The sequence below is a fragment of the Sander vitreus genome, chromosome 6, assembly GCF_031162955.1.
Source record: "Sander vitreus isolate 19-12246 chromosome 6, sanVit1, whole genome shotgun sequence".
In the NCBI taxonomy this organism is placed as follows: domain Eukaryota; kingdom Metazoa; phylum Chordata; class Actinopteri; order Perciformes; family Percidae; genus Sander; species Sander vitreus.
In genome coordinates, this window is record NC_135860.1 from 12,343,514 (window position 1) to 12,609,659 (window position 266,146).

A 266,146-nucleotide genomic window follows, 5' to 3' on the forward strand; every position below is an offset into this window, starting at 1 on the left:
GCAAAAGCTATAAACTTGGGATGTTGCTCTGGCTCACACAAGAAACACACAGTCAGTCCACTTCCCTCCTCAGGGTGACATTAGACAGGACGTCCCCCCGCTGCCCTCTCTATTTGCTGTCATTATGAAGCCATTAGTTATATTCAGGGGTGAAACTGAGATTCGTAATGCGGGGAGCTGTGATTCACAGAGTGCGTATGTACATATGCAGCAGCAGCGGTAGAGTTCAATTTTTTGTATTATGAATAGTAGATACAGTATTAAAGTTTAAGTTAAATACAGAGTTCATTGTGGTTCAATGAGCCAATACAGAAACTTTTTCAGTTCATACATTCTTTTTTCATGTGTCAGCCAGCTTGATAAAAAAATAATAATGCTTGAAATGCTGATGACTGTGCTAAGTGGCCAGCGCCTACACTTCATTCATGTCTCACAATGTTGTAGAACATCTTGTTGAACTGGATTATTATTTTAGGGTACACTCACTCATTGGAGAGAGATTTTTCTGAGAGCTCTCATGTACATCCATGCACTCTGTGCAGTAAACCGCTTACTACAAGTGTGCAGAGTAGCCAATTAAAATGATGACACAATATCTCTTTGAAATTGAAACTCTGGATTAAAATAACGATGAATTATGTGCTGCAGGGCGCTGCTCCAAAAAATTAAGTGTTGCTCCAAACACAGATTTCACCCCTGGTAAATGGAGAAGTTATAGGACAACACTTACAGGTGTGTCCAGATAACCTTATTGTTTCATTTCACAACCCAGTCTGCATCTTCTCTGCTGTTTGGTTCACTGGTTCAGAAAATTCCAGAGATGTAAGAAAGAGCAATGTGCTTCCCATTAACTCTGTGGCCTAAAGGGTTCCCTCACTCTTTGCTCTCTTTAAATAGGTACCAAACGTTTTAGGTATCGGAGGGAAAAAAACATTTTATTTTATTATTATATATATATTTTTTTAACCTTTATTTATTCAGGGAAGGTTCAGTGAGAGGAAGCCTCTCTGTTTGCAGGAACACCCTGAGCACATTCACACAGTTACACATTCATACCTGGAAGCTGCCCAGTACAACCACAGTCTGATCTGCTGGCCACTAAGCAGCTCCACTGGAGCAATCGGGGTTAAGGGCCTTGCTCAAGGGCACCTCAGTCGTGGTAATGAGGGAGGGACAAGTGCTGCTCTTTCACTTTCCCCACCCAGATTTTATCCTGTCGGTCTGGGGATTGAACCGACGACCTCCCGGTCAAAGCTTGCTTCTCTAACCTTTAGGTCACCACTGCACCTATTTGCTGAAAACATCCTACCATCATTTGAAAAAAAAATGGCTTGAATTAGTGGTTTACTTTGTTTACTTTTTGACAGGTCTCATTTGATTATCATTATTCCATCACCCGTCATGACTGTGTGAATAATTAAAACATCCCGTGGTTTTGTCACCTCAGAGTTTAATGCAACACTAATTTCAAATCTTGACCTTGTGATAGTTTGAATCCTCTAACTACTACTGTGCACTTGGAAATGAATGTAATCTTTTTTTATTTGGACCCATTGTAAATAGATATATCAGCATCAAAAGCCTTCTTTAAATGTGTTGCTGTCATCCTCAGCTCAAATCCAGCAGCAAGCCATGCAATCAAAGTATGCGTTCAATTTCATAAATATTTCATGTCCGAGATTTCATCCATTCTTTTTCTAATTATGGAAGATGTTGTAGTACAACAACACTACATACACCCATCCATTTCTACACCTTTTATGTATTCAATGTCATGGAGGGCTGGAGCCTCAGTCTCCCAGCATGTGGGCAGATAATAGAAATATGAAGTTAAAAAGGACAAAAAGTATTATGTTGGAAAGACTAGCCTAGCCGAAAACTTGCAAGGAAAAAAAAATAGGGCAAATTAATTACAAGTGGGATCTTCCTCACAGGATAGATAAGTATGACACTGACACCGTGACTACCTTTGCAACTGTCATTACCTCCTTTTGTCAAACATCTGTTTTGTGTAGGTAAATATGTAGCCAGGATCCTCATACACCTATTGTTTTCAAGCCGGTTCCTCGACCCAAAGGTCCACCGGTTTCCGTTTTGTTAATCAAATCATGGACTGTTTTAAATGTGGGATTCCAGATAATAATAATGTCATTGGCGTTGTCAGTAAAAAGCTCTCAATTTTCAGACCTAACTGGACCAGTTTTGATCTTGTAGCTGGTTGCTGAGATGGTGAGAATGCAGCGAGCTCCACCTCCCTGGTGTGTGGTGGAAGGAGGCAGAGAGTTCTGGCTACCCGCATGATCCTGTGGGATCATCTTCTTTAGGCTAGAGTGGAGTGAGCAACAGGTCAGAAGAGATTTATTGCACGGGTGAGAGGAGGTGAAAAAGGCAACAGACTGTTCTCTGCTTTTAACTTTGCAGGTTGTCTGTTGGTGAGATGTTGCTCAAGCAGATGTTTCATTGACCAAAGTGAGTATCCCTCAATGGCATGGGAAAACGTTCTGCATCTAATTGAACGAGACAAACAGAGGAGCTCCAATAAAAAGTAAAATTACAACAGCAAAATTGGAGATGACAGTCTGAAGTCCTGACAGGAGTGTTGTGGGGAAAAAAAATAACCACAAGTGAAGCAGAGTATAAGCCACAGTCAGCACTGAGGCAGTGGACAGGCGCAATAAAGAGTTAGTTGTGGTCATTAGATGACCTTTATGGGAGTATGACAGCTCCAGCAGGAGGAGAAAGATGGTCTTGGAGCAAATACGATAGCTAGAAGACGCGGAAAAGTGTCCCCTCTCAGGCAAAACAGAGCTTGAATGAAAAGTGAAAGTACAGAAAGGAATATATTTTTGCTGGAGGGAGCTGTGGGACAGGGCCTAAAACAAAATAATCCCTGTTTGTGGAAAGTACACTGTGCAAGCATCAAATCCAAACATTGGATCTATGACAGCGTAGCTTGACGCAGTCTGTGATAACATTTGGAAATTGGTGTCAAATGTTTTGAACTTTTTGCCTAAGTGTCTGTATGAATGCTTTCTTTGGATACTGGCACAGGGGAGAGTGAGATCCCATCGTATGTAGAACCAGCTTGTTTTGTATTTATGCATCTTCCAACAGTGTGCTACAAATGTGAGGCTGTGTGGGTTTTGTTCTTATTTTTATTTCACTCACACACATTGATTTGGAACAACTTGTTTATTTGAATGTTCAAGCAAAGGAGTATATATTATTTGAGGAACATTTTAGAATATATGAGGCTTGCATGACTTTGGCAATCGTTAAGCAATTGAAACACTGTATTACAAAAGAAGGGTGTTGTTCTGTGGCCTTGATTGTTTAATCCACACCCATATTGGTATGTAGAATCAAAAGTGCTGGCGAATCATTTGTAGTTTTTGCAGTCCTATTGCTATCAGATTGGCGTCTGTCATCAGTGACACTACAATTAATTACAGATAATTTCATAAACCACAGGGATGCACTCAGAAGTCCTGTTATTTAAAATTGACCTGCCATTGTGCGTTATCCTGATGCACTAAACTATTCATATGTGGTACTAAAAGTAGGCCAATATAAAAGAATAAGAATTATTTGAAAATCTTTGTCCTAGATTTGCAAACAAGAGCTGCTAATAATTTTTTTTTTTACATCCAATCCATAATACTAGGCCTATATGAAATTCAGTGTTCAAACGTCTTTTATCTTTTTCATCCATCCTGAGAGAGGACTGATGAAGTGCTAAGAATATCCCCCAGATGTGATGTCACCAGAGGGGAAAATCTGATTTGTCCTGCTAGAGGATACTTTACATTATGTTGACACACTTATTCAAGGTGACTTTTAATGACACACAACCTACATACCAACTCACAAGCATGCCCTGTACAATACATACATATATATATATATATATATATATATATATATAAGGCTATCAATCAATGTCACATCATTAGGAGGAGCTTTTATTGCATAAATAAAGGGATGCAGACTTTAGGCATGTGGAGAACCATGTAAGACTATTTAAATGGACAGAGTGCATCATGATGACAAAAAATGAATATTGTGAAGTTTGTTTAGCCAGATCTACATGTCCCACGAAACTGCGAGCCAGCAGTGACTCTGTCTTGCAACATGAAGGCCGTATTCAGTGATCCGTTTCGGTTTGAAGGAGATTCCTCCAGCCGGACACGGTGAGAACACACACAGCCCAGAGCCTTCAGCACTAAATCACACTCTCACAGCTCCTCCTTTTCATTTCTCTCTTTATATATTTTTTTCCTTTCCTTTTCATTTTTACTGTGCAGTAAGGAATGCTCGCTCTACAGGGTGGCTGGTGTTCACTGGAGCGCCTCAACTCCCATGTCTCACACTCATCCCATGTGTCTCCTATTAGCTACACTCAACCAAGAGAGGGAGGGACAGAGAGAAAGAGGGGGGAGTCAGAAAGAGAGAGAGAGAGAGGGGGGAGGGGGAGGAGAGTGAGGAATTTGATATGCTTTGTGCATGAGTGACTTGTATAAAACAAAGACGGGGCAAATAGTCTGAATGTATGTGAGAGTGGAGGAAATAGTGCACGCATGAATACGCCAGAGACTAGCAAAAAAAGATTATAATTTATTTCCAGATTTTTTGCCTTCATTTGCATCTTGTTTCACAAGGTAAATTGAAAATAAAAAATAAAAACCGACTGCCATACCATGAAAATGTAAAAAAATAATACAAATAATATGTACTGTATATATAATTATATCATTATCAACAAACAGACAACATTAATCATAATAACAATACTATTGATCATAAACATAACATAACACTAAATTGCTGGTCTCATGCATATAGAACGCCCCTCAGATACAAAAGAGGGGGTAATTACTAAAAATAGAACCAAAAGTTTCACCAGTTCAGAATAAGCGCCTAGCTACATGCAATGACATAAAAGAGACTCATGTACACATTCCTTCTGGCATCAAGTATTTTACACATACTGTACTTCACTATTGCTGCCCCCATCTAATATACTGTACAGAGCACGATACAAAACAGGACTTTGAGTTTGAGAACATTATGCAGGGAAGTGCTGGAGTCTGGATCTTCAACATGGTGCAGTTAACAGGGACTGTGTGCAACATTTTCACACCCTCCTCCCTCTTTTGTAAATCCTTGAAAATCTGCTTGTTTTCTTCAGTGGATCCCCTGTCCATTAGTCCAGCTTTTATTCAGAGTCTTTGTTCCTTCATAGTTTTTAGTGCTTTTCTTTTGCACACATTCTCCCTCGTTTTTCTCCATGCTGCTCTTTGTCGTGCCCCTCCCTCACAGGGTCTTGTCACTTTCTTTCTTCAGGTGACTAAAAGGTCAAAGGAGAAACCATGTTAGAGTGCAATTTGAAGTTAAAGGTCACAGCAAAGATTGGGGTTCAATTTCCTCTCAGATAATTGCAGCTTTTACTCCCAAAATGTGGGATGCATAAAAGCTTTAATTTTTTTGTGTGTAAATTAGTGTTAATGTGTTCATTTTTCACACTCATGAGCAGAGAAAACACCCTCTGTGCCACACAGCTGACTTTACAGCTGAGATGCTTTACAATTTTGCCAGCTTTCCAACTACCTTTTCTTTGGTGGGCTGGCCAATTGTAACAAACTAATCAACAAGCCCAAGGCTGCCAAATGCCAGTATCACTAACCCTGGGCTTTCATCTAAAAAAACAAAACAACAACAGTAGGAATGATTATTCATTTGTGTTGTTTTTAGACTCAGCCCCTGAATAAGGCTTGTTAAAAATCTGATCAAAATGTAATAACCAGACATAATCACAGTATTGGGTCGTCAGGCTATTTTGTTGTTTGTCAGATCAGGTTTGGATTCTTTTTAAATGTAATTTTAAGAAATGTCTCTCCCATCCGTGGAAGTCATTTGTTGCAAGTAGATTCACAGTGACCAATGAGAGAAAGAGTGTAGCCAATGAAATGCATTAACCTGGTGAGGTAACGGTAAATAAAAGATAAAATATTGATATGTAGAAAATCTGGCTTTGCGTCTCGAGTCAGGTTTGGGTGGGTGGGTTCAGCTGGGTTAGGCCTGACAAACACTGGGTCTCATTTTAAGGACAGTGCAAAACTCTAGGCACATGTATGCCAATAGCATATACAGTATAGTGTCTGCAACATTAGAGCTGAAACTATTAATACATTAATTCATTAGTCAAAGGAAATTAATCTGCAACTATTGTGATATTTGATTAATTGTAAAATTAAAAAGTATTTTTTTTAGCAAAAATGCCAAACTCAAATGTGAAGATTTTCTGCTCTTCTTTGTTTTGTATCATAGTTCATGTACGTATATCTTTAGGCTTTGGACTGTTGGTTGAACAGGAAAAAAGCAATTGGAAGACAACACAGTGGGCCTTGGGAAGCTGTGATTTTATAGACAGGGATTAGCAATTAATAGAAAAAATTATCAAAAAATTAATTACTAACAGTGGCAGTTACATTGGACACACAGACAGCCTCTGTACCTGTAATACTCGTCCTGGGTGAGGGAGTGGTGGTGATGGTGATGGATCCACTGTTGTTCCAGGGCCAGTCTCTGGATCTGCAGCTCTGCGCTCTGGGCCTGCTGCATGGCCTGGAGCTGATGGGCTGCCGACATGGGACCAGTGAGGGAGGACGGCTGGGGCAGGTCACGGAAAGGAGCACCTGTATAAAAAAAATTAAATAAAAAAGAAAGAGGAAAGAGGAAGAGCAGGTGGGATACAAAAAGGAAAACGGAGAAATAAAGGAGGTGAAAGGGCACCAAGGTCAATCATCATCATCATATTCAAAAAGTCTCTTTAGAAACTTTCATCACTGTGAAGTTTTTAGAGAGAAAAACTGAACAAGTACATGGACGAGGAGCCTTCTCCTCACCGAACAGCTGTTGGCGGAGCACCTCGCTGTCAGTGAGGGGGTGAGCCAGGATGGGGGTGCCTAGTGTGGCTCCTGGGTAAGGGAGGCGTGTCAAAGGAGACCCCGACGCCAACGGGTCCATCAGGGGGTGTACCCCGCCCGTCGCTGGATGCCAGTGATGTAATAGGAAATACAGGAGATATTTAATAAGAGTCAAATTATGAATTCAAAACAAAGATAATGCACACAGCATGGAAACATGTAAGAAATGTGTGATTCTTGGTGACACGTGAGCAGCTGAGAAAGTTAAAATCTGAGAAATCTGGATTCTGAATGCAACACTAAGTCAGTGACCATAATGGCAGTGTAAGTGTAAATGTGAAATGCAATTATTAATATCCATCCATCCATTATCTGTAACCGCTTATCCTTTACGGGGTGGGGCTAGAGCCGATCACAGCTGACATTGGGCAAGAGGCGGGGTACACCCTGGACAGGTCGCCAGGCAATCACAGGGCTGACACATAGAGACAGACAACCATTCACGCTCACATTCACACCTACAGGCAATTTAGAGTCACCAATTAATCTAAATAAACCTAACCTGCATGTCATTGGACTGTGGGAGAAAGCCGGAAGACCCGGAGAAAACCCATGCTAATACGGGGAGAACATTCAAACTCCACACAGAACACCGGGTGGATTGGAACCCAGAACCCTCTTGCTGTGAGAAACCATGCTAACCACTGCACCACCCAAAATATTAATATGCACATTTTAAACAAAACACGACAGAGAGAAAAAAGACTTCTCTTGCTTGTGATGGTTGACTGGTGTTACCACATCACTGAACTGTCTGTGGAAAACAACCGCAAGCCTATTTGTTACTCCTGAAGATGTAAATCTTCAAAAATGGGTCACAAATATATAGATTAAAAAAAGGCTCAGCAATCTCAGCTCCACAGCTTGGCATTGCAGTTTTTAGCAAATGTTACTCAAACAGGAGTAAATAGTGCATTTGTTTGGGACTATTGTCAACCCATGGATTATGACACATTTGGTGTGTAAATCCAACATACACTGCTGCACGGTGAATGTGGGATTGACTCAAAATTAACCACAGTGCCTATCATAAAGAAGGAACATGTCATCCAGTGCAATGGTGTGGCTCTTAGACTTGTTATTTATAGTTTTGGGGCAATAATGGAGGTCTATGGTGACAGAATATCGCTCACCTTATCCTTTACCTTTATAGTATGCAAATCTTGTACGAGTCAACCCTCATAAATTCATTTTAGACTACAAAATGTTTTCGTAGTAACACATCTGTGCAATCTCAAGGCAGTTGATACTGATTATAACAACATTTGTAGTAGAAGTGGTTAGTACCTGTGTCTTGCTGGTGCAGGTGAAGATGTGAGTGGATGTGTGAATGCTGGTGATGGTGAGGTGTCACATTCAACATCTGCAGACGCCCCAGATTCTCTCCTCCGTTTCCACCTGTTCCTCCTCCACTTCCCCCTCCTCCTCCAGTTCCGTTTCCACCACTTTCTCCCCTTTCTCTCTCCCTTTCTCTTTCTCGCTCTCTGTCCCCAAAGGCCGGCAAAGCTGCTCTGTCTCTCTCCCTCTCCCGCTCTCTTTCCCCACTCCTGTCTCGCTCATAAGAGGCAGGAGAGCGAGTGGGAGTGGGGTAGTTCTCAGAGGCAGCGGCTGGAGCAGTGGCTGGTGGCAAATGAGAGGACAGGGAGCTGGGAAAAGAAGAATGGGGGACTGGGTGAAGAAGTGAGGAGGCGTTGGAGGTCGGCGGAGCAGGTGGAGGAGGAGCTGGTGGAGGAGCAGCAGGGCCTGCTGGGGCTTGGGGGGCAGCCGGCGGTGCCGATGAAGGGTGAGAGGGAAGAGAGGGTGTTAGGAGAGATGAAGGGGGTGGATTGGACAGGGACTGAGGGGCAGGAGGGTTGGGAGGTCGAGTAACCTGGGCCAGGGTTGGGTTCTGGAGGTGCGGTGGGGCAGGGGGAGCTGGGGAGGAGTACCATAGAGTGACACCTCATTAGCTCCCGCTGCACCTCCTCCAAGTAGCAGGGAGTGTGCATGTGCATGTGCATGTGCATGGGCATGGGCATTGGCATGGGCATGGGCATGGGCATGGGCATGAGCATGGGCATGTGCATGGGCATGGGCATGAGAATGAGAGTGAGCAAGGGCAAGAGCTGCATGATCCGGTATAGCCCCTGGTGGGTAAACCCGCTCATCACTCTTAAATTCAAATCCTTGCTTTATTCGCTCTCGATGTGCAGCCACTGCATGAGGAAAGCCAACTCCTCCTAACCCTGCACCCCCAATCCCTCCAGGTATTGGGCCTCCTGCCATCCCAGCATGGCCTCCAACACCTGGACCCCCTTCAAGGCTGCCACCATACAAAAAGCCCAAGATGGCTGCAGCTGTAGCTGCATCAGGAGGCAGATGATGCGGGTGGCCTAATCCATGATTCTGGAACTGAGGAAGGAAGAATGAGGGGTGGACGTGGGGATGGCCATGGTGAACTTGTGCATGGTGTGCCTGGGCGCGACTTGCTGCCCCGAGTGGAGACATAGCATGAGGGCGAGCATACTCGCTGAGGGTTCTCAGCGCTGGGGTATCAGGGCCCAGATATGGACCTCCTAAACCTATTCCCAGGGCACCCTGAGGGCCAACCACTGTTGATTGACCCATAGATGGCAGGAGGAGGGAGTGGGGGATAGAGTGAGCGAGGGTGGGGTGGAGATGGTGTGCTGGAGCAAGGTGAGCATGCGGGTGTGAGGGATGATGCTGGGGGTGAGGGTGGGAGGCAGAGTTGCCCGAGGATGAGGAGGAAGAAGATGAAGGGTCGAGGATGATAGAAGATGAGGAGGGGAAGAAGAGAGAGGAGCCCTGGCGACCCCCTCCAGCGGCGTTCACGTCCTTCTGCTGCTGTAGAGAAAACAGTAAAAGACAGTCAATCACATCTGTCTTGATCTGCTTTACTCCCCTCCCGTAAAAATGACCAATTTAATCTACATCAAATCCATTAAATCTGACATGCTGCATAATTATCACACTCAAATGTGCACACCTGTAGATGCCGATCCAGTTCCCTCTCACGCTCCCTCTCTCGTTCCCTCTCTTTTTCTCTGAGGTCTCTGGCCCGCTGCTCGACCTCCCTGCGAGCCCTTTCGATCACCTCATTCCTCTTCTTCCACAGTTTGGAGCCATCCAACGGGACAAAGAGGACATCACTGCGGGCGCAGGAATTCCCACTGCCTCGATCAAGGACCTTGTGAAACCTGGACACAAGTGACACAGCAGAGTAATACATCATTACTACAACCACCAGGAGTCATAATCATGTTACTGTTAATTACATCTGATCAAATGAAGAGGGACTGAACAGAGTGACAGTCTCAAATAGGATGGTGATGTAATTCTGACTTTACCGTGCTGATTGGCTGGCGTGGATGGGAATGTCTACAGGTTTGGGTTCAGGAGAGGGGCTTCTCAACACCGGTGGAGGGCTTTCAATCTCTTCCCTTTCTTCTATTGGTTCCTCTTTGATAACAGGTGTGGGAGGTGGACCCGAATCCGAATGTCCGTCTCCACCAGGGAGTAAAGAACTAGAGGCAGGGGTCGAAATGCTGTTGTTGTTGGCTGAGTTACTAAGAGGTGGAGGTCCTTTTGAAACATTTTGAGGCGAGAGTGATTGCGAGTTGGTATTGCTGCTATTGGGTGCGCTACTGTTGCTATTGCTGTTGGCCATGTTACTGCCACTGTTCCCATTGGAATGGTACGTTCCACTGAAGGGAGGGTGGCTGTTCAAAGTGCCATGGAAGGGGGAGGGGCGACATCCAGGTGAACAGCTGGATGACACACCTGGCCCAGGAAGTGGCATGTTGGGTCCAGATGAGGAGCCAGGGGGAAAAGGTGAGAAGCCTCCCATCTGATTTGTGGATGGGCTGGGTAATGGAGAGAGGGGTGTTGGAGGAGTCTGGGTGGAGGACTGGTAGTGTGGGGGACGTACATTGGGTGCCATACCTGATGGGGATGGCTGGGTGTGGGAGGTTTGGGGTGTTGGTAGAGGAGGCGGTGGAGGGGGATAAGGAGCATTTGGAGGGTGTCCGTGATGGCTGGAAGAGGAGGAAGGAGAGAGCGCAGGAGGCTGATTTGGGCCTCCACGATTTTGGTACAGAGCAGACTCTCGCAGGCTTGAGTCTCTTTCTCTGTCTCTGGGCCCGGACTGGTAGTGGGGGTGAGGTGGGTGGGGGTGATGGGTTCCTCCAGGCCCTGAATACTCTCGTCCCAGGTTTGGAGTCACCCCAGGGGGGCTGAGGTACTCTCGATTTGTGCCAGTGGAAGGAGGCGCCCCAGCAGAAAAGTCTTTTCCAGTGGGAGGATACTCTCTGTGAAAGTGATCTGCTCCAGAGGAAGGGGGTTGTGCCTGGTCCATAGGAGGAGGAAAGTCTCGGCTAGTTGAGTTTGGGGGATGTGGGTGGGGGTGTGGGGGAAGGGAGGAGTGGGAAGGGTGACTTGGGTTGTTTTGGGGTGATGCAGGTGGGTCTCGGTTCAGCATTGGGGTGGCAGGTAACCCGCTGGTTGAACTTTGGGGGTTTCCCTGGGGGAGGGAGTTGTTGTTTGGGTTACTGTTGCCTACAACCTCTCTTGTCTGGCCCCCAAACTCACCCCATCTGCCTCCATCTTTGTCTCTGGGATGCCCACCTCCAGTTCCATTGGGGCCAAAGTCTCTACTCTGGTTTTGGTTTGGCAATGGAAACTCCCTCCCTGCATCCCGTTCCCTTTCTCGCTCTCTGTCTCTGAAAGCTGGACCAAAGTCTCTTCTTTCAGAACCCAAGTTAGGGCCATCTCTCCCAGAACCTTGGAACTCCCGGTTCTGACCCACTGGCAAACCCCCAAACTCCCTGCCTTGGATGCTGTTAGACCCACTCATCCCACCACAAGCACTATTACTATTACCCCCACTACTATTGTTGCTGCTGTTGCCAATGGGAGCAGAGAACTCTCTGTTGATCTCCCTCCCCCCACACTCCCCCCTCACTCCCCTCTCCCTCTCTCCTGCAGCCCCCCTCTCTCTGTCCCCTCCCCCTCCAGCGTACCTGGGAAGGTACTCCCTGTGGGGGTGGGGGTGAGGATGGGGGAGGTAAGAGGGGTGGGAGGAGGAGTGGCGAGAGGATGGAGGGTTGTAAACAGAGGGAAGTTGCTGCTGCTGCACTGGGGGCTGGTGCTGTGGTTGGTGTGGGTGGTGGTTGCCAGGGTAACGGGTGTATCCCCAGCTCCCTTGGCAACCAGTTGCTGTGCCACCCTGCCAGCTGGTGGAGCTGTAGTGGTGAGGGTGGGTAGAGGGTTGGGTCTGAGGCTGGGACTGTGGCTGGGGGCCGGTCTGTGGCAACAGAGAAGGAGGAGTGGACTGAGCCTTGTCCAGGAGTTTGTCTGCCTTTTCAATTTTGTCTCTTTCTATCTTAACCTCAGCAGGCAGGTTTTGTCCCCCAAGCTCCAGGGGCTTCAGGGCAGGTGGAGGAGGAAGAGGAGGGGGTAAAGAGTGAGGAATGTTGGGGCTGTTATGGGAAAAATCTCCTCCCGAAACAGTTGTCTTTGTCACACACTGCGTGCTGGCTTTGGAATTCATTCTGCTGCCACTAAGTGCTCCGTCAATGCTCGTGGGTCCACCATACTCAACTTTACACATCAATTTGGAGTCCATGGAAAAATAGGACTTTCTCCCACTATTGCTGTCGTTTGATGAATCCCCTGCTCCGCGGAGTGAGGGAGTCAGACCAGAGGAAGAGCATGGAGTGGAGGGGGGCTTAAGAGATGGACAGTCTTCAATTCGTGCATCCATCTCCCTCTTTTCTCCATCTCCACAGGACTCCTCCCCTCTCCCCTCTCGTAGCGCTCTCCTATCGTCTCCCACCCCTTTCCCCACTCCTCCCTCCTTGCCTTTCTCCCGTTCCCTCTCTCCTTGCTTTGGTGAGTCGGGCCCATCGGAATCAGAGTCCAGGCTACCCAAAGGGGAAGCTGAGAGACTTGGGGACGAGGAACGATTGTCCTGGTCTATATCCCGCCCACTGCTCAAACTACTGCTGCTATTGGCCAGGCTCCCTACAACTGAACTCCTACTGCCCTGGGATTGGCCATCTTCGTTGTCACTCTCACGGGATTGGCTGGCAACTGAGGTTTGAGGTGGGACAGTGGAAGGAGCCGAGCTGTCAGTCGAGTGTGTTGATGTCGGAGGGTTTGGGGTAGTGGCCGAATCCTGACAAGAAGAGATTTGTGGATGAGGTAAAAATGTAAATTTTGTGAACGTGGCAATATTGTAAAAGCAAAGAATATAACTCTTACTACTTAGACAGTGCCTTTTGGATGATTTAGCCGAATCAAAGCTTTATAATTTGTCTTTATATAACAGGTTAATGAAATGTAACACAAACCTGAACTTTCTGCCTCTTTGGAGGAGAAACAAGTTCCTCCCCCTCACTCTCTGATGAATCATGCCCTTGTGATCGGCGACTGAAGCGATTTCCAGCCAATTCCTCACCAGCACCTCTTTGCTAAAACAACACAAGACTTTTAATTCTGTAGTGATGCTTTTGAATCACTAATAGGCCCATAACTGTTTTTAGAACAAAGCCACACTTGCATGCACACACACACACACAAAACATCAATGTCAAACACGAAACATCAAAGATTTCAAAGAACTACGTTGTAAAACACACTATCAAACAATACTGACACTGCAAGGGTTATGTCTGTGGCAATCAGACTGATGACTCATGCACTGAAAGCGTGCACACACACACACACACACACACACACACACACACACACACACACAAAACGTAATACACAGGACAGTTATTTATTGCTCATAATGACTGTTACAGTACTTGCATGCTCACACATAAACGTATGGCCAAAGCAATGACAAGAGAGATAAAGATATAAAAGAGGTGTGCTCTAACCATCTGTCTATCATTGCGTTCAGGGCGAGTGGGGCTGGGATGCGGGCGTCTGCCCCTTCTCTCCTCACTCGCCCCCCGCCGTCGCCCACTGCGCATGGGCATCTGCAAAACCCAAAGTCCAGCAAAGGGAGAAGATATGGATGGGAATGGTAAGCATTACATATTAAAACAATGTAGAGTTAAAGGAATAAGGAGATATACAGAGAGAAATACGTGTTGATTATAATGAAAATAGAAGCCAAAAGAAAGTCAAGTTAATTCAATTTAAGGTGGAATGTAGAAAGGACAACAAGTGGAGAATAAAAATGGGAGGGAGGTGAAAAGAAAAACAGTCCATAATAGAGAGAAGGCCACAGAGAGGAGGGATAAACTGTAAGCAAAGGAAAGAATCAAATATAAACGTGGAATCTCACAAACAAATAAATGATTTACATCTTAGACATCCTGGTTGTTTTGAAATACTATCACATACTGAACTAATTATGATCATACCGATTCTTTGTGTGTCCGTGTTTTCATTATTTCTTCTTTAAAACGCTCATTTTAAAACACAAGCCATTGCAGGGACTGAACTGTTTCCTGTTGCTTACTGACTGGGCTGTGTGTTACACCATGAGAGCAACCAAAACCTGTAAAGAAGCATAAACAAAGAAAGCATTATTCAGTTTTTATCGGCATGGAAATCCTACAAAGAATTCAATGATTTGCTAAAGAACATTTAGTAAGGATACAGTGATACGCAATATCGTTTGCCTATCTGCACCTAGTGTGGAGCTCAAGAATCTTTCACATTATGAAAACATCTGAGTTTAAAACTGCAAAAGCACTGTTGCAACATTCAAATTCCCAGCATGCTTCACACTGTTTTGGCACAACTGCTTTTCGCTGCGCTCCAAACAGTTTCCTCTCAGCCTTCAGTCTTCACCACAGCAGCATAAAATCCACAGGCACAATTGGTTAACCCACTCACACTAACAGAATGCACTTGTCTGGGTATTGTATAATTGGCTGCTTTAACATTAAAACAACAGAAAATAAGACCGGAGCAGAAAAGGTGCTGATTGGTAGACTGCATTTTGGAAGGCAGCCTGCAGAAGACTCGATATTTTAAGCATATGAGTCCCCCCCTCCTTCCACCTTCACCACAACAGCCAAAACCCACAGCCACTTGTGGTTAACTTGACCTGGTTATGGCCGGCAAAATCACATTCTTATTTATTTATCCAGCCAGCCATTAGGGAAATGCACAATGTCAAGATTCTTTATCCATTTGGCTGTGCCTGACAACATAGGTGGACTACTTTGCAAGGGTTCGCCTAATCCATTCATTCATGTACCACTATGATGAAAAAATGGCTCATGTATTTTCAATGAGGATATAAATAGTCCACACCAGTGGATGTAAAAAGATATATTTGGCTGAACAGTTAGCAGAGCCATTGTACACACTTCTATGCAGCCTGTGCATGTGTGTGTGTGTGTGTGTGTGTGTTTGATTCCTATAAATCCTGTACCAGCTACACTACACATGGCTATGCATTTATTATTAGTGCATGCTGCAGTGACTGATCCAATCAGAGTAGAATCTTAACCCTTACAATCACTGTTCACACTTCATATGCAGAATAGAGAAAAAAAACATGCCACATGTATGTATAAGCATGCAGTGTATGTATAGTCAGCCTAATTAACATGACTTATCACACAGGAAACATTCAGTAACCTAGTGGGTTACTGTACATAATGCATCTCAGTTACAGGTGGCAGCTACTGGCCTGTTTGTGGTCCAATGGCAGGTCCATGGCCATGGTCAGTAAACAACTAGGACTCAAACACACATCACTAACATACACCAGCATTAACATCACTTGTCCCCTTGCACGCTCACGCTTGAGCACACAGCAAACAGCACATGCATTATCAACAAATTGACCACTGCATGTGATGCAAAGCAGCAGCATGCAGTTGCTCTGCTTACATCACCAGCGGGCGAGCACTGCAACGACTCTTTCTTCTTTCTCCCTGCGAATGTTATTGATACACATGCAGAGGCCGGCCAAAGCTGCTCTACCGCCTGCCTCTCATACTACCACGGCGGAACACAGTCCACCTACGACGGGGAGAGTCGCGTTCAGCAGCACATACATGTTCACAATCAGAATGGATGCCTGTGCAGTGCTGTTTCTAGACGCTGCACATCCTAAAAGAAAGAGGATATGGAATGGCGAATCATGGCATTTCGCACCGGCTCTCCCTTCCCCTTTCCTCGCTGGAATGTGGGTGCGCGTCGTGCACTCTATTAACATTAATTCACCGGGACATAATTTAGCCATAACGCAGGAGCATGATGGTAATTAAAGCACAAAGGAAAAAAATGGGAGGGAGAGGACAAACGTGGCCAGCAGGAATAGCTCCAAATACACAGTATACGCATCCATTTTTTCCTTTTACTTACCTATAATATCCAGCGATGCGTGCTCTCACTCTCCCTTTCTCTCTCTGTTTTGTCGTTTTATGTTGCACGCTGACACACACACCTCAGAGCCCAGGCGTCTGTCAACAGAGGCTTGTGCTGGCTCATATTGCAACGGGCTCCGATAATAATAATGCAGAAGAAATCTATTTCTATTCGTTGCAGGAAAAAAAAACAGGGGTGCCAACTGAAGACTACAAATTGATGCGTACCCTTGCCTCTTCCCCACCCCCTTTTTCTTTTTTTTGCCCCCCCCTCTCCCACCCTACCTACTCCCCCCTTCCTCTAAGGAAGACGACTTGCACTTTTTTTATATCCCCTCTCCGGTCTTACAGTCACAAATTTTTAGCGGAGGGGTGAGCCAGAGAGAGGGATGCACGTCGGGTGAGAGAAAGGGAGAGGAGAGGGCGTGATTTGCATGAGGAGAGAGGGGGAGGATAAAGGAGGAGGAGGAGGAGGAGGGAGTAGTGAGGCAGGGAGAAGGAGGAATAGAGGCGCAGAGAGAGGGCCAAAACTCTGAAGAGGGAGGGGATCAAGAGGGAGGGTCTCTCTCTGTCTCTGTTGCCTAGTCCCTCCAGAGTCACCTTTACTATATGGAGAAGCTCTGCTTCAGACCGAACAACTAGCTGTTCGGCTTTATCTCGTGAAGAAATGTCAAATAGGTCTTTGTTCTTACAGGCCTCACTTATTTTAACGCCAAACAAGCTGAAAGGTGGACTAAAGAGAAAATAGGCTACACATCTAATTGTGTGAGCATTTTAATGACAATTTCAGCGACTTAACAAAGAAAGCTCCAACTCGTTTTAAATAATTAAACAATTAAGAAATGAACAAACTAAATCGTGCCCTCTTGTGTGTTAGCCTATGTGTCTGTCCAGCAGCTCCCTGTCTGTCTGTCTGGGGGAAGCTTGCAGCGGTGTGTCCAGTCAAGCGGCTCTGCAGACCTCCTCCTCCCCTCTCCTCCCCTCCGCTCCGCTGCTGTCGTTCTCTCCCTCTCTCCCCTTCACGCAGCCCCCTGTCCCGTCTCCTATTGTGTGGTCACCATGGAAACCGGGCCGGAGACTGTACCCGTTGCGCATGCGCGGCTCCAGCCTTCCTTCATCATCATCACCAGCAGCCCGGCACGACAGGAACCGAAGCCTCGTCGCGCTCGCGCTCCCTCTGCTGCTCGGTTCAGCGTGAGCACCTGATAATTAATCTGCAGCCGTGCGCCGTTACAATGTAGCGACAGCTGATGTGTTGTTATCATGGGCAGGTGTGAGCTTTTTTTTTAATGTTTATTTGTATAGGGACAAGTATGTAGCATAGACCTATGCCACACACCACAGCATTTATAGCCGAAGCTAATTTGCAATGCACGTCCCTAGATGGACCCTTTTTTTAAATACAATAACACAACACTTACATAAAAGACAGTAGAGAACACAAACTCATCAATAGATACATACATTTAAATGCAAAAACTCACAAGGAAATACAGACAAAACAATACAAAACACAGACTAATGCAATAAATCACACATCAGGCTATGATTATTAAGTCACAACATTTTTAAATATATTACAATTTAATGTAACCGATTAATATACAACGGCATCGGATATATTAGATTAGAATGTAGGCCCTTTTTAAAATGTGTATTTATGGGCCTATACTATTAGTAAAATCATATTTGATGATACATATCCCATTGTTGCACTTGTCATCCTGCAGATGCAGAAGTATAGGTGGCCATTAATTATTGCTTTCAGTTCCTTCAGTTGGCATCATGCAGGAAAAAAAATCCTTCTACTGTAAATTTCCTACAGAAAATTCAGAAGATTCCCCTTGAGTTCCTGCAAGGTTTATGCTGAATTCCTGTTTGGTTCCTTCAAAATTCCTAAATGATTCCTTCATATCGTATCAGCAGGAATGACCTTTACTTTTTTGCAGCATTCCTGTACGTCTTTTTTGTAAGCAGTGTTCATCACCTGCTGTGACGTCAATATTTAATGTGGCCGGAAGTGGAACATGCTTGTATGTTTCTTCTTACCAGAGAACAGTACAGAGATGGTTTATAGCCATATTTGATTCAGTGATTATTTACCTTTTAAGCAATAGAAACGAAGAAGAGCCTTCCCTTTAAACAAATAGACAGAGATCTTTGGTTCGAGTTAATATGTATCCATTTCTTTATTAAGGATAACCTAATAGACAACGTGACAGATACAATTTTGTAGCAAGCTGCTGAGAGTTCACATCAGAAACGACATGAGGAACAGGAGGGAGAGGAAACTGCAGGACACAAAAGATCAAACCCATTCTGCAGTGAGTCAAAAGGAGACAGTCAAAGGGTTCAGGAAAGAATGAGAAACTAACTAAATAAGTGCATCAGGCGAAGTGCTCGTCTGCTGTGGGGTGAAACACTGATCTTTTCCTCCAGGCTTTGTTCAGGATTTTGCTGCAACCGGCTGTAGTCAATTAAGTCAATCACTGAAGAGCCTGGTCAATATACTGTAGCTACAGTTCATTATCTGTGCATTATTATTTGAAAACTAATTAGGCTTAATGCGTTTAAGTTAGTGTGGTTAGAGCTTTGCTGAAACAGGTGTCATGATGTCAGTACTATGTGCCCGTCAGAGAAATATAACATGATTTATATGTTTGCGTGCTTGTGTGCCACTGCTTATGGCACTGGCACTCAAAGGGCACTGGGGTTGCGAAAGTTGTGCCCAGCAAAGCGAGCCTGGTCACCCAACTCTTCCTCAATCCTGAGAGGAGGAAGAGGAGGTGAGGAAGAAAATAGAGAGAAATGTAGAGCAGGCAGATGAATGGGAAAGAGGACAACAGCAGATGAAACAAAGGGACAGAAGAAGAGAAATATAAAAGTGGCATTTTTATACATATACATACATATTGTATACATACATACATACATACATACATCTGTACATACATATACAAATCAAGCTATGGATACCCACCTCATGAGCTGATTGTATTTGGCCAGACGTTCTGATCGACAGGGAGCTCCAGTCTTGATCTTGAAGTAGACACAAATACCAAGTGTCACAGAGAGTTAAAGGTGCAGCTACATTATTACTAACCCTTGAAATTTGGTTAACAAGCAACACTTATTTTCACGATCAAAGTGATCTTTCGATTGCTTTTTTTGTGATAAATCACATCTGTAAAATGTCAAAAATAATGGCAACTACTCCAAAAGTATTCACAATTAATAGAGAAACAGGCTGTTTTGTGTTCTGTGAACTGACTTATTAACTTATTATTCCACAACTTCAATCATTTCAATTATTATTATTATTATTATTATTATTAAATAGTCATTATTTTGTAATATAGCTTATATATTTGTATTGTCTCATTAACTGTGACGAAAGGGACAACTATTGTAATGCAATGACACAAATGTAGAATTCTATTAGTAACTTAATTGGGAAAGGAAGAACGGACAGCACTTCCCATTGTTTGTGTGTGTGTGTGTGTGTGTGTGTGTGTGTGTGTGTGTGTGTGTGTGTGTGTGTGTGTGTGTGTCTGTGTGTCTGTGTGTCTAACCTGTCCAGTACAGAGACCAACCACCAGGTCAGCTATAAAAGTGTCCTCTGTTTCTCCTGAGCGGTGGCTCACCATCACACCCCAGCCGTTCTCCTGGGCCAGCTTACACCTGAGAGGCAGGGGCAGTATAAATAAATATATAAATATGATGCATGCATGTGTGCCTATGTCAATGCATCAAATACACACAAACTCACGCCTTGATGGCCTCTGTAACAGAGCCAATCTGGTTGACTTTAAGCAGCAGGCAGTTGCAGGCCTTGTCCTCCACAGCTCGTTGTATCCTGCGTGGGTTAGTGACTGTCAGATCGTCTCCGACCACCTGCACAAATTATGCAACTAAGTTACAGACAGATTAAGGTGAACTTTGTTACTCACAGTAGAAGTATCAGGTCTACTCAGCCCAGGATGTTTGTTGTCAACCTATGTAGGCTACTTAGACTTACATTCTATTCCACTGACATCACCAATAATATTAAATAGGAACTTCACTGATTTTACAAAGAAAGATCAGCCGGCATTATAAACGCGGGGCAAGGAGATTCAATAAAATATGCTATTAAGTTTCATTATGGACATGGTCGAATGCAGCATTTTGCATCTATACTTGCAATACAAAATCTGCAGCATCAATTTTGATAATTGTCATGGTTGGAAGTGCTTTACTCAACTGCTGGAGTACCCCTTAAAGGACCTGACTAATTCACTTCCAGATAACATAAGGAAAAAGTGTACCTGGATGCCCACTGAGGCTGTGAACTGGGACCAAGCCGGCCAGTCATCCTGGTCAAAAGGATCTTCAATAGACACCACTAAAAAAAAAGAGAGATCATTTTTCTGCATAAGTCTAGTCTCGCTTTGTCAGTCGCTGCGGAGGAGAGTCTGGCTAGTCCACACAGCATTCCAGGATGGGAGAAAAACGTGCTCTGGTTTACTGGTATTTCTTTAAACCAATCACAATCGCCTCGGGTGGTGCTAAGCACCGGGAAAAGCCGTGTTGCTGCAGTAAATTAGCCTCAGGAAGGAACTTGTTTTGGTGGAATGTAAATGTTTCAAAGTTGTTTTAGTCGTGCAACAGAAAATTTCAGATTGGACAGATAGCTGGCTGTCTCAATTTACCCTGCAGAGATCTGAAAAAAGGTTAACCATAGTCCTCATAAATCGACCAGAGTTTAAAATGCCAACACAAAGGAAGCCCAAGGCAACGGATATCTGGCCTAAATGAGTGAAATTCGTCAACAGAGCAATCCCGGAAGTGGAACATCAAGGATATAGACTAGCATAAGTCTAATATTACAAACTTTGAGAACAACTCATTTCACAAGTCAATAGGACTGGGGCACCAGTGGCATAGACAATACATGTTCTAATGGGACAAATGCTGCACTCACATTACACACTGATGCCCACACAAGCAGGAAGCACACCATTGACAGGGTAAAGAGCCACATCAGTCCCTGCTTGCCAAATGTGCACTGTAGCGCATAATTAAAACCCCTTTAACAGGCCCGAGTGTTCGGGAGGAGAGACCGGGCTGAGGAGACATCCAGCTCTCTTGTTCTCTTAGCTTCTCTTTCTAAAAAGGTGACGAAAGAAATATGGCAGTTGTAGATATAATATAATATAAAAAAAATAGCCTGGTGTATCCATTAAATGCCTTGGTTCAATCGGTTAAAACTGATGCTAAGACGTGCCTGCAGGCTCAGTGACCTGTGGAAGTACATTTCCCTTATTTTAAAGTTCCATGATAAGTTGTCCACATCATGTTGTCTATGCAACTATAACAGTTGTAAGAGAAGAATTACTCAGGACTGAAATCTTACACACTCACACATATCAGAATACACACCTGGGTAGTTGTTAATGAAGCCCTGGTAGATATTCGCCAGCTCCTCACCACTGATGTTGCGGGCAGCATTGGGTGGAGACTTAAAGTCCAGGTCGTACTTGCCCTCGATGAAAAACTCTGAAGCAGCAACATCCATCCCTATCACCACTTTGTCTGTGAAGCCCGCTTTCTCTATGGCAGTCTTAATCAGCTCCAGGGCTGACAGAGAGAAACAAAAAGATGAAACATCACAAGAAATTAAGGGAAGAAAAAGGGAATGTTTTACATGTGGTTATATGTTGAATATGTGGTTGTGCTTACCTTCACTGTTCTCTTGTATATTTGGGGCAAACCCTCCCTCATCGCCCACATTTGTAGCATCCTGACCATACTTCTCCTTGATGACACCTCTCAGTGTCTGGTAGAGCTCCGCCCCCACACGCAGAGCATCACGGAAAGACTCCGCCCCTACAGGAAGTACCATGAATTCTTGCATAGCCAGTCTGTTACCAGCATGGGAGCCCCCATTGATCACATTAAAAGCCTGAGTGACAGACAGATAAGGGAGATGAGACTGTATTTTGTGTTTGGAAGAATTACATTTTTGCACAATAATACAGGACTCACAGGAACTGGGAGGACCAACTCTCCGTTTCCTGCCAGATCAGCAATGTGGCGGTACAAGGGAACACCTTTCTCTGCTGCGCCAGCTTTGCATATGGCCAGTGATATTCCAAGAATAGCATTGGCCCCAAACTTAGCTGGGAGAAACACAGAAGCAGTCACACAACACACAGATGCTGTCAGTGACCACTGGTGCGAAAACATGTAATTACACACATATGCCATCAGCGCACATGAGATGTGAACGAGCCTTACATTTGTTCTCAGTGCCATCCATTTCAATCATCGTGTTGTCCAGTTTCTCCTGCTCCAACACATTGATTCCCTGAAAGAAAAACCAAATGTCAGAGATCTTCATTCATCACTGAATCATCCAGCCATTTTACACTTTAAATTGATCAGATTCTGCACTGATGCTCACAGACTGGATGAGGGCAGGTCCAAGAGTGTCATTGATGTGACTAACAGCTTTGGTTACACCTTAGACAGCAGAACAGGAGGAGATCTGTATTTCACATTTATTTAACAAAACCACAAAATAAAATGCTCAAAGCAAAAGCAGAGACACTGGCAAAGACAGAAGCACAGAGGATTCATCTCATTACAAGTGTTCACCTTTGCCCTTGTAGCGAGTCTTGTCTCCATCTCGGAGCTCCAGAGCCTCGTAGATGCCGGTGGATGCACCACTGGGCACAGCAGCCCTAAACACACCTGGAATGGAGAAAATATGGTTGGTGGGTGGAGAGAAAGGTGCATGTATGGGAGTGGAAGGTTGAGGAGGGGTGAGAAAAGGTCAAATGAAGCTTGTGCGAACCAAACGTGATGATTTTTCAAGATTTAGATTAGACAAGGTACACCGTCAAGCCCATTATCAGACAAAAACACAACTGACGGTACAAAAACAGAATATAAGTAATTCTTTGAAGGAATGAATTTATTGTTTAACCTTTGCTAGTGTACAGATCTACTTCCACAGTTGGGTTTCCCCTGGAGTCCAGGATCTCCCTGGCAACAATATTCACAATAGACATCCTGCAAAAAGAAAGAAAGAAATGCTTTATTTAACAATTTGTACATTACATCTCTCATACATGCTCTCATACATGCTTTAAAAAACAAAAGGATGAGCGAGGGAATCAATGTACTGAGACAGATGCCTATGAAAATAGGAAATAGCAAACAAAAACACTTTCATTACAGCTAACGGCCTCAATTTTACATTAGTCACAATGACTTTACACTCTTTTCCTCTTCCTCACAAGCACATATACATTGTGATGATAGTGACGCAGCCTTAGGGATGGAAAGCTGTGGAAAAGATGCTCCCTAGGAAGATGCTGGCACACACACATACACAGAGAAGGAAACATAAATCAAAAGCTCAAAATGCATACCTATTTATGAATCTACTGTCAACCTGTTCCGGACCACAAGCCTGTTCAATTTCTGCACTGTTTCAGTCAGTGACTGAGAATATGGACCAATGGAGAGATGAGACGGTGAGAAAACACAGAACAGGAGGAGATGGGGTGGAGGAAGAGGAGGTGGAGGTTTAGAGGGATGGAGGGAATTAAGAAATAGATCAATCTTTTAAGCATTACCTGCAAAGTGTTTGAAGCCTGCTGGAGAAAGTGAGCGGATGTGGGCGAATGAGAGGGAGAGACAGAGGGAAGGGGAGGTGGGAGGAGAAGGGGTGAAAATGTATGACACACAGGGGGGGGAGGGGAGCATGTGAGTCATTGGTAGATGCAGAGGGGAGAGCAGCAAATGAAACTGGGAGAGAAGAAAAAGAGTGGAAAGAGGGACCAAGTAGAATAGCAGGGTTACATGCATTTCCTTTGTTTTAGTGAAGCTTCAGGGAAATAGAATGAGGAAAATGTGCTGATTTGTGTTGGAACCTTTCTAATTGGACTCTACATTGTCTTACTGACCTCCTAAAAGTCCTGTCATTTGATTGGCACTGTTTGCCGAGTTTACCTATGCTCATCAGCTAACAAACTGCAGTAGCACATGTGGAAATATTGTACCAGCAGACTGCTAACATGAACATTTAATTTGTGGTTTCTGTTATCCTGCAAAGAAATGTCATAACTTGCTGAAAAGAAACGGTTTCCTGGAAAAGTGATAACAAACATCTGTATACTTCAGATGTGGATGACAGGTAGAAAACATCAGAACAAAGAAACAACGAGGAGGATACATCTAAGCAAAGGCGGATGCACAAAACGAGCTGCCATGTCGGAGAACTTTAGAGATCTAATGATAGGGATAAAAGGAGACAGGAAGAAAGGTAGACAGGTGACGAGAACATCGCATGCTGGATGGAGGACATGCATGTAAAAATAGTCGTGGATGTAATTAAAGATACAGCGAGCACAGAAGGAGGCAGGCAGGGTGCCTACTATGGGAGAGATTTATCAAAACAGAAGGTTTTTATTGGCTGCTCCAGTTTGTGTGCTCCATCTGGATGTCACATGAGCTGCAGACACAGTGGCACAGGGAAGAGGGAGCACACAGATACATGCACATGGAGTAGGGAAAGCAACACACAGCTGAACTACAGCAGCAGAATTACAGATTTTTAGACTCTATAGCTGCCGAGAACCTGAATACAATTTCAGATGAGCAAAAAAAGAACCCTGGATTGAAAGATTTAGTTGCATATATACATTGCTTTGAAGCTGTACGACAAGTTGAACGATTCAGTTTTTAAAAAAAAAACAGTCCATAATTTATTATTTAAGACATGCAAACACAACAACAGAGACACATTTTGTAATTATCTAACAATGTTTAATGAACTTTTATTTAGTTAGATTAATTAGTTAACAGTATACAATTCAATTCACTGACACACTAGTGTCTTCACAAACATAAAATGGACTGTACAGCAGATGTACTGTATACTGTTGCACTTAAGTGCAGTGGGCAAAAACACAAGTCAAGTTGTCAAGTTTTGAGAATGAGTATATATAAAGTGGGTGTAGTTATACCCATGTTTGCACAAGGGTGCGTGATGTGTATGCGTGTGTGTTGAGTGTAACGGTGGAAAAGGAGAACTGTTAATGTAACTATCAAGCGTGTGTGGTTTTGTTGTGTGTGTGTGTGTATGTTGTTCATGGATAGACAGTCCAGTCATATCAAACATTTACGACGGGCAGTTGTGAAGATCATCAACTTCCGTCTTCAGCGTGGTTCACAGCATCGGGGAAATCTTCCCTCAACTCCTTTTGTCTGGTCGTCCAAGTGTGACACCTGCAGGGACAGTCAAACCAAGGCCGCAGTGTTTATTATGACAAATTATAGACAGAAAAGGCAGATGGAATCAACAGAGCTTTCATTTATCAATTGAGGATTTTAACACAACATGATGCCATGGTCGTCAATCCAAAATAATGATCCTCGATCGCGCTGAGAGACACGTCTAACAACAGCCAATTTAGCAGTTTGGTAATTGAGGTGAGCTTGTTTAAAAATTCTGACATTATTAAAAATGTAGGAACAAATTCTTCACAGTTCAAATTCAGAGTGGGACTGCTGTTAGGAAACATTTCTCCTCTTATTTACATCGTAGCACTAGGGCTGGGCGATATATGGATATTTTACCTTATATGGATAGATTTTCAAATGAGATTTTAGATTAGACAAAGTTTATATCGACATGGGTCAGTGTAATGCTTATCAATTCAATTTTCTAAGCACAAACGGACATTTGGAAAAACCAATTTTCCAATCCAATTTTTCATTTTTTTCCTCCTTGACAAATTAAAAAATTGGATCTTTGGATGGTTTTTCCAATTTTCTGTTTTTTATTCAGAGGATCAGAAATTGAGAAAATTACAAAATTGCGTCTGAGCTCCAATTATTCAATACTGCAATGGTATTCTCTTCCTCTGCGGAATATGTAGGTCATGAACTGCATATGGACCCAAAAAAAAAAAACTTTGGGGTCAGAGGTGCTTGCAACTGATGGTTTTGAGTGTGTTTGTGGGGAGGGAGGGGGGGGGGGGCGCGTAGCTAGGCGGCACTGATAAACCTGAGAATTGTACTGTAGCAATCGGCTTCATGATCAAAGAAAGTTTTTGTGCCATACGCTTCAGCCATCGCACTCCCCTTCTCTCGTTTTTTTTTTTTTGGGGCCATTTTCGGCCATTATTTTGATAGGACATGCATCAAAGGGCCGCAGGTCAGAGTCGAACCCGGGCCCGCTGCGTCGAGGAGTCCGCGCTCTACCAACTGAGCTATCCAGGCGCCCTCTCTCTTTTAATCGGTCTGTTGTTGTGAAGTGAAGTGAAGGAGCTTTCTCAGAGATTTTTAAATATAGCCTAGGCTATTTATTTCAGATAATTTTCATTTACACGTGTTGCAGCTGTATATTTTCAAACTGGGAAGGAAACCCTGTCTTTGCACTTTATTTTGATCACAATCTGTTTTAATAAAAGTGCTTGTGAAAAGTGGCTTTGACTTAAAACTGAACATTTAGGGGCCCCTGCTTAGCTCACCTGGTAGAGCAGGCGCCCATATGTAGAGATTTAGTCCTTGATGCAGCGGCCACAGGCTTGACTCCGACCTGCGGCCTTTTGCTGCAGGTCATTCTCCTTCTCTCTCCCCTTTCAAGTCTAAGCTGTCCTATCCAAATAAAGGCCTAAAAATGCCCAAAAATATAATCTTTAAAAAGAAAAAAAAAAACTGAACATTTAGCCCACTTTGTAAAAAATACAGAGATATATATCGTGTATCGCCATTCAGCTGAAAAATACAGAGATATGATTTTTAGTCCATATCGCCCAGCCCTACTTAGCGCTACTCTTAAACAGACATCACAGTCTGACAGTCTCAAAATTGATATTTCTCAGTGCGATACAGTTCATTAGACCCATCTCACAGTGTAACATGCAATGAACTGTTATTGTACAGTGTATAGGAGCTTCAAACTGCAAATGTGTACTATAGCGTACCAGAATAACATCATTTTAAAAGTGTTGGCTGCCCTGTCTGGTCTCTGGTCCTATCTGTTTGGCGACACCTGGTAGCTGCTTGACGTCCTCCTGGATCATATTCGTCATGTTTACAATCTATATAATTTTTTCATCCTGATTGTCCATACTGTAATTTTACATCGGTCTATTCTGTACATGCAACATCTAGGGCCCTATTTTAACGATCTAAGCGCCTGTGAAGCGCCTGGTGCCGGTTGGTGTAGGGCATGTACGAATCCACTTTTGCTAGTTTGACAGCAGAAAAAAGGGTCTGTGCGCTGGGCGCATGGTTCAAAAGGGTTGTACTTAGTGTCTTCATTAATTCATAGGTGTGTTTTGGGCGTAACATGCAATAAACCAATCAGTGTGTCATCTCCCATTCCCTTTAAAAGCCAGGCACGTTTTACATTACATTACATGTCATTTAGCGGACGCTTTTTTATCCAAAGCGACTTACAATTGCTATATACACACACACATATATATATATATATATATATATATATATATATATATATACATATATATATATATATATATATATATATATATATATATATATATATATATATATATATATATATGTCTGAGTCCCTGTGTGTGTAACAAGTGTGTGCACGCTGTGCATAAGCCTATGTACATTTATACAAATAACAATGAAATGCTGCGCTATTGACTTTAGACGAGGTTTTTGTTGGTCAATGGCGCAATCCCTTTCCGCTGCTTCAAGATAGCAATACGCCAAGAATTCACTTGAACACACCTCCCTGTAAGACCAGCACGCCCATGGGCTCACATTTGCTATTTAAAAGACGTGGGCGCTGGACAGGAAATTGACAACTCCGGTGGTCTAAAACTATCTATCCATCCATCCATCCATCCATCCATCCATCCATCCATCCATCTTCGTCCGCTTATCTGGTATCGTGTCGCGGGGGTAGCAGCTCCAGCAGGGGACCCCAAACTTCCCTTTCCCGAGCCACATTAACCAGCTCCGACTGGGGGATCCCGAGGCGTTCCCAGGCCAGGTTGGAGATATAATCCCTCCACCTAGTCCTGGGTCTTCCCCGAGGCCTCCTCCCAGCTGGACGTGCCTGGAACACCTCCCTAGGGAGGCGCCCAGGGGCCATCCTCACCAGATGCCCGAACCACCTCAACTGGCTCTTTTCGACGCAAAGGAGCAGCGGCTCTACTCCGAGCTCCTCACAGATGACTGTGCTTATCACCCTATCTCTAAGGGAGACGCCAGCCACCCTCCTGAGGAAACCCATTTCGGCCACTTGTACCCTGGATCTTGTTCTTTCGGTCATGACCCAGCCTTCTTTAGTCTTAAACTAGCAAAACTAAAAACTCTTAAACTAGCAAAGACACTTGCGTCGGGCTTTGTGCTGCGCTGCTCCGGGTGCTAGATAGGGCCCCTACTATTGCACGTCTGTCCGTCCTGGAAGAGGGATCGCTCCTTTGTTGCTCTTCCTGAGATTTCTTCCATTTTCCCCCGTTTAAGTTTTTTCTTATTGGAATCAAGGGTCCAAGGACAGAAGACTCCTTGAGGGAAACTTGTGATTTGTGATATTGGGCTGTATAAATCGAACCGACTTGATTCGTTTGACTTTTATTGCATAGTATCTGGACAAAGTGTTGTCTGCTTCCATTGACTCTGCAGCTTTTTGTTCTCGTGATGAACTGTGTTGAGGGTGTTTTTCCTAACTAAAAACAAAACAAAAACATAAAAAAAAAACATAATACGTTCGCCAGAATATATATTTTCAATCATAAACATAAATATTTTTGCATAGAATCCCTTAAATTAGCTTATTAAGGAATTGTGACCAAGATATGTATTGAGCAGGACATTTTACAGTAAAGTGCTCAAAATGTAATGTTAATATTTAAAAAAATATTCATTTCTTTACAGCAATTTCTTGTTGTTTTTCAGCAGGCATATAAGCCAAAACAAATATACATGTTATTAGCCAAAGCTGGCAGACAATAGCCAAGCAAATGTATTGGTATTTTCATCGACTTCAGCAAAATTAGAGCCATATTCCTCACCAAACCCATCAGGTCGGGCTGGACTTGACTGATCCAGGCCTGAGAATCAAGGCTGTAAATGCTCACTCTTACCTCTCACCAGTCGTAACGTGGACGGGTGTGGGGTTGACGGTGTCTGGGGGACTCGTGCCGATGGCCTGGGGGGCTTGTCGAGCTGGGAGGGGCAGTGAGGGCCAGCTGCTGGCCGCCTCCCCGTCGATCTCGGCCGTAGTCCAACGCCCGGGCAGTCGGGGGAACGTATCTTCCTGCCTCCCTCCTCCACTCCTCATCAAACGCTGCAGCATCAGCTAGTGGGAACGGAGGGCAGGTTTTTAGGCGACACGTATAACATTTCTCATGTCACTGCAGCATGATCAGCGTCACAGGTAATCACACAATATTACTTTTGTTTCTTGTTAAGCCAGACATTTCAATATATTCAAAGTGATATTCAAAGTTTACCAGAGAATAGTGGATCCCTCATCATAAACAGTCATTATCTTTCTGGCCCAATGACTCACTCTCATCAAGGTTGATGAAGTCTTGTCGTTCCTCGCGGTCTCCAGTGCGGCGATTTCGTGAACGCTCCATTACGTGTCCACGTTCCCCGATGTGGTGGCCGATGGCAAGACGCTCAAGGCCGCTCTCGCTGTCCCTCATTGACTGTCGCGTCTCACGGATCTGAGGTGAAAAGAGACAACTCGGTTTACCAAAACAACCAGGATGCTCTGCCCTCTGAATGAACTCAAGACTGAAATGTTCGTATGACAACTATGTTGTTTACACTGTACACAAGATTAGTGTCACTACAATTACTGGTGATTTCATTTGCTAATGAGGCTACAAGGCCGCGGTCATGCCTGGACTAACAAAGCATGAAGGCCACATGTCCAGTCAGGCTTAGGGCTCAGTAATCAGGTCTTATTTGGCACTAATCGACACTCCTTACGTGTAGTGTAAGCATTTCAACAACTGTTAACAAGTTATTCTAACCCCTCCAGGGCCTGTTCTCGTTGCACTGGTCTGCTGATAAACTTCAGGAGGCCCCGAGTCTGAAGAGGAGTAGGAGATCACTGTTGATGAGGAAAACGTCTGACAGTTCGGTGAACCGGACATTCTTTCCTACAAGAAGAAATTAATAAAATGTAAATACAAGGTGAGATGGAGTGCTGTTCAGACACAGGTTTCATTCATTACAGTAGTTACTTCATGTTCATTTGAAATTGGTTGACAGAACTACTCACCACGTTTCCCATCATTTCTCCCATCATGCCAAACATATCCATGAACCCTCCACCCTGCAAAAATAAATAACAGGAGATATTTTAAATTCTCATTTGATGAAACATCAAGTATAAACAGAGTGGTACGCCTCTGAAACAACAGCATTCATTGTCTGTTCAGTGCAACTAGGGTCATCCTTTGAGCCCCACAACCTTATTTTCAGAGTAAGATGCATGAAAAGCTGTTTTGCGGCAAAGAAACACTTCCTTCTTTTGTCCAATGATCACTGGTAATTCTGTTAATGAGCTGAAAAAAAGATTAGCACAGATTCGAGTACATATTGCATAAAGGGGTGACACTGAATAGTTGACTATTCCATCTTAAAGGCCTGGACACACAAAGCCGATAATCGGCAGTTGGACAGTCTGGCGAGGTCAGTGACTCGAGTCTGTTCGGTGTGTTCCGTGCCGTCGTCCGTCCGAGGGGCCGTCGTCCTTCATTTTGGCAGATTTGACATGTATAATCGGCGGGGCGGGCACTGCCGGCAGTCGGACTCAAATGACCCATCTGATTGGTAGAGTGCTAACCCGGAAACGGGGAGCGGAATGAGCGTGACTAGAGTCACTCAAAATCTGACGAAAATCTCTCTCTCTCTCTCTCTCTCTCTCTCTCTCTCTCTCTCTCTCTCTCTCTCGGCAAAAATGGAAGCCAATGTTGCAAGTGAAAATATGGATCAATGAGAAAAAAAAAAAAAATGGTTTGACAATCAGTCAACGATAGGCAAGACTTGACCAATCAGATGTAAATTCATTGTCCATATACTTTTGGCCATACAGTGCATCTATGTAAGATCTGGTAAACCCAACCTAATTTAAAAACCTAATCTAGACCATACCGGAACCTATTTCTAATCCTTACCCTGGTTCATGTAATCATAAATCAGAATACCTGGAGACCACTTTTCACACAATGCTGTGCTTTCCCATCTGAAGCTCAGGTAACTTTTGAGCACACTGTCAAGTCACTTGATAGTACCTGTCTAATCTTAAACATTACATTAAACGGGCACCCAGATAGCTCAGTTGGTAGAGCAGGCGCGCATATATAGAGGTTTACTCTATAAACATTACATTAAACATTTAAGTTGTATTCTTGAAGGAGGTTTCGGAGCAGCTACTCACCATTCCCATCATGCCAAAGGGGGTCAGTGCACCAGTCTGGAAGAAAATGTACACGTTAAAATAAAAAACTTCACAAATACAACAGATAAACTAAAGAGGATGTCAAACACATGAAACACAAAACACATGAATACAGTCCACCAATATGTCGGACAGTTACCTGTCTGCGTGGTGCACGGGATGGTTGTATCTGGGGGGTGAGTGCAAAGGGATCCATGCCAAATGGTCCAAACATAAGCCTCATCTGCTGCCTGTGAGCAGCAAATGGATCCCTAGAAGAAATCACAGATTACACTGAAACTTTTTGACTTCTCATTCATGGCCAAAACTTCAGATTTGTATCAGCCCCAGTATTGAATTTTTTTCAAACAATACTTAAGCCTACATATCACTTGTAACAGTTTGGTGTGAACCTCCTCTTGCTAAGAACCCAGTTTGAGTTCCCCAAGATTTTATGAGCCTAGCAATTAATTAATCCATTAATAATAGTCTATAAAAGATGCCCAGAAAAAAAGTTCTAAACAGATAAAAAAACAGCAAATCGTCACATTTAAGAGGAACCAGTGAATGTCTTACATGATTAATAGATTGTCAACATTGTTGCAGATTAATTTTCTGTCAGTTAACTCATCAATTAAGGTTAAACTCAAATCAAGTTGTCATAAATGTGTGTATGCGTTTCTATTTTTGTTTTATTTTCAAGAGCATGGAAGGAGCTCAAAAAAGAGCTGCAACAATTAGTCGATTGACAGAAAATGAACGGACAGATAACTACGTTGATAATTGAATAATTGTTTTTTAAAGCAAAAATGCCAAATATTGGCCGTTCCCACCTTCTCATATGTAAGGATTTGATGCTTTTCTTTGTCACAGAAGATAGTAGACTTAATATTTTGGGGTTTTGGACGTTGGTAGGACAAGTAAAGACATTTGAAGCATGGGCAGTAAAAAATTATTTTTAACTATTTTCTGACATTTTATAGATACATGGATTAATTGAGAAAATAATAGAAAGATTAGTCAGTAATGAAAATAATCGTTAGTTGCAGCCCTATAATAATGGCAATATGTTTCAACCCTGACTGGCTGTTTGTATTGTTTTGACATTGTAAACAGTGCTGTTGCTAATGGTGTGACAGGTGGTGACTATGCCCACAGGGCCACAAAAGAGGGCCACCAAAGTTTCAGTAGGATTGCATTATTTAAAACTAGTAATAACGCTTGTGTGTGTTGGTGCAGCAAATCTATAAAGAGATCCATAGATCCAGATTTACACAACCACTTCAAATCTACTTTTTGTGTATGCCAATGAATGTATTCAATTTATTTAGCAAAGAGAATGAAGGTCAGCACTTCTCAGTTTCATGCATTTGTCAAATGTAGGGGAAAGTCTTCAGGTAAGGTTATGTAAAAGATGTCACGGTACCTAACGTTAGACCATTAAATCAACTGCCACCTTCCATCAATTAGCTACATCTCAATTTCAAAGTTAATTGGGGAAAGTTATAGGAGTAGTGATAATTGGCCATTTTAGCTACTGATTGGTTAACCAAGTGCTTTTGAGCTCTGACAGCTTTTTTTGTTATTGTCTATCCAATATGGTGGACCACTGTAGGCCCCCACAGCTGGCTGGACGTTAGGTACCTGCTTAAGGCACAGTGGAAAATATAATTTACCGTGCCAATATGTACATTTTCCACCTCATGCAAAGCACACACTGACTAACAGTGTCTAAACAAAATACAATAAATGTCAATACTTACATCATGTAGGGGTCGTCATCAACGTCATTCAAGAACCGAAACATGCTAGGTGATTTAACTCAGCTGGCTGATGCTAGCCAGCTAGCTAGGTAAACAGTCGTGTTTTTCAAGGGTGGAATAAAATGACGGACCCAAACTCTAAACAGGCTGAAATGGAGGACCTTTTATTAGCTCCGTCTTGAAAACACTAAATCACAACAGATGTTTATCAAAGCGAGAGATGGCTCAGTCTCACTAGATAGTAAATTCCAGAAACCTGGACCAAACATGAAAACGGAAGTCAGACCTCTGACAAAGAGAAGCAACACTAAGATGAAGATAGCATCAGAGCTAACAACCGCGACTTCCGGCCTTTTTATTTTTCAAAATAAAGTATTTCCCCAGGGGCTTTCATAGCAATCTTTCAACATAATGTCATGATTTAGAATGTGACATGTTGTAAACCAAAATATAACAAAGACAATTAAAATGAAAAAGCACACCAATATAAACTTATATTGAGAGTTTCTTTTAAATGTATTTACAGAAATTGAGTTGAATACAAGATAAGATATTATAAGATAAAATAGAACTGTAATCCAGAAGGAAATTCAACATACATATTGAATATACATACACAAACTATAGAGTTATAAATGTAATGTGTATCATGAGTAATGTTAACACCATTGCCTAACAGAATAGCTAAAACAAGAAAAATAATGGGTCCATTTAATGTCTGCAATACAAACATTTGGGTTTTTGAAGAAACATTATTAGTCCAGTCATTTTATGAAAAAAGGTAGGAGAAATTGCAACAGAAGCAAACTCAACTGATTTTGTATCCTCAATATGTCCTGAGTAAGGGAAAAAAAGCCTAGAAGAATCCCATTAGGGGAAAGTTTCAAAAAGACCCAAATATAGCCTATTCATACGCCTATTCAATATTTTTCTCACGTGAATAGGGTAACATTTTTAGCCTTTAGATATCACCATGAAAATTACTGAGTTGATTACTTACATCAAGACAAACAACAAATGTATTACAAGTTTTTTGAAATTGTTTGTTAACATGGCCAAATGGTGCATAATCTAATTATGTATGTGCTAATTTGCATAAATACCACAACAGATCTAAACATTGGGTATAGCCTCTATGCCAGGTACATAGAGGCAGGAAGAAGTACTTTAAACCAGCCTTTAAGACAGTCTTTGGGACTGTTTCTGGGGGATAAGTCTGAGAAAAAACAGGAGACAAGGGTAAGGAGAATGCAGAAGACAAAAGGTAGGTCCTGTTCTTCCCTCAGACTCATCCCCCAGAAACAGTCTCAAGGACCCAGCCCCAAAACCCATTTCTGCAATAATAATTAATAAAGGCTGGTTTAAAGTACTTCTTCCTGCCTCTATGTATTAATGCTCATGGGTAGCCTAACTGGGTTCCATTCAGACCTTAGCATTAAGTATTTTCCTTTATATGTCAACAAGATTCAACAAGACATTTTCACCTGGCTATACCCAATGTTTAGATCTGTTGTGGTATTTATGCAAATTAGCACATACCTAATTAGATTATGCACCGTTTGCCCATTAACAAGCAATTTCAAAAAACTTGTAATACATTTTTTTTGTCTTGATGTAAGTAATCAACTCAGTAATTGTCATGGTGATATCTAAAGGTTAAAATGTTTACCCTATTCACGTGAGAAAAAGACTGAATATGCATATGAATAGGTTATATTTGGGTCTTTTTCAAAACTTTCACCTAATGGGATTCTTTGGGGCTTTTTTTCCTTACTCAGGACATATTGAGGATACAAAATCAGTTGAGTTTGCTTCTGTTGCAATTTTTCCTAGGTTGATCCCCATTTTGGCTTAAAATGACTGGACTATATCTGAGACACATATGGGAGGCAAAGGTCAGCTAATTATAAGGAACAGACAAGCTGCTCTTTCTCTGTGGAATGTCAGACTGTACGTCAGAAAAGGAGAAAACCATACAGTATCTTTAACTTTCAAACATACTCTGTGCTCAACAACTGTTCGCTGATAATGTATGATATGAGAAACTACCCAACCACAAATAAAGTAGTTAATATCAGAGCAACCATCAGTAACTATGATACAATGATATATAATAACTCTACTACGGCCCTGTTTTTCTGCACGAGTACTTTTAATACTAATAGTACATTTTATGATAATAGAATACAATAAAATAGATCTTTATTGTCATTGTGTTTAGAACAACGGAATTCAGCTATTCAACAGTGTGCAACATAAAAGTAAATCAGTGAAGTAAATAAGTAAGTAAATAGTTTAAAAAAAGTTCAAGTAAATAGGCTAAATAATAGGGAATACAAGCAAATAAAAATGAAAGCAAAATATATAATATACCCTATTTAATGACAAGCTAAAAATTAAGTAGTAGGCTAGCATTTATGGTGGTATGTGCAATACTGCAATATGGGCAATATGATAGTAATTAACGTGTGTGTGTGTGTGTGTGTGTGTGTGTGTGTGTGTGTGTGTGTGTGTGTGTGTGTGTGTGTGTGTGTGTGTGTGTGTGTGTGTGTGTGTGTGTGTTTCTGTCCACCGGGCGGCGGTGTTTCTTTTCCACAGCCGTGAATGTGGTTCGTCTGGTCTGCGGCTGCGCTGAGAGTAATTCGACCCTCAAACCCGGATGTAACCAACGCCTAACCTGTCCAAAGAAAAACGGTGAGTAGAGTTAGAAAAACAGCCTGAAAAAACTATTTATGGCTAATTATATTGTTGGACAATTGAGGAATAGTCCTCCTAACAACACGAAGCTCTACCGAGAGGAAACGCTCGTTAATTGGTTTACTAATTCGCGTAACGTTAGTGTTCAAGTTTTAGAGCCATCAAGCTTAATTTAGTGTTGGCTAACCTCAATCTGGTTAAAAAGTTGTTGTCAGTTATCACCGCCGGTTGTGCGATTATTTTCTTGTGTTTGTCTTTATAGACTAAACTGTTGGTAACGTTAACTTTAGTTTAGTAAGTAAGCTAACTGAGGCAACTATTTAACAGTTGACAAACACTTCTCACTTTATCAATCTGAGCTTATACAATTACTTAATGGATACAATCAGGCTCAGCTTTAACTGCTCGTTTTTATATGTTGCTTATAGCTTATAAAGTTCCAAGTGTTTGCTTAAAGTTGTAACCGTCTTCAGCCCTCAGTTTATTCGATGAGCTGCTTATTTAGCGGAAGTGTTGGGCAGTATTCCGCTTCTAAATTACATTGTGCTAACAGGCCGTCGTTTTTTTTCCTCAACATCTTTGGTATGTACCCTATGCGGAAGTGATTCACGGTCATCAATAAGATTTTACGGGCACATGAAGTAACAAGTATCGACTAGAGATTTTTTGTATTTCTTCCACCGGTATTCGTTCTCTCTAAATCCCACAGAATGGGAATACTAAGATCCAGCAAGATTACCTCAAAACTGTACAAATGTGCTCGGATAATTGATAAACTGTACTTGTACACTGTATATTTTTCTTTTATGAAAATGGTCTAGAACATTATCAATCAAATTACACGCCTGTAGCAGATAAACTATTGTTTTACAATTGACACTAGCTCTGTCTGTGTGTTTTTAATATGGCATAATTGTTTGGTCTTGTCAGCACACCTGCATGTGATAAAGCAGTAATTAAGAGTCATTAAAATCTAAGAGTAGGCTAAATAACAGGAACACTTCTCTGTATAAAGCAATACAGTTCAACAGCACCACAAATTACATCCTCCAGAATGACCATAAAGCTGAATTAGCACCTCTCTGCAGTTGCAACAAAAACTAAACATTATAACCATTTATGGTAGGACTGTTGCAGACTCAGATTGCAATAGTTTTAGCTAGGCGTACCTAATAAACTGGCAACTGAGTTTAAGCTCACCTTTTAATGTAAAATCTTACACTGAAAAATATTTAGGAACTTTAGCTGTCAAATAAACTCAGTGGTTTAAGAAGTATACAATATTCAACAAGTAAGAAGTCATTTAATGTAGCTGGTCTAGGTTGAGCTAACTACTTTAAATATTGTGTGGGGGAAGTTTAATGTAGTAATTCTACTAATGCATTGTACATACAAGTTTTTATATGTTTTGTATGTAAAATCTCAATCAGCTATAGCTTCCAGATCATTTTAGTGGAGTAAAAGTAGGCTACTCATTATGTAGCAGCACAGCCCCTCTGAGTGGTATATTATATTATTGGGTTATTATTACTGATGCATCACTGTGTAAGCACATTTTTAATGTTGTAGCTGGTTAAGTTGGAGCTAATTTAACTAGTAACCAACTAGTAATTATATCTGGAGTAAAATTAAGTAAATAACAAAAAATCAATACTCATGGACGTCAAAATTGTATTTAAGTAAATGTACTTAATTTCCACTACTGCCAGATACAAAATGGTTACAAATAGTTATATTTATAGTAGCACTATGCCACTCGTAACATTGCCTGGCCTGTTGATGTAAATGTGTGGTTACTTCCTCCCTCAGTGTCTAGCTGTATTCTGTCTCGAACTGTCTGATGTACTGCACTCTATTTGCTGACACTCTTGTGGTGTTTTTTATTTTCTCTTTATCTCTGTAGATGCAAACTATAAAATGTGTTGTGGTAGGGGACGGTGCAGTAGGAAAGACCTGCTTACTGATCTCCTACACAACCAACAAGTTCCCCTCAGAATATGTGCCCACGGTAAGAAGATTTAAAAAAAGGCTGAGTCATGTTGAAAAGTACTGCATGTGATTAACACATCTACTGAGAGCTCTTTCCTTTTAATTTTTCTTTATGGTGGAAATACAAAGCAATCAAACATGCAGCATTTTTATTTTTTGCAAGTTATTATGTTTTGTCTTTTTGTGTGTGTGTGCACAAAGGTTTTTGACAATTATGCAGTGACAGTGATGATTGGGGGAGAGCCCTATACACTCGGCCTATTTGACACAGCAGGTAACATGATTTTTGAAAATCTCTTTTTTTTTTCCCCCTTGTTATTTCTTTCACTTTAAAACAAGTATAAAAGCATCCCTGTTTCTCTTGTGATTGTCGCTCACAGGTCAGGAGGATTATGACAGGCTGCGTCCTCTCAGCTATCCACAGACGGATGTGTTCCTTGTATGTTTCTCTGTCGTCTCCCCCTCATCATTTGAAAATGTCAAAGAGAAGGTCAGTTTTTTTTAACCTTTTTTTCCCCCCCCCACTGATTACGTAAAACATGACCTTGATGTCATGTATCTCAAGTGCTGGAATTAGTTTGACAGACATGTAGGGTTTGGGTTTTTTTCATCATCAATTAATCGGCAGATTATTTTCTCATAAGATAAACCTTTATTGATCCCTAGAGTATCTCTAGAAGTACACAGTACGTCACTATGCTATACAGTGGAGTTGCATATTAAGTGCTTTGGGGGTACTTCTGTGTCATTTTTCATTGGGGTACAATGGTTCTGGAGAAAGCTACAAGCAGCAATACCACAGGCCAAGCAATCGGCCCATTCCAAACAGGCACATTTTGAACGGGCACTGTGCTAGTTTAACAAACAAGCCAAAGTTCTCAAATATAAAATGTTGTCTGAACACAAACAACTGTAAAAGAACATTCTTTCCATAAATGATATTGGCAAAATGTTGCTTTAAATTAGAAAATCGGATCAAAGAATTGGGTGCCTGGGTAGCTCACCTGGTGGAGCGCGCGCCCACATATAGAGGTTTACTCCTCGATGCAGCTGCCGCGGGTTCGACTCCGACATGCGGCCCTTTGCTGCATGTCAGTCCCCCTCTCTCTCCCCTTTCATGTCTTCAGCTGTCCTATTTATAAAAAAAAAAATTCTCCTCCATTCATACTTGTGCAGCAGTCCTAAATACGGAAGTAGGCTACTCTAGTATGGATTTTTGACCATTTTGGGACGAGGGGAGAACATTTATCTTTGTTTGATAACATTAAAAGCTTTGCTGTTCCTAATTCATTTAAAAAGAAAGGGGGAGAGAGAGTGTGCAAGCCAGCGGCCACACTAAACTGGCAGCTGCAGTCTCGGGCGAGCGAGAGAGGGACTTAAAAGAACCCAGAACCTTGGGTTTAGAAGCAGCTTAAGTAGCCTGAATCTGACCAGACATTCAGTGCCAGCTCTCAGTACCTGACAGTTTTTAATACTCACACACATTTGTTTTCGAGGTTAGTTCTAGATGTGGCCAGGAAGGAAGAAAATGTGAATTTAATCTTTATATCTGTATGTTTCCCCCCCCCCAGTGGGTTCCTGAGATTTCTCACCACTGCCCACGCACACCCTTTCTGTTAGTGGGCACACAGGTGGATCTGCGGGAAGACAGCAACACGATCGAGAAGCTGGCGAAAAACAAACAGCGCCCCCTATATCCTGAGAGCGGAGAGAAGCTGGCTCGTGAGCTCAAGGCTGTCAAATACGTGGAGTGCTCTGCTCTGACACAGGTATGGGGCTTTGTTACAGTTTCATCACATTGTTAAACTGAAAGCAACATATTTGTTAAATCTGGCAATAATTACAGACAATATTCTAATTTTTGCTCTCTGTCTTGTTTTCTGTTCTTTCCAACCAGCGAGGGCTTAAGAATGTGTTTGACGAGGCCATCCTGGCAGCCCTGGAGCCCCCAGAGACCAAAACCAAGAGAAAATGCGTCCTGCTATAGATGAACAACGACAGCGAGAGACCTAACAGTGTAAAAAAAAAAATAGATGGGGTCAATGGCCATTTTGAAAAAAAAGGACAAAACAAAAGGGGAAGGGAGGTACAATGCCATTGAGACTTATTTCAAAAACAAGTGTACACTGATTGTGCCTTCAAAATAAACTTTGAAAGAGGCTGAGGGAGCAAAACTTCAGCATGCAGTAAGTGTCACCTATCTCCTTTTCTGAAAGCTTTTAGAAATTGCAGTGTTCTCTCTACAAATATTAAGGTGGGGCGGGCCCCCCTGCCTGTCACTGTTGCTCCTTTTTTTTTTAAAAGAAGATTCTTTTATATAGTTGCCTTTGACTTTCTCTGTGTTTTTCTTATTGTGGCCTATTCAGGCTTTTAAACCCAGTGTAGGGAATGGGGAAACACTTTTAACATTAAGTTTTTTCAGTGGACTTTGGGTAATACAATAAAAGGGGCAACTTAATGTTAAGTGGTACTCTTTTCTTTTCTGACCCTTTTGAATTTAATAATGAAAGCACAAGAGATTTATTGTCACTCCAAACAAGATAGATGTCTGTAAAGGTTACTCTCTTCTGGGGAGGCCAAGTTCATTTTCACCAATTTCCCTTCTTCAGTTCAATTATGAATTTCTATTTTATTCTTCTTTTATGTATATTGTATTAATTCTGTGACTGTTTTGGAAAAAATTTAGCGGTTATTCATTTTGAAACTTGACTTTTTATGTTATCAAGATTTATTTTTTTTAATGCTAGACTACCAACTTTGAGCAATTGATAATATGACAAATTAAGTTCTAATATTTTGAATAGATCTTAATCTTGATAAAGATTGAGATGATAACCTTTTGCTAGTAAATTTCTGGGTGTTTGTAATCACAGGATATTTTTAATAAAATGGTTTAATGACAATGAAAGTAGCCATTGTTTTGTATGTTTGAGGGTGAATGGGGCATGCACAACAAATCATAAGAGAGATAACTAGTTAACCACAGTAGAGGTGTTTTATATTATATTTTTATATTCAGTGTTTCTCACTTCAACACATTGTCGGTATCCTTGAATTCTAACAAATTTGTTAAATGCATTTCCGTTTTATTAAAGCAAGGCCTATCTTTGTTTACATTAGCTAGCGGCCCTCTTCTTCACTGCCTTCTGGTGGCGCATTGCTATGTTTTTGGCATGTCACTGCACCGACAGTCTGTGTTTTTATGCTTACATGCACTACACACTTGCTTTACCGCCCTCTGCAGTCGGCAGGAGTGTGTATCATGTCAGCCGCGTTAGATGTGCATCCTTGTTTGTGTGCTATCACAGCATTAAGTACAAATAGGCTGGAAGGCTGGAATTATGGCTCCCCAGACACAAAGACGTTAAGAAGGGTGTTATGGGTGACCATAGGTTGTAGGGGCACACCTTTCAAATCTCAATGTGCTGTGCAGACCTGTGCGTCAGGCATGTTGACTGATTAACTCTTATCGTCAGGAGTGTTCGAAACAGAAAAGAAGGAACACATAAAAAAAAAACCTGTACAAATATAAAAGAAACAGCACATGAATGTCTCTGAACTACTACCCTGCATGTTCGCTCACGTGCAGCCAGGAAAAGCATGTTCCAGCCTTAAAACAGGGACCGCTCATTAAACCATTGCGCCATAGTGCCTCTAGTGGTAAAAAAAAATCTCCACAGGGTACCTTTAACTTCGCAGCTAACGTGTGTGATAAGACACGTCTGGTCAATAAGTAACTCAGGAAACACATATTTTGGATAAAACTACTGTATTTATTAGATGTCTTGAACAGACCTAAAAGCACTGCTTGTGCAGGAACATACAGAAGAGTTTCACGTGAAGGTGAGGTGCAAAACACAAGACAGACACTGATGTAAGTAGAAGTTATTTAAGATATTGCTGAAGTGAAGCAAAGACTCAGATATAAAAATAAATAAACCAGAATAGAGACGAAGACATAAATACAGTAAAGTTCAAAGACCTGCTAGTCTATGACACAGCGCAAAACGTTTGCATAAAATAAGAATAGTGCTGCAATGTTTCCCTGTTAGTTGTGGTTAGGTTCCGCTTTAAAAGCTTTGTCAGTTCAGTGTGAGATTAACTGTTGAGTGTGTGCGTTCGTGTGTATTTCTGTGCATGCATGTCGGCCAACCTGTCCGTCTCTGAGGGTGATTTTCTTTTGTACCTTAGTGTTGATGTAATTGTTCTTTGCTTTGCTTTTTACACATGCTCTAACTTTGTCAGCTTTTACAACAGAATCCTCAAACTTAACTCTGGTTGCACTGCTTCACTCGAAAATGAATTAAATTAAGACCACAATTTAAGATAATTTGGCGCTAAAGACGTAAATTAGAAACGGTTATTGCCTATGTTGTCCTCATCCCGTCTTATGTCGGTCGGTTTGGTCGTGTTTGGGGCCCTCTTAGACTCTACAGGTGTGAATGGTGACTGTGTTCTTGCACTGCTCGCAGCGGACTGAGCAGCACCAGGAGAACTTGCAGGAGCAGCGCTGCACCACCTCAGCCCGGCCCGCTCTGTACCCTGGCCCGCAGCACACCAGCTCGCAGCCGTCTGGTGCCAGCCGAGAGGTTCCTGGGTTTTAGAAGAGTGCAGCATCATTTTTCTGTAATTGTTTTGATTGATACATTGGATTATCTGGATTGTTTCCCTGTGAGATGATCTTACCGTTGCATCTCCTACCAGCAGTTCCAGGGATACCGTTGTCAGGGTCGAGATGGCAGAAATCTGGGGAGGGTGCAAGGTACACAAGGTCTCTGGCAGCAGGGGGTTTGACTTGGGGGTCACGGGGAAGCAGAGCTGTCCTGGATCCTATACGAGTCAGGCGAACCTAAGAGGAAGGGGAAGTTGAGAGTGCTATATAGACTGGGAACTTTCAAGGTTTCTGATAAAGTATCTGTTTCAATTCATGTGACTGCTTCATATGTTCACCAACTGAGCTGAAAGAAGCACAAGGTGTATTCTGATACCTCTGTGGCTCCATCAAAGCGTTCCTTGAGCACAACGCCGACGCGTCTGAATGGAGGCATAACCTTCCAGCAGGTCCTCAACTCACAGGAGCCAGAGACGCCATGACATTTGCACTCCAGCTGCATGTTGTGAAGGATGGCCTGAGGATGAGAGAATGTTGAATATAAGCAGAGCAGATTGTATCTCACAGATGACAAAGTTTGAAATCAACTGGGATATCGTCAAAGATTTGTGAGCACCAACCTTTCGGCCAGCCTCGTTGTTATGGAGGTTCATGAGTGGTCGCCCCGCTGACAGCCCCTTGGCTCGTTCTGGTTCATCCACAAATGTTTGGGAGAAAGCCACACCATAGGACAGGTTGTCACTGCACCCTGACCACTGGAAGCCTGTGGTTGGACAGAAAGACAGTATTGTGGATTATTGCTGCTTTGAAACAACTACACATTTTAATTTAAAGCTGAAAATGGCTGCTACAGTAAATGATGAATCCACACTGGATGACAGAGAAGCAATACGTGTTGCACTTATGGTCACACAATCTAATCATTAATCACACAGCACTGTGACAGCTGATGGGAAAATACCTCCTGTCACTGCCTGGGATGCAGACATTTAGTGTCCATACTTGGACGTTTTAACCCACAGAAAACAGCGTTTTTTGATGTGTGTGTGACTCAGTGCGGATTTTCGCATTACATTTTCATGCAAAGGAATCCAAGCTCACCCTCAGGGCTGACCCCCCTGACCTTCCTGTCACAGCCACACCTCTCCAGCTCCCCACGGGTGCAGGCTCGGGTCACAGCCACTGCCACGGCTGCTGAGGACAAAGCATGCACAAAGGCCGCCTCACGAGTCCCTGAAACCAGAATAGAGCATATGATGCAAAAACGTCTTCATGTGAGAGTTGTCCTTTATATGGATTTATCAGCAGGCACATTTTCAGTATGAGGATACCTTGGTTCATGACTCTGCCAAATACATTGATCCCACGTGTGGTGGTAGAACAGTTCCAGCGGCGGTTCCTGAACTGGTGCTGGCACTGAGTTAAAACAGTGACATACATAGCAGTGAGATAGGGGGCTCTGATGATTGCATTTTGACATTGGTGTGGGTGTTTTGAGGCAAATAGTGATGATGCCTGCAGGTCAGACTTCATGGCCTCTGACCATACCTCTTCTATGACCATCTCGGCTGCCTTGCGTACGGACTCCATGACCTCCCCTCGCGCCCTGCACACCCCCACCTGCCCTGGGGTCAGCCCCCTCAGCCGCGCACATGGGGCAGCACCGGACACGGGCCTGGAGCGAGGCAACCTCGCCAGGGAGCTGGGACACAAAAGTGGGGAGTGGTGAAGTGACTCAGAGCAGGTATGGATAAGGGAAATAATTGGGCAAGGGGGCAAAAAGAGAGGATTCATAGTGAAGAAAATAGGAGGGAGTGAATGAGGAAGAGCACATGAAGAAGAGAAAAGAGGGTACAAAAAGGATGAAGAGGTAACGACCAGGCAGACTTTTAGAGAGGATGGAAACAAGTGGAAGACAAGGCAAAGAAGACGGAGAAGACACAGTGAAGGCAAAGAGAAAGAAAAGAGAAAAGGTCACCAGGAGTGAGACAAAGAAAGAGAGCGGAGCGACTGAAAGAGATTTAGAGACATGTCACCATCTTTTAAAAGTTATAGCATGACAAACAAACTCCTTCTTTCTCTTCCTCATTCGCACGCTAGACTTACAGCCAGTTGGTTGCCATGGTGGGTTGGGTTGCCCATAGCAACAGGAGGAGGAGTGGTGCCGTGAGATTGACAGTGGAGACAGTTGGCATCAGACTGTCTGTCTGTCTGTCCGTCTCCGTGCGTCAGGCTGGGTCTTTGGACAGCACGCTGCCCGTCTCCACAGTCAAAGTGATGTGTCTGTTTGTTTGTTGTGGTGTTGGTTTATGTTTCTCGTCCAGAGTCTGGGGATGATCCCCACATATCTGTTCAAATGACAAGTTATCAGGTCAGAGAAAATATAGAATAATTGATCATGCTTCTTTTTTTGTTTTTGTTTTTGTTGTTTTACAGAGAACCTTCGAATAAACAATCATTTCATAACTAATATGTAAGTGTTAACCTTTTTGTGATCATGCCACTGCAGCTCTACGCCTCTACACAAATTTTTCAAAAGTAACTGATTCTTACCAGTTCATAGTCCTGTGGTATCCAGGTATTCTTCTTTTTGATATTGAGTTGATCAAATTGAAATTGAATCCCAATTTTAATCAATAAAGTTGTTCATCAGTTTCTTCACTTGTGCTGTCAGTGACAGCAAATGCATGCTCATCCTTTAGACACAAAATAAGTCCACATCCAATTTAATTGAACACATCAGTAGAATCGATTCACCCCCCCAAAAAAACAAAACAAAACCCCAAATCCAGACGTGCTAGTAAAATAAAAATTTTACAGAAACATTGTGTCAGCAAGTACTCAGTTTTGTCCCGAGAAAACAAATGTGTCCATTCCTGGTTGAAACGGCCAGAATGAGTGAGAGCAGTGAGATGGGAGTGATGGGTTATAAAGGAGGTAGAGAATGAGGGTGGGAGAGAGAGGACAGGCGTGATCCACGGTGTGGAGTGATGCTGAGGGAGGGGAGGAGGAGGCTTTGGGAAGGATAATAGTTGTACTGCGTAAGTATTAAGAGTGTAAGTATGCTATCTATTGTGATTGTTTGGCATGAGACCTAAAATCTAAGGCCTGCACTGGAGATAATGCCCTTTGAATGATTATCACCAATGGATGTGTGTATTGTTTCTTTGGTTTTCATCCATGCGTGTTAATGTGTGCTGCAATACGTTTGCTGCTGAGAAACATTTTATGAGAAGACAAACTGAAGCCCTTTGTTTCCTCTATAGAAATACTTTCCTCTATAGAATATTGATCCATGCAAGAAATCCTTACAACAGAAACTATGACACAGCATTTTTCCACATATGTGTATATGCATGTGAAAAAGTGTCTTACCTAATGTTTAATTTTCCCAAACTTTGTTGGTCATTTTACGAGTCCCCCCACCTCCCCTTTCTCCATCTCCCCCGCATTTGCCCTCTCGTTCTCCCTCTCTCCCACTCCCTGTATTGTCTTAGAAGAAGGGGTGACATTTAGACAAGGGGAAGAAAACACACTGCCGACAAATATTGGAACTGAGGCAAATAAATCACTAGATAGGAGGGAAAGGAGGGCATAAGGAGAGAGCGGATGGGTGTTACACTGGGGCTAGGAAAAAGTCGTAAAGAATAACAAAGCAGGTTTGTGACACGTAATTAAAGTAAAAAAAAATGACATTATGTGTGTGGATTTATGTTATAGTTGAGAAGGGAACCTGAAATAGCCTATGAACAATGTTTTATTAATTTATTCAATGAGGAACAGACAGCATAACATACCATATAGAGTCTGACTGTATTGCATGATTAATCATCATTTACTGCAAAACATTTGCAAGTAATTATTCAACTTAAGTGCACTTCTTTCTTTTTTTTTTTCTTCTTTTTTTTTACAGTTTAGTTGGCAGTTCCCCCTCCTTTTGTCTCTTTCTGTTTAGCCAGTGATATAACATTACAGAGAATCTCTCACATTTCTAAGAATAGTATATAACTGGAAGGACAATGCTGGAACTTCAGAATACATTATTTCAATTATATATATATATATATATATCATTTGTAAATACAAGAAGTGTTGCAGCTCTGTAGTGTTTCTTTTAGCTGTAGGAGTTGTAAAATAGTATTATTTCTCTTTTATTCCATGACACAACCGGATATTAATGATGAGAACGTAAACTCTAATTTTATTCAAACTTGAATCTTAATTTTCATGCTGTTGTTTGAATGTTTGTTTTTATTTATTGTGGAATATATTACCTTTGAGTTTTACTTAGTCAAACTGTGTAACATACCTTAATTTTATGCCTTTTAAGGCTGATTATCCCAGCCTTCCCCCCCAAAAAGATAAAAGAAAATCCTTCCATGAGACCTAAGACACTAAAAACACAGTAGACTTTCTACAAACTTTTTCTGGTGTCACTTTTTTCCCTGCTATATGATTATATTTAGCTACTGCCTTGTTTATGGGGTATAACAAACTCAGTTACTAAGATGTTGGAGCATCAAAATAATTTTTCAATAACATGAGACAGGTAGAAAAAAGTGGGAAATTAGTTTCAACTCCAGGGCAAGCTATAGCTATGGCTATCTTACCAGAAAGTTTTAGTTTGCCAGAAGGAAATCACTGCAGTTGCATGTCTTTCCAAAAAAATACACATTTTTATCGCATATCCTCATATCGTCCTCACTCAATTTTAACCAAATTGTAGTTACTCCGTTTCAGCTTTGTTCATTTTACGTTATAGCTTGTTTTATTTAATGGGTATTCATTCAGTATCTTCTGTAATCAGTGTTGGCTGATTAGGATGGTAGCGCTGTGATTTCTTTAATTTTGTGGATGAATAAATGTAACCTTTTTAATCCCAGAGGCTAATAAAGTAATACAAGATTGGGCTACAGCCTTGTCAAACCTGATGAAACTTATTTACTGCTCTTAAGGGTTGAATCAGAGCTGAGGTCAGAGAGGCACTGAAACCAAACATTTGCAGACTCTTTTGCGTCCTGCCCAGGATTTGGTGGCCCATTTACCTGAACCCTCTGACACCCAGTTTCTGAGTAAATGGTCACCCCATCCACACTCTCTCTCCCAAGCGCACACACACACACACACACACACACACACACACACACACACACACACACACACACACACACACACACACACACACACACACACTTTCCTCTGTCTATATCGGCAAAGACAGGTTTCTTGTAGGCCCCCTTCCCTCCTTTTTGTCCTCATGTCGTATTCCTCCTTTGTGTCCCCTGTTTCTCCAAGTGACGTCTTCCGCTGTCTCCCACAGCAACGCCATGGTGATGAGCTGGCCACTGTCATGTCCGGCGCCTCTGTTATGCTCATCCCTTCACCCCTCTCTCGTAAATAACTTGTCCTCTTTTTTATCTTTATCTTTCCCCCATTTTGTGGACATTTTATCATGCTGAAATGGTCCAGTACTGATTGACTGTAGCCAGGTTGCAGAACCTGAAGAGATGCTTGTTAAAGCTTCAGCATGACATATCCATAGAGATGACTCTTTTCCCCTCTGTTACAGAGGGAGGCAGCAGCAGACTTTGAGAGACTCTGTTGTGAGGTGGGGCAACTCTAAACTGACCTCACTGATGCTGACCATGGAATAGATGATGGGCGTCATTCAGAGATGATGCCTCAGGGTGACTCTGGACTTCATGAACATTTGTTTTCGCCCAAGGTCATTATGAGATAGTAATGTGACCCGCCACATTTCACTCTCTCCTTCATTTGCTTTGTTTCTTCTCTGCACTTGAGGGCAACCTGCCTCAGCACGCTCACATTGCTCAGCATCTCTGTGAACAAAGAGCAGAACGCACGGCTGTGTATGAATGTGTGTGGAGCGTGTGCATGAATATTATGGGATGGCGAGCGATGGTGTTGTCAGGCAGGAAAGTGGGGGTGGCAGAATGGGCGGTGAGCTGTGTGCACATGGGGGAGGGGTCAGAGGGAATAGACGACCCATGAATATTATGGGATGATGGTGGTGTTTTTTCTTTTTTGGGGGGTGGGGGGGGGGAATAGATAGGATATCTACATATGGGATAGAGGGAGTAGGAGGAGGTGTTGGTGACAGCGTTGCACGTGAGTGCATGTGCACGCGCATACATGCGTATGTAAGGGGCATTCAAGCGAACAGACAACGGCCAGACATAGGCCTTCGTTGCTAAGCGATCTGCATGTACCGTACAGTGGGGAATATTGCAGTGGCCATAACAGTAGAGGAAGCATTGGAAGGCCTCTGGCCTCACATTTTGACTGTTCCTGCCCCCTTCTCTTACCATATCTACGGAACCCAACGTGCAGAAAATACCATCTCTGATACAACAATAATCTTTGCTACCATGAACCAGAATAGACCAAAATGATGTAGCTTATGTATGAAATATTGTTTTCAGTTTCCACAGTCCATGAATTAATTTCTGGCCTTTAGGGAGAAAAGCACAGACCTACAAACCAAACGGTATTAGCTAATCCCTGTTTAACGGTGAATAAATGAATAATATTGTTGTTACTGTAAACTATAATATTATCTTAAATGAAAGCTCATATGCATCTTTAAAAACTAAGATACTCATTCAAAATATAGAAAACCTAGTGCAATGTGTAATTACAGTATAATTATCCATGGCTGACCGTCTCAATGGTTTCTACTGTAACTTTTTGGAGGATTTTTTCTGATAACAGCCAAAGGAACATGGTGCTCATGCTGTTATTGTACATGCCCAAATCAGATTCAGAGTGATTAAGAAGTGCAATTCAGAGAGATTTAAATGACTGAATGCCTCTCACAGTGTATCAGTAAATCTGTATGCCGCATGATTAGACTCTCATGTGGCCTTCAAATGCTCCTTCTAAGCTCTTATTTGAGTCCAAATATTTCAAATAGGACTTGTTAAACATTCAAGTGCTTTCACTTTAAAATACCAACAAAGCAAACGCTGCGAAGCCTAAAGCATCGTTTGGCATTTTTATTTATTTATATTTTAGAAATCAAGCAGCACAGAGCCACAATGTGCTGCAGCACCAGAACAAAATGGAGAAATGTGCAGCTGCAGCCGCGATGTTGTAGTGAATGTATTCGACTTTGTTTTCGACATGTTATTTTTGCCATCTGTAGTTGATATGGGGCCAATGTGCTCAGAACCTTGACATGAACTTTTTACAGTCAAATGTATTGCTTGGCTGGGTCTGAGATGTGCAACAGCTCCGGTTGTATTTACTATATTCCAACCAGAACCTATTGATTAATTTTAGGACTTTAGACAAACTCGCTTTTTAACTGCAACACATACTGTAACCTCAGACCAAGAAACGTGTATGATGTACACCTGCCATGACTCTTGTGCTCTTGCACACTTGTTGGCCTGTATTGCTCTTGAAGGACTTGACCATGGGCAGTCAGATCATAATCTTGTTGATGAGGCTGATGTAATGCAGTCTAGCTGTAATAACAACACATGATAAAGAAGTACAATTCAGAGGGGGAAATGAGTTCACCTCTCTCACAGTGTATCAATAAGTCTGTATTCAGAATGATTAAACTCACATGTGGACTTCAAATGCTCCCTATGCACTCTTATTTGGACTTGTTGCACATTCAAGTGCTTTTACTTTAAAATAGTCATATGAACAACATGGACCCTCAAAGATTTTACAAAGTAAGCAGCATAAAGATACAATGTGCTGCAGCACCATAACTAAGCTGAGAAATGTGCAGCTGTAGCAGGCCTGTAATGGACGTTTTAGTTAATTTATTTGACACTTCTTTTGTACAGTATAATTGCCATCTGTAGTTTATGTAGTGTGTCAAATCTTGGCAATAGTACTAGCCATTAAAAAAAACTGTTATTGTTTTGATGTGTGTCTGATGTGCAGCAACTCAAATCTTATTTACTGCATTACAAACTGAACTTAAGGGGAACGTTTTGTGTGTTTACTGACTCAATTTTCTCACCTTTGACCTGCATCCCACCACAGCAGATCAAGATACTGGTATGAATGATGTACACCTGCCATTACTCTTGTGGATGTGCACACCTGTTGGCCTTTGTTGCACTTGAAGGACTAGATCATACATAGACAGCCAGATCACAGTCTTCTGGGTCAGTGAGACAGATGTGGTGCAGTCTAGCTGTAATATGAACACTGTGATAGGAGGCCTCAGCCTGCATCAGGGAAGCTGAGGAGCATTGTAGGCATCATCAAAATATTTGACACACACACACACACACACACACACACACACACACACACACACACACACACACACACACACACACACACACACACACACACACTGTTCTGTTACACTACCAAACTCAGGCCTGTTTGACCAGAGCACAGCACTGTAGGCATGCAGTCCACCTATGTTTGGGATCACAACAAAAGTGAAAGCTCTTTGACCTCTTGGCATAGTCATGCTCAATCCCAGGTGGATGTTTAGTGAGTATTATGGTCTGTCACCAGTGGACTTGAGCTCCCCTGGAGACCATGTGACTTTTTTTTTTCTTTCTTGTCTTTTTAGGAGTTTTATATTATGGGATGTATCCTGCTACTGCTGGAGTATTATGGTATGTCGAGGAGCGCAGGGAAGGGGGTGTCACCATGACAACGGGGTTGCTAAGGGGGCTGGGACTACTAGTGGAAAGGGGAAGGAGTGTGCATGCAATGAGCCTGGTGCATGCATGCCTAGTAGTGGTAGTGTACGTGCGTACGTGCGTGCGTGCGCGCGCGTGGTGGAGGGGGGTGGGGGCAGGCAGAGTATTATGGTCTGTCCGTTGCGAGGTAACTATGCAGAGTCCTGTGTGAGTGTGGGAGGGGGGGGGGATTATTATGGGATGTCTGCCGCCTTTGTGTGTTTGTGAGGATGTTAGCTAAGCTCTGCCTGTAAGGTTGGGGAGAGAGAAGAGGGGGACGGAGCAACGTGTTCTGGGTCATTGACGGCTCTTTTTTTTTTTATTTCGCTGATCATTGGTTCAGCCGGTTAATGAATGAGCACTAAATGACAACAACTGCCGCACAAACAGCCTGACTTGTATTCATTCTTGCACCGAGAGAGCGCACACCTCGACCCGGGACTACACACACTAGTAAGTTTCTAATGTGTGATGGTTTCAATGCTTAAACTTTTCTTTAATGTATTGTTTTAACTCGACGGGGCGAATTTGCATCATACTTGAAATAATGAAAAATGCCACACTTAACTTCATTCACTCCTGTGTAGAAAAATACCTGCAAATCAACAACAGATACTGCCCTAAGCATACATTATCTAGTTATCCAACTTGTTTGAGTACGAAGGTGGTCAAAGTCAAGTAGATGCTTTGTAAATAATAAGACATGGGGAAGGGTTATCTACCAACCAATGCCAGTTATTTATTTATTTTCAGCACCCACCGCCCCCTCCCTTCCTGGACACCCCCGGTCAATTCTCCAACAGTCCCACGTCATTTTACCCTCCTCCCTCGCCGACCTAGAAGCAAGGTTTAGGAAGGATTAATTCGACCAGCAAGACATACAATTAAAACGCTGCGAAAATGTCGGGCAGCGAGGATGAGAGGGAAGACTTCGGAGCCGCGGACGAGCACTCACTTCTTCACGGTAAGCTCGTTTTTTATTCCTCTGAAGAAGGTCCATCTCTCTCTGTGACTTGAGCTCGCCGAAGCTAACGTTAGCTTAAGCTAGCCAGTCCGTCACTCGCCATTGTAGACTAGTTAGCTAGCTAACTTGTCAAGCAAGTGTTTATAGTTTTAACTTTTATTTATTAACCCCTTTTATTCCGAAAACATCCTATGCGTCTTCTTGAGTGTGGGCGTGAACTGTCAAAGTTTCAGAGCCAGTGAACAGACAAGTTTCAACCTGTTCTGTTGTGGCAGTGTGTGTGTGTGTGTGTGTGTGTGTGTGTGTGTGTGTGTGTGTGTGTGCGTGCGTGCGCGCGCGCATGCGTGCACGAACATTAAGTAGTGCCAGTGCGCGAGTCTGCTCTCCTCTCCCTCTAGCCTGCAGCAGTGCTCCTGTCCGCTTGTCTTCTCTCACTAATGACAGCATGTCACCCGCAGGGGAGGACGAGCCGGAGGATGCTCTGTCTGAAGTAGAGGAGGTACCCAAGTCGAAGAAGAAAAAGAAAGCCAAGAAGAGCAATCGAGAGAGCAGGAGCAGCAAGAGACAGAGACCCTTCAGAGAGGTTAGTTTGCCAAACTTTTCATGTTTGTTAATGCTGTGACTCAGGGAACCCTATGTTATTACATTTTTGTCCGATTTGAACTGGTAAACAATTTTGTCAACCCACCACTTGGGGTACCATCTCGGGGTGCACTCTAAAACAATCACAAGGGGGCTCTGTGAGTCATTGGGCTGCAGCTTAAAACCCACAGATCTCCCTGGATGTGCACAAAACATCGCAAAGTGATGGATTGTTTTGCAGCTAAATAGTGAGCTAATAGACTAGTTCTTTTATGTGCTTCTGAGTTTTATTCACAATGGACAGTGAAGCAAAACAGCTGTAAAAAAGATGCATGAATCATAATTTCTGTGGATATATGATGTAATTAATATATAGAGTTGGGATTTAAATAACAGAGATAAGCACATTTCCTGTAATTAGGGCTGCAACTAACCATTAGCTTCTGAATTAATCAATTAATGCTTTTGATTATAAAATACCTGTAACTAGTGAATAATGCCAAGTATAATATAGCAGGGCCCAAGATGACACATTCAAACAGCTAGTTTTGTCTGACAGTCCAACAGTTCAAAACCGGGTTACAGTTTCAGTTTACAATGATGATATGATGATCTAGAGCTGTAACAATTAGTCAATAAATCGATCAACAGAAAAGTTTTTTAATAATCAATTCATCGTTATGAGACATTTTCAAAGGAAAAATGCCAAACTTCTCTTGTTCCAGCTTCTCAAATGTGAATCCTTCTGATTTACTTAGTTTCTATGGCAGTAAAAGGTTTGACATTGTTGCTTTAATGTTTTTATTTTTTTGTCAACAAATTTTCTGATAATCGACTAATATATTTAGTGACTGATCGCTACAACTATACCTTAAATTAGTGTTAACCCTGTACTGACCAATGTAGCTCCATGGATGATGGCAGAGCTGTGGGACTTTCCATACAAACTTCCACATCCCAATAGATGGATAATTATTTATATATATATATATATAATATAAATATTAATAGAAAGTGATGACACTTTAATTTCTATATATAATACATAAAATGTATACAAGCACCAGTTGTCTTAGTGTAATTTGTAAAGTGACTCTACATTTTTTCAGGAGTTGCCAGTCAGCTCCCCAGAGCACCTGATTGGAGTAGAGGCAGCAGAGAGAGATGCAGAAGAGGGAGCTGTGCGGTCAGAGAGTGAAGGAAGTGATTATGCCCCCGGGAAGAAAAAGAAGAAACGCTCCAGCTCTGCCAAAGAGAAGAAGAAAGGAGGTGCGGGTGCGGCAGCAGAGAAAGGAGGCTCATCCAGCTCAAAGAGCAAACGTAAAGATCCAGAACCAGAAGAGGATGAGGATGATGACGATGATTGCCAGGTAAAGATTTATTCAGACCCAGCTTCTGAGTAGATAGATCATTCCTTCAGGCATTCCAACATGACAAACTAACCTCCCCTTGCTGTTCTTTTTAACCCGTCTCAGCCTAAAAGCTCCACCCAGCTGCTAGAGGCCTGGGGCATGAAAGACATTGATCATGTCTTTACTCAGGAAGACTACAGCTCCCTCACCAACTACAAGGCCTTCAGCCAGTTTGTTAGGTGAGGAGACCCCTTTTATATTAACAGTAGATATAATTGTTTGCCTCTACCTCATTATTTAATGAAGCTGTGTATGTATGATAATATAAATAATCACTTTATTTCTTGTACATTTGATGTCCTTAGGCCTTTAATTGCAGCTAAGAACCCCAAAATTGCAGTATCCAAGATGATGACTTTGATGATGGCTAAGTGGAGAGAATTCAGCACCAACAACCCTCTTAAGGTATTGCAATCCTGAACAAGGTTGCACGTCTGATTTGTAATGAATCATATGTTGCTGTCCTTTTGTGTGTTTGACAGTAGAGAGCAGAGTTTTCTTACTCTGCAATGTGTCCCCCTGTAGGGTTGCGCCACTGCCAATGCAGCCCTTGCAGCTGCCAATGTGGCTGCAGCTGTGGAGAACATGGTGGCAGGGACAGACGGAGGGGCAGAGACCAGTGCTGCTGCTTCACCCGCACCGGCTCCTGCGCCTGCCCCCGCTCCGACACCTGCTGCCCCCCCAGCAGCCCCGGCAGCTCCACTCCGCAAGGCCAAGACCAAAGAGGGCAAAGGTGAAGTAGGATACATATGGAACATGATTTTTAGGCTTAACATGATTAATTAAACATGAAGATAAAGGTGCTTTGTTATTAATGAACTCTGTAAAAAAAAATATAACTACTTCCTGATTAAACTTAATTTTTCTGTGTCTTCTCAGGTCCCAACGCTCGCAGGAAGTCGAAGCCCACGCCGAAGCCTCTGCCGAAGCCCAAACCTAAAAAGGTGGCTCCGCTCAAGATCAAACTAGGGGGCCTCAACAGCAAGAGGAAGCGCTCCTCTGTAAGATACTTTTTGTGCCACCCTATTTCTCTGTTTACAGTACAGTCTTAAAGTTTGAGAATTAGCGGGATCATTAAATCAGAATATTAATAATGTACTATAATGTAACCAGTTATTCCTCTCATTCCCAATGTCATCTTACTGTTTCTCTGTTAGAGTGATGAAGATGAACCCGATGTTGACAGTGACTTTGACGATGGGACTTTCTCTGTGTCAGATGGCTCTAACCGTAGCAGCCGTCCTAAGAAGAAACCCAAGAGTGCGAAGAAAAAGAAGAAAGGTTGGCATGGAAATATTACTGAAATAAAAAGTCAGTTCTGTTATCTGTGCATCAATTCCAGACAAAGATTTAAGAACAGACAGCAGCCTTATGAAGGACGTGTTGCTTTGGTGAATAAGAACAGAGTCAAGGCCAAAATAAAGGCCTTTACTTCTTATATGTCCAGGTCTATGTACCTAATTTTTTTTCTGCTAATTTTCTGTGGATGTCCTCTCTCAGTGGAGACAGAGGATGGCGATGGCTACGAGACAGACCACCAGGACTACTGTGAGGTGTGCCAGCAGGGAGGAGAGATAATTTTGTGTGACACCTGTCCCAGAGCTTATCACATGGTCTGTCTGGACCCTGATATGGAGAAGGCCCCTGAGGGCAAGTGGAGCTGCCCACACTGCGTAAGTACCTCTCAGTGCTGTGCAGATAAGACCATTAGATCCTATGTTAGAAGAGATTTGGCCTGATTCCTGGAGTATAAAACACCAGAGCAAAAATTGACACCTGCCTGTAAAGTATTGTTGTGTCGAAGTGTATTACTGGAAAGTTGCACTGACGGAGGGTTGGTTGTTGGGAAATGGACTTTGTTAATGGTGATTTATAAAATGTTTTTGTGTTCTCCATTTCTCTTTGTTCTCTGCTGGCCCCCCCCCCAACCCTTTTGCTCATGTTCCCATCTATCCTTTTCTATTCCCCACCACACATCTCACCGACCCCTCCGTCCCCCATTTCCTCTTCTTGTCCCTCCCTCCCTCGCTCTCTCCCTCCCTCCACTTTGGCTCCACACGCAAACATGCACGCAATGCACACACACTCCACCCCCGGCACTCTTGAAAATCACCCCTCCCTTTTTTTCTTTTACTCCGTTCCACATACCTTCCCTGCCTGTCTGCCTCCCCTCACACTCACACCACCTCCCTCTGTCTGTAATTCTGCCACTAGGAGAAGGAGGGGATCCAGTGGGAGGCCAGGGAGGAGCTCTCTGAGGCCGAAGTGGAGGATGAAGAAGACAGAAGGGATGAAGGGGTGGAGGAAGAAGACGACCACCACATTGAGTTCTGTCGGGTGTGTAAGGATGGAGGGGAGCTGCTTTGCTGTGACACCTGCCCCTCCTCCTACCACATCCACTGCCTCAACCCTCCTCTCCCTGAAATCCCCAATGGAGAATGGATCTGCCCCCGCTGCAAGGTGAGCGCTGTGCACGCTGCGCGTGCTTGTGCTCACGGGGGCGTGCATGCAGATGCAGATCCCGTCTTGTGGACGCCTACAGTATTTTAGATAAGCCATGGCAGCTTTTATTTTGCTGATTTCTCATGTCTTAAAAATTCATTCCTATTGTTTTTTTTAAACAGAGTTTCTTATCAAATTCCTTCTGTTCATTGACAAGCAGCAGATCCTAAATTATTTCCTCCCCTTTCCTACTTCCTAATAGTGTCCTCGGATGAAGGGCAAAGTCCAGAAGGTTTTAACATGGCGATGGGGGGAGCCGCCCGCCCCCACGCCTGTCCCTCGGCCTGCTGACCTCCCTGCTGATGCTCATGATCCCCCGCCGCTGGTGGGCCGCAGGGAGAGGGAGTTCTTTGTCAAATGGTGCAACATGTCCTACTGGCACTGCTCCTGGGTGCTGGAGCTACAGGTAGCACACTCTGAAACTATATCCACCTGTAGTTGACAATGTGGATTATTCTGATCACTTACTTCACAAACACACACACAAGACACACACAAACCCAATGGTCCAGCATATTCAGACCGCCCTCTGTCTATCTCCCTGTCGCTCGTCCCCAGTTGGAGCTGAACTGCCAGGTAATGTTCCGTAATTACCAGAGGAAGACTGACATGGACGAACCGCCCCCTGTAGACTTTGGAGGTGAGGGTGATGAAAACAAAAGCACCAAGAGGAAGAACAAGGATCCTCTCTTTGTCCACATGGAGGAGGAGTTTTACCGCTATGGAGTCAAGATGGAATGGCTGATGATCCACCGCATCCTCAACCACAGGTAGTCACATATAATCTCATATGAAGCACACAGTTCACCTATAAAAAGGAGCATACAGTACATTTAGTTTGCTCTGAAGGTGTGGAATCATCAGACTGAATTAATATTATAGTTGTTAATAATTGCTGTTTTAACAGTCCATCTTTATTTTGTTTTTGTTTTTTATGTTAGTGTTGATAAAAAGAACAATGTACATTACTTGATCAAATGGAGAGATCTGCCTTATGACCAGTCAACCTGGGAGAACGAAGACATGGACATCCCGGAGTTTGACACCTACAAACAAACATACTGGAATCACAGGTACGCAGAGACTTGCAAAATCTCGGATGGGGCGACCTCTAGCTCCCCTGGGATTCAGCGGGTTGGATTTGAACCTGGGCCCTTTGCTGCCTGTATACAAAATTGCAATTAAAAATGTGTTTTTTTATCTCACAAACTTTCGTTTATCTTTAAGAGAGTTGATGATGGGTGATGAGGGCAAACCTGTTAAGAAGCTGAAGAAGACAGTCAAAGTCAAGAAGGCAGAGCGTCCACCTGCTAATCCAGTTGTAGATGTAAGTATTATAAACTTTGAAGCAAAGAAAACAAACTTCCAAACATTTCCAAACACAGCCTTGGTTATTGGGAAACCTATCCTGCCATATATAGTGTTTTCAATAGACTAATTAATTATTAATTATAAAAGGAAGCATTGCTGTCTAGTGTATTCCCTTGGCAGAATAAAAGTAGCTTGAATCAGGACAGATGTGGAATTGATATTCTTGGTTTCTTCCTTCTAGCCCACAATCAAGTTTGATCGGCAGCCTGACTACCTGGACAGCACAGGAGGCACTCTGCATCCCTACCAGCTGGAGGGGTTGAACTGGCTGAGGTTTTCCTGGGCTCAGGCCACAGACACAATCCTGGCTGATGAGATGGGTTTAGGAAAGACTGTACAGACTGCTGTCTTCCTCTACTCATTGTACAAGGAGGTAAGAACAGTATAAATGATTGTGCGAGTGTATGTAAATGGGTGAGTGAGAAGCAAATTGTAAAGCGCTTTGGATAAAACCACTACATGGATGCAGCAATTTAAATATAAATCTATAACATCTTTACATGTTAATGTTGACTTTGTCTTCCTGGTAAAGGGTCACTCCAAAGGTCCCTTCCTGGTGAGTGCTCCCCTGTCCACCATCATTAACTGGGAGAGAGAGTTTGAGATGTGGGCCCCTGACATGTACGTGGTGACCTACGTAGGTGATAAAGACAGCAGGGCTGTCACCAGAGAGAACGAGTTCTCCTTTGAGGGAAATGCCATCCGAGGCGGGAAAAAAGCATCCAAAATGAAGGTAAGGAAAGTAGAAAAGAAAAAAAAAAAGTGATGAAACCAAATTGGATTGGAAACAGATTGGAAATATTGATGGAGTGTAGTCAGTTTGAATTGGTGCCCTGCACACTAGCACTTGCTGTCCTGTGTAGAATCAATAGTTACACTGATCTGAATTTACATTACAAAAATGTTAATGCTGCCAAATTATACAAAAGTTCAACCGCTGGTTTTAGTTTGTGGCGCTATATTACCAATGTAAACAATCACTTGCAGCCCTAGTAATTGTGTTTGTACATATTTTCCTGTTTGGCAGCTTAACTAACGTCCTCTCTTTGTGCTTTACAGAAAGATTCAACAGTCAAGTTCCATGTCCTGCTGACATCGTATGAGTTGATTACCATTGACCAGGCTGTGCTAGGCTCCATTGAATGGGCCTGTCTGGTTGTGGATGAGGCTCACAGGCTCAAAAACAACCAGTCCAAGGTAATAACAGAGAGCACTTTGTAGAACCGTTTGTTTATCCTGTCTTTCAAATGTCATAAAAAAATATTTTGTTCAATGCCTAATAATAATTTTTTTTTTGTCTCCCTGCCTGTTGTTAGTTCTTCCGAGTGTTGAACAACTATCCGCTGCAACACAAGCTGCTGCTAACTGGGACTCCCCTTCAGAACAACCTGGAGGAGCTCTTCCACTTGCTGAACTTCCTGACCCCAGAGAGATTCAAGTCAGTAGCCCCACATGTGGCCACAGTGTATCTGCCGTATTGCAAGTACAATGACTACACCCACCCCCACCCTATATTAATGTATTTTTTTTCTCTCCAGCAACCTGGAAGGGTTCCTGGAGGAGTTTGCAGACATTGCCAAAGAGGACCAGATCAAGAAGCTTCATGACATGTTGGGACCACACATGCTCCGGAGACTGAAGGCTGATGTTTTCAAACACATGCCCTCAAAGACTGAGCTCATTGTTAGAGTGGAGCTGAGCCCCATGCAGAAGTACGTAGAGAGAAGATGTGTAGCAAAACACTTTAACAGTTAAAGTATACACCCATGAAAATGAAACCGGTCCACATATTGAAGACTATGGATGGGACTTTTTCTTTAATTATTCATTCCTGGGTAGTGCAGGGTATAAAGTCTGAATTTTGAAAATACTTGTATATCATATTTTCCTTTGTCTGATCTGTGACATCTCTTTTCTCATTCATTTATTTCATGTTGTAACCCAGGAAATACTACAAGTTCATCCTAACACGTAACTTTGAGGCCTTGAACACTCGTGGAGGAGGAAACCAAGTCTCTCTGCTCAATGTGGTGATGGACTTAAAAAAGTGCTGCAATCACCCCTACCTCTTTCCTGCAGCGGCTATGGTACGATCCAAGTCTTTTCACACAATTATATGGGAACAAACTGTTTCTTCTCGGGGTCCATGTGAACTATGCCATGTATTCAGATTTCTTACTCTGATTGTAGGAAGCACCAAAACTTCCAAATGGCATGTATGAGGGCAATGCTCTGACCAAGTCTTCAGGAAAACTGACGCTGCTTCAGAAGATGATGACGAAGCTAAAGGAGGGAGGCCACAGGGTTCTGGTCTTCTCTCAGATGACCAAAATGCTGGACCTGCTGGAGGACTTCCTGGAGAACGAGGGATACAAATATGAGAGAATTGATGGAGGAGTCACCGGCAACATGAGACAGGAGGCCATCGACCGCTTTAACGGTGAGCCGTATGCAAACAATGTTTGCATTGCCTAAAAACAGCTGCTCTGGTATGCTATCAGTGGTCTAATTTTCTTTCCCTCTGTTTGTTTTTCTGTTGTTCATCCCAACAGCTCCCGGTGCTCCCCAGTTTGCGTTCCTCCTCTCTACCAGAGCTGGTGGTTTGGGCATTAATCTCGCCTCCGCTGACACTGTCATCATCTACGACTCTGACTGGAACCCCCACAATGACATCCAGGTATGCAAACCCCCAGGCGTTAACACCAGGCGTTAATCCATGTCAGCATGTTTGTTTGTTTGGATGATGGGTGATTATGCTGTTTGTTTCATATGTGTGCTTCGTAGGCGTTCAGCAGAGCTCACCGTATTGGGCAGAACAGGAAAGTGATGATTTATCGCTTTGTCACCAAAGCCTCTGTGGAGGAGAGGATCACGCAGGTCTGTGACAAGGAACAAGAAATGACACATACCTCTTAAAATTGTATCAACAATGTCAGGACTGTGTGATCACCTGCTCACCGCTTGTTTGTCCTCCATCTACCTCCCTCTACCAGGTGGCAAAGAAGAAGATGATGCTCACTCATCTGGTGGTGCGACCAGGTCTCGGCTCCAAGACAGGCTCCATGTCCAAGCAGGAGCTCGATGACATCCTCAAGTTTGGAACTGAAGAGTTGTTTAAGGATGAAATCGGAGAGGGTGAGTCGACTTTAACCCACTGACAGATATAAGATCCAGCAGAGTTCTGTCAACCATTTGCTTTTATATTTCTCCTTGTTTTACTATTTACAATAAACATGGCAATTAAAAGATTTCATCATTGGACAACTTAAAATTTGCAATGTTGAATTGAGTCAACATTTCTCAAAGCATTAAAAGGGTAGCTAGATCATTTCAGATTGTTGTGAAAACAAGAGGTGCTACAACTTGTTTGTCATAAGAACATCAAATGTTGCTAAATGTAGCTATATTAAGCTAAATCAAATGTTGAGCCTTTGCTTATTTAACACAATTCTGATCCACCTACACCTGCTGTCATATCACCCGTATATTATAATTTGTGAAAGTAATTCATATTTTTTATTGTGTGTGTGTTTTTGTTAAAAAAGATCTGTAATACACACTGTTTTGCCAATGAATGGCTATTTCAGCATTTAACTTACATTAAATAGGTTTAACTAACTTTAATGTACTTCACTGCACATTGTTATGCTTGTGTTAGGTGAGATAATCAGGATACTAACACTGGTTTAGAGAAGGAGTTGGGGTTAGAATCTGAAAATGGGGGGAGACTCTGCATGCCTCTGGCTGAAGTGAGCACTCCTCCACCGGGATGCTCGTCCGATCTTTCAAGTGTTACAGGGAGGAAATGTAGTTTCTGCTGCCTTCCTTTTTATTTGACTCATCCTGCTTTCAGGGGACAACAAGGAGGATGACAGCAGTGTGATCCACTACGATGACCACGCCATTGACCGTTTGCTAGACAGGAACCAGGATGCCACGGATGACACTGAGCTCCAGAGCATGAACGAATACCTCAGCTCCTTTAAAGTGGCCCAGTATGTGGTCAAAGATGAAGACGATGAGGTAGGAGTGCGTCTTCAAAATGTATGTCTACGGGGGGATGTTCTTTAGTTAAAAGTGTCTAAAAAATTTCCTAAAACTATAGGTCTTAACAACAGAAAAAATAGCATTTTAGTCTTTGGTGCAGCTTCAAACATAGACCAAGCTTTGACCTAGATTAACCATTATTTTTTATTTTATTATGAATAGCATATGCTTTATTCCTAATATATATTAGGGCTGTACCGAATGTAATTTTATTTATTTTTACATTTGAAGCTTCACCAGAGGTTTTTGAAGGAAGCTTTGATTGTCTGTTATCATATTTTATGACGTCGACGCCCAAAAAATCCTCAGATGGAGCACCACACGATACATAATAGGCTGTGATAAAAAAAATTTGTAACAAATAAAATAATTTACTATAGTCCTACTAGTGTTAGAGCCAAAATATGTCTTTTGTTATTGTTATATAAATGTTGTTTATGGTGCTGTTAAATTGCTACTAGACCGCCCCATTAATAGCCTACAGGTGCGTGCCTTCTTTTGTGTGCAGCAAGCGGGAGAGCAAACTGTTTTTTGAACGCAGTTAAAATGTTGTTTTTGAAACTCTCACATAAATCATACATTGAAACGTGCGATGATTTTAGCATAATGAAAAGGCGCTGCCTTCAGTCCTCTGTGTGCTGAAGGGCGTACTTTTCTCTGCCCAACAGCACTGTGTGTGTAATATGTTACATGGTACATTTTGTTAACCTAAAAATATAAGGTTAATGTCTACCTGCGGGCCTTCCCCCGGGACTTCTGTGCTGTGGACACCCCCGCCGTTGCCTCAGAGAAACAAAAACACGAGACATCACCGGCAGTATGATAATAATATCCACAACACAAGATTCACTCTGAGTGGTTTCTGTGACATGAGAAATATTGGGGCGACCTCCAGCTCACCTGGTAGAGCATGCGCCCCATGTAGCTGCCCGGGTTCGAGTCCTTTCCTGGCATTCTCCAGCTGCTCTATAAGAATGGCAGTAAAAATGCCCTAAAAATAAATTACTATTTACTAAGTACTAATGTTTAAATATAAAAAAGGCCATAATACACAGAGCTACCTATAAGTCTATAGCCTCACCTAGTGGAAAACTCACACCACCATTGTCTGGGTCACATAAGTCTACAAATAGTATAATACTAATAACATTAGTCTAGCCCAATCTTTATCTGCAACTGTGCAGAAATACCATATTTAAACAGAATGAATAGATATGCAAAAAAATGAAAGGTGCGCAGCATTCGAATGTTGATTAAGAACTCGAATGTCAACATTATGAATAAAACGTCAAAGCTTCGAAGTATCCCGGACAGCCCTAATATATATTTCATATTAACCACTCTTTGTTTTCTGTGAGGAGGAGGAGGTGGAAAGAGAGGTGATCAAGCAGGAGGAAAGTGTTGATCCTGACTACTGGGAGAAGCTGCTTCGTCACCACTATGAGCAGCAGCAGGAAGATCTCGCCCGAAATTTGGGCAAAGGCAAAAGAACTCGAAAGCCAGTCAACTACAATGACGGCTCCCAGGAGGACCGAGGTATAAGACAGGGTACAGAACAATATATAATGCAACCTCTTCTTGTGTGTGTGTGTACTGTTCAGTGTGGTTGGTGGTGTTTGCGTGGTGTTGGTGTAACATGGTAGGAGATCCAGTGTTTTATGTTATTAATATAATTAGATTGGGTATATGTAGAAACTTGTTAGTTGTGTGTTATTTAGAAATTGATAGTTGCTTTCTTCTCAACCCAAGCATGTTTAAAAAATGTATTTGAATGCAGGGGGCGGTCTCATAATACATTACAAAGTTCTCCTCAAATCTGAAACATAGAGTGATGTATATAGAGCAGTTTGGACTTCTCCTCAGTGCAGTTATCCAGCTACCTTTGTAATCCTGCAGTATCTCCCCTCCTCTGTTTGAAACAGACTTATTTAAGCAAAGTGAATACAGGATTACAAGTACAATAGCAGCAGACTTATGAAGACTTTGGCAAACTACTACATACAACAAACCCATGACAAGATATTAGAGAAACTGAAAAGTAGTCCCCCCCCTCCTGGCTAAAGCCTGGTTGACAGTAACTAAATGGGGCTGCACGAAGAGTTTGGATGTACTTTATCTCGACTGTCGATAAGATTCTGTCCAGGCAGTGAAGAGTTTTTTATTTTCTCCCTCTTCAACATTTATGTCTGTGCTTCCTCTAGACTGGCAGGAGGATCAGTCTGATAACCAGTCTGATTACTCGGTGGCCTCGGAGGAAGGCGACGAGGACTTTGATGAACGGACTGAAGGTAAGGCTCACTGTTTTGATCACTGCTGAAGAAAAAAGGTATGTTTGTGTGCTTCAGAGCAGGTGAGCGGAGTGGAGCAGTGAGAATTTCTGCTTGTCGCTCACAGAGCTGTTCATTCCCTCCGCTCAAAGCAGCTCCACTCTTAACTCAGATTTCAACCCGCTCCAATCATATCACTCACTCAAAAAGGGGAAAAAAGCTGTGTTGAATTTATCAGATGAACGACACCCGTCCTTCCTCCATGCCGCCAGTGCCCGGAGCTCCGCCAGATGACGGGCACTGGCGGGAGGGCGGGTACCGTTAATCTGCATGTACTGATCAAGCTGCAGTAACACAGAGAAGGGCTCAGGCAAGCTTCAAACTCATGATGTGAGCGGTATCGGAGCGGAATTGCAGCGGGATGGAGCGGGGGATAAGGCGCTCCATTTAAAATCTTCGCGCTCCGCTCACATGCTTTGGTGTACTTTGATGGCCAGTTCTTTCACCCACTAACGTCCTTCAATCCACCTCTACAGATGTTTATTCAGATTCAGACGACAGCTATGATATCCTCATTGACAACCTCTACAACAGGAACTCAGGAAATGCAACTTGCCGCTGCATCATCTGCATTGAGTGTAGTGAGGCAAGAGAAGACAGAAAGGAAAAAGGACAAAAAGAGAAGGAAAAAAGCAAAGAAACAGCCAGAAAATTATAATCAATAGTTTCTCAGCCAGCTGAATCACTACTTGCACTTTAAAGAGATTGTTGGTGTTCATATTAGCTGTTAAGTTGTTATGAAATGGACTTAACAGGGTTTGTTTAAAAAAGCACTTTGTGTTGTTTCTGATCAATTAGTTCCCTTATATTTATACAATTTCTAAAAGCTGATACAAGTGTTATATATTTGCCAATTTATTTACAAGTGCTAAAAGATGTACATGTTTTGAATTGATTGTATTTTTGTTTTATTTAATTATGGCTCTGTTACTTCAATTGCATTAAATGAAGTACACTACAACACTGCTTTCAGTTGTAAATGAAAATTATGCTTTAAGAAGAAGCATTTAATGTAAAAGTGCCGAGAGATTGTGAGAAGGGACAGCTTCAGCAGGATGAGAGTGTTCCGTGATGAGCTGTAAGTGGAACATCTTCACAGAGCAACTTTAGGATGTTAAGAACACACACAATCATTCATCAATATTCAGTTTGAGTTTTGACTTTTCATTTTCATGGCCTCAGTGATACGACTGATTGACTGTAATATGCATTGAATCTCAGATAAACTAACAATGTTTATTTCTGTTGTAGCTAATGCCCGCAGACCAAGCCGCAAAGGGCTGAGGAACGATCGGGACAAACCTCTGCCTCCGCTGTTGGCCAGAGTGGGCGGAAACATCGAGGTGAGTTCCTTTTTAGATGAAAAAATCAGCACAAACAGAGAAACAATGATAAATGCCTTACTAGAATTTGCAAACATCTTGACATCTTTATTACCTGTCAGGTTTTGGGCTTCAATGCAAGGCAGAGGAAGGCTTTCCTGAATGCAGTGATGCGTTATGGGATGCCTCCCCAGGATGCTTTTACCAACCAGTGGCTAGTCAGGGACCTCCGAGGGAAGTCTGAGAAAGAATTCAAGTGAGTCTCAATAAAGGTTGCACTGAATATCAATACTTTTTTGGTATTGACCAAAATGTGTCTGTACCAAAAACTGTCAAGTGCTGAAAGTAAGCATCAAACGCCAGGTCAGGTTCGTAATCTTGTCGACTGAGTATAAAAGAGTTCCTGACTAGAATCAAAATTTAGATTTTTTTTTTTGGGGGCTTTTAAGTTCCTTTATATATGCCCTATCTCGCTATAACTGAAAAATAATTTGTTTATACGCCCTGTGATTTGGAGCTTGTTCAAAATGTAATGGGCTCTTCCTTGGCACATGCTTCTTTGTGCATTTATGTAAAATGTTCCCAACTCACAGAAATGTTGACATTTTCCAAATGTATTTACGGTGACATCCCTTCCCCTTCTTCTTCACACATGTTCTCAGGGCCTACGTGTCTCTGTTCATGCGTCACCTTTGTGAGCCGGGGGCTGATGGAGCTGAGACCTTTGCAGACGGTGTCCCACGTGAAGGTCTGTCCAGGCAACACGTGCTCACCCGTATTGGTGTGATGTCACTTATAAGGAAAAAGGTATGGTTTACCAGTTAGAAAAGAAACACTACAAATTATGTTTAGATAATTCAAGTATTTAATCACTGTTTGAGTGATGGGCTGACTGATTCACGTGTTGATTGACAGGTGCAGGAGTTTGAGCATGTGAACGGTCAGTGGTCGATGCCCTGGATGGCAGAGCTGGAGGAGAACAAAAGGGCTGCAGCTTTGGCTGCAGGTGAAGACCCAAAGACTCCTTCTACTGGGACCCCTGCAGACACACAGCCCAACACTCCAGGTACACACACACACACACACACACACACACACACACACACACACACACACACACACACACACACACACACACACACACTTTACTCTTAGTACTGGATTATTGAAACAAAATCCATAATCCACAAGTCCATATGATTTTTTACAATGCAGAAATGATCAGTGCAGTCAGGTCATTTCATTTCAGCTTCATAATGCATATACTGTTGTTAGACTTCTTTTGCAATGAGAACCATCACAGACACTTATACTGTAAGTTATAACACTTTCTTATGGGGATCCTAACAAATGACATGCATTTCCATTTCCTCTTAGCCCTAACCGCACCACATGCTTTACCTCAACTTTTACTTAATAAATATGAATTCTAACTTTACGTTTAAATCCAAGTCATAACCCAGGACGTTGTGAGAATATTTTTGTTTCTCTGTGTTGCACTGAAAGATATTCTGTAATCATTTAGACTGTGTTCAGCCTCAAATATAAGTATCTCTTGACTATCAGTTTATTCCCTGACACCCCCTTGTGGATACAACCAAATACAACATACAACAACAAAAGTAACAACTGGCCACAAGACAAATGTATTTAGTTTTTATTGACAGCTATAACAGAGACAAGATATAAATACACTCTTTGCATACCTGTCGTTCACCTGTGTTCTGTTTCCTGTCAGAAGATTTGTCAAAATCAGAGGACAAGGAAGACATGAAGATCCTTCTTGAGGATGGCAAAGGAGCCAAAAAGGCAGATGATCCAGAGGTAAATTCTGATTTTATAATCACATCATCCATTTTTGTTTTCAGTACAGTCTAATAAGTTTTCAGTGGCAAATATACAGTTTTTTTTCTCATTTAAAACTGGCTATGTCTCCCCTAGATTATTGAAATCCCAGATGAGTCTGAAAAATCCCCCATCCTCGAAAAGAAAGAAGAGGAAGTAGACTCCGCTGCAGAGAAGGAGGAGAAGGAGATGGGAAATGGAAATGAAGGAAAGGAGAAGGAGGCGGATGACACAAGCAAGGAGAAAGAAGAGAAGAATGAGACTTCGGAGACGGAGAGGGACACTCCTGCTGAGGTCAAGGGTGAAGGAAAGGAGGGCAAGACTGATTCAGGGGAGGAAAAGTCTAAAGGTGAGGCGGGTGTTTAAACTGTTTTCTATTTTGTCTTGTTTCCTTATTTCCCTTTTCAGTCATTCTAACACTGCTTCTCTTGTATCAGCTGAGGAGGAAAAAGATGAGAAGATGGACACAAGTTCGCCAAAAGAGGAGAAGAAAGGTGCATGTCAACAAACGCACATACACACACTTTGCAATGAAAGTAAATTTCACTGCACACTTTTTAAAATGTCTGTAAACGTTTGCCTCCGATGGAGACGTGCTAAATAAATGTCTAAGGTAAAGCTGTCTAAATGTCAATATACTTAACACAATTAAACAATGTCCTTGGTATCTTAGTAGTTGATTTTCACCCGTATAAGCTTTGTTGCTGACATGTTTCTGATGTTTTCTCGCAGATCAAAAAGAGAAGGACGCTGTGAAAACAGACGAGTCTGGCAAACTGCAGAACGGAGAGAACACCAAAGAAGGAGTAACAGCTGCGTCAGTGGTTAACGTCAGTGAAGAGAAAAAAAAAGCCACCAAGCAGAGGTTCATGTTCAACATTGCTGATGGAGGATTCACAGGTGGACACACACACACACACACACACACACACACACACACACACACACACACACACACACACACACACACACACACACACAATGTTCTCTTTTTTCTCTTTAGTTTCTGTCTTTTGACCTTTCTGCCCTCCTTTCCAGAGCTTCACTCTCTGTGGCAGAATGAAGAGAGGGCAGCCACCGTCACCAAGAAGACCTTTGAGATTTGGCACCGTCGCCATGACTACTGGCTGCTGGCTGGAATCATACAGTATCCTTTCAGTGGGCCATTTCTTCTGTAATTCCCATGTGTGATTGCTGTCTTCTAGTTATTTAGAGCTGAAATGATATGTTGACTAATGTTATTATTCGGCAACTGTTTCAAATATAAATTTATATTATATTTCTAATATTTTTTTACTATAACAGAAAGCTGCATTCTCAGCCCTTTGTTTCTTCTTTTGGGGGTTTCTGTTATAAGAGTGAGGTGTTTGTGTGGATTAATAATTATGTTGGGTTCTATTGATCCATTCAAAGGATATCATACCAACTATTCAAGCCAGGTTGCACAGTGAGGGACCTTTTCAACAGCTTTACTTGACCAATTCCCAAACTTTAAATCTATCCATGCACGATAATCAGCATCCATTGTCCATAAAATGTGCTTGAGAAAAAAATTGGCGTATGATAATATAACCCTTTACAAGCCAATAATGTTGTTACACTTGACCTCGGCATCTCTCAGACATGGCTACGCTCGGTGGCAGGATGTGCAGAACGATGTGAGGTTTGCTATCCTCAATGAGCCCTTCAAAGGGGAAATGAGCAGAGGAAACTTCCTGGAGATCAAGAATAAGTTTCTGGCCCGGAGGTTCAAGGTGAACTAAACAGGCTCACTAGTATCACGTTTCCTCTGTGTGTATGTGAGTATGTGTGTGTTTGTTTCTGTCTGTGTTTCTTTCATATCTCACTGGGCATGTTGTCTTTCTGTGTTTCCTGTATAGTTATTGGAGCAGGCATTGGTGATCGAGGAGCAGTTGCGCAGGGCAGCTTACCTGAACATGACAGAGGACCCGGCCCACCCCTCCATGGCCCTCAACACTCGCTTCAGTGAGGTGGAGTGTCTCGCCGAGTCTCACCAGCACCTCAGCAAGGAGTCAATGTCTGGAAACAAGCCTGCCAATGCAGTTCTGCATAAAGGTAAAACATATGTAAGAGCTAGAGAGATAGGTATAGTAAGGGTTTTCATGCACCTGCAAAATATTTGTAGGATTGTGGATTTTAGTAAAATTGAAAATGAATCTCTGAAAATGAAGTACAAGGCTTTGAAAACACCTGTGTAATATCAGGATATTCTCTGTAGACTTGACAGTCTCATGACTACAAGAAAGGGACAATATGGGGGCAAGTGGACTGCTCAGGCTTTTTCTCTTGCCTGGGGTCTGCAAAGTCAGGTGCTGTCTGTCACTTTGGTATTAACCGAATAACTTTACATGTAGCTTATTATTTCATCTAACTTGAAAGGGAAGCGACTGACCAAACATTTCAGTTGGGACACTCATAATCCTCTTGACTTTTTAATGAGAAGGAACTGAGCAACAACTGCCTTGCAACTCACCAACAAACATAAAGTCTACAAGAAGGAGCTGTAGATAATTAGCTAGGACATTGCTTTAAAAAAAACAAAAAAAAAAGCAGCACATTTGCTTTTACTTATATACTAAAGGTCATCCTATGTTGATCTTGGCAGGAGAATTGTTTTAAACTGTGCTTTTATCTCACAATAATATTCCTTTAGTTTGAATAAGGAAACATTTTTCATTCCCCTGAGAAGCTTCTGAAAAGGAGAAACTTGTGTTTGTGTGCGAGAGAGAACAAAGTGTTTGTCGTCATTGTGATAGTATCAGGTGTAGGGAAAAGGGAGCTATTATGTAAACACAAATATGTATATATCTAATCGTAGCTGCTAACGTGACCAGCAACAAATGTCAGGTGCAACACTGCGAGCAGCTTCCATGTTTAAACAAGGACAGCTTTCAGGAAATAAGCACTACAACTACCCAGTAGTCCAACTTTGAGGTTGCGTCCTTTGAAAACACCTGACGGTAGATTAACCTTTCACAGCGCTGTGCTGGCTCCAAAAACCGAAGAAACAACAACAATCCCAAAGCAAAAGCTCACGTCTCCTCTGTGACTCACACATTCCTACACCGTGTGTGCTCTGCAGGTGTACCCAGTTAAAAGATACATTCTCCGCGAACGATCTGCGTATGTTACGCGTGCAGTGTAGCCAAAGCAAAAGGTGATGTCTTCAAATGTTGTTTTTTGCCTGAGCAACAAAACAGAGAAAAGCAGCAAATCCTCACTTTTTGGAAGTTGGAGCCACCAAATGTTTGGCATTTTTGCTTTAAAAATTACTTAAAATAACACAAGCAGTAGAGAAGGAGAGATGCTGTTTTGACGTATTGAGTGTAAGAAGAACAATGACAGAGCCCAACGACACTTGTTGATAGTTGTATAATTTACAATTTTGTGGTGTGCTGTTGTTAGCCTGCTAGCTAGCCACGTAAGCTGCCGCAGTTCATGTTTACAGCCCTACCTACGTAATTTCCCATCAACCACTGCTGCTCCGTTTTGTAAATTTTGCCAGACAAAATCTGCTCTGACTGCAGCTTAAAGGACAATTCCGGTGCAAAATGAACCTAGGGGTTAATAACATATGTGTACCGAGTCGAACGTTCTCTGGGACATGTTTTCATGCTAATTGAATGTGTCTCTAGCTTTAAACAAGCTACCGCAAACAGGTGGTTAGCTGCTAACGTACCTTTCGGGGCAGATGGTAAATCACTATTTTATACCACTAACAAGGCTCAAAATAGCACCACGCTTCCACGGTAGCATAATGAGGGTCCCTACATGTAAACCGAAGCATTGAGAACTTTGTAAGTGTACAGACAGTTTATTAAAAAGATAGATTATAAAGACAGTAGCGTTCATGTTTACATGCAGGCGCCATCTTGGAAAACAGACATGAGCAGTCGAGTCACGAATGCTGTGTTTGAACTATGTTACTGGTTACTGGTTGCACGGCGTTCGTTGTTCGACTGCTCATGACTGTTTTCCAAGATGGCGCCCGCATGTAAACGTGAACGCTACTGTCTTTATAATCTATCTTTTTATCTATCGGAATTGTCCTTTTAACGCTAAAATATGATCATATTGAATGATCATATTCATTCAATATGCACCAGGCACAAAAGTGACTAAAAAACTACAGTCCTTAATTTAGATTATCACGGTGGCGCTCATAGCTCATTTACGTGTTGTATTTCCAGTTCTCAAACAGCTCGAGGAACTGCTCAGCGATATGAAGGCTGACGTCACGCGTCTCCCGGCAACCATCGCCAGGATACCCCCAGTCGCTGTGCGGCTACAAATGTCCGAGAGGAACATCCTCAGCCGATTGGCCAGCCGAGGCCCCGAGGTCACCGCTCAAAACCAGTCACAGACCTCACAGCAGATGCAGGTGCCGCGCTGAACCAATCACCTCGTACATTTCACTCTCTCTGACCGAGGCTAGTCGCCCTCACCTCACCGCCATGTAGCAGACGTCCTCCCCCTTAACCACCATGTACAGCACAGTCAGGTTAGTCCTACTCCTTCTGCACCCAAAACCCATCTCCTGACTCGGAAGAGCATCAGCTATGCTGCTGGACTTTGTTTTAAGAAGACTAGAACTGCAGATGTAGGATGGGAGCGAATGGAAACAAGTCTTTCTCCTCCACTGGGATTCAGATTTAACTCTTATAACCTGATCACTGTCGTAACTGAACTGCGGGTAGCTCCACTGACCTGTCCTGTTGTGTCTTACAGCAGGGTCAAACATGTGTATGTAACTATATGTAACATGAAGATGAAGACTGGAGAAAAAGCAGCATGCTTAGAGTATACTGGTGCTTTGTAGTCATTTTTGGAGGGATTTTATTGTGCTCATTTTCTCCTTTAGAAAAGTGTAAAACCTTTTTTTTTTTTTAAAGTCGTTCAACTCTTGTGTCCTCACCTGTTTGTGCGTGTGTATGTGGAGAGAGAGAGAGTGTGTGTGTGTGTGTGTGTGTGTGTGTGTGCGCGTGTGTGTGCGCGTGTGCGTGCGTGCGCCCGCGCATGCATATTTCTTGTTTGTTTATATGTGTAAAACAGGGCATATTAATGTGCACCTCTACTGCAGAATGTCCCCAACGCTGAGAGACTGTTACTGTCACTTTTCTATCAGTCAGTCAGATCTGTTACCTGCTTCCTTACTCGCCATCCCCAACCTCCACCCCTCTCGTCAGGTGACCAGATCCAGGATCAGCTCTCCGTGCTCACGTCCCAGCCAGCACCTCGACATTCCTAACTGCACCACAGATTTGCCCCCTGGAAACTGTCCCGTGTTTTTCCGAAATATGGACATGCAATAGCTCCACATCATTTAGGTACATGGGATGGTTTTGAGAACGATGGCAATTTTAAATTAATTTAATTTCTTACTGTGTATTGTTATGTTGTTGTACATTATTGAATATTATTATTATGGTTACCACCTTGTTTTTATCATTGTTGTTTGTTTTTATGAATTACAATAAAAAGTCAACGGTTATTCAAGGTTTTTGTCAATTTATAAGGAATTCTGAATGTTTTCCTTAGCCACACTAGCAGCATTGCTCTGGGGATCGGTCCACCACTTTGGTCCAGATTGAAATATCTCGACAACAATCTGGTGCAGACTCCCACTGACTTTGATAATCCTCTATAATGACTTTTCCTCTTGCGTCATTGTGACATTTGTCACAAATATCTTGACAACTACTGGATGGATTGCCATGAAATGTTGTGGTCACTTAACCTTTCATCTAATGCCATCATTTGGTGAAAATCTCAATTTGTCCAACACTTCAATTTATGACTAAATAACTTTCATATTAACTACAATCTAATCAACCATTAGCTACCAGAACAGCTTTAACACTCCTCGTTATAAATTCTTCAAGGATCTTGATCTCTATTGGGGGAATGACCCTTCTGCCAAAAGATATTCCCTCATTGATGTTTTAATGATGGTCGTGGAGAGCACTGTCTAAGACATTAGTCCTAATCTCTCCTATTGGTGTTCAATTTAAGTGAGATCTGTTGGCTGTGAGGGCCATACCACATACTTTTTATATTCATCAAACCATTCTGTGACCCCTGTAGTAGTAGTATTTATTTTGCACAATAGCATCAAGGCAACAGGAAAAAAGAGATTGAGAAAACCCCTTGGGGCTTATAGAAGGAATCTAACCTAAAGAAAAGAAAAATGTGTTTATATTTCCACTCAGGTTTTTTGTTTAGTTTGTCACCCTTGCTCTTGTAAGAGCTAATTCTGTGGATGCTGATTCCAGTTTATAACAGTGTAACTGTTCAAACAAAACAAATGACGAGCAAAGAGCATGTTGTAGTTTGCATGCAAACCTGGAAAGACGAGGTGGAATTTACATGGAGGCAAATGTTGATTTGCAGGAGAGATAGAATAGCAGGAGAGCCTTTGCACATTGGGGGGGGGAAAGAAGGGGACAGGAACAGGCCTATTTTCTCCTGTAGATAGTAGATATCCATGTCACTTCCAGGGCTCTGCAGATAAGTAAGAACATGAGAGTAAATTATAGGGCGTGGGGATTGGCTGGGCTGGTAATAGATGTCTTATCGTGAGAGAGAGTTGGAGGCTAAACACGAGCGAGGCTGGGTACAAGTGAACAAAAAAAGTAAGCACAGGGGAAGCTAACCTGTACTGTAACTATAACCTCTCTCTCTCTGAGGTTTACTGTGTTTTAAAGGACAGACAGACTGAACATCAGCAGATAGGCAATGACACAGAGGAGAGACTGGATTTAACCCATCACTTCCTTGTGCAGAAGATCCCAGACTGCCAGTGAGTCCGTACTGCAAGAGTCCCTACAATGTCTTGTAGGTGAGTGTCTTGTATTTTTTAGTTGATTTGCTAATGAAAAATCTTCCTGTGACCTGTAGTTCAAATTGTTCTACTCTTGTCTCCAGTCTTTGTTTTGTTATGCTTATGTGTCCTATAATTGTCTTTCAACATGTCCGCTTTGATGCACCTCCAGATGCAGGTTTAATAATTCTTTTTTTTTTTTTTTCTTCAAAGATTATTTTTTGGGGCATTTTTTCCCTTTATTAGATAGTGACAGTGGATAGACAGGGAAGGTGGGAGAGAGATGGGGGATGACAAACCGCAAAGGACCGCAGGTCGGACTCAAACCCTGGCCGCTGCAAAGGACTCAGCCTACATGGGGCGAACGCTCTTACTGGGTGAACTAGAGGTTGCCCCAAGGTTTAATATTTCTAAACATTTTCTATCATATTGCAAGATTGCTATATATCATTATGTACTAAATCTAGGAAAACAAATCCCAAAACAAATGGAAATATTAGTTTTTGTCTTATCCAGTGAATTAGATACCTGAAAAAAAACTTCACTGCACTAATGGCAATATAATACTAAATCCTATAATGCCATAAAATAGTTATCTGCTTTGGTTGCCCACAATTGCTTAATACACCCAGAAATATTAAAGGAATAGCGAACAGGGTGAAAAGATTTCTGACAGTAGACAAATTCAAATTGTCTAACAGTCATATGAATGACCCTTAAACCAGATGAAAGTTCACAATTTCCAGGAGTCCAAATGACATCCTCAAATTTCTGATATTCAATTTACAAAGATTTAAAAACGCAGAGAAGAAAATCCTCACATTCAAGACAGCACTGAACATGAGGATAAATTATTTCAACAGTGTTGAAATTACGTATTATATTTTCCCAGTTTAGACAGAGGGCGGCAGGAACAGAACGACATGTACAGTCATTTTTTTTTCTGAGCGGACACAATTTGATGCATTGCAACAGTCCGATGCGTTGCGACACTCAAAAGAATGGTCAAATCTAAGAAACATCTTTGTTGTCACTCTGAGGCTGTGAGAAGTATCTGTGTGTGTCGTTTGCCACATTGCTGCTGCGTTATCCTGCAGCCTGAGAAGTGATGCTCCGCAAACTGCTGTAGCTTGTGTTAACCACGACGAACGACACCTGCAGTGCTGTGTGTGTGTGTGTGTGTGTGTGTGTGTGTGTGTGTGTGTGTGTGTGTGTGTGTTTTGGGCTCCAATGTATAAATTGTAAGTTCTTCCACTTATTCTTAGCTTTTTGCTCAAACACAGTGTTATCAGTTTTACATGTTTTTCTTCTATTCTTCATGCATACTTGGACCAACACTATAAATAACTCTAAGTCTCTAACTCTAAGTCTAATTTAAAATGTACAGTCTAATGAGGAAAGTCTGTTTGACTGGGAAAAGAATTGACATTCTGTAGTTTCCACAAATTCTCCCTTTCAAACCTCTTGTATTTCAATATGATTTGCAAGTTAAATGTTGATCGTCCCTGTTGGTTGTAAAATGTAAACTGTGCAATGTGAACAAGCCTTCCTTAGTGGATTTGTTTTTTCATTATGGGGAAACTAGTGTCTCTCAGGGGAAACAAATGCCACTCAGTTGTAGTTTTAGAGTTAATGCAGTAACAGTCTGATATTGAAACAAGTTCACAGTTGCAAATGGTTTAGCAGCTGAAAAGCTGAAAAGCTAAAATCAGTTCACGCACACATACACACACCTATATATATATATATATATATATATATATATATATATATATATATATATATATAGAGGGAAGGTTGAACTGCAAATAAGGAAGTGTTTTGTGACTCTGACCTTTATGTCTCTCTCACACACACACACACACACACACACACACACACACACACACACACACACACACACACACACACACACACACACACACAAATACACACACTCATACACACCTGGAAGTAAAGAACAAACAGGCAACAGTGGTAGCAGACAGGTGGGCAGGCAGAGGGAAAAAGCTTTGCAAATGTCTGACTGAGAGACAAAGTGCGGGCTTGAGGGCACAAAAAGCTCAAACTTTATATTTCATGGATTTTTTTAAATTCCTGTTCAAAAGTGGAATTACTGGACAGGCACTCTCGCTCATGATTCACCGATGAATGGAACAGTTTGAACCATCCTTTCTGCTTTCTTTGTCGAGATCTGCACAGAAAACTAAGTGATGGAGCATCAGAGAGCAAGTTTCCAGAGTTTAAATCTACTTTGCTCTTAAATGAGTTTTTGTTTTGATCGACTATAAAAAAAAACCGTCTCTATCTGTTGGAGGAATTACAGCCTGTCAGCTATTTTGGTTCCTGTCTTGCTTTCACTATTTTGTGAAAGGAGATGTAAAAAGGAAGGAAGGGGAGAGCGAGAGAGAGAACGACATAGAGAGGAGGGGAAAGAGACTTATATAGTCTGAGCGTCTCTGCAAGTGTCAGTTGTTTTCAGAGGAAGCTGAGAAGAGTAAGTGTTTACCTGCTTTCTTATTGGGACGGAGAGGGGTTGGATAGGCAGAGGATTGGGTGGAGGGAAGCGTAGAAGGAGAGGAGGAGAGTGCAGGTAGTTTGAGGGTTGTTTTGTGATACAGAGAGATAGAGTTAGTAGTTTTGATACTAGATATAGGTGTCAAAGAGTTTTGAGTAAGTGTGAAAGAGCAAAAGCATGAGAATGAAAGTGAGTTATGTTCTGTTTAGTGTACTGCTGTAACGTGAGGAAGTATTTACGAACTGGGTGTTTCTTTATAAAAAAAAATAAATAAAAAAAAAGACTGTGCTTATGCTTGTGAGTCTGCACATGTGCAGGTACAAGTGACTCCCACCAATGACTCTTCTTCTCTTTGGTCGCAGAAGAAGTGAAGAGACAACATGGTTCGGTGAGTCAAGGCCCCCCGCTGGACAATATAATGCTCTGTTTGTCGACTCAGATTGTGTTTGTGCAAGGCGCGATGACTTCTCTGTTTCCATTCCTGCTCTTTCTTTCCCCAGCTGTCGACTCGTCCTGCTCTGTTCCTCTATCATGTGATTTGTGATGCGTTGTTCAGTGTCTGTTTGCGTAAAGAAAATGTGTCATAAAGGATGTTTTAGCTCAGTTGTTGAGTAAGAGACCCTTTTTTTCTATCCTTAACATTCAAGCTCTGTAAAGGTTCTTTACAATGTTCCCTTTACCTTGAGTTTCCTTCTATGACTGTGCTGTTCAAATCTTCTTTCTTAACCCATTGTCTGTATGAAAGCTCTCTTTTGGGAATCCAAAGCTGAAGTGAAAACACATATTCAAGTGCAAACACAATGTAATTGTGCATACACAGGGTTCCTCACATTTAAAAGTTGTATTCAGCAACACTTCAAGCTTTAGTTTGTACATTTTAACCCTGAAATTGTGATGAAAAAAATAAAATGATTTAACAACTCAATTTGAAAGCACCAGTCTAGGTTTCAAGAAAGCTATTGTAAAGGGAAATAGCCTACAGTTAATGAACATTTGGATACTTTTTGTATTGGTGGCTGTTTCGAATGGCGGTCCAGACTTTAAAAACAGGCCTTTAGGTTTTTTTTCTGTTAACTAAGAGGCTGTGAGCCGAGCTTGACCAAAACAGATTTTTCCACCCTCAGAGGGCTCCAGGAAATGAAAAATAGTAGATATTTGGTCTGAACTGATGTAACTATATTACATTGAGTAACTGAAGACCACGGTGTTGCTGAAAGGGCTTTCAAGCCGGAGCTTTTCTGGATTTCTTGGGTTATAGTAGTGTAGATGTACAATATATTACTGTGGTATTCTATTCTCAAAAGCGGCCCATAATTGGGCCAGTGGTAAAGGTGTTGACTAAGGTGTAAATATATTGGTTTTATACAGTTCTTTGTAATTGGAAGTGAATTAAATAAAGTTTCATTCGGTCTATAGTTGGAGTTTGCTACAGAATGAGAAAGAAAGAATACAGTTTTTATAGTTTAATAAAGACTGTAAACACTTTACTGGGAATTAAACAATCTTTTTCAATATCAGTTGTTATCGATTAATTCATTGTTTCAGCTAAAAAATGTCAAAATAAACGAAATGACAAATGCTCTAGACAATACAGCGATCTGTTCAAATTGATGTTCATAGGTTTTCAGTGAAAAATGGAAAAGGGAAAGTATTAGTATAGTACAGTATAGTAAAGTAAGGCAAATAATTTAAAAGATTAAGATTATAAGAAAAAAGTAAATAAGTAAATTCCCTGTCAATTGACTAGAACCATAATGAGAATAATGACAATGATGAGAGTATAAATAAGAATAATCATTTCAGAACTAGACAAGACTGGGCTGAGACCTGCCTCTCCTGCAGTGGCGATGTATTAATAAATAAACTACGGTTAGATTTCTATAAAAAAAGACTGAATATGTTTGTACATTTATTTTATATTTTTGTCTATAAAATAACTGTAACTGATCGTGTACTCTGCCTAATGTATGGAAATAAGACTGGGTGTGTACATACGTGTTTATATTTATCAGATGCAAGTCTTATCTTTATGCGTACTAGTTTGAGTTATATTCATACTGAGTATATGTTTACTGTGTATACATGTGTTGTTGATGTAGGTGGTTCCACAGAGACATCACAGGCCTGCAGGCCGAGGAAATGCTGAAGACTCGAGGCAGTCATGGCAGCTTTTTGGCTCGACCCAGCAAGAAAAACGTAGGAGATTTCTCCCTGTCTGTCAGGTAATGATGTCTTAACAAACCTTTAAAGCACATAAACAACAAGAAATTGTGTTTAAAAAAAAATCACACCTTGCATTTATAAATGTGATAACAGATACATGTTGATGCGTTTTTATTTATCTAGCTCAAAAATGTAGTTGATTTGATTAATATTCACAAGGACACAAAGTCTCAAGTGAAATCAAAATGCAAATTAATAAAATCATTTGTGCCAATCTAATGGGCGTTACTTAAAAATGCTAAAAGTAGAGTTCTAACCGAATGAAGATAAGGTTCATTACTAAAAATAACCACATCCTATCAATTGAATGAGATACAGTGAAATGTGATAAATGAAATGACGTGTGGTGCACAGTGAGTAGCTCTGCATAAACGTCCTGAGACCTCGTTTGACTTGACTGATAACATGTTTTCATGTTTGTTCATGAGGTTTAACTGATGTAAAGATGTTTAATGTCAGGTTCAATACTGATCACAGTCTGTAGTTCAAATAGGTAAAAGTTTAGATTTGTAAATGCACTGCATTTGTACTGATGCAGTAATGTAAACCGAGTAACTCTTTTGAGCCAATGCTTCGCAGAGATATCTGGGTTATATTTATGTAGATGTATAGTATATTGTGAGAATTGCTGTTCCTATGTTAATATTTCTGTTCAGACCTTTTAGGCAGGCAGCAGCATAGATGTTGACTTGGTAACTTTGAATGATGGAATGAATGACATCAGTTAGTTATTGATTACAGTATTGTAAGTTGAAGTAAAAGTGTCTGTGAAATAGCAGCATTTAATGCTCGCCTTACCCTCCCACCATTTCTGCAATATAAAAAAAAAAATACTTTCGAGCTTTTCTCTTTTTGAGAAGTTTTTACATGTTCACAGGAGGTCCTTTGTTTCTAAAGCTTGGCAAAAAAAGACTAGAAGGTTTATTTGTTTAGGGCACGTGGTTACTTTGGCATCTGGTCCTTTGTCCTAGGTAATGGTGTCTTGTAAAGCCCGTGTGGGCTGGGCATATTGTATGCATGACACAATAATAAAAAAAAAAAAATTCATTCATTCATTCTAACGTCCCGAAGACAAACACAATAGATGCATTTAACTGCAAGAATGCGGTGTGTATGTCATGTTGACATTGGCTCTTAAACACCCTAAACCTAAAAAATTAAGAATTCAATCCAGGATTGCAGATATTTTACTTTAATCTTAGTGTTATTACTTTACGTTGGATTATCTAACTGTTTTTCTCCAAATCAAACTTTTCCCAAAAACCTCGTACAATAAAACTTTGATTCCTGGTCCTAACTAATTAGAGTAAACTCCAAATTATTATTATTAGGCAGCCAGAGAACAACTGTACTAACTGCTGTCTTTGCGTGACAGAGAAGACAGAGTGCAGATACAGAAAGCTTAAATATATGTCATACACAAACATAGCTTCTATACAGTATACAGAAATACTGCATATGGTAAATATAGAGTAACACAATTTGTACAACAAACAATTTGTAAACAAAATTAAATAAAGCTCAGTGAGGATTAGCGGCCAAACACTGAAACATTTCTTGTCATTTCGGCTTTTGAAACAAATAATAGTTGAAGAAATATTATTGGGCAGTTTAAACCTTTGTGCCTAAAACTGCTGAGATAGAGATGTTCTCTTTACTGTCAGGACGTTTTTTTGTCAAGGAAAAACGTTGACGGTCGGTGTGATCTGACTGTTTTATCTCCTCAGGGTGGGCGAGCTGGTGACCCACATCCGGATCCAAAACACAGGCGACTTCTACGACCTGTATGGCGGGGAGAAGTTTGCCACCCTGTCAGAGCTGGTGGAGTACTACACGGCTGAGAACGGCATCCTGCAGGACAAGGACGGCACCATCATCGAGCTTAAATACCCCCTCAACTGCTCCGACCCCACCACTGAGAGGTCTGTGTACTCTTACTTGTCACTGTTGAACCCCCTGTAGGTTAATGTGACCCACACCCGCTGGCTGCTTTGAGCTGTTTAGTGTAATAGTGTGTGGTCAGTGGTTATGTCAACTATTATCAACTATGACGAACATTATTTTTCTTGTTTATTTACTGGGGATAATAATTGTCATTTGTAGGTTTGATGGGGTTTAAATATTTTCCTCTGGGGAAAAGGTGTTTTATCTGAAGCCTCTGATGCTTTGGAATAATACATTTAGGTGTAATAGCATCTTTGTCAAAATGTGAGTCAGTGAAAATAACACCCACACTCCAGACAAAAAGAGCCTGCAGCTGTCGAGACTTTATTCCTACATCTGCATCGCTGCTGCAGCTAATGGATTATATGTGATCAGGGTCGACATTTTCAGAGGTGAGAAGAAGCAAAGACAAAAAACTACTACTACTTTACTTAAGTACATTTCTTGAATATTCCATTGTGAGACTATATACTTTTACTCTGCTGCATCTAAGATGGAAGTATTTTTTAAATTTAAGATCCCCTCTAGACATGTTTAAAGTGCTCATATTATGCTCATTTTCAGGTTCATAATTGTATTTTGAGATTGTATCAGAATAGGTTTACATGGTTTAATTTTCAAAAAACATATATTATATGTATTTGTTGTATTTTGTATATTTGTTGTACTGCACATTGCTGCAGCTCCTCTTTTCACCCTGTGTGTTGAGCTCTCTGTTTTAGCTACAGAGTGAGACATCACACTTATAGCTTTGTTGGAAGTCGCACATGCGCAGTGGCTAGGTACTGCGCAGTAGCTAGGTGCTGGGCTACTAGCTAGAAGCTAACGCTGCTAGCAGTTAGCCACCTCGTTCTCAATGGCAAAACACTGCTACAACACACACAAGTTCACCCTAATCTACAAAAGAAATTGTATAGAACTACTTACATGTCCCTCGTCTGCAGGTATTCAACGCAAAGTTGGAAGTGTGCCCTTGTTTAGAAGAAGTCTTCCGGCTAATCCTGCCTTGTACTGACCGTTGGAGAAACAGCTAGCTGATGTGGTATTAGCTAAAGTGGTTAGCACACACCAAATGTTTCGGCTGATGACGTAGATAGCCCTGCCGATTTTGACCAGCTCACCCGGAGACTGAAGGCAGGATACATTCAGAAACCCGTATCTCACTCAAAACAGCATGGATGCTTTTTTTCCAAGTTTGTATGGGTGTGGAAGCAGCAGAGACACAAAATAACACCCCAAATCCCAGAAAAAGTGTTTTTTTTTCCATAATATGGGCACTTTAAAGACTGTCTGATTCGTTTGAATTACATCTTCTCCTTCTCCCTCATTGAAAAATCACGAAAGCTATGAATATGCTAATATTGTTCATTTCAAGGTCAAACATCCAGTGAAGTAACTATAAGCAAAATGCTTGTTTGGGTGCAGGGGGGCTTTAACTTTCAAAATCATTAAAGAACAGATAACAGGAAAAACTTTTACAAATTAAACTAGCGAATTCTGATAACGTTAGATCGAAAAAATGAAAAATTAGACCAAACTTCACTTAAATTCCCTTAATAATTATTGGTCCTTACGATCAGTGATTCAAAGGCTTTGTCTGACTCCTCTCATAGTGGAGAACAATCCATGAAGTGACAACAAACTTGCCGTGTCCAAATTCATGTTTGGTCATAACCGGTGATCAGAGAGACCTGTTGCCTAATAAACACAGATGCAGAGATTCTGGAAATGGTTTCTCACAGTGAATCATGCTTTTTACTTTAATGCATTCACTGTATCTGACAGCTGTAGTTAGTGGTTGCTTTACAGATTACGGTTTTATGTTCAACCTTAGATAAACTAATGAAAAATATCATTTTGTTGACTTGTATCTCTATTATGTTGTCAACTTTACAGGAACAACCTTGCTGTTTGGAAGCATTACAACTCCCATAACTAAATATACATGGCTTTTTTTCTTTTTTTTTTTTTTTTTACTGACAGTAGCTGTCAGTAATTTCCAAGCATCTCTGCTAAATGTAGCAGATCGATATAGATATACATATTTTCGAACGTATGTTTGCATGCAGAGCCGAGCACATCAAAGACTCCTTCAAGCTGCTGGTGATAAAAAATCTCAATATGTTTGTCAAATGCAGTTAAAAACAGACTTAATATTTGTTTGTGTTCTAATTTGCTCATATTGGTAATTTGACTTCCATGACGTTGCTGCTGGAAGTGGTGTTTGATTATTGAGTTTTTCTCCCAGCTGGAAACATTGTGCAACGGTTGGCTGCTTAAAGTAGGTTAATGTCCAAGTAGTAGTGATCAACTCATACAGTTGCAATCCCTATATGAGTCAAGGAGGACACTACTTTCTATCGCGTGTGTGTGTGTGTGTGTGTGTGTGTGTGTGTGTGTGTTTGTGTTTGTGTGTGTGTGACTGTGTACTTCAACCTAGCTGGAAGCTCTACCCTCTGCCCGCCCCCCCCCTCGTCCTTCTCTCTCTGTCAGTTGTCTAACTTCCCTTTTGTTGCTGCGGTTGGAAACTTTACGTTTTGACACTTTTGAAAGCAATGGCCAGACCCTACATGTCTTCCTCTATTGCACACTCCATCATGTTCTTGCTCACTTGCTGTCTTCCTCATCTCACACATTCTCTATCTCATCTCGAAGCAGGATTACCCACACCTCAGCAGGTCACCTTGTATGTTTAATCTCATGTATCTGGCGCCTTATCCCTTATCAGAAAAGAGGATAAGTAAGGTCAGGCCATTAACTCGTTGCCATTAGTCGCAGGTGGAACAAACCTGGCTGTCTGTCCTTCATCATTTATTCCCTTGCACAGGCTCTTTTTTTAGCTTCTGCAGAACTGCACGGAGACCACTTTTTGTTGTTGCTGCAGCCGCTTCATGCAACCTGCTGTAATTAAAAACCATCGGTGGAGTCTAATTTCAGTGTCTGTAAAAGCATACACTGTGATTTGACAAGTAAGTAAATCAAAGAACTGAATTATTAAAAGCATGTGTAAAAAAAAACATAAAGAGAGCATTCACAGTGTGTGTGTGTGTGTGTGTGTGTGTGTGTTGGGGGGGGGGGGGGATCTGTGGTTGTTACATATCGAGAGGGGGAGGGGCAGGCTATAAATACTTTGTCCTCTTCAGCCACGAAATCTGTCATCAGAAATTTTCCGACCACAAAGCAGGAAGTTTAGAAGAAGAAATCGAGAACAGTGCCTTCAATTAACACACAACCCAACATGAGCCTTCACTAATTCACACAAGCTCCATAAATGCACACACAATGGTACTGTGGTGGACAGAAATATGACCTGCCTGTAACAACAACATCTGTACATCTGTACAACATCTGTTTTTAACTATACACCCAATGCACCTGATTCTGCTGCGGTTTTCTACTCACTGTGTAGTGAGCACAACAGTCTAGTGTACCACATCAGTGAGTGTCTGACAACCGCTTAGCCTTGAATAGACTTATATATGTAATTCACAGTCAGCTCTAACCGTGCTCTGCTCACATACAGTAAGTAGGAAAAAAAAATGTCTTTTTGCAGGTCACAGCACTGAACCATTACCACAAAGAAACCTGAATGTACCCATGAATATCTTTAGAAATGTGTAAACAAATTTGAACCATCAGTGCCTTTCTGTCGCAGGTGGTACCATGGTCACCTGTCTGGGCCCAATGCAGAGAAGCTGCTCGGTGCACGAGATGAGTCGGGGACCTTCCTGGTCAGAGAGTCGCTGTCCAAACCAGGAGACTTTGTCCTGTCGGTTCTGACGGACGAGATGACCAAAACTGGAAAAAAGAGGGTCTCCCACATCAAGATAATGTGTCAGGTGGGCATTTGTCCTTGTGTGTGTGTGTTTCAGGGTGTGACCTTGTGTGTATGGCATGCAAGATAATTGATGCATGAAACTAGGGGTTGTATTTTGGTCAGTCTTGTGCTTTGAATATACACAGTCCCTGAAACAGATTCACATTATGTAAAAATGACTGAGGGGTATTCCCACAGTTGTGTAATGCACTTTGAAATAGATATAAAGTATAATTTTCCCTGGCTTACACAATAAAAGACTGTTGCTCATATTTCAACTATGCAATTGTTCATAAATGTCAGGCACAGTTTTACTTTAGATGTTCACCAACAGCAAAAAAAAAAAAAAACCTGAAACCATAAACTGTATCCTGGTATTGATACACTCACGGTGAATGGCTGCTAGTGATATACAGCGTACAGCAACAGGTCACACCGGCATCCTCTCAACCTCATTTTCATAGATTGTGTTTTTCCGTCATCATCAGGGCTTTTGCATTTTATTTTAGGCCGTGGTTCACCTCATAGAAAACACAGTTCAGGCCACATTTAAATGGAAGCCATTGTTTTTTGTGCACTGCTGGGGTGCAGAAGATTAATGTGAGATTAGTGGAAGGGTCACAAAGGCCTTTACATAAGCACTTGGCAAAGATTTACGGTTTGGTTTCCCAAACCGTACTCGGCTCTAAAGAGTCTGTTAACTGCTGTTGGTACGATATGAATACATCAGTATACATTTATGTGTTTCACTCAAAGGAAATACATGTTATGGCCAGTAAAATTGTGTCACTTATTTAAATTAAAGTGTTGGACAGCAGTCAACCACAAAAAGCCCGTATTATACTTTGAGTATTGGCTGAAACAAGTCACAAGAACACTACTCTTTGGGAGCTATTGTAATCTTTTCTATAATTATTGTATTTATTTCCATTTCAATTAAAGGACATGTACAAATGATTGTGCTAATACAAATACTTGTTTATTCTCTTTTATTAAAGCACCCTTCTTTTCATTTTGAGCATGATTGCTTCTCTTTTGAAACTATATTTTTTACACCAGACAGTTCAGCACAACCTCTCTGTATGTGTGTTTATCCAGACTGATATGTTGTGTTTTTCGTGTGTGTTCAGAATGACAGGTATACAGTGGGAGGTTCAGAGATGTTTGACACGCTGACAGACCTGGTGGACTTCTACAAACGCAAAGGCATCGAGGAGATCTCTGGGAACTGGGTGTATCTCAAACAGGTGAACTGATCTTTTTCACATCCAAAGGATGTAGATAAAACATGTCAGAATTAGTTTTCTACCACAAATTCAACAAACCAATTTGCATATCGTGCAGAGAGAGGGGTTGAAGATGCACTCCTGACCCTGACAAACAACATATATGAGCACCTTGAACAGGCAAAGAGTCTTGTCAAGACGGTTTTCATAGACTTCAGCAGTGCCTTCAACACAATCCAACCCCACCTGATGGTAAAAAAAATTGGTACACCCAAGATTAGTTTTGTGGATTTTTGATGAACCGTAGTCAACAAGTCAAATTCAACTCATGTGTCTCATCGTTAAAAGCCATAAACACAGGGGCACCACGAGGGTGCATCCTGTCCCCTATTCTATACACCTTATACACCAATAACTGCAAAACAACCTCCTCAGACCACACTTATTTTAAATACGCTGATGATACAGCATTAGTGGGTTTTGTAAAGTATAATACTGCATCCCTAGAGGGTTTTGAGAGGGAGGTGCAGGGTTTTATTTAATGGTGTATCGATAATTTCCTTGTGGTTAATGCGACGAAAACAAAGCAGATGACGATAGATTTTAATAAAAAGGGAATTATAGTTCCACCCTCAAAAATAAATGGTGTAGTGATGGAGCGGGTCTCAACATACACATATTTGGGTGTTGAAATGGACAGTAAACTGACATTTAATGAAATGTGCACAAAATAAGTCCAAAAAGTTGCAGAAGAGGATGTTTTTTCTAAGGAAACTCAATCATTTTAGAATAGACAGCTGTATTCTTCAGATGTTTTACAAAGCTCTCTTGCAGAGTGTCTTATCATTTGGCCTTATTTGTGCCTTTGGTAACATGTATATTGAGGACCAGAAGAAACTGCAATGAATAGTCAAAACAGCCAGTAAGATCATTGGAGTTGATCAGGTATCTGTAGCTCAATTGTACAATAACCTTAGTTTAAAAAAGACAGAACAAATTCAAAATGATTCAACCCACCCTCTTCATCCGAATTTGTTCGGATGAAGAGGGTGGACCGAACAGTTGAAGTGGCAGACTCCTGCAAAGGAAAATTAGGACTACAAGGTACAGCAAGTCTGTTGTTCCTACAGCAATTAGACTGCACAACAATAGACTTAAACACTTTAAACTATGAGCATACTGTATATATCAGCACTCTATTTTATTTATTCATACATGCTTGTCATGTTTCTTCAATGATTTTACTGCCTTGTCTGTCTTGTCCTTGTTTTTCTTTCTTGACATGAATGTCAGTGAGCTGTGAAAAATAGAAATAGGTCTTTGTGATTTATTTTAAAAGACGAGCAGCACAGCCCACAGATAGGAAATATTACTCACAGCGTTGTCTCATTGTGGCCTTACTGATGATGATTATAATGTTGTGGATTGCGTTCATTGGCTCGTCTTTTTCTTTCATCTCTATTATAAGATTGTTCCTCTCTCTGTCCTCTGCAGCCGTACTACTCCACCAGAGTGAATGCAGCAGATATCGACAGCAGAGTGCAGCTGCTGGATCAGACCACACAGCAGCAGCAGGACGGCGAGGGAGAGAAGAGCAAGGCCGGCTTCTGGGAAGAGTTTGACGTGAGATTTGACCCAGCTTCGGTTATCTTTACCATGATGCTTTTAACTGTGGTGTAAGAACCACAGGGTTGTCCTTAAGTTGGAAAAAGGAAATTATACATTAGACATCATATTACAGATTGACTGTCCATACGCCTTTAAACATTTCATTTCACTTACTTCCTGACTGTGGGCAGAAGTACAGGTATTAAACTACCATCTTGCGGTAGTGGAACACACTATGTCCCAATGCCATATTACATATAACTCACAGCAGGCATTAAGTGCACTGGAGGAGTGACTAAATAAATTTAACTTAAAACACTCACAAACACTAAAAAACACACTTGATTTTTGAGTGAAAGGAAATGTAATAGATGCTAATTTAGAGGACCACTGTGAAGGATATACTGGCATCTAGCGGTGAGGTTGTAGATTGCAACCAACTGAATACCCCTCTCCTCACCCCTTTCCTTTCCAAGCGTGTACAGAATAAGAGTAGAACCTACGGTGGTCTTCACTTCAACATAGAAACGCGAAAGGCCCTCTAGTGTTTGGTTTGTCTATTCCATGGGCTACTGTAGAAACATGGCGGGCTCCGTGGAAGAGGATCCACTCTCTATGTAGATATAGAGAAGGGCTCATTCTAAGCTAACGGAAACACAACTATTTTTATTTTTAGGTGACTAAAACATAAATTAATATAAATAAATTATATATTCCATTTCTGCCCATAGACTCCTTAATTCTTACACACTGCTACTTTAACTCAAATACATTGCAGGTGGCGGTGACTAGGGCTGCAAATGATGATTATTTCCATTAAAGATTTATCTGACGAATATAAATTCTTAATCTTAATCGTGTATAAAATGTCAGAAAATTGTGAACAATGTCACAGAGTCCAAGGTGACATTTTTAAATTGCTCAATTTGTCCTACCATTGTCCAAAACCCAAAGATATTCTGTTAATGATATAAAACATTTAAGAGAAAAACAACAAACCCTCACGACCAGGAAGCTGGAAGTGGGGAAAGTTTGGCATTTTTGCTTAAAAAAAAGACTTAAAGCTACATTGTGTAAGAATTTCTCCCATCTAGCGGTGAAATTGTATATGACAACCAACTGAATATTACTTTCTAAGAGAAGCAACAGAGGTTTGTGTGTTTAATATATTTCTACACAAATAGGCTGAATTACCTTTCGAGAAGAAAGCAGGCAACTTCGGTGTCCCTTTTAAAATCCTTGCTCCTTATGAGCTTTTTCCATCTTGGAAAAGCCACTCCAATATTAACTTTGGTCTTGTTGCTTTGCCTGTCGCGTTGTCATTTTAATTCTCTTTTTAACTTCCTTGGCACCTCCGTTACTCGTCCTAGATAGGCGCTCCATCTTCAACCGGCTTTCATATATGCCAGCAGTCGCTGAGTAATCTTCTCCCCCTCCCTGGCATTTGTCACGGTGCCAGTGAGTGTAAAAGTGCGAAACGCAAAGGTATGTCCCTCTTCGGGTAACGTATTTTAAAGATGGAGGCGCAACATGGTAGAATACATTGGAGCGAGTCGCTCCAATGTATTCTGAATGATTGTGAATGGCAGATTCTACGCGTACGAGAATACTTTGATTAGTTGGTGTAAGTAATTACACATGAAGGAGCACATATTTGTGAAAGAACAAAGGTTTTTTTGCTAAGAATCAACTAAAAAAATTACACAATGGAGCTTTAAACGATTATTGAAATAGTTGCTGTTTAATTTTCAGCTAATCGATCAATTGACCAATCGTCTCACCTCTAGTGGGGAAACAGCTCCAGTTTCTCTTTGGGAAGTATTATTTGTAGTCACACTATAAAGTCGCAGTTTGATTGACTGACTGTAAAATATGTTAAATACTTGTATACGAATAGCAAAAGCAGTACACTGTCAGAATTAGTATATAACTGTTTAATAACAGTATGTAGTCTCAGACAGTCGTCTCTCTCTCCCGCCAGGCTCTTCAAAAGTTTGAGGCAAAGATGAAAAAGAGCAGAGAGGAGGGCCAGAGGCCTGAAAATAAGAGCAAAAACAGATACAAGAATATTCTTCCTTGTGAGTTTTTGATCTTCTTAGTATCATTATTCTCTAAATTAACCAAATCTTATGACACATTTGATAGTACTGACACTAACCAAATGTTCATGTTCTCCCTCTGTTTCTTCACTCCGTCCGCTTCTTCTCACAAGTCAATGACACCAGGGTCATCCTGCAGGACAGTGATCCTGACACTGTGGGTTCAGATTACATCAACGCCAACTACGTGAGAGTAAGTCTCCAACGTTTCTGGCCTCATAGTAACACAAAATGAGAAAAAACACAACGTTTGTTTGTTTATTTAGCAGCGTTCATTAGTTCACTGTGTGTTTGTAGAACACCCTGCGGGAGTCTGAAGATCAGAAAGTTTACATCGCAACCCAAGGGTGCCTAGCAACAACTGTCAACGATTTCTGGCAGATGGTATGGCAGGAGAACACGAGGGTGATCGTCATGACAACACGAGAGGTCGAGAAAGGGCGGGTCAGTATCAAAACAGCAATCATGAAAGCAGAATTGATCTTTAAGTGTTCTTTTTTGAAAACACTGAAAGTATGATACTCTCAAAATGCCAAAGGAAAGGGCAAAATATCTGATTATTATTATGCATTTGCTAATGCCATTTAATGGCATTTCCACCGGAGAGGGCTCTCTGTTGTTTCTCATTACAGTTTTCATATTGCTGTTGTTGAAATGTTAAGCCCTTTGAGAATGAAACTGTAACTAATAATCATACAAATAAATCAAAATTGACCTGACTTGAATTCACACAGCTTTTGACTTTTGCTAAGTTTAGTTTAGTTAACTTATTGCCACCACAATGAACAGTGTAAGGATTTGGCCTGGGTGAGCTTGGTAAACATGATAAAATACACAAAGTACCATAAATATGAAAGACATGCTAAAGTATACTTTAAAGTGCAATAGTTTGCAATTTAGTGGTCAAGCCAACATTAAAAATATGCAAAATACTATTTATGTCTGTGCAGAATAAATGTGTGCCATACTGGCCCGACCTTCAGAGCTCCAAGGAGATGGGTCCGTACGTGGTGACATTTAATTCAGAGAGGGAAGCTGCTGATTACAAAATCAGAGTTTTGGAGATCGCTCCTGTGGACAAGGTAAACTCCAAACACCAAACTGTGACCTCACTGCACTCACTCGCCTCTGTGTATGTGCTTTGCTGACGGAAGGCTTTCACCATAATCTTATTATTCTAATCCTACAATTATTTTCTTTTTCCCAGCCAAAACTATCTCGAACCATCTGGCACTACCAGTACTTGAGCTGGCCTGACCACGGCGTCCCTCAGGAGCCAGGTGCTGTCCTCAGCTTCCTCAATCAAGTGAACAATAAACAGGCTGAGTGTCCTGACGCTGGACCCATGATCATCCACTGCAGGTACAAAGGCAGCTGTAGAGCCAAATGCCTCATGGGGGGTGGAGGAGGAAGAGACCACATGTAATGATTGTGGAGCCCCCAGAGCTGAACGTGCAAACATTAAATTATTTATTGTTGTTGAGATGTGGTTACATGTCCCCAAATTAGTAGCGACACCTCTGCATGAAACCTGCATCAACGCTAAAAGCAGACTTAAATGTGCTTCATTAGAGAATGTCATGAAAAACTTCACAGCACTAAGTTTACCAAGATGAGGTTTCATCATCATAAATTAGGTGATAACACTTAAGAGTTTTAAGATTAACATATATTTTACAGGATTAGATTAGTAGTGGCCGAACAATAAAGGTTTTGAGTCAACTGACAGATGATCCTTTTGGAATTTTCCCCGTGTCGTGACGAATACTGAGGCCTCTTGCGCTGTTTTAAAACTTGTTTAAATGATTATCTGACCCTTGTGTAAGTATTTTGGTATGTAAGCATGTTGACAAAGTTGCACAGCAGAAATAAGCATGTTAGCACGGTCATGTTTGTGTTAAGATTTAGCATGTAGTACAGCCTCACCGAGTGCCTAGCATGGCTGCAGACTTTTAGTTTTATTAGGAGAGTTAATGAGGTTCTGTTTTTGTTTTTTTTGATGGAAATATATTTTAACTTGGTTTCTTCTGTGAATTTGTGCAGTGCTGGAATTGGTCGAACAGGCACGATTGTGGTGATCGACATGATCATCGAGACCATTGACACTTTAGGTAAAAAAAATCTTTTTAAAGAAATCTGTTATTGAGATATGTTTGGAGTAAAAACAAAACCATTCAAAATACATGGTTTGTTTTACTTTTTTTTTTTTTATACCACTTCCATCCAATTCTTTCATATCTCACTCTGTAGGTCTGGACTGTGATCTTGACATCCCGAAATACATCCAGATGGTGCGTGAGCAGCGCTCTGGCATGGTGCAGACAGAGGCCCAGTACAAGTTCATCTACTTGTCTGTGTCTGAGTACATACAGACCACCAAGGCCAAAGACAGTGCCTCCATGGTGAGCAACAGGGGCAGGAAATCCAGAGAGAAGACAAAGCAATTAGTCTTTTCTTATGGCTGAAATATAGATTAATACAGGAAAAACCGGAAGATGTTTCAAGAAAAGAAAACAGAGATATCTATGTTAATAGGCCTTTGCACACCACACCACAGCCGGCTTGTTCAATGCCAACAGAATGATATGTTATCAGAGAATGGCTTGTGAAAGATGAACGTTGACCCAGAGACAGAAAACAATAAAGTACATAGACTAAACCAGTCGCATGACCTCTCTCTGTGGTTGAGTAATCATCAAGTCATGTCTGAAATGTCTCTGTTCTCTTTTCCCCAGGAAACCGAGACAGAGTATGGAAATCTAAAACTTAAACACCAACCAGCGAGCAGGAAGGCCTCAAAGTGAGTGAGCGTGTGTGTGTGTGTGTGTGTGTGTGTGTGTGTGTGTGTGTGTGTGTGTGTGTGTGTGTGTGTGAATTGGATGTCCCTAATACATTCACATTGGTCCTCTAAATCTCACACTGCTGCCCTACTTTCTTTAAAACAGCACTGTCTTCAGCCCAGGGAGGATGCATTGTAGTTGCAGCTGAACTCCACCTCAATTTCATTTAGTTTTTATTCTGGGGAAATAAAAAAACTATTCATTTGGGTCTTTTTTCATTTAAAAAAGCACTGTTTGAAATCTAGTTTAACTACTCTAGTTTTACAGACTAGCGGCTCCAGTAGGAGCTATAGAGACACCGCTGGCATAGAGGAGAAAATGAATACTTTCTATGTTTACATTAAAGCAGGTCACCAGTGAATACGTGTTGCACTTCTATAAAGATGCATGACTCACAAGAGACAGATTTACAAAAGAACGATCAAAATCACAGATTGAGATCCGCTGACTTTTAGTCTCTAGTATGGCCTCAAATTCCAAAAAAATGCTGGGTCCTACAATTCCCATAATGCAACTCTTTCCTTGGACCCCTTGATGATATCATCAGGGTTAATCTTTCAGACTTAAGAACATAATGTTTATTTAATATAGTACCTTTTACAGAGCAAAGTCACAAAGTGCTTCAAAAGAGTCAAATTAAAATAAAACTTAAAAGCAAACAAAATTCAAACATAAGACAAAGGCCAGTTTAAACAGATGAGCTGCTTTTTAAAAGAGTCAACAGAGAGCACAGAACATATGACAAAAGGATTGCAGTAGTCTAGCCGAGTTGATGTAAAAGCGTGAATGATCTCCAGCTCGGATTGTGATATAACAGACCTAAGTTTGGCAAGGTTCCTTAATTGGAAGAAACATGTACAGGTCAATGATTTAAAATGTTATGTTGATCAAAATACATAGCATGATCAAATGAAACACCTAGATTTCTGAGATTAGACTGTACAGCTGAAGAAAGGGACTCCAAACACTGGGCAACATTGGAAGCTGTGTTATCTGAAGCAACAATAAGGACCTCAGTCTTATCTACATTGAGCTGTAAAAAGTTGTAAATATTTCTCCCAGAGCAACTCTTTTCAATCCTCTAAAGACGAGTAAACTGAACTTCATGTGTTTAATCGGTGTAGTGCCCTTTTAATGGACGACAGAGGTAAACAAGATGATAGAATTATTGTGAAGTGTCTCTCTGAGCCAGGACGCCACTCATGTATGAATTAAGTAATGTTCTAATTAGCCAATTAGGAAATAAATTAAACAGCACACAACACTGAACAATTCAGTCTATACACTGTACACTTTGGCCCACTTAGAGCTCCGAACAGTTGGCAGCTTTGAGTGACTTGAGTGACTGATTCATGGTTGGTTGGTCTGTTTAAATCGTTCTCATGCAGCAGCCCTGTTCATTAACCTCTCCTTAAGCGTCTATGATTCACTTCTAACAAAGCTGTGTCTAATCAATGTTGGCTGGTATATAAAAATATACAGGATTGAATCTGAAGAAATCCCTGATCAGCATTTTCTTTGTCTGTTTCCAGAAACAAGGAAGACGTTTACGAGAATCTGTCAAAAGGAAAGAAAGATGTGAAGAAGCCAAACTCAGACAAGAAAAGCGGCTCTGTGAGGAAAAGATAGAAGAAAGTTTTATCAAAGTATGTCATGTTGTTATATTTATGCAGGCAGTCTTTTCTTAAAGAATTTGTAATTTAGTGGAGACAAAATAAAATTAATGTTTGAATTTAGAGACAAGATAACCGGTTGACATCTGATGTGGCACATGAATCACATGAATTCTTGGTCGAAGCGTTTGTTAAGAATAAAGTCAGAACATGTGTGAACTCTTTGTTGTGTAATTATCTCTTTTTCAGTTATTTGAACAGACACCATAATGATTTTGGGATGCTTTGATATTTTGCGGTTTTAGCAGCAGATGTAAAGCTGTAAAGTTGATACAATAATGTTTGCTTAAATTTTGTGCTCTAGATAATATATTTTATATCTAGATGCAAAATAATCCACATGAGTGCATCAGGACCAGGAGATGAACACATAATTTAGTGTTTAGAAAAGCAAAATGTCAGCTCAACTGTAGCCTACTTCGGCAATTTGATACAGACAGACAGATGTTAAATTGTATTCACTTTTATGTTCATCTTTTGTTTTTTATGCACTTCTGTTTATGTAGGCCTATGTGCTAAACCTCCAACAAAAGAAATAGCTTCCATTTATTTTTTCACGTTTACATCCAGATTTTTACTAATTTCTTTTTCCTTTCAGACCAGGAATTCACCAATCCTTCTCCTCTCTCATACCTGAAATATACGATTACTTTTAATATGGAGATTTGCACCTTTCTCAAATGTCAACACCTTCCAAAGAACACAGATAAGGCTGTTCCAAAATTGATTGACTTGACAAGTCTTTTGAACACTCACACCAGACAGTCTGGTGTTATTGAAGGTTTGATTACATTAGCATATTTCAGACAGTGATTTAGTCCTCAGTGTCAACTGCTGTTTCCAAGATCAAGAATTAACTTTGAACCTCAGCTTTTAAGTCCTTACAGTGCACAACACAAAATGGATTTTTAGACATCCACAAACTCGATGTGCGGCTGAACCTTGTGGTAACGATTCTACTACATCAGTAATGTCCATGGCAATATGTTAAATATGTTTTGTCAATCACAAAAATGCTCACCTAATCAAACTCATCCATTCAATTTTTAAATAAAACTTTACCTCCTGCCTTGAGATAACCCAGTGGTGGGAATTAACTAAGAACATTTTACTCAAGTACTGTACTTAAGTACAGTTTTGAGGTACTTGTACTTTACTTGATACATATACATCGACTCCAAAACAGTTCAGTTATTTGATAACTATAGTTACTTAGCAGATTCTGATTAGTAATATAAAATATAATCAGAAAATAAAGTATGATGTATTATTATAGGTTTATTGATCACTTGATGATTTAACAAGTTACATAGCATAAGCATAATAAGCCCCAATGTTACCAGCGGCATCATGAATGTAGGGCAGGCCTACATATTATTGCATCAATAATCATAATCCCATAGCCTAATATAATCATTCTGAAATGGTCCATTCTGCATTATGAGTAGCCTACTTTTACCTTTGGTACTTTAAATAGGCTATATTTTGATGCTAATACTTTTGTACTTTTACTTAAGTTTGATTGTACGATTTTTACTTGTAGCCTAATTCGTATTTCAGGTCACACACAGAGTACTTCTTCCACCAGTGAAGATGACTCCAATGGAACCGTAAATTAACTAACTAATTAACAAACAAAGGAACAAACACAATTCTGTAAAATGTGTCTGCTCAGTAGGCTACATCTTCACCCCACCCACCACATGTTCAGGGATCCGAAGCACCGCCTCTGGTTAAACTGATCCCTCTGAGTAAAAGCATTGCTTAATGTGGTTCCTCTGCAAAACTCTCAGCCTCAGAGAGTCGCAGCTAACTGGAAACGATTCCATAAATCCAGTGCGAGTCTCCACCCGAGAGGACTTCCATTGAAGAGCAGCCTGCAGCAAAGAAACACCGTGCAACAGTCTCATTTTACTTGTCCAAAAAAACGCTGCGTAAGTAAAACTGAAATCAAACACGGCGGCAGCAAACATTCTTTGGGATCCAGACTCGAGTCGAGGAAATAAAGCATAAGGAGAAGTAGAGATTTCAGCTCGTCTGGAGTTTTGGAAGGAACAAAATGTCTAAACCTAATTACTCCGGCACGTTTCATATGGTGGATCAGGTTAATATGGACGCCTATCTCGCAGCTTTAGGTAAGACTCTTTCAGTGGCATTATTGTAGCTTACAAAGCTGTTACCCTTAAAACAATTCATTTTCTTTAATAATCCCCTCGATCTACATTCAGACTTGTTATGCCCTTTTATGTGTACACTTGTGTATTTTCGTTGCTTTGAGGCATTTTTTTAAATATTCAATCATTGCTTTCATAATGTGGATCATCTTCATTTCCAGCTGCACACTAGTGAAATGAAATCACCACTATGTCCTTTCTATGACCCCACACACACACACACACACACACACACACACACACACACACACACACGTATAGCTCATGTTATATTTAATTGTATTATTAATTATCTTCTTTCTTAGATATTAATTTTGCCCTGAGGAAGATTGTGTGTCTGTTGAAGCCCTCGAAAGAGATCAGCCATGAAGTGGCGACAGGGGCCATGAAGATCCGCACTCTCACTACCTTCAAGAACTTTAACATGGATTTCACTATCGGAGAAGAATTCACTGAAGACCTGAGACCAGTGGACGGTCGTACCTGTCAGGTGTGTGGTGGGGATGTTGTTGTTGTTCTGAATATTCACATTGACTTGTTTGGAGATGCGTACAGGCTTGCTGATACTGTGAGTATACAGTATCATAACTTGTTATACGAGTTGTCTGTGTGTGTTTTTAATTAGGAATGTCTGTGCAACGTCATCCAACCTACTGCTCTGTTTTTGTGCTGTAACCACCATTCAGGAAACCAGTGCATGAATCCGAATGAGCACCATTATCTTACATTGACCAAAACAAGACAAATGAGCAAACGGAAGCAAAAGAAAAGAGAGGTTTTGAACTTATTGACGCCCTTTTGCAATGCACAAAGACTCATGTGAGCTACTTTATATACTAACTGCACAACATCTCTGTGCTCATGCAGACTACAGTGAGCTGGGAAGGAGATAACCTGGTTTGTGTACAGCGAGGCGAGAAAGATGGACGAGGCTGGACACACTGGCTGGAGGGTGACAAGCTGCATTTGGTAAGGATGTATGGATGGAGTGAAAGGCAGAGGGAGAGAGTGATACGGAACAAGGAAAAAAAAATATTTAAAACATAAAAGGAAACAAATGCTAAAATTGAAATGCTAAATGAGAGGAGGACATGCAAATAAGACAGGGTTTGGAAGTTGCTATTGCCTTATTATGTTGCACTACACTGTCTTTGTGGGAAGAAGTTCTTTGTTAAAGGGTTTGTGGAGCTTTGTGCATGCTTGAGGGGGAATAGTAGGACCCTGCAAAGGAAGGCAAACACAAAAGAGGAAGAAGACTGTTGAATGCACAGCTTGATAAAGTGTAACAATTACCACAGGACCAAGGTAGAAGAATGGTTCTTAAACATTTTGGTTGTAAAGGAGTTTAAGATTATAGATAATCTGTCAGCGCTGATTAAGACTTCAAACAATCAGCATTGTTCAGCTAAATAACTCGCTGGATTTCTAATGCCTCTGTTGCAGTTAGGACAAAGCAATGTGTTGTTGAAGTCCAAACTCAGGGGAGAATTGCAAAAGAAATGCCAGCGGGGATCAGGTTCTAAAATGGTGGATTTTAAAGGTTACACAAAGCAAGAGAAGGGAGCAGCAAGACAATAATAAAGAGTTAATGAGTAAGTGGGAAGTTGGAGGAGGAAAGGGGGGAGTGGGTTCAATGGAGGAAATAAGTAGATGTAGAAAGAGTGGAAGATTAATTACGAGGTCAAAGGATGGGGGGGGGGGGGATGAGGATGGGATACAATACCAGGTTTGTGTATTACTCATTAATCTCTCCTTTGATGTGCCAAACTGTTTTACTAATTCTTACTATTCATTTACCCCCCATTCTCTTTCCTCCCCTTGATGTTTCTTTCCTCTCTGCAGGAGATGAGAGTTCAGGGCATCGTTGCCAAGCAAGTCTTCAAGAAGGCTAATTGAAGTAACTGAAAATATGTTTTAGTGAAATTACTTAACAGAATACAGTTAAAGGGATACTTTGCCTATTTTAACCAGCTTTGCATCATAACAATGTGGGTACTATGTAAATGAAGTGTTATTATGGAACCCACGCAACTTCTGGGAAAGACCCGCCCTTCAATAGCATTCACACGCTACTATTGGCCAGGCGTCCATGCTTACGCAAGGTAACGGAACCCAATTTCTTAAGGTCCTAACTCCTGACCAGTCGGCTATCCTAACCTAAACTACTAGAGGTCAATGCCTAACCCCAACCAATCGGGCTGCATCGTAGGGTGGGACTTGCCTAGAAGTTGCATGGGATCCATAATAACTCATGACAACAATGCAACGCAACAATGAACTATGGTAAACTTCCCCTCCATCTTGCAAGATCACCGTGCTCATCTCCCAGTGAAACGCCAGCGAATGATATCTATCTATCTCTCTCTCTCTCTCTCTCTCTCTCTCTCTCTCTCTCTCCCTCAAATTTAGACCGAATTAAGATTAAACTGTAAAACTAGACAGTGCTGATCAAATATAAACAAAGTCATCCAACCAACTCACCTAGATGTTTTTCAGAAGCATCTTTTAGCTTACCGTTTAGCTGTAATATGAGATTGTTTTCTACCAGCCGGTCGCCATATTATATCTGTGAGGTGCTCGCATTAGGTTCGTTCGAGATGAGCCAGGCCTGCGCAGAATCGATCATCCCCAGCATTCCCAATGCATGCTGGTTAGATTTGTGTCCGACTTGATCCCGACTGAAGTTGCTCTTCACCGACAGCAAGACCCAGGCGGACCCAGGGCATGCTGGGAAACACCTGCCTCTCAGCTGATCTAACAGCTGATTGGTTCAGAATCAACTCAACATTTTTTTAAAACACGTTTTATATAAACTTTTAGTTTTTGAATTGGAGGGAGTTGAATTGCTATTTGTCTGATTTAAAGACTTATTCTGTACAGAACGCATGTAGTGTGGCTGATAGTGACATTTAGAAATCAGAGAGACTAAACCCGTTCAGATTACGGATCATCTACAGTCTGTTGTTTATTGACAGCAACAGATCGCATGTAGAGAATTTTGACAGCTACTGTTTTAATAAAAACAACTGTAGACTTTGTACAAGCTGATATATGGGTCTGATAACATTTTATTACATTGGAATCAGACCTAACAGGATGTGAGTTTTTCTGTCACTTCCTGTTCAGCCTAAAAGCTGCTGAAAGCGGCTGGAAACCGTCCGACTTGACCGCGGCTTTTTGTCATCGCCCCCTGCTGCTGCCGCCTGCTCTCGTCTACTTTACAGGCGAGGCGCAGTTCATCTTGAACGAGCCTACTATGTCACCCACCAGCAGGAGTCATTATTGTTTTGGTGAGGCGCAGTGCATTTTGGTAGTTGTTTTTGTTTTTTTAGAACGTTTTGAGCAAATGGAATACCACAGCCCCTTTTCTTAGTTTTCTCTGGCCTTGTAGCACCAATTTAAAAACAGCCAAGTTTTATGAAAAGACCCTTTTTCCATTGGCAAAAATACTTCTTTACTCGGTACATTTGAATCATTTTTATAGTTTTTAAAAAAATTTATAATCAACATTATTTTGAAATATCACAATAAGACCGAATATCTGTGAAAATACATGGTAATTGCCTCTGTTCTGATGGTACTAATACTACTAACTGAGAATGACTTGTGTAAACATTCCCTACACACTTCCTCATATTGCACTATCGATCTTTACAATGTTATAAACAAATTTGTCAGACGTCACTGCTGCCTCTTTAATTCATCACATCATTCTCCAAGTTTTGTGCGTGTTGCATATCTTAAGGTTGGTGGTTAAAATGTTTTATTACGATGTACTTTAAAAAAAAGAGATATTTTTAAATTATAATTACAAAATACATGATTTACTATAAAGGTTAAGCCCCAGAATTCTTTTTTAGCAATAGTTACTCAAACAGGAGTAAATACAGCATTTGTTGGGGGCTTTTTTCTGCTGTGGATTAATATGCGTTAACTGTACATATTTACAGCAGCATAATAAAATACAGTGCCCACATTCATGCTAATGAAGTAACAGGTTACACAGTGCACAAGTGTCACTCACTGAGTGTGTTTGGATGACACTGGAGCTCCATAAAGAATAATAAGCTGCTTTGACTACACATACATACTTGTTGGAAGGATATATTCATTGTTGGTTTGGCCTTTTCATAGGATTTGTCAGAAAAAGAAAAGTATTATAAAAATAGACTAATAGACAACACTGAGCTGTAGCTAAAAAAAACAGACAGCAGTGCATTTACTTGTGAAGCTCCTATCTAAAACTCATTCACATTAAAAGGACTGACGTACAAACCTCCATCAGTGTTTTGGAAAAATACCTTTTAGCTGTTTGCTTTATTGTAAATGCAATACAGAAATATCACATCACTTGAGGTGAACTTCTCGTTAATGTCCTGCAGGGGGCAGCAAACCATCAGCCACCTTCAACTCTTCTGGAAAAGTGAAACCTTACTCTTTAGTTTCTTTGGTATAAATAGGTTCAGTTTGAGGTTTGAAAACTAGTTGCAGCATCCCCAAATTGGACGGGGACTCCATCAGTATACTGTTACACCAACATCTATTTGATTATGTCCCACACCACTCGTCCTCCTGTGGCTCTGAGTAGCTCCTGAGGAAGTTGCCGGTGCAGTATCCGGCACTTCCATTCGTGTGGCTGGATTCAGCGAATGAAACCGAAGGCTTCAGTGGAGTTATAGGAAGGATGATGTCCACGCTGTCTTGTGTGATGCAACTGACCGCATTATCATCTGAGGAGGATAATAAAATCAATGTTTAGTGTGACCATTCTTCAAAGTAATGTTACATCAAACATGCTTTGCACTTTATGTAATTTATGGCCATCTTAATGGGGCTGAAAGCATTTATGAGCATTGGAAATGAATATAGACAATTAAGAGTTGGAAAAGGGAATACATTTTTCACTCTAATATACGATGCTTGAAAGTTTAAAGGAAAACACCAACATAAAGTGTCTTTGACACTACTGGTGGGATGAACACCAGTCTACCAAAAGATACAGTCAGGTCCATAAATATTGGGACATCGACACAATTCTAATCTTTTTGGCTCTATACACCACCACAATGGAGTTGAAATGAAACGAACAAGATGTGCTTTAACTGCAGACTTTCAGCTTTAATTTGAGGGTATTTACATCCAAATCAGGTGAACGGTGTAGGAATTACAACAGTTTGTATATGTGCCTCCCACTTTTTAAGGGACCAAAAGTAATGGGACAGATTAACAATCATAAATCAAACTTTCACTTTTTAATACTTCTATTAGTATATTTTATACTTCTAATCCTTTGCATTCAATTCCAGCCTGAAGTCTGGAACGCATAGACATCACCAGACGCTGGGTTTCATCCCTGGTGATGCTCTGCCAGGCCTCTACTGCAACTGTCTTCAGTTCCTGCTTGTTCTTGGGGCATTTTCCCTTCAGTTTTGTCTTCAGCAAGTGAAATGCATGCTCAATCGGATTCAGGTCAGGTGATTGACTTGGCCATTGCATAACATTCCACTTCTTTCCCTTAAAAAACTCTTTGGTTGCTTTCACAGTATGCTTCGGGTCATTGTCCATCTGCACTGTGAAGCGCCGTCCAATGAGTTCTGAAGCATTTGGCTGAATATGAGCAGATAATATTGCCCGAAACACTTCAGAATTCATCCTGCTGCTTTTGTCAGCAGTCACATCATCAATAAATACAAGAGAACCAGTTCCATTGGCAGCCATACATGCCCACGCGCATGACACTACCACCACCATACTTCACTGATGAGGTGGTATGCTTTGGATCATGAGCAGTTCCTTTCCTTCTCCATACTCTTCTCTTCCCATCACTCTGGTACAAGTTGATCTTTGTCTCATCAGTCCATAGGATGTTGTTCCAGAAATGTGAAGGCTTTTTTTAGATGTTGTTTGGCAAACTCTAATCTGGCCTTCCTGTTTTTGAGGCTCACCAATGGTTTACATCTTGTAGTGAACCCTCTGTATTCACTCTGGTGAAGTCTTCTCTTGATTGTTGACTTTGACACACATACACCTACCTCCTGGAGAGTGTTCTTGATCTGGCCAACTGTTGTGAAGGGTGTTTTTCTTCACCAGGAAAGTATTCTTCGGTCATCCACCACAGTTGTTTTCCGTGGTCTTCCGGGTCTTTTGGTGTTGCTGAGCTCACCGGTGCGTTCTTTCTTTTTAAGAATGTTCCAAACAGTTGATTTGGCCACACCTAATGTTTTTTGCTATCTCTCTGATGGGTTTGTTTAGATTTTTCAGCCTAATGATGGCTTGCTTCACTGATAGTGACAGCTCTTTGGATCTCATATTGAGAATTGACAGCAACAGATTCCAAATGCAAATAGCACACTTGAAATGAACTCTGGACCTTTTATCTGCTCCTTGTAAATGGGATAATGACGGAATAACACACACCTGGCCATGGAACAGCTGAGCAGCCAATTGTCCCATTACTTTTGGTCCCTTAGAAAGTGGGAGGCACATATACAAACTGTTGTAATTCCTACACCGTTCACCTGATTTGGATGTAAATACCCTCAAATTAAAGCTGAAAGTCTGCAGTTAAAGCACATCTTGTTCGTTTCATTTCAACTCCATTGTGGTGGTGTATAGAGCCAAAAAGATTAGAATTGTGTCGATGTCCCAATATTTATGGACCTGACTGTATTCCCCCATTTGACAATTCGGTGATGGCTTAGAGGTGTTGAGATCTGGTGACTGTGAGGGCCACGGTGTATTTTCATACATATAGCCCACATTCGTAATCTTTTTCCATTCTTCTATTCAGGGTTTCTAAGTGGTACTTAGTTGTTTAGAAATTAATTTAATTGTGGATTAATGCACAACATAAAATCTTATATTTTTTGTTGTTATCATTATTCTGGGCTGCACGCCCACAATGTCGCGTCCTGTGCCCGAAGTGTGGGAAAACAACAATGCGCATGCCCAAAGCTGATTGCCTGTTCTGTTGTCATTTGCAGGTAGCTAGTTGTCAGCCATTAGTATTTCTTTTTTGTTAATTAACTGCGTTTAATTCCAGACCACACTTCTAATTAATATAATATATATTTATAATTAATTTACCCATTTTTATGTAAATTTCATTTGACCTTATTTGATTTTTTTTAAATAAATGGTCTGTAAAGGAAACCGTGGGATGGTATGTGTGAAAGAGATTAGCAGTGACCTTAAACTGTACACTTCAAAGCAAATTGTATCTCTGTTGTGGCTAACAACATGCGTAGTTACTGCCAGTGGGGTAGTTAGTATTTCTTTTTTGTTAATTAACTGCGTTTAACATGAACAATGTGGATTATCTACTACAGCCACATTAAAGGTCTGCCTATTGCAGACAAACTTGAGATTCACACCTCGTACCCACCAGCCGCGGGATATTATTATGAACCAAACCGCTGGTAAAAAATAAGAACGCTAATCCGGTGTGCCAGTTTAGCTGGTGATCATGTTAACTGGTGATATTTGCATAAAATCTGTGAATATTCAACAAGGCCCTGCCTACTTTTTAAGAGCGTTCTGCTCTGCCTCCACCCCTCGAGTGCCAGAGGTTCACATTTTCACGAAGTGTTTGCAAGTGAGACAAAATAATGGATATCGCTGAAAACATCACCAGTTTATGTGTAATACATGTCCACATGTTTAAGCATTATCCACACAAATACGACACATAGGCTACTGTATGAACGGAAAAAACTAAAACGAAACAATGCACTAGAGATCTAGCTGGGATTCGAACCTTGGATGTCATGGACAAAAAGGTTAACATACTAGCTTATAGTTGTGTTTTTTTCATATTAGAAATCTGAAACAGCAACAACTGAATGTTATCAAACTCTCTCAGTACATCAACATTTTGTAATCATATACCATAATGAGATAGGCCTACACATTCTTCGTATGAGATGGCCCACAATAACAATGATAAATGATCACGTTTGTGCATGACTGACGTGTTTCATTTTTACCCCCAAAACGGAATAAAGTGTTAAGTGGGGTCATGCCAGTTTGTTGTACATCAGTTAGGTTTTGATATGTGAGGCAAAGATGAACCTACTTTACTGTTTCACCAGTTAACATGATCACCAGCTAAACTGGCACACCGTAAACTAACGTTAACGGCTAACGCTAGCTTGACAGAGAAGTTGTTTTTTTGGCTTCCTGCCTTCCAGGGTGTTTTATTCAGTGTTTTATTCAGAATGTGATCTCAAGCATCTTTCTGGGAGGATTACCAAATAGTAAAATTGGGCAAACATAGCTAGCTAGCCAAACTGGCAGCTGGGGATTGAACAGTAACGTTAATGTCAACATTAACAGCAAATTGAGAACAGGTATGTGCTCAGTTGGATTCAGTGGACCAGTGTTAAACTGTGTGGGAAATGTGAAATTGTGCGTTATGTCAATGGTATTTTCTGGTTTTGCATCTGTCCAAAGTATTTGTTGCCCATTTTGGGGTTTACCCGTGGCATCGACCACAATGAACCACGTTGTCCCTGGTTTGAGTCTGGCTGAGAAACGTTGTTGCATGTCATCTCTCTTATTTGCTGCCATCTCTCTACTGTCAAAATATCTTATGAAGAAATGACAAATGCCAACACAAAATCATTTTTATTGAATAGCGTAATATAAAACTGGTGTGTCTGCATATAGCAGTGCTTAGGGATTTCTCACCTGGGTTAAAAAGCGGCAACTTGCAGCACTCAACGGTGCAGCTCTCTTGGCAGTGACCGTTCAGCTCTGTGAACGGTAAAGGCAGCTCCAGCGAAGTGATCGGTGTTCCTGGAACCATTTCAACCAGAGTAACAGGAACATTGGAGCCTGCTGTCAAACACAGAAGATGTCACAAATAGGGTCAAAATACGATTATTCAGTATCATGCTCACAAGGAATATCTTTGGCCATAGTACTGGTAACTTATATTCAATATAAAAATATACTGATTGGTCCTTAGGGGGCACTATAATCAAACTCTGCTCTAGCACCAAAAGTGAGAGGTGAGGTAAGGTGAAGTTTGATCCTGATAAGTATCTGAACAACTTTGTCTCTCGGAAAAGTTCTTCATACCTTTGTACCTTCAAAGAAAATGTGTTTTATTTTAACAGTTCAACTACTGGCCCATGATTTCTCCTAATCCCACTGAAAAGTCCATTCTCAGTATATGTGAAGGAGGTTTCAAGTTTTCACATCCCATTTTGTAAGTGTAATACTGGACTTCCGAACTAGTTGTCAGGCCCTACCTTCTCTCGATTAATTGTATTGTCTGTAAATTCCAGTATTTGCACCTTGCTTCACTGGAAATACAGTAAATATCAATGAAATACAACATACCATCAGCCAAAACAATTATCTATGAGATTGTGCCCCATGCGTAGGACCTATTTCTCAGTATGAGTTGCCTGTGAATGTGCGTCACATTATACCAAATAACTGTGTCAGGCTGAATATGTACAGGATGTGGTTTCCCCATTCAGTTTGTCATGCTCGCCGCCAAGCTTGTTTAGCATCATGTAACAAGCTTCCTATTTAACCTTCCTGGGTTACTAGTAACTCAAATAAATTCTGCTTTTGTTACATTTCTTTTCACATAAATGAATTCCAGACCACACTTCTAATTAATATAATATATATTTATAATTAATTTACCCATTTTTATGTAAATTTCATTTGACCTTATTTGATTTTTTTTTAAATAAATGGTCTGTAAAGGAAACCGTGGGATGGTATGTGTGAAAGAGATTAGCAGTGATCTTAAACTGTACACTTCAAAGCAAATTGTATCTCTGTTGTGGCTAACAACATGCGTAGTTACTGCCAGTGGGGGCATGCCTGCACACCGCTTCGTCACCTCTTTGGGAAGACTTTTTTTCTTTTAATAATGAGGACAAAAGTGTGTGAAAATCAATGATGAAACACACCTACACATGTGACGCATTGTACACACCTGCTTTGTATGACTTGCGTTTTGCCCTCCAGCAGACGAGACCAAAAAGGAAGAGTGCAGTCAACACCAGTCCTGACCACAGGCCTGCGGGTAATATCCAGGGACAATCTACTAAAGCAAAGAGAGGGGATGTTAGAGGGACCTAAATACATTTGTAAGGTTTCCTCCTAAATGCACAAGTAACACCTGGGAACTTAAGTGGGAGTGAGTAATTACTGAATACTCTTGATTCCTCATTAATAATATTGTGAGGTAATGAATAAAATTACTGAGACTATCAAAATGGACTAAAACGGCTTTCTGAAATCTCAACAAAAACTATGAAAACTATTATGAAGGAATATTTATTACATTTCTATTTCATTTCAGTATTTTGTAAATTATGGTCAAACAAGATTGATGCCAAGGCATACCATTATTACTAACACTTTATTTAACATTTCTTAGCAGTATGTAAACTCTTAAGTGGTTTATAATATACTATAATGTATTTGTAAGGTGAGATTATTTTGTTACATAGCGTTTATTCATGTATGTTTCAGCATTTATAAAAAAAAAAAAAAGAGTAAAAAGTCTGATTCCAGCTTCTTTAAATGCTAATATTTTCTAGTTCCTTGACTCCTCTGTGACAGTAAACTGAATATCTTTAAGTTGTGAACAAAACAAGACAGTTGAGGATGTCATCTTGGGCTTTGGAAACACTGATCAACATTTTCACCATTTTCTGGCATTTTATGGATACTAAATAGGTGGGACTAAAATGAAATGTTAGTCGTCTCCTCAGCACCTGTGTTTGAAACAGATATTTCCCTTTTGTATGATGAAAACGTTTTGTTTCCAGGGAAAACAAAGTGTCACAGGTACATTTTCCACCTAATCTGTACAGTAGTAGCAGAAGTAAGATCTGTACAATATACTTATTTGACTGGATTGAACTGAGTAACCTGTTTCAGTCACTGATCTCACAAAAAAATTAAAACTCTGATAATTTCAGCATAGAGTTAAAAAAACACACAAGTAGGGAAGAAGTTGCAATGTAGAATGTTTTTCTAAATGTCCATCTCTGTTCATTCCTCAGTGGACTCAAACAAAACTCTGTCACCTGATTGGGTACTTTGACCTTTGTGACTTGCACTGGCCAGATTTATTTATTTATTTATTTATTTATTTATATTTGCTTAGACAAATGGTGCTTGTGTGCAAATCATGAATGTATTTTATAGATACATAATAATTCTCACAGCACACGTGTTCTATCTGTAAAGTCCATTGAAGAAAGCCTAGCAGGGCCACAACATCCGTTCATTTTAGCCAAGCTAGTGACAACACAACATCTTGAAACAGTCCCCTTAACTTGTCCTGTTCTTCAGAGCACTGCATTCTCTCTTGGCTTTAACCTCCACACATGTTCTCACATCCCTCCACTCCTACATTACATCTTCTGAATACCTGCCTGCTGCTTGAGTAAATTTAAAACCCTAGTGTACCAAAAGAACACTCCCACACACTTATCAATATTTAATGTTTTGTCACTCACAGCCTTCACTCTGACCTGACTCTTTTCCTTAAACCTACAATAACAGATTATTTTGCCCACTTGGGGGGAGCAGAAAGAGTTGATATAGCGAACTTTTTAGCAAACAGGTGCTTATTACATTCAGCAGTTATGGAGCAACATTATCATTCATTAGCTGCTGTGTTTCTGGACACCTGATGGATTTAGGTCCAATATTCACTGTCTTTTAGCTCTGTTTTTGATAGTTTTTTCTCTCTCTCTGTTTTACTAACTCCTGTGGGAAATATCTTGCTACCAAATGCTCCACTAAGTCTGCTAGCTAGCTGCTAGCTGTTGGTTGGTTGGTTTTTAGAGCTTTTTCGTTGAAAAAAAAGCTGCCTGTTGTGGCCAGAAACGCCACCATTAAGGCAGTTGAGAATGAACTAATACAGTAAAATTGCGGCCGGGAACAAAGAGCTGACACTATAAAGCTCAGTTGACCCCTTTCACATGGTCACTTATTGTTTTCACATTGTTATATGATAAATTTTTGTTAAAAAAGATTGAATATTGAATATTAAATGTGTATTCTCTAAAGGGGGAATTACCCTTTTATAGCCAGTCACAATGACAGAATCGCTCCCATCTCCTGTTAGAGACATACTAACTGCAACAAGTGCATTACGTCACTCTCTTCCTTTGAAATGATTTTGCCGTCTGTACTACTTCTACTTCCTCTCTGAATGACTTGGTCATATGACACATAGGAACTAAAGTGCAACAGTAACTCACTGAGTCAGGCAGAATAAGATAATCTGCTACATTTCACAAGTTAATTTAAACTAAGAGATGTTAAGATCTAAAGAGTGATACACATTTGTCACAACAGCCTAAAGATAAAAATGAGGACCTACGAGATTTAAAGTCGCCACAGATGGCATCAGTTGTTCGGGTTCCTGGAGTTTTCAACAGTCTTCCAAAGTCCTCACATCTGAAAACAACATACAAAGAAATGTATATCAACATACTGTATAGTGTATTTACAGCTAAATGAAAATGGGAAAATATTGGAATATGTTGTTTTTTTTGTCCCAGTAGAACCTGAAAGTTTCAGACAAGCGCCAAAAACAGTTTCTACAGTGTGAATAAAATATAGTCACAGAAGATGGGATCATGTAAATGCTTTGGGTTTGGAGACGGATGCTGTCAACTGATACTACACAGTAATTTCTGCTGTGTCTCTGAGGATGAATAATAAATGATGCACGTCACATTCTATCAAATTACATACATTGACATCCTCCTTCGGCTTTACATGTAATAATAACAGTAATAGTGGAGACGCAGTCTGACCTGGTGTGTGTTTGACAGGGCGAGAGGAAATCTGTAACGTTGCTGTAGGTCTCGCCTTCACACGGAACACAGATTGTATCATTCGTGCGAGTGGCTGCAAGAAAGAATTAGATGTCTTTTCAGTTGCCAGTTTGTACTGTATTTTGGTAAGATGCTTATTGTAGGACATAATGATTTATTTATCATTTTACAATGGAAGCCTACCTTGAACCTTGACCCCTTCACCCAGAGAGCAGTGTTTCACTGGCTTGCAGTGGTCACATAGATCATTGCTACAGTAGAAACCAGCCACACACTCACACACTGTGTTCTCCTGAGCTGTACAGTCCTTTACTTTCCTCTGCTTGTTTACTGAAAAAGAGTTAAAAGAGAGATATAGTGGAAGAGTGAGGTCTCTTCCATGTTAAGGGAAGAGCAGTGATGAACAAAGTACTTAGATCTTTTACTTAAGTAAAGGTAGCAATACCACAGTGTAAACATACTCTTTTACAAGTCCTGCATTCAAAATTACATCTCCTTTTCATAATAATGTATATTGCTAGATTATAATTAATAATAATAGTAATAACTTTTACTTATATAGCGCTTTCAAAATACTCCAAGACACTTTACAGTAAAACCATGGTAAGTACAATAAAAGCAGGTGAAGCAATAAAACAACGCAACACAAAAACAAGCATATTAAACAAGTATAAACAATAAAGCCAGCAGCTAACAGTAGATGAAAAGTGTGTGGTTATTATAGGGTGAAGGCTATTCTAAAGAGATGGGTTTTGAGAAGTGATTTGAAAGTGTTCAGGTCAGTACAGTCACGGATGTGTATGGGAAGAGAGTTCCAGAGGGAGGGGGCTACGATGGTGAAAGCTCTGTCACCCCAGGTACGGTGCTTGGTCCTGAGTGGGTGGGAGAGGAGGTTGGCGTCAGAGGAGCGGAGGTTACGAGGGGGATTGTGGCGGTGGAGGAGGTCTGTGAGGTAGGAAAGAGCCTGGTTATGGAGGGCTTTGTGTGTAATGAGGAGGATTTTAAATTGGATGCGTTGGGGAACAGGGAGCCAGTGGAGACTCTGGAGGACGGTGGTGATGTGGTCACGGGAGCAGGTGTGGGTGAGGAGACGGGCAGCAGAGTTCTGGATGTACTGAAGTCTATTTAAGGCTTTGGCAGATGAACCAGTTTTGTCTAAGTTAATAATGTATTGTCTAAGTTAGTGATGCATTAATGTGCAAGCATCCCTAATGTTGCAGATGGTAAAGCTGGGGCTAATTTCAGCTAATTTATATACTGCTGGGTATCTTAATCCACAATAATATATACTGATGCATTAGTTGATTTGTATTTTGTATTAATAATCTGAATCTGCAAAGTAACTCATGTTGTCAAATCAATGTAGTAGAGTAAAAAATACAATATTGGCTTCCAAATTGTAGTGGAGTAGAAGTATAAAGTAGCATTAAATGGAAATGCTCAAGTAAAGTACAAGTACCTAAAATTGTAATTAAGTACAGTACTTGAGTATTTATTTACTTTCCACCACTGGAAAATAGCACGGGCAGATTATGAGACAACAGCCCCTTTGGCCATAGACTGTAAAAAGCACAGACGTGTAAAATGCTTCCCACCCCTCCTATATAGAAGCAAGACATCCAGGCTGACAGAGACATGCCACCTTGTTGATGTTTCTCTGTAGTTGTTTGCTGTCTTCTGTAGCTGTTTTGTCTCTTTAGTCATTTGTGTCGCAGTAGTAATTTTATGTCTCTTTGTAGTCGTTTGATTGACTCTCCAACAAAAAACATTGTCAACAGTTGCTTTAAACAGAAGCTTTGGTCCAGCTTTTTGGTTCAGTAAGCCATCTATGGGAAAGATTGTCCTCTGATACAGACTTGTAATGTTGGCTACATAAATACAATTGACTGGACCTGACTTGAGAGTGACAAAGTTGACCTTTTAACAAACTGTTTTCCCCTTTTATTTCCACACTGTAAAACATTTTAAGCTGGTTCAACTGGAAAAGTTCCCCCGCTGTCTTAGACATATAAGTTAACAGAACTAAACTTGAATAATTTGTTTAAATTCTTCCCATTAGCTGTCAAAATTATACAAAACTAACAGTTAGGTTCACTGAACCTGAGTACAAATTCAATAGGCTTAAGATTTCACTACATTCTAGTTTAAAAAGTCAGTTTTTTCATTTGACAGGTTTTTACAGCTGCTGCTGTTTTGCACCAGAGTTAGTGCAAAGACAATACACAAGGCTGCAACCAGTAACTTTGTTAAATTAGAAGTGTATTATTGTCAAGGTTGTTAAAATCATCTTACTCAGCATTGACACTATCATATTTTCATGTGTAGACTTGTTCCATCTCTTTATTGCAACTATGTGATGTTAACACAAGTGAAATATTTAAATCAAAGACTCTTTTTTTTCAGCCTGACAAACTTGATATCTTTCAAAACTATGGGTTCTCCACCCAAAAGTTAAAATAATCTTGTTAAGAGTGAAAGAGACACAGCGTGAGTTATGTAAAGAAAAATTGAAAAGAGGAAGATGTAAAAGAAGCGGATTTCTGATGCTGTTCACATGAAGAGACAATTGCAAAATGAATATCTATACTCAGCAGGGGTGAGAAAAAGGAAGGAACTACTGTATGTTTGTGTTTGCACTACAGAAAAAATATGTGTGTGCGTGCATACAGTACTATGTGCATGTGTGTGTGTGACTTACTAGAACTGCACTCCTTGCAGACTTGACATTTAGGCAAGTTATTTTTTGTGGCTGTGTAGAACCCACAATCACATTTGGCACACTCGGTCGTCTTTGTGCTGTCACACTCAGTTTTCATGTACTCTCCTGATAAAAGTTGGGAAAACAGAGATATACAGAAGATTTGGATGTTAGGCTGTAATGCAAATACAGTATGTGAAGAATGCTGAAAAGCTGAATATTTACACAGAACATGCAGTAAACACTGTGTCGTGGTTTGCATAAATAAGTGTGTCATCCAAAGAGAAAAGAAATGTGACTGACCTGCAGCACAGCGATCACAGCATGTCCCATCTTTACTACTCTTTGTGCAGTTCATATTAGCCATTTGTTGCCCATTCGATTACAGTCCTCCACCGGTGTGTATAGGATCTAAGCTTAAGACTGCAACGACTGTCTTCCTGTATACACTTCCTCTAAACCTGCTCCTAACCATTGAAATGACAGTAATTTAATTAATATCAGCTCAAAGAGCGTCACTTAGGTGCAATCTCTTTTCCCTTTCTCCTTTTCTGACTATCTCCACTCTCTTTCTGCTGTCTGAACTGTCTGTGCCTACAGATGTGTTTCCCCTCCTCACTCTTACCTACTTCTCATGTTTTTTTCTGATCCTACACAATGGAAAACCCCAGTGACCCTAATCTGCTGTTTTCCCCTCTGTCTCTCTGTCTCTCAGTCTCTCAGTCTCTCGGTTTCTCAGTCACTCGGTCTCTTTTTCTCTATGTCTGTCTCTCCTCATTTCCTTCCTGCCCTAACCCTCTCACTGCGAAGTAAGCTGTGTGTGTTTCTGTATAGCTACAGGACTAAAGGCTGATTTTGGCACATAGCAAAGCAGCACAATGAGACATTTCCTCTCTCAACTACACCCTTTTCCTTTCAGTCCATCTCCATTGTTTCCACAGAACCTTTGTCCCAGTGGCACAGGGATGTTGTTGAGCTGAAACTGCAAAGAGATTTTGTAGTAGCAGTCGATCAGATCAGATCAGATTTTTGGATCAGTCTGTCCTCCTGTGATCCCACTTACCCACAGTCACTCCCTCGTTACCGCAAACACAAAAAACAATCTACAAATAGATTTATAAAATGCCTGCGTATGCAAAATATGAGTGAGGGAGAAAGGGGGGCAGAAGGAAAGAGCGAGAGATGGAAAGTAAATTATAAAGAAAAGGGGAAGGAGAGATGTTGAGCTAGTTTATTTGTGTGGAGATTTGATCGGATCATGATGTTAGGATTAAGGTGGGTTTGAATTTTTGCATTTTAGCACAATAGAACGGATTATTACATTACCACAATGTAATGGTTTGCAGGTAGAGGGCTTGTAAGATGGAGGGTTTTGGTTATAGCAATGTGATTTATTATTTTTGTGATTTATGCATCATCTCTGGCTCTTTGTTTCTGTAAGTGGACTTTCTCACATTAAGTAATAAATTTTTCCTTCTTAACTTTGTGGTCCTTGCTTTTTCTTCCATGCTTTTCTTCAGTTTCCTGCTTCTCCTGCTCTCCCGCTCAGCCTACTCGATGCTGCTGGGATGGGTGGAGTCTCCAGGGTATCCCACTGGATACTTGCCCCATGCCAGTCTAAACTGGAGCAGGTGTGCCCCCAAAGGTCACACACTCTCCATCAAGCTCATCCACCTGGACCTGGAGGACAGCCAAGACTGTGAAAACGATGCAGTGAAGGTCAGGGGTCCAGATAAACTTCAAATAGTTGTGCTTTACGTAGTCAATGTTTTTATGCTGATGTCAGTACTGTTATTGTACCCTCTACTACAACATATTTCCCCCCAGGTTTTTTCAAATGAAAACCTCATCTCAGTTCTGTGTGGCAAAAAGGAATTTGAGGAGCTTCAGTCCACTGTAAATCCCTCGCTCCTCTCTTCCCCGGGTGGCTGCCTCTCTCTTACGTTCCACTCCGACTACTCAAACACCAAGAGGCACACTGGCTTCAGAGGCTTTTATACCGATCAAGGTGAAATGTAGAGGAGAAAAACAAGTGAATTACTGAGTTGTAAGAGTCGCACCAAAGTCCATTGTGTTTGTGCCCATTTTGTTTTGTCCACATTCCCGCCAGACGCGCATGTATTTTACTATTGTGAATACTTTTGTAAGCATACTGTTAGGAGGGCGATATTTTTAGACAACAATTCACAATGGTTGCAGTTTATAGCTGTTAAAGCTGACTTGGAAACAGTAACATTTTTAGATATTTTTCACGTCATAAATAAAAGAAAAATCAGTGTCCAGGATTAATTTGTCTATGGTTTTCAGTTTGAAAATAAGTAGGTAAATAAATGCATGACATAATTAAAAAAAATAGGCCAAATAAATAACTAAGGCACATGCTTCTAAAGAGTCTTTAATATTAAGATGTTCAGTTTAGTTCAAAGGTGCTGACAGTGACTGTTAAATCCTGTCAAACAGCTCAGTCTTTATGCTAAGCTAAGTTAACTGGCTGCTGGCTCAGGCTATGTTTTTACCGTAAAGACATGAGAGTAGTGTAAATCAGACTTCTCATCTCTCTGCAAGAAATCAAAAAAGCATAATTCGTATGTGTTCGTATTCGTATTCATATTCATATTCATAATTTGACATTGACATTTGATATCAAACTATTGCTTTAAGAGATGTGTTTTATGCCAAATGTCTCGGGTTTAGTATGTTGCTACATGTGCATGTCTAGTGGTTAAAGGGAAAGCAACTTTAAATAAGTGAATCAGCACCAACAAAACAACAGATGATGGCAAGAAATGTATCAAGACAATACATAAAAAAACTAAAAACTTAACTTAAAGACCCAAGAGTGACACAAAATAAGTTTTTCTGGGCTCAGTTTCACATTTCTTCTCATACTAACCTATCCCATGACCTGGTAGAAGAAAAGACTGCTGAGAACCCACCAATAGTTCTCAAATGTCCAATAATTCCTTTAAACTGTCTTGTGTGCTATGCTTTTCTACATCTGACCTTTTTGCTCTCTTAGACTTTGACGAATGTGAGAACGACCCTGAAAACGGATGCACCCAGTTCTGTCACAACTACATCGGAGGGTACCACTGCTCCTGTCGACATGGTTACCACCTGGACGTAGACAAACACACTTGTACAGGTACGCATAATCTCATGATTTGGATCAGTAAGCGATTTACCGAATGAGGAATTCAAATTAGTCAGAGGAAGACAAATCAAGGAAGGCAAAACCAAACTTAAACACGAAGTGAAAATGGGGAAATAGAGGAAGCAGAAGCAGGCAAAATTGGGGAGGGAGACGGGTGGGGGGTGGGGGATTTTGGGGGGGATGGGCTAAGAGGAGAATTCCATGAGAAGGAGGCTGATTGTGAACCAATGATTATGTTGAAATGATGAAAGTGATGACAGTGAACTCTTATCTTTAACACAGTGAGTTGTGCTAAGGATCTGTCAGGGCTGAGCGAAGGTGACATATCCAGCCCCTCCTGGCCTGCTTCATATGCAGAGAATGCCAACTGTCAGTACACCCTGTCTGTGGAGGCCACCATGCAGCTAGAGCTGCACTTCTCCGAAGATTTCGATGTGGAGCAAAGCCCTGATGGCCAATGCATAGACGCCCTAAGGGTAGGTGTTGAGTTGAAATATGTAAATGCAACATTTATCTAAAACTTCTAACTTTACAGAGCAGGAAATAAAGAGGAAGTTCAAACAAAAGTGTTGTAACTGTGGATTTGACAAATTTTTTGTCATTTTGCAACTTGTGACTTACAGTGCTCATATGATGCTTTTTGGCTTTTTCTCTTTCCTTTATTGTGTTATATATCTTTTTTGTTATAGGTTTACAAAGTGAAAAAGCTCAAAGTCCACCCCAAAGGGACTTACCATCTCCAACAGTAAACACTGTTCACAAACCACTCCAAACAGCTCTATTGTAGTCCAGCCGTTCGTCACTTTGTAACACACGTTATAATGCTCGCCTAGCTGCTAGCATGGCACACCCTCATACTCTGCTTCTGACTGGGTAGTAGTCCTTACCTAGCTACTGCGCATGTACGACTCCCAACAAAGATGGAATAGAAGTGAGATGTCTCACTCTGTAGCTAAAACAGAGAGCTCAACACACAGGGTGAAAAGAGGAGCAGTACAATAAAAATATAGTGTTTTTTGAAAATTAAACCATGTAAACCTATTCTGATATAACCTCTAAATACAATTATGAACCTGAAAGTGAGCATAATATGAGCACTTTAAAACAATATTCCCCCTCAAAAAGTTTTATTGTCCTACAAAATTTAATCAGAATATATTGAATGTGCTGCAGAAAAGGATTATTTAATATTAAAAGTGAGAGTGCATAAGTATTCTCCCCGTCTCACTGGAAAACAGAGAAGCATCCCAACAGCAGGATGCTATGTTTATGGCGATATGCAGTGTAACATGGTGTTTAGTCTGATGACCAGAAAGCTCATCCAACAAGCTTTCGTTCCGTTTTTTATAATAGTTGCTTTTTCTTTGTGGTGAATAACCATGCAAACATGTATTTCATATGTTATATTTGGGGTGAAAAATTATTTAAGCACTGGACTGCTGGACATAGGCACATGGATGTTTCAGCAGAGGGAACAGAGCAGAGAGGAAGTCGGGACACATACATTGTGAGATGTTACCTATGTTGTTTCGTTTGCAGTTTGAGACTCCCACTGGGACTCTGGGGCCATTCTGTGGCCACACGCCTCCCCCCTCTCCCTTTCTCACTCACTCGCATCATGTCCAAATCCGCTTCACCTCTGATGGCTACGGCACTAACAAAGGCTTCACTCTCCACTTCAGGACCAGAGGTACTGCAGCCTCCTCACTTGTGACACATTGGGAAAATATTTACATTAAGTTAATTGGAAACTAATCACAAATTATCATAATTTGTCTTTTCACATGTTAATTACAGACAAGGTCTGTCCAGCAGTGGTGACCTCACACTCCACTGTGACTCCTCAGCAACCAGAATATCGTCGGGGTGAAACAGTGACCGTAACTTGTGATCTTGGATATGTTGCTGATACTGTGAGTGTACAGAGAACCAGAACCTTTTCAATCGATTTACATTTAATGTATTTAAGCCATTATTAAACTAATAAGTTCTCCTTTTGCAAAGTAGCAAGGCACCCAGATGCTGTCATCACAGTATGTGACGATATGCCAGAATACAGGCGTATGGACTCCCAATTACATCTGTAAACGTGAGTCTGACTGTAACCCAGTTTTCTGATTTTTTTTTTAATTTCTTGTTTTTTTTTTTACACCATCTTTCACAAAGTTTCTTTTTTTTCATGTGTAGCTGTGGATTGCGGTTTTCCTGCTATCCCAGAAGATGGAATCCTTCAGCTGGTGGGCTCAGATAACCAACACACTCAGTATGAAGACCAGATCCAGTTTAACTGCAGCTCAAAGTACTACACACTAGAGGGAGATGGTGATTATAAGAAGCTTTAGTTGTGCACATCCCTTTTTTGATTCCTTTCCTTAACTAACATTTAAGAATGTAGTTTTCTGGATTTTATTGAACTATTATTTTCACCAATATGCTTTCTTCAATCTTTCAGACGTGTACACTTGCGGTGCCAGTGGTGAATGGGTATCAGCGGGCGGCAAGACAGAGATGCCGAAATGCACTGAAGGTAGGACTATAAATTTATATCTTTTTTTTATTTATATTTTCTCATATTTGCTACTTTGGAATCATAGGAATCTATTCATGACCTTTCGTGTATTTCAGTGTGTGGGAAACCTGAAAAACACCCTGCAAGTGCAGCCAGAATTTTGGGAGGTGCGAATGCAAACATCGGAGAGATACCATGGATTCTTTTGATTACAGCACCGAAAAGAGGAGGAGCATCACTTATCAATGACCGATGGGCTGTCACAGCAGCTCATGTGGTGGAAGATGTAGCGGCAAGCTCTTTGTCCCTGTATGGTGGCCTGGTAAATGAAATAACGATAGCAAATACATTGTCTGATGTTGTTGTCATGAACAGTGAGAGGATCATAATTCATCCCGGCTACATTAAAGAACACAACAATTTTGACAATGATATTGCTCTTATCAGATTAGCTTCCAGAGTGACTTTAGGCCCAGACATTCTTCCAATTTGTCTGCCAGAGGTAAACAGGGGCTTGGTTGAAAATGAACAAGGCACCGTGTCAGGCTGGGGGATAACAGAAACGAACAAGAGTACGTTAGGCACGTCAGACTTGTTAAAATACGCTCATATTGGGGTCTATTCCCTTACAGTGTGTAAGAATACACCGTACACCACAAAAAACAAACCCATAACTTTCACTAATAACATGTTCTGTGCTGGAGCACCGGGAAAGGACAGCTGCCCCCAAGACAGCGGAGGTCCATTAGTTTTTCCTACGTTGGCTCAACGCACAGAGCCTTATTATCTGGCCGGCATTGTGTCCTGGGGACCCGCCTGTCGAAAGAGGCAGTACAAGGGTTATTATACCAAGGTGGAGAATTACGTAGACTGGATTAAGGAAACAATAGATACAATAGAAAAGTCTTAGACAGAGGAAAGATGAGGGAGAAAATACTTTTCTACTAACCATAATAATGTAATCCATTTCAGGACTGATTCAGATCTCTTAAATAAAAATGTTTATGAAAATAAAGACTATAATCTTGTAATCAAATGTATCAACATTAATAACATTAAGTTGTGATCACATTATGACTTCATACTTTTGTATTAAAGGAATTTGCAAATCAACTGCAGAGAATGTGTGTTTTAACCAACTTAATAATATACTTTATTTTTGTCTTTTAATCATCAGATACACACACACACACACACACACACACACACACACACACACACACACACACACACACACACACACACACACACACACACACACACGTTTTCTGTCAACACTGCAATACTTAATTATTTTGATAATTTACACATTTGCCTTTCACTTTTTAGTGCTGTGTTTCACTGAAAAAGCATTTCATCAGACAAGTGTTATCCCATGTCAAACAATATTGTTCTAAAAACATATAGCCATGTTTACACCAACAGCCTGGAAGAGCTGTGCATGAGAAATGTTCATTGACAACCACAAACCAAATTACACATTAACAGAGCAATATTAACAATAACAGAATATGCAAGGGATGCCAAAAGCTTAAAAGACTTATCAAGGCTCTTCCCAAGTTTTGCTGAAAAACTAATAAATAAAAAACTAAAAACCTATACAGTACATTTCAAAACATAATCAAACAACAATGTAATTTTCTCTGTGCTTAAATATGTGACAAGCAACAATCAGCTGCATCAATAAGCTGCTTCACCCAATGTTTTGATACCCAAATGTTTCACCAACACATCTGTTTCTGTGTTTGAGGATGCTGAAAAAAGTCTAATAGCCCCCTCCAGTGATAGAATGAGGTTTATGGGTGAAGGAGCCAGATTTGGAAATATATGGGACCTAAGAGTTAAAAACATCAGTTTTTATGTTCTAAGTTATTCTCAATATATAATTTTAAAAAAGTTTGCAAGATCTTCCTAATTCTCCATTTTAGAGAGAATATTTCCAGCATCGATCCTGTTTTTTCTTTCACAAGTCAAGCGCTCATTTGATTTTGCCAAGACAAACAAGGCATATTCCTGGCATTCACGCAGTGAGTTGCTAAACACTTGAAACAACAGACTTTGTAACAAATGTTTCACTTGAATGTGAGACATTTGCTCCTGCAACAGTGGATCAGTTCTCTCACGGATATAGCATTTAATCCAGAGATGGGGTGGACTTCCTGTATCATTTTGTAAGTTTGAATGGGACTTTTAACCCACTTGTATGATTAAGTAGTTTTTGTCATGAATTTCTAGCTTGATTACAAAATATGTAATGCGTATACTTGCTATAATTGTGGAGATGCCTCTTATATCATTGTGTGTTATCTTCTGTACAACCAATATTACAGATGAGCAGTGTTTTATAGGTTGAGTGATCCGTCTCTCCATATGCCATATATAAAGCCTCTACAATATTATATGGTTGTAACAGTTGTGTTGATTGTGTCACCGCGTGTTTGTTCTTTTTCTGTTTGCATCAACTTTGGACTAGCAACTCAGATGACCACAAACTGATAAACAGATCGAACTCTCTGTGTCCCTTCACCTTTCCAGGTTTCTGTATGTGTCGGTGTGTGAGTCCTGGCCGCTGCCTGACACAGAGCCTCTAATGCATGGGGTGGTCCAGTCCCCCCAGTATCCTCAGCCTTACCTTCCCAACCTGCAGGAGCAGTGGGACCTCAGTGTGCCGGAGGGCTACCAGATCCGACTCACCTTCACACACTTGGACATTGAAGCTTCTGCTGGCTGCTATTACGACGCCCTCACAGTCAGAACCATATTTTAACACACATGAAATCATAAACAAAAGACCAGTGTTGTTGTGTTTGAGTTCTGCACAAGTGTGACTTGAGTGCCAGTTTTGACATCCTGACTCAGACTTGAATTTTGACGACTTTACCTGGAATACTTTACCAACTACGTACATATATCTCCATGTTTTGCCATTATTGCCAAAATGTGCTTTGGTGTATCTCAGTATAATTAGCTGCATGATGGGTATTACAAAAGACTTCTGTTTTTCTCCTTGCAGTGGTCTCCCCTTGATAGTAATCTCACAATCTCGCATTATTTTCCCAAAACAGATGAGTCCGATTTTTATGATTTATTTAGAAATGTATATTTTCTTTTTGTGGAAATATACTAGAACAGTTTACCACATCAGTTAAACTCAAATGCCACTGCGCAACTAGCCATAGTCCGACTCATCAGATGTACACTGTGGGTATAAACCTGCCATTGGTCAGCTATTTAGGCTGACATTCTCCTCCCCTTCCGCTATCTACATGTATTTTGCCAGGGCACAAAAAATTAGCTGAAAGATGCTAAAAACCTCCATGGAGCTGAGGGGAAATGCAGAGTCAGGGGATACTTTTCTGTAAGATTGTCAATACGAGCAATAATTTCATATTATTCATTGCAATTTCATCGCTTGTTAATATGAACATATTGATTATAGCAGCCTTAAGTAATGAGTAGGACTCAAATTCAAAAATAGAAGACCTGAGATGTAGCAATGGCTCAAGGTTTAGTGACTCAACTGCAACAATGCAATAGATTCTGCATGGTGTAATACAGCACATCATTTTAACAGCACATTGTCCTCATCATGATTCATATTTTATCCCTTTTATAATCCTACAGGTTCTCTATGATACAAAGATCCTGGGGAAGTTTTGTGGTCATGAGAACTTGGCTGATGGGCATCACCCAGGCAACCAGCCCATCTTGTCTCCAGGCAACAGACTCACCCTCATGTTCCAGTCAGACGACAACAACCCGGAGCGCCATCAGAATGTGGGCTTTTCTGCTCAGTACCAGGCAATAGGTAGCACTTCTCCATCATCTTTCACTTCACTTCACTTCACTCACGACTGAACCACCTCTCACTAACTTATCGTGTCTGTCTCTCATTATCAGACATGGATGAGTGCTCTGCGCCAGAACCTGAAGATGGCTCAGGTCCACTGTGCTCTCAGATCTGCCTCAACACCCTTGGCTCATACCTCTGCTCCTGTCACCACGGCTACGAGCTTCGCCCAGACCAGCGCAGCTGTGTGTGTGAGTATTGTACAGATGCACACTTGTCATTAATGAACGTATTACGGATGTGAAGCAGGGGGAGAACAATGCTCAGTTAAACTGTTGTCACTCAATTTTTAACTACTTTGACTAAACCCAACCTCTTTTTCAGTCAGGGATACTTTTGTTGAGGAACGGACAATTTATGACAAATGGTTATACAATTAGATTAAGCAGAAAAGGCTTTGCTCTTTGGGGATGCTCTCATAGAATCTGAGCAGCAACAAAATCCGTTGGAACCAATCCATGCTTAACAAACACATTCATGAGCATTATATCGTGTACACCTATATGTATATGATTGGATGTTTGCTGGTAGCTAAGCAGCTGATGAATCAGCCACTGATGAAGCATGAATGAGGCACCTGATTGAATTTAAGAATGTTCCTTTTCTGTTTTCCTAGTATCCTGTGGCGGAGGTATATTTGATGAGACAGAGGGACATCTGTTCAGTCCAGGATACCCTAACCCCCCACATCATGCTGTGTCATGTCAGTACATTATTTCTGTAGAATCTGGCTTCACTGTCGCTCTTAACTTCACTGACAACTTCCACATCGAGAGCATGGACACTGAGCAAGGTCCAAACTGTCTCCATCACTGGTTGCAGGTAATAACAAGCAGCTATATTTTCATAACTGGAAATTAAACGGAACACTAAACAGATCTGACATACAATAAATGAGCTGTGCACTACTCTTCTCTCGAAAGGTGACCACGTCAGACAGAGAGCCCATGAAGCTGTGTGGTGGAAAGAGTCCAGGTCTGATAGTCACAAACTCCAACACTGTCAGACTGGACTACCACACTGATAATGAAGGCCTGAGCAAAGGCTGGAGCCTGGACTACAGCACATACAGTGAGGGAGAGAGGAATGAGAGTGGAAATAAGCCGATGAGCAATTAAACTGCAATTGATTGTCAAAATATGTCTGATTGCAAGGTAACTATATATATGCAGTTGATGTTACATGTCGGCTTGTCTGTGGTGTTTCCAGGAGTGAAGTGTCCATTGCCCGGTAATGTGGCTAAAGGCAGGGTCACTCCTATCTTGACTGAATATTTCTACAGAGACTACATCTATGTGCGCTGTGACCAAGGATACAAGCTGATGATGGTTAGATAAAACTTCAAATTTTTAACTGTAATAGAGGGAACTTTATTTGTCATTGTGTGCGATATAAAAAAACAAATATTGGCTGATGTTTTATCAATTCCACTCTTTTCTCTGTCAGGATGGTCAGGAAGTCGAGGGTTTCTCTACCATGTGCCAAAGCAGTGGACAGTGGCATCTCCCTCTACCAGAATGCCACAGTATGTTAGCTTTAAACTTAGACAAAACATCCATTTGAAAATTAATGGAAACTATATTGTGATTCAACCACACATTACGTATTCGTATCATTTCCTGTTTCATTTGCCAATAATGAATATGTCCCTGTTTTTGTTCTTCTGCAGTAATTGATTGTGGAGAACCTGAACCTTTGCTGAATGGAGGGTTGACCTTCCTGTCTGGCTTTCAGAATCAGTACCGTTCTGTTGTTCAGTATCACTGTAATGAACCATTTTACTCTCTCCTTGGGGGCATTACTGGTGAGATATTAACATATAGTATTCTATGATGTATAGTTTTTAGATTTTTTCAGAATTCCCACCAGCCATTGGTTTCTATAAGCAGACTCTTAAAGTGCTCATATTATGCTCATTTTCAGGTTCATAGTTGTATTTAGAGGTTATATCAGAATAGGTTTACACGGTTTAATTTTCAAAAAACACCATATTTTTGTTGTACTGCATATTGCTGCAGCTCCTATTTTTACCCTGTGTGTTGAGCTCTCTGTTTTAGCTACAGAATGAGGCATCTCACTTCTATTCCATCTTTGTTGGGAGTCGCACATGCACAGTACCTAGGGCTTGATGGTGTTTTAAGCCCCCAACGTTTCCTTCCAGGCAGCGCTGTGACCGTTGACTTCAAGGCACCTAACCCTAACCTTAACGATAACCCTTACAATAACCATTGCCTAATCCTAGTAGAGACGTTAGGGGCTTAAAATACAGATCAACGTACCTAGATAAGCACTGCTAGCTAGTCAGAAGCAGAGTATGATGACGTGCCACACTAGCAGCTAGGCGAGCATTATAACGTGTGTTACAAAGTGACGAGCGTTCGTCACGGAAGTAAAGGCTGGACTACAATAGAGCTGTTTGGAGCAGTTTGTAAACAGTGTTTTCTGTTGGAGATGGTAAGTCCCTTTGGGGTGGACTTTGGGCTTTTTCATTTTTAAACCTATAACATGCACAAAAAAAGATATGTAACACAATAAAGGAAAGGGAAAAAGCAAAAAAGCATAATATGAGCACTTTAAAACTTACATGAAAAAGCACAGTATTAGCAAAATGGTTAGCTGTGATGTAATGTATGATATGTAGGAAATGGACTCAAACATGCGAAGCTACAGGTCCCTCAGTAAACAGTAACTTTTTTTTTCGAAGTACCTCAACAGTAACTTAAAGCTATAGTGTGTAGTTTCTGTCGCCCCCATGAGGAATTCTAAGTAATGACAACCACACTGTCGGCGCGTCCACATGATAGAGCCTTCCGTGATCACGCACGCGCCCCCACTCCTCCACGCAGTTGCTTGTATGCAAAGAAGGACACGGAGGATTAAAAAAACATGATGGACTCTTCAGAAGAGGTAATTATCTTCACTCAAGCTTCTGCGCGGCAAAGTCGCCGGACGCCACAATCTTCTGAACATAGTCATACTGAGAAATACAGAGAGAGTTGTGTGGGGCTGATAGTCTTATTAGCTTTGTAGCAACTCATTTGGCAATGGCTTGAATGTAACGGACGTTCAATAATATCAAAAAGTTACGCACTAAGCTTTAACACCAAGCTGAAAAATGTTTCACTGCCCTCCAAGCATCACTAATGGGTGTGTACAGTACAAAGGTGTAGCCTACTCTGTTACAACTGTAACAACACGTAACATGTCACGGTGTAGTGACACACCCTGGACTGCACTTCTACATCGCTGACTGATTTTTCTTCTCTCTGCTCTACAGTTGTCTTCACCTGTGAAGCGGACAGAAAGTGGAGGTCCAACAGTGATATTGTTGTCAGTCCAACATGCATACCAGGTATTGCTTTTCATTTTTACAATAAAACCCTGGAAAACCTTATCTAGATCTAAATCTAGAATGTTTTCTTTAATTGGAAGTATGTAGCCTACTTGTGTGAAAATTTGAAATACATATACGTTTGTATCCCATCAAGTCTGTGGCAAGCCAACAAAACTCATCTCTGCCTATCAGAGGATCATTGGAGGCAGTGACGCTCCAGACGATACCATCCCCTGGCAAGTGCTACTGACTATAAATGGAGGAAGAGGAGGAGGCATGGTGATTGGAGACCGCTGGATTATGACTGCAGCTCATAACGTAATGAATAAAGGAAGTCAAGTATCAGAAGAGACTGTGCGGGTAAGTGTTTTATTATATGTGTTATCTGCGTGTCCATTGCCTCCATATTTTTGAATTCCATTGCAAAATGCTGTAAACCACAGCCTTTGTGACCTTAATGGTCCATTAGAGCAGGAGACATTTTGCCTAAAACTGCTGCCACCAACTCTGTTATATTTTAAGCTTGGTCAAATTGATTTACCTTCTTGTTGCATGTTTTAGTGGATTTTTCTGTTTCATGAATTTCTACCTTGAAAATAAATTGCAGTATATATACATTCTTGTGTGGAACTACACTCTAACACTGTCTATGAACCATATTCTAAGGTTTACTATAGGTGATACATTTCTCAAAGTACCATATAGAATAGAACATATTTATTGTCATCGTATTAAGTACGAGATTGCAACCTCCGTATCAATGCTGTAAAAATAAATGCGGTATAAATAGGGTAATAGTAGCCTACAAATAGGTAAAAATAGCAATAAAGTGGCAGTAAGTAATAACTTTATAGAAAGGAATCAGTTAACCCCCATTAGAGAAAGGGTTTACTGATTCCTTTCTATAAACATTTATCAGCAGTATTGAACTAGTGAAAATAGGTATAGAAAAAAGCAAAAGTTAAAAAGTCATATCTGCGTGCCCATTGCCTCAATTTTTTGAATCGATATTTATTTCCTCCTATGCTGTTGTTTTGCAGATTTTTATGGGACTTACTGATGTTAAAACCCAGATGGACTCTCCTGTGCATGCTGCCTCAGTCCACATTCATCCTGAATACAACAACCCCAATAATGTAGACTACAACCATGACATTGCCTTGATCAAACTGCAAGACCCGATCACATTCAACTCATCCATCATGCCAATATGTTTGCCAGCAGAGGGTGCCACATACGTCACTGGCGTGATGGGGTAAAGAAACAACTTTCATTTCATGATGCTATATAATCTGTTGTATATGATATTATTTATTTTCTTTGTTTTTAGTTTTGCAAAGTAATTTTACCTTGCATTTATATCTTCTTTTTCCCTTGCTGTGCTAACATGTGAAAGTTGACCCGCTTCTATACAGTGCACCATAAAGGTCTCTTTTCCATTTTTTTTCAGACTGGTGTCAGGCTTTGGCATTACAGAAATTGACGGCCGACAGATTTTAACAAATAGGCTGAATTATGTGCAAGTACCTGTGGTGGCGCAGGAGACATGCAGTAAATCAATCACTTCGTTGAAGAAGACAAGGGACAATGTTCCAAGTCTGTCAAATAACATGTTCTGTGCTGGAGTCCCTGAAGGTGGGCAAGACTCCTGCCAGGGTGACAGTGGAGGCCCCTACGCCCTAAGAGACGACGGAAGGTTCTGGGCTGCTGGGATTGTCAGCTGGGGGGTTGACTGTGGAAAGCAGGGAACATATGGAGTCTATACCAGGGTCACCAACTACATGGACTGGATCAACAAGACTATGCAGGAGAACTGAAATTTACAGTAAAAACATTTATAATAACATAAAAAGAGAAGTAATTTTGGTCTAATTAGTCTTTTTTGCAATGTTAATGCAAATGTTGGCACAAAAAGTGCTCTACATTAAAATAATGTTCCAGAGTACTGTACAATGATGAAGTGCACCGTGATTAGAACCATTTTTAAAAACGTACAAAATGACTGAATGAATGTCGTATTGATTGTAAAGTCATTGCATTGCATTTAAAACTCTCAAAGCATTATTTTAATAAAGTAACATAATACAGACTTAAATGTGCCTTGTTATGCATGTATCTCATATTAGTCACATATCTTCTCTCTGGTAAAGATTATAAACAGATTAGTGTCCAGTCTAACGCCATTTTACCAACTTAGTACTTTACACTATAGCATATGCCGCTATTGTTGTTAATTGCTATATGTGTTTACTATACACTAAGTTCTAGTTACTTCCTCTCTCTTTATGAACAGTAGGCTCTACTTCCATTGCCTAGTTTGGGTCTTTACTGTACTATGCACTGTGCTAATACTCTGGAACGTTTGACTGTACACAAACTCAATTTTACTCGTCATTCTTCTAGTTCGGTAAGTCAGAGTCTTCGAGCCATTATCTGACCTGTATCTGACTTTTTTCACAAACTACAAATCATGACAGTACAATTCCTATTGTGTATCATTCTGGTCATCCTATATTACATACAAAAAACCTGCGTGCAGACATAGCTGTAGACTATAAAACTTTTTTAGTTGTTAAAGATTATGCAAAATAGTGCTAGGTGTGCAGATGTGTATGTAATTTGAAACACAAATGACTGAAATAAGCAACTTAAGCAGATTCAGATGAGTGTCTTAAGACATACAGCCACAAATCCGATGGTAGGACCACAAAGTCTATCACCAATCTTTACGATGAGTTGTTCAGGTATCAAGTACACTTATGAATCACCCTATGCTCGAATATGGTGTTCGTTATGGCCAATTCAGTCTTAGGCGGTATCCTTTCTAGGACCCCGCTCAGAGTCTCCAAGATGGTCAGGTACTCTAAACAGCCTTCTTCTTAGGAATATGTAGCAACATAGAGATGACCCTCACATTCTTCAGGGACACTCCAAAACAGCAGCACTCAGACAGAGCTTCTTAGTATCCCCACACCCACCTGACGCCTCTCTGTGGGCAGTGACTCCATATCATTCTTTCAGGCTGTGTCCCACTGAGCCCCATGAGTCAAGGCCTGACCACTAGATGCTCGCTGGCGAGCTCCCCTTCTTGGTACACCAAGAATAGCTCCACTATGGGGGACAATAGTTTAACCTTCAGTGTTATTGTGTGTTATTGTAGCCACAGTGGCTACTGTTCAGGCAAAGTTACATAGTCTCACTTAAACCGACTTTAAACAGAACTGTTTTTGTCGAGAGGGCTATATGCACTGTTCTCATACTCTGGAATGTTTGACTGAACACAAACTGTTTAAGTCTTCTTTTTTCTTTTGGTTAATTAGAGTTCTTGAGTAATTATTGGCCCTGTTATTCTACATTCATGCATTTTTTGCCAAGACAGATCCTGGAGGTTAAATTCCATTGCAAAGTACTACTAACCACAGCTGGTGTGACATTAACAGTCCATTAGAGCAGAAGGCATTTCTTTTAAAACTGCAGTCACACAGAGATAAACATATTGCAGACATGGGATGGACCTACTGTTTTTTATGGTAAGCTTGGTCAAATTGTTTTACCTTCATGTTGCATGTTTGAGTGTATTTTAGTTTCATGAATTTCTGACTTGAAAAAAAATTGAACTATACACATGTGAAACTACACTACAGCACTGTCTTTGAGCAGTATGTTTGATTATGTGATACATTTCCTAAAAGTACCAAATAGAAAACTAAATAATATTATATGGTTGCAAAAGTAAAAAAAATGTTTGTGTCACTGTGTTTGCTCATTTTCTGTTAGCATCAACTTTGAACTTGCACCTTAGTGCCAAGTTTTGCACAATTCCAGGTTTCTGTGTTTGTCAGCGAGTTTTTGCTGGCAGCTGCCCAACTCTGGGTCTGCAATACATGGAGAGGTCCAGTCCCCTCAGTATCCCCGGCCTTACCTTCCCAACCTGCTGAGGCAATGGGACGTCTGGGTTCCTGAGGGCTATCTGATCCAGCTGTCTCTAACACACCTGGATATTAAAGCTTCCTCAGGCTGCCATCAAGACTCTCTGACGGTCAGAGTCATATTTAAAACCTAATATTATACAATATCCCAAACAATATAATATTGCTTTCACACTCAAATGCAGAATCCAAATTGTAGTCTAATATTTATTACTTCACTTTGACAAGTTATTGATGACCTGCACAAATTGAGTTCTTGAATTGGATCCAGGGACTCCATCAGTTTTTTTTCATCAGCTACAAATCATTGCAGTGTAATTCTTATTGTGTATCAGTCTGTCATCCTAATTGATTTACAGTAACCTGAGAGAATGGCAATTATTTGAACTCAAAGTGGCTGTTTGGACTTGTTGAGGACTTCCGCCGCTTATATCTGCAATCTCCCCAAACCTAGGTGTTTGCTTTGGTGATAACTGTGGCCAACCAAGCCCCAAAGGCCTCCTAAATCAGCTAGAATGCTTTCTTCACAGGCTGGTATGCACCAGTGGGTACTAAGGTTGCTGCCACAACAGGCACCAACGACCTTCTGACCACAATTCAGCAGCCACCTTTACAATAGAAGTTTTGAACAGGGCCCACTAGGATTCCATGTACGAAATTCGTCTGGAGGTGGAAGTTAAGACTTTGTGTCAGGGGTCTCAGTTAGATGCTCCCAATTACCCTCACTACATGTTTGGGTTTCCCTAGTCTATCTGACAGCCTCTCCTACCATTGTCTGGTATCACCAGTGCCTTGGTGGCTAATGTGAACCAACTTTAGGTATATTTTGCAGTACAAGGCACATTACCGAGTTACTTTGCTGACTGACTCTTATCCGTGTGTGATACTGTAACATTAGTTAAGCATTTAAACTGAAGGCCAAGCCTGACTGTTTGTCAAGAAGTGCCTTGTCATAATCTGTGGCCTCTTTTTACTTTTTACAATGTTCAGGTTCTTTATGATCAAAATGTCTTGGGGAAGTTTTGTGGCCAGGAAAATTCAACTGATCACCCAGGCAAAGAGCCGATCCTTTCTCAAGGCAACACACTGACTCTCATATTCCAAACAAGTGACTTCAATACAAAACTCCAACAGCACATTGGCTTCTCTGCTACCTACAAGGCAATAGGTACAGCTTTTCTGGTCACTCCATCTTCTCTACAGTGTGTTATGTCCTCCAACCTTCAAGAGAAAATTCATCTTAAAATATAAGTAACAGGGTGCTTTTGGTCGGTACAAACCTATGTATTTCTTTAAGTTCGAAATAAGAGCATCATAACATTCAAGAATCAATCAGTGAATTCACCATGACTGCTGTTATTGTGTCCTAGGAATTTGTTCATTCATTAAGCAGCCCCAAGATTTGTCTCTAATATGATGTTATAACAATCTTGATCTTGATCAGCTTAAGATGAGACTGAGAGATGAGCCAAACAACAATATAATTTTTACATAAATAACTTCAGTATTTAATCTTTAGTTTAAGTTCTCCCTTTACTGACCTTCTCATTATCAGACATGGATGAGTGTTCCCAACCAGACCCTGGAGATGGCTCAGGTCCACTCTGCTCTCAGATCTGTGTCAACACCCCTGGTTCTTACCGCTGCTCCTGTCACCATGGTTACAAACTTCATTTAGACCAGCACACATGTTTGAGTGAGTATCGTATAGTCAGTGAATTCACGCGTCTTTGTATGGAACATTTATGTGTGTCATCCTGTGAAGCTCAGTAGCTACATTATGGCATTAATACTGCTGAGTCAGTATAAAAAACAAATCTTCATTTTGAGATGAACTCCTCAATCTCTTCTTCTTGCAACAATAATACTTGCCTTTGCCCCATGTTTAGTGTCCTGTGGTGGTTGTATATTTGACAAGAATAAGGGACATCTGGCCAGTCCAAGATACCCTCACCCCTCACCACCTTTGCTGTCCTGCTTATACATCATCACCATGGCGCCCAGCTTAACTGTGACTCTCAACTTCACTGACAACTTCCACATAGATAGCATAGACACTGAACAAGGTCCTAGCTGTGTACGTCACTGGCTGCAGGTATTGGCAACAGGCTTCCTTGCAACAAATGACAATAAAAAGAGGGCTATTCTGATATACCTCCATTTATGTAAATACACTTAGTACAACTCCTCCCCTCGTAGGTGACCATACCAGACAGAGAGCCCTTGAAGCTGTGTGGTGGAAAGAGTCCAGGCCTGATAGCTACAAACTCCAACACTGTCAGACTGGACTACCACACTGATAATGAAGGCCTGAGTCACGGCTGGAGCCTGGACTACAGTACATACGGTGAGGGACAAATGGAGAGAAAACTTTTTTTTTTGTTTGGTAACAGTAACAATCGGTAACAATCAAACGCAATCACATATCTGATTAATGTTTGGTTATCATGTCCTTTCCAGAAATCAAATGTCCAGTTCAGGGGCATGTGTCCAAACGCTGTTTCCTGTCTAAACTGAATATTTCTACAGAGTTTACATCTATGTAACCTGTGACCAAGGATACACGATGACGATGGTTTGATGTTTTTTCTTTAACTGGTAAAATATGAATATGTCCTTGTTTTGTTCTTCTGCAGTAATTGATTGTGGAGAACCTGAACCTTTGCTCAATGGAGGGGTGATCTTCCTGTCTGGCTTTCAGAATCAGTTACGGTCTGTTATTCAGTATTACTGTAATGAACCATTTTACACTCTCCCTGGTGGCGTTAATGGTGAGATATTTATATATTTTTACAAAAATGTAATTATTAAAAAAATTACATTTTTGATTTAGCTTAACTAAAAATATATTGTCTTATGTTGTTCCCTCTGGTCTTCAGTTACTTTCACCTGTGAAGCAGACAGAAAGTGGAGATCCAACCACAACAATGTCACTCCAACATGTATACCTGGTATTATAACCCTGTGATATCTAATTCAGGATGCTTGAACTTAAACATTAAGTCTGTGTCTGTGTGAATCTAATTTATGTCTGTCTCATCCAGTCTGTGGCAAGCCAACAAAACTCATCTCTTCCTATCAGAGGATCATTGGAGGCAGTGACGCTCCAGACTATACCATCCCCTGGCAAGTGCTACTGAATATAGATGGACGAAGAGGAGGAGGCATGGTGATTGGAGACCGCTGGATTATGACTGCAGCTCATAACGTAATGAATAAAGGAAATCAAGTATCAGAAGAGACTGTGCGGGTAAGTGTTTTACTACAGGTGTTATCTGTGTGTTTTTTTAAAACTATTTGATTTGTATTTCCTCCTATGCTGTTGATTTGCAGATGTATATGGGATTTACTAATGTTAAGTCCCTGATGGACTCTCCTGTGCATGCTGCCTCAGTCCACATTCATCCTGAATACAACAACCCCAATAATGTAGACTACAACCATGACATTGCCTTGATCAAACTGCAAGACCCGATCACATTCAACTCATCCATCATGCCAATATGTTTGCCAGCAGAGGGTGCCACATACGTCACTGGCGTGATGGGGTAAAGAAACAACTTTCATTTCATGATGCTATATAATCTGTTGTATATGATATTATTTATTTTCTTTGTTTTTAGTTTTGCAAAGTCATTTTACCTTGCATTTATATCTTCTTTTTCCCTTGCTGTGCTAACATGTGAAAGTTGACCTGCTTCTATACAGTGCACCATAAAGGTCTCTTTTCCATTTTTTTTCAGACTGGTGTCAGGCTTTGGCGTTACAGAAATTCACGGCCGACAGATTTTAACAAATAGGCTGAATTATGTGCAAGTACCTGTGGTGGCGCAGGAGACATGCAGTAAATCAATCACTTCGTTGAAGAAGACAAGGGACAATGTTCCAAGTCTGTCAAATAACATGTTCTGTGCTGGAGTCCCTGAAGGTGGGCAAGACTCCTGCCAGGGTGATAATGGAGGCCCCTACGCCCTGAGGGACGACGGAAGGTTCTGGGCTGCTGGGATTGTCAGCTGGGGGGTTGACTGTGGAAAGAAGGGAATATATGGAGTCTACACCAGGGTCACCAACTACATGGACTGGATCAACAAGACTATGCAGGAGAACTGAAATTTACAGTAAAAACATTTATAATAACATAAAAAGAGAACAGATTTAGTTTTAAATAGGGTCTTTCCGCAATATTAATGTATATGTTGTCACAAAAAAGCTATAAAGCTCTAAATAAAGATCATTTTCTAGTGCAAGGTACAATGATGAAGTGCAATCATGATTAGAGCCATTTCTAAACTTCCTAAAATTACTGAATGAATATCATACTAATTGTAAAGTCAGCATTGCATTTAAAACTCTCAACGCAATTTTTAATAAAGTGACAATACAGACTTAAATGTGCCTTATGTATCTCAGATTAGTCACAGATCTTCTCTCTGGCAAAGATGATAGTATCCACCTTGCACTCAATGCAACTGTTGTATATTACTGTTAATTGCTGAATTTTTTACTGTACACAAACTCTGTTTACTCGTCATTCTTTTAGTTAAGTTAGTCAGAGTTATTGAGCCATTATAGGACCTGTTCTACAATTACAATACCTGCATTTATTTTTGCCAAGACAAACAAATCATGAAGGTTAAATTCCATTGCAAAATACTACAAACCACAGCCGGTCCATTAGAGCATGAGACACTTTGTACAAAGTTTCAGCCACACAGAGAAAAACGTATTGCAGACATGGGATGGACCAACTCTGTCATATGGTAAGCTTGGTCAAATTTTTTTACCTTCATGTTGCATGTTTTAGTGCATTTTTACTTTTCATTAATTTTCTACCTTGAAAATAAATTGCAGTCACATACTACAAGTGTGGAACTAAACAGCACTGTCTATGAGCAGTTTTCTAAGGTTGATTATTTAAGTGATACATTTCTCAAAGTACCATATATAATAGAATATCTTTATTGTCATTGCATTAGTATGAGATTACAACCTCTGTATCAATACTGTAAAAATAAATAAGGTAAAAATAGGGTAAAAGTAGCCTACAAACAGTTACAAATAGCAATAAAGGGACAGTAAAGTTATAACATAAACAGTAACGGTATCCGGCAGTATTAAATAGTGCAAATAGTAATAAAGTCAGCAATAAAGTGGCAGTAAAGTTACAGTATAACATTAATCAGCAGTATTGAAATTGCTATAGAAAACTAAAGCAACAGTATGCGGTTGCAAAAGTTAAAAATGTTTGTGTCACTATGTTTGCTTGTTTTCTGTTAGCATCAACTTTGGACTAGCACCATAGTGCCAACTCTCTCTGTTTTGCACAATTCCAGGTTTGTGTGTTTGTCAGTGAGTGAGTGCTTGCAGCTGCTGGACTCTAAATCTGTTATACATGGAGAGGTCCAGTCCCCTCAGTATCCCCGTCCTTACCTTCCCAACCTGCTGAGGAAATGGGACGTCTGGGTTCCAGAGGGCTACCTGATCCAGCTGTCCCTAAAACACCTGGATATTAAAGCTTCCTCAGGTTGCCATGAAGACTCTCTGACGGTCAGAGTCATATTGAAACCTTCTTGAAACCCACTTAACTTTGAATGAAATATTGATGACCTGCACAAATTGAGATCTTGAATTGTAACCAGGTACTCTGTCATTTGTTTTTATAAACTACAACTCATTACAGAGCAATTCTTATTGTATCTGTCTGGTCATCCAGTTTGATATACAGTAACCTGATGGTAGAACATGGCAATTATTTGAACTCAAAGTGAATGTTTGGAGTTGTGGAGTTATGGAGGACTTGGGTCTCACGTCAGACTCAACTCCTTTTTATGCAGAAAGGACTTGACTCAGGCTTGATGCTTGATGCCCTTGATGCGCTGTTCAAGTGTATTACATCCTGTCCTCAAGCACAAATGTTATTTTGCAATTCAGTGTTCAGTAATACCAACTTTTGAAAGAAGAAATAACTGATTCTTCCTTTTACAAATGAAAATTTTAAATCTTAAGCAATGAACCACACCTTTACTCAATTTACAGTTTTTCTTGATTGCTTCGACACAGCAGTCAACTCAAACTCCACATTTTTCAAAACAGTTAACACACAGACCGAAACAGTGGCACTCATGGTCAAAATGACACATTTTGTTTGCAAAAGGCTCTCACTGTGCCAAAACATGTAAAATATGCAACAAAAGCAAAATTTTGCCTTCAAACGACACAACTTGCAAACAAGTGTATGAGCTCTTCCAATCAACCATTACACAGTGGACAACAAAATACAAAATACAGCACTCAGTGTGAATCAGTGCACCATTGCTTGTCATTGTAGCCTATTACTGTACGTAGCTTTCATGCCAGTGACATTTGTTGACAAATTTGCCTTCTTGCAAAGAATTGGATCCAGAATCAGAAATGCTTTGATGCACATTTTATTGATTCCATTGATTCTTATTTTCAAACTGTGGCTGAAAACTGAAATACTGTAAATATTATACATAATACATGTAAACCAAAATAAAATATTAGAGTATAAGAAATTAAGAAAATAAAAATAAAATCTCTTACAGTAAAGTATAAACATCTATTACTGTAGAGTATAATAAATAGCCACTATTGATACTCTGTCTTGATGATGGGGCCACATGGCCATGATTGATAACGTGATCAATAACAGTTGCCCGAATTTCATCAGAAACCTGAGCCCTTCCAACTATACCTCCACCTCGCACTTGGACTCCTCTACCTCTTCCTCTCACACTCATCTACCTTTGACCTCTTCCATCCATGTTGGCAAAGAACAACACAGACTCTGCACCTTTAAGGCCTGCAGACTGATTGCTAATTGAAGATTTGTGTGAAGGAGTGTCAAACAGGTGCTTCAGTGATTTCATACTGATGTAGGTAGTTTCTAATAGTTAGGAACAGATGGTTTCTGTTTGGTTACCATAGCTAAAACAATGGAGTTTGGACTGCTTGAATGACATCCATGTTAACTGTTCTGCAAAAGGGTAGGGGAAAATGTGTCAATCCAATGAGAAAGGGTTAACACATTTGCAAGAGGTGTCTTCTGCTCTGCTGAGACAGTGATGATGAAAACTGAGTGGATCCCAGTTTCTTTAAGCAGGTCAAAGCAATAAAGAAAAACTATAATACACTCCGCAGTTCTGGTGCTATAGCCTTACTTGATTTGGGATGACCGATAGCTTATGGTGGCTAATGATAGCTAATGTTAGCAAACTTTAGGTAAATATTGTTGTATAAGACACATTACTAAGTAACTTTGCTGACTTTATGACTTTTCTTCATTTGTGCTACTGTCATATTACATATTTTAGCTAAATGCCAAACAATAGTTTAGCATTCAGTGTTATTGTCACTTGTAGCCCCAGTTCAGCAAAAGTTAAATAGACTCACTTGAACTGACCTTTGATGGAATTGCATTGAATTTGTAAGGAAGTGCTTCACCGTGATTGATAGTGTTACAATGTCCTTTCCACTCTTTTCCTTTTTTCAGGTTCTCTATGATCAAAATGTCTTGGGGAAGTTTTGTGGCCAGGAAAATTCAACTGATCACCCAGGCAAAGAGCCGATCCTTTCTCAAGGCAACACACTGACTCTCATATTCCAAACAAGTGACTTCAATCCAGAACTCCAACAGCACATTGGCTTCTCTGCTACCGCCAAGGCAATAGGTACAGCTTTTCTGGTCACTCCATCTTCTCTCCAGTGTGTTATGTCCCCAAACCTTTAAGATAAATTCTGCCTTAAAACATAAATAACATGCCATTTTGGTCAGTATGATTAATATCAATAAACATCTAACAACAGTATCTCTTTAAACTGGAAATAAGAACATCAAAACTTTCAGTGAATTCGCCATGACTGCTGTTATTGTGTCCTAGGATTTGTTCATTCATTAAGCAGCTTCAAGATTTGTCTCTAATATGATGTTATAACAATATTGATCTTGTGTTGATCAGCTTAAGATGAGACTACTTTGAATGTGTACATTAAAAATAAGCTAAACAACAATATAAATATACATAAATAACTTTAGTATTTAATCTTTAGTTTAGGTTCTCCCTTTACTGACCTTCTCATTATCAGACATGGATGAGTGTTCCCAACCAGACCCTGGAGATGGCTCAGGTCCACTCTGCTCTCAGATCTGTGTCAACACCCCTGGTTCTTACCGCTGCTCCTGTCACCATGGTTACAAACTTCATTTAGACCAGCGCACATGTTTGAGTGAGTAACATATAGTGAATTCACGAATTCTTTGTTTGTAACTTTATGTGTGTCAGCCTGTGAAGCTCAGTAGTTACATCCATCTATCAATTTTCTGCCACTTGTCCGGGGCCGGGTCACAGCTGCAGCAGGCTAGACAAGGCAGTTCAGTCCCTCTCCCTAGCAACGTTTTCCAGCTCCTCCTGGGGAGGCGTTTCCAAGCCAGATCTGATAGATAATCTCTCCAGCATGTTCTGGGTAGACCCCAAGATACTTGAACTCCTTCACTTGGGGCAGTAACTCACTCCCAATGTGAAGGAAGCAATCCATGTTTTTTTTTGGCAGAGAACCATGGCCTTAGACATGCCAACTCTCATCTCGACTGCGTCACATTCTACTAAAAACAGTGTGCTCAGTGCTTGCTGAAGGTCACGGTCTTTTGAAGCCAACAGAGCCTCATCTACAAAGAGCAGAGATACATTTCTGAGGTCTCCAAACCGGATACTCTCCTCCCCTCGGCTGCACATTGAGATCCTGTTCATGAAAGTCACAAAGAGAATCAGCGATGAGCCCAACACCAACTGAAAACGTGTTTAACCTCCTGCCGAGAATACACACCGCTCTCACTCAGGTTATATAAGGACAGGATCGTTTATGGTCATTTCAGGACTGAGATAGCAGTAGTCCATGGTAGTAAGCTATCTCTATGTCCACAAAACAACATGTAAAACAACCTTCTGGCACCCTTGAATACACTTTCTGAGGGAGACCGAACAGTGTGATACCCTGGTAATAGGAGCAAACATACCCTCCGGGTTTTTTTCCAACTTTTTATTTATTTAATTTTTAACAATAACTGACGTACAACATAGGTCAATGTGAACAAAGCATAGTTTAAACAGTATGTCACTTCCCCTCAAGTCCCCTACCCACGCGCAAACCAACCCAGTTCAGGTCTAAAACAGACGGGGACAAACAATACAGACCCATGCACACTGACAAACATACAACAGTAAGGACACACAACATCCAAAAGATAAAAGTAAAAAGGGTAGACAAATTAAAAGATATAGAGGAGAGAAAACTAAAAAAAGTTCTCCAAGTCAGGAGATAAGATGAGGGAAAGAAGGAGCCTTTCAAAGAAGATCTAAGCTTCTTAAGCTTCAAATTGATCATTCCGGTCCCCGTTTTATAAAAAATGGGAACCACAACAACTGTTTGCCATTCTGTAGGCACTGTCCCTGATCTCCACACACGGAAGAGACGTGATAGCCAAGACAGTCCAACATTGTCCAGAGCCTTCAGTGTCTCAGGGCGAATCTCATTCACAGTCAGTAGTTACAGCATGGCATTTATGCTGAATGTAAAAATAATCATTTTGAAATGAGCTTCTCAATCTCTTCTTCTTTCTACAATAATACTTGCCTTTGCTCCTTTTCCAGTATCCTGTGGTGGTCATATATTTGACAATAATGAGGGACATTTGGTCAGTCCGAGATACCCTCACCCCTCACCACCTTTGCTGTCCTGCTTATACATCATCACCGTGGAGCCCAGCTTAACTGTGACTCTCAACTTCACTGACAACTTCCACATAGATAGCATAGACACTGAACAAGGTCCTAGCTGTGTACGTCACTGGCTGCAGGTATTGGCAACAGGCTTCCTTGCAACAAATGACAATAAAAAGAGGGCTATTCTGATATACCTCCGTTTATGTAAATACACTTAGTACAACTCCTCCCCTCGTAGGTGACCATACCAGACAGAGAGCCCATGAAGCTGTGTGGTGGAAAGAGTCCAGGCCTGATAGCTACAAACTCCAACACTGTCAGACTGGACTACCACACTGATGTTGAAGGCCTGAGTCACGGCTGGAGCCTGGACTACAGTACATACAGTGAGGGACAAATGGAGTGAGAGATGTTTTTTTGTTTGGTTGACAGTAACAATCGATAACTGTAGAGATCTACAACGATAGATGTGTGATTAAATTAAATATGATTAAATGTCCATTTCCGGGGAACATGGCCAAACACAGAGTGTTTCCTATCTTAACTAAATAATTCTTAAGAGATTAAATCTATGTAACTTGTGACAGAGGAAACAAGCTGATGATGGTTTGATGTTTTTTTCTTTCACTGGAAAAATATGAATATGTCCTTGTTTTGTTCTTCTGCCAGTAATTGATTGTGGAGAACCTGAACCTTTGCTCAATGGAGGGGTGATCTTCCTGTCTGGCTTTCAGAATCAGTTACGGTCTGTTATTCAGTATCACTGTAATGAACCATTTTACACTCTCCCTGGTGGCGTTAATGGTGAGATATTTATATATTAAAATATATATTATTCATGAAAATATAATCTCTGATATCTAAACTAAAAATAAATGCCATTATCTTGTTCCCTCTGGTCTTCAGTTACTTTCATCTGTGGAGCAGACAGAAAGTGGAGATCCAACCAAAATGTCACTCCAACATGTATACCTGGTATTATGACCCTGTGATATCTAATTCAGGATGCTTGAACTTAAACATTAAGTATGAGTCTGTGTGAACCTGAAACTAATATGTCTGTCTCATCCAGTCTGTGGCAAGCCTACAAAACTCATCTCTGCCTATCAGAGGATCATTGGAGGCAGTGACGCTCCAGACGATACCATCCCCTGGCAAGTGCTACTGAATATAGATGGAGGAAGAGGAGGAGGCATGGTGATAGGAGACCGCTGGATTATGACTGCAGCTACTGACCTAACACATGATGGAAAACCAGTATCAAATGAGACTGTACAGGTGAGTGTTCTACTACAGGTATTATCTGTGTTTTTGAACACTGTGCGTCTTTGACATTTATTTCCTCCTATGCTGTTGATTTGCAGATTTACATGGGACCTACTGATGTTAAAACCCTGATGGGTTCTCCAGTGTATGCTGCATCAATCCACATTCACCCTGAATTCAACAACACCAACGGTTTAGACTTTAACCATAACATTGCCTTGATCAAACTGCAAGACCCGATCACATTCAACTCATCCATCATGCCAATATGTTTGCCAGCAGAGGGTGCCACATACGTCACTGGCGAGATGGGGTAAAGAAACAACTGAGAGTTTTCATTTCATAATGCTATATGATCCATTCCAAAGGATATTTTTTTCTAAATATTTTTTTAATAATCTTTTTTATCAATCATCTCATCTTGCCTTTTACTCTTATTCATACCTGTTTTATCTTGTTGTGCCAACATGTGAATCTTGTTCTGCGTGTAGACAGGAGACTCTGATTTGCTGAGTTCACCATTACTGCCACTTGTACTTTTTTTTTTTTTTTAGACTGGTGTCAGGCTTTGGCATTATGAAAATTTACCCCCCACGATTAACAAATAAGCTGAAGTACATGCACCTCCCTGTGGTGGACGAAGAGACATGCAGTAATTCAGTCAATAAACTGAAGAAGACAAGGGACAATGTACCAAGACTGACAAACAACATGTTCTGTGCTGGAGTCCCTGAAGGTGGGCAGGACTCCTGCCTAGGTGACAGTGGAGGCCCCTACGCCCTGAGGGACGACGGAAGGTTCTGGGCTGCTGGGATTGTCAGCTGGGGGGTTGACTGTGGAAAGCAGGGAACATATGGAGTCTATACCAGGGTCACCAACTACATGCACTGGATCAACAAGACTATGCAGGAGAACTGAAATGTACAATAAAAAAAACATTTACAATAACATAAAAAGTCAAAGATTTCATTTCCTGCATTCTGATACACTTTTATGCACCAATTTACAGTGGAAATACCTTTATTTAGCCTATGCGAAGACAAAAAACACATTTGACAGTTCAAAATATACCAAAATTATAATGAAAACTGTGTTGTTACATGCCATTGTGCATTTTTAAGTGGGTATATGGAAATCCTGGAGCTTTCTTAGTGGGTATACTGCGTTTTCTACAATTCATACCTTGATTTATTTTTGCCATGACAAACAAATCATGGAGGTTAAATACCATTGCAAAACACTACAAACCACAGCCGGTCCATTAGAGCAGGAGATATTTTGCCTAAAACTGTAGCTACGCAGAGAAACACTTATTGCAGACATGGGATGGTCCTACTGTGTTATATGGTAAGCTTGGTCAATTTATTTAACCTTCATGTTGCATGTTTGCGTAGATTTTAATTTTTCACGAACTTCTATTTGAAAAATAAATATAAATTTCAGTATATATACATACTATAAGTGTGGAACTACACAACAGCACTATGAGGTACTATAAGGTTGATTATAAGGGTACCATATAGAAAAAACTAGAGCAATTCTGTGTTCTCTTTTTCTGTTTGCTGTTTTGCAAACTACAAATCCTCACAGTGCAATTCCTATTGTGTATCATTCTGGTCATCCTATATTACATACAACAAACCTGCATGCAGACATAGCTGTAGACTATGAAAATGTATTTTAGTTCTAAAGATTATGCAAAATTTGTGTATGTAATTTGAAACACAAATGACTGAAATAAGCAGATTCAGATGAGTGTCTAAGACATACAGCCACAGATCCGATGGTAGGACCACAAAGTCTATCACCAATCTTTACCATGAGTTGTTCAGGTACCAAGTACACTTATGAATCACCCTATGCTCGAACATGGTGTTTGTTATGGCCAATTCAGTCCTGGTCTCATAAAAGTCTCCTCTATAACATAACAAGTCCTAAGAAATCCAAGTGGTGGAAAGTATTGAAAAATACTGAAATCAGTAATGCCAGTTTCCCATTGCAGCCTATGTTAAAGAGACACTACAGGTGAATAGGGAAACTTTTTTAACTAACAGATATCTCCATTAAACTTCCACAGACAATAATCTCTTGTATTACAAGTATTCTGAACGTATGTTTGATTATACAAATGACTGAGGCATTGTCTAATTAAATATGTGCTAATTTGCATAAATAATGGTGTTTCAGTATTTTTCAACTTGGACTTGAACTTATATGTTATAGAAGAGACTTAAATGAGTAAAAAACATTTGTCAGATTTTCTGTTGCAATTTGTGGGAGATTCACTGCCTGTTTCTCACAAAATGCTTGTACTATCCCCCCTGGGTCTAATATTAGCTGCTGCAGTTTTCTTCAAGTAGCAGCTAGCCATCAGCCCGTTGTGACCCGGGTCCCCGGTGTTGACTGATTCTGGTCCATGTGTGAAGCTAGTGTGACCCGCACTAACTAACATTAGCTGGGTATCAGACGAATCTGCCGAGCTCGTGTTTTATTCATGGGTGTGTTAAGGTTTTATTTCCTTTGGCAGATAGTGATATGGTTTGATGCACTATGCCAGGGAGGCTAGCTAGTTGCTTTAAGTCTGAGTCTGTAAGGTAACCAAACTTTATTTAAATATAACGTGCAAATAGGGAAGTAAATGTTAACGTTACATATAAAATAAAGTCCCCTGAAAGTCCCCCTGAATAATAAATAAAAGTAAAACATATGTATTTAGGCTATTGAACTATATTGACTAATGTATCTTTATATGTATTGCCTCATTTATTCATTTCAAGATGTATTTCATAGCCATATTTATGTATATTTATGTAAAGATGTGCAAAAAAACGGAGGATCAGTCGCTCAGGAAGTTGGGATACAAGTTTCCCTCAACTTCAGAATCAGACGCTGCGAAGCGGAAGCTAACTTCAGCGTGGTATCAGATGAGTCCACAGTCTATGGTCAGATCATGTTTGAGCCATTTTCAGCGCAAGATCTCCTCACATTTCTTGCAGAAAATCCTCTTGCACCCCCACTTCCCTGTGATATGCGCACATTGATTTCTCCACATGACAGGCCTTTTTTTTCGCCATGTCTAAAATCACATCAGAGTAGGAATCCAAAGTCATTTTAGCCTGTGCTGAAAGCAACACTGCTACCCTGGCGTTGTTGCCTTGGAAATGACAACATCCGGTTTCAGAATATAAAACCCCCCCGAAAAAACAGGCCTTTTTTCATTTCTATTTTCTAGTGATTATATTTTTTGTTATATGAAATAGAAAATGAAAATCAAAGCATATTTTAAATTTCTCTCATCCCCTTTTGACCATGAAAAGGAAAAAACGCCTTGTATTTCAATATTCAAATTATGTATTTTAAAACGAAAATCAAACAACCATTCGTTTTTTGTTTTTTAATACCTGTATGAAAGGAAAATTGAAATGACCAAAAGATACACTGACCGACCACAAATGTCATCCTCCTTTTTGTAATTTAGGCCAAAATAAAAAAACGATCTTACCGAGGGATGGGGATTTCGGTGAATCACGGACGTTGGTGCTTGTGTTTCCATAGTGACCCGCTCCCTGCTACTCTCTCATTGGACGATCCTGTCTGCTCTCTTTCACTTTCTCTTTTCCACTGCTGCATTCCGCGCATGCTCCCGACGGCGAAAAAGGGGTCTCAGCTCCTGTACTACGTCAAGATTTTACTATTAGAGTAGGCTATATACTATTTATTGATGTACAGCTATTGTAGGATGGGATGAAGAAAATGCTGTAAAATACTGTAGCGATGCAATGAGCTGTTGATCGTTGAAATCAAAAGTGAAAGTGCGGTGGTGCTTTTGTGTTCGCAGCAGTTTTCCACTTTGTCCTGCTGAGACTAACGTTAAACTTTACCTATAACACTCGGAATTGAAAGAAACACGGAAACTGGACTTTGTAATGATGATAGTAATTTTGTTTGGATACTTCCTGACGGGCGTTTGTGGTAAGGGCCACAATGTTGGGCTATTGTTGCAGCACTGAATGATGGACATAAATAATAAGTAAATAAGGCTAATACAGTTGATTGTCACGCTCAGTTATAAACTTTTTCATTTCACATTGTCTGATAGAGTTTAGGCTTAATTAATTGCCACTAAATATAGGTAATATACAGTGGTCATTTTGCACACACTCAAATTAACTGCTGAATAGTTGAACCTAGAATGTTTTAGGCAGTGCATGGGAGGTCAGCTGAACATGCAAAAATATGAAATAGGTCTAAAGGCAAGTTTACAGTTCAACATATATGAACAAAAGTTTTTAATAATGAACGATGAATGAATGTTTACTTGGGTTTAAAAAAGTTTGTTAAAGTAAATTCCACTGGAAATCCACAATTGCTTTTAAATTAAACCCAAACAAACAAACTAAAATAAGTCTCAGAACATTGTCTTTAATTTTTTACCAAAGTTAAAGACAATGTCACTCTTCATTCCAGATGAAAAATTAAGACTTTTGATTTTTTGTTGTTTCTTAGGTGATGGGGTTGCAGATGTGGTACTTTCCTGCACCCTGGTGGAGGAGGGAGTGGGACTGGGTGGAATGGGAGGTGGCACAGTCTTCACACATACTCCAGCTACTCTTGTCTTAAGAGATGTCGCTGTGGCTCCTGACGAATCCCTCGAAACCCTCACTCCGTTTGTCCCGCCTTCAATCCCTGACCCAGATGCCATCCTGTTAGAAGCCAAAGGTTTTCACTGCCTTTTCTACAGAAAAAGTTTGGTGTAATATAAGCCCAACCTGTGTTAAACGTCTTACTCTCATCCCTCTGGCAGTGTCATCACCTGAGATCCCCAATGCTCATGTGTTGCTCCATGCCGACTGCAATGAACAGGAGGTGATGTGCGAAATAAGCCGTTACTCTCTTCGTGGATCCCAGGAAAGTTCAGAACCAGCTTATTTCATGGTTTCTCTTAATGTGGAGGAAGTTGAGTTCAGCACTTCGTTGATTCTGCAGACTTTGACGGTAAACAAGGACCAGTCAACCCTCATACAGAAAAAACTGGGTCTGCCTCTTAGCCAGTCGGGAACCCTTATGACTGAGGGTGAGAGCCAGGGTTTAATATCACATTTCATCTTTTCATTGAATCGTTTCCATTGATCACATCATTCTCACTGCTTTTTCCTGCTGTCTTTGCTTTCTGTTCCTCAGTGATTTTTCTGGTGTTTTCCCACATAAAGTCTGTAACTGCACCTCTGAGAGGTGACGTTCTCCTAAACTGTGGCTTCAAGCAGCAGGAGATACCTTTAGCGCAGGACGTGGGCGTTGCATGGCGACTGCAGCACAGGGGAAAAGGATGGAAAGTGCTTGAAATGAAGACGAGGCTGGATGATGTAGAAGGGAACACAGTGGGTAAGTGCTGTGTGAACAGGTGTGCCCAGTCTCTACTGGTTTATCCAGGGTCCTTAGGAGGATTTTAACTCTGAGGACTGGACTCTGTTGATGTTTTGATATAAAAAAAAAAACTTTAACTCTACACATTTGGGGTATACAGACTTGAAACCTTTGGTCTAACACAAAGTTAATGCATCAAAATAAGTCAAAACATTTAAAATTGTATGGTTTCAAAATACCTAATAAATGTATGAGGTAACTGAGACAAACAAACATTTAATTGTGAAAGTTACACACGTATAACATGAATACAATTTATTTGATTTTATGATGTTGGTAATTATAATTTATTATATTTATTTAATAGTCTCATCAGTTTGTGCGTTCAATTACTTTTGAACAAATTCCTCTTAATCACACAATGAATGGGTTGTCCAAATGCAATAAATGATGGATTTATGATGGTTCTGTTAGACCATGAGCTCTGAGGCTGTCGACTACTTCTAAGAGCCACGGCTAAATGTAAGAAAACTGCACAAAACATACAGATGAGAGAGGACAAGAGTAGCACAGTATTCAGTTAAGTATATTAAACAAAATGCTGTCTTAGTATGGTGAAAAGCTCCAGAACAAGCGAGAAAGTGGACCTTGAGTTAAGATTGTTTTGTCAATTCCTGTTTTTATTTTCTGTCTTCAGTGCATGCAGAAAGGAGGGGCTCAAGCGTGGATGCCGCCCAGGTTGTAGGTGAGGGTAACGCCTCTGTGACTCTGACCAAGCTGAAGGTTGTGGATGAGGGGACCTACATCTGTACTGTCAGTGTTGACCTTTTCCATGCCCAGCAGGTCATTCATCTCAACGTTATTCGTAAGTTTCACCCTAATCTCTCAATTTAGAAAAATCCACAGAATGTCTTTCATTTCTTCCTGTGTTTCTCTTTGTTTCAGAACCACCTCATGTTTCACTCTCAGAGGAGAGGTTGATTTTGAAGAGTGAGTCACCTCAGACGCTGAGCTGCCACTGCACTAAATACTATCCACTGGATGCTCAGGTCTGTAACTAGTGTGTTCTTAGAAGGGCTACTCTAAGTAACTAAGTAAACTAAACAAATAAAGGCAAAATAAATGACTAGATTAATCTAAGTCTAAGTCTAAATGAAGCAAATATATATAGCAATCAAACACTCAACAACAACTAATAATTATTAGTAAAAGAACAAGCAAGCTTATAAATAGCCCATTACAGATTTCATTGTGTGTTTATTTGTTTGGATTTAGCAAAATTCGAATATGCATTTACATTTGTTACATTGAGGTAAATCTCAAAGTAACTGTGCTGCTGGCTTGCTAATCAAGTGCAACCATTTCTCTCTCTGAGCGACAGAGGGACTTCTGCATGCTTTTATATCCAGCAGACCAGACAATAGCAATGTGCTCCGATCTGGTATACTCCAAACAAAAGTCATAAATCAGTTATTATTGATTCAGAACTGTGCTGCCCCCCGGGGACAATAAAGTGTATCGTATCGTACTAACCAGGACCAGAAGGAGAGAACACATTACATTATGCCATTATTGAATATATTATATCATTTATTTGATTGTATTCATGTTTTAAAATATTTTACTCCCCCTTATCTGTTTTTGTTGTTATTGTCTCGTATCTATTTTATTGGTTTTATATTATATTTTTTATCAGTTTTATTTCTTGTTTGTACTGGTCTTAAACGGCTTTACTGTGTACATTTGGGCTGTCTTAAAATCAGCGTGTCATTCAATTCCTAGCACATTGACTTGCATTGCTCTGTGTGAAAGGTGCTATACAAATTGAACCACAGATTGATTGATTGATTCACATAATTCTCTGGCTTTCAGATGGAGTGGTTATCCCTCTCTCCTACAGACACAGAGCCAACAGTGCTTCCAGATCAGGGCTCTCTGTCCAGCCATCGGCAGCATGGTGATGGGACTTATTCCCTGTCATCTCACCTCACTGTGCATTCCAGTGTCTCCCCTGGAACTAAAATCACTTGCAGGGTGTCCCATCCGGCCCTGGACGCTCCTCTCTCAGTCAGTCTGGTGGTAGAAAGTCCAGAACCAGGTATTAATGTCACTGTTGTTTGTTGTTTAACTCTGGATTTTTAAAGGAGTAGTTTGACATTTTGGGAAACATGCTTTGCTTCTGAGAGAAACAGAACAATAAAAGAAATCATGTTTATTTTGCACATTGAAACTTTTTATGTCTTGAGATTGTCGGTTTGCATTAATAATTAATGTCAACCCTGCATACAAACCCTTAACTGTTCTCTGTCTCTTTCACTCTGCAGGTTCCTATTGGTGGGTTCTGGGTTTCCTGATCATCACTGGGCTTTTCTTCTACCAGGTCATGAGATAAGTTAGTATAGGTAGAGGTAGTAGATACTCCTGACTTGAATCTGAGCCCAGAGAGACTTCCTTTGTGTCATTTGTGAGTCTGTAAATTATTACTGATTTCATTGGAAGCTATCACTGGTTCTTTTAACTTTCCTAGGCTTCTACTGAACCAATTTTAAGATGTTATACTTTTGGAAAGGCTTTCTCTGTTGCGCTGTTTTCATTTTGTTTAAAGTGCTCATATTGTGCTTTTTGGCTTTTCCCCTTTCCTTTATGTTATATATATTTTTGTGCACATTATACACTCATCTAAAGGATTATTAGGAACACCTGTTAAATTTCACGTTAATTATCTAATCAACCAATCACATGGCAGCTGCTTCAATGCATTTAGGGGTGTGGTCCTGGTCAAGACAATCTCTTGAACTCCAAACTGAATGTTAGAATGGGAAAGAAAGGTGATCTAAGCAACTTTGAGCATGGCATGGTTGTTGGTGCCAGACGGGCTGGTCTGAGTATTTCACAATCTGCTCAGTTACTGGGATTTTCATGCACAACCATTTCTAGGGTTTACAAAGAATGGTCTGAAAAAGGAAAAACATCCAGTATGCGGATGTCCTCTAGGCGAAAATGCCTTGTTGATGCTAGAGGTCAGAGGAGAATGAGCCGACTGATTCAAGCTGATAGAAGATCAACTTTGACTCAAATAACCACTCGTTACAACCGAGGTATGCAGCAAAGCATGTGTGAAGCCACGACACGCACAACCTTGAGGCGGATGGGCTACACCAGCAGAACTAACTAAAAATAGGAAAATGAGGCTACAATTTGCACGAGCACACCAAAATTGGACAGTTGAAGACTGTCTCGATTTCTGTTGAGACATTCAGATGGTAGAGTCAGAATTTGGCGTAAACAGAATGAGAACATGGATCCGTCATGCCTTGTTAGCACTGGGCAGGCTGGTGGTGGTGGTGGTGGTGTATTGGTGTGGTGTGTCTTAATTCTTTGTGTCATTGATTCAACAAGGGGCTGGAAGTATTCTTTAGAAATGTTGGCCCATATTGATAGGATAGGGTCAAACACGGTATTAGTATGGTGTTCCTAATAATCCTTTAGGTGAGTGTAGGTTTACAAAGTGAAAAAGCCCAAAGTCCACCCTAAAGGGACTTACCATCTTCCAGAGAAAACATTGTTCACAAACTGCTCCAAACAGCTCTATTGTAGTCCAGCCTTTACTTCCGTGACAAACGTGCGTAACACACGTTATAATGCTCGCCTAACTGCTAGCATGGCACTCCCTCATGCTCTGCAACTGACAAGCTAGCAGTACTTACTGCGCATGTGCGACTCCCAACAAAGTTGGTACAGAAGTGTGATGCCTCACTCTGTAGCTAAAACAGAGAGCTCAACACACAGCGTGAAAAGAGGAGCTGCCAATGTGCAGTACAACAAAAAATATGGTGTTTTTTGAAAATTAAACCACATAAACCTGTTCTGGTACAACCTCTAAATACAATTATGAACCTGAAAATGAGCATAATATGAGCACTTTAATTGTAGCCTATGTTTTTGTTGCTTGTTTTTGTGTGTGATGTCCATATTATTACTCTTTTTGCAATTTACTTTTCACAGTGAATGATTTTGTGACTCAGCAACATTGTTTAAGGTATTTGACTTTATCTGTATATCTGTAGATTTCTTTTACTTCTGGAAACTGATTAAAGCTCTCGTTAATAAATCAAGAATCTGTATATAGTAAAAAGAAAGCTACCGTTACTTGAAGTGTAGCAGATTGCAGAAAAACATTTTCTAACAAGGTCTAATGTGGCTCAATGTGTCGAGAATATAACAAAGGTCAGCACTCAGTTCTTTTGATGATTTCTTTATTGGCATCAGCAAAAGTGGTAAGCATGCATTTGTTTTCGCAAATCCATTTGCATTATCTTACTGCATTTCCATTTCAAGTTGTAAATCACAAAACACGTTCTCATATCTTATATAGTGATAATTACCTAATAATATTGCTGCACAATAGCATCAGATAATTATAACTAACTGCTACATGTATGCATCTCAATTTTATCAACCCTCAAAATCAGTCAAGAGAGGAAAATAACCCCCCGAAAAAAAACCTGAAAGAATTTGTAAACACATTTTCAGGATCATAATCTGACCTATGTGTACTATTGTTATATCCACTACATGTTTTTAACACTTCATTATAGTAGCAGTTGTTTGCCATCTCTGAATGTTTTTATCTCAAAAGCAACTGAAATTAACACCATTTGGCAAACTCTTGAGCATCATTGCATTGCATAAGCAGTAATTATCAGAACAGAAAGTCTCACAAGTATACACAAGTCGTTTAAACCACTAACCAAATAAAATGTACAATCGGCAGTTAGATTCAGAAATGGCAGATACACAGATCACACAAATAGGCAAAACTATGGACACGGTTTGCCATGCAAGTTAGAAACAAACACCTCATTTTGGCCATTACCATACTGTAGGTGACAGGGGAGTCTGTTTTAATGTTACTGAAGGGGATGGGAATGGGAGGGCCAGTTGGCTCTGGGTTTCTAAATCATGTCCTTTCTCCCATTTTCCTGCTTTTTGAAGATCAGGCCAACTTAAACAACAATCAAACAAACACTTTGTGTGCACAACTTCCAAAACAAATTTTATTTTACAATAAATGTGATGTTCCACATTCATCTGTCTATGGCTGTGACTCTGTCCAAGTCAGAGTTAAGAGACCTTCCTCTGGGTCAGTTCACGTGTAGATTGTCTGTTAGTGGCTGTTTGCTTGGCTGTGCATATCCCTATGCCACTAAGCATAACACTACTATTTTGCCCCCACCTGTGGTACAAAAGCCAAGGTAAAATGAAGCATAGTTATACAACTTTATCAATAATTTCTTATCAGTCCAAAATTAGCATTTAGGAAGTTTGTCTTATTAATACCAGGAAAGAATGCTTACTACTTTTCCATGACTCACTTCTTCCTTTCCTTATACTCACACACAGTCTCTTTCCCTTTTTTCTCACATTGTCATTACTGAACGTTGCAGAAAGTTAGGCAGGAAAGGAAACAAAAAAGTTATTATTAATAAAAGCCTATCAGCTAAACTCGGAAAAAGCTACTGGCTACAATGCTTTGGATCACCAATACACACACACACACGCACATACAACAAAAATGCTCCTAATTTTAATCTAACATGACCTTGTATTAGTAAGTAGCAATGATGGTAGCAGTTGTGAGAGAAGGATTGTGTTAGTTAGGCATGTCAGTATCAATTACAAATGTAGGATTCTCAAAAAAGGTAAAATCAACAAGCTTTGGCGTATATCTGTGGTAGAAAGGACTGCAAACTCTTGATCAATCTCCCTGCACACATTCTGTACATTGTACATCTCCCCCCATGGCATCGTTCAGAGGGCTTAGCCCCGTGTGTTTCCGTGTCACAAGAATTTTCTCTCTCCCTCCTTCCCTTCCTTTCTTCCTCTTTCACTCCGCCTGCTGCATCCTTCAATAATACATGAGGTGCAGACAGGAGAGAGTGAGTGAGACTTAAAACAGTGGAAGAAAGCAACAAGAAGGGAGGGAGAGGGGGACAAAGAGAGCAGACACACCTATAAACACTACTGTCATGTTTAAGTGCAAGATGGTTTGATGGAAGACTGTGTGTAGAGAGGAAGGAGAGGATGGATAAAAGGGGAGGAGTGGCGCTTGGGTATCTTTTTTTTCTCTTCCCTTTCATATCATTCTCAAGTCCATATCCATCTGTATTGATGGGCTGAGCTCAGTAGAAGAAGTACACTGCGAATGACGAGAGATCGAGAGAGAGAGAGAGAGAGAGAGAGAGAGGAAGTCATTAGTCTAATGGATCTGGCAATACATCACTTAAAACAAAACAAGGAGAGGACAGTCAGCTGAGTCAGCTCTCCTTATATATTGTATTTACATGTTTGTTTTTAATATTGGTAAAACTAGTATCATAAACATTTACTTCAATTAGAAGTCATGAATATTTCACAATCAGAGCAGAAGTAAGCAGGCCAGACATTCGGGCAGAAATACAAATATGTTGGTGTTGTCTCTCTGTGTCTTAATTTCCTGTAAAATTAACAGCACATCAACAATTGTATACTGACTAACTAAAACCATATGAGCAATTTACAGAGGATTCTTTTCTTTGTATATCTGTTCCTCTGCTGCTGAGAGAAAACACTTATCTGCTTTTTAAAATAATTGTATCTGTTTATAAAAGCCTATAAAGCATCCTATCTGTATGTCTGTCAATCAATCGACCAATCAATATTTGTATCAAAATGCTACTTACAGAATATTATTCCAACCACAATGACTCCGATGATACCCATCATGATCATCATCTGAAATGAGAAAACAATACATTTACTATAATGGGACTGTTTATAAAGGAATTTAAGATACACTGGAACTATGTGTGGAGTCAAATGCCTGCAAACAGAAAAGAAAAAAAATTCTTGCAATTGTTGTGCTTTAAATATGCAATCTTTTGTGTATTTCTGAGTATTTAGTGAAAACCATACACAAACAGACTTCTTTTTCCCATTTTCCTCAAAGCATCTGCTCAGTCTTCCACAGCAGCTCATTAACGGATTAGTGGAGAGCAGGATCCCCATAACAGACACTGTGTGTTCGCCTCAGCTCACATCAGCATGAACAGTTGTTCAATGCTTTTAAAAAACAAAGCTGAGAATCTTATTGACACTACTAGCTCTATATATATACATTTCTTACAGTAACAGCACTCTGTTTAATGGACCCACACTAATGTGCCCACCTTGCAGTTCTTCCACCAGTACTTGTTCTTTAGCTTAGCTGCACAGCTTTCAAACTGGGAGGCTCCGGCTTGGAGAGCGTCCGCTCTGTCATCCAGCTCTGAAAGCTTCTGGTCCCTTTCCAAAACCTTGTCCACATTCACTCGCATGATATCCACCACCTAGCCAACAGTGGCGAGGATGAGACAGCATTTGGCAGTGGTGGGGAAGAGAGACAAAGAGTGACAAGCGTGGTTAAAGGAAAGGAAGCTATGAGAGTATAATGAAAGTAAATAAGTAGTCACAATCCATTTGTAAATAAGAAAACCACACCTTTCCAGAGAACATAAGAGCTACAACAAAGCATTTTACATGCTTGTTTGTCTCTGGTCTAGAATAAGAACTGTGCACATACAATAAGTCCAGATATTTCATGATTAAACTGTTTTAATAGTGACGCGTTGCATGTTTTATCAAACTCTGTCCCAGAATCCTAGATTGGCCCGGTCCAGCTCACCTCCTCAACTTGGGCCTGTGTCTGCTGTAGCCTGCGGTTGCTGGAGGTGTTGGGTGGGCCAGGAGGTGCGCCACCTGGGGCTCCATCTGCACCAGGGGCTCCCGGAGCACCGGGGGCTCCACCTGGAGCAGCGGCATCTGGGGCAGACCTGATAAGTAGCACGAGGAGGAGGAAGAGGAAAGTTGGAGTAAAGAGGACCATTTGGTATTACTGATAACTGATGCATGTTTATGGCATGTAGAGAACACTTTAATCTAATAGGAAAAATATTATCAGGTACAGGAGCAAATTAAGCTATATAGTTATAGAGGACAGATAAAGCCACCACATACTGTAGAAAAAGGAGAAAACTGCATATATGCGGGAGGGGGGGGGGGGGGGGAGTAGAGCTGAAGGGGGAGGAATGCATACAATAGGATGTGAACGGTTGGGGATTTGGAAGATGCAATTGGAGGAAAGAAAATATAGGGCACAGATGGGAAGCAAAGAAACAGAAAGTCCTGGCTGACTAATGGGAGAGAAAAAAAAGGGAAGTTCTTGTGATTGATTAAAGAGAGTTGGGTGGGACTGAAAAGAAAAGGTAAAGCTGGAGAGTGATTTGCGGGAAAGGGTTAATCCAGCAGGGGGAAGAGGAGGTACAGAAGGTTTAAAACTGAGCAAACAAGCTCCTCAGGAGAGCAGCCACTGACTCAACCTGATGGACAGTTTAATTCAAATTATACAAATCACATACACAAAATAATTTAGCAGATAAGGAACAAGAATGCCTTAACCTCGTGAACCATCATTCATTTAACATGAATGTTCCTCAACATGACCTTAAAAACTCTGACCCACAATATGCTGGGTAACAAATGCATTCTTTTTTTTTTTTTTTAAATCTATGGTGTAAAATTATCTTTAAAAACTCAATTAAACTCTACCTAAGACTTAACAGTGACAGCAGTCAACCCCTGAATACATAATTTAGTGATGGTGTGACGGGAAATTTCACTTGCGTCAGCAAAATCCATCAAGCTGAAAGAAATCAGTTCAGTTTTCGACCCCCACAAAGGAAAACATACAAGGAAATAAACTGGTTTAAGTAGGCTATATAGCCTAAATGCTATTTATCCAGAGCAGAGATATTTTTAATGTTGCTATTGTGAAAAGAGCGCAGCAGAAAAGCCGCATTAATACTCACATCTTCTATGCAGCTGTTTGAACTGACTCACGGGCAGCGGAGGAGGGGGTGAGGGCTGTGAGGTGGAGAGGGAGGGTCTGAAGTACAACACGAGAAAAAAAAACTGCAAGAAAACAGAAAAAACGAGACGAGAATTTCTACTAGTCACTGGTCCAAACGAAAGTCCAAATTTTCAATAAGCAGAGTTATTGAAGTGCCGCGCTAACAGTAAACAGAGGCAGCGGGTCTTGGCGCAGTGGAGCCGATCTTCTAGCGATGCATTTATATTGCAAGTCGTCAGCAAAGTACCGCAATATACCGACACACGTAAACGGGCCGGGCGATAATTCACTGTGTGACTGGACTGGAGAGCAGGAAGTGAAGGAGAAGCGATGCGAGCTCAAGAGAAAAGTACTTCTAAATTAGTAATCCATTCAAGAGAAATCCACGGATGCTCATATTCCTGCAGGACTGCATGCAGCTCCTCCGGGCGATGCTGAGTCCTTAGGATATAGAGCTGCTCCTGGATGCTACAGCGCAGCACTGATTGGCTTGTTGTTGAGTTGCCTCTTCTAAGCTACTTGCAAATGCGTGCAATTTCAAAATTATGGGATAAAAAGTCCAGTCATGAGAAATCAGTTGTCTGTCTTTGATTCTGTCACCCCCACCTCTCTCTCGCTTTCTCCCTGCGCAGACAGAGGTGCGTCTTGTGGGAAGTGCGGTAGTTTCGCCCGTGTGAAGTGCTGTGGCACTGTAGGCTACTGCAATAATGCGTCTCTCCTCCTGCCTTCTCCACTTGGACTCGTAACGACAGTGCGGTACCCCCCTCCCCTCCCCTCCCCTACCCACCCCCTCCCTCTCTCTCTCTCTCTCTCTCTCTCTCTCTCTCTCTCTCTCCCTTCACACTTTGCAGTACTGCAGCTCTCTTTGTCGGATAGGGCGGCAGGACGACACTGCGGTACAGTGGTTGCCTGGAAGCACACAGTGCAGTGGTGTGTCCACACTTTTTAGTCTGGGGTGGCCCAAGTGGAGTACTGACTTATGCAGGGGTGGCATGAAGTGGTCTACATGTCAGGATAGCATTCATTTCCCATTTCTGTCTCCATTATCTACTTTAATTACTAATATTATAGGCATGTCTTCAGTGGCGTTAGGAGCCAACACCGGGCCCTTAAGCAGGATTATCAAGGCGGGCCCCCCTACTACAGCATGTGATGATGGCGCAATGTCCACGAGTAGGCTACCATGAATAGGACAGGATAGGATCATAGAGACACAGCATATAAGAGATTAGATGACTGACAAAATCAGGAGTAGCCTATGCGCACCACAACAACAACAAAAAACAATGGTGAATGCGCACCATAACACATGAAAAAACACACAAGGGCAGTCCCTCCAGGATTTTGTGGCCTTTTTTTCAGATTGTTGTCGGCCCAAAATGCCTGATTTTGGGAAATAAGTTGCGATGTCTTTTGTATGTTTGTTGCAATGAAGTTGCAGAAGACAGTGAAAGTTGCAAAAAGTTTTTTGTATAGTTCTTTAAAAAAAAAAAAAAGGAAACTTGTTTTGGGGAGAATAATAATTATTACTATTAATTAATTACTCTGGACTGAGATTTCCTAGGAACCTTACCAAAAAAGGCTCAGGATGCTGCAAATGTTGGTAAAATATGAAAATGGCTGGTGGATTTAAGACAAAAAGTAATAATTCATTGAATGAATCAAATTTGAACATATGTGTCACTGTCAGTGGCTTGTTGATCTTGACATTGTTAGTTAATTTCCTATCCTGGCCTGGGACACACATTCATACGGTTTGATAAAGTAGGCTACTTATTGGACTTTAACTTAGCCTTGCACTTACAATAACGAGCATATAGCTGTCCTCAATTTAGGTCATCCTGTATGTCTCATCTCAGGTTTTCCTGCATCCACTGTGTGTGTGTGTGTGTGTGTGTGTGTGTGTGTGTGTGTGTGTGTGTGTGTGTGTGTGTCTCAGTCGCGGGGTGAGATCAGACAGGATGTAAACAGCAGCAGCTTTCAGTGACTTTAGAGTGAAAAAACGTTACAGCGTACATTGATGTTAAAATGTTTACAGGTTGGCAGGACGGTCTGAAATGTTTTGCACCGTCTTTCGCTGTATGTTTTGTTGGTAAATGTGAGATGTTCGAGTCACACCCGTTCTCACTCCCGCTTGGTCAGTGGCCAAATGCGATAGGGGGCCCCGGCTGTCAATCAATATCGTCCAGTCACGCGGGCCCCTGATTGGTCCGGGCCCGTAAGCACCGCTTACCCTGTTTACCGATTGTTACGCGTCTGCATGTCTTAACAGTTTCTTACATTCCTGTGTTTACATTTTTAATTTGAAAGATAAATAGACCTAGGCTACCAATAACAACAAGTGCTAATTTGGGATTTCATGCAGATGCAGAGTTTTTACTTAGTTGCTTTGGTTATTTTTACACACATAAGGAAGAAAGTTGTTATTTCTTTTAACTAACTAACTAACTAACTAACTCACTCACTCACTCACTCACTAACTAACTTGTGTATAAGGAAGTTAATAACCCAAATTAAATTAAGCACATTTGCATCATTGATTAATTTGTTAATGGTTTAATAAATGATTTGTCAAAATATCAAATAGTAAAGAAAAATAATTTCAGAGCCCAAGATGATGTCTTCAAATAGCTTGTTATGTTAAACCAACAGTTCAAAATTAACTATGAAATGACAGCAGCACATCCTCATTTTTGAGAAGCTGGGACCAAAGATTTGGGTTAATTTCTTGCCTTACATGCATGGAAGCTGCAATGCATGCATGTATTTAATGACTTAAACTATTAATCGGCTATAAAACAAATGTTTCCAGTACCAGTTTTCTGTTGATTGACTATTGTTTTAACACTAATTTCAATTTGGACACTGGACAGAATCACAAGTTCACTGCGGTCAGAGAGGAAACACCAGAGCCACCAGCTTTTGTTGTGTGACCTGTATATAAAACTTCATTAGCAAGGGAAGGAAGACTTCCATAAGAAACCTAATCTAGAAGTTGTTTATTACTCCCTCTCTCAGAATATAGATTTGACAATTCTGAAAGGAAACTGCATCTTCTCCAATGTGAGGAAACCACTGTATATGAGATCTGTTTTAACTTGACATTATTGTGTGGCTGAAAGACAAAAACTTAAGGAAAATAATCCAAACAACTAGGAAAATGTAATCTGTTCTGTTCTGTCCTTAGCATTAAGTGAATTCACAGGAGCTAGTGCTCTGTGTCAAACTTCCATAATTTTTTGCTACTGTTGAAATGTTTCTGTAATTGCAAGCATTCAATGTTTGTTCAGCTTTGTAACCTTGTTTAGTCCATGGGGTAACATATACTGCATGACATTGCCTACAAAAATAATGTCATTCTGTTCCTCAAGCAAAGACCTTTAGCTGACAGTCAGGAAACCTGCGCAGTGTTAACTTAACCGTTTCTCCAAATATCCTCCTCCTGTATAGCATTTCCTCTTGCAATTGCTCTCGTTTAACACTTGTGTTTTCTTCCCGCCGACCATGAACTTGTTGTCCTTGTGGGTCAAAATTACATTTTTGGCACTTTTTCTGGCGTTATTGTTTTTTTTCGATGCTTCTGACAGTTTTTATTTTTTAAACTTATTTGTCACTTATTTCAATGCTTTTTTATTCATGGTCAATAAACCTAATATCTAATTTTTGAGTTAAAACAAAGCAGAAATTATGATTTTGACTAATAGTTAAGATCAGAGGATGTTGAGTGGATCACAAACTGGTATGCCAAAGTTTAGGCAGGATATGTTCTGAAACCATTTAAAAATGTTTTTCAAATGCTATAAAATTGAATATAACACCCAAAATGCAATGAAAGTAATACTTAATTTTACCTGTGAAGAATGTTGTATGGGTTTCATGCAACGTCCATGCATCCATGTTATTTTTCGGCAATTTGGTTTAAATAAACCCATATTTCTGATATAAAAAAACAGGTCAAATTCGACCCGAGGACAAGACAATGTGATGTTACATATATTGCATCACATTGCCTTCAAAAAGAATGTCATCCATCACATTGTTTTTTTCCTAGTGAAGTCCCAGTTGGGCCTACAACCTCTGCCTTTTTCTATTTTGAGTCTTAACTCTTATATTTAAGAGAAGTGAGAGGAGTGAAGTCAGTCATTAAAAATAGGGGAAAGTCTCAAGACAAAAGGGCCATTTAAAGAATGAAACATAACAAATTGTGTGACCATCTTCAGGGAAAGAAAAACTTCACAGATACACCATATAGCCAAAAGTATCTGGACACCCTTGTCTACATACTTTTGTGTTGTGTTCACATGTTGCATTTAATCATCTCATGACCACTCAGATTTATCTTTGAGGAAGACTCTTTTTTTATACAACACCCCTGTGTACGAAGCACAGGTCCAAAAAAGAAACAACTTTTTTAGTTTTGTATCAAAGAACTTGACTGGCCTGTACCGAGCTCTAAACTCAACCCCATTCAACACTTTTTAGAAGTGCTGGAATACCAACTGGGAAACAGGCCTCATCACCCAACATCAGAGCCTGACCTCACTGATGCTTTTGGGGCTGAATGGGAGAAAATCCCTGCAGCCAGGTTCTAAAATATTGAGAAAGGTCTTCCTGGAAGAGCAGCATATTGATGCCCTTGTTTTTACAATGACATGTCTTACATATGCTCAGATGTTTACTGTGCACATCCTCATATAGGAATGATTAATAAATATATCAATTAATGCTTTGAAAATTCTAAATCTCACTGACTTAAGTGCAAACGCGCGCATAAACAACTTACTCACCATTTATTCATTATTTTAATGGTACCTTTCATCCAGAGCTCCAGTGCTGCTATTGAACCCTCTTGTGGGTTGGAGCCTATTCTCTATTCTTAGATACTCAGACAAGACCATCATGGCATTTGTCTACAATTACAGAACAAAAGCTGCCACCTTGTTGTTGTCTGGGAGCAAAGGGAATTTATGTTGCTTAGAACGAATAAAACAAACGAATAAAAAAAGGCGTTTTTTCCATTTCTCTGCTTTTATATCATGCATTTTGTGTTTGTCAGGGATAAAAGACAATTAATAAACAAAAGTACAGGAAGTATGCTGCTCTGAAACACAAATCTTGTCTTTATATGAATATGATAACTTAGAGAAAATGGCAACATACAGCACTTTGACAGAATGAAATCACACAGCTAGACCTAAACAGTCCTTATTGGCTGGTCAGATGTATTTGCCAGTGTGGTTTGTTACTGTTAGCGGTGTTTGCCAGTACGGTTGAAGCGTCTGTAGAGGAAGCGGATCCTCTTCTCCAAGTTGTGTTTGTCCAGAGTCATCATTCTGTCTCCCACCATCTTCTTCTTTCTAATAAGACGCTGCAGTTCGTTCCCTTTGAAAGCCTTCAGCCAGCAGGGAGCCACGATCAGGTCTTTGGGATGAGCTTTAAAGTCCCCTGCATACACAAAATGAAGAGGTCAGAACAACTCGGCAAGGTACCATCTGAGCCAGGATGTTCAAGTGGTCTTGCATTTACATACACAATTTATCTTTTCAAACTGTCTCCTAAAGACTCCTTCTGCAATTGTAAGCACTGTATTCAGACTAACTGATTCTTAACTCTTCATTTTTCTAGAAAAATTAAATCTAGTAACTAAAATCCTGACCTAACACTAGGCTTGGGTATTTTGTTTGTCCTATATTTACAAGAAAACGTAATCAGTTAAATAATTACATGAAGAGATGAATCCATATGCATTGTATATCCTAACGGTTTTATTACATACTTAAAACAGTCTTCTTTTTACAAAGCCAACATAGACAAATTCCACAGTATCAAATAGGCTTTAACTGGTTTAGGACACTTACCTAAGATGCCTATGTTATCATAAACTCCATACATGCTCCTCTTCTCAGTCCACCTGTCCACTTTCTTCAGCTGAGGGATGGCATGCATCCTGATCTGACAGCATGTGCCTGAAGAAAGCACATTGTTTCGTGTCAGTATCCAGTATCTTTTGCACATATACTACATTTAGTTTGGCTGATTAATCGATTAGTTGATCAAAGTAAAATAAATCCCAAACAATAAAGAAAAAAAAGAACAATTGTTGAAGTCATTTATCAAGAAAAAAATGCTAAATTCTTAAATTATTTATCACTGTAAACAATAATTATTTGGGTTTTAGACTGTTGTTCAGATAAAACAACAATTTAAAAACAACACCTTGGGGCTCAGGAAAAAAATCAATTGATTATTTTTTTTAAATCAATAGATTAAAACAATAATCAATAATGTACATTTACAAGCCAGAAGCAACTTTAAGTAAACTGACCTCAGGTGATTTATTGTTTACTCTACTTCTCCTTGTTTACACCTGTAAATAGGGATCTAATTTTGATTTATGGTGTAGTTGTACTAGTTTTGGATCCTTAAGTGGTCTGTTTGTTGTGCTGTTGTAAGATCTAATTTCTCCTGGGGGCAAATAATCAAATAATCATTGAATTAATGGGCATGCGTGTCATTGAAAAGAATTAACAATAGCACGAACTGTAGGCATAAAAAGTAATAATGTTGCTGCGGTACTGACACAAATACAAACTGATTTAAGTTAAACATTAAAACCAGTAACATTACTCACCAGTAGAAATGGTCCTGGCTGTGTGTAGCAGAGTCGCAGCAGACTGACAGAAGGACGCTCCAGCTTTCAGTAACCCTCCCAACACAGCCATGTTTTCTACAACAACACAATACCTATGAACTTCACATGAAAGGTATTCAGTTAACGCAGGTAAAGTGGCTATTCGACGCTTATTATTTATGTTTTCAACATATGGTTTCTTTCTATCAAACACTGTTATCTTTTCTTTTTACATTGACCCTTAGCTTTAGCTTTACCTAGCACATTAGCTACATCAAATGCAATATTATGAACATTACCAGTTTCGATGCCCAGCTACTATCTTGTGCCACCTAGATCTTTCGTTATTATTACAACGACGCATAAATTACAGCCTTACGCGGAGATATAACACTTAAACGACATTTTATTGAGGCTTCAACATGCTCTTAGTGGTCGACTCCATCTTACTCTGTGTCCCACAATGCATAGCGCTGGTACCGTATTGTCATTAGAGCAGCGCAAAAACATCGTTTCGTATCACCTTATTTTTCACCCAGTAGAGGGAGATATCGGTACAGGAGGACAATGTCTTTGGATAGACATCCAATTACAGGAGGACAACGTCCTTGGATAGACATCCAGTGACAGGAATGTTAATGAAAAAGCGAGATTAATACCTGAAACAGGCTAGGACGGAGGGGGGGGACAAAACATTTAGACTACAGGGTCCAAGTGTGGATGGGCCAACAAAAATATCTTGTAAATTATAATATTTTTTAAAACCTTATCACACCAAATCTGATAGAGCTCAACAACCCACTGCGGGTTCCGGAAGTAAAAATACAATGCAATTTCTCCATTGACAAATTGGAGTATAAGCCATAAAATCGTAACCGTCGATGGTAGACTTAAAAACAGCATGCCGACATGACTCAGCGATTGTATATGCTCATATAGACACCACAAATCATGGGGCACTAACCTTGTTTTGAGATAAATGTCTTTTATTCGTGATGTCTTGGATAAGTACTTCATTACCCACAATCCTGAACAATCCCACAGTGATGCCTCTGATTGGTGGAACCAAATAATTTCTAATATGGGTAGACGGGCTTTGGTGGAACCAAGAATTCATGCTGGTGAGGAGGGGGGGTGTCAGTACCTGATCTGTGCTGCCTGCACGATCCGTCATGAGGATTTACGACACTGCACGAATCACGATCTGTTCCACGCTTCTGACGTTAGCCTCTGCCGGGAAGCTAACGTTAGTTTAGCTAACAGCTAATTCGGCTAACCGCTAGCTGACAGCTTGATTCAGTCTAAAATAACGTTAACTCAAACTTAACACTGGGTAAAGCCGTCTACAGCTGACGTAACAGCCGTTATATATGTTAACGGTTATTTTCAGGTTTTATTTTGAGGGTCTTTTAAAGTTATTACATGCTGTCTCAGCTAGCGGTTAGCCGAATTAGCTGTTAGCTAAACTAACGTTAGCTTCCTTTGTTCAGTGGTGTGTGGTGGTTTATGGGAGGAGTAGTTCCTTCGCTCTGAGATGACGATATGTACACATATCTTGTGTCTTGTACCTTTGACTTTTTTGGGGATTTTCTGTTCGTTTTTTTACTCGAAATGATACGTTGTATGCTTATGAGTCACATACCACCTGGTTAGCCTAAGGCATGGTCTAAAACTCTTTATTTACGGATTTTTCCAGACGTCAATGGGAGAAATGAATGGGAAATTTATTTCCGGAACCCAAGGTCTCTCAGAGGAGGGGCGGGACTGTTGAGCTCTATAGGGCTTCTACAAATAGGCTAGGCTACTAATAGTTAAATAAACAGGCTAAGAGACTGAACTTTATATACTAAAAAATAGCCTTTTGCAGTTGCTCAATTGGCCCAAACTAACCCTTTAAAACACCAAAGGCACACATAACGAAAACAAAATAAACGACCCATTGTTTTTATTTGACTTTTTAATGATTTTTTTTTGCATACTTTATTATGACTTTTTAATGACGTTTTATGCCATCCTATAATATGAAGTATCAATAACATACTTTACTATGACCTTTTTAATGACATACTATACTATGACTTTTTAATTATTTTTTTTGACATACTTATATGACTTTTTAATGAAATGTTATGCCATCCTAATATGAAGTTTCAATAACATACTTTACTATGACTTTTTATGATGTACTATGCTATGACTTTTTATGACATTTTGATGACATATTATACTATGAGATTTAGTATGGCATTTTATGATCAGGGTACATACACAAATTCCTCAGGGATTTTGCACACCTAATATTACATAGCCTACTATCAGGGTACTTGCACACCTATACAATTAGGACACTTTTTTATGATATATTATGACTTTTCTATGACTTTTTATGACATACTATACTGTGACTTATTATGACATTTTGATGACATACTATACTCTGACTTTTTATGATATACTATACTATGACTTTTTATTACTTTTTGAGATTCGTTATGTCATTTTATGATCAGGGTACATACACATACCTACATACAATCAGGAAATTTGCACACCAGATACAATTTATGACATACTAACCTACTACTACTGTTTTATTACTGTTTTTATTTTATACTATACTATGATATACTACACAATGAGTTTTTTATGCCATACTATACTGACCCGTCTGTTAAACTCCTGAAATTTGCAGAGAGACACAACAGTCATTGACCTCATCCGGGACGGTGATGAGTCTGCATACAGACAGGAGCTGGTTCTCTGGTGTGGTCAGAACAACATAGAGCTGAATGCTCGCAAAACTGTGGAGATGACAGTGGACTTCAGAGTGAGCCCCCTATCCCTGCCGCACATCACCACAACACTGTGTCTGCTGTGGAATCTTTCAAGTTTCTGGGATCCACAATCTCTCAAGACCTGAAGTGGACATCCAACATCAACACCATCAGGTAAAGGGCCCAGCAGAGAATGTACTTCCTGCGCCACTTCAGGAGCTGCTTATACAATTTTCTCTGCAATCATTCAGTCTGTTCTCTGCATCTCCATCTCTGTTTGGTTTGGATCAGCCAAACAGGATAGGAACAGACTGCCACAGACAGTCAGGACTGCAGAGAAAATCATTGGTGCCAACCTGCCCTTCATCCAGGACTTATTCCTCTTCCAAAGTCAGGAAATGGGCTGAAGGAATCACTTCACCCTGGACACAACCTGTTTCAGCTTCTCCCCTCTGGTAGGCGCTACAGAACACTGTTCGCCAAAACAACCAGACACAATAACAGTTTCCACCCAACGGCTGTCACTATTATGAACACTTTTGCATTGCTCTATTGTCTTACAGTTTACAATCCTCATAGAGCTGTTTGTTGTGTATGTATGTACGTATGCAGTGGTGGAAGAAGTATTCAGATCCTTTACTTAAGTAAAAGTACTAATATCACACTGTAAAAATACACTGTTACATTGTATGTAAGTATCATTAGAAAAATGTACTTACAGTTCTAAAAGTAAACATACTTAATGCAGAAAAATACTTACATTTTAGAAACTGGAAACGATCAAAACAGTTCTGTCAATCACCTAAGTGTTTAATCTGCTAATCATTTCCGCTGTACTTGTAGGCCTATTTGTTGGGTAGTTTAATTTACAATAAAACATTGAGTTTTATAAACTACATGTGTTTTGTGTGCAAAAATCTTAATTTGTAAAGTAACTAGTAACTAAAGCTATATTATATGAATATAATAATATATATAATTAGGGCTGTCAATCGATTAAAAAATGTAATCTAATTAATTACATACTCTGTGATTAATTAATCAAAATTAATCGCATACATAATTAACGGTGCCTGAACCGATACTTTTTAAGAAAGTAAAAAAAAGAAAAGAAAAAAGGGTACTAAACAACAGTTGGTGACATTAAAGAACGACTTGTTTATTGCTAAGGTCATATGGTCAAAATTAAATGTTTAATAATAATGTATAACAATAACAATAACTTATTTCACTAGTAAATTGAACGACAAAAACAACCACCAGATGGTAAAGGACATTTACAATAACTTCAAATGCACCACCAGTTTCATTGAACTGTGTTGTTTCTCCGACGGCGGCTACAGATTGTTACATCCCGGTGTTGAATCCTCTACAGTGAAACACAGTCAGACTTTACACCGTTTAGCGTTAGCTGTCAGCATTGTAACCGTGTTTAATCCAGCTACTAGCTAGCGGTAGGCTAACTTTAGCTGCTGTTTAGTATAGTGTTAACTAGCGTCACGTGCAGCGGTGTTTGTGTTGCCGGTATCGTCTATTTCAGAGCATCAGAGAGAAGTGCAGACATATCAGTGGCACCAGATTTCGGTAGCCAGGGTTGGCAGGAAGAAGATTTTTACAAGTAAATGTTCCAATTAATGATCCAGGCAGCACATTCTCGCCTCCCTCCTTCATTTTACAGTCGAATGGTGGCTAGAATGGCTCTGGGTCAAACGTCAATATGGAATGGATTAATCTGCGTTATTTTTTTTAACGCGTTATTTTTTCTCAGATGAATTAATCGGAATGAACGCATTATTTTGACAGCCCTACTTTTTACTCGAAAAAGTAGTTACGTTACTGTAACGCGTTACTTTGTTACTTTGTAACGCGTTACACCCAACACTGGTGGGGAATGACGCTGACTGACACCCAGGAGATGCGGGTTAAAATCTGCCTAAAATAAGCCACACAGGAGTGTTTGTGATAGATGGATATGGTTTCATTTGTGGTTTCATCATCAATTTCAACTTGCGAATTTTCAACATCAACTTAAACTCCGAATTTCCAACATCGATTTCATCTATATCACATCTATGACTTTTAATGACATTTTTATGACATACTATAGTATGACTTTTTTTGACATACTATACTATGACTTTTTTATCACTTTTTTCTAAATGCTATAATATGACTTTTTATTACTTTTTTCGACATACTATATACTATGACTTTTTTATCACTTTTTTCAACATGCTATACTTTTACTTTTTTTATCACTTTTTTGACATACTATACAATGACTTTTTTATCACTTTTTTCGGCATACTATATACTATGACTTTTTATCACTTTTATGACAGCCTACTATACTAAGACTTTTTATGACTGTTTATGACATACTATACTACAGGCATATGCTTTTCACAATAAGAAAATCCTTTAATAAACTGAAAAACAAAGGGTAGAGACAGGATTTGAACTCATAACCTTCAGGCTGTGGAACAGTTTATCTTCCAACAGAGCTATCATATATTAACAGATCATTTGCATATTTAAGAGGTTTGAAGAGGCAACAGAAGGAAAAGACAAACGTTTCTCTGCTGTTTGATGAAGGTGATGTTTCTTTCTTCTCAACCTCGGAGATGGTCCAGTGGGGTATGACGCTGATTGACACCCAGGAGCTGTAGGTTCAAATCTGCCTAAGATAAGCCACACAGGAGTGTTTGTGATAGATGGATGTGGTTTCATTTGTGGTTTCATCATCAATTTCAACTTGCGAATATGGTATGCATGATGCCAGTTCATTTGTCCATCTAGCAAATGTAGGTGGTGATACATCTTTCCAATGCAAAGCTATACATTTGTTGGCTGTAATAAGGGCAATTCTAATAAATTTGAGTTGTTGACTGTCATCATAGATGTGTCACCCAGGAGAATTAGGGCCCGAGCGCCGACAGCGCCCTATTGGAACTGAAGGAATTATTATTATTCTTTTTCCCGGCAAATGAAGTGCCTTTTTGAGGGGCTTAACATATTCAAAAACTCACCAAATTTGGCGGTTGCATCAAGTCTGGTGAAAATGTACGGATTTTAAGGGTTTCGGGAATAGGCGCGCAAAAATGGCTCGCTAGCGCCCCCTACAAAAGTAAATAAATTGAGCCCCTGCAGTACGTTTAACGTAGACTCACGAAACTTGGTACACATATGTATCATGTTAAGACGCACAGAAAACATCATTGGAGCCATACCCTAAACCCAACAGGAAGTCCGCCATTTGGAATTGAAAGTTCGAAATTAGTGCAATTTTGGCCATATCCACATGTCGTACTTTAACGAACTCATCCGATCAACTTCAAATTTGGTCTGTGCCATCTTAAGACATTAAAGATGAAAAGTTGTTAAAAGAAAAACTTTTCGTCTTAGGGCGTGGCCGTGGCGGGGTGGCCATTTTGCGTGTTTCACCATCAAAACAGGAAGTGGGTGTAACTTGAGTTGTAGAATGTCCAATTGGCTCGAAACTTTTCAGGATTCATAAGAGTCCAACCCTGAGGACAAAGAAAGGCCGATATTTACTTAAAGTCATAGCGCCCCCTAGTGGCAGAAGGAAGTAGGCCTAAAAGTCAAGGTGCTATACTTTAACGAACTCCTCCTAGAGATTTTATCCGGCGGACTTCAAACTTGGTCTCTACCATCAAAACACCTTCAAGATGAAAAGTTATTAAAAGAAAAACTTTTCGTCTAATGGTGTGGGCGTTGCGTGGCGGCCATTTTGAGTGTTTAGCGATGAATGAGAAAGTGGCTGTAACTACAGTATACATTGTCATATCTGCTTGAAATTTCAAAGAATCAACAAGAGGCCTGAGGACATATACAGGCCAATATTGACTTTTGGTCATAGCGCCCCCCGCTGGCAACAGGAAATCTGCCTTATATGACAAACATCATCCGACTTAAATGAAACTTAGAATGTGTGGTCTATGTGTGATACTGTAATACTGTGATCCTATAGTATAACCACGCCCACGCCCCCTTTCATAACATTTGAACCGCTTAAGGTAGAGTCTTGTGTGAGGTGTCATTAAACTCAGCAGAGAGTTCCTTCTTCATTGGTGATGGTTTGACCCGCCCCTCTATGCTTAGCCACGCCCCCTTTCATACATGGAGACCCGTTTATGGTAGAGTCTTATGTGAGGTATCAATGAACTCAGCAGAGACTTCCTCATTCATTGGTCATGGTTTGGCCCACCCCCCTATGCTTAAGCCACGCCCCATTTCATAAATGGTGACCCGTTTAAGGTAGAGTCTTATGTGAAGTATCAATGAACTCAGCAGAGACTTCCTTTTTTGTTGGTAAAGGTTTGGCCCGCCCCTATGCTTTGGCCACGCCCCCTTTCACAGCTAATGAACTATATGACGTAGAGTCTTGTGTGAGGTATCCTTGAACTCAGCGGGGGGTTCCCTTTTCATTTGTGATGATTTGCGGTGTCTGAGTGCCGTGCAAATGCACGGTCGCAAGGAGAGGCATCCGCCAGTAACCCTACCCGCGCAGAGGCGCGAGGGCCCGTCCAACGCTGCTTGCAGCTTTAATTACTCTTGGTTCTGCGGGGATGGTTAGTCCTGTAATATCATTAAGTGCTTTGAGACACCCAATACAAATTAAGACAAGGGCAAGTCTCATCAGCTTCACTTTGTTTAAACGGCAAAGTGGAGAGGCCTCGTTCACCTGGTTGGAGCTGGCTGGTGAATGTGACGCTCGTATAGGCCTTGCTGGATACACCGTGACTCTGTTTGTGGATCTACTGATTGCTGTGGATTACTTTTTTTTCGTGTCATTGGATTATGGCAAAATACGGATCTTTTTTCTCAACGTGTCTTAACATTTTATGGTGTGACTGCGTTTGGTTTCTGAGTTTGGAGAGGCATCTCAACAGACTGTAGGTCGAACACTGATTGTTCACTGTTACATTCATACTGTCACCGTCTGTCTATTGCATTCCAAGACAGCCGTGCCGCGATTGGATTTCAGAAGGGCGAATTGTTAAATTGTTACAATGTAATTTAAAATCTGCATTAAAAATAAACATATATGTTTTGGAATATAATGTTCAGCTTCGGCAGCTTTACCTATGTGCTAAATATACAACTGAGGAAGCCTAGTGACGAGTCCATAGCAACCAGTGTTGAATTGGTTATTTCCCAGTGTCCTTTGCTGAATGGTCTTAATGTTTTAATGTTTTATTTCATGTGAATACTAGTTTACTAGAGGAGTAACTTAGTATTTGAAGTTACTACTTCTGAACTCACAACTTTCAGGGTGTGGAACAGTTTCTCTTCCAACAGTGCTATCATGTATTAACAGATTATCTGCATGTTTAAGAGGTTTTAAGGCACAACAGAAGGAAAAGACAAATGTTTCTCTGCAGGTTGATGAAGGTGATGTTTCTTTATTTTCAGCATCGGAGATGGTCCAGTGGGGAATGATGCTGACTGACTCCCAGGAGATGTGGTTCAAACCTGCTTAAGGTAAGCCACACAGGAGTGTTTGTGATGGATAGATGTGGTTTCAATATCGATTTTAACTTTGATCAATTTCATCTATAACATCTATGACTTTTTATGACTTTTTTGACATACTATACTATGACTTTTTTATGAGATTTTTACGACATACTATACTATGACTTTTATGACTTTTTTACAACATACTATACTATGACTTTTTTATGTCATACTATAGTATGACTTTTTATGACTTTTTTTGACATACTATACTATAACATAGAAATAAGATGACGTGCCTTAAGTCTTTGTCATGCCTGGACAATGACGAATACCTTAACACAAAGCAAGCATCCTATTTTTATGTGATATTTCAAAAAGCTTACTGTAGACAAGCACATCACATAATGTTAAATAAGCTATTAGTGTTTTGGTTATTGCATAAACAGTTCACTGTTGATGACTTTGATCTTGGGTTATCTGTAAAACATTGGGGCAAACACTTTCCAGTCTATATCTATAATATAAGTTTAACCAAAGAAATGGACTTCAGTCATGGCTGCTGTTCAAATGACCACATTTCATATTTGAACTTGCATTGTTTTGATGCAAAGCTATAAAAGGGAGGAAAACAGAAAATAAGGAAAGTCATCCCTTAGACAGTGAAATTCTTGGAAACATTTTATGCACATGTAGTACAATTGTGTATTTTTTTATTTTTACATTTAGCCTGGTTATAATGTATTTTTCCATTGGAGAACATAAAGTGCGCAGGGTTTGATTCCAACAACAAATAATATCTTTCTGATCAATTTTAATCAGTGAGATCAGCTGTTAAACCTTTAGCTGGGATGAAAACATGAAAACTTGCAGACATCCAGGCTTTTATTCTCTCTTCACTTCATACATACCCAAACACATGCACACGCACATGCACACGCACACGCACGCGCGCACACACACACACACACACACACACACACACACACACACACACACACACACACACAGACTGATACTTTCAGTCTTACTGTTACAAAGCGCTGGGTGGAATATTTTGTCATTTTCAAAGAAGCAAGTGCAGCAAAACAGATCTTTGTCTTGATTTCGTTTTTACTAAGGCGTCAGTGAGTGTGATTCCATTCAACTTTAACAAAACAATACTGCAGTATCCTGTGCATAGAAGAGGTCCTGCCTTACTGTAATTGTGCTGTGTTTGTGTGCACCTTTAATTTCATCTGAATTCAAATAATGCTACAAGACAATGTCGATTTTTTGACTTTCTTTTACATTTGCAAAAACCTGTTGCTGAGATACTTTGGATCCACATGCATCACAGATACACAGTCATGTTTCCATCTTCAACTTCACAGCGCTGAACATAATGTTGACTTAAACACAATTTTAAATATTTCTCAGCAGATCAGCATTTTTCTAATCTATGCTCTGCTTCCTCTGCCAGTAAAACTCAGTGGAACATTGTATTTCATCACCTACACATATGTGATGTAATCATATCAGTTATTGAAATTAAACCACAGCAGTGTTTACAATAAGTCAGAATGCCTGAAGCCTTAGTTTTCTAAACAATTTGAAACAAAAAATTGCGTCTGTGGCAAGAGCAGATGTAATACATAATGAGAGCTTGACGCAGGAACAAACTACTCATGTGCTGAACTTCTACAGAAGCAATCTGATTTGACTATTTTCCAACTCATCCTATTAACATAATCATCTGCATTCCCTCAAGCTCAAAGCTCAATTGTTTCCATATGAGGGGCATTTTCCTTCACATTACCTCCACCTCATATTCAGATACAGTGGAGGTGATTAAACATCAGCTGTGGAAAAGACCACCTCACAATGAGTGACACACACACACACACATGCCCCCAACACTGAGCTTCACAAATACAGTTTGAACTGGGTTTTTTGTGTGACAAAGCCACAACAAAAATAAATATGACACTGATTTTAATTTGTTTGGCATGATGAGGAAGTTCTGGGTGGGATGAGATGAAAAGGATTTAAGAAAAGCAGTTCTGTATTTTCACCCACACATTCTCAGGTGTATCTATCCTATCTGTGTGACAGTCTATCCCTTTATGTGTTTTTCTATGTATCTATCTAGCTCTGCTAACACACATGTTTTCCTTTTTTAATTGCAGTTTGTTAAAATGTCTACAAATTAAATTGGAAAATGCAAAATCACCTGAAATATGAGCTGTAATATATCATTGTAATTCTTGTTTTTTAATTGTACCTTTTTTTTTTTACTGAAAAGCAGTCCTGTGTCACAACCCAAATCTTTATAGATAGATAGATAGATAGATAGATAGATAGATAGATAGATAGATAGATAGATAGATAGATAGATAGATAGATAGATAGATAGACTGTGTTTCATATTGTCCTCAATTGTCTGTTTATACTGTATACTTAGATAGATAGATAGATAGATAGATAGATAGATAGATACTTTATTCATCCCGAAGGAAATTTTAGGATCCAGTAGCTTAGACAACCTTAACACAACAAACACATATACATACATATATCACACATACATAAGAATAAAAATAAAAATCACGCACAGAAATGCAATGACCTGCCTCCACTAATACCCACAGGAAGTGTAGTTAGTTGTTGACAAACACATTGATAATATTTGCTTGCAACTACATAAGTGTGTTGTAAATGATTAGTAAATCTTCATGTACTGCTTATAAATGCCAAATGGGAGTTATTAATTATGGCAATACATATTGAAAACACAAACAGGGCTAGCACCAGTTGTAAAACAAACATTTCTCTATTTACATCAACTTATATTTCCCAATCTTAAAATATTTACAATGACATGTTGCAATGAAATGCAATGCTATGTTAACATCTAGGCTATCAAACAAAAATTGACTGGCAATGTAGGCCTGTTTCTACTGCAGCAACAATATAAGAATTGACGAAAATGAAAACAAAGAAGCGAGAATGGAGGTGATGATTCACTTTCACAAATATCCACAAGAACACATACCATGCTCCTGAATGGCCTCATTCTCATTATACTGACAATGATGATGAAGATGATAATGATGATGAGTTTTGATGAGAGCTGTGCGTTTACCAGTGGTTGTAAACGCAAGTGACTGGCAGTGACGAAGGAGGAGCGACATGGTGGTTTGGCGTTTGCAGTTTTGCCATTTCGATTTCAAAGCAACAAGTGGAGCTTCCGTGAATGATACTGAAGTGATTTGTAAACAAGTAACAGTCACTGCCATATGGAGAATTATTGTAAAGTAGCTTACAACTCATTTTAGATGTATTTATTAGTAGGATAACCCCTTGAGATGAATCATCTCATTTTCGAGGGGGTCCTTAAAACAATTAAACAGTAAATACAAAACACAAAATACATTCACAAATACATACATCACTCCCAAGCCTAACTGCTCCAACAACAACTGATCCCCCTCCCCCATATACATACAATTAAAAACACATGTATTTGCATACATCCCAAATATGATGCTATTTTAGTAGATGCACAAACAGGAGCCAACTCATAAAATAAATAAATAAATCAACAAAAATCGTAATATGTCAAGTTAGAAACAAGAGCAGGTTATTTGTAAATAATTAAAGACAGATGCCTTAAACAAAACAAATGAAGTAATTGATCTAAGTGAAGTGGGCAAGGTATTCCAATCAGATGGTGCTTTAAATTTAAAGGCACGTCGTCCAATTTCTTTGGAGATTCTGGGAACAAAGAAAAAGGGGTACACAGTATGTCTCAGACTATATGTTGATCTATAAGGGATTAAGTGTTGTTTCAAATAAGTAGGATAATTAAAGAAAATTGATTTAAAAATAAAATGCAGCCTGTGAGAATGCCTTCTAAATTTGGGTATTAACCAATGAAACAACTCATACATCAGGCAATGATGGGTTCTATAAGGACACCTCAGAACAAATCGACAGAGACTGTTATAGGCTACATCGAGAGGGATAAGATTTGTTTCGGAGGTATTCTGATAAATAACATCTGCATAATCTAATATTGGTAATAGAAGCTGTGAGATGATCCTTTTCCTGTAGTGTAAAACTGATAGTTGATAGAACGATATCGTGTTCTCAGACTGCAGTTTATTTTCTTAACAACTGAATTAATATGAGGTTTAAAAGAGGTTTTGGTGAAGAAGCATCTCTAAAAATGAACTGTTTTGAAGTACAAATACAATATGTCTAACTGTAGATGCTACATGGTCTTATACTGTGCTTTTGTCTTGTGTAAGCATTTGGCTTGCAAATTGAATAATGTTACATATTGTTACACAATTTATTTGATGTGAAGGAGGAAACAGAATTAAATAGAGAGAATCCGTGGGAGGAAGTGGGTCTCCCTGTTTACATCTCTGTCTCACAGTTTCCAGGCTGACAAAGACAGACCGCATCAAAGCCTGGCTTGTAGCTGAAGTCACATGAACAGCAGAGGAACTACCAAACACCCACGGGCTCATTTATATACCTACCTCATCGACCCATTTCACACAAAAACATCAGCGAGCACGTCAAGCAAAGACAGACTGTAGGAAGTGAAAAACAGAGCAGGGAGAGGTTCAAGCAGGGAAAAGAGATTGAAATTTAAATGTAATTTGTGTAAACATTTTAACAAACAAATAAAAAAACAAAAAGATGCTGTTGGAGTATTTCATCTTTGGGCTGATTACCTTTCTTATGCCAGGTAAATATATATATTTTTTTATCATAATGTTTGTAACTTTGGGTGATAAAATCTAAATCAGACTTTTGCACAGTTTCTTTCTAAACTGAATGTTTTCATGTTTCTTCCCCAGGGGCTCAAAGTGAGGAAACGGAGGTGTTTGCTGAAGCAGGCTCTCAGGCTGTACTACCCTGTAAATGTAACCCTTTGTCCCCCTTTATCCCCTCCATCGTGTGGAGTAAAGCCAACAAAGGGTAAGACTTAACTTTTTGTTTGCTGCTTCTGCTTATTTACATCTTTTTCCCCTCAATGCTTTATCAATCCAGCTCCAAACACCCACAAATCCCTCAATTCCCCACCGCCATTCTTACCATCCCTCCTTCAACTTCAAACTTGTATCTACATGCTGATGACTCTGGATTGTATGTGGCACCTTTGCGTCCACAGCACTGTTTGGAGAAAGCAAAAGAGCGGTCTGCAGTACTGGGGCTCTAACTGGTCATCAAAAGGCACCCAACGCATACAATGCCCCCACGGCCAGTTTGAGAGAGGCAATTTCAACCTGCAAATCAACAACGTGATGGGGGAGGATGGAGGAGTTTACTCCTGCAGGGTGGAACACAGAGACCAGGTCACTGTAAACGTGGTCATACTCAGAATCATTAAAGGTAAGAAACATACATGAAGCTTTAAGAACCCCAGATGTTTTGACTGCCTAAATGGTGGTTTTCTTTACTGCACCGCAACAACTCCATGACAACTTAATAAGTATTGATAAGCACAGACTGAGCATGCCAAGACTCATGTGGTTCCATCAGTTACTGATGATGTTTAACTTTTTTTTAGCTGCAATTATTCATAAAAAAATCATTACAGAATATCAAATTTAGACTTTACACACTCATGACTCTTTACATCTGTTTCCGAAATTAGCTGTAATATATCTCTATAATCTCATCCTCGCCTTTATCCTTTACAGTGTCCGTCTCTTCATCGGTTTCCACATGGGGAAATGATGTTTCGATTAGCTGCAACGTGACCCCTTGGCCTTACGGAGCCTCTGTGCATTGGAGGTTGAACAACAGTACATTTGTGCCTCAGACTGAAAATGCCTCAAACAAAGATACCGCTAAAAGTGTTGTGAGGGAAAAGGCAACAGCAAGACTGACAGGAAACTGGACCTGTGTCATGGACTACAAGGGCAAAGAGGGGCGAGCTTCGGCAGCTCTGACTGTGAAGGGTAAGATTTAAGACTTAAAGATATGTAGAAAACTGTATTATCTCAAGAAATAAAGCTGTTTGGTTTGTATTTTTCTCTTAACCTCTGCTCTTTCACTCCCTTTCTCTCAGGAATTATCCACCCATCTAAAGACAATACTCAAGTGTATGCTGCCTTGGCATCTGCAGTCACACTCCCCTGTGTGTTCTCCCCTGGTTTGATCCCCTCTAATCTAGTCTGGGAGAAACTGAAACACGAGTATCTTTTTAAACCTGCTCCGAGTCGCCTTCCTGCCTCTTTCTCTCAATCCCCGCCATTCTCTCAGCGACCCTTCGATAAATCTGCCACTTTGAAAGAAGTTGGGTTTGGGGATGAGGGCAGGTACAGATGCTCTGGCACCATTGAAGGACAACGGTTGACTCGAAATATGCAGCTTGTCGTTGCCAAAAGTATGTTAACATGGATTCAGTTTAAGCTGGAGTATCTTTATTTTACCATCAACAATACATTTAAATTTCTTGTTTTTCTCTCAGTTGATAGCCTGTCAAAGAAAACAGGCTCTGTGACGCTGACCTGCCAACTGACCGACACGAGCAAAGTCACCGACTATGAGTGGGTTCATGTGATCTATGACCTCAATGGCATCCAGTCAGTTAGGTCCATCCAGAAGGGGAAGACCCTGAGCATAAGCAAGGTATCCGAGGAGAACCAGGGTGAATGGACATGTCGTTTCTATGGGAAAGAGGGCATTTTGGGAAATGTAACATACCACATTCAACTAATGAGTAAGTAGATTTTTTTTCTATTTATGATGTATGAAATAAATATACTCAAAATATACCAACATACTGGATTGATGCCCATGCAAAATGTCATATTGTGCCTTTATCTGACTGTTTTCATATTGTTTTTCCTCACAGGTGGTCTGAGCGGACAAAAGTCTTCTGGTGGCTCACGTAACACCGCTGCATTGGTCGGCCTTGGCTTTCTCCTCCTTGTTCTGCTGCTGATTTTGGCTCAGATGTACAAGAACCACCAAAGGGTAAATATCTAATTCACAGCACTTTCCAAATGTCTTATTAATATTGTATTTTTCCATGAAAGATGCAAAATCTTGAAATTATGTCTTTGTTTTGAGAGAAGTCACTTCATTACAGAAAATCATTTACTCATTTACCGATTTCTCATATTATATGGAAAATGTGTTTTAAAAAAATGAATACAAAATATGAAATGCTTGTTGAAATTGTGATACATATATGTGCACAATCATACATCAGACAACATTATATCACTTTGCAAATTTTTTTTCCTCAGAGGAAAAGGATCTTTCAGTACCCTGCGCTGGAGACCATTGTTCATACCGTCTCCAATGAGCGGGAGGCGAGGAACCAATTGAAAAAGTAAAGACACATTAAAGAAAAATGCAGAAGGATTGCAGGAAAGATCTCACAGTGCTAAATTGGAGTGAGCTCTATCTTCTTTATGCATGCAATATGTTGGGAGACTTTTGTTTGCACAATTTTTGTAAATAGAGTATTTTCAGAGCAGACAATGTAGCAGTGTTGTTGTTTGTGAATTTGAAATGTGTATTATCCTATTTGAGTTGTATCTGTTTTTAAAATTAGTCTACTGTAGGTGAAGATTTGTTTATATTGAGAATAAAATGTTTCACAAATAAAGTACATTTAACAGAAATAAATCTTGTTTATTTGTTACATTAAATATAATCTGAAACTCGCAGGTCAATGAGAGGGAAAATGACCACTGATATAAATAATATATACATTTAAAAACAAAATGTTTCATTATATATTTACAAAAACACTGACCACATGTTTATGTATTATTCTAAAAACACATATTGTATTATTTTTGCATTAATTACAGATTAATTAATGGCCATAAATTCAGACTGAAGACATTTGTGCCTGCTGGAAAGATGCTTGTTTTCCTCTTTTGTGCGCTTCAGCTTTCATTTTAAAAAAGCCTACTTGTCATTGTTAATTTTTCTCAGAGTAGTTCACATTCACAGACTGCATTTTGAGTTTGCATGATAGGTTGTCGGTTGTTAGTCTAGCTTTGGAGTGACTACAGGGCTCTGAGGTGCAGCTTCAGAGCTACACCTGACTATACTCCCCGTCCTCTTGCTCTGAAAGTCCGTGGATATCCAAGAAGGCCAAAGATCGGCCGATGCTCTCCATAAACCCTTCGCCTCCAGGTTGTAAATGATCCATGACTTCATCATCATCAAAGCACCAACCGGGCCAGTCCACATTTACTCCATCTGTAAAGTCACTAAAGAAGGTGAAAGATGGAAACAGAAGGTCAAAATTAATTATTTTATAACATGTACGTGCTCAGGTTTACTCTTCCTTCAAGAGCTGCCACTCTGCCTCAAATTGGATAATGCATTGTCATTTTATTATTATAGCATGAACTTATTACTGTTTAAGAAGCCCACTCATTTGGCCATAAAGTATAAAATACTTAAAAGAAGTACTGACATGCAAATGAATACATGATGTATTAAAAATGCACAAGGATGTAATCATTATCATTAAAATAGACAAAGAGCTTAAATAATGCTCCTATAAATATATTGTATAGCGTTATAATTTAATCAGTAGAAAGTAAGGAAATAGACTGTTAAAAAGTTTAAAATTGAGCATAGTAAGCAGACTGGTTAAGTGTCCTGTGGAGTTTCTGATGTAAGCAATCCACAATTTAAATGATTAAAAAACGTTTTAACAAATGTTTCATTAAATATTCAACGTGTTAATTCGGACCTTAGGATGCACATAGTGGTTAGTGGTAAGGTTGAAAAACACAGGGTAATTTTATGTTTCCATTCTTACAGAACATTACCAGCCTACTCAACACTGACAACTGATTTCAATAGTAGAGATTTGACAGTGTGAAAATAAATTCACCAATTAAGGGAAATGCAATTAAATGAAACTAACATATAGCAAAGTATTAAGAGGACATGCATAGAAACTGTGTCTGTGGTTTAAAGCCAGAGAAGCGAAACATCTGTCGTGGGATGCCAGTGAAAAGATCTGCACTTAAGGCCGTAAATGGAGACTTTTCAAACTTTTTGAAGGTCAAAGAACATCCAAATTGATAGTGATAGTAATAGAGCAGCAAGGTGGAATTTATCTAAACAGAGGACCTGGGCTCTTGTCAGAAAGCATCCACCCTGCTAAAGTGTCCTTAAGCAAGACACTGAATCAACACAAGCTCCAGGTATGTTGCTCTGTAGATGAGTACCAGCTATAATATAATAATAATACAAATATTTTGTTGTTGTATGTTTCTAAAACTGTGGCTATTACAAAGTGGATGTACTGCATGCAGAACTGTGGCTTTCAGGGCTCTACATTCTCTGCTAATTAGATATGTGCCTGTTCTGAGGCACAACGATTGAGACTGCTAAACCCATATTCTAATTGGGAACATAAAATGATGCCACTCTTCAGTCACATGTCAATTTTATGAATTACTTTATATTTGCATGTTTTCTGTATTCCTGGAGGCCTTTTTAATATAAAGCTTTAGTTCCCAAATTAATGCCTATTTCATTGTTCTTACAGTATTTGCATCACTTGTTTGATAAATTGACTTTGTATTCATTGCTTGGTGGGCTCCTGAACTACTCCAAAGCTTTCTTAAAAATGTTAGTATTGTAGAGTATGTTGCTCATGTCTTTTGTTGTAGCTGGTCTAAGTTGTGTCTCTTTAGTTTTTTACTGTGCATGGGCAACCAAATTATAAATGTATCTAATCCATACATGTTAATCAGACAAACAATGAAAAATGTGAAAGTAAAGGGCACTAGGTCAAACTAACTTGTTCTTCTTGTCATCTTCATATCCGTCCACCAGGTGCTCCTTCCATCCTTTACTCACTGTGAGGGCTCTGTGTCTCATCAGCTCCACCTCCTCCTCCCAGTCTGTGTCTCTGTCTCCATCACTGGGTGGTGGTGATGATGTGGTGGAAAACGAAGGGGAAGGACGAGGATACCTCGACTTTAAATTGTCAATTTTCAAATTTCTGTCTCTTTTGAATCCATCTCTCTCTTTGGCTCTTTCCAAAAGACCCTCCAGAGGCGAGTGTCTGGCTGGATTATGTCTTGAGGTGGGGAAAGGTGCATCATCTGCTTGAGGTAACGTGTGCAGACTACTTGAGTCCGCACAAAGTCCATGGGCTCCTTTAATGATAATGTTAGGAATGGAGGCACTCCTTTGGGTTTTCACTCTCTTACAGAAGTTAAGATCAGGAAGCTCAGATTCAGACAATGTTTGGGGGTCTGGAGAGACTCTATCATGCATGTTCCATGGCTTCAGGGACCCCAGCTTTAGCACCCGGTGTGAATCTGAGCCAGGAGGAAGAGAGTTTCTCTTCAGGTCACTGTTTGAGTTGGGGAGAGAGTAGCTGTTTGAATCAGACCAAGCCTGTTCTGAGCCTTGGAAGAACTGCCTAGACATCTGATAAGAGGAGCCATGAGGATTACTTATTGGCCTCCTCCTTCGTAACCCGGGTGACTTCAGATTTTTGGAGCAACCCCAAGCCTCTGGAGAAGTCTCCATGTGTCCAGAATTTCTCCTGGAGTCCTGGTTAACAGACTGGGAATCAGAGTCTCTCTTTGTTGATATTTCTCCTTCTCCTGGTAGTCTAAAAACCGCAGGCCCCTCCCTGGATATTGCTGGTTTGTGAGGAGGTTGTAAAGTACTATGTTCGTCTGTTGGGTAGTCAACATCTGGATATAAGAGAGCATGTGGTCCAGTTGTGTTGTATCTTGATGGATCAACTTCAATACTGTGAGTGAAATGATCCAGATTAGGGGCAGAGTGCGCTCTGTGGTTCCAGATCAACCTTTGCTTTCCTGTTCTCATCAGAGATTCAGCCATTCTCTCTTCTTCCTCTGTGTGGATCCCAACTTCTTCTTTTCTCACTCCCATTTCTATCCATTCATATCCTTTGACTCTTTGTTGCTGAACAGCAAAGCCCTTTTTCACTAATTTACGGCCATTGTCGATGGGCTGATGGGCGTGCCAAAAAGATACAACAGGATTGTTATTGGCCACATCATCTCGAGGTTGTTCCTCTGCTTCTTTATACGCCAACATCCCATTTATTGATCGGGGGATAATAAATTCCTCTGTAAGTTCATCCACAAAAGTATCTTGTCTTGATTGAGAAAGAGGTTGTTCTTCTCGCTCCATATCATCCTTCTTGGCTTCTGTGACAGGTTTGGCCTCAAGCTGCTGGATTTTCCAGTTTTCCAGTTGTCTGTTGCTCTCTGTCTGTCTCAGATTTCTCAGTTTTTCCTGACAACATAAGGAAATGAATTTAATTAATTAATTAGTGTGTTATTTGTAATTTGGTATCTTATAACAAGTGTACAGCCATGCTAGTAGCTCTGTGAGGCTGTGTTTTGTGCTTTGAGATAAATGCTAACATGCTCAGAATGACAAGGTTAACATGCTGATGTTTAGCAGGTTTGTTGTTTACCATGTTCATCATCATAGTTTAGCATGTTAGCATGCTAACATTTGCTAATGCGCACTAAACACAAAGTAGGCTACAGCTAAGGATGATGTAAATAGTATTAGTTTTGCAGGTGTTTGGTCATAAACCAAAGTATAAGATTGAAATGTTGACAAGTTGATGGCACTAGAGGGAAAGTCAGGACTTCGCCAAAGTCAGAAGGGTCCATCCTCCCGGGACCATTAATGTCCGCACATAATTTCATGGCTATCCATCCAATAGTTGCTGACATAGTTCAGTCTGGACCAAATTGACAGACAAGTGACAGACAATCGCCTGACATTGCCATCCAGCCACGCTGCTACAATGGCAACATTACAAGTTTAAGTAGACTATCATTTTAAAAGGTTTAGTCAGAAATGTGAGTTTTTACCTTCGCCTGGTTGATGGTGGAGACCCATGTGGAGCAGCTTTCTGAGGTGCTGGCTGCAAATATGTAGACATTCATAGCACTCCGAAGCTCACCTACCTCCACAAGAACAAAGGAACCTGAGAGAGGAGGAGGGATAATTATGGGATCTATAATATATTTAATTCAGCTGTCTTGTATCTTGACCATTAGAAAGTTACTCACAGCCATCTTTCAGTGCTATGCAATATGTTCTGTCGAGGGCCAGAGGAGGTTGAACTACCTTCAGCCGCTCTCCTTTCTTCTGGACTTTGGTCATTAGAAGCACATCTGAGAAAAGTAGAGCCACCACCTCCAGCTGCATCATACCATGTGCGAAGAAACATGAAAAAGCCACAAAAGTAATGACAAGGATGCTCTTAAGAGAGATTATAAGATTTAAATGTACAGTAACTGATGCTCACCTTGCTGTCTTTCCTCACCCGAATCTTCAAGTTTTCCTCCAGCAGGAGCTTTCGAACAACGTTTGGACCTACTCCGCTGATGGGGCATGTTAGGTCAAACTGGCAGATCATTCGGACATGCTGTCAGTAGCAAAACATATTAGAGCCCATATCAGTTTACTTTGGAAAAAATCTTCAATGCTCAGTATTGTTAAGAAAAGTAAAACAATCATATTTTACCTTGTCAATGTCTTCATTTATTCCCTCCACCTCGTATCCCTCCACCCTCTGAGCAGTGATGGTGAGAGCGAGTTCCTCATCTTTTAGCTTAAGGTAGTTATTGATGCTCTCCAAAAAACTGTTTACACTGGATAACTGGAGAAGAGCAAGAAGTGATGGTTAGAGGGAGTTTTGTTATTCTGCAGAAAACAAGTAAGTTGTGCTGAATTGAACAGCTTTGGCGATTAAAAAGTTCCTATTTCATCCCTTAATTCAGGCAAGAAAATATTTAGCCATTTCAGTTAAAAGGAGGGACAGCCCAACGATGTTCCCTGAGTACTATGCTTTTTGTACTATGCCTAGAAGCTCTTGCCGCACTGATGTGGGGAAACTCTGATATTAAAGGGGTCATAGAATGCAAAACCGAGTTTACCTTACTTACTTACTCATAGTTGAATATCGACAGTTCGGTGGGTAAAATAGGCATACATAGTACCTCAAAGTCCTATTGACATCCCTTTCCTATGCAAATCTCACAATTTGAAACTGCTGCTGAAAACGGGCAAATCTCAACAAAGCTCATAGTTGACGTCAACTCCTCAACTCCTACCCTATTTGGCTCTAGTCTCTATCTTTGTCACGGCCGAAAATGTACATACACCACTGACCTGAGATCAGCTAGTCTTCTTAATCTAGGTTGCGCAGGTCTCCGAAATTTTATACATTGTTCGCCTGCTATTTCATTACTAAATTCACTTCTGAAACTTTTTATGCAACAAATCAACGATGTAGAGCTCAAATATAAGCCGTTTTACGAAAATTGATGGCTAATTGCAAATTTGGTATGACTGTGTCGGACTTGAGAAACTCCACAATCTGCCGGGACATGCCGGCGGCTGCCTGCCGGGTTTGCTGCCTTCTCGGTCAGCCTCTCCACCTTCACAGACTCGCTATGAGCTGGAGCTCTGTCAGGATCTCACACACAAGCTTATCTGCAAGCTTCGCTGTGTACTTTAGAAAGAAGAAAGTTTGGAAGTTTTTCAAGGATACTGAAAATGAACCATGGTCGTAAATGCAGTGTTCCAGGCTGTACAACGGAATGCTGGCCCAGAGAAAAGTGTTTAGAACGAGTAGATATCGGACAATGGAGCGGGAGTTGTGGATCTAACACAGCGACGCAGAGGACGTGCCTGCAGGGCTTCACTCTCTGCTAAATGTCCCCGCGCTGACTAGCTACAGGGTGAGTTGTGATTCCTTGTCTGGAAGTGGAATTTCCAGACACTAGTTGTAATGAAAGTGTCAAAACTTTGTATTGGTGTTGAAAATTATATTTGGTAAACAATTTGTAAGAGAGTCTCAAGCCACCTTGACCTTGCTTTCTCTGTGTCTAGGTGCAGTCTGAGACAACTTGAATTGATCCTAAAACGACCCTGGCCACTGTGTGTGTGTGTGTGTGTGTGTGTGTGTGTGTGTGTGTGTTGCGGGGCAGCTCTGTGTCTGTGTGTGTGCAACCAATCAGCGCACACCTAAATATCATCTAAATATTAATGAGCATACCTTATATGGCAGAAAACATCTCGTTCATTATAAAGCCAATTCACAGTGTTGCTTTAGGGAACAAAGAAAAGCACCAGGCCATTTTCAGCCGAACCAATGTTACATACCCTATTAGGACACCTTAAAGGGATACTTCACCGATTTAGCGTTAAGCTTTGTCTCAGTAGAAACACAGTAGTATTTTTGAATGACTGTGCTTCCCTCCCTCATGTCCCCCTGAGACCAGAGATCTCTGTATTGTGGGTCTGGAAAAGGAAGATTTTTGCCCAGAGGCAAAGGACTACAGCCAGTACTAGGAGCTACTTCCGCATAGCCCATAGGGGGTTGGACTGTCGGCATTCTCCGAAATTTCACGAACCAAAACGAGTGTCAGCCATCTTGAATCCTTGCGTAGCTTAGTGGCTTCTCAGCATCAAAACTTTAGATAGATAGATCTATTCATCCCGAAGGAAATTTAAGAACAACAATTATGTGCATTCAAATTACCGCACACGCGTACCACCGGGATACATTGGTACAGATAGGAGAATATGCAGGACACTTTATTACAGACGGAATACTCGACACACCTTCACCCGCCTGCTATGGAGACCAGCGGTGTTGTTCGATGCCTCTGGCCAGTGAAGGGACATCATCAGCGGGGAACGTTGAACGAGTTTGCCGGTGAAAAACTAACACTAGTCGGCCACCTGTTCCATCAATCCTGCTTGCAAGTGTCCGCTCATTAGACAACAAACTGGACTACATCCAACTTCAACGAAACTCCCAACGCGAGTTCAGAGACTGTGGAAACAATTGCTGTATCGGACTATCCAGCTACCAGGCCTGCTGCTCTGTCGCCGGGTAAGACTAGCTAGTGGAGGTGGGCTGTGTTAACACGGACTGCCTGGTGCAGAAATGGGGCGCTTGTATCCAACTAACTGCTAACTGCTGGTGGAGTTTGTGACTGTTAAATGCCGACCATTCTACATTCCACGCAAATTTTTATACTCGGTGATACAGCCCACCAAGCGCTAATGCTAGTAGCTATGTGTTAGCTGAACTTTATGGAGCATATCATGTGTGTGCACTAAATGTAGCCTGTTTCGTATGTCATTTTTATATATTTTAATTGTGTAACCACTTGAGCCACGGTGAAACGTTGTTTCGTGTATATGGTTGAAATGACAATAAAACACACTAAAGTTGAGTTGACTGTCTCACTGTCTGTCTGTAAACGGTAGGCGTGGCTTGGGAGTAGACACTAAAGCAGCGAAGCAAGTGCATTGTGGGATTTGGTGTCTTTCATCCACCTGAGCCAAAAACACATTTTCTGGCTTTTCTCGGCCTAGAAGCCATCAATTTCTAAAAAAAATTCACATTTCTACTACATAAGTGACCCAATTTAAAGATACAGTCAGGTCCATAAATATTGGGACATCGACACAATTCTAATCTTTTTGGCTCTATACACCACCACAATGGAGTTGAAATGAAACAAACAAGATGTGCTTTAACTGCAGACTTTCAGCTTTAATTTGAGGGTATTTACATCCAAATCAGGTGAACGGTGTAGGAATTACAACAGTTTGTATATGTGCCTCCCACTTTTTAAGGGACCAAAAGTAATGGGACAGATTAACAATCATAAATCAAACTTTCACTTTTTAATACTTGGTTGCAAATCCTTTGCAATCAATTACAGCCTGAAGTCTGGAACGCATAGACATCACCAGACGCTGGGTTTCATCCCTGGTGATGCTCTGCCAGGCATCTACTGCAACTGTCTTTAGTTCCTGCTTGTTCTTGGGGCATTTTCCCTTCAGTTTTGTCTTCAGCAAGTGAAATCGGATCATCGGGAAATCTCAATCGGATTCAGGTCAGGTGATTGACTTGGCCATTGCATAACATTCCACTTCTTTCCCTTAAAAAACTCTTTGGTGGCTTTCGCAGTATGCGTCGGGTCATTGTCCATCTGCACTGTGAAGCACCGTCCAATGAGTTCTGAAGCATTTGGCTGAATATGAGCAGATAATATTGCCCGAAACACTTCAGAATTCATCCTGCTGCTTTTGTCAGCAGTCACATCATCAATAAATACAAGAGAACCAGTTCCATTGGCAGCCATACATGCCCACGCCATGACACTACCACCACCATACTTCACTGATGAGGTGGTATGCTTTGGATCATGAGCAGTTCCTTTCCTTCTCCATACTCTTCCCATCACTCTGGTACAAGTTGATCTTTGTCTCATCTGTCCATAGGATGTTGTTCCAGAAATGTGAAGGCTTTTTTAGATGTTGTTTGGAAAACTCTAATCTGGCCTTCCTGTTTTTAAGGGTTACCAATGGTTTACATCTTGTAGTGAACCCTCTGTATTCACTCTGGTGAAGTCTTCTCTTGATTGTTGACTTTGACACACATACACCTACCTCCTGGAGAGTGTTCTTGATCTGGCCAACTGTTGTGAAGGGTGTTTTCTTCACCAGGGAAAGTATTCTTCGGTCATCCACCACAGTTGTTTTCTGTGGTCTTCCGGGTCTTTTGGTGTTGCTGAGCTCACCGGTGCGTTCTTTCTTTTTAAGAATGTTCCAAACAGTTGATTTGGCCACACCTAATGTTTTTGCTATCTCTCTGATGGGTTTGTTTAGATTTTTCAGCCTAATGATGGCTTGCTTCACTGATAGTGACAGCTCTTTGGATCTCATATTGAGAGTTGACAGCAACAGATTCCAAATGCAAATAGCACACTTGAAATGAACTCTGGAGCTTTTATCTGCTTCTTGTAAATGGGATAATGAGGGAATAACACACACCTGGCCATGGAACAGCTGAGCAGCCAATTGTCCCATTACTTTTGGTCCCTTAGAAAGTGGGAGGCACATATACAAACTGTTGTAATTCCTACACCGTTCACCTGATTTGGATGTAAATACCCTCAAATTAAAGCTGAAAGTCTGCAGTTAAAGCACATCTTGTTCGTTTCATTTCAACTCCATTGTGGTGGTGTATAGAGCCAAAAAGATTAGAATTGTGTCGATGTCCCAATATTTATGGACCTGACTGTATATTCATCTTTCCAACGGTGAAATATCCCTTTAAGGAACAGTGTGAAATATCCTATATAATCATTCTATCACCCCTTTAAAGGAGTTGCAGCCCCTGTAACAGAAACGAAGATAAGCCTTTGTGCACGTTAGCAGTTGTTCACGATTCAAAAAGCTTCCTACCATGCCTCTGAGTGTGTGCTGTACATGAGGATCCTGGGTAGTTTTCAGCACGGCCTTGAGCAGCAGAGGGTACTTTGTGATCCTCTGATGGGGTTTGGCCTGCATGTCCCCGAGCCGCATCCGCTCACACTGAGGGTGAGTCTCCACCCACTGGATAGGACAAAAACATTACCTCATGTCAGTGCTTCTGATTGAAACTAGTTTTATTACATAGTGGCTTGAAACCAAGAATGAAATAGTATTTTAAAAGTCTGAATTTAAAGGTTAGGTTTACCCAAATGAATGCCCAACAGCATCCTGCAGTAACCTAAATAGTATCTAGCCATAGCAGCTTGGATAATTAAATTTTTCTTCAAATTCAATATTAACTTATCCTTCCATAAACAATGTACCAGTTGTGCTAGTTAATCCGCAATCCTTACTGCAGAGAGTTTTAATCATTTTTAGTAGAACATAGTTCCCAATGAATTTACAGGGAGGTCTGTGGATTACTGGGTTATTTTTATATTCCCCACCACAGTTTTGGAGTGCTGGCAAAAGACTGAAGCCTTGACAAATAAAACTATATATACAAAAACAACACTTCCACCTAAGTAAGATGTTTTTGTTTTGTTTGATTTGGATGAGCAAACCCTTTAACGCCCACCAACTACCATTTCTTGGTAAAATGTCTCTTTAACTGTTAAACAAAAAATGATCACCTCCCACTCAGGTTGACAAGTGTGATGGTATGACATAAGTAAAAGAGCTAGTGTGAATATACACATTTACAGTAGTACATTAGATAGCACTGTTAGGGTGCCTCTCTATCAACATGCTATCGAGGGGTTTGTGTAACTGCAGCAGCACACACTTAGTAGTCACTATTCCCATAAATATGTATACCGGTATATTACTTATCTTTCTTTATCTTATATGTTCATATTACTTATCTTTTTTTATCTTTATTTGTATATATTCCTTATCTTTTATATTATACTTGTTGTACGTGTCCTTATTGCACCGTGGGTCGGAGAAAAACGTATTTTCAATTGCTCTGTATGTCTGGCACATATTGCAGATTTGACATTAAAGTTGATTTGACTTCACTAATTTTTGGCATCAGTGGGCAATAATTCCATAATTATCTTATATAACATATTGTAGGTCCAATGGTCTAAGAGAAAACTAGAGTTCTGCACCTCCTCTTGGCTCTCTGTTCAGGCTTTAGCCAGTAGACTTTGGCCAATCACAGGTTATGTCAAAGAGCGGTTCTATTGGCTGTCATGCACATGCATTGCCCGTGTGAAAGAGAGGGGAGAGGGAGAGCTGCAAGAGAAGGTCTCACACCACTTAAAATACTGGCATTTTTTTTGCTTTCTGCCCACTGCAGCTTTAAGGTGCTGTTGAGTGTGAATCATTTTGTCAAAAATGTTGGTGTGACAAGTGGTTGCCTTTCGTTGGGCAGTTATAACAGGTTACCCACGAGATTATGAAAGCATCCTAAACCACACACAGCGTCACCATTAACAACAGAACATTTAGTCATTACATTGAATTCCATACAGGTCCACTTAATGTTAATAATGGGGTTTGTGTGGGTGAGTATTTGTGTGTGAGCTTTAATCCTCACATGAAAGTGTTTGTGTGCATGGTGTGCATATTGGATGTCTGCTACATACCTGAACGTAAGTGAGAAAATGTGGGTTGCTCTCAATGTGCCTGCGTGTGAACTCCAGATTGTTTTCCTCCTCCCAACAGTAGTTCTTATATGAAAAGAAGCGCTTGGGGAACTGGGGATAAAAAGAAAAGGAGGATTAATGGCAATGTGAAGATTTTTAATTGAAAAGTGACATTACAAGTAACAGTCCTACTTTTTTTAAATTGTACTTAAATGGGCTGTACTTGATATTCAGGGGAAAAAAACTGGTTTGGGATTGCCTCCATGCGGCTCTCACAGACTGTTCCCCAACTCGTCAAATACCGAGGCTTTGTTCCTCAGTTTCAGATACTGACGCTTAAGGCACTTGGGTGTATGCACGGCCGACCGGCTATCAAAACAAGGAACAGAGAAGTTAAGATTACAACACACACAGAGGGAGTGTGACTTCATTCTCTGCTCAGGATGCCTTTACTCCACTATATCTAGCAAATATTTTTACCAGACTTTGTTATGCATCAAACACACCTCATAGTGTGTGTGTGTGTGTGTGTGTGTGTGTGTGTGTGTGTGTGTGTAATACTTTATTTATCTATTTATAATTCCCACCCTGACTAATTTTCTTTTTTTATTTTCTTTCTTTTTCCCTCGTGTTCTTAAGTTGGTGATTTTGTTGTGTTTATTCGCTCTTTCTCTTGAAAAACCAATCAAGAGAGAATTGCGGGGAAAACAGGAGTACATAATTGCTATAAGCCAAATGTACTAAAAAAGTAGAATGGCTCCTTATTACTTAGTACACCATTGGATTATTATTTCTGATCCTGTAAATTGTAACAAGCTTTTTAATGTTGTAGCTGGTTAAGTTGAAGCTATTTTAAACTATTTGAAATGCTGTTGGGAAACTTAATTTACATGTACAAATAGCTTCTTGCAAAACTTACTCTGCAAAAAAAAAAGGTTACTTCAGCTGTCAGATAATGTAGTGGAGTAAAAAGTATAATATTTCCCTCCCTGAAATGTATAATGGAAAATTGAAATTTAAGTAAATTACTTCAACAAAATATTGTAAGTAAATGTACTTGAGTAAGTGTATCAATGAGACACAGAAACACACATCTGAATGTGTTTGTAATGTATCTTGCAGACAGTGAGTTCATACCTGCAGGCAACCGGCCTCTAACATCATGGGGTCAAAGGGATTGCCTGTCCTCCGGACTTCCTGTAACATGGGATAAATCACCTCCTGCCAGAACAGCTGGTGTGCTGTGAGGATGGAGGGAAGGTTGGAGAAAAGCAGCTCAGGGGTCACCTATCACAGGAGGAAGTCAAGACAAAATAAAAAAAATCATAGTGTTAAAACTTAACTCCCCTGCTTTGTGATATTTTCCGTCTTCTCGATGGAAATCTGTTGTGCTTCATTTTCCACTTGTGTGTTGTATTCTGTGTCAGCCTTAGCGGATGTTCTCGTTTTGCCAGTCAATGTATGTCAGAAGTATGCAGAACAGTGGAAAATAGGCCTGCAGATTAAGTGTTTGTGTGTTTCCATTCGAGATGAGGCTACATGCTCTGCAGACTGACTGACCTCCAGGAGAAATCCATGCTGGTGCAGGTTGACTAGAGCTGCAATAACCAACTGTAAGAAGCAGACACAGCTTTGTTAAACATCCTGTGGAAAATCCCTTTTCAGCTATCACATACTGTACATACTTGTGAATATTATTAGTATTTAAATGAGACTTTGACAGCAGGTAGAGAATGACACGTTACATCTTTGATGACAATGAGCTTGTTGATGTAGGTGAGCTCAGTGTGGACAAACTCCCACAGCGCCTCCTGTTGGTGTTTCTGCATCTTAGACATCGTCTGATCATTAAAACAAGACAGTGGGTGACAGAAAGAGTAAATAGGAGGAAATGAGATGATTATTACAGATGTTTCAGGAATGTTTAAAATGTACATACTGAGCGTGTATTTTACGGTAAGAGCAGAAGCATTTCAAGGATATATTTTTCTCATTGTCAACAAATCCACTGAAAATAACAAAGCAAAAAAATCTCTTAATTCTTACCACTTTCAAAGGTTGTCATAAATCTTTAAAAACAGGTCATAAAAATGGACTTTTATATTTTAAAAAAATGCAAAATAATTTACTAAAACTGCTGGGCACTGGAAGTTCTAATAAACAGTACTGAAACAGGAGTTTATAGTGCTTTTGTTGGATTAGGGGGTCAACTGCGGATTTGGTGCTCTTGTGAGTATTTACAGCAGCAGGATGATGTGTGTGGGATTGACTCAAAATAAACTACAGTGCCGGTGTTTATGGTAATTGAAGAGGCTTGTCGCCCAATGGCTTATCAATGTTTTTTTCATAGCTTTGCAGAACAATGGAGCTCTACGGCACAGATAATTAAACTAGTTGTTAGTAGGACCAATTCATTGTTGGTTTTAGTCTTATAATGGGATTTGTTGACAGTAAGAGAAAAAACAAAATATTGTTGCGTTATCCTTTAAGGGCTCGTACTGAATGAGAGTGCACTATATCGGTCCAGTTATTTTCCAGCGTGGTTCCCTGACTTTCCTCCTTCCACCTCCACTTTAGATTGGCCGGCAAAGAGTAGGCCCCCAGACCCTGCTTCAACACCTCCAGCTGGCCTCGCTCCTGAGGGGTTGTTAAAGACAGGGAGGACAATAATAAGAAGGTAGAAGGATACGAAGAAATAACACAGAAGTCAGGGAGAATAAAGAGGAAACTTTGATGTTATAAAGAATCAGTAATTTCTTAGAACAGCTATTGTGAATACTTGCGGTCAGACATTTCATTTAAAAGAATGCCAGTGGAGCAGAACAAGGTGTGCTGCAGTTTTTTCGGTTGTTGGAGTGGGCAGACATGGTAAGAGCAAGTCTGTATCTGTTTCTCAGCATGTCACTGTCAGCATGTAGTGTGATGAGCAAGGGATAACATAATACCTCAGACTTCTCAGACACTCCCTGACTGAACAGGACCTGTCTCAGTGCACCTCTGGGTTTGGATCCCTTAGACACTGTCGCAAAGTCAGTCACGACCTTCTGCTTGGTCCGCCTCTGAAGGGGGAAAATACTATTTTCAGGTTGTGCATTCCATGTAAATACCAGAGGATCAATCACATTTCTAAGATGATAAACAAAAAATCATAAGATAAGGAAGAAAGTGAGCAAGAGGTTATATTACATTATTGCATGTCATTTAGCTGACGCTTTTATCCAAAGCGACTTACAATTGCTATATATGTCAGAGGCCGCACGCCTATGGAGCAACTATGGGTTAAGTGTCTTGGGGGACACATTGGTTGATGTATTGCAGTGGGAATTGAACCCAGGATGTCATATCCACTGCGCCATCACCACCCACAAGAGAGATGAAAGATGAATCTAGACTATGCTTCTGTCCCCGTGATTTGTGTTTCATGGATGTCAAAAGCAATAGTCAGTGCCACTGACAGTATAACACACATTCCCTCTGAATCTTCTCACTAGTTTTTAACAATTGGACACTTGATACTCGCTTGGTACTGTAAAAATACTTCATTACAAGTAAAAGTCCTGCATTTAGAATCTTACTTAGGTAAAAGTACAGAAGTGTATCAGCAACATGTGCTTAAAGTACCAAAGTAAAAGTACTTGTAACGCATGTAAGCTGTATTTTTGTTGCAGTTTTGAGCTGTTAAATTTGCAAATCTTATAAATACATTAATGCTTATAACTGAATCGTAAAAACCTTATTTTGCAATGCAGTAAGAACATTTTGACCTGTTTAAAATTGAAAACAACTTGTTTGAATAATAAGTGTCTGTATCTTGAAACCAGAGAGATTAAGGCGCTGTCGCTGCACTACAATCATGGAGAAGCTGATTAGAACCACAAGTTGATTTGTGTTAAAACAAGGTAACTAAAATGACTAGATAGGAGAAAGATTTTTCACTGAACAATGCACCAGTTTTAGAAGACGATCATATTTTTAGTATGAAAAATAATGTGCCAAACAACTACTAATTACAGATGTCAGATAAAAGCAGTGGGGTAAAAGTGCAATACTTCCCTGGTAATGTCAGGAAGCGGCCACCCTCACATTTCACTTGCCTGATAGCCCAACGTATTGAACTTGTGTTTGTCTGCTGACCCCCTGTGGTGATGGTTGATATCTGCAGCTGCTGTCGTCCCATCAACAACGTCTGGCTCTCTGGTTTCTGTGTCCCTCTGCCTCTCCACGTCCACACCGTCTCGCCACGGCACTGATGCTTCTTCCATCAGTGAATCATTTCCCCCACCGTTTACATGCAGTGCCTTTGAGGAAAGGCTGAGGAGAAACATACAGGGTTACTCAATGCCAAAATAAGATGTGTGTGTGTGTGTGTGTGTGTGTGTGTGTGTGTACAGAGAATAGTTTGTTACAAGAAAAGGCTGTACAAGAGTGGGAAGTGGGAAACAGAATGGAGGGACATTGTGTGCTTTGTCATCATTTTTAAATTGTTTACTTAGACTTTCTTTGCAGGGCTAAAGCTTTATAAATGTGAGGTAAACAAAACAGAGAAGGCTGAACTATTATAAACAACTGGAATAGTTTGACCCTTTTGGCTTCTGGCCCCTCACAATGAAGCATGTCTGCTTGCCACCTGCTTGTTTCATGTGTCTCCTGGTTGTGAACAGCTCAACCAAAGATATTTTTTCCTTGTTTTATTTGTCATTTAATGTTTATTTTTATAGGAAGAAACATGAGGATAGTTATATTCTGAGATAGTTGGGCTTTTAAATACATATACGTCAAGAAGAAAATACATACAAAATGATGCAATACAAAATGAAAATACAATAAAATAACCACCAGATCATTCATTACTACCTGAGTGATCACTCTTTAAAAACTGCTTCAACTTGAGTTTAAAATGATCCCAGCTATGGTCCAGTTTGAGTTCCACGTGTTGATTCCCAAACAGAAAAATACATCTGTCCAGAGAAAGATTTACAAAAGTGCACCTTACAGTTCTCCACTGTGTGTTACTGAGCCAGAAACTCTGAAAGATACCACGGTCACTAAGCACCTGGTTATTATAGGTATTTATGGATGAGTTCAAAATCAGCTAATTTAATTTATACAATGGAAACTTAACATATTCCGTTTTTTCCTATTATGGCATTGGTATCAGCCTCCTAGCCAATTTTTTTATTGCAGTTATATATAATCACAAGATGCATGAAGAACTCCAATTATCCAGTGACTCAAAAGAAAAAAAGCAACAAAAAAAACTTATTTTTTTAAAGCAGAAATATATATTTTTCTGTTTAGATCTATCTCGCAACCTCGTGTGCGTGTCTTGACCCCAAAGTTGGCCTGGACATACACTAGCTTAAGATATAATTTAAGACATTAATTCACTAAGCACTAATCCAAACTAAAGTTTAAAAAATATTTTACAATAAAAGCATTACATATCTAACAAGCAAGATAGAGACAAACACAGAAACAGCTAAATAGAATTTATAAAACAAAATGTCAGTTGAATTGGATGCTCTCATAGATAGTTTGGGCCAAAGTGAGCAAACACACCGTCTTCCTTCATTTAATTGGGATTTAGGCCCTACAGACTTGACAAAATTGAATACTTCACTTGCACATACATATATACAGGTACTAAGCACTTGCACATACTCTCATGCATAAACATATTCATGCAGTTTATATATAAATATGCATGTATGTGCATAGGGTAGGAGGTCGGGGTGGATGGTGTGCTTAGTACTGGTATACAGTATATGCATGTGCAAGTGAAGTATTCCATTTTGACCTCAGCAGCTTCTCAAAGACTCATGGTTCTCTTTTAAGACTCTCACACTAACTATACCAGGAGTCAGCAGGCTGTCAAAGAAGCATAAATCATTACTGCTGCATCTTACAGAGAGTGATGCTGATTTAACAGGACACCAATAGTTTCTACAGCTCCGGTTACACGGTCGGGTGGGTTGTAGCTCCAGGACTCGTGTGACATTAGTTCCCACAAATCCAACACCATCCCAATTTGCATAATGTCCTGCTGCAGATTTAAGTTACAGCGAAGAATGTGTCTCCGCTTTCAGGAAACTACTGTACCTCGATGAAATATTTCACCATTTACTGACTAGAGAAGTGCCATTTCTATTCACTGCTGGGTGGCTCAACTACTGTTGCTTACAAATAGCAGGAATAATGCCACATACATAAGTGCAGTGAGGGATTAGAGGTGCAACTGGTATTCACTCAAAAGTTAGTCTAAAAGCAAAGGCTCACATGAGCAAACACACAGCAGACAAGTTCACTGCCCTAACTGCTCATGTCATACAGTCCAACATCAAAGGACGGACACAAGAGCTTTCATCACGGTGTCATACCTGTTTACAATCACTGTCTGTCTGTATCCCACAGTAACACACTAAATATGAAACTAGATTAAATTGCAATTGTAACACTTTAACCCATTATAAACATGCCTCCTGGTAGATTTATAGCCTCAGTAAATCAACAAATGCCACAGGACAGTCCGTGGATCAACACAGCAGCTCCAACATGAAAGTAATTAACTGCAGTGAAGAAGATGAGGTAAAATGCTAATTATCTCACACACTCACACTTACCTTCCCACACCACCAGCTATGGTTTAATTAAAAAATGACAGTGTGTACCTGAGCTTGGTTGGATCCATTTTGTTTCACACAGTCATATTTGGTTTCTGTTAGCTTTCTCCTCCTCTTTCTCTCTGTCTGGATCAGTCCCTCCCTCTCTTCCTTTCACCTGCACCCCTGCCCACTGCAACTGACTTGACAGGAACAACTGGATTCTGCAGCCAACAAATCTGTGCTCAGGGCTGGTAAATGTGTCGCAGTTAGAAGTAGTAAGTGGAGCAGAGGTGGTGACTGATTTCTTTGAGGATGATCTATTGTTGTTTAATGTCAATCCGGCCTATTGATCCCCCTGAGCAAACAGGAAATCATTTAAAGAGGAGAAGAGAGGTTAGGGCTTACTCTGTGTGTTTTTACAAAGCAGCAGCTTCAAGCTGGAATGTAGACTGTCAGCGTGCCTGATGTTAAATACACAATCACATCCTCATTAACACTTTTTCACATTAACAATTTATCCGCACAACCAAACATTCACTCTCAGCCTGTTAATGGCAGCACATGTATGGCACAATTCAGATTAAGATACAAAGATAGATTTATTTAAAGTTCAGATATTAGCACAAAATATGTTATATACTGCTCAACATGGATTGCACAGTGAATAAATTGTTCTGTTTGGCTATACAATTCAGTGTAGGATAAAGGTGCTGTGGAATGACACGTCCTCAGTCTGTCTGAGAGTGACTGATTCATCACTGAATCTGCAGGCCAAGACTGGAATTATAAAAGTTCACTTGGCTGAGGCAGACTGAAACAAGGCGTGTCCCGTTTTCTCTGACAGTAATGAATAATGCTGGTATGATGGGGTTCAAAAGAACGTTAATGAGGCTGTGAAAAGCCTGTCAACGAAGTAGCAGGGGTCTGGTCTAATAGGAACTGCAAAATTCCCTGGCTTTGGTATTGTTCGTTCTCTAATATTATAGAATACTATTTTCTTTATTTTCCAAGTACATTACACATTTTAGGAATGCATCCTCTGCATTTAACCCATCCAAACTAATTAGCCCTTAATGATAAGGGCACTGGCAGGAGTTACCTAGCACCCATGTCTTTATGGTGGGGGAAACCGGAGCACTTGGAGAGAAAACCCACGCAAACCCGGGGAGACTCCACTCAGAAAGGCCCTGCAAGGACCGGTGATCCAGTACTCAGCAGTGCCTACTGGCTGTGAGCCAGCAGTGCCAACCATTGAGTCACCGTGCTGTCCCATAACATTTAAATATAGATAACTAGAACTGTTTTAACAATGTAACCAGGAACTACTATTAAAACATTACCAGTTAACTTTAATGGCACGGATGAATAGTTACTTCCCTGTGCTAAAAAAAACTAATGTTTGGAATGTTTTAACATATCTTTTAATGGTGACTGATGACAATAACAGAAATATATTAGCTTAATTGGCCTTAACTACATATGATAGATACTATTTAGTACAAAATGCAGTCGAAAACACTCAAATCATGAATGCATGTTGTATAATAAAAAGTAATAAGTCCAGTATGAAATCATAAAATATTCCCCAACATTTCTAAAGATATACTGTACAGTATAGTGATACTAAAGAAAAAATACTTATTCCCTTTCTTGCCGGTCGTCTCATCTAACTGTACAACAAAGACAATAGGCTAATTCCTAAAATGTCTTATTATTCCTTTAAAAAAAAAAAAACATTTACATATACATGGGACTCTGCCTCTATGAACCATTTGATCTGTCGCTCTCAGTAGTTTGACCATCTTTTCAGCAAGTGTTTGGCAGGACGAGAAGGAGAGTGCACAGTGTTTTCTGTGAAATAAAACTGCTGGCTATAGCACCGTGTCATGCTTTGAGGCGGCCTGTGAGTGACTCTCTAAAGAGAACAATACTTGGTTTCATGTGCTTCTTGTTCCACTTGGCACGTGTTGCAGAACTACTGAATGCCATACTTTGTCTCCAGCTCCTCGGCTGCCCGTCCCAGGTGCATCTTTCTCAGTTCCTCCAACAACTCCTGCAACAAGGGGGAGTGCAGCATTCTACCTCGTCCTCCTCCACCTGTACGTGACCCTCTCTCAGCCCACACTCTCAGCATCTGGTAGTGAGCCTCGCGGCAGGATCGGTGATCCAGTTCTGCTTGTTCAATCTCTGTATCCTTCACACCGAGAGAACGCACCAGCTGCTTTACCTGCAGCACAGGAACCAGATCCAGCACTGTGTAGATCAGGTCAGGGACTGCAGAAGGGAGTCAGGAGAAGGGAGGGGGGTGTTGAGGAGAAGAGATAAGAGTTAATACAATAGTGTTCTGTATGTTTGAGCCAAAATACACTGGACTGTTGGTCAGGAGCATGTGCTGCTATGCCCAGTATCAAATACACTCACTCTTGACTTCCAGGGGGACACAGTCAGGCAGATTGTATTGCTCCTGTTCACTCACAGGACTTTGGGGAACAGCCTTGACAGTCATGTTGTCTGAAGGTTCCTCGATGTGGAACAGGGCTCGCTATGAGAACAAGGGCAGATTAAATGTTATTGACCGTAGAGGTACACATCTGGCAGAGAAAAGTAACCACCGACAGTTAGATCAGTGTACCTCGCATGAGTCCACAGAGACGTCAGCTGGTTGACAGTACGGTTTCAGCAACTTCTTTTTGATAGTCCGTTTTGTAACAATGTAGGTGATGAGAATCAACAGCACCAGCAATATCACAGCCATAACTGCAACTCCAGCAATTATCTTGATAAGATATCCACCTTCAGGCAGAGGAGCTTCATAAGGATCCGAAGGGACACATAGGGAACAAAACATGAGTTAAAAAAGCAATGTCTAATTATTTTGCTATAAAACCTAACAAAGAACCCACATCTAAAAAACACTACAGCTGAATACCTAACCAACTCACAAAATTGTTCTAATCACATCTTTGATGCTAAGCAGGAATATACAGGGTTTCTGCAGGGTTCACAAAGTTAAATTCAAGACTTCCAAGACTTTAAAATCTCTTAAATTACACATTTCTACATACTTTCGTGACACCATACTTTTATGAAAGTATGACTGAAAACCAGTAAACTCAAATTAACACGACCCGGATAAGTGCCAGCAAATGGATGGATGGACTGACCAATTAAAAATGAATAACTAAATTGTGTTTATTTTACTTTTTGCTACGATTTTGGCTATTATAATACTATTAGCTTCATAGCTAATGTGGCTAGATAAGGAGTTGCTACAGGTCTGATGGTGCCGACTGAAACTCCCCAAAAAAGCATCAACAGCTTTGTGCGAGGCTAATGCACTGTTGCAACACTCCCACTTTTAGTTTATTAATGTATAACGTCTCCCAGATATAAAATCATTGTATAACTAATATTACTGCTTACCAACGGCAAGGGTGTAGGTTTGGTTTAACGTTAGGGACATTTTTTTGTTAAATGGGTAATTCAAGGTATTTACACACACAAATAGCTTGATATATATCTTATAGAATTTGGCTAAAACAGGACATGTTTTATAAACATATTTCATATTTTATTGATCAAAATAAATTTGAAACTAAAATTAATAATTAAAAAAAATACACATCATATGTAAACCACAGAATAATACCAGATCTTAATTCATGGTTTATTAACTCTTTCATATAAAAGCTGCCTCTCCGGGGACCATCACCTTATCGTGGTGGAGAGGTTTGTGTGTCCCTATGAACCTGAGGGCTGTGTTGTCTGGAGCTTTGTGCTCCTGGTAGGGTCTCCCAAGGCAAAGTGGTCTCAGGTGAGGGGCCAGACAAAGAATGGTTCAAAAACCCTATGAGTGACCGAGGTAGAGATGGAGTGACCCTGCCCGGAGGAAGCCCGGGGCCCCCGTCTGGAGCCAGGCCCAGATGGAGGGCTCGTCAGCGAGCGTCTGGTGGCCGGGTTTGCCACGGAGCCCGGTCGGGCACAGCCCGAAAAAGCTACGTGGCACCTATCTCTCCATCCCATGGGCCCACCACCTGTGGGAGGAACCGCTGGGGTTGGGTGCGCTGCCATATGGGTGGCAGTGAAGGTCAGGGGCCTCGACGGACCAGACCCTGGGCAGCAGACGCTGGCTCTGGGGACGTGGAATGTCACCTCTCTGTGGGGGGAAGGAGCCGGAACTTGTGCGGGAGGTGGAGCGCTACCGGTTAGATCTGGTGGGGCTTACCTCTACGCACAGTCTCGGTTCTGGAACCATACTCCTGGATAGGGGTTGGACTCTTTTCTTCTCCGGAGTTGCCCAGGGTGTGAGGCGCCGGGCGGGTGTGGGGATACTCACAAGCCCCCCCGGCTGAGCGCCGCTACGTTGGAGTTTAACCCGGTGGACGAGAGGGTCGCCTCCCTACGCCTGCGGGTTGTGGGGGGGAAAACTCTGACTGTTGTTTGTGCATATGCACCAAACAAGAGTTCGGAGTATTCGGCCTTCTTGGAGACCTTGAGTGGAGTCCTGCATGGGGCTCCAGTCGGGGACTCCATAGTTCTGCTGGGGGGACTTCAACGCGCACGTGGGCAATGATGGAGACACATGGAGAGGCGTGATTGGGAGGAACGGCCTCCCTGATCTAAACCAGAGTGGTTGTTTGTTGTTGGACTTCTGTGCTAGTCATGGATTGTCTATAACGAACACCATGTTCGAACATAGGGATGCTCATAAGTGTACTTGGTACCAGAGCACCCTAGGCCAAAGGTCAATGATCGATTTTATAATCGTTTCATCTGATCTGAGGCCGTATGTTTTGGACACTCGGGTGAAGAGAGGGGCGGAGCTGTCAACCGATCACCATCTGGTGGTGAGTTGGGTCAGGGGGTGGGGGGAAGACTCTGGACAGACCTGGTAAGCCCAAACGGGTAGTGCGGGTAAATTGGGAACGTCTGGAGGAGGCCCCTGTCCGACAGACTTTCAACTCACACCTCCGGCGGAGCTTTTCGTGCATCCCTGTGGAGGCTGGGGGGCATTGAACCCGAGTGGACAATGTTCAAAGTTTCCATTGCTGAAGCTGCGGTGAGGAGCTGTGGTCTTAGGGTCTTAGGTGCCTCAAGGGGCGGTAACCCACGAACACCGTGGTGGACACCGGTGGTCAGGGAAGCCGTCCGACTGAAGAAGGAGTCTTTCCGGGATATGTTATCCCAGAGGACTCCGGAGGCAGTTGCAAGGTACCGAAGGGCCCGAAGGGCTGCAGCCTCTGCCGTGAAAGAGGCAAAGCAGCGGGTGTGGGAGAAGTTCGGAGAAGACATGGAGAAGGACTTTCGGTCGGCACCAAGGTGCTTCTGGAAAACCGTTCGCCACCTCAGGAGGGGGGAAGCGGGGAACCATCCAAGCTGTGTACAGTAAGGATGGGACGCTGTTGACCTCAACTGAGGAGGTAATAGGGCGGTGGAAGGAGCACTTTGAGGAACTCCTAAATCCGACTAATACGCCCTCTATGGTAGAGGCAGAGCTGGAGGATGATGGGGGGGGATTGTCGTCAATTTCCCTGGTGGAGGTTGCTGAGGTAGTTAAACAACTCCACAGTGGCAAAGCCCCAGGAATTGATGAGATCCGTCCAGAAATGCTTAAAGCTCTGGGTGTGGAGGGGTTGTCTTGGTTGACACGCCTCTTCAACATTGCGTGGAAGTCTGGGACGGTGCCTAAGGAGTGGCAGACCGGGGTGGTGGTTCCCCTTTTTAAAAAAGGGGGGACCAGAGGGTGTGTGCCAATTACAGGGGTATCACACTTCTCAGCCTCCCCGGTAAAGTCTACTCCAAGGTGCTGGAAAGGAGGGTTCGGTCGATAGTCGAACCTCAGGTTGAAGAGGAACAATGCGGATTCCGTCCTGGTCGTGGAACAACGGACCAGATCTTTACTCTCGCAAGGATCCTGGAGGGAGCCTGGGAGTATGCCCAACCGGTCTACATGTGTTTTGTGGATCTGGAGAAGGCGTATGACCGGGTGCCCCCGGGAGATACTGTGGGAGGTGCTGCGGGAGTACGGGGTGAGGGGGGTCCCTTCTCAGGGCCATCCAATCTCTGTACGACCAAAGCGAGAGCTGTGTCCGGGTTCTCGGCAGTAAGTCGGACTCGTTTCAGGTGAGAGTTGGCCTCCGCCAGGGCTGCGCTTTGTCACCAATCCTGTTTGTAGTATTTATGGACAGGATATCGAGGCGTAGTCGGGGTGGAGAGGGGTTGCAGTTCGGTGGGCTGGGGATCTCATCGCTGCTTTTTGCAGATGATGTGGTCCTGATGGCATCATCGGCCTGTGACCTTCAGCACTCACTGGATCGGTTCGCAGCCGAGTGTGAAGCGGCTGGGATGAGGATCAGCACCTCTAAATCGGAGGCCATGGTTCTCAGCAGGAAACCGATGGAGTGCCTTCTCCAGGTAGGGAATGAGTCCTTACCCCAAGTGAAGGAGTTCAAGTACCTTGGGGTCTTGTTCGCGAGTGAGGGGACAATGGAGCGGGAGATTGGTCGGAGAATCGGCACAGCGGGTGCGGTATTACATTCAATTTATCGCACCGTTGTGACGAAAAGAGAGCTGAGCCAGAAGGCAAAGCTCTCAATCTACCGGTCAGTTTTTGTTCCTACCCTCACCTATGGTCATGAAGGCTGGGTCATGACCGAAAGAACAAGATCCAGGGTACAAGCGGCCGAAATGGGTTTCCTCAGGAGGGTAGCTGGCGTCTCCCTTAGAGATAGGGTGAGAAGCTCAGTTATCCGTGAGGAGCTCGGAGTAGAGCCGCTGCTCCTTCACGTCGAAAGGAGCCAGTTGAGGTGGTTCGGGCATCTGGTAAGGATGCCCCCTGGGCGCCTCCCTAGGGAGGTGTTCCAGGCACGTCCAGCTGGGAGGAGGCCCCGGGGAAGACCCAGTACTAGGTGGAGGGATTATATCTCCAACCTGGCCTGGGAACGCCTCGGGATCCCCCAGTCGGAGCTGGTTAATGTGGCTCGGGAAAGGGAAGTCTGGGGTCCCCTGCTGGAGCTGCTACCCCCGCGACCCGACCCCGGATAAGCGGACGAAGATGGATGGATGGATGGATATAAAAGCTGGCCTGATGGTCATATCCCTATCACAAGTGCTCACCTTTTGTAGTCCAAGTAGGAGGTGAACATTGAAGTTTGCACTCATCGGTACAACTGTGAAGCAAAGAGAGGGTGTTTCACAAATTAAGGTGGAAGTAACACATCTTAAGAGGAAGTAATTAACACAAAGGCCGTTTTTAACTTCAGCAAGCAAACAACTGCATGTTGTTGAAAATGGTACTAATAGAAAGAAAGATAATGCTTCATCTCTCTTCATCTGTCACAGTTACTACTAATGGCTACCTTAAGAATGCAGCTAAGGATTATGGGCTGTAGGTTCCTCTGGGCTCCCCTTCTTTTTCCTCTTTAATCTGTGACAAATATCTGCCTGTCCACCCACTTAACAATAAACCACTCAATAAATAACTGGACACATTCCTCACTGAAATTAAGAGATGTTTGAGCCCTACCCTGACAAGAGCTGATTGGATGCCCCATGTATATTTTTTACTAATGATTCTTTTTTTTGTCTAACCAGGAAGACCTTGGCCAAATGTAACCTCTTCACAACATTGTTTATGTTTGTGTAGTCTATATCCACGACGTTCCACTTCCGGGATTGCTTCGTTGCCGTCACTCTTTTCAGCCGTTCAGCCAGTCCGTTATCTTCCGTTTTGTTTGTGTTGGAATTTTAAATTCCGGTCGATTTATGAGGACTATGGTTAACTGCTCCTCAGATCTCTGCAAGGTAAATCAAGACAGCTAGCTAGACTGGCTGTCCAATCTGAGTTTTCTGTTGCACAACTAAAACAACTTTTGAACATTTACGTTCCACCAAAACAAGTTCCTTCCCGAGGCTATTTTGGAGCAGCACCATGGTTTTTCCTGGTGCTTAGTACCACCCATGACGATTGTGATTGGTTTAAAGAAATACCAATAAACCAGAGCACGTTTTTCTCCCATCCCAGAATGCTTTGTGGGCTAGCCAGACCTTCCTCCGCGGTGCTGTGGAAGAAGGTCTGGCAAAGCGAGACTAATGTTAGTGTAGATTTCAACCACTGTTTCAAATTAACAACAATCTTTTAGACACAATGTATCCAAAAGATTGATCAATATCTATTGTTTTCATCCAGATATTTTAAGGGTCCTCTCTCAGTAAACCAAGCAGTACATTTAGCAAATGGCCACTTGTTTAGTAAATGTTAAAATGTCAGCAATCCAGTTTTAGTGTCTCGTAACTTCTCTCTTTTGTTGCCAACAAATGGAAAGATTTAACAAAGTCGGAAGTGCGCTGCAAGTTTCAATTCAACAAACCAACTTCCCCATTAACAACTTTAAATTAAAACAATGCCAAAGAGCAGGATGGGAACAATGTGTGTACCAAAAGCTCATATACATTAGTATACTCACTTCTTGCATGGCTCACACTTGTCCTTGACTCTGTAGTAGTTCTCTTTACATTGACACACAGTGTTGTTATCTGGTGTACCTGTGCACAAGAATATGAGCCACAGAATTAATAAAGAAAAGGATTTCACATAGACATAACTGAGTATTAGTACAGTTCATAACATTGCCAGATCTGTAAGAAGACTTACATGTCTGTTTTTCCTTTTCATCCTGTCTACACTGTGAACATCTCAGACACTCGTATGTTTCTGAGTCAATGTTAGACTTGTAATAACCATCCTCACATTTACAAATCGTGTTTTTGTTTGATTGACATGATGATACCTCCTCTTCATGCTTTGCTGCTGAGGAAGAGTTTAAAAGGGAGAAACAGTGAACAAAGAAGACCATAACCTGATACAACACAACAAAAATCAAAGAGGTGAAACTGATTTAGAAAAAAGTAATGTTGTTCCACCTTTGCAGCGTCTGCAACTTCTGCAGTTGGGGGAGTAGTTCAGCTCGTCTGTGTATTGGCCATCAGGACATGTTGTGCAGTTACTTCTCTGACCCATAGCATGACACATTTCTACAAGCTTAAAACCTGGAAAACATGAACATCACATGTAAACACAGTTAACATTTGCAGAATGGATTTAATCAAAGAAGAAAAAGTCGGCCTGTGTGATATTTCCATAAATAAGAATGCTACTGTGAATTATGTGCGGTGTGCAGGAGGCCATACAGTACCTGGTAAGCATTTGTTGCAACAAATTCCCTTTTCAGTGATATAGTCACCAATTGGACACCTCTGCTCCTCTGAAGGTTGGAACAATGTCAGAGTGGGGATGAACATGCACTGTAACATAGAATATGCAATGAATGCAACAAAACAAGACAGTTTTTCATGAATTCATGCAATTTCAAAGTACAATATTTAGTGTATCACTTCATGTTTTTCTCACCATAAGGAGCAGTATTGTACCAACAGGGGATTTTATGTCCCATCTTCCTCTGTGTCCAGCTCCCTCCATATCTTACAGGTTTAGCTCAATCCATCGGAGGCCACCTGCAAGGAAAACAATGTGTCAAACATCTCTAACAGCCATGGTAATAGTGACATAATTTAAAGGCATTGTGCAATCTATTGCTGAGTCCATCTTTTGCTAAATGATGGACAGACAATAAGCTCTGGGCCCACACACTACGAATGAATGCCCTAAATGTACAATGAAATCAAGATTAATTCATATGTATAATATCATAGGTAAAAACAACTAAGACTTAGTATAATGTTGTTGTTTTAATTTGCCACCAAAAAATGCTGTATAAACAATCATGGGCCTATGATGATACTTTCATCTAGCACCACCAACAGGCCACAGTTTGTTGTACAAAGCAGGTCATGGCAGGTTACCAATTCCCATGAGGCTTAGCTGTACTTTGACATTAATGCATAACATGCACACAAGCATTCATGATTAGAGTGTTACTGACTGCTGTTTATACAAAACTAATGCACTGTATCTTATTCATGAAGCTTTATCAACTTTCTTTTGAAATATAAACCTAAATACCATAATGTTCAGAAAACCCTGTTAGGGGGTCACGGGGCAAAAATGAAATACTGGGCTCCAATATTGGCCCCATAACACCATAGTCCTCCCATTCTCCACTTCACTGCCTGACCCCAGGTTTGCTAATTCATGTGGTATTTTGCCTAAACACAAAGTACTCAAAGATAAAGCAGGACCCACTTTAGTGCCTTTAACATTTCAGTTGATATTGTGCTTTGGTGCATATTCCTAAAGTTTTAAATAAACAAATGCCAGGGCCCTGGGGCCAGTTAGTAGCTAATTGAGCCTTGAGTACACCTGTGGCTGAAAATATATAGCTTTATATCTGATAAAAGTTGATGCACGGCTGAGCTTGACAGAATGAGTCTGAGATGTCCTAAAATGACCAGTGTAAAGAAGTTAAAATCCTCTGATTTGACGTGGCCTTTACTCAGGCGCTGACTCAGGTTATATTTTAGAAGAACAGCAGTTTTCTCAATATATTTCCATAAATCAATAATGTTTTCTGGTGAGTAAATAAAAGTCTTTTGTCCATAATTTAAGTTGTTTAAAATTAAATCTATCCAAACAGCATTAAATAACTCATGACCCTCAGCCTGATTACGTTAAAGGGTCAATTCACCCAAATTACAAATGATGCGTTTCCGAATTCATGGTATCTAACCTGTCGTTAGCTTTAGATTTAGCTGTTGTTGTTGCTGCCAACACAACAAAATGGAGGTCAATGGAATTTAACTTGAGGTGTTGATTATTAATCAGGATCATACATACACTTTGCGATGGACAAGTTTTTCTTGGAACCACTTTCTAACAAAGTCCAAATGAAAACAGTTGACAGATCTGCGGATTAATTAGAGTTATATTATATTACATTGGGGAGGGGGCTGAAGTTTCAGAGGTGGTTTTCTCAACACATAAGCAGCACAAAACTACCTGCAAGATCAGCTAGAGGTAAACAAGAAACTGTTGATTTACTTGATATTTGGATAAAAAGTAAAAGCCACTGTATTTTATTTTTTTGCTAAATATCATATTGCCCTTATACTGAGATGTAACGAATTTGAGATTAAAGGCAAACTCTTTGCATATTCTTTCATTGAAATGGGTCATTTAAGGTTGTCTCTAAAAAGGTTAAATAGACATGGATTCTCCTCTGCCATAAATAACCCTTTGTAAGTAATTGAAGGGGATTCAACACACATTAAAGAAAAATGCATTTTAATTTATTATATTTTACGGAATATGTAGCTCGAGAAGAAATAAACAATTAATTGGTCTACAGCAAATTTAAAAAACGACTCTTGCATATTTCTTCGCCACTTGTTTGTCTTGTTTAGCTTCGCCCTCACTTCCTTGTCGCACTGAAACGCTAAGATTTAACTTGAATGTTTAACTTTAAAACCTTCAAAACTCCACCTGACGACTTACGTGTTTACAGAAAACGTTGAGGTATACGAACTAAATCAGTATTTTACTGTTTTTCTTTCTTGTCTCATGGTTTCGGTTTACGCCTACCACTGCCCCAAGTCTGATATGAATCTCCCCTTCCCACAGACTCACATGCAGAGCTATATAACCGCCACTTACCTGGACAACTACTGTCACACCGAGCGATACCTCTTTTACTTCAGGTCCATATATCGACATTAATGTAGATTTAATTCAATATAACTATGTATATTTGCTTTTACCGAAGGTTGAGCGACTGTGCCATTGCCCCTTTCGGCTAAGCACCAGCGTAGGCGGACTAAACGGGAAATAGCTGCGTCACGAGACCATTTCAAGGAATTGTGAGTGAGGCAGAGCTGGCAAGAAATAGCCGATCTGCAGGAAAAAAATACCAAAACCTGTAATGCACACAGGAGAGTCTGCAGGCGAATCACTGTCAGAGGATTATATCTCAAAACATAGAAGATAGACACTGGTGCATGGCCGCTCGCACACATCCATCACAACATTATTAAATGAAAATAAAAGTACAGTATATATATATATATATTATAATGACCAAAGAATGTGCAGATGTTTAAGGTATAAAGAATATGTGCAATGTGCAGAGATGATAATAATAAAAACAAATGTGATGTTAATGTAATGCATTGGGTCAGATGTTGAGACTTTATGTTATTGCAGAGGAGCAACTTGAATATGTACCTTTAATTGTCAAATTGAGTACATTTTAAGGTATTCAGTCAGGGGAACTTAATGGACACTCAAAAAGACATTTTATAGATTTATATGATAACTGTATGCATTTCTAATCAATTAATATGTCTTTAAAAAAAACATGAAATCCTCAAATTAAAGCTATTAAGAGGATCAAATAAAGGTTAAATCACCTTTATTGTAGGTCCATTCCTGTATAGAGTAAGTGCAGACAATGAAGTAAGAATAACTTAATTCACTGTAATTACAGTCACCATAATTATACTATAGGCTGGTATGTGATTCAGCGGGCCAGCAGACTGTAACCTCACGTGACTTTGCTGGTACAGTTCATGAAAGAGCTCAGTCAGCAGAGCAAGAGAAGTAGTTCCTCAGAAAGCCCACATCCTTCCTTTTTCAGTGAGCAAAAAAAAAAGTGTCTTCAGCTCTCTACTCTTCCTCCCCCCCCTTTCTCTTTCTCTCTCTTAGGTTCCATGCAGAGAAATAGTAAAATTACAGCAGATGTTGCATACAGACATTTAAGTAGTCTTTTCTTATGTGCATGTGCAAATACTGGTGAGATTAATACAGCCTGTGAGGAGAGATTTATTTGTGCATGTAGTTTCAAGCCAAGTAAAAAATACATTTAGTTTATTATCCATTTATTTCATCACAACAACCTCAACATGTTCCTGGCAAGTTCAAATCATACTAATTCTTTCGGTCAAGCAGCCTAATACCAAAACCTCAAGATAAGGATGACCAGGTTTGCTCTAAGTCAGTTCAGAGTGATTTGAATGCTCAGTCATCTCTCTTCCAGTCATTCCTGTACTCTGTTTGAGTAGTGCCAAAAGCCACACTGGGGCCACAGAGGCAGTCCCTTTATGATACTGCCTCGTCATATGTAGGCCCCGTTTCACAGTTGACACAAAGTCACGTGGTGTGGCCTGGTTTTTGTGAAAAAATAACGAAGATGGTGAGAAGAGCACATGACATCTAAATGGTGAATGTGCCAAGATGAAAATAAGCTGCCATGAAAGTGTCAACTCAGTTTTAGATGAGGATGTTTCTGAAGTGGAGACTGTTTGAATAAAAACAGAGACACTGGCAGTGAATAAAAATAAGTGTTTGGGGAAAGATATTCACACAAATGTAGATTAGCTGGTCATCACTAATCAAGTAATAACACAAAAAAGTTCTCACACTTACAAAGTTTTTACTGTAATAGAAGGGATTTCCCAAAGCCTCATCACTCTGTTTGTTAACTGCAGCATTTAACTCTCTTTTTATTTTTTTTAAAGATAATTTTTTGGGAATTTTAGGCCCTCATTTATATAGGACAGCTGAAGACATGAAAGGGGAGAGAGAGGGGGAATGACACACAGCAAAGGGCCGCAGGTCGGAGCCAAACCCAGGGCTGCTGCGTCGAGGAGAAAACCTCTATATATGGGCAAACGTTCTACCAGGTGAGCTACCCAGGCGCCCAGCATTTTACTCTCATCTGGACAATTTAAGCCCCAGTGGACAGATAATCATCTAAGCTACCACACACAGAAACTATTACACACAAGCAATGCAGTTAGGAGTAATTCAAACATACAGTATGTGACTTGTCACTATCTGAAGGTAGACATATGTCAGATCATTCACACAGTAATATCTTGATATTTGAATTTTCACATGCATAAGATAAGATAACTAATGTTACTTTTGGTATTGTTAATTGTATTACTCACTCCTGTGTGTCATAAGATTGCAAAGCAGCTCATCAGAATAATGCCATTTCTTGGAATTTGTATCTCCTCAACATGAATGACCTTGTCATTCAAGTCATTCAAAAAGAGACACAGACGGATATAAGAAAGAGAGAAAGAGAGATTGTTTTTTTCAGCCAAAAGATTGATTTTGGGTGAAACGAGAGCGATGGTTCCTGTGGAAAAAAAGTGGAGGCTGAAGGAGCGTACGTTTTTGTGCACAGAGCCAGGGGGTCGCAGCAAAAGACAGACAGGATGAGAGAGTAGAGCAGAGAGATTTCATCAACATCGTCAAAATGTACGGCTTTCATAATGAGTCATCACTGACATTTTATGAATAATCCCCTGACACACTTCTGGTCCCCTGTTCATTCTCACACTCAGAGGGTCCCAGGTTACACCTTGTCTCACCATCTCGTCCACGGTAAGCAAAGACTGTAAGCAAGACGTTTTCAGCCGTAGCTGTCAGTCAAACCTGTGATATAAAGTTGGAAAGGTGTTTGTGTTAATACAAGGCTGATTTTCTCTATCAGTACTATTGTATGTTATCTGAAGTGTGTGTACAGTAAATTGTGTAGCTTCACTGCCAAAGTCTGTGTCTATTATTATGACTTGTGTGAATGCTATAACAAGCGCATAACAGAGATGCATGTTCTGTAAGTGTGTGTAAGTGTCTGTTTGTTAGTATATATATATATATGATCAAATAAATCATTGTTTTCCCACAACCTTGTCTTTCTGCTCATCCTCCTTCTCTTCTTCCCAGATGCAGCCACTCTGTTTTTTTGCTTTTACTTTCCTGGCCAGTCTCTCTTTCCTCTCTGCTGTGCTTTCCATAGACTGCAATGAAAGAGAATATGACTGGCCATTGGAACAACCCTACTTATGCTGTGGCAAATGTCCACCAGGTACAATGACTTCCTTTCGTCTAAATAGATTTCATAGTTTTGATACAAACAGGTTATAACTATAAAGTACTGTTTTTATTCCAGGCAAACATATGGTTCGGCGTTCATTCAAAACTTGTGAAATTGAGTGTAAATCTTGCACAAGGGACCTGTTCAATGAAAAGTACAACGTAAAACTGACCTGCGACTATTGTGAAAACTGCGATAAACGTGAGTAATATTCAACAGCTTTTGTCTGGTTGTGTTAAGTTTGTGTGAGACCTGAACTGTGTGAAGATCCTACTTATAGACGTACAACAGAAACCAGACTCTAAAGCCACTCACAGAGACTCAATAATGGTGTAAAGGGGTGAATTATTGCTCATACAGGAGATTTGAACCCTTCTTTACTTTGTTATCTGATAATGTATCATAACCCAGATGCATGTTTAATATGGTTGTTAGACTGTATAATTATTAGATATACAGGTTGAAGAAGAATGCAAGACATCTTAAAACTGAAACAGAAACACAGAGCAAAAATCCATGTGGATTAAACATTACTATAGAAATACTATCTGTCATCCCCCTCATCTGTGATACATTGTGGTTCCCTGTTTATATGTCTTTTGAGCATGATATGATGAGTGAGTCATCATTTCTCTGGAGTTGTGGCCAGTCCAGTTACAGCATAAGGTTTTGTGCTGTAACTGTGCTTTTAGTTGTTACTCAACTCTGTCTGTAAATAATGATTTCAGAGGTTTAAACTATGTAGAGACCTAAGGTCACATATGCAAGGGGATTTCCCATTCTGTGTGTCATGGTGGGATACAGTCAGAGAGAGATTAAAAGGAGGGGCGATTGGGGGGTCTGAGAACCCCTCCATGAACTAGCTCAGAAGATTATTAGGGTGGGATTCTGCAGCAGTATCTACACCAGCATCAGTAGCACAGCCCACCATTTGTGGTAAAGACAGGAGGTTCAAAAAGTGTAGACCATCGTCATGTCGGTGGAAAAAAAAGAAAAACATAAAAAGGTGGTAAACATCGGAAAGAGCAGCAGACACTAAAATGTCATATTCTATGGTATTACTCAAGTCTGTGCCCTGCTACAGGTGAGGAAAACAGCCTGTTGTGCTTATTTTTAAATGTCACTGTGGAAAACACAGAAGGGAGAGAAAGTATGTGATTCTCAGTCAGAATCTTGACTTTTATGTGTGCACCAAGATGCTCTCTATACATATCGTAATCAAAGGGTTAACATTTTTCGATCTATCTAATGTTACAGTGCAGCTGTAAACAAACCTTTTACAGTCTGACATTACACTGGGGGTATAAAGATGGGTGTTCAAAATGTCAAAACACCTTTAATCCTACACATGCAGGGGCTTTATACTAATTACCGGCTATGGAAACTAATTCAGGTGGAAATGATTCAACCCACACAAAAAACTCACTGCTCTTGCAATACAACAGTATTAATATTTTTTTGGTTATACTTTGGTCTCAATCAGGGTGTTAACGCTATGCAAAGATTTAGATGTGCAAACAGTGTCAAAGGAGGTACATATTTTCAACTTTTGTACTAATATTGTCCTGCAGTAAAACAATTCCAGTTTTCAAACACCAGTTACTGTAATTGTTGTAGTTTTATAAACTATGTTGTACTGGTTTTATAAAACAAATATATATTTAATGACTATGGCTCCATGGGACTCATAGTAGTTAGAGTAGGTAGTTTTTTCTTTGTTAATTTGTGAATCTATGTTAAAGTATGCACGTTAAAGCATTCTGTAAAAAAGTAAAATGTTTCATCAAAGTGAAATACTGCTTTCACTGAGAAATAACAGTTGTGTCTGTCTCTAAAGAATATGTATCAAAAGTGGTAATATAACCGCCCTATGACTTAAAACCAGAATCTTTACCTGTTGTGCCGTTTGTGAGTAATTTCTCAGTTTCTGAGTCATGTCATGTTTTACAGGCAACCTTTGTGCATACCGTGTGTTCGTCACACGCTAACAGGATTATGATTACACTCTATCTTTTAATGATTGTTGTTTTTTTTGTTTTGTTTTTACAGCAAACATGGAGTACAGCTCACACTGTAATGTCACTCATAACGCTGTGTGCAGATGTAAAGATGGCTACAGATGCACAGACCAATCCTGCAAACAGTGTGTGCCGATACCACCCTTCACCACCAAACCTACACTCCCTCCATCCACTACAGGTACCTGAGAGTCAGCTGTAGCATTACATTTGAAAGCTAGTATCTAATAAGGGAAGACATTTTTCTAATCGCTTCAAATGCGCATGAATGCACCATTCTTGCATAGTTTCTTTTATCAAGCTGCACAACCTAAGTTTCATACAGATTTTATGAAGAAACACAAACTTTAAATATATAAAAACATGAAAAAATAACATATATTATGGAAAACACTGAAACACAGTCAACACCAGGATGCAAGGTTACCATGGAAAACAAATTATTACCAGAAACAACCTTTCTGGTTCAGCATCTGTTGCACCGCAACCAACATTAATGATGGGTGTGGGGCAGCCATAACCACATGTGAGTGCAATTGTGTGATGTCGCTGTTCTTTGGATCTATGTTGTTTTAAAACTGTCCTCTATCATAAACAGCTTCACTCACTCAATTATTTGCGTTCCTTCCCCTTTGACAATGAGTGCATTGTGCTGATAATGCCTCTCCTCACACTTGTTTGCAAACTTTAAGGTGAAAATGTCAGTGTTGTGTTTACAGTTTGTTTTTCTGCCCCAAAGAGGCCAAACAAATCTATTAACACTTATTTTAGGGACTGTAGATTCAGCTGTCAGAGATACTATGCAGATTGTGTAATCAATTCATTCAACTATCATTTTTGCACTACATGATATTTTGTTCCATCTGTTTCATCAACCAGCTCCATAAAAAAATGGGGTCTTTGTTCTTTTAAGGCACCCACCTAGCTATGCCCCTGTTTATCACTGCTTTAAAGAAGTTCACCAGAACTGAAACCATGGCATCATGTTGTACTGTAGCAATAGAAATAAAATGGAATCAGTTGATATTAATTTTGGTCTTTTACATGTTCTGACTTCAGTTAGCGACTGTTTGTTTACTCTGCAGTATCTATGGAGTAAGGTCACACACACACAAGGTGACTCAAGTTAATTATCAGTCGTGTTGTGTGGTTTTAAATGCAGACTTACTGATTAGTGTTAAAAGATAAGGGACCTCAGAGTGAGCTCACTGACTAATCTGAACTATAAACAGTTTCTAATTTCCATTGAACTATTACATGTGTCTGCACTGAGCTGATAAGTTTTTTTCTCTTCCCCTCTAGCCCTGAAACCTGGAGCCTACCACACAGGTGAGCTCTTTCTTCAGTGAATGTTCATTTAAATCTTTCAAAAATTTCAAAAAATGTCTCTCTTACACTGTTACACATTCTTACAGATACAGTGTGGTTCCTGGTGATAATTGCCCTCCTCTGTGCAGGAATTGCACTCGTTGTTGTAACAAAGATCAAGCCCTTTCTGCACTGGATCAAAGCAAAGCACAGTTAGTAGATTATTATTATTATTATGATGATTATGAAGCCGATAACCAATATACAAACACAGAAAGTACACTGAGCATAGTAGTCTTATCATTTTATAATGTGCAAGGATTTATGTTTTTTTATCATCTAAAGTGATTATGTATTTCAATCTAATTACTAAAAAGAACTTCCCCTATTCTGTTGTTGCTCAGGTTACCTTTTGGCTAAAGAACCTGTACCAGTACCACAATTCTCAGAGGACGAAGAAGTATCCAAGCCTGTCCAGGAAGTGCGAGGGAAATGTGATGTATGAATTCAAGAGCCTGAACTTGGATAAGCGAGCATTTAAGAGAGGGGGCAAGGTGGAAGGTGGGGGTGTGGCCTTGACCAACTGCCATGTTTCGCTCGTTTTCAAGCCATGATGTTGCTCTCTTTCTCATGGGCGGGCCAAATTCTCTGGGCGGGCAAAGCAGATAAAGGGGAGCTAACCTTCCTCTTTATGACGTCATAAGGAGGAGATTCCAGATCGGCCCATCTGAGCTTACTTTTTCTCAAAGGCAGAGCAGGATACCTAGAGCTTAGTTTACACCTATTGCCATTTCTAGCCACTGGGGGACCATAGGCAGGCTGGGGGAACTCATATTAATGTTAAAAAACCTCATAAAGTGAAGTTTTCATGCCATGGGACCTCAAAGGAAAACAAACAGAGATACAGAAGCTGAAAGACACTGAAAATACAGAGTGTGACACTGTTATGCATGAGTTAGAAACTGTGCAGTACGTTTCTAAATGGTGGTATGTACTATGGTACAAAAAAGTAAAAGATATTTCACATCTTTTATATGTGTATATATAAATAAATTTTTTTTTCAGATTCTACACATCAAATGTGAATGTTAAGGTCACTTTTAACTTACAAACAGTACATTTCTACATAGTTTTCTTTTTCAAAATAAAGTTTTATTGAAACCAAAATGTCTAATATTTATGCAAAACATTTAACATTCAGGTTTTAATACTTAAGAGAGCTGCCAGAGCGTATTAAAGTGTATTTACATGGTATTTTAAATTATAACTTACAAAGGAGATCACCCTGGTCTTCCCAGAGTTAAAGTCTCTGGTGTGCACTGACCACAACCTTTTCAAGAACCTGCAGATAAAAATGTCTTTGGAGAGCACTGAGGTCCCTTCACAACAACACGTTTGCAAGAGGGAGATGGATCTGCCCAACACACATCTGTTGTTTCACAGTTTTACGGTTCCTTCCTTTAAAGAAATGTGTTTAGCATCAGTCTGAATGCCAGAGGTCATAACCACCAAAACAAATATTCTGGGATTTTATGACCCATCATAACGCCTCCTCTTTGGACACGTGGCAGTCCTTCCCTTGCTCCTGGGAGGGAAAGAAAATGCTGTCATTCTCTCCGCTCCTCTCCTCCTCAGAGAGATGAATACTGGGAGATGATGTCGGATGAAACACAGGACAGTCTCTCTCGTCTGCTTCTTCGCTGATCACTCTCTCGGCCGCCTTCCCACATTCAGTTGTCGGACCAACTTGGCCTGTAAACTGACTGAGCAAGCTAAAGATGACTGTCCCCGGATTGTGGACATGAACTGGACCTACAGAGACCAAAACAAGCAAAGAGTGCACTTAAAGGAATGTTTTAATTGACCCATAGATGTAGATGTACATTAACATATATTTTACAGAGTAGGACAACTAAGTACAACTCAGACTCATAACAGAAACAGAGCTGCATCTTTAACATGTTTTATTTTCTTAATGACTCCACAAAGTGAGTCAAGTATTTCATTTGAAAGTCTTCATTTTACTCATCAGTACCCAGATTGGCTGCTGAGAGGCCCGATGGCTGCTGCTTTGCACTGAATGAGTCTCTGGGAATCTGATGAGTTGACTCCTTTGGCTTGCGAGAAGCGTCTCTACCTCCCTAAAGAAGAACATGTCAGTCAGTGTGGGGCAAACAAAAGAGAAATTATGTCATATATATATATATATATATATATATATATATATGTAGATGCATTATAGAATGAAGTTTGGAAATTAGCTACTTACTTCATTGCAAAACGTTGCAATAGCTGGAAAACAAACAAAAAATAAATGAATAATACAAAGTCAGTTTCTTCACACATGCCCATCAATGGTGAATCAACATGTAAATGATTTACAAAGCAACTAACCATCTACAAAGCAAATGACAAATTTCTAATCAATAATTTCTAAAGGCTTTCAGTAAACTGTTCATTGTTTCCCAGAAGTGCTGTGATCATAAAGTTCAAGGCTTGGATTGACCAGAAACTGAACCTGTTGTGGATGCAAACACCATCTTACCTTGCTTGAAACATCTTTCATCTCCGGGGCGGCAAACTAAAAGTAGGATCACAAGGGCCACACATCCCACAACAACCACTGGACACAAGATAGCTGCCAGCTGACTGCTCGTCTTGTCTGAGTGAAAAAGACAAGAATAAAATCTCTGTGAGGTTGTACTTAGGCACAACAGTGCTTTAAGTTAAATGCTAATATACTCACAATGACAATGCTAACGTGCTGATGTGAAGCAGGTAATATTTATCAGGTTCACCAACATAGTTAAGCCTGTTAACATGCTAACATATGATAATTATCACTAATCACAAAGTACAGCCAAGGCTGATGTCATTAGTTTTGCAGGTATTTGGTCATAAAGTAATTGGACAAATTTGAATTTTTGAGCTGATGATGGTGCTACAGGCAAAGTCAGGGGATTTCCAAAGTCAGTAGAATTCGTCATCTGGGAACCATTAATGTTTATACAAAGGTCTGTGCCAATCCATCCAATAGATGTTGAGCTATTATACAGTATAAATAAAAACTCTAGCTGGTGCTACAGGAAACACACAAGGAATAACCAATGTAGGATTTATCCTCTGGGCACTATAGATATATGTACCAAATGAAATGGCAATCCACCCAATAGTTGTCTAGACATTTCAATAAAAGCCAATATGTCAAACTGCTAGCGGCACTAGAGGAAAAGTCAGGGTATCACCAAAGACAGTAATCCTCTGGGGATTGTGTGTCTGACACGAATACAGAAACGTCTGTACAAAATGTAATGACAACCAATGAGGCATAGCCATCACTAGAGCCATGGCACTATAGGTTATTGTGCCTCAAAACAATAGAAATCAATTGAAAATATTGTACACTCTCTACATACTCGTCTTCTCACACTCACCTTCTTTGAGACGTGTGCCATTTCCTGCCGGTGGGACTGACTGAGTGCCACACCTGTGTGAGGTAAGGGTGAATTGTTGAGTATCTCAAATATTTGACCCAAAGAACAAGGACTGACTGCAATATCTGTAATGTCGATATTAAATGCTAAAATAATCTTAATGTAATACACTGTAACTGAGAGCATTTTGAGTCATCTACATAGATGTAGGGTGTCGTGTGAATCTCAAGTTTTAAAATTCCACTCTGTGAGTAATTCATCGTGTATTGTTTTGAAGGAAATCCATGACTTACTTAGGAAATCTGCAAGGTTTGCTGGAAGTGCTGCTATGTCCTGAGGAAGCTAAGGAAGGTGTGCGTTTATATTTGACTGAAAAACCAGCAGCTGCTTCTGTAGAACAAAAAAACATCACAGTACAGTGTGAAGCAGAAAAAAAGTGTTAGGTTTAAACATCATTCCTCATCGTCATCCTCTGTTTCAAAGTACTAGTACATGAACATTTCTATTTTGGGACTCTTTGTACTGCTAAGTCACTACATTCTACATTTCAGAAAGAAGTTTTGTGTTCAATTTATCTTAATACATTTAACTGACAGCTGTACTTGTTACTTTGCAGATTATAATTGTACATTCTTCTTGAAATCAGAAAAAAATATCACTGTTGTTGGGTAAGAGTTGTATCTTAATGGCACCCTGGTGGTCTAGAGGCAGGGGTGATTCTACGATCAGACCTTAAGGGGGGCCCCTAATGAGAATGTGACACGGATACAGTGCCTTGCAAAAGTTTTTTGCAACTTTTTGACACTATTAACACTATGATGGAACTAAACCTGACATTTCATAAGTCACAGTAATAACGACCAATATGACACAATGTTCTAACATTCAGCAATTTTAGTTGCTTACGTTTCAATTTGGATTCTAATCTTCGCCATGAAATTACCAACTTCTTCTCTGGTGACTACCAATGTTAAACTTCACAACTGCACTCCTGCTCTCCCTCTGACAGATTAGATAGAGACTCAGCCAAAGGCGGGAGTCTGGCACAACCACCTCCGATTGGTCAAAACTATGTTTCTGTTGACCCTTTCCTTGACCAGGTTTGAGGTGCATAGTTGTTTTCTTTTTTATTATTGTAATTTTTAGGGGGGCTGAGATTAAATTTAGGGGGACTTGAGCCCCCCTAAAAAGGGTCTAAAATCGGCAATGTCTAGAGGTTAAGACTCTGACCATGAACTGCAGCGTCCATCTGGCCAAGAACTTTTGCTGCATGTTATTGCCATCTCTCTCTCTCTCTCTCTCTCTCTCTCTCTCCCCTCATTTCCTGTCATCTCTCTACTGTCAACAATGAAGGTTGAAGTATAATGAAGTAAATACTTTAAAAAGTCTTATCTTCAACGTAACAGATTGTCTTGTTCCAGCCTGATTGCGATGCATTTTTGACATTATCTAAAGAGTTTTTGGACAAGGTAAGAGTTTTAGAGACTTTTCTCAACCCACATGTAACCTTACAACTGATATGAACGCAAAACATTCATTCAAAAATTTAAAAAATCCTAATCTCATATTTCATATATATATCTAAGTCTATTTGTGGATATGCAATGTTTCATTATTTGTTATCGCCAATGTTTAAGATGATTGTGGTTCTGTGACAGGGACCTTTTATCAAAATAAGTACAATTACTTTTTGTTTGATTATATTTTCCTGCTGATGCCTCTGTTTACTAAAGTAGGACTATTAGTAGTAATGGTGTAATTTTTACATTGTAGTATCACTATACAAAGTATAGGATCTGAATATTTCTTACAGTACTGTTCACCTCACTGACAGGGGAGCCCCCAGAGCTCAGATCAGAGCCCTCACAACTTTTTATTACTGTAGTATGTGTAAACAACTTATATTTAGCCTTCAGTATCATTCTTGGTCATTCTCTTACAGTCAGTGAGAACTTCAAAGGTTTATTTCTTTTATCATGAGGCCCTCTGCTGGTTGAGTCTAATCTGACAGAATTAGAAGTCTGCACTGCTCACTATTTACCAGTGGTTGTTTCTTGGATCTTGACACAGGATCTGCAGTTTGTTGAACCTGTGACCCACTGAACGCATGTGAACCCATCCTCACAGTCGCACAATACATTGGACGTGCTGGTGCAGTTCTGAACCATCTTCAGATGAAAATCTGACACAGTGGAAAATAGAGGTGATTTTAGGGATTTTAAAGACAGAAAAAAGTAATTTCCAGAAATGCAAAGAGATTAATATTTTCTCAGTTTGTTACAGAACCCAAAGGTCACGCTGGTATCATGATCATCAGTGATGGATAAAACTATTAAGTTGGTAGAAATGACTCATAGTTTCTTTACCTGGTCTGCAGTCTCTGTAGCAGTCATGGCAGCTGTCTTCACGGTTCAACTCAATTGTGTAGCTTCCAGCAGGACAGGACTCACACTCTGTACAAGACTTCTGATACTCACCTGACAGAACAGAAAGAATCAAATGAGAACAACCGGATGAGACAGGGAGCAGAGAGAGGCTGCATACTCAGAGTGCATATTAATGAAGGATGTGGTCATACAGCACAAACTCAGTGTGCAGACGGCGTCATTTTTCAAGACAAACAGAAAGATGTGCACACAAAAAAAGCCAGTGAGAGAAATATGTATGCATCAGTGCTTCATAGTAATTTCCAAATATGAACTGATGCGGATTCACTCATTAAAAACGGTGATTCAAAGCTAAATGAGCAACAGACAGAAAAACAAATATAGTAATAGAGGACGCTTACACATCATCTTACCTGCAGGGCACATTTTACACATTCTGTCGCCCATGTGGTAGGTCCCAGTTGTCTGTTAACATATTACCACAATCAGATACAAAACTCTACACTCCAGCAGAGTCCTGATTACATGTTTATACATGTTTATACAGTACACTTGACAGCTATTTCTTATATCTGAAAAGCCAAAGACACATCTTGTTTCTGTAACATTATACAATTATGTAGGTACGTAAAGTGAAGATGAAAGACATTGTTACCAGCGGAGAGGTAAGTACCAGCTGTGCAGATAACATCAAGACAATCACGAAACATTGCACGAGTCCCATACTATGGAGAAAAATGTAGAAAATATTAAAATAAATGTCAGATAACAAGTGGTCAACTAAAAACACCACAATAAAAGGGCACGTTGTGTAAAGTTTAGTTCACCAACAAAATTGATCACATCATAAATAAGCTGTGACATTAAAATATTATGTAAATTTCAAATTTTACCTTAAATATGATGCGCCTTTGTTTCTCCTTCTATTGTTTTGTTAACTTCCTCAAGGTGCAACTCTCTTTCTTCCTCTGTCCTCTCACTCACTCTACCCATCCTCTGTGTCACTATTTCCTTACCTGGTGACATCCTGTCTTCCCCGCCCACCCCAACTGTTTACACGTTCAGCTCTCACACGCAGACCCATCACCACTCTGACTAACATTTTTGCATCAAAGCCTCATCACTTTCCGTGCAAACTGTAAGACCTGACAGAGAACAAATCAAAGAGCTGTTTTCTGTGCAGTTAGTGTGTCATGATGGAAGAGCAGATCATTTGTGTTAGTGATGGTATATTTCTGAAAGGAAATAAGGTCCTTAACCTAAATAAAAGTACTTAAACATTAATGTGAAAAGACTCAGTTAAAAGTAAAACTCCTGCATTCAAAATCCTACTTCAAGTAAAAGTACAGAAGTATTATCAGCTAAATATTTCAGTATCAAAGTAAAAGTACTCATTCTGCGGCTAAATGGCCCCTGTGGATATATTATTATATTGTAGCTGGCTGTAGGCGCTATTTTTAACTACTTCATATAGGAGTTTGGTAGTTAAGTCTGGTGGTATCAAACCTAGGAGTCAGACCCCTTCAAAGGGTCACAACATGAATCTGAGGGGTCATGGCATGATTAATGGGAGAGGAAATAAGAAAAACAGAAATGTTTTTCTTTATAATTTATAGGGGATGTTCTCCACTTTGCTTTTTCTGTGTGTAAATTATTAGATAATCGTATGTCTTTGGGCCTCAAAGAGATATAAACCATCTGAGAAGTTTAGAAAGGTAATCTCTTTGGTGAATGCTAACAACTCATCAACATCTAAAACAAATGAGTCCTGACCAGACACCACGTTTCAAAATGTTTGGAGCCACTAGTTTAATCATATTTTATAAACTCATCATATGATTTTATATGATGTAAATCGTAATCTGAAAATTAACTAGTGACTTTTGCTTTAAAATAAATGTTTAGGAGTAAAAAGTACAATATTTTCCTCTGAATTTCAGCGGAGTAGAAGTATACAGCGTAAAATGGAAGAACCTCAAAATTGTGCTTAAGTACAGTACATGAGTAAATATACTACTCTGCACATACTTTTAAAACGGAAAGTTGGTGAGTTTCATTCGCTGTGGTCACATTTAAATAAAAAAAATCAACAGCTCATCAGTCAATATCTCTTTCCGAAACAGTGTCCTTACAGATTTCAGCATCAACACTTTTTCTGTAGACTGGTCAGTATCTGGTACATTGTTTCTGGAAAGAGTTGCTGCTATTGGTTTGTTTGAATGTAATTACAAGTCAATGCTGTTAACACAAAAAACTAAACTCAATTGCCCTTTCTTTTTTTTGTAATTGGGTGAACAGACCCATCATTTTTTAGGCGGACATAAAAGGCAAATAATCACTTGAACTTGTTGCTCAGTTGCATCTTTTATTCTTTCAGTCTCTCTTGACACATTACATACTGTAGCTCTGCAGTCAAGCTTCTTAGCCTTAATTACTGTCTTGGTGTTTAAAGCTGCATCGTCACACATCTGGAACACTTAGAATTATCATCAAATTGTTTTGTGACAGTAACTGAATCTCAATATTTTGTCTCCTCTGTAAAGACATTAAGAAGTGTCAAAAACTCTTTTTTTTTTTTAATTAACCGGAATCATTTCTATTGAAAAACTAAATAGAGCAAACAGGTAATTTTGTCTTAACTCAGTTTCTTTCCAGGTGTGTGACTGTGGACATTCTTCATTTGCAGTCTTTGAACACAGGTATATATTCAAAGCTATATTTCCTTTACACATATAATATCAAAGCCATCTTACAGTCAATTTGCTAAAGCATTTGCATTTCAGAAGTTCCGCTTTGTTTTGTTTTTAACTTGAGTTATTTTTAAATTGACTTTTTTTGGCAACCACATACACTCATAAAGAAAAGGTACCAATGGAAAAAAGAACTCCATTATCATTTAAATATTTACAATTTTGAGGTGATTATTGTCAAAAAGACAGCTTAGTCTCAAATGCTAAACATAGAGACAATATCAAATTGGACTGGTTATGTTTCCTTCTTCTTCATGTTGTACATTTGCCCCAGTAAAAGTCTTTTTAAAAACACTCGCTATACAGACATAACACCCAAAAACATACACACTGGCACATGCATACATAGAGACTCACTCAGTGCGTAAAAGTAAAACTATACAAAGGGAAATGGCGTGTTTTATGTCTCACACAATTTATCTCTCACATCCTCCTTCTGTGTTCAAACAGTAGTGGAAACACTGTGATTAGCATTCAGCTAATTCCAACGGCCACACATGCATGAGATTACATAAGCTTCAAATCTGCCCTCTTACGATCATTATTATTAAAACAACGTGTTGTAGTGTGAGTCGTAGTAGAAGCAGAAGAAATATTTCACCTTGTACAACCACACAGAAGAAACTACAGCCAGGACTATATTTAGACAACGGTGTCTGATAATAGAGCAGTGATGGGTGGGGGGCGTTCCCCTGCCAGTGATGATTTCCAGCAGTATGCTAACATACAGTATGTTTTACTTTAGCAGTGTGTCTGAGTTAAAGTTCATGGTTGAATGTGCCCTGAAAAACACAAATGAAGTTAAAATGACATATGCGTTTGTGTTTAAATTCATTAATCTAGTACCCCACCTGCAACATGTAAAAGATGAGGAAATATCAATAGAAGAAATATAGTTTTCTTGTTTCATGTTTTACAATAGTGCTGATTGTTTTATATACATTTTTGCTTTGCTCTTCCTTTGTGCAAACAGGCTCAAAAACAGGTTTATTTTATACATCAAGCACCCTGGTGAAATAGCTTTGGCAGCTATATTTAGACATTGTTTTGCTTTTTTACAGCAATTACCTGTTGATTTACAATCTTTTGGCACTCAACAGCTAACTTACATTATTTCCTTTTGTTCTCCTTTTAAAAGTTATTCTGCTCAAACATGCAGCTCTGCTCGAAAAACACAGGGCCTGACTCTAATCTAAGCATTACTGCTGAAAATGAAACTAATTACTAACAGCTACATGACACTTGGGTGTCAATGCACTTCATCACACAGTACTTTAATTGGCAGAGAGCAGAACGAAGAGCCATCACTGACTCCAGATCAGCTTCAAGAGAATGCATTTAAAATCGTTTGCTTCAAACATGCTTCCCTCTGACACTGAAAAAACTTCAAAATTCTTCTCTGCTGTTTCTTATGAAGCACCATTAACAGTTTTGTCTGCATTTCAGATGGAGTTCTCTTTGTTATGAAATGTTGTAAATTACCTTGTCTGTGCTCTAGTTAGTTATTTTCTAAATTAATTTTCAACAATTCCCACTGGCAAATTGATGTTGTTGGCTATTCTAGGATAGATTTTATTTGTGTATGAGGGCTGCAATGTTAGTGTGGTGTGGTGTGCTCTTCCAAAGCCTGACACCAAAGTGCCACCCCCTGTTAAAGCGTTGTTAAAATAATGAAATTTTGTGACATGATGAGACGTTTATGCGTAGATTTAATGTAACATTTCCCTCTTGGTGTGCCAAGAAATCCAAAGTACATCAGCAATGGATTACATGGTTATACTTTTTCAAAGTGGATTCCTCCCATAAAATCCAGTTTGGATTCAGGTAATTTGCAGCAAATAAATACGTGAATTGTGACAGAGGACACTTTTACTGTTTTCAGGATCATACCTAATTCAAGTTGCCAAGAAGGAGGAGGATGTTGGTATTCAGAGACACCACTCTGCTGCTCCACAGCTAATGTTTGGTGTTTTATCATTTTTATGTTTGCTAAATAAAGCACGGATGTATGATTTATTTATGACTTCATGTTTGCTCTGCCTCTGGAAAGCAAGTTCTGAATCTGTAGCTGTAAGGCAGTACAATGCTGAATCATGACATCTTTTTAGGCTTTAAAGACTCATCATTATCAATATCAAACTGACTAATTCTGCTCCCTTTGCATTTTGTTTGTTTAGTGAAAGAAGGTAATTACAGGACTGTAAATATGTGTAGAGTGGACTCTATGAAGTAACCTTACAACATGTATTTGCTTGATTAGCATCAATGCCCGGGTTAAGTGTTTTTACTGTGTCTGGATTGAATAAGTCATGCTATGCTTTCATGTAGTGTACTGCACTGCACTGCAAGAACATCAGCCCCTCTACTTACAATACATTCAGGATACTCAACTTTCTGAATCTTCACAGGACAATCCATTTTTAGATTAATTTCCTTGACTACTGCTGTCAAACACAAGATGACAAGGTCCAACCTCTCCCCTCTGCAGGGCAGTGACGTCTGCATGAAGTAGTAATGACAACAATCCAGCTCAGCTACTCAATCATAGTTTCAGTGCTAAAAGGTCTCGTCAAACCAAAGTTGACTTGCATGGACAGCAGGAAGAATTAACAATATGACTCCGTAAATAAAAGAGGTTCATATGTAAACATGGTGTTGCCATAGTTACAGGTGTGTATTGCGTCAGTGTGGTACTGTAGCTGGATGCAGTGGAGGTTACGTGACCACAGGCCCCGTTACTGCCGGAGTGAGGACGTGTCAAGATCTCCCAGCACTGGAGGAAGGCGGAGAGGATGAATACCTGTCGTTTTCTCCCTGGTCACCATCCTCAGCAGACGCAGGCGCCGCAGAGTTACTATTAGAGACAGAAACACATTCTGGAACATTAAGAAATATATTCGTCATCTCACTTTTCATTTCTTTTTTTATGTGTTAGTGGAAATAAGAAAATCTCTATGGAAGGTTTCTGGGTCTTTTATTCAGTGCACAGAAGGTCAGCTGAACATGCAAAGGTCTCAAATTTGTTCACAGGGAAACATGCAATTCAACATATATGAAGAATAAAGTTGTCAGTAATACATTCAAACTTTCATGGGTTTAAATGGAGCAATTCTTTTAAGGAAATTCCTCTGAAAATCAACAACTGCCAATACACTCAACCCAAGTAACCAGACTGAAATAACAGTTTCATTGTCTCTGTTTGACCTATAATATACACCTTTACCTATAAGTACCAAATCACACTTTATTTTAAGTCCCCCTATTTAGCATTTATTAGTCTATATCCTTGACGTTCCACTTCCGGGGATTGCTCCGTTGCCGATGGAAATTCCGCTGGATTTCACTCATTTAGGCCGATATCCATTGCCTTGGGCTACCTTTGTGTTGGCATTTTAAACTCCGGTCGATTTATGAGGGCTATAGCTAACCTTTTCTCAGATCTCTGCAGGGTTAATCCAGACAGCTAGCTAGACTATCTGTCCAATTTGAGTTTTCTGTTGTACGACTAAAACAACTTTTGAACGCACACGTTCCACCAAAACAAGTTCCTTCACAAGGCTATTTTGCAGAGGCGCCGTTGCTCCATATGGTGCTTAGCTCTGCCCAATGCGATTGGTTTAAAGAAATGCCAATAAACCAGAGCATGTTTTTCTCCCATCCCAGAATGCTGTGTGGACTAGCTAGACCCTCCTCTGCAGCGCCTTGGTGGAGGAAGGTCTGGCAAAGCGAGACTAAGCATTTATAAACACTAAACATTTACTAAATGGTTTATTGTCACATATTGATGTGTTTGTTAAAACAACTATAACTCCTCATGTGGGCACCAATACGTGGAGGCTGGTGTATAAACATACAGAAACACAGTTGTAATTATATAAAATATGTCTTCATAGGAGAAGTTATAATTTTTGACAAATACTAATAAACACTGAAAATACCCTTATAGCTGTGTATATTATATTGTGTTGCAGGCCATTTATTAAATGTTTGTATACTGTTTATAAATGGTATAAGGGGACTTAAAGCAAAGTGTTACTCTATGAAACTAAAGGACCTGTAAAATATAGCGTTACTAATAGAAAAACAAATGGACAGACATGACTGGCAGACAGATAATGTAGACTGAAAGCCAGTGTGAGTGTGTGTTACCGGTCTCCACTCTGTGTGATGAGTCTCCTGCAGGTCTCCATCTGAACATCCAGGCCTCTCTTCATCGAGCACATCTCCATGTACTCGTGGAGGTGTCGGTTCATGTCACTCTTTGCTGTGGCCAGGTCCAGCTGAAGTCAGAAAACATGCAGACAGACATATTACAATAGTTTAACTTACAAGTGTATGTATGTACTGTATTTATGTATAGTTTACTTCAAAGCACCAATAAAAGATGGACATATCAGAAACAAAAGAACTGTGTATCACTTAATGCTGAGTCATTATGTAAATTATTTGCAACAAACTGCTGCACAAACCTCAGGCACATGCACAATACACAAGAAATGCTGTGGTATTGGGCTCTCAATACACAATGCACGATGAAAATAATAGTTTACCTATTATTATTATTTTCATTTACGGACATGAAAATAAACAAATAACACTGAGTAACACTGATAAAAAGAAAGGAAAAACAGGCAACATATATGAGCAGGGAAATCGTTTAACATATTTAAAATGTTAAAATACAGAGTGTGCAGTGTCTGACCTCAATCTGGTCAATTGTCTCTTGGTATTCCTTCTCTCTGGACTTGAAAAGACATTCTGTGTCATTAATCACCTTTTCCAGACAGTCCTCCTGGTAGTGACAAAGAGAGAAGAGAGAGATTTTGAGTATGTTTGTGTTCAAGATTTGGATATGCACGTTATAAAATGTTGCAGGAAACAGAACGTGTGTTTGTGTGCTAATCACACAATCAGACACTAAGTGAGGTTACACAACAATTAAGAAACAGCTGGTTTTATCCTCCCATCAGCTCAAATTTCACTGACTAATGCAGCTCCTCCCTTCAAAGGGAGAGCAGTTTGTTCAAATACCACACAGCCGGTAAATGAAAACAAATACCTACATGCACTTCTTGGAAACAAACACACTGTACACCAATACAAGCCAGACACTGCATCTGTCGGAGTGTGTGTGTGTGTGTGTGTGTGTGTGTGTGTGTGTGTGTGTGTGTGTGTGTGTGTGTGTGAGAGTGAGTGTGTGTGAGTGAGTGCACAGAGAATAGTTTGTTACAAGAAAAGGCTTTACAAGAGTGGGAAACAGAATGGAGGGACATTGTGTGCTTTGTTATCATTATATCATTATAAAGTTTTGTCCTGAATCTGCCCTGCCACTGTAAAGCAGTGAAGGTCAGTGTCATCACTTGAGAAAAATCTGTATTGACCAACATATCATGCTGCTGCTCTGCACATCAACTCCACATCAGAACTTTAAAAGCTTTCTTGAAATGTAAACCAGCAATATCAACGCACGCAGCTGTCTGAAGGATTACGAGTGTAAAAAGATACAGATCCTAAACACGCACAAATTCTACTTTCTCAGTGACCTTCGCACAGAGAATTATATACATATATATATACATATATATATATATATATATATATACATATATATATATATATATATATATACACACATATATATACATATATATATATATATATATGTGATATATATATATATATATATATACATATATATATATACATATATATATATATATATATATATACATATATATATATATCATATATATATATATATATATATATATATATATATATATATATATATATATATATATATATATATATATATATATATATATATATTAGTCGTATACAGCTGTTAAAAATACTAATATCATTATTTTTTAACAGCTGTATACAACTAACCCTATGTAGATGTGATATGATTGCTATCAGAACTCAGAGATCTCATTGAAAGGAGTCATGCGACCCAGAATACCTCTCCTGGTGGGTGGGTGGGGTCAGGAGGCAGAGTGCATCCTGGGAAGTCCTCCCAAAGAAGCAGCGTCTCTTCAGTCTCCTCCCAGGCCAGACTGTCGCAATCATCCTCAAACTCACATTCACGCCTAAAATAAAACATATAAATGCACACACATACATACACACATATTGAAAAATAATTAGTGGAAGTGCAGGACTGAAGGACAATGACATTATACTCATCATATTTCAAAGTCAGACCACTCACAGTTGGTTCAGCATCCTCTGCATCTCCTCATTGATCTGATTGGCTGATTCGTCTTTGACCCCACCCCCGTCACTTTCAGAGGTGCTGACAGGTTCATCACACTCGCTTCCGTTGAAGGACAGAGGAGTATGTTTCCGGCGGCAGTTTAGTGATGATTGGTTGTTAGGAACCTGCAGGGACACAATCAGGATTCAGACAACCACGATCAATATACAAAGTTCCACAGGAAGGGACTCTGTGGATTTGATAACATGTGGAACAAATACAGATAACATTCAGATTTAGTCCTGATACCTGGTACATCTGGATCACATCTTCACAGTTCCTCTGCTGAGCTACGTCACAGAGACGAGCGGTGATGTCAATCCTGCGGCAGATGTCCATGTCCACCTTCATGGCTTTCTCCTGGATCTTACTGTCCAAATCTGTGAAGTTCTACAGAGAGGATGGAAGGAACCAGATAAGACAGAGGGAAGAGAAACTAACTAGAAAAATGTTTATCTACTGCTGCATTGAATAAATCATTGCTGTAAATAAATGCATTACTAATGCTTTATAGATTAGTAATAAGCAATAATAAGGCCAACTTTTGGGTTGGGTTGCCCGGTTGTAAAACATCTCTGGCTGCTTTATAGCCTCCTCCAGCATGAGCGTGTGTTTCTATTACACACACACACACATGTTTTTATTTGATAATAATGCAAGTATTCATGTTAATAAGTTGTTAATAAATACACTGGGGACCAGATGCTCTGCAGCCCTTTTGCAGGCAAGTGTTCAAATGGTCCTTTGGCAGGGTCTTTGTCATCTTCCTAAATTAAAGGCCTAGCTAAAAAGACAAGCTGAAAGAGGATAAACACCTGCCAAACATGACAAGGCATAGTTGTTCTTATTAATGTCTTATTACCAGGACCACACGGAATCTGCAGACGCAGAATGTTGCAGATTTGTCCGCAGATTTTAAATAAATTAAAAAAAATTAAAATAAACTCAGAATGTTAACACATCTCCACCCCAAGTAAAAAAAAACAGTCAGCTAAATTCTGCAGATTTAGTGGACTCTGCTTATTACTCATCAATAAAGTATCAGTAAATGGTCCAATGACACTGAAAATGCTGTGGAGTCAGAGCTTTGTTACACATGTCACACTCAAGCTATAGTTACAACTTTTTAACCCTTTATCAGGGTAAATAACAATATCCTTTCACTTTTGTTATTTAAAGAGTTGGATGCCACAGTCCATCCACTGAGAAGCAGAGAGACATTATGATTACTGCTAATGTGCATAGCTATGAGTACGTATGACTAGAAGAATGTGACTGTAATGGGTTGTACTGCGCTCACATTGCTCATGAGGCCTTTGAAGAGAACCAGCTCTGCCTTCAGCTGCTGAACTCTGAGTGCCAGTTCGTCCTGACAGCCTTCACTCTCCTGCAGGTCCTGCACACATGAAGGAAGCCATAAAGAAAACACACGCCGACACCCACGTCTTGCCGCATCTCTTTACTGGAAATTACATGTGACATTATGCAAGCAACGGATATTAATAAAACAAAAGCCTATATCAGCAAAGTGCACAAAAACATCGTAAATCTTAAATGCATCATCTCCTCTGACAAGCTCTAGATTTGTCTGATAGCATTGTAATTGTCTCTTCTCCCTGTTGACTTATTCATCATGTGCTACAACAGGACCCTTTTCAGTCTCAAGTGGTGTTTTACTGCATGTGGTCTCCTGTTGATGTGGTGCTGCCTGCTAAACTAGGTCAGGTGTAGATTCCTGGCAATAGCACACGTGTGTTTAAACTCAAAAAAACATGTGCATGTATTTACACACCTAGCCAACCACACACACACACACACACACACACACATCAAATCAAACAAATCAACAAACCACACAGCTGCAGGAAGCACAAATATGGTAACCTGACAGTAGCTGACAGTCTGATAAAAATAACAAAGCTCTATTTGCCAGCAGAGTGAGAGCTTAATGCTGATCATTGTTGGTCTCCAGTCATGTCCACACACACACACACACACACACACACACACACACAATGTTACCTCTTGTAGGTCCCCAATTTTCTGTTGCAGATCCATCCTCATAGTGTATTCTTCTTCCCATCTTAGAGACACACAGATATAGGTTTATATTTTAGTGACTTGTAATGTAAACAGACATGGAACATACAGACCATTGGATTCACATGTGCACAGGATCCATTTATGCATCTTCCAGACCCACTTAGAAAGGCAGGTATGAAGGGATCAATGACTGAAGTATTTCAGGAGGTTGAAAAGTCAATAGGGCTGAAATGCATTCTAGCTAGATGTCTTGCCAAACCACTACTCTATGATAACAACATATATTGTATCACATGACATTACTGTCCAGGATTCACGATGCTGATCTACAGTTGGCAGTAACACGCTAAGATATGCAGCAATGTGACAGTAAAGACGAAGAAGACAGCAATGCTGGATGTAAAATGCTAACCGGCTTTGCAAAAGTCAACACATTTGTCAGACCTCAAGGATACACTAATGTGTTTTAGTGAGTAACACTGAATGTAAATATAACTTTTATTTGTTTACAAGAAAATATATTAAAATCATCCCATAAAACTGCAACTTCGGAATTAGTCAGCAGTCAGTTTACAAAAAGAGGAATGACATAAAAGGGTGGTTGTCAAATATAGAAACTGGCACTGAGTGCCTGTGGATCTGACAATAAAACGTAAATGCAGTTTAATTAAATCATATTAGGAAACAAGTTGAATGAAACAATCAGGTGAAAAGTGTGAGTGATTGATTTGCTTACTCACTCACTGATGAATCGCTTGTTTGATGAATTGTGTGCAACTATGGTGCAGCTAGGACGACTGGCCCATGAAAAAAAATGTTAATACATTTAAAAGCCTGAGCACAGATCCTGTATGTGATCTCAGATTCAGTGACTTCATAAAGCACACATGCCCTGGGGAAATCCACTCACTGCAGAGTCTGTAGCCTCTTATATAAATGCTGTTTTAAATGCAGAATGCTGCGGCACATCGACACCTTTGGGAATACTTAATCTGAAAGAAACTGAGTCATGAAACTGGAGTTGTTGTTGTCGTAGAGAATGCTTGTTTGATCGGTAAGGTGAGAGCGAACAGAAAGCCGAAAAGTGCTTCCTTCTGCAAGCCAAGCCCCCATCCAACAGTTACAGCTTGCAGTGCGTGCTGCATTGCAGATACCGTGTGGAGTGTGGAGAGGGGGGTGCGCAGTGGGAGAGAAGAGAGGTAGAGAGCATGAGAGAGGGAGAGGAAGTGTTCCGTGTGTGGGATTGTCTGGGGTTTATGTGAGAAAGAGAACATGAAAGTGTGGTGGACAGAGTGGGGGGCACGAGGGGCAGGGACTGAGGGAGGGTAAAGGGGGAGCAGAGGGAGAAAGTGAAGTTGTCTTTGAATTAAAAAAAAAGCAAATATGAATGTACAAAAGAGCCAGAGAAGGGTAAAACCACAGTTGGAAAAAAAAAGCTAAATGCACCAAAAGCTTTAAGAATTAAATGAATAAATGACTCACAGGGGCAACAGACATTTCATTATTAAATTGGGATCTGTTAAATATAAATATAAATATTTGACTGCATAGGTAATGGCCATGAGTTTCACTGTAATGCCCCTATTGTCCCAAGGTAAACTGATACCTACAGTAAGCTCACAGAGGCTGAGAAACAGCTCAGACCCCTTACATAGGGCTGAACAGAAACTGATTTGAACACTAAGTGGGAAACGGTACTGTATGTCACACACCTTGATTCACAGGTAGGGACAAAAAAATGTCCACTTTTTCAGGTCAGTAAATCATTCAGTCTCAAGTCTCCACATACAATTAAATATGTCTTATGTCACACAATCTTAGTAATTGACGTCATTCTGCCTCATTCACAAAGAGCTCACTATACTGTGTTCAGGATCTCTTCTGTGAAGAATGCATGGCTGCTCATTTGGACATAATATGAGGGAATTCAGTGATGAATGTGCTGGACCATGGGGGTTACTGTAGTTCACTCAGGACAGATAATACGTAATGAATGTCAAGAAAAAAAACACCATAAAAGAGAGTTCACACTGTGTTCTTGCAGTGATCTGCAACACAGACAGCTGTCACCCTAAACTGGAAATCAGAGCATCCACATAAGAACTGGTGATGTCATCAGGTGACACATTGTAAACTGGTACACTGGCGATGGAGTGATTGTGGGTTCAGAAGTTGTGTTTAACGATTAACGATTATTTTCATTGTCAAGTAATCTGCCAATTATTTTCTTGATTCTTTGTTTTGTCTATAAAATGTCCGAAAATTATGTAAAGTGCCTGTCACAATTCGGTTGCCTGTTTGCCCTTGTTGCTTAACAAATAACTGAAACAATTACTAAATTACAAAAATAATCAACTAATCATTTCAGCTTTAGATCTAACCAAAATTGTAAAGCTTAAGTAAATCATAAATGACCGTATCGCTGAGTAAAATCACTATGGGTGCTGTTAAAGCATCATAGGGTTTGTTTCAATATTTACATTGGCCTAACAGGACCACCTCCAGGATTTTCCGTTAGATAGCTTAATCATTACGGTCTTTCATCTTCAGAGGCTTGTTCAGTTTCATAAAATAAAGATCTGCTGTATAATCAAGATGAGCTCTATTTCAGGATGGATTTGACCTAATATTCCTGTAAACTAAGCCACCCATGGCTGAGTTATCTGGGCAGCTTCATGAGCTCTGAAGGTAACATTTGTTCAACAGACTGATCTTTACACGTCCCTACAACGCTTCGACCTTCATTCTTCTTTATATTTAGCTTGTGATGTGTTTATTTGTTTGGTGTATTTCTAGCAGCAGCACCTGCCTCTGTGGTCAGATATGAAGTGGGTGCAGGGTCAGACTGGCGGTGATGGACGGAGAGGGTTTGTGCTGACTCTGCTTGTTGGAGACAGCTGGTCTGTAGCTGCTTTACAACTCTGCTCACTGCTCTAAAGCATTACACACACTTAAGAAAACTAAAGTACATCCTCATGCTCAGTAGAAAGGCCCCAGAAGGGCCTGTTACAAGTGCAATAAAAGGGGTTCACTCTATTTACCTGCGTTTATACTCATCTCTCTCCCTCTTCACTTTGGCCAGCACATTATACAGGGCTCTTATCTCAGGGGTGATGGTGTCAATCTGGACCCCGACTCCGTCAGGGTGCACCCAGGACACCCCTGGGCTGGTCAGACGCTCCGCACCAGGGCCAAACTTGCGGGTGTGGTTGTAGGACCAGATGGTGCCTGGGAGGAACCGTGGAGGGGGGTTGGTGGAGCTCCCCGGGCCTGCGCTGGTGTTGGAGAAACTTTTAGAGCCAGAGCCAGGGGAGTCCACACAGGGAGAGGCCTGGCTGATGGTGATGGCTGGGTTACAAGTGGCATTTGTTTGGGTTGAACTGGAGTTTTCTGCGGATGCTGTTGTGAGTGGCGGTGTGAACAGTGTTGTAGGCCTCCTGGCTGAGTTGTTGGTGTTGTGGAAGGGGAGGGATCCGGGCCTGAGCGGGATGGTCTCGACAAATCCGGTCTGTACACCTGCCTCCTGGGTGTGCCCCCTGCCCTTACAGCATCCACCTTGACAGCAGTTGTTGTCATCCAGCGCCTGTTGCAACTGCTTCTCTAAAATCTTATTCCTGCGCTCTAATTCGTGTACTTTTGCCAAAAAGCATCTGAACCTCAGATTGAGAGTTTTCAGGACGCTGATGTTGGATCCCAAGTCGTTTCTGAGAGCCATGGCTGCGGGGGGATGTGGCACAGCGCGGTGCTGGTAGTGACTGTGGTTGTGGTGGAGGTAAAGTGAGGTCTGTGAGGGTGCGGTGAAGTCAGGCCCCGGATGATCAGGCCCCTGCCCGTACTGCTCACCCAGAAAAAAGGACGTCGGGTCCGGTCCACCGAAAACGGCGTCTGACAGGAGTCCTGAAGGAGAGTCCGGGTGTCCGGGAGATTGACTCTGATGCTGTTGGAGATGCGTGTTGGCACCCAACAAAGGATTCATGCTATGGTATGGAAAACTAAAGCGCTGCAGATCTGGCATGAACACGGACGGGAATTGTCTTGCTACAACAGAATAAAACGGATCAATAATAAGTAGCTGTTACGCGTAGAAAGACGTGTGCACAAAACGCCAGTGGCCTATCTACCTGATTATACAGCTAACCGTTTCTAAATAAGAATCTTATCCTTAAAGCTGAGATGTCTTAACGCCGGCTGATGATCAGTGCTCTCTAACCGTCCGCAACAAAACATCCAAAAGCGGCTCCAAATGGGCTGCGAGCAAGGATACAAAATGCGGCGCCTCTCGGTAAGAGATGTTTTGCAAAATAAACGTAATTAAACGAAGAAAATGACGCAGAGCGTGAATGAATAAAACAGAAATCCAGTGTCACCGCGTCACTGAAGTTCTGGCAATAAGATGTGACCGCAGGCAGGAGCAAGAGCTGCGGGATTGGAAGAGCATTAGAGCACGGATACCGTAAACACTAGAGTAGAGTAGCGCTCCATTATCTGTTGGTTTTCTGTGGAATACAACACTCAACCAGACCCCTTTCGTTCGAGTTTGTTTTGTACAAGATACTTATTGTTTAGATTTGGATAAAACTAGGAGCCATTGGTAGCCTACATGAATGATAAAATAATAAGAAGAACAAGAACAAGAACAAGAACAACACGACAACAAGAAGAATACACCCCTACGGAGTAATTATCTGCCCAGGAGTCTGTTCCTCTTCTTCCACTCCTGTTCCCTCGGTTGTTCTCTTTCTTTAGATTTCTGTTTTCTCTTTCCACAGAAAAGGATATGGGGTTGCTCCTTTTCCTCTTCCAGATCTGGCAGTGGTAGAGGCGGAAGCTCCCTTAAAGAGAAGAGAAGAAAAAGAGATTTAAAACATGGCCCTGCAAAAATCTAAATTTGCACTATTTTCCCAAGAAACAGTGTCAACGTGCTCATGTTACTTACTTTCACATAAGCTCTCCTTCCTCCACTGAATGTGCCTCCTCTCTGCCTTCTCTTGGCCAAACACCATCACATAGACATCATGCCTGAACTCCTTGTTCATGATCTGGTAGATTAAAGGGTTGACCATGATGTGGGACTTGGCAAACATAGCAGGAATCAAGGTGACTACAGGTGGGAGACAGGAGAATGGCTGGGGGCTCCGGGTCACTGGTATGGCTTCTTTGTCCAGGGTGGGCCTAAGCATGATGGAGGCTGAATTCATGTTGTTCACATCACTCCACTTGCTCTCAGGATTATGGTAGATGTGTCTGTAATATTCTGTAGCTGTCCAGTTAAACAGTGAGGGGATGTCCAGGATCTTTGAAGCATTTGGAGAGCTTGAGGCCATACCAGTAGACTCCTCCACCACAGTCTGTAAAGGTACCTCTGGTTCATCTCTGCTTATGAGTGCAGAGATCAGAGACACTATGGCATAGTATAGGGTATCCAGGCCAGGAAGAACGTGGTGCACACCACAGCAGCCATCTAAAATAAACATACAGCTTTATTTTTCCTGCAGGATGTGGATCAAGGAATCTGAAAATGATCCTCATAGGATTTACCTTTGTAAGTCTCAGGTTTTTGCTAGTGTGACTGACGGAGGAGGATGGTATAGATGCCAGAGTGTGATTAGATCTGTAGACCTGAAAACAGAAGCAACATTTTATTATACCACAATTCACAAGGACTTTATTTTATTTCTACAAGGGCAACATGACATATATAAAACTCCCATATATGTATATATAGCCATCATGTGAATCATTTCTAATTTCAATTATAGCGTCTTTTAAATTATTCTGATGCTGATCAGATCTGATGAACATCTGATACTGATGTTGCTTTAAGCCCATTTAGATAGATAGATAGATATTGATCCCAAAAATGGGAAATTACAGCGTTACAGCAGCAGCAAAATATCAGTCACACAGCACAGAATATACATGAAATACTAGGATACAATATACATGAAATCATAGGATACAATATACATGAACTAATAGGATAGAATACAAGAACAAATATTTAAATATTTAAAATATATACAAGTTGGGAATACAAAATGTACAACTGCTTAACTAGTAATGATAAAAATGTAGATAAACCTACTGTGCAAGTTGCACTTAGTGCAGATGTGATGTCTAAGAGTCTTATCTAGCACCCAGTGATGAGGTGTAAAAAAGTTGTATTGCCTGTGGTAGGAATGATTTCTTGTAGCGGTCCGTACGACATCGAAGCTGTCGGAGCCTCTTAGAGAAGGTGCTCCTCTGTTGGACCATTTAGTGAAGTTTTGGCGGAGGGGACTGATAATTTCAGTTGATACTGTGCTTGTTAAAGTGCTCATATTATGCTCATTTTCAGGTTCATAATTGTATTTAGAGGTTATATCAGAATAGGTTTACATGGTTTAATTTAAAAAAAAAAACACCATATTTTTGTTGTACTGCACATTGCTGCAGCTCCTCTTTTGACCCTGTGTGTTGAGCTCTCTGTTTTAGCTACCGGGTGAGGCATGCTAGCAGCTAGGCAAGCATTATAACGTGTGTTACAAAGTGACAAATGTTCGTCACGGAAGTAAAGGGCTGGACTACAATAGAGCTGTTTGGAGCAGTTTGTGAACAGTGTTTTCTGTTGGAGATGGTTAGTCCCTTTGGGGTGGACTTTGGGCTTTTTCACTTTGTAAACCTATAATGTGCACAAAAAAGATATATAACACAATAAAGGAAAGGGAAAAAGCCCAAAAGCATAATATGAGCACTTTAAGACCTGGATGTGTCTTTGTATTAACGATCCTGTAAATTGGTTTTCATGTATGCAAAAGTCTGTGTGGTTCCTCATCTGTGACTGGCCAGCTGCTGTTATTCTTTTTTAGCTGTTTATTATATGTACCTAATTTAAGTTTGTCAAACAATCTGCTCCTGTAAAAAATAGCTTAATGGCCAACTTCATGAGGCGGGTAGGAGGTAGTGGTGTATACATTTGTCTGCCACAGTGTCCTTTTCAATACGATCACCAGAGGGTGCCAGAGTTGCAATCTATATATTCTACATATTTTGACTGTAAAGGAGTGACTAATACATCTGAACAAAATAAATACAGACACAGCTCCCATACCCTCCTTTTTTGTGTCATGAAGCAGCTGTTGTCCTCACCTTCAGAAGGATAGCCACATATGAAGCGACGATGGTGAGTGCAGGAAATCCAAAGCATAATACCAGGATGAGGAAAATATAGATTCTGTCATTTAGAGATGACCTCATTTTCCACCTTGAAATAGAGATACAGGCAGACTGGTTATCGCTCACATGTTTGTCTGCAAATGCATGAAGAATACAAATGAGAGAATGCACAGACCAGATCTGGGGACTTTTTTGTGGCCATAAACAATAGAGGATCAAGCAGCACTTACATAACATAAATCAGAGATTACCAGTTGATGGTGCAGCTGGTCCCATAAGGTTCTGGTCCATAACTTCCAAAGCCAAAAGCAGGCAGCAAGGCCCAGAACAATGTGTAAACCCACATCAGCGCTATGGACAGATACATATGGCGCCTCTCAATCCATTGGCCTAGAGGGGCAAGAAGCATGAAGCCACATAATGAACCTGTGACTATTTAAGCAGGGTGCTCATGTGTAAGTATATTGGACAGTCAACCTTATGGGTTGTCTTGACAACCCCTTGAAGCCTTAACATCTCTCCTGAAACACCACTTGTTCATCACAGCCTACAACCTCCTTTAGTATAGCCACTGTAATTCTGTAAAGTGTCCTTGGGTTTCATGAAAAGCGCTATATAAATAAAAGTTATTATTATTATTATTATTATTTCACTTTAACATTTTCTTGAGCAGGTTTAATTTAATTTAAAATCAATACATTTTTATGAGAAAGGAGGGTATTGTACAGACTAGAATATCTATATTGTGTAAGTGAGGTCTGTGTAAAAGCCTGTGTGGCAAGAAATGCTCCAATTAATTCAGGAAGAGTCATGCCTGTGTGGATTGTACATTTTAGGGAGTCTTGCAATATCTTAAGCAGCAGATCTTCAGGGAATGGTCCAGAGAGATGAGACAGGTGGTGAGCAGAGAGCCAATGCCAAACACAAAGCTCTGAATGCCGTACCAAAGGCACCCTGTCTCCCCAAACACCCAGGCATGACACAGACTGAAAGAGGCAGAGAAGGGCTTTAGTCTCCCGGCTTAATGGATCATCACCGTCTGTCTCTGACAAATGGCTGGGGGCCTATATGTTGTTTGTATTTATACTTACAGTGTCATCACCCTGGATTCATGCCTGGCTATTTATTGGTTGATAACAAAGTATTCTGTACCTGGAAATGATGGAAAATGGCCCTCCCAAAAGATCACAGAGAGCCAGGTTGATGGTCATGAGCTCTGGTGGTCTGAGCTTCTTTCTTTTCCGACAGTAGACTAACAACACTGTGCCATTGCCCAGCACTGATGCAATACCTGGAGAAAGAGTAATAATGAGGAAAAGAATGCAGAAGTGACTTCAACTTTGCTCTTTAAAATACCAGTTATGACGTGAGCTTGACCAGAGAGCGTCAGAGTGGATCAATGCATAGTCACCTATATTCACCTTTAGGGACTAATAAAGGTATTCATTCTTTCTTTCTTTCTTTCTTCCTTCCTGCTCTGCGTCAACCTGAACACTTGCGCTGCTCCACAGAAAGCCAATTAACCCAGACAAAGCAACGGTTTATCTGTAGCTTCATTGATCTGTTGTGCGAACCAAAAAATGTAGGTAATGTTTACAGAGGCGAAGAGTATTTCGTTTAAGTGTTTTGTATTCAGACGGCCTGAACTGTCTGTTTTAATTTGACAATGTCCGGTTTGGTCTTTTGTGTTGACCAAGATATACTATATATTATATTATATACAGTATCTCACAAAAGTGAGTACACCCCTCACATTTTAGTAAATATTTCATTATATCTTTTAATGGGACAACACTGAAGAAATTACACTTTGCTACAATGTAAAGTATTAAGTGTACAGCTTGTATAACACAAGTGTAAATGTGCTGTCCCCTCAAAATAACTCAACACACAGCCATTAATGTCTAAGCCGCTGGCAACAAAAGTGAGTACACCCCTATGTTAAATTCCCATAGAGGCAGGCAGATTTTTATTTTTAAAGGCCAGTTATTTCATGGATCCAGGATACTATGCATCCTGATAAAGTTCCCTTGGCCTTTGGAATTAAAATAGCCCCACATCATCACATACCCTTCACCATAACTAGAGATTATTATAGAGAGGCATGCAAACTGAGAAAGCATCTGGGAGAGAAACAGAGAGAGAAAAAGAGGGTGGGGGATTATTTGAGAGTCCTTAACCTCTGACCCGCATTGTGTCTCCTCTCCAGCCACCTACCATATGTTCCCTTAGAATAATTTTGAATACATTTCAATTATATCTGTGAAGTAACACGTTTCGCACATATAGAACACATTTTCAGCTAATCAGGTGTTGTAGACGACTGTGGCTTCAATTTTAAAGAATAAAGGGTAGATGGGTCACAAAATACTGAGATATCTGAATGAATATGTGTGGTTTAAAGTGAACTTTTGGTATCTGATCTTCCATTTGACTTATTGAATTAACATGCACACAAAATGTCCATTTATTCTGTGGTTAGGACCGATTGAAAAAGACTGAGCTCTGAAAACTGCATCCAATAACTGTATGGTGTTATTGTAAGAGCTGTTTCTCATAATTTAGTCACGTTTGTCTTGATATGACACATTTGCTGTAAAGCCATCAATATGCTAACACAGGAACCATTTCATTTCACAAAATCTCCATTTTCAGGAAAACTCAAAGTTAAAGGAAAATACCATTAAAAATCCTATATGTTCCTCTTCAGAAAAATTCATATGTATAGTGTTAAACAACAAATCCTTCTCTTTCAAGTCGATCAGCGGAACTAGTGTGTAATTCTTGAACAGCTCCCAGCGATTCAGACAAGTGACCAATACAGATGGACTGGGTATGAGACGGTTTCATAAAAAAGGGATGTGGTGCAAAGATTGCTTTGGAGCAGAAATTATCCCATACAGTTTTACCTATTTAAGATCCCATGCAATCAAGAGCCACCCGTGTATTCCCAAAGGAGGAAAAGTGTGATCTATGGATAAATACCTCTTGCAAGGGTTTGCTGCTTGACCTACATAAGAATCAATCTGCAGATATCAGCATTAACCCCGGCGGAGAAGCTTTTATATAGATTTTGTTTCTGTGCAATGACAAAAAGAGGATAGGACAGTGGGATTCTCACAGAGGACTTTATTCCAAAACTGACTGCAGTAATTAAATACTACAGACAAGGACTCACAACTTCACTCCATCTCACACAAGAACAGAACCGGGAACAAATACAAAAAAAGAATTGGTCACCAATTTAAATCTTTTCGTTTGTTTCTGTGGGACCTTTCCTCAGGCATCTGGTTGTAGTCAACTATCACTAAGGAAACAGGCAGCGTCATAGATAACACAATGCTCTATTGCGTATGTATGACTCCGGTATCATGAGAATGTGGCATAGTGCAGTGACGAGCGATCGGCTGGTTGGTTTACTCCTTGGTAGACATGTGGGCCATCAGGTCGCAGACACGGTTGCTGTACCCAAACTCGTTGTCGTACCTGGTTAAGAAGCAAGAAAAAAGGAGTGAACATGCATCACTGAAAACAGATATTTCAATGACAGTAATCTATGCTGAAGGCGTACCATGTGACCAGCTTGACAAAGTGGTCATTGAGGGCGATGCCAGCACCAGCATCAAAGATGGAGGAGCGGGCGTCACCGTTGAAGTCTGTGGAGACGACCTGCAGGAGAGCGAAGAGAGAGAACGCCACGTTAACAAGAATACTGATCAAAACCAGTTTAAAGATCAGTTATAAGAAAGAAACACATACCTGGTGCTCGGTGTATCCCAGAATGCCCTTCATGGGTCCATCAGCTGCGGCCTTCACAACCTTCTTGATGTCTTCGTATTTGGCCTGTTAAAATTCAAACATTAAAAAAGGACAACCTGGTGTTATTCCAAAATTCTTATTGTCTACAAATTTCATGAAAAGCTTAAAATCCACAATCAATCCCTCAATACTTTCTGACTTCCTATCTGTAACCCTTGGACCTATGGGTTTCTACTGAAATGTACATGAATATACAGCTGTGTTCAAAATAATAGCAGTCCAACATCACTAACCTCATAAATCAAATGTTTTGGTAGAAGTGATATTTCTACATGCCAAATAATTTACTAGTAAGTGTTGTGGAGTCATAGAAAACCAACAGTCATGACATGCTGCTCATTCTGTGTAATTGAATCTGTAATTGAAAGGGGCATGTTCAAAATAATAGCAGTGTTGTGTTCAATTAGTGAGGTGATTGATTCTGTGAAGAAACAGGTGTCAATTATGGCCCATATTTAAAGAAGGAAGGAAGCACTAGTTGTGCATGCTGGTTATAGTGCATTTCACACTGAAATACTCAGCAAAATGGGTCGTTCCAGACATTGCTCTGAGGAACAGCGGACTTTGATTAAAAAGTTGATTGGAGAGGGGAAAACGGATAAAGAAGTGCAGAAAAGTATAGGCTGCTCAGCCAAAATGATTTAAAATGCCTTGAAATGGCATCCAAAGCCTGAACGACGTGGGAAAAAATGGTCAACTACCATTCGAATGGATCGAAGAATAGCCAAAATGGCAAAGCCTCAACCAATGATCAGCTCCAGGAAAATCAAAGAAGACTTAAAGTTATCTGTGAGTATTGTTAGGATCAGAAGAAGGCTATGTGAAGCAAAGCTATCAGCTAGAAGCCCCTGCAAAGTCCCATTGCTGAAAAAAACATGTACTGAATAGGTTGAAATTTGCCAAAGGACACATTGACTGGCCAAGAAAGAAATGGGGCAACATTCTGTGGACTGATGAGAGCAAAATTGTTCTTTTTGGGTCTAGGGGCTGCAGACAGTTTGTCCGACGACCCCCATGCACTGAATTCAAACCACAGTACACTGTGAAGACAGTAAAGCATGGTGGTGCAAAAATCATGTTATGGGGATGTTTCTCATACTGTGGTGTTGGGCCTATTTATCACATACCAGGGATCATGGATCAGTTTCAATACATCAAAATACTTGAAGAGGTCATGTTGCCTTATGCTGAAGAGGAAATGCCTTTTGAAATGGATCTTTCAACAAGACAATGACCCAAAACACACCAGTAAGCAAGCAAAGATTGATGTTATGGAGTGGCAGCCTCAATCCCCCAGACCTCAATCCCATAGAAAACTTGTGGGGTGACATCAAAAATGCTGTTTCTGAGGCAAAACCCAGTAATGCAGAGGAATTGTGGAATGTAGTTCAATCGTCGTGGGCTGGAATACCGGTTCACAGGTGCCAGAAGTTGGTCGACTCCATGCAACACAGATGTGAAGCAGTTCTCAGAAATAATGGTTATGCAACTAAATATTAGTTCAGTGATTCAAAGTAAAGCAAACCCTTTTTCAGACCAAACATTTTTCAGTTTATACAGTAAATGTTTGAGTTTGTAAAGAAAAATGCAAATACTGCTATTTTTTGAACAGCCTAATATTCCTTTTTCTTCACTTTCTGTAAAGGTATAACAAACTTGATCAATTTTGGTCATGTTTTGATTTGGAATTGAATGTGCAGTGTTCCCAATGTATTGATGATATGGAATTAAAAGCTATTCTTAGGATTTTGAGCATTATTCACTTTTTGTAACTGTATGTAAGCAAGACACAAAACAGATCTCAAACATTGGCATGACACAGAGCATACCTAAAGAGACTTCGAAGATACGGAATGCATGCAAGATACAGATTTGGTGCAAAAATTCTTGTTTGGATGCGATGCTAAACAAAATTTATTGGGGATTATTTTCAGCCATGGATTAAGATGCATTTTGTGTGCTAGTTAGCGGTTATGACAGTAGGATGGGCTATGCGACATTAACTCAAACTACAGTGCCTTATTACCATGAACATATGTACTGTAGTCTACACAGGAAATACTTATTAGGATAAAGTAATAATTGCTGGTTTTGTTTTTTGATTGAATTTGAGGACAGTAAGATGAACATCAAATACCTGTAAAAACACATTTTAGTTTGTTAAATGTCATGAATGCTTCTAGTTTGTGGTCACTCACAGGTTTCTCCAGACGGACTGTCAGGTCAACCACGGACACGTTGGGGGTGGGGACACGGAAGGCCATGCCGGTCAGCTTGCTGTGAAATACAGAGTAGGTAAGGTCACAAAGGAAATTCACTGGTTTTAGTTCAAGTCATGTCCATACAATAACATAGTAAATTGCAATAAACTTATTGGCACTGACCCGTTGAGCTCAGGGATGACTTTGCCGACAGCTTTGGCAGCACCAGTAGAGGCGGGAATGATGTTCTGGCTGGCACCACGGCCGTCCCTCCACAGCTTGCCGGAGGGTCCGTCCACAGTCTTCTGGGTGGCAGTGATGGCATGAACTGTGCTCTGATGGACAAAGACACGGGATGAGGAATATTAAATACGACTAAACCCCCCTCTACGTTTGTGTTTTGGGCTGTTTGTAATCTGGTTTAGGGGCTGCTGAGCATCTCTCTGCCAGATTGTTCCCAGGAGTGTTTAAATCCTCACCATCAGGCCCTCAATGATGACGAAGTTGTCGTTGATGACTTTGGCCAGGGGGGCCAGGCAGTTGGTTGTGCAGGAAGCGTTGCTATGGAGAGGCAAAGTAACAGCGTCAATTAACTGAGGATTTTCAAAATGAAAAAGGCACCAGTTTAAAAGCACAACAAAGTTCAACCTATATCTTTTACACATCAGAAGCAGATGTACAATGAGTAAAACACTAAATAACAACAACCAAAAACTGAATTTCAAACCACTTGAATATACAAAAACATAAAGAAACCTGGTTCTTACCTAACAACCTTGAGGGAGTTGTCATACTTCTCGTGGTTGACACCCATGACGAACATTGGAGCGTCAGCGCTGGGTGCAGAGATGATGACTCTCTTGGCACCACCCTTCAAGTGAGCCTGCAATGTGGTTTGAAATAGTATTTAATCTATGTCCTTTTTTGTCAATTGAACATCACATGTCATAATTATTTTTATTCAAGAGTTTGAGACCGGATTTAGATACGTACAGAGGCCTTCTCAATAGTCGTGAACACACCAGTGGACTCAACCACGTACTGGGCTCCAGCATCCCCCCATTTGATGTTAGCGGGGTCCCTCCTGAAGAAAAGACAAAAGTTAATCAAATACATGCTTACGCCATTCTCTTTTGCTAATGTCTTAAATTATAATTAAACTGAAATGCTTTCTACATTTAACGCCTGGTTAGTGAACTCACTCGTGGAAAACGGTGATTTGGTGTCCATCGATGACCAGCTTGTCACCCTCAACCTTGACCTCACCATGGAAGCGGCCGTGGGTGGAGTCATACTTGAACATGTAGACCTAAAAGAAAACATGTGAAGAGGAGGGAGACAGTTTTCACCAAATTATGGATATCTGACAAAAGCAGAAGAGATGACTTGAAATTAAAGCCGATTTAAAAAAAAAAAAAGAAAAGAAACCCCACTACAAAAGCCTTCATTACATATTTAATTTAGCCAGTGTGCGTAGACACAAGATCCCTTAATGCACTCTCAACTGGAAATTACATGAACATTTAAATTTATCATATTCGTAAGCAATTCTCATCTTCCACATAACTTCCCAAGTGTGTAAAAGAACTGAAAAAGCCACCAACCACCATCTAAAATTTAACTACATTTATAATCACGTTGGAGATGGCTGGTGTTGATTTCAAACAAACAATCACTTACCATGTACTCCAGGTCGATGAAAGGGTCATTGATGGCCACAATCTCCACCTTTTTGGAGGTGAAAGCAGCACGGGTCACCAGACGCCCGATGCGGCCAAATCTGAAAAGTGAACAGGGTTGTTTCTTAATCTGGCCTCTAGATGGGGGTATGACACCATGCAAATCTGACCAAAGTCACTGGGTGATCCTCATTATGTTCCATAATTAGTGAAATGATGCTCCATGTCTGAAAATCAGTCATGAATATGTAAAATTGGAGTTTTGACATTCACTTAAACCAAAGCATGGCCTACTTTCCATTACAGCTTTTGTCCTTTGTGTGGGATACATAAAGTCCACAGGAGACCTGAAAGCACAGCTGAAGAAAGGGCAGAGTTCAGGAGGAGGGACAGAGGGAGGTGTGTCTCACACTCTCCTCTCTGGGGGCTAAAGTCAAAATGGAGCTTGAATGTGGTAATCCTGGTGACGGCAATGCACTGTTTGATCAGCGGCTGAGTTACTTTTTAACCGCAAGTCCAAAATCCTGGCACAGATAGTCTGTGCTCAGACACTGGGAGAAGAGGACAAGGGGCGGAGAGATAATAACAGATAGGGAGGGAAGAATTTAACGTCACAATAAGTGCATCCAATAACATTTTAAGTTATGCAGGTCCTCTTCTACTAGACAGCAGAAAAACAATCCCCTGTTGAATGTGCCTAATGTTGCCTAATGCCTAAACCACTGCCCACATTGTTATCTGCTGAGGGACCAAAGTTCAGAGTTCAAGAATAACATAAACAGCCAAGTGACTGTACACAGGTTGGTGCATGTCCATTAAAAAAAAAAAATTGTTTTGTTGTCTCTATTAATTAAATCGCAGAGAGACTGCAGTTTGGGCACATTTAAGAATTCAGTCAAACAGGTTTTATAGAGTTTCTCTATACTAAGCTGATATAATGTTGATTCTTTTGAAGTGTGTTTTTAGTAGCCTGTCAATTAACTACTTACTTTTATTTCTAAAATAATTAATTTCACTCATATCCTAACATCTTATCACCACCTAACATCGACTTATCATCTTCCTTGTTCTGGTAATGTGGTTAAATTCTCTTTTAGATACAAATGTTTTTCGTTCTAACTTGCAGTGTCCGTGATCATCTGTGTAGCTTTCTATCCCTAATTATTTTTATTTAATGAAATTATAGCTTGGGTTTTTAGTAGAGGTCCTTGTATGAGCTTTTAGATCCTGAACATGCTTTGGTACCGCCTACTTTAACTGACGGTTTATCGGAGTATATGTAGGAAAAGAGTGTGTATACAATTTAAATTTCTTTAATAATTGTATTTTTAAATGCACAAACAAATTTGCTTTAGGAAGCAGAGATAATGCTTTTTTTTAAAGTTAACCGAGGCATCTGTTACAGTAAATCACTGCTAAAGCCCGCTGTGTGCACAGATGAGAGGGGTGTGGCATTGTGAGTTGTGGGTGCAGAGAGAACACATACTGGCCCTAATAAGCGTGTGTTGAAGTTGAGTGTTCGTTTGGTTGATTCTGTTAGGCGAGTGAATGACAATGAGCTCTTACCCATTGATTCCAACTTTCACCATTTTGACTGGGTTGTCTTAATCCTCTGGAAGGAGAAATGAGAGGGAGAGAGAGTAGTTTTTAATAATGCATTCTGTTACATACTGATAAACCGACATTTATGATGTCATATATTAACTTTCACTTGATAAGGGACAGTTTCTAAGATTGTGCGTCGAGATTAGCAAAGAGTTTAAAATGAACAAGCAAAAGTATTCCACTGATGGACTGTGACCACAGTCCAAGTTAATCTGAAGGTTTAGAAACTACTCAATATGTGCACTATAAAGCAATTTAGTACAAAGCAAAGGGAATTTGTATAAACTTCATGACCACATGTACTTTCAAATAGGGTTCAATCAAACCCATGCAGTTTGTTCCCAGGTGATCTAAATCAAGCCATGCCGCCTGTTGCTGAGGCCCTGACCCTCGCTGTCTGAAATCATTTAGTTACTGAAGGTATTTACCGTAAGTGAGAAGCCTCAGTCGGTCTTGCGACTCCGGTTGTGAGTGGGGAAGAACAAAGTTGAGCAGTGTGGTTTTATGATTGACCGAGGTCAAAGCCACGCCCCCTCGATTGTCACTCCTCCTCGCCCCGCCCCCTTAAAATGTCAAGGTCGTCAGCCTGCACAGAGACACAAGCTGGCCTCTGCAACTTCACTTCATGCAAGTTAAAAAATCTTTGAAGAATTTCTGCTGTTAATTGTAGGCCTAAAGCTCTGAAATATTCTGTTTGGCTTGACATTATTTCATCAGAAGTTACAGCACAATGAAGCCTTTCTTGTTTCCACCTCTCTCGTCTAGCTATAGATATTAAAGTCCTCAGATAGTGGGCTGAAAAAAGAGAGGGGTCCCTCACTGACCTTCTCAGTAAATACAGACACACAAGGGATCAAATCTCTGTCTTCATGACTGTGACATTTAATGTCCAAAGACCATGACCCTTCACTTTCAGACTCTCTGTAGCTGCTCTGCCTCTCCATCTCCTCAGCAGCAGTCAACATTTGAGTCTTGGTTACACAACATGAACGCATGATCATTACGCATGTGCAGATGAGTCAAGAACTTACAGAATGTGAATGCTAAAAAAAAGCATTTCATTGAAAGACAGTTTTCTTCATCTGAGTAAAAGTGCTACACTTGGGGTGCCTGGGTACGTCACCTGGTAGAGCAGGCGCCCATATATAGAGGTTTACTCCTTGACGCAGCATCCTCGACTCCGACCTGCGGCCCTTTGCTGCATGTCATTCCCCCTCTCTCCCCCTTTCAAGTCTTCAGCTGTCTTTTAAAAATAAAGGCCTAAAAATGCTAAAAAAAATCAAAAAAAGTGCTGCATTTCTTGGCAATATGTTTGTTCTGCTGTCACATTAAAAGTCTTTATAGGACCCGGACATGTCAGAGTATATTTTGACTCGTTTGTACGGCAACAGAGTTGGCATTTGAAAGAAAGCACTTCAGAGAACGAATATTCAGAATAATGTGAATGTCCGTTTAAACCCAAAGGATTTAAGTAGAGTCCTGGTGGAAATACCCCCCTGGATGCATGCTAAGGCCTCACCAGCGGGCAGTCCTGACACTGAAATGAAACCTTACCCACAGCATGGCATCTTGTCACCACAGCAGACCATGAACATGCAACACATTACATACCTAACTGGACCATTCAGTAACATATTGTTTCTACCTCAGCAGATCATATGGTCCTATTATAACGTTCAGAAGGTTAGCAGTGTAGCTCTGCACCACAACTGGACAGTGCTGGTGTGTTTTATGGCAACGGTCCAATGGACCCAGCATAGCTGAACTACCACAACCCCCGAGTGCATGCCAGTCTTGGCCTCTGCTTTGCAGCTTAAGGTCAAAGAGGGGAAGTAAAGGTCAGGCTAAGATTAGACACTGGCTGGTCCATTTTATACTCTCAGTACTGTAAATGCTGCCTCATATATATCACATGTTCTTTCTAAATTACAATGGCCAAACTCTACTCACAGGTGAGCGGCCATGTAATAAAATGTCTGGGGGAATTATTATTTTAGTACAGTGGAAGATTCACTGTACGCCTCAAATTTACAGCAGCATTTATGTAAATTAGTGTTATTTCTCAAAATTGAAGTGACACTCTAGTTTACTTGATCACAAAGTGTAGTAACGACGACAAGTATGGATTGCAGTTTAGTGATCACAAGTATGTCTGCATATAAAAGGGGCCTGTAACCAGATTTAAACAACTTGTTTCCTGTACTGAAGTCCAGTGCAAAGTCCATTGGGCAGCTCTGTGTGGTGAGTAACAAATACACACATGATGGAATGAGGCTGCCATCTAGTGTTACAATGGAAATCTACATTTATGTAATGTCAAATGTCAAAATTCAACTCCAATACCAGAATAAATAACTAAGACTGACTACCGGTGGTGGGATGAGTACTCAGATCCTTTACTTCAGTAAAAGTACTAGCACCACACTGTGAAAATACTCCACTAGAAGTAAAAGACATGCATTAAAGTGTTATAAGCAAAATGTACTTAAAGTAAAAATACTTATTGTATAGTAAACTGTTCCCTGTCAGTGTTTTAGTTTTCTAGCTGATGTTTCTGGATTAATATTACTGCTGTATTAATGTGAATGGTGCATTTTACTGCTGTAGATGTTTAAGGTTGTGCTAATTCTAAGTACTTTATTTACTGCTGGGTAGTTTAATTTACAGCAATGCATCATAATCTATAAAATCATCATATTTTTTAGAGATATGCTGTCCTGTGAGAACCACGTATCTCTAAAAAGTCAACTTTTCATTAGAAAAACAGCCCTGTTTTAGCTTTGTGACACTGATTTACGAAGGTTTTAAAATAGTTTATTTAGCTTAGGAAGTAGGAGAATTTTCTCAACACATAAAGGAATACTTCATCCTTCAGTTTATCACAAACATTAAAAATCATCTGGAGCGACATGGTTTTCACTAGACAGGAAAGGGATTAAAAACTAATCTGAAGAGTAACTTAAGTTGTCAGACAAATGTAGTTGAGTAGAAGTACAAAGTTGCATGATATGAACATTCTCAAATAAAGTACAAGTACCTTAAATTTATTCATCTGGTGAAAATGTCATTCCAATAGTCCCATCGGAAATATCTTTACTGAGAAAAATAATCAATACTTATTTTCCCTGCTGTAAAACTATATTTATCTCTTTTTTTTACACTAAGAAAAATGTGATAGAAAAAAAGTTGAGTAAATGTGCTTAGTTACATTCCACCACTGCAGACTACAAACTATGTAGGATATCATGTAAGATTAATTATTTTGCTCCTTCTTGACCTAGGAAACAGCAGTCTCACCTTAAGGTCAATTTTTGGACGCTATTCTGGAGCTTTCAGTCACATAACATGATCTTCTTCTCCAGATATAGTCAGCTCAGTTGTCATGGAATTGTGGATTCCGTTTTAATTCTGATAATGAAGAAAAAAATGATTATTGATTAAAATAATGTGATATGATCAAAAGCTCCAGGACAGCTGGCTACTAAATGGACCTGAAGGTGAAGATTGTTTTGAGTCAGTCTTGGTTTAGACCTTTCTTCAACATGGACTTTGTGCCTCCATGTTTAAGGGAATTCATGTCTTGTTCTCAAACTGGGCACATTGCTGATACAAGACCTCCAAATGTGCAATTGCATCACATTCATGACGTTTCTCTGTAAAAGGATTAAAGATTTTTGCCCCAGGAACTTGGCTGTAATGCCAGAGTAAAACCCTTTTCAGAAGCAGCACAGGATCTTACACAGATTTGTTTTTAATATTGGCCACTCATTCTTCAGAATGATGGGGGAAGAAATGAGGAATTTCTCCAACAGCCATTGGAAGATGTAATAAAGCATCAAGAGTAAAAAAAAAAAAAATGAGGCGTATCAACGGGGAGTAACCAAATGGGGATTTACTGTAGGAGTGGGAAATTGAATATCTGTAAGCAAAAAACCAGAACACCACTAACGTCAAATCCATTTATTCATGCAAATCATAAGTAAACAAAAATAACAATCAGCAGAAATCACAGGTGCTATCTTTATTTAATATTTACGTCCATCACACCTGTTTTACACACAATCCCCATCCACAGATTAACAATTACTGTACGAAGACAAATGCAAGAAATACATTACGTGCCAATTTACTTAAAAAACAAGCCCAAAAATCAAAGATGATCATTTAATGTAAATATAGCTCACATATTCTAATATTCAGTTTAATACTTACACATGGAATAAACCACAGCTGCTCTGTTAAAACAGCCACAATAGTGTGAAGCATCTGATCTACGCTGGATGAAACCACATTAGCAATGCTGCAAGTTTACACCATACTACATGTAGTCTACACGCATGTAAACATCCTTCAGTGCACGTGAATGCCCTTGCATGTGTTTTTCCTTATCATACTCTAAGAAGGATGTCATTAGTCTTTATTTTTATCTCCACTAACAGCCCAGTCCACTCATGGACCCGATCCGATCCAGTTTCAGCCCAAAGCATCCTCGGTTCCATCCCCTCCGTGACCGGTCCGGCTCCACTCGCTTCTGATTGGCCAGAGCCCCCTTCAGCAGGCGCAGCCAGGGGGTCTCAGCCTGGGTTTGTGCATCAGCCCATTTGGGGTACTCGGCCGCTTTGACCCCCGGGGAGAAGTTGGACTGCTCCTCTGGTTGGCTGTTCAACAGGTTCTCCAGGTCGTCGAGGGTCAAAAGCTCATTGTAGCGTTCCAGAAACTGCTCCATAAACTACAGAAGGGAAAGAGAGATTCAATTTAATTGTCAGGGAGTGTACGAGGGGGAATAATTCAATCAGTGATACATTTCATTAATGTCTCCTCGTATTCTTTCCTGCTTTCCCTGCCCTCCTCTTGGACTATTCTCTTATATCCTTCATGCACTCAGAATTTTCCTCAATCCACTCTTTTCCTTCTTTTTCTATCCTACGCCTCCCTCCCCACGTACCTCCACAACATCAGGAGAAGGGTGCAGAGAGCGAGCCTCTGTGATCTCCAGAGGCGTCAGGAGGAGCAGAGTGGCACAAAGCAGCACAGGACACAGCATGGCAGCAGAGGTGACGGACAAGAATAACTGGAGCAGGGCTGAAAATACAGTGGCTGCAAAGATAAAATAAAGAACTGAATGAAAAAAACTCAAAACATATACATACTATTTATATAAAATAATAGTTTTGAAAAATCTTTTGATAGAAAATGATGACTGTGGTCTTTGCAGACACCTTTAACAAATCTAAAATCGGTGACTTCAGGATTTTTAAATAATTATTAATTCTTTATTTGTATAAAGATAAACATTGTGACAAACCGATAAGCAATGCAACAGAAGTAATGAAGAACGTATTTAGGGCGTCAAGCTGGAGCTAATTTGCAGCCCCCGTCCCTGCTTAGGCTTTTAAATGTAGATAACAGCCAAACAAATGAATAGATAAAACGGAATCAGAAAACATTATATAGTTTTCTACATTTTTAAGAGGAATATTTTTCTGCTACATTAAATACTTCATACCAATACTAGTTAGATGGTATCCCTTAAAAATGTAGAGGATTTCATTATTTTTATGTTAGAATAATTTATAAGACTTAAAATGAGACTTTAACACATTTTGTAAGATGATTTTTTGATTCTTACTTTTTCCATTATACTTGAGGTTGCTTTAAAGCATGGAAATGTATTTTCTACAAAATGTATCAGACTTTAATGGATAACTATAAAATAGAGTATAAAAAATATAACATAACAACAAATCAAACAAATGCTCACCTGTTTGGTTTCTCTCGGAGCTCTGGGTGTGTTCTTCTGCTCTCACAGACTCTTCTCCATCTCCCTGGTTCTCCGTCTCTTGGCTACCTCTCACTTGTTGGCACCTGCAGGGAGCATCACTATCTCACTCGACTGACTCCTCCTACTCCTCGCTCGCTGATGGAATTGAAAGGATGATTTTTCTTCTGCTTGCGTCTGTCCTCTTGGCAGAAGTAGAACGTTGGGGCATCAGCCGGGATGCTGCAGAGGTTTTGTAGAGGCAAAGACGACCGCCCCCCCCCCCACCTCCTCATCTCCTTTTTTCTTTGGAGTGATGTCATAGCCTTGGAGAGAGCGATTGTTATTGCCAAGGTGACTTGTGTGTACTGTGTGCGCTCTGCAAGCCAAACTGTGCTGCACAAAGCAAGGTCAGAGGGCAACAGTCAACTAATGCCTTATCAATGAGACCCGAGTTATGAAATGGCAGGAATGATTCACTTCTTTTATGTCACCACATAATCATACGTTTCCTGTGTTCTAACAATGCTCCTCATGCATATCAGCCTCCCTCTCTTCCCTTTGTCTCCGGTGCCTTTCCCAGCATGCACTGACCTCCCTTCTCTGTTGGGTAAGTTACAGTCTGTCAGTGCCATCTGCTCCCTATACCCCCTGCCGCCAAATTACAACACTAGCAGGAGCTGCACGATCCAACACACCGACCTCAAAGTTCAGCAGCCTCTGATTATTTCAAGTAAATGAACTCCCAGCAGTTACAAATGTATGTTAGGCACTGAACAAGCAATTGTGAATTTTTGCTTCTGTAAGCAAGTGTGTGATGTTTTCAAACATGCACGAACAAGCAGAATTCAGAATTGTAAAGCACTAAATAAAAGTTATAAACATGGCAAATTTACTCATGTTTTTGCGCTCAGCACCCACTGAATACATTTCACTCAAAATTTGTCCTCAGAGTGCTGCCGCAATCACAATGTTAGCCTGTTGTTGGCAAGTGTCTTTACATAACTTATCAATCACATATACAGAAATGCACCCTTCTCATATTTTCGGAGAGGACAATGTGTGGGAGAGGGAGTAGGCGAAAAGGAGAGAGATTAGGGGGGGGTTGAACTACTGTGCATGTGATGTCAGTGAAGAGAGGAGCACTGTTAGAGGAAAAGTAGGCAATGAAGAGTAGGAGGAGGTGGGAGGGAGAAAAGCACCAGGCAGAGAGCGGAGGGAGACCTACAAAAGAGATTGATTACAGGAGAACAGAGGCGGCCAACGAGGCAACAGCAAATGTGTCAGACAGAAAAAGAGGGAAAAAAATAATACATTGTAAATAAACAACATGCAGCCACACTCACTGGTAAAAAAAAAGAGTTGAAGTGTTTCTCGTCTGACAAAGACTGAAATCTGATATGAAAGAACATGCTGCGAGTAAGGAAAAGTTTGAAAAAAATGAAGTGGAGAAGCAAGTGGGGTATTAATCCTGTCTGGGCAAGCTGTGACAACCCATTAAACACCACTGTCCAAACACATGATACAAGCAGACAATCAAAGCTGCTTGTAATGAAGGTATAAATTTACTTGACATAACCCAGCAGAGACCGAACCCGTCACACATTTTAGTGTCAAGCCTCTGGAGGTTTCTTCAGCGTGCAGAGGCCGGTGAGTGACACAGCTCAAAATGAGACCGACAGCCATAGAGTTGTAATCAAAACAAGAACCAGGTTTATTTGATGCTGTCATTACACAAGTCCTCAGACTACTTCAGTTTGGTGCAAAGCACCAATATCTTGAAAAAATAAAAGATTAAAAAGTAAAAATATGTAAAAACGCAATACATCATTTCAGATAAAAGATTAAAAAGGAAGAGACACAGAAATAAGACAATACAACAGAAGTCAGATCAGTTTCTGAGGCGAGCTCGCCGGGATGTGCGGGAGATGGGTGTTGTCACTTTAGGGGTCTCACTCTCCGCCATTACAGCATCTGATGAAAAAACAAATAGATTAGAAGTAGGACAAGTCATGGGCTGTTGTCTGAGATCAGTCATGGACTCTAATGAATTTCCACTGCATGGTACGGCACAACTCGCTTTTGGTACATGGTACTTTTCTGGATTTTGTTTGCCAGTGCAGATAGTGCTCCATCGATGTAGGCGGGGTCCTTAACTGATCGTTATAGCGACGCTGCGTGAAACTGTCGTAACATCATCTTCACCACAAACAGTGTGTTCCCTCTGCTAGATCCTTTCATTGGCAACCAAACAGAGAACGTCTTTACTTCGTCAACTGACCATGGTGTAGTATTCAAGTGATGATTCTCTCTGACCAAGCAGTGGTCTTCAGTGTTTTAACTCCACCTTCTAGTATCGGCTCAGCTCGCTTGGAACCTCCCAGGTGATCCCATGTACTATCCACAACTTTTGCTAATGGAAAACCAAAAAAAGAACGGTTCCAAGGGAGACAAGTCATCCTGTACCACATAGTGGAAATGAGGCATAAGGCCACACAAAAAATTGCAAAAAAGGATTTCAGTGAATCATACAAATCTAATAGAAAATCTTACCCTGTATAAACACTATCCAAAAAGCCATGCACTCCTTACTGTCCACTTTCATTTTTATGTTGGTAATTTCCAGATTGATTTAATCCTTTTAAGTTGTTTTCCATCACACCCATTATAGTCCGGATGATGCGTCAAATTTGAGGTGAAATGTTCACTTTTTCATAAAAGCATGGAATTTGGTACACTTGTACAGTTTGGGGTGCCACTTTTTTTTCCAGAAAGGGAGCCATCGCAAAAACGCCTCATGGTGGCCATGGCGGCCATTTTGCTTTCCGCCATAACTGAATGTGTTTCGTATCACATCTCCTGAACCAAACATGGCAACACAGAATAGGTAATGTCTCCCCTATGTTTTCTATGTTTTGATGGTCAAGGATGACAATGATACTAAATACAACATCATAAACTGTTCAGGTAAAAAGTTAATGGTGCATTTAGTGACACTGAAGAAGGAAATCTCAGTATTTGACAACCTAGGCTAGACTTTAGATTATAATTTTTAACACGTAACCCTTTTGTTCATTAACCCTGATGATCCAGTGACTGTAAAGAATCGAACAGTATGGCGAAGGAGCACAATAAGCTCATGTATGGGATGATGACAGGACGTAGTTTTTACATATTCTTTAGTGTGCTTGCATAACTGTAGTGTGAAATGAAAACTAACCAGATCAAATGTATACAATGTAACAAAAACCATGGTCCGAGATGTCAGGTGTGAAAAGGCCCTAAAAATATCTAAACAGTAGGGCACAGATTCTAGATGTTATTTTATAACATCTTAGTTCTGAAACCAATCGCCGATAATTTTTTATTCGTCGATATACAATCTGATCGCCAATCAGCATAAGCCTAAAACAAATGTGTTTTTAAGTAAATCGTTGTTTGACACTTTTTTAAGCTTAGTTGTTAAGGTCATATTAAATACTGTTCTTTTACTTTCAGTCACTGTATCACCACGGTTCATGAACAAAAGAATTATGTGTTCAAAACTCTACACAACATGCATGCAACAAACATGATAACCTAAAGTCTAGCCTAGGTTCTCAGATACTGAGATTTCCTTCTTCAATGTCACTAAATGTACCATTAACTTGAATAACCTGAACAGTTTATGATGTTGTATTTAGTATCATTGTCATCCTTGACCATCAAAACATAGAAAACATAGGGGAGACATCACCTATTCTGTGTTGCCATGTTTGGTTCAGGAGATATGATGCAAAACATATCATTTGGTTATGGCGGAAAGTAAAATGGCCGCCATGGCTCCCTTTCTGAAAATGTTTGGAACCCCAAACTGTACAAGTGTACCAAATTACATGCTTTTATGAAAATGTGAACATCATTTTCACATATCATCCGGACTATTAGAGATATCCCCAGACTGTGGATTAGTGCAGCTGCAATGGACAACTCACTTTTAAGAGCAACAGTCCTAAATCCTCTCACACACGCCCGGAGCTCCAACTGGACTCCACTCGGAACTTTTATTGATCCAAAGTATATTACTGACTTGTGCCAAAATACTGATGTCAATTCTATTCATAATACTATCAGGTGAAACAACTAGTCCATTGATCAAGAAAAAATATTTCAAAACAGAAATGCCAAATATTCCCACGTGCCAGCTTCTAAAATGTGAATATATGTAATATATTCACATTATATAATAAATATATAATATGTTTTATTTGTCCTGTGTTATTAAACTGCTGAATCTCTTTGGATTTTGGACAGTTCAAACAGGTCAAACTAAACAAGCAATTTGAAGATGTCACTTTGGATTTAGAAAATTGTGATAGGCATTTTCTGTCATTTTATAGACAAAACAATTAAGAAAAGCAGTATCATCATTTTAATAAATTAGTTGCAGCCCTAAATAAATGTAATTTATACATTCCATCCAATATGTTCCTTAAAAGACAAATTAAGTTAAATTACAAACAACTGATCAATAGTAAAACATGTAAATGTAATTTGATAGGCAGAATAATCCTTAAAGCTATAGTGTGTAGTTTCTGTTGCCCCCATGAGGAATTCTAAGTAATGACAACAACACTGTAGGCGCATCCAGACGATGCAAGCGTTCTGTGATCGCGCACGCGCCCCCACCCCTCCTCCACACAGCTGCTAGTAACGGACATGGAGGATTAAAAAACATGGACTCTTCAGAAGAGGTAATTATCTTCACTCCAGCTTATTCGCGGGAAAGCCACAGTCTTCTTAACAGTCATGCTGAGAAATACAGAGAGTGTTGTGTGGAGCCGATAGTCTTAATTAGCTTTGTAGCAACTCATTTGGCAATGGCTTGAATGTAACGGACGTTCAATAATATCAAAAAGTTATGCACTAAAGCTTTAAGTGGAACATTAAATTAATAAAGTGGCTGCACTCACCTTCTTCATTCTCCTCTTCATCACTGCTGAAGGTGATCGCAGGTTTTTTGGACTTGCGAGATTTTTGAGGAGTCACAAAACTGTCATTGCCGCGGCCAGAAACTGAAGGCTTTGCTTGACCTGTAACAAAAAACAATTTTTCCCCCCACAAACAAAATCAACAATTTTCCTACATGCACATTTGCACACAGCAGGACCCTTGAAATTAATTTTTATGAGCACTGACCTCTTTTTGACCTCATACGGCCTCTGACGGGCGGAGGTGTACACATGACTGTCTTCTCAGAGGATCCTACTCCTTTTTGGTTCTCCTCATCCATCTCAGGACTTTCCACATTCTCCAGCCCCCGTGTGTGAACCGCAGTCAGCCGCTTCTCAAACTCATCTACCTGGGCCTGGGAAAACAAAGTTACCGTCAGTAAACAAAAATTATGTCACAAATAAATTTTAAAAAAACTAGTGGTTTTAAGAAAAGGAGATTTATGTAGCACCTTGAACTGGGCTTTGGCCCCACGACGGAGCCTGGCAGTGATGGAGAGCAGAGGCTGGTAAACTCCAGGCTCGGTTAACTTGTCGCTGTAACACTCCCAGCATTCCTGCAGCCTCTTGAAACCACGCTCACACATGGACAGCAGAGACAGAGACATGGCCAAGTCACACCACTGACGCTCCGTCCTAAAAGTGTAGTAGTATGGGAGTCATAGGGATTAGAGACTTAACCTGATTAGAAACTATGTGAAATGCATAGAAATTCTAGATCCTCAACATAAAAACTCATTACTCATGAATATGGCTTTGCCCTGGCATTTGGACCAAATCTCATTTTCCAGGAACCTCTTGTATCTAAATTCACTTTGCCATTGTGTAATATAAAATGTCCTTCCTTTGAGCTCGGAGTATGAAGAATGAGTCAGAGGCAGACTGAAGCCTGGACCGGCTAATTGTTTGTCTACATTCCTCAACTATATGGGAAGACTTTTCATGACAAAATGAGTGAATAAGATGTCAGTGTAGGTAATAGGTGAACGTTTCCATCACGGTACATCAGTGCTTTACATAAGACAAAACAGCCTTCGGAAAAGATATAAAAGAAACAGACCTGTCCCAGAAGACCTGGGAGGTCTGGATGGTTCAGAGCAGCAGATTAGAAATGAAGCCTGTAGGGTAAAGTGGCCTGTAGCTGTTCCAAGAATGCAGCTCAGGGACCAATCCGAACAAAAATATTCAGGACCAAGACAAAAAGTATTTAACTACAGGGCATAAAGGGGATCTGCACACTGTAATAATAATAATAGTATTTTTTATATATATATATATATATATATATATATATATATATATATATATATATATATATATATATATATATATATATATATATATATATATATATAAATAAATAAATAATACATTTTCGCTTTTTAAGGCAACATTTTGATCTGCAAATTTTTTTTCTCATGCCTGAGTAGGGTTGGGCGATAGGGAGAAAATCAGATATCATGATATTCTTGACCAAATATCTCGATAGCGATATTACAGCGATATTCTAGGGTTGACAATTGGTGCTTTAACAAAATATCTTCACACTTAGATTTTAGATAAATAATCATCAGTAATGTGGACATAATGTCCAAGTGGGGAAAAGGCAAATAACAGAACAGCTAGAACAGTCTGGTAAGTTCAGAAAAGTACATCACTTTACGTAATGCAGCATATCACGATGTTGACACACACTCTCTCTCTCTGTTAAGAATGCAGCTCGACATGAGAAATTCAACTCCGGAGCAACATATTCAAAATAAGCACATTTTCCTCAAGACATCTGCATGCATGGGACAGACTTTAACACAACATAACAAAATGGCACTCCACCTGTGCACTTTAGCTTCGCTCATAAACATAGAGGCGTTGACTCAAAGAACTGCTACAGTCATCTTGTTCCAGTCAAGTTCTTTGTGCTTGATAATCAAATCAAAGCTTTCATAAAGCTAAATTCAGTGTATTAAATGCATTTATTAACAATTTTAAGTTTTGTGACGTGGCTGAAGACAGTTTGACAAGAAAATGTAATGAATTTGCAAAATCTTTTGAGCACATCTTGTTCACGATACTACTTCTCAAAACAGCAACAGTAATATGAAGTGCGTTGGTGGGGGCCACTGTACGAGACAGCAGCTCTGTGCCCAATAGGAGAAAGAAAAGGTCACATTGGGGGAAGTAGAAGTGGGGCAAGGTCCGTGTCCATCATTTTGTGAGTCCATCTCACTTTAATTGTCGTTCTCTCTTCACGCACTAAACACCCATTAATTACCCACCTACGCATCCACCCCTGCATCTTGCACACAAAAATACTGCAGGGCAGACTCAGAAATGGAACAAAGAAAAAATTACAAACATAAAAGATGTAGGTGAGAGGAGAGAAGTAGGTGGAGATTTACTCACTTGGCAGTCCTAAAGCGCTGACACAGTTTCTCTACCAGAGACTCTGTCTGCCTTTCCTTGGTGATGTAGGAAAATAGCTGTCTGAAAACACACAGACACACAACACAGCATCTAAACAAAGCTCTTAAAATAGCAAGTGGTCAACTTTCCCCCTCGAAAGCACCTTAAACAAGTCATGACTTTTCCTGGGCCTGCCGAATCCTGCTCAGTGTGGACAAATCCTCAGTGGACAAAGGCAGCAAATTGGACTAGACACACTGAAAGGACATGCAACTCACTTCATGATGGTATTGAAGTCCTCGGAGGACATGCCTCTCTCTGGGTCAGACAGGCGACTGATGATATCTGGGAGCAGGTTGTAGATTGCATTGTCCTGATGGGTAACACCAAGAGTTAAAAACCTTCCCAATTATTCAGACTCCATTCTGGTGTGTGTGGGGGTGTGTGTGTGTGGGTGTGTGTGTGTGTGTGCGCGCACCTTGGAGGCCAGCTCGTTGAAGAAGTTCAGGGCCAGGCTGGTAATGTGAGGCTCCGGGTCAATTAGCAGCACAGCCACCTCACTGACTTGACCTTTTACCTTGAGCACATCCTTAAGCACCAACTGGGTAAGAACTGTCACAGCTGTCTGCCTCACTGAAGGAACGTCGTCACTGAGCCTAGAGGAAAGGAAGTGTGAAATTACTGCCTGATTCATTTTCTACCTCTTCGGTCTGACCTGAACCATTTCCTCAATCACCTTCTTACTACGAGCGATAGCCGAAGGCAGTATGTTTCAGCCTCTGGGAACTACGCCTGTCCATACAAAAGTTTATGAAAAACAATTCAATGGTTGCCGAGATATTTCAGTCTGCACCAAAGTGGTGAAATAAAACATTCTTGCCACCTGTGCATTTGTTATTTCCCAGTCTTAGTCAATTAAGCTTTCTGTAAAGACTGGGTAATTAGGCAGAACGTCACTGAAACCAAACAACTGTCACAGCCTTGGCAGAATACAATGGGATTGGACAGACGATGGCAGGGCAATCAGATACCTTTCTGAGACCGATTTAGATTTACCCTCACCCAAAACCACAGAACAAAAAAAAAAAAAAAAAAAACTCATTAACTATTTTTCATTTATGCCAGAGAGCAGGACTCCTGGCAGAGGATGAGACACTTGTTCATGGCACTGCCACGTGCCAATGCAGGAGCTTGCAACAGCAATGAGCAGGGTAATTAATTCTTAATGCGCTTATCAGGAGGCTCCAGGGCAGCCGCCTAGAGAACAGTGGAGGTGTTGGTGTGTGGGAGACAATTAGGGAACGCTATGAAATGCTTATCAGGTAGGAAACACAAGGAGGGCAATGAAGCATTATAAAAGAACAGAATGTTTTACACGTCCGAAACAAGTCAATGTGAGCATTATCAACCATGACAATTAGAACCTCACTTCATCAAACAGAAACTTCAGCTTCTAAGTTCACTACAGGAAAACCGTAACTTTGTGCAGAAGAAACAGAAACCATTATTTAAAATGAAAGCGTACCTACAAGCGTAAAAACAATTGTAGAACCTTTGACTTCACCCCAAATTATTCTCTTCTGCTCACCGAACTGCTGCGTATAATTACAACACACTAGCCATTGGTTCTAGTCACAATCTGTAACACACCAGTAATTAAGTTGTCTAAAGTACCCTTGTCGAAGGCGGTCAAACTCTCCACCCTAGTTCATGTGTGTGGGTTTATCTACTGGCCATAAAGCTCTGGCCGGTTCCCTTGGCAACAACAGAGGTCAGGATACAAAGCAGATATAGAGTTTGCAAACAGAGATCATCTCAAAGTTTCCCCCGTTAAAGTCGTGATGGAAAGAGTAAACTTTTCCCATCATGTGGCTCAGTGGAGCATTGTGACAGCTGCAACACTTCAGTGGCTGAGAGGAACAACATACTGAGACGGTGGTGGGATCCGGATGAAGATGGCTCAAGTGTACAAGCAGAAGCGGGATGTTGGGTGAGATTTAACGTCTTTTACAGTACACCCACTCACCTGAGCCATCAGACACAGTTATCTTTATAATGTTGGGTGGGAAAACAAATCTACGGATATTGTGATAATGGGCATCTTATTGGAAAATTCGATTAGTGACGGGGTGTTAACGAGCATGAGCTGCTACTGTGACAAAATCATTTTATATCACTGGGCTGATTCAGTTGAACTTGTTATTACATTACCTGGCATAGAGATTCTGTGTCCAGGGCTCCAAGATATTAGGAAAACGGACAGTGAGGTCTCCCAGAGCTATGATGGCATTTGCCCTGACCACAGGAAGAGCGGAGCGCTCCAGCACTGTAAACATGAGACGGATGTTTTCTTCACACGTCGCTGGGCTGACAAAAGAGACAAAGAATTCACAGCATTAAAAAGTTATCCCAATAATTCCGGTCAGTCTATTTGGAGTTTTGTTTTCTGAAGAAAAGCCATATATAGGGCTGCAACAACAAACTAATATTTTCATCAATCTGCAGGTTAGTTTTCTCAAATAAGTGATTCATGTTTGATCAAAAAAGTTCAGAAAACTAACACATTTCCCATCAGTTTCCTAAACATTTAAATTGTTGTATTTGAGCGACCAACAGCACATAATTCAAACGTACAGTTGTGTTCAAAATAATAGCGTTTTAAAAAAAGTGAATAATGCTCAAAATCCTAGCTCAAAAATAGCTTTTAATTCGATATCATCAATGCATTGGGAACAGTGCACATTCAATTCCAAATCAAAACATGACCAAAATTGATCAAGTTTGTGTTATACCTTTACAGAAAGTGAAGAAAAAGGAATAGTAGGCTGTTCAAAAAATAGCAGTATTTGCATTTTTCTTTACAAACTCAAACATTTACTGTATAAACTGAAAAATGTTTGGTCTGAAAAAGGGTTTGCTTTACTTTGAATCACTGAACTAATATTTAGTTGCATAACCATTATTTCTGAGAACTGCTTCACATCTGTGTTGCATGGAGTCGACCAACTTCTGGCACCTGTGAACCGGTATTCCAGCCCACGACGATTGAACTACATTCCACAATTCCTCTGCATTACTGGGTTTTGCCTCAGAAACAGCATTTTTGATGTCACCCCACAAGTTTTCTATGGGATTGAGGTCTGGGGATTGGGCTGGCCACTCCATAACATCAATCTTTGCTTGCTTACTGGTGTGTTTTGGGTCATTGTCTTGTTAGACCCATTTCAAAAGGCATTTCCTCTTCAGCATAAGGCAACATGACCTCTTCAAGTATTTTGATGTATTGAAACTGATCCATGATCCCTGGTATGTGATAAATAGGCCCAACACCACAGTATGAGAAACATCCCCATAACATGATTTTTGCACCACCATGCTTTACTGTCTTCACAGTGTACTGTGGTTTGAATTCAGTGCATGGGGGTCGTCGGACAAACTGTCTGCAGCCCCTAGACCCAAAAAGAACAATTTTGCTCTCATCAGTCCACAGAATGTTGCCCCATTTCTCTTTTGGCCAGTCAATGTGTCCTTTGGCAAATTTCAACCTATTCAGTACATGTTTTTTTCAGCAATGGGACTTTGCTGGGGCTTCTAGCTGATAGCTTTGCTTCACATAGCCTTCTTCTGATCCTAACAATACTCACAGGTAACTTTAAGTCTTCTTTGATTTTCCTGGAGCTGATCATTGGTTGAGCCTTTGCCATTTTAGCTATTCTTCGATCCATTCGAATGGTAGTTGACCATTTTTTCCCACGTCGTTCAGGCTTTGGATGCCATTTCAAATCATTTTGGCTGAGCAGCCTATACTTTTCTGCACTTCTTTATCCGTTTTCCCCTCTCCAATCAACTTTTTAATCAAAGTCCGCTGTTCCTCAGAGCAATGTCTGGAACGACCCATTTTGCTGAGTATTTCAGTGTGAAATGCACTATAACCAGCATGCACAACTAGTGCTTCCTTCCTTCTTTAAATATGGGCCATAATTGACACCTGTTTCTTCACAGAATCAATCACCTCACTAATTGAACACAACACTGCTATTATTTTGAACATGCCCCTTTCAATTACAGATTCAATTACACAGAATGAGCAGCATGCATGTCATGACTGTTGGTTTTCTATGACTCCACAACACTTACTAGTAAATTATTTGCCATGTAGAAATATCACTTCTACCAAAACATTTGATTTATGAGGTTAGTGATGTTGGACTGCTATTATTTTGAACACAACTATATATGTTTATAAGTTTGATGTAAAGAAAATGGGAATAGTCAATGTTTTTACCTTATCATCATGTACTGAGAGAGTGCCAGACAGGCAGCAGTGGTGAGCTGTGGGTGAGAATAGCGTCCTGGGGAGCTGCAGACTCTCACCAGCAGGGGAAGGAATACAGACAGCAGGTTCTCTTCTAAACGGACAGAGAGAGGAGGGTGGGGAGAAGATGTTTTTCGTATGTGAAGATCTGAATGTAAGGGATGGTGAAGAAAGGGGTTTAGAGGTTTTCATTACCGGCCAGTAATTCAGTCTCACAGATCTTTCTGATGAGTTCAGCCTCCGTATCTTCAGCAGAGGCACCAATCAACCCCAGCTCCTCCTCCATAGCACTCTCATTGGCCGCTTGCTGTTGGAAAAACAGAAAAGCTTTACAAAAACAGCCACCTCTCTCTCTCTCTTAATAATTCTTAGAATCCATCATGTGAGCTTTCTGACTTGTAGCACACTCTGATAAACACATTTTGCTTCCCATTCCTTTCCATGTAATTTTCACTACACCACGCAAGTAAATTTCACCTAGCAAATTTCCATCTGACTGCAGATAAAAGTGACATTTAATACTGAAGTGATTAACTCTTTTAGTATCAAACACTGCCAATATACTTGAAAGGTGGTTACAATTGTTTCCAGTAGTGACAAGTTTTCATAGAAGAAAAAGTGTATTAAAACATTCATAGACATGGTTTTCATGCACTTTTTTGCATGGACAATCACTAAAAACTAGGGCTGTCAATCGATTAAAAAATGTAATCTAATTATTTACATACTCTGTGATTAATTAATCAAAATTAATCGCATACATAATTAACGGTGCCTGAACCGATACTTTGTAAGAAAGTTAAAAAAAAAAAAAAGAAAAAAAAAAGTACTAAACAGTTGGTGACATTAAAGAACGGCTTGTTTATTGCTAAGGCCATATGGTCAAAATTAAATGATTTAATAATAATAATAATAATAATAATGTATAACAATAACTTATTTCACTAGTAAATTGCTGTTGAACGACAAACAACCACCAGATGGTAAAGGACATTTACAATAACTTCAAATGCACCACAAGGCTGTAGTTTAACAGTTTCATTGAACGCACCGTCTGTGTTGTTTCTCAGACGGCAGCTGCAGATTGTTACATACCGGTGTTGAATCCTCTACAGTAAAACAGTCAAACTTTACACCATTTAGCGTTAGCTGTCAGCATTGTATCCGTGTTTAATCCACCTACTAGCTAGCGGTAGGCTAACGTTAGCTGCTGTCGAGTATAGTGTTAACTAGCGTCACATGCAGCGGTGTTTGCGTTTCCTGTAACGTCTGTTTCAGAGCATCAGAGAGAAGTGCAGACATATCAGTGGCACCAGATTTTCGTCTGTATGCAAACGTCAATATGGAATGGATTAATCTGCGTTAATTTTTTTTAACGCGTTATTTTTTCTCAAATTAATTAATCGAAATGAATACGTTATTTTGACAGCCCTACTAAAAACCTCTTATATTAAATATTAATCTATTAGTTGTCAACTATTAAATTAATTGCCAACTATTTTGATAATCGATTGGTTACACTAATTTTTGCCAAAATTCTCAAATTACAACTTCTTAAATGTAAATATATTTTCTGGTTTCTGTACTCCTCTATGGCAGTAAACTGAATATCTCTGAGTTGTAGATAAAACAACACATTTAATAAGGACGTCATCTTGGGCTTTGGGAAACACTGATCAACATTTTTCACCATTTCGTGACATGTTATAGACTAAACTAATCGATTAATCTAGAAAATAATCAATGACAAATACGGTTAGTTGCAGCCCTATTCCTGGCGAGGTATACCACGTGGCAGTAACATTAGATGTTTGAGTCCAACCTACGAATTTTGTTGTATGCCAATCTGCCTCTTTCTGTGAAAAGATAAACAAAAAATATAACAAAAATGTTCATTAAGGATACACTTATCTTCCGGTTCCCTGATGGACTAATCAATTTTGAGCCATCACTCATCTGACTGTGTCACTAACATTTATCTCATCAAGCCATCCTGCTGAGACTCGATGAAATGATTTTCACTATACAGGGAGTCTTTTGGCTTCAGTGTAACATTAAAGTATCTGCAGAAGTACTTTTAAAAACTCCAGTAACTCCAGTATGAAGTGAAATAATGCTGCAAGTAATGACTGTTTTCTTAATTAACCGATTCATTGTTTTGTGTATAAAATAAAATAAAAATAAAAAGTGAAAAGTGGCCATGGAAGAGTCCAATGACTAAAGACTCAGTCAACATTCATAGAAAACAGCAGCAAATCCTAACATTGGAGAAGCTGGAACCATCAGATGTTTGACTCAAACGATTAATTGATTATCAAAAT

The 266,146-nt window shown here is 40.4% G+C and overlaps 24 protein-coding genes and 2 pseudogenes across 44 annotated transcripts in view; 11 read left to right on the plus strand and 15 right to left on the minus strand.

The window, feature by feature from the left end:
- Positions 1-4,601: 4,601 nt before the first annotated feature.
- Positions 4,602-16,562, minus strand: atn1 (atrophin 1). Its single transcript, XM_078252607.1, is given in 11 exon segments — positions 4,602-5,347; positions 6,515-6,695; positions 6,882-7,049; positions 8,274-8,906; positions 8,909-9,830; positions 9,973-10,183; positions 10,334-13,161; positions 13,337-13,456; positions 13,871-13,972; positions 14,363-14,499; positions 16,326-16,562. Coding segments are annotated over 10 exon segments (5,226 nt in total). The 5' UTR covers positions 14,390-14,499; positions 16,326-16,562; the 3' UTR covers positions 4,602-5,313.
- Positions 16,563-18,499: 1,937 nt separating this feature from the next.
- Positions 18,500-24,653, minus strand: LOC144519467 (gamma-enolase-like). The gene is made up of 12 exons (XM_078252610.1): positions 23,298-24,653; positions 22,967-23,062; positions 22,773-22,831; positions 22,607-22,676; positions 22,355-22,488; positions 22,049-22,271; positions 21,749-21,946; positions 20,635-20,711; positions 20,097-20,221; positions 19,900-20,008; positions 19,308-19,366; positions 18,500-19,094 (listed from the first exon to the last, which is right to left on the minus strand). The coding sequence occupies exons 1-12, from the start codon at positions 23,380-23,382 to the stop codon at positions 19,025-19,027; spliced, it is 1,305 nt and encodes a 434-aa protein (XP_078108736.1). The 5' UTR covers positions 23,383-24,653; the 3' UTR covers positions 18,500-19,024.
- Positions 24,654-24,760: 107 nt separating this feature from the next.
- mlf2 (myeloid leukemia factor 2) lies at positions 24,761-33,835 on the minus strand. The gene is made up of 8 exons (XM_078252608.1): positions 33,530-33,835; positions 31,927-32,038; positions 31,767-31,802; positions 30,606-30,659; positions 30,355-30,483; positions 29,883-30,042; positions 29,455-29,669; positions 24,761-25,606 (listed from the first exon to the last, which is right to left on the minus strand). The coding sequence occupies exons 1-7, from the start codon at positions 33,571-33,573 to the stop codon at positions 29,458-29,460; spliced, it is 747 nt and encodes a 248-aa protein (XP_078108734.1). The 5' UTR covers positions 33,574-33,835; the 3' UTR covers positions 24,761-25,606; positions 29,455-29,457.
- Positions 33,836-36,115: 2,280 nt separating this feature from the next.
- cdc42l (cell division cycle 42, like) lies at positions 36,116-40,411 on the plus strand. The gene is made up of 6 exons (XM_078252609.1): positions 36,116-36,223; positions 38,130-38,234; positions 38,417-38,489; positions 38,596-38,705; positions 39,787-39,984; positions 40,113-40,411. The coding sequence occupies exons 2-6, from the start codon at positions 38,130-38,132 to the stop codon at positions 40,200-40,202; spliced, it is 576 nt and encodes a 191-aa protein (XP_078108735.1). The 5' UTR covers positions 36,116-36,223; the 3' UTR covers positions 40,203-40,411.
- A 2,227-nt stretch (positions 40,412-42,638) lies between these two features.
- On the minus strand, positions 42,639-45,022 carry wnt4b (wingless-type MMTV integration site family, member 4b). Its single transcript, XM_078252616.1, has 8 exons — positions 44,934-45,022; positions 44,376-44,529; positions 44,159-44,243; positions 43,929-44,060; positions 43,448-43,590; positions 43,204-43,344; positions 42,902-43,064; positions 42,639-42,808 (listed from the first exon to the last, which is right to left on the minus strand). Exons 1-8 carry the CDS (start codon positions 45,020-45,022, stop codon positions 42,639-42,641), a joined length of 1,077 nt encoding a protein of 358 aa, XP_078108742.1.
- Positions 45,023-51,715: 6,693 nt separating this feature from the next.
- chd4b (chromodomain helicase DNA binding protein 4b) lies at positions 51,716-73,395 on the plus strand. 5 transcript variants are annotated; one of them, XM_078252611.1, is made up of 40 exons: positions 51,716-51,964; positions 52,265-52,475; positions 52,934-53,058; positions 54,167-54,427; positions 54,533-54,648; positions 54,775-54,874; positions 54,995-55,202; positions 55,349-55,470; positions 55,627-55,750; positions 55,970-56,142; positions 56,684-56,929; positions 57,174-57,377; positions 57,530-57,741; positions 57,913-58,044; positions 58,199-58,298; positions 58,524-58,715; positions 58,875-59,075; positions 59,402-59,539; positions 59,659-59,780; positions 59,881-60,054; positions 60,288-60,429; positions 60,533-60,782; positions 60,895-61,019; positions 61,127-61,219; positions 61,336-61,477; positions 62,196-62,365; positions 63,748-63,937; positions 64,591-64,677; positions 65,968-66,059; positions 66,161-66,294; positions 66,701-66,845; positions 66,954-67,104; positions 67,777-67,862; positions 67,980-68,232; positions 68,321-68,377; positions 68,616-68,783; positions 68,922-69,030; positions 69,505-69,637; positions 69,764-69,959; positions 72,095-73,395. In XM_078252611.1, the coding sequence occupies exons 2-40, from the start codon at positions 52,412-52,414 to the stop codon at positions 72,295-72,297; spliced, it is 5,940 nt and encodes a 1,979-aa protein (XP_078108737.1). In that variant the 5' UTR covers positions 51,716-51,964; positions 52,265-52,411; the 3' UTR covers positions 72,298-73,395. The 5 variants fall into 5 exon arrangements, with proteins under 5 accessions (XP_078108737.1, XP_078108738.1, XP_078108740.1 ...); XM_078252612.1 differs by having other exon boundaries at positions 67,780-67,862; XM_078252614.1 differs by having other exon boundaries at positions 63,748-63,925.
- Positions 73,396-74,442: 1,047 nt separating this feature from the next.
- On the plus strand, positions 74,443-94,831 carry ptpn6 (protein tyrosine phosphatase non-receptor type 6). 6 transcript variants are annotated; one of them, XM_078252620.1, is made up of 16 exons: positions 76,738-77,221; positions 77,545-77,630; positions 79,342-79,464; positions 81,193-81,387; positions 85,065-85,248; positions 86,357-86,473; positions 87,947-88,075; positions 90,042-90,138; positions 90,273-90,352; positions 90,457-90,603; positions 91,110-91,241; positions 91,367-91,521; positions 92,203-92,270; positions 92,410-92,561; positions 92,895-92,959; positions 94,532-94,831. In XM_078252620.1, the coding sequence occupies exons 2-16, from the start codon at positions 77,623-77,625 to the stop codon at positions 94,626-94,628; spliced, it is 1,749 nt and encodes a 582-aa protein (XP_078108746.1). In that variant the 5' UTR covers positions 76,738-77,221; positions 77,545-77,622; the 3' UTR covers positions 94,629-94,831. The 6 variants fall into 6 exon arrangements, with proteins under 6 accessions (XP_078108743.1, XP_078108748.1, XP_078108746.1 ...); XM_078252621.1 differs by having other exon boundaries at positions 77,560-77,630; XM_078252619.1 differs by having other exon boundaries at positions 77,605-77,630.
- Positions 94,832-96,392: 1,561 nt separating this feature from the next.
- rbp5 (retinol binding protein 1a, cellular) lies at positions 96,393-100,530 on the plus strand. Of its 2 annotated transcripts, XM_078252628.1 has the most exons (5): positions 96,393-96,807; positions 97,152-97,336; positions 97,472-97,621; positions 97,714-97,815; positions 98,689-100,530. In XM_078252628.1, the coding sequence occupies exons 1-5, from the start codon at positions 96,732-96,734 to the stop codon at positions 98,740-98,742; spliced, it is 567 nt and encodes a 188-aa protein (XP_078108754.1). In that variant the 5' UTR covers positions 96,393-96,731; the 3' UTR covers positions 98,743-100,530. The 2 variants fall into 2 exon arrangements, with proteins under 2 accessions (XP_078108754.1, XP_078108755.1); XM_078252629.1 differs by lacking the exon at positions 97,472-97,621 and having other exon boundaries at positions 96,397-96,807.
- A 597-nt stretch (positions 100,531-101,127) lies between these two features.
- Positions 101,128-113,280, minus strand: LOC144519475 (tumor necrosis factor receptor superfamily member 5). 4 transcript variants are annotated; one of them, XM_078252627.1, is made up of 9 exons: positions 112,675-113,280; positions 112,372-112,497; positions 109,857-110,003; positions 109,653-109,746; positions 109,214-109,290; positions 106,805-106,915; positions 105,535-105,684; positions 105,324-105,433; positions 101,419-101,576 (listed from the first exon to the last, which is right to left on the minus strand). In XM_078252627.1, the coding sequence occupies exons 1-9, from the start codon at positions 112,736-112,738 to the stop codon at positions 101,520-101,522; spliced, it is 936 nt and encodes a 311-aa protein (XP_078108753.1). In that variant the 5' UTR covers positions 112,739-113,280; the 3' UTR covers positions 101,419-101,519. The 4 variants fall into 4 exon arrangements, with proteins under 4 accessions (XP_078108752.1, XP_078108751.1, XP_078108750.1 ...); XM_078252626.1 differs by lacking the exon at positions 105,324-105,433 and having other exon boundaries at positions 101,128-101,576; positions 105,535-105,681; positions 112,675-113,270; XM_078252625.1 differs by lacking the exon at positions 105,324-105,433 and having other exon boundaries at positions 101,128-101,576; positions 106,805-106,912; positions 112,675-113,257.
- A 256-nt stretch (positions 113,281-113,536) lies between these two features.
- c1s.2 (complement component 1, s subcomponent .2) lies at positions 113,537-119,147 on the plus strand. Its single transcript, XM_078252623.1, has 11 exons — positions 113,537-113,646; positions 113,892-114,090; positions 114,199-114,379; positions 115,391-115,516; positions 115,808-116,001; positions 117,065-117,215; positions 117,323-117,438; positions 117,533-117,614; positions 117,713-117,847; positions 117,978-118,052; positions 118,151-119,147. Exons 1-11 carry the CDS (start codon positions 113,630-113,632, stop codon positions 118,942-118,944), a joined length of 2,070 nt encoding a protein of 689 aa, XP_078108749.1. The 5' UTR covers positions 113,537-113,629; the 3' UTR covers positions 118,945-119,147.
- A 939-nt stretch (positions 119,148-120,086) lies between these two features.
- Positions 120,087-127,340, plus strand: LOC144519477 (complement C1r-A subcomponent-like). The gene is made up of 13 exons (XM_078252630.1): positions 120,087-120,205; positions 120,570-120,783; positions 121,659-121,842; positions 121,935-122,075; positions 122,501-122,706; positions 122,808-122,955; positions 123,094-123,212; positions 123,331-123,409; positions 123,554-123,688; positions 125,162-125,236; positions 125,373-125,578; positions 126,259-126,473; positions 126,669-127,340. Exons 1-13 carry the CDS (start codon positions 120,102-120,104, stop codon positions 127,033-127,035), a joined length of 2,193 nt encoding a protein of 730 aa, XP_078108756.1. The 5' UTR covers positions 120,087-120,101; the 3' UTR covers positions 127,036-127,340.
- A 139-nt stretch (positions 127,341-127,479) lies between these two features.
- On the plus strand, positions 127,480-133,257 carry LOC144519478 (complement C1r subcomponent-like; annotated as a pseudogene). The gene is made up of 11 exons (XR_013502114.1): positions 127,480-128,748; positions 129,044-129,257; positions 130,138-130,315; positions 130,703-130,843; positions 131,037-131,242; positions 131,347-131,494; positions 131,608-131,918; positions 132,027-132,098; positions 132,192-132,397; positions 132,481-132,695; positions 132,891-133,257. The product of XR_013502114.1 is annotated as a complement C1r subcomponent-like (transcript).
- Positions 133,258-133,881: 624 nt separating this feature from the next.
- On the plus strand, positions 133,882-141,071 carry LOC144519479 (complement C1r subcomponent-like; annotated as a pseudogene).
- Positions 141,072-143,758: 2,687 nt separating this feature from the next.
- tapbpl (TAP binding protein like) lies at positions 143,759-150,607 on the plus strand. The gene is made up of 8 exons (XM_078252631.1): positions 143,759-144,125; positions 144,660-144,872; positions 144,958-145,227; positions 145,335-145,535; positions 146,215-146,382; positions 146,463-146,566; positions 147,390-147,615; positions 147,842-150,607. Exons 1-8 carry the CDS (start codon positions 144,080-144,082, stop codon positions 147,907-147,909), a joined length of 1,296 nt encoding a protein of 431 aa, XP_078108757.1. The 5' UTR covers positions 143,759-144,079; the 3' UTR covers positions 147,910-150,607.
- Positions 148,185-155,180, minus strand: vamp1b (vesicle associated membrane protein 1b). The gene is made up of 5 exons (XM_078252632.1): positions 154,403-155,180; positions 153,220-153,367; positions 152,726-152,884; positions 152,240-152,291; positions 148,185-151,716 (listed from the first exon to the last, which is right to left on the minus strand). Coding segments are annotated over exons 1-5 (378 nt in total). The 5' UTR covers positions 154,405-155,180; the 3' UTR covers positions 148,185-151,699.
- A 4,363-nt stretch (positions 155,181-159,543) lies between these two features.
- On the minus strand, positions 159,544-161,544 carry mrpl51 (mitochondrial ribosomal protein L51). 2 transcript variants are annotated; one of them, XM_078252633.1, is made up of 4 exons: positions 161,374-161,544; positions 161,075-161,170; positions 160,302-160,409; positions 159,544-159,888 (listed from the first exon to the last, which is right to left on the minus strand). In XM_078252633.1, exons 2-4 carry the CDS (start codon positions 161,163-161,165, stop codon positions 159,692-159,694), a joined length of 396 nt encoding a protein of 131 aa, XP_078108759.1. In that variant the 5' UTR covers positions 161,166-161,170; positions 161,374-161,544; the 3' UTR covers positions 159,544-159,691. The 2 variants fall into 2 exon arrangements, with proteins under 2 accessions (XP_078108759.1, XP_078108760.1); XM_078252634.1 differs by having other exon boundaries at positions 161,075-161,194.
- A 12,273-nt stretch (positions 161,545-173,817) lies between these two features.
- On the plus strand, positions 173,818-176,970 carry lag3 (lymphocyte activating 3). Its single transcript, XM_078252637.1, has 8 exons — positions 173,818-174,070; positions 174,183-174,303; positions 174,497-174,717; positions 175,029-175,289; positions 175,400-175,717; positions 175,802-176,053; positions 176,189-176,310; positions 176,586-176,970. The coding sequence occupies exons 1-8, from the start codon at positions 174,022-174,024 to the stop codon at positions 176,673-176,675; spliced, it is 1,434 nt and encodes a 477-aa protein (XP_078108763.1). The 5' UTR covers positions 173,818-174,021; the 3' UTR covers positions 176,676-176,970.
- On the minus strand, positions 176,952-195,354 carry plekhg6 (pleckstrin homology domain containing, family G (with RhoGef domain) member 6). Of its 2 annotated transcripts, none has more exons than XM_078252635.1 (15): positions 194,930-195,354; positions 192,356-192,572; positions 191,207-191,320; positions 190,761-190,898; positions 190,007-190,102; positions 189,822-189,872; positions 189,399-189,548; positions 188,262-188,372; positions 186,601-186,750; positions 181,853-181,987; positions 181,634-181,753; positions 181,395-181,527; positions 181,194-181,309; positions 179,120-180,600; positions 176,952-177,566 (listed from the first exon to the last, which is right to left on the minus strand). In XM_078252635.1, the coding sequence occupies exons 1-15, from the start codon at positions 194,947-194,949 to the stop codon at positions 177,389-177,391; spliced, it is 3,210 nt and encodes a 1,069-aa protein (XP_078108761.1). In that variant the 5' UTR covers positions 194,950-195,354; the 3' UTR covers positions 176,952-177,388. The 2 variants fall into 2 exon arrangements, with proteins under 2 accessions (XP_078108761.1, XP_078108762.1); XM_078252636.1 differs by having other exon boundaries at positions 194,882-195,354.
- Positions 195,355-195,443: 89 nt separating this feature from the next.
- On the minus strand, positions 195,444-206,676 carry tnfrsf1a (tumor necrosis factor receptor superfamily, member 1a). 3 transcript variants are annotated; one of them, XM_078252639.1, is made up of 10 exons: positions 206,472-206,675; positions 204,273-204,376; positions 204,058-204,166; positions 203,786-203,911; positions 203,517-203,669; positions 203,329-203,407; positions 201,980-202,032; positions 197,496-197,671; positions 197,285-197,405; positions 195,444-197,137 (listed from the first exon to the last, which is right to left on the minus strand). In XM_078252639.1, exons 2-10 carry the CDS (start codon positions 204,339-204,341, stop codon positions 196,839-196,841), a joined length of 1,185 nt encoding a protein of 394 aa, XP_078108765.1. In that variant the 5' UTR covers positions 204,342-204,376; positions 206,472-206,675; the 3' UTR covers positions 195,444-196,838. The 3 variants fall into 3 exon arrangements, with proteins under 3 accessions (XP_078108765.1, XP_078108764.1, XP_078108766.1); XM_078252638.1 differs by having other exon boundaries at positions 203,517-203,672; XM_078252640.1 differs by lacking the exon at positions 203,517-203,669 and having other exon boundaries at positions 206,472-206,676.
- Positions 206,677-208,385: 1,709 nt separating this feature from the next.
- On the plus strand, positions 208,386-213,569 carry LOC144519487 (uncharacterized). The gene is made up of 8 exons (XM_078252643.1): positions 208,386-208,495; positions 209,168-209,207; positions 209,550-209,691; positions 209,776-209,901; positions 211,750-211,899; positions 213,021-213,047; positions 213,134-213,238; positions 213,431-213,569. The coding sequence occupies exons 1-8, from the start codon at positions 208,404-208,406 to the stop codon at positions 213,529-213,531; spliced, it is 783 nt and encodes a 260-aa protein (XP_078108769.1). The 5' UTR covers positions 208,386-208,403; the 3' UTR covers positions 213,532-213,569.
- A 587-nt stretch (positions 213,570-214,156) lies between these two features.
- Positions 214,157-219,851, minus strand: LOC144519486 (uncharacterized). Of its 2 annotated transcripts, none has more exons than XM_078252642.1 (11): positions 219,741-219,851; positions 219,503-219,572; positions 219,261-219,312; positions 218,827-218,937; positions 218,502-218,642; positions 216,754-216,850; positions 216,461-216,513; positions 215,572-215,688; positions 215,296-215,318; positions 215,062-215,167; positions 214,157-214,838 (listed from the first exon to the last, which is right to left on the minus strand). In XM_078252642.1, the coding sequence occupies exons 2-11, from the start codon at positions 219,569-219,571 to the stop codon at positions 214,567-214,569; spliced, it is 1,041 nt and encodes a 346-aa protein (XP_078108768.1). In that variant the 5' UTR covers position 219,572; positions 219,741-219,851; the 3' UTR covers positions 214,157-214,566. The 2 variants fall into 2 exon arrangements, with proteins under 2 accessions (XP_078108768.1, XP_078108767.1); XM_078252641.1 differs by having other exon boundaries at positions 219,249-219,312.
- A 1,349-nt stretch (positions 219,852-221,200) lies between these two features.
- On the minus strand, positions 221,201-234,293 carry iffo1b (intermediate filament family orphan 1b). Its single transcript, XM_078252644.1, has 9 exons — positions 232,941-234,293; positions 229,879-229,939; positions 229,157-229,252; positions 228,106-228,246; positions 227,812-227,981; positions 227,563-227,689; positions 226,300-226,389; positions 225,747-225,877; positions 221,201-224,451 (listed from the first exon to the last, which is right to left on the minus strand). Exons 1-9 carry the CDS (start codon positions 233,912-233,914, stop codon positions 224,355-224,357), a joined length of 1,887 nt encoding a protein of 628 aa, XP_078108770.1. The 5' UTR covers positions 233,915-234,293; the 3' UTR covers positions 221,201-224,354.
- Positions 234,294-234,580: 287 nt separating this feature from the next.
- opn9 (opsin 9) lies at positions 234,581-240,383 on the minus strand. Its single transcript, XM_078251835.1, is given in 9 exon segments — positions 234,581-234,731; positions 234,832-235,310; positions 235,313-235,360; positions 235,438-235,518; positions 237,028-237,142; positions 237,306-237,444; positions 237,901-238,040; positions 238,207-238,386; positions 240,328-240,383. Coding segments are annotated over 9 exon segments (1,389 nt in total).
- gapdh (glyceraldehyde-3-phosphate dehydrogenase) lies at positions 240,169-246,850 on the minus strand. The gene is made up of 12 exons (XM_078252645.1): positions 246,787-246,850; positions 246,320-246,365; positions 244,755-244,854; positions 244,277-244,383; positions 244,068-244,158; positions 243,842-243,957; positions 243,554-243,635; positions 243,258-243,409; positions 243,072-243,150; positions 240,814-240,897; positions 240,626-240,723; positions 240,169-240,540 (listed from the first exon to the last, which is right to left on the minus strand). Exons 2-12 carry the CDS (start codon positions 246,340-246,342, stop codon positions 240,471-240,473), a joined length of 1,002 nt encoding a protein of 333 aa, XP_078108771.1. The 5' UTR covers positions 246,343-246,365; positions 246,787-246,850; the 3' UTR covers positions 240,169-240,470.
- Positions 246,851-250,303: 3,453 nt separating this feature from the next.
- On the minus strand, positions 250,304-253,701 carry nppcl (natriuretic peptide C-like). Of its 2 annotated transcripts, none has more exons than XM_078252648.1 (3): positions 252,120-253,701; positions 251,304-251,440; positions 250,304-251,087 (listed from the first exon to the last, which is right to left on the minus strand). In XM_078252648.1, the coding sequence occupies exons 2-3, from the start codon at positions 251,400-251,402 to the stop codon at positions 250,791-250,793; spliced, it is 396 nt and encodes a 131-aa protein (XP_078108774.1). In that variant the 5' UTR covers positions 251,403-251,440; positions 252,120-253,701; the 3' UTR covers positions 250,304-250,790. The 2 variants fall into 2 exon arrangements, with proteins under 2 accessions (XP_078108774.1, XP_078108773.1); XM_078252647.1 differs by having other exon boundaries at positions 251,304-251,455.
- Positions 253,702-253,806: 105 nt separating this feature from the next.
- ncapd2 (non-SMC condensin I complex, subunit D2) overlaps positions 253,807-266,146 on the minus strand; it is a 25,064-nt gene continuing 12,724 nt past the window's right edge. The window contains exons 23-32 of the mRNA XM_078252646.1: positions 264,021-264,132; positions 263,796-263,919; positions 261,722-261,877; positions 259,989-260,166; positions 259,789-259,883; positions 259,511-259,591; positions 257,560-257,743; positions 257,295-257,463; positions 257,069-257,188; positions 253,807-254,090 (exon numbers count right to left, since the gene is read on the minus strand). Of these exons, the coding sequence (XP_078108772.1) occupies positions 254,008-254,090; positions 257,069-257,188; positions 257,295-257,463; positions 257,560-257,743; positions 259,511-259,591; positions 259,789-259,883; positions 259,989-260,166; positions 261,722-261,877; positions 263,796-263,919; positions 264,021-264,132 (1,302 nt within the window). The 3' untranslated portion in view covers positions 253,807-254,007. The remainder of the gene's footprint in view (positions 254,091-257,068; positions 257,189-257,294; positions 257,464-257,559; positions 257,744-259,510; positions 259,592-259,788; positions 259,884-259,988; positions 260,167-261,721; positions 261,878-263,795; positions 263,920-264,020; positions 264,133-266,146) is intronic.

Excerpts from the sequence above, each read along its gene's own strand:
- LOC144519467 (XM_078252610.1), bottom strand. The coding sequence starts at position 23,382 with ATGTCTATTGTGAATATTGTTGCCAGGGAGATCCTGGACTCCAGGGGA. Across the intron at positions 22,677-22,772 it reads GACCTGCCCTCATCCAGTCT|GGAATCAATGTGTTGGAGCA; the intron begins GTGAGCATCAGT and ends TTTTTCTTTCAG. Across the intron at positions 19,095-19,307 it reads AAATACAATCAGCTCATGAG|GATTGAGGAAGAGTTGGGTG; the intron begins GTGGGTATCCAT and ends TCCTCCTCTCAG.
- mlf2 (XM_078252608.1), bottom strand. The coding sequence starts at position 33,573 with ATGTTTCGGTTCTTGAATGACGTTGATGACGACCCCTACATGAT. Across the intron at positions 30,484-30,605 it reads GAGAAATGATGGGAAACGTG|GAAAGAATGTCCGGTTCACC; the intron begins GTGAGTAGTTCT and ends TTCTTCTTGTAG. Across the intron at positions 30,043-30,354 it reads CGAGAACAGGCCCTGGAGGG|ATCCGTGAGACGCGACAGTC; the intron begins GTTAGAATAACT and ends TTTTCACCTCAG.
- cdc42l (XM_078252609.1), top strand. The coding sequence starts at position 38,130 with ATGCAAACTATAAAATGTGTTGTGGTAGGGGACGGTGCAGTAGGAAAG. Across the intron at positions 38,490-38,595 it reads CGGCCTATTTGACACAGCAG|GTCAGGAGGATTATGACAGG; the intron begins GTAACATGATTT and ends TGTCGCTCACAG. Across the intron at positions 39,985-40,112 it reads AGTGCTCTGCTCTGACACAG|CGAGGGCTTAAGAATGTGTT; the intron begins GTATGGGGCTTT and ends CTTTCCAACCAG.
- wnt4b (XM_078252616.1), bottom strand. The coding sequence starts at position 45,022 with ATGCCAACTGTCTCCACTGTCAATCTCACGGCACCACTCCTCCTCCTG. Across the intron at positions 43,345-43,447 it reads ACAACGAGGCTGGCCGAAAG|GCCATCCTTCACAACATGCA; the intron begins GTTGGTGCTCAC and ends TCTCATCCTCAG. Across the intron at positions 43,065-43,203 it reads GCTTTGATGGAGCCACAGAG|GTTCGCCTGACTCGTATAGG; the intron begins GTATCAGAATAC and ends CCTTCCTCTTAG.
- chd4b (XM_078252611.1), top strand. The coding sequence starts at position 52,412 with ATGTCGGGCAGCGAGGATGAGAGGGAAGACTTCGGAGCCGCGGACGAG. Across the intron at positions 55,751-55,969 it reads TGCGAAGAAAAAGAAGAAAG|TGGAGACAGAGGATGGCGAT; the intron begins GTTGGCATGGAA and ends GTCCTCTCTCAG. Across the intron at positions 69,960-72,094 it reads CAATGCAGTTCTGCATAAAG|TTCTCAAACAGCTCGAGGAA; the intron begins GTAAAACATATG and ends TTGTATTTCCAG.
- ptpn6 (XM_078252617.1), top strand. Across the intron at positions 86,474-87,946 it reads ACTGGGTGTATCTCAAACAG|CCGTACTACTCCACCAGAGT; the intron begins GTGAACTGATCT and ends TGTCCTCTGCAG. Across the intron at positions 92,271-92,409 it reads CGAGACCATTGACACTTTAG|GTCTGGACTGTGATCTTGAC; the intron begins GTAAAAAAAATC and ends CTCACTCTGTAG.
- rbp5 (XM_078252628.1), top strand. The coding sequence starts at position 96,732 with ATGTCTAAACCTAATTACTCCGGCACGTTTCATATGGTGGATCAGGTT. Across the intron at positions 96,808-97,151 it reads CGCCTATCTCGCAGCTTTAG|ATATTAATTTTGCCCTGAGG; the intron begins GTAAGACTCTTT and ends CTTCTTTCTTAG. Across the intron at positions 97,337-97,471 it reads TGGACGGTCGTACCTGTCAG|GAATGTCTGTGCAACGTCAT; the intron begins GTGTGTGGTGGG and ends GTTTTTAATTAG.
- LOC144519475 (XM_078252624.1), bottom strand. The coding sequence starts at position 112,738 with ATGGCTAATATGAACTGCACAAAGAGTAGTAAAGATGGGACATGCTGT. Across the intron at positions 109,747-109,856 it reads TGAAGGGGTCAAGGTTCAAG|CCACTCGCACGAATGATACA; the intron begins GTAGGCTTCCAT and ends TCTTTCTTGCAG. Across the intron at positions 101,577-105,534 it reads GTTGCCGCTTTTTAACCCAG|ATGATAATGCGGTCAGTTGC; the intron begins GTGAGAAATCCC and ends TATCCTCCTCAG.
- c1s.2 (XM_078252623.1), top strand. Across the intron at positions 117,439-117,532 it reads TTGGATATGTTGCTGATACT|CAAGGCACCCAGATGCTGTC; the intron begins GTGAGTGTACAG and ends TTTGCAAAGTAG. Across the intron at positions 117,848-117,977 it reads CTACACACTAGAGGGAGATG|ACGTGTACACTTGCGGTGCC; the intron begins GTGATTATAAGA and ends TCAATCTTTCAG.
- LOC144519477 (XM_078252630.1), top strand. The coding sequence starts at position 120,102 with ATGTTTCACTTGAATGTGAGACATTTGCTCCTGCAACAGTGGATCAGT. Across the intron at positions 123,689-125,161 it reads TCTCCTTGGGGGCATTACTG|TTGTCTTCACCTGTGAAGCG; the intron begins GTGAGATATTAA and ends TCTGCTCTACAG. Across the intron at positions 125,579-126,258 it reads TATCAGAAGAGACTGTGCGG|ATTTTTATGGGACTTACTGA; the intron begins GTAAGTGTTTTA and ends GTTGTTTTGCAG.
- tapbpl (XM_078252631.1), top strand. The coding sequence starts at position 144,080 with ATGATGATAGTAATTTTGTTTGGATACTTCCTGACGGGCGTTTGTG. Across the intron at positions 144,873-144,957 it reads CATCCTGTTAGAAGCCAAAG|TGTCATCACCTGAGATCCCC; the intron begins GTTTTCACTGCC and ends TCCCTCTGGCAG. Across the intron at positions 145,228-145,334 it reads GGGAACCCTTATGACTGAGG|TGATTTTTCTGGTGTTTTCC; the intron begins GTGAGAGCCAGG and ends TCTGTTCCTCAG.
- vamp1b (XM_078252632.1), bottom strand. Across the intron at positions 152,885-153,219 it reads CACAGGCCCAAGTTGAGGAG|GTGGTGGATATCATGCGAGT; the intron begins GTGAGCTGGACC and ends ACTGTTGGCTAG. Across the intron at positions 152,292-152,725 it reads ACTGGTGGAAGAACTGCAAG|ATGATGATCATGATGGGTAT; the intron begins GTGGGCACATTA and ends TTCTCATTTCAG.
- mrpl51 (XM_078252633.1), bottom strand. The coding sequence starts at position 161,165 with ATGGCTGTGTTGGGAGGGTTACTGAAAGCTGGAGCGTCCTTCTGTCAG. Across the intron at positions 160,410-161,074 it reads AGCCAGGACCATTTCTACTG|GCACATGCTGTCAGATCAGG; the intron begins GTGAGTAATGTT and ends TGCTTTCTTCAG. Across the intron at positions 159,889-160,301 it reads TGATAACATAGGCATCTTAG|GGGACTTTAAAGCTCATCCC; the intron begins GTAAGTGTCCTA and ends TTGTGTATGCAG.
- lag3 (XM_078252637.1), top strand. The coding sequence starts at position 174,022 with ATGCTGTTGGAGTATTTCATCTTTGGGCTGATTACCTTTCTTATGCCA. Across the intron at positions 174,718-175,028 it reads CATACTCAGAATCATTAAAG|TGTCCGTCTCTTCATCGGTT; the intron begins GTAAGAAACATA and ends TATCCTTTACAG. Across the intron at positions 176,311-176,585 it reads TGTACAAGAACCACCAAAGG|AGGAAAAGGATCTTTCAGTA; the intron begins GTAAATATCTAA and ends TTTTTTCCTCAG.
- plekhg6 (XM_078252635.1), bottom strand. The coding sequence starts at position 194,949 with ATGGATCCAACCAAGCTCAG. Across the intron at positions 189,873-190,006 it reads AGCTCATTGTCATCAAAGAT|TTGGTTATTGCAGCTCTAGT; the intron begins GTAACGTGTCAT and ends TGCTTCTTACAG. Across the intron at positions 186,751-188,261 it reads ATTTTCTCACTTACGTTCAG|TGGGTGGAGACTCACCCTCA; the intron begins GTATGTAGCAGA and ends TGTCCTATCCAG.
- tnfrsf1a (XM_078252638.1), bottom strand. The coding sequence starts at position 204,341 with ATGGAGGGAGCTGGACACAGAGGAAGATGGGACATAAAATCCCCTGTT. Across the intron at positions 203,408-203,516 it reads TGAAAAGGAAAAACAGACAT|GTACACCAGATAACAACACT; the intron begins GTAAGTCTTCTT and ends TCTTGTGCACAG. Across the intron at positions 202,033-203,328 it reads AAGTGTGAGCCATGCAAGAA|TTGTACCGATGAGTGCAAAC; the intron begins GTGAGTATACTA and ends TTTGCTTCACAG.
- LOC144519487 (XM_078252643.1), top strand. The coding sequence starts at position 208,404 with ATGACACACAGCAAAGGGCCGCAGGTCGGAGCCAAACCCAGGGCTGCT. Across the intron at positions 208,496-209,167 it reads ATGGGCAAACGTTCTACCAG|AGGGTCCCAGGTTACACCTT; the intron begins GTGAGCTACCCA and ends TCTCACACTCAG. Across the intron at positions 209,692-209,775 it reads CTGTGGCAAATGTCCACCAG|GCAAACATATGGTTCGGCGT; the intron begins GTACAATGACTT and ends TTTTTATTCCAG.
- LOC144519486 (XM_078252641.1), bottom strand. The coding sequence starts at position 219,571 with ATGGGACTCGTGCAATGTTTCGTGATTGTCTTGATGTTATCTGCACAG. Across the intron at positions 218,643-218,826 it reads CTACAGAGACTGCAGACCAG|ATTTTCATCTGAAGATGGTT; the intron begins GTAAAGAAACTA and ends CCACTGTGTCAG. Across the intron at positions 215,168-215,295 it reads TTGCAACGTTTTGCAATGAA|GGAGGTAGAGACGCTTCTCG; the intron begins GTAAGTAGCTAA and ends GTTCTTCTTTAG.
- iffo1b (XM_078252644.1), bottom strand. The coding sequence starts at position 233,914 with ATGCCAGATCTGCAGCGCTTTAGTTTTCCATACCATAGCATGAATCCT. Across the intron at positions 226,390-227,562 it reads CCACCCACCCACCAGGAGAG|GAGGACTGTCTGGAAAAGGT; the intron begins GTATTCTGGGTC and ends TGTCACTACCAG. Across the intron at positions 224,452-225,746 it reads ATCACACAGAGTGGAGACCG|TAACTCTGCGGCGCCTGCGT; the intron begins GTAACACACACT and ends TGTCTCTAATAG.
- gapdh (XM_078252645.1), bottom strand. The coding sequence starts at position 246,342 with ATGGTGAAAGTTGGAATCAATGG. Across the intron at positions 243,410-243,553 it reads TCATCATTGAGGGCCTGATG|AGCACAGTTCATGCCATCAC; the intron begins GTGAGGATTTAA and ends TTTGTCCATCAG. Across the intron at positions 240,541-240,625 it reads TTTGTCAAGCTGGTCACATG|GTACGACAACGAGTTTGGGT; the intron begins GTACGCCTTCAG and ends CTTCTTAACCAG.
- nppcl (XM_078252648.1), bottom strand. The coding sequence starts at position 251,402 with ATGCTGTGTCCTGTGCTGCTTTGTGCCACTCTGCTCCTCCTGACGCCT. Across the intron at positions 251,088-251,303 it reads CTTCTCCTGATGTTGTGGAG|TTTATGGAGCAGTTTCTGGA; the intron begins GTACGTGGGGAG and ends TCCCTTCTGTAG.